The 282,681-nt window shown below is 44.3% G+C and overlaps 3 protein-coding genes across 5 annotated transcripts in view; 2 read left to right on the forward strand and 1 right to left on the reverse strand.

Annotated features, from left to right (window-relative positions):
- The first annotated feature begins 99,831 nt into the window (after positions 1 to 99,831).
- Positions 99,832 to 182,979, forward strand: LOC137427760 (neutral amino acid transporter 9-like). 3 transcript variants are annotated; one of them, XM_068117481.2, is made up of 15 exons: positions 99,832 to 100,038; positions 114,170 to 114,316; positions 114,508 to 114,571; positions 137,131 to 137,237; positions 143,877 to 143,940; positions 144,474 to 144,567; positions 144,926 to 145,093; positions 151,612 to 151,671; positions 151,801 to 151,977; positions 154,050 to 154,160; positions 157,847 to 157,953; positions 167,365 to 167,478; positions 176,505 to 176,653; positions 180,690 to 180,779; positions 181,834 to 182,979. In XM_068117481.2, the coding sequence occupies exons 2-15, from the start codon at positions 114,213 to 114,215 to the stop codon at positions 181,997 to 181,999; spliced, it is 1,575 nt and encodes a 524-aa protein (XP_067973582.2). In that variant the 5' UTR covers positions 99,832 to 100,038; positions 114,170 to 114,212; the 3' UTR covers positions 182,000 to 182,979. The 3 variants fall into 3 exon arrangements, with proteins under 3 accessions (XP_067973582.2, XP_078632468.1, XP_067973592.2); XM_078776342.1 differs by lacking the exon at positions 137,131 to 137,237; XM_068117491.2 differs by lacking the exons at positions 151,612 to 151,671; positions 151,801 to 151,977.
- A 3,814-nt stretch (positions 182,980 to 186,793) lies between these two features.
- Positions 186,794 to 237,215, reverse strand: MMACHC (metabolism of cobalamin associated C). The gene is made up of 5 exons (XM_068117503.2): positions 237,051 to 237,215; positions 208,022 to 208,225; positions 206,920 to 207,081; positions 206,420 to 206,593; positions 186,794 to 188,600 (listed from the first exon to the last, which is right to left on the reverse strand). Exons 1-5 carry the CDS (start codon positions 237,138 to 237,140, stop codon positions 188,427 to 188,429), a joined length of 804 nt encoding a protein of 267 aa, XP_067973604.2. The 5' UTR covers positions 237,141 to 237,215; the 3' UTR covers positions 186,794 to 188,426.
- An 8,981-nt stretch (positions 237,216 to 246,196) lies between these two features.
- Positions 246,197 to 282,681, forward strand: part of LOC137427791 (phospholipid phosphatase 3) — a 46,563-nt gene continuing 10,078 nt past the window's right edge. Inside the window, exons 1-4 of the mRNA XM_078776347.1 lie at positions 246,197 to 246,362; positions 258,442 to 258,596; positions 259,917 to 260,197; positions 269,122 to 269,179. Coding sequence (XP_078632473.1) covers positions 246,299 to 246,362; positions 258,442 to 258,596; positions 259,917 to 260,197; positions 269,122 to 269,179 — 558 coding nt within the window. The 5' untranslated portion in view covers positions 246,197 to 246,298. The remainder of the gene's footprint in view (positions 246,363 to 258,441; positions 258,597 to 259,916; positions 260,198 to 269,121; positions 269,180 to 282,681) is intronic.

Raw genomic sequence — 282,681 nt, forward strand, 5'->3', positions numbered from 1 at the left:
AGACTTTTCTTGTTGACAAATCTTCTGAGACAAGCAGCAGTAAACATATCCTCTCGATTCCTAACCTGCCCGGAAGCCTCTGGAGGCCTCTGATTTGTAGAGTGGCTCCATCGCTCGTCGTCCAGAGCCGAGTCTGGGTGATCATGAATAATGCTCTACACGTGTTTCACCTGTCGCACTGTGGACCCTGCAAATGATAGATAGATCGAATTTCTACAATGTATTTTAATTTTATTATTTTATGTTGAATCAAAGTAAATACAAAGTCCAAGCTAAAGTCCAACTTGAAAAAGCCTTTGAAATAAATAAAACAAGAGCCATAAAACTGCATTTACACCATAAACTGTACAATATGTGTTTGTGTGAGTAAACACCATATCTGTATGTATAATTCTAGATGATGTATAATTCTAGATAATGTATAACTCGAGATGATGTGCAATTCTAGATGATGTATAATTCTAGATGATGTATAATTCGAGATGATGTATAATTCTAGATGATGTATAATTCTAGATGATGTATAATTCTAGATGATGTACAATTCTAGATGATGTATATTTCGAGATGATGTATAATTCTAGATGATGTATATTTCGAGATGATGTATAATTCTAGATGATGTATAATTCTAGATGATGTATATTTCGAGATGCTGTATAATTCTAGATGATGTATAATTCTAGATGATGTATATTTCTAGATGATGTACAATTCTAGATGATGTATATTTCGAGATGACGTATAATTCTAGATGATGTATATTTCGAGATGATGTATAATTCTAGATGATGTATAATTCTAGATGATGTACAATTCTAGATGATGTATATTTCGAGATGATGTATAATTCTAGATGATGTATAATTCTAGATGATGTATATTTCGAGATGATGTATAATTCTAGATGATGTATAATTCTAGATGATGTATAATTCTAGATGATGTACAATTCTAGATGATGTATAATTCTAGATGATGTATATTTCGAGATGATGTATAATTCTAGATGATGTATATTTCGAGATGAGGTATTATTCTAGATGATGTATATTTCGAGATGAGGTATAATTCTAGATGATGTATATTTCGAGATGAGGTATAATTCTAGATGATGTATATTTCGAGATGAGGTATAATTCTAGATGATGTATAATTCTAGATGATGTATATTTCGAGATGAGGTATAATTCTAGATGATGTATAATTCTAGATGATGTACAATTCTAGATGATGTATAATTCTAGATGATGTATATTTCGAGATGAGGTATAATTCTAGATGATGTATATTTCGAGATTATGTATAATTCTAGATGATGTACAATTCTAGATGATGTATATTTCGAGATGATGTATAATTTATAGATGATGTATAATTCTAGATGATGTATAATTCTAGATGATGTATATTTCGAGATGATGTATAATTCGAGATGATGTACAATTCGAGATGATGTATAATTCTAGATGATGTATATTTCGAGATGATGTATAATTCTAGATGATGTATAATTCTAGATGATGTATAATTCTAGATGATGTACAATTCTAGATGATGTATAATTCTAGATGATGTATATTTCGAGATGATGTATAATTCTAGATGATGTATATTTCGAGATGAGGTATAATTCTAGATGATGTATATTTCGAGATGAGGTATAATTCTAGATGATGTATATTTCGAGATGAGGTATAATTCTAGATGATGTATATTTCGAGATGAGGTATAATTCTAGATGATGTATAATTCTAGATGATGTATATTTCGAGATGAGGTATAATTCTAGATGATGTATAATTCTAGATGATGTACAATTCTAGATGATGTATAATTCTAGATGATGTATATTTCGAGATGAGGTATAATTCTAGATGATGTATATTTCGAGATGATGTATAATTCTAGATGATGTACAATTCTAGATGATGTATATTTCGAGATGATGTATAATTATAGATGATGTATAATTCTAGATGATGTATAATTCTAGATGATGTATATTTCGAGATGATGTATAATTCGAGATGATGTACAATTCGAGATGATGTATAATTCGAGATGATGTATAATTCTCGATGATGTATATTTCCAGATGATGTATAATTCGAGATGATGTATAATTCGAGATGATGTACAATTCTAGATGATGTATAATTCGAGATGATGTATATTTCGAGATGATGTATAATTCGAGATGATGTACAATTCAAGATGATGTATAATTCTAGATGATGTATAATTCTAGATGATGTATATTTCGAGATGATGTATAATTATTATAGATGATGTATAATTCTAGATGATGTATAATTCTAGATGATGTATATTTCGAGATGATGTATAATTCGAGATGATGTATAATTCTAGATGATGTATATTTCGAGATGATGTATAATTCGAGATGATGTACAATTCGAGATGATGTATAATTCGAGATGATGTATAATTCTAGATGATGTATATTTCCAGATGATGTATAATTCTAGATTATGTATATTTCGAGATGAGGTATAATTCTAGATGAGGTATAATTCGAGATGATGTATAATTTTCGATGATGGATAATTCTAGATAATGTGTAATTCTAGATGATGTATAATTTTAGATGATGTATAATTCTAGATGATGTATAATTCTAGATGATGTATAATTCGAGATGATGTATAATTCTAGATAATGTACAATTCTAGATGATGTATAATTCTAGATGATGTATAATTCTAGATAATGTACAATTCTAGATTATGTATAATTTGAGATGATGTATAATTCGAGATGATGTATAATTCTAGGTGATGTATAATTCTAGATGATGTATAATTCTAGATGATGTATAATTCTAGATGATGTATAGTTCTAGTTAATGTACAATTCTAGATGATGTATAATTCTAGATTATGTATATTTCGAGATGAGGTATAATTCTAGATGAGGTATAATTCTAGATGATATATAATTCGAGATGATGTATAATTTTCGATGATGGATAATTCTAGATAATGTGTAATTCTAGATGATGTATAATTTTAGATGATGTATAATTCTAGATGATGTATAATTCTAGATGATGTATAATTCGAGATGATGTATAATTCTAGATAATGTACAATTCTAGATGATGTATAATTCGAGATGATGTATAATTCTAGATAATGTACAATTCTAGATTATGTATAATTTGAGATGATGTATAATTCGAGATGATGTATAATTCTAGATGATGTATAATTCGAGATGATGTTCAATTTGATTGCCTGGTTGTTTGTTTGTTTGACCTCGATGCATTCCGAAACCGCTAGACATAATGAGTTGAAAACTGGTGGCTGCATTCTGTGTGCGCACCTGTCGGTTTTCGGTGATTTTAAGAAAAAGAAGTCACCTCCCTCTCCCACCATATTGGGAACTTAAGTTTTCTATGTAAATGTGTATCATATAGCGCCGCTCCTGGTGTGAGTGGGTATTGCATATGACTGAATGAATGAATGATCGTTTTAAGGCCATTTTCCCCGCTAGAGCCGGGGTTAGCCTTGCGGGCCCCATGACAATCATGGTTCCCTGTTTGAGGCAATGGTTTTATTCCCTGTTTGAGGCAATGGTTTTATGGCCGGATGCCCTTCCTGACGCCAACCTTGGTCACGCTCCTATGATGCGCAGGGTTACAGTGTACCTCTTCTAAATCGGGGTACACACCGTGATCATTCATCCCAGCAAGCTGGTACTCAATTTGCCGACCTCGGAAGGATGACAGGCTGAGTCAACCCACCTGGCGTTAATTCAGCAATCGACCGGGATTCGAACCGATGATCCAAGGTATCCCAAGCCAGCACCCTAACCGCTAAGCCAACTATTCCAATTCTCTACTTGAAAGGCTAACCCCCGCACTAGCAGGGAAAATGGCCTTAAAATGCCTGTTGTTACCTCCGCCACAAAGGGTGGATGGAGGTTATGTTTTCACCCCTGTCTGTCTGTTTGTCTGTCTGTCTGTCCGTTTGTGAACAAAGTATCTCAAAAAGTTGCAGACGGATTCAGACGAAATTTGGCAGAGATATAGCGTATATGACAAGAACGAAATTATTAGACTTTGGTGAAGATCCGGATTCGGATCTGGCTACTAGAATTTTAAAAGTGATTCTTCACCATTGGGAGATAGGGCCAAAAACGATACATAGCAGGATATCTCAAAAAGTTGTGGATGGATTTGGACGAAACTTGTTGGACAGGTTGTGTGTGTGACAGGAAAGAATCGATTCAATTTTGGTGAAGATCCGGATCCGGACCCAGCTAGTAGAACTTTTTAAATGATTCTTCACCATTGAGTGATATTGCCAACCAGGTGGAGGTAGGTATATGCTCTCTACTGAGTGCTGTTCTAGTTGTTTGTGTAATTGTCTGCTTGAAAAGCACAGACATCATAGAAGTGGGGAAATTATCAGTTATCACAGTATAATATCATACCGTTTGTGTGTTTGTTTGACCTCTACGCATTCCTGAACCACCTTCTCTATTCGTATACACCACAAGGGAGGGGGGTAGCGTCATTGGCTGAGAGCATAGCTTTGCTGCTGATGTCGTGTGCCCTCTGCTGGTTAGGGTAGGATTTTGTAATTTATTCAGGGTGCCGGTGATAGCTCGCCTACGGTTCGCAAAAAACACCGTGGGATCTTTAACTTCCACCAATGGATGCTGGCAGACGGAACACCCAGTTTAATGTCCATCGGAGGGACGGCTCACACATAGATGAATCACTCTGCCTGTGAAACACTAGGATGGTAGTTTTTTTTATAGCTGGGTTGGGGTTCAAACCCAGGCTAGACAGCCAGCTTAATGGAGAGTGTACTTGCCTCTAGATCATCCTGAAGCACCTGATGGATAGAGTTGAAAACTGCTCACTACCCTCGCCATAGAAGAGGGTCCGTTTGCTTGTCCACATGTCTGTCTGTCTGTATGCTTGTCTGCACAGAATGAGTATGCTTTTCTCTGCAACCGTTGAAATTTTACCCATATTTGACACGAAATTTTCACCACAAAAGCACCTCCTCCTGTTTAAAATTTCAATGATTTTTATTACATCATAGGTCACGTGGTGTGGGCGCTATCTTGGAAAAACCTTGCACCTCCGGATCTCTGAAACCGCTCCATGGAATTTATTGAAACATGTCTCATTGTCAACTACTCCCCATTAGGAACAACATATTATATTGATGATGATATCATCGGTGCTTTCATTATGACGTCATAATTTCACAAGTAGAACGCTTGATCTGATCAGTTTGAAATTTATTGAGCGTGATCTACACAAACATTGTATGTGAGAATTAAATTGATGACGTCATCGTTCACGTGGTCCGGCAGCCGCGTTGGATTGAACATAAATCTATGTCGTCAATAAACCACACAAACACAGCAGCTAACAAACACCACATAAAATACACCACACAAACACGTCCTGGCGAGGGTCTGCAATCTCCGATTGCTCTTTCTTGTTGTACTTGGAGTGGGCGTTGGAAGGTTTCAGTTGGTAAAAAAAAAATGCCATTCTCCTGGAAGTGGGAACATTATGAGAACTGAACCAATGGACGGAATGAGTTTCAATTTGGTGGTTTTACTCTGGGTGTTGCTTTTCTGGGGTAAAATAAAATCATAGCCACCTGAATTTGGGATGGTGGAGGACCCCAATTCTGTGAATGTGTATCGTATAACGCCATCTTGTGGATGTCTGTATTACAAGTCATAACAAGAAAAAGAGCAATCAGAGATTGCAAACCCTCGCCAGGATGTATTTTCAGTGGTTTTTAAGGTTTTTGTGTTAAAACAAATATGGCGGTCGAACCATGTGACCGATGACGTCATCATTTTTTTTTTTCTAAACTAATTTTTTCTTCGATTATGCTCAAGAAATTTAATCTTGATCGGATGAAGTTTTGTACTTGTTGTATTTTCAGTGGTTTTTAAGGCTTTTGTGTTAAAATTAATATGGCGTCCGAACCACGTGACCGATGACGTCATCATTCTTTTTGTCGAAACGAATTTATTCCTAGATTATGCTCAAGAAATTTCATCCTTATCGGATGACGTTTTGTACTTGTCGAATAATGACGTCATAATGGAGGCAACTATGACACCATCATTATCATATTTTATTCCCCAGGGGGAGTTCTTTACAATGAGCCATGTCACAATTGTTTCTATTCAGCACTTTCGGAGATATAGAGGTGCAAAGTTTTTCGGTTTTTCCAAGATGGCGACCGAACCACGTGACCTATGACATCATCATTAACATATTTTATTCCCCATGGAGAGTTCTTTACAATGAGCCATGTCTCATTTCTTTCTATTCAGCACTTTCGGAGACATAGAGGTACAAACTTTTTCCGTTTTTCAAAGATGGCGGCCGACCCACGTGACCGATGACATCATCATTATTTTTTTATCTCCATCAGTTTATGCCGACATGGCACTCAATAAATTGCATCTTGATTGGATGAAGTTTTGTACTTCTCGAATTATGACGTCATAATGGAGGCTTTGGGCATAGAGAGTTTAAAAAATAATTGGGCACAGTCTATTCCAGGGCAAGACAAATATGTGTGTAAAGATTGGCGATTCTACGTGCAACGGTGTAGACGTAGTACTGCGAACAAACAGACAAACAGACAGACAAACAGACAAACCAACCGATCAACATACTTGCCGGAATCTTTTCTGGCAAGTAACAAACGGACTCAAATGCAATACCCTCTCCTCTGGCGAGGGTAATAAAATACACAGACAGACAGACATCTCTCCTGGAGTATAGAATATAGATAGTCAAAGTAAGTGAATGAAACACAGGAGATCACAGTGAGTAAGTGAAGTGAATGAAGTAGTGTTACAGATTCGGCCCGAATTATGGTCGTTATTGTTATCATTGTTGGTTCTAGATATTATGCTTATTGTGGCTTAAGGGAAAGAGTTATTGTGGTTAAAAGGTTTAAAAGCGCTCCTGGTAAAATGCGGCCGGAAATCGGATCGTGACCGGAAGAAAAAGGGAGCGAGGAAGAAGAGGTGTGAGGAGATCGTGAAAAGACGTTTTTGTGGAAGCTCCGGACCGAGCGGTCGAGCGTACAGTGCGAGTGAACTTTGCATCCTTGAAAGGAAGTTCGTGCGATAGGTGATATCGCCGGAGTGCTGTGGAGCCTGGGTAGTCGGGTATCTGCATTGAGGTTCCGGAGTATCCTTGCCTCAAAGCCCCGGCTCGAGTGAAAGCCGTCCGCCATTTCGCCACGTGCGCTACCTTCAGTGAAAAGGTTTTTGTCGCGCCGGCCGGGCATTATTCCCCGGTCGGTTGCCGGGGACGGCTGTGCCAGAAAGTGGCTTTTGGAGGATTACAGGGAGACTCGCTGACTGAACTGCCAACGTGTACATCGGAGTGCGTCTTTGGGAGGGTTTCCATCCCACCGCTATTTTGCGGGGTGTTGGACCACGTGACCTCTGGGTTGCTTCGATCGTCCACACCTCAATTGATTTTGATTGGACATTGATCAAACGATCGCTGGAGCGAATCGACTTCGCCTTGGAGGAGTACAGAGACATTTGGGGAGCGTGAGTTTGGGTAAAGGACTAGATAAGGTGGTACCATCTTCAGATAGGGATTGTAGGGTGAATTGCTATTATTATTTGTGTCGTGATTCCGGTGTGATTTATAATATATTATTGTTTGTTCATAACCCTTGGTGTGGTTTCATTATTGATTTGATTGTTTCATTTGATGGTTTCATTGAGGGTTTCATTATTGATTAATTTCAACCAAGGATAACATATCTTTCTGCTGGGGACCCTCTCGGGAGGTTTACCGAGACCAGGGGATAGGGGAGGATCCCGTAACAGAAATTGGGGGCTCGTCCAGTTGACTCGTGGGCTCAAAATTGGGTCTGCGTCTGGGATATAAAATTCCCTAGACATAGTCCGGGAAAGAATTCCCTAACATTCCCAAATTTGGAACTTGTTCCAACATTCCTAAATTTTTCCCCAAAAAAAAAAAAAATGTTTTTTTTTTACATTTCTTGTGTGAAGGTTAACAGGTGTTAACAATAGTCACCATGAGTTTGACGCAGAGAAGTTTGCAGTGACCCCTAGTGAAGCACAGTTCAGAGCGTTAGTAAAATCGGACCTCTGGAAATTTTCCAAACATTTTAGCTTGGGGGTCCGAACTAATATGAAGAAGGCAGAGATGCAGACAGTGGTGATACAATCTATGGTGGGATTAGGAACATGGGAAGAGGTAGCCTGGGATTGGTTACTAGTGTAGCAGCATAGCAAACCTGTTGTGCATTTTGTGATACAAGCACCAAATTTGGCACAAATGTACATTAATATGTTGCGAACATTTTCAGATATTGGGCCACTTGAAATTCCGTAATTTTTTTTTTCAAATTTTTTCAAATTTCGTAATTTCAAATTTTTCGGGTGACACCGTCACAATTTCGGTCTTCGAGGCCGGCCGATATAGTGGGGCGGCTTAGCCCAAATATTCAAAAGAATTGTGCATTTTGTGATACAAGCACCAAATTTGGCACAAATGTACATTAATATGTTGCGAACATTGTGTGGTCAGCAATGAAGACGAGAGTCTGAATTACATGTATGCAAAAGACCTTGTGAACCAGTGAAGCAAATACACGGGTAAGCATGAATTAAATCTAGGGCATGATATAATTTCCATGATGTTTACCTCTACACTCAATGGTGGAAGGAGGTAATGTTTTGATCCCAGCTTGTCTGTATGTCTGTTTGTCTGTTAGTCCACAAAATTCCAGACAAAGCTTGTAGTAGTGGTAGTTGTAGTGGTAGTGGTGATAACAGAAATTGTTATATAGAACTGAACTTATATTATTATTATATGCAGAAAATAACTTCATTTCTATATGCCCTGCAGTGGACAGGTTAATTGGTTTATGCACTGAAGGGGTCACCCTGGTGTGCACTGCTGTGTTCTGCCTCACTGAGTTGTTCAGGTATGATGTACTCAGCACAAGCTTCCGGTCGGCCCGGAGGTGGGGGTGCGGGGCCTGTCACGGAACGTCAAAACAAACGGCCTGCCGGGGCCGCCCAAAAGTCGGGCGTGAGGGGCGCGTCCACTAATGGAACGCCTCTCGCTTCCCAGATCGAGGGCCACGTGGTCAGGAGAACCTCGTCCCTTCCGGTCACACTTTGCCTATCGGCCGGCCTCGAAGACCGAAATTGTGACGGTGTCACCCGAAAAATTTGAAATTACGAAATTTGAAAAAATTTGAAAAAAAAAATTACGGAATTTCAAGTGGCCCAATATCTGAAAATGTTCGCAACATATTAATGTACATTTGTGCCAAATTTGGTGCTTGTTTCACAAAATGCACAATTCTTTTGAATATTTGGGCTAAGCCGCCCCACTATACCAGAAGAACAAGAAAATGTGGAGCTCCGGAAACTGGAAATGCAATTACAGAGCCAGGAAAGGGAAAAAGCAGAGGAACAAGAACTCCAGGAAAGGTTAAAAGCAGACGAAAGGAAAGGAGAAAAGGAAAGAGCAGAACAGGAAAGAGAACTCCAGGAAAGGTTAGAAGACAAAAAAGCAGAGGAAAGGAGAGTGGAACGAGAACTCCAGGAAAGATTAAAAGCAGAGGAAAGGAAATCAGAAGAGAGAAGAGAAGAGAAACAAGCAGAGGAAAGGAGAGTTGAAAGAGAACTCCAGGAAAGGTTAGAGGAGAAAAAAACAGAGGAGAGAAAAGCCGAAAGGGAGTTAAGGGATCGTGAAATGGCGCTTCAGCAGGAAATTAGACTCAAGGAGCTGGATGTAATGAAAGAACGGGGGGAGGTACCATCCATGCCGACTGGTTCGACACCTAGTCAAAACACCTGGGATGTTGGCAGACATGTGAGGCTGGTTCCACCCTTCAATGAAAAGGAGGTAGCCAAGTTTTTTCCACACTTTGAGAAAGTGGCTCGACTGTTAAACTGGCCTGAGGAGTGCTGGTCCATACTAGTGCAAAGTGTTCTGGTGGGGAAAGCTCAAGAGATTTATTCGGCTTTACCGATTGACCAATGTGCAGATTATGAGATAGTGAAGAAAACCATTCTCAAGGCCTATGAATTGGTCCCTGAAGCTTAATGGCAAAAATTCCGGAACGCCAGGAAGAGGGAGAGTGAGACCCATGTGGAGTTGGCCAGAATGAAAAAAACCATGTTTGATCGGTGGTGTGATTCAAAAGGACTTGGAAAAGACTTCGAACTATTACGACAATTGATCCTGGTGGAAGAATTCCAACAGTGTGTCCACGAGGACATTAAAGTTCATCTGGAGGAAAGGAAAGTACCAAAGCTGTATGAGGCAGCAACCATAGCAGATGACTATGCCTTAACACACAGGATGGGGTTCTACAAACCGAACTTCTCGCCCAGACCTAGCCAGGGGAGCTATTGTACATCAGGGGCGGAGAATGAAAATCCATGGGGGCGGCCTCGAGATGAAAATGAGGACCACTCGGACACCACGACTTCTAGAAATCAGAAGACTGCGGTTCCAAGACAGACCTATCGTCCGGGGGCCTCGAGGCAGACCGCCACCCCCATGCCTTGGCAGACCACAAGGTTCTCCTCCGGGCCTACTTGCACTTTTTGCCGTAAACCTGGACACTTGATGTCCAACTGTTATGCTCTGGGAAAGGAAAATCAGGAGCGGAGTTCGACTAGTACGACTCCAAATGCAATGGCCATTGTGAGAAATCGCCCTCAAACAGGTTACCAACCATTTATTTCAGAGGGGTTTGTGTCACTGGAGGGAGCCTCGACTAACCGGACCTGTTCGGGTATTGAGGGACACAGGAGCACATCAATCTTTAATGCTTGAAGGCATCTTGCCATTGTCCGAGGAGACGGCAACTGGTGATAGTGTTCGTTTACAGGGGATTGGTGGCTGTGCTAGAGCTCCACTTCATGTCATCCATTTGGAGTCGGAGTTGGTGTCAGGACCGGTCCCCGTAGGTTTACAAGCCACTCTTCCTGTAGAGGGAGTATCTGTTGTTATTGGGAATGATTTGGCCGGTGGTCGAGTTTATGGTAACCCGATGGTTGTTGAAAAGCCCAGTAGGGGAAATAACACAACCCCAGTTAGGGATGGCGACAAAGGTAGCAAGTTATTTGTAGGTGGACTGAACTTTAAAACAAAAGAAGAAGTTCTGACCTCTGTCTTCAACAAATATGGACCGCTTTTGGAAGTGCAGTTGGTAAAAGACAGGGAAACGCAAAATTCAAGAGGGTTCGGCTTTGTCACGTTTGCAAGCACACAGGATGCCAAAGAGGCAGAGAAGAATTGGAATGGCAAGGATTTGGATGATCGCACCATAGCTGTAGAAAAGGCAGGCCGTAGGTGTTGAGGGGGCTACAGACGAGGAAAACGTGGTAGTAGTATGGGTGGTGGCTGCAATCGATATTATTATGGAGGCTCCCAGAGTGGCGGCAGCTCCCGAAGGAAGGATTGTCAGAATAGTGGCTGAGAAGGAGACCGCTATTCAGGTGACTACAGTGACAAGCGGTCCCACCGTAATTATTATGAAAGTCTGGAAAAATTGAAGCAGTGAATGCTGCGGAGCCGCCGAGCCAAGATTCCTACACGGACTAACCGTGAACACCACGTTCCTAAAGGCGTCCAGGTAGTGAACTTCCCTACACGGATTAACCGTGAACTCCACGTTCCTAAAGGCGTCCATGTAGTGAACTTTCCTCCATGGACTAACCGTGAACTCCACGTTCCTAAAGGCGTCCATGTAGTGAATACCTCCAGGCCTCACCACCCAACCACCATGGAACCTGGCTTTCAGCTCGGCCTCCCGGGGAAACTGCTATAGATTTGCTGGCCTTTGGGTTTTTTTATCACAACCCCTTAACCTTCATTCAAGAGAAACTAGAAGTAAAAATCAGAGGTTGATGAGATGGAGTTTGGCTTTGCAGGGGTAACTTGGAAATTGAACATGTAAAGGGCAGGGACATTGTCGTTGCTGATGCTTTGTCCAGAGTGAATTAACTTTGGAAATCTCTGTAAGTTGTTCAAAGATTTGTTGCTTTATTTTTGGGGAAACATTGATTACTTGTGTTGGTTTCAAGAATTTGCCTACAAAGAAAGTTTTCGCTGTGTTCAAACTTTCTTTCTTGAGGGGGGGAAGTTTTACGGATTCGGCCCTAATTATGGCTGTTATTGTTATTATTGTTGGTTCTAGATATTATGCTTATTGTGGCCTAAGGGAAAGGGTTATTGTGGTTAAAAGGTTTAAAAGCGCTCCTGGTAAAATGTGGCCGGAAATCAGATCGTGACCCGGAAGAAAAAGGGAGCGAGGAAGAAGAGGTGTGAGGAGATCGTGAAAAGACGTTTTTGTGGAAGCTCCGGACTGAGCGGTCGAGTGTACAGTGCGAGTGAACTTTGCGTCCTTGAAAGGAAGTTTGTGCGATAGGTGATATCGCCGGAGTGCTGTGGAGCCTGGGTAGTCGGGTATCTGCATTGAGGTTCCGGAGTATCCTTGCCTCAAAGCCCCGGCTCGAGTGAAAGCCGTCCGCCATTTCGCCATGTGCGCTACCTTCAGTGAAAAGGTTTTTGTCGCGTCGGCCGGGCATTATTCCCCGGTGGGTTGCCGGGGACTGCTGTGCCAGAAAGTGGCTTTTGGAGGATTACAGGGAGACTCGCTGACTGAACCGCCAAGGTGTACGTCGGAGCGCGTCTTTGGGAGGGTTTCCATTCCGCCGCTATTTTGCGGGGTGTTGGACCACGTGACCTCTGGGTTGCTTCGATCGTCCACGCCTCAATTGATTTTGATCGGATATTGATCCAACGATCGCTGGAGCGAATCGACTTCGCCTTGGAGAGGTACAGAGACATTGGGGGAGTGCTGTGAGTTTGGGTAAAGGACTAGATAAGGTGGTACCATCTTCAGATAGGGATTGTAGGGTGAATTGCTATTATTATTTGTGTCGTGATTCCGGTGTGATTTATAATATATTGTTGTTTGTTCATAACCCTTGGTGTGGTTTCATTATTGATTTGATTGTTTCATTTGATGGTTTCATTGAGGGTTTCATTATTGATTAATTTCAACCAAGGATAACATATCTTTCTGCCGGGGACCCTCTCGGGGTTCGGAGGTTTACCGAGACCAGGGGATAGGGGAGGACCCCATAGCAGTAGGTGAATGAGTAAGTGAGTGAATGTAAGCTTGAAGATTTGGTGTCGCGCAGATCAGGGTATAGTGATCAGAGTCAATAAAGTCTCTGTACTGTACAGTTTGGGAAAAAGATTGACAAATGCAGTTTAACATAAATAAATGTAAGATGCAACCTTGCGTGCAAGGGATGGGAATGAATAATGAAAATAGGGATTACATGATGATAGGGACAGTCTTGGAGTGTGGAATGCAGGAGAAGGATCTGAGGTTGTAATGGAGCAGGGGGAGATGGGGATGAGTAAGCAGATAGGACAGAGTGGCAGACAGCTTTAATTAGAGTTAGTTATTATATAGGGTTTTAGGTTGTATTCACAGGGGGGTAAGTTATAAATCTCAATCAAAAGTAGTGTTTACATTGTACAATAGTTTAGTGAGGGCCTCATCTGGAATATTGTGTCCAGTTTCGGTCACCACACCTGAGGAAGGATACATCTGCGGTAGAGAGCGACTACATTGATTCGAGGCCTAGTTTGCTGTTGTGACGAAGCTTTGACGAATGGTTGAAGGAGACAAGACTTTATACATTTGATTGAGATGTTTAACATAATGAAATGTGTTGACAAGATCGATGCGGTGGAGTTTTTCAGCAGAAAGGATAATGTTAGGACCAGTGGCCACTGACCATGTAGCTTTAGGGTAAAGAAGATGAGAGTTAGGACAGTTTTAAGGCAGGGAGTCTTTCAGTGAGAGAGCGGTTAATGCATGGAATTGTCTACCTGAAAAGGTAGTGGCGACGAAGGGGTTGGATAGATTTAAATGGGATTTTGATAGGTACATGCTGTACATGGATTGGAGATAGAGGGATGTGGGGGATGTTGGGTTGTGTGGATGGTATGTAGCTTGTATGTGGATGGGTGATCATACTGGGGTTGGTAACTAAATGTATTGGGGTATGCAGTCCTTTTTCAAATATTTAAACTTTTCAATTCAACCAACACTGTTTTTTGTTTTTTTACGTCATTCATGACTCATGAGCACCTGGTTGCTGCATGGTTTGCATGATTGCTAATAGTGCTGCAATGCCATTGATACAGTGCCAGCCTGTAGATAGGCAGCATTTTGCATTTTTGACAAGGCTCCTGCACCCAACTTCTTTTTTAAACTTTTTGAATGGTAACGTGAGACCTTACATTTTTGAATTGAAGCCAATGCTGGTTTAATGAGCCCTCCAAAGGACAGCACACACTGATGAAACATCTTGTCTGTGAATCACTGGGATGAGAATTTATAGTTGGGCCAGGAATCAAACCCAGAATGTGCGCTACCGCTGAGCTATCATGGCAGCTGCTTTTTCTACTTGTACGCCAGCCAAGAACCAACAGACTTATTGTTTAACTCTCATATATGGTTGGTCTGCCAACAACGGCGAAAGAACTTTAGGACAGCAAAACTTTTTTTTAAAGGAAAATAGATTTGCTGCTTGAAAGAGAGGAGACTGTCGAAGAATACAGATGGTCAAGCCAAATATGTGTAATGACAAAAAGGTTGCTTCCCTTGAGCTCAATCTACTGACTTTACCTTTCATCTGCACTGCCACCTTTAAATATCTTCTTCTTCTTCTCATTCTTTCCTATGCATTGCAATGCTGTAGCATTATTGGCTGAGGGCGTGGCTGCACCACTGATGCAATTCCCCCTGTAGGTTAGGGCAGGAATTTGACTAGGGTGTCACGATAGCTTGCCTACTCTTCACGAAGGACACCGTGGGATATTTAACAACTTGCTTGCAGACAAGACGCCCAGTTTAATGCCCATCCGAGGGATGGCATGCCCATTCATGCCTCGCTCTGCCTGTGAGACTCCAGGATGATAGTTTGTAGCTGGGGAGAGATTGGAACCCTGGCTAGATGGCTCAGAGGCGAGTGTGCATACCTCTCGGGCCTAGGCCATCCTGCCATCCGATCTATCAATATGAGGCGTCCAGATGTGTCCACATGGAAATGCGATCCTGCCTCAGAGTTTTAAATACGTTCTCTACCATTGGTCGTTCCTTGGTGAAGAAAAACATAACATGAAAATCAAATGAACCCGAGGAAGTTATACGATTCAACTGTCTTTATTGCAGCAAAGAGCGCGTTGACCGAATGAAAACGTCACGTGACCTATTTGGCGGATCTGGTCGTTGGTGGACACTAATAGAGCTTTTATACCTCTCAACCTCCCCCCCCCCCCCCTCCTTCCCGTGCCTCCTCCCCCCAAGCCCTCTCCCTCCCACAGATCTCCCGATGTCCCTGCTCTCAAATCTTGTACTTGTGTGCTTCCCTCTCTCTCCCCATCTTGTCTCCCACTCCCTTTATCTTATGTTTTATGTGTCAGTTTGTCTTTTTGTGATTAATGTTAGCTCTTACACGAGCATCGATCTTGTATACAAAAAAGAATAATAATAATAGTAATAAAAAACACCTACTATTCACAAATGACACCTTCGGATATTTCGAGCACCCTCAATGAATTCCAAATCCCTGCCACCTCCAATCTAACATCAGGCCTGGCCAGCCATCTTGTGAATGATTTGGCACAAAAACTTTACCTAGCTAACCCCACAAGAAGGTGGCAATAATTGGGGCCATTAAAAGTATTGCTAGCAGAATGTAAGGAAGAAAGAAACATTGAATTATCTTCTTACCATTTGCACTCTGTGAGCTCTACATCTCACAGTGCTTGTAACAAATAGAACAATGGAGATCATCTCAGCATGGACATCTAGTTCAACTGCACCACGAGGTCCAATTTAACCCAATCAGCGTTCAGGTAATGGAAGCGAAACTTGCAAAAATCCAAGTTAACTTATAGAAAATAAAGTTGCAAATCATCAATCAACTCTTTCTTTCCAACAAATTAACATTACTCAGCATTCTTTAATTTTATACTAGAAATTCAGTCACGTGGTATTTTATTATATAATTATGTGCCCATACAATACAAATTGGTCATCCCAATTCACTTGTTATTATTACCTTCGCAAAAGCGGAAGGTTATGTTTTGATCGCTGTGTATTTATTTGTATGTCTGTGTGTGTGTATGTTATTCGCATAACTCAAAAAGTATTCAACCGAATTGCATGAAATTTGGTGGGATGATTGGTTATTATACGGGACACATTTGATTAGATTTTGGGAGCAATCGGGTCAAAGGTCAAGGTCAAGGTCACGAAAAGGTCAAAATCGTATTTTTGTTGTTCTGTTCCCTACACTCCCATGCCAAGTACAGAACAGTAGCTGCGGCGAAGGTATGCGCTCTACCGAGTGCCCGTTCTAGTTATTATTTTGTATGCAGCATAGGACTGCTGGTTGCATCATTGCTGGGAGCACTTGCAGTGAGTGCTCCCTATTCCCGGTAAGCTGGTGCTCATTTTGCCAATCTCGGAGGGACGACAGCCTGATCATCAACCCACCTGGTGTCGTTTACCACACAACAGGGGCTCGAACTCGAGACCCTAACATCTTAAGCCAGTCACCTAAACCGTTAAGCCAACATCAGGCCTATCCCAGTTCACTGCTCTAGGGCAATCAGGAAACCGAGCATTGGTCGCCAACAATATGTCTGCTACATACCAAAAATACCAACAATATGTCTGCTACCTACCAACAATACCAACAATATGTCTGCTACCTACCAACAATACCAACAATATGTCTGCTACCTACCAACAATACCAAAAATATGTCTGCTACCCACCAACAATACCAACAATATGTCTGCTACCTACCAACAATATGTCTGCTACCTACCAACAACATTTCTGCTACCTACCAACAATACTAACAATATGTCTGCTACCTACCAACAATACTAACAATATGTCTGCTACATACCCACAATATGTCTGCTACCTACTACCAATATGACTGCTACCCACCAACAATACCAACAATATGTCTGCTACCTACCAACAATACCAACAATATGTCTGCTACCTACCAACAATACCAACAATATGTCTGCTACCTACCAACAATACCAAAAATATGTCTGCTACCCACCAACAATACCAACAATATGTCTGCTACCTACCAACAATACCAACAATATGTCTGCTACCTACCAACAATACCAACAATATGTCTGCTACCCACCAACAATACCAACAATATGTCTGCTACCTACCAACAATACCAACAATATGTCTGCTACCCACCAACAATACCAACAATATGTCTGCTACCTACCAACAATACCAACAATGTGTCTGCTACCTACCAACAATATGTCTGCTACCTACCAATAACAACAATATGTCTGCTACCTACCAACAATATGTCTGCTACCTACCAACAATACCAACAATATGTCTGCTACCTACCAACAATACCAACAATATGTCTGCTACCTACCAACAATACCAACAATATGTCTGCTACCTACCAACAATACCAACAATATGTCTGCTACCCACCAACAATACCAACAATATGTCTGCTACCCACCAACAATACCAACAATATGTCTGCTACCTACCAACAATACCAAAAATATGTCTGCTACCCACCAACAATACCAACAATATGTCTGCTACCTACCAACAATAACAACAATATGTCTGCTACCTACCAACAATACCAAAAATATGTCTGCTACCCACCAACAATACCAACAATATGTCTGCTACCTACCAACAATACCAACAATATGTCTGCTACCTACCAACAACATTTCTGCTACCTACCAACAATACTAACAATATGTCTGCTACCTACCAACAATACTAACAATATGTCTGCTACATACCAACAATATGTCTGCTACCTACCAACAATACTAACAATATGTCTGCTACCTACCAACAATATGTCTGCTACCTACCAACAATACAAACAACAAGTCAGGAGACGACGATGGTTCACGAGCGAGCGGTATTCAATGACAAAGGTCAAAACCGTCATTGAAAATATATAAATAGGAATGTATTAATCTGTTATGAGACTAGTTAGTTCCACAACAACAACACAACATGCATTTTAAGGCCATTTTCCCTGCTAGAGCGAGGTTAGCCTTGCAGTCCCCATGACAATCTTCTCCATTTTGCTCTATTTTCTGCATCTCTCCTTGTTAACCCCCTTGCCCGCATTTCTTCTTCCACCATCTTTAGCCAAGTCTTTCTCGGTCTTCCCCGTCCTTTACTTCCTTCTACATTCATTTCCATCACTCTTCTCAACCAGTCACTTTCATCCTTCCCCAACACATGACCAAACCATCTCAACCTGTTCCTCTTCATAGCATCAATCACAGGCTCTATTCCCATCATCTTTCGCAATTCATCATTTGTCTTCCTAGACTAGTTAGCTACACAATACCGAAAATTCGGTTAGATTCCGACAACTTTTAAAATTTGCCCTTTGTGACCTTGAAATGTCAAAAAGAAGGTTACTGACCTTGAAATGAGATAGAAAATAATGTATAATCAGTTATGAGGTTAGTTAGCTACACAATACCCCAAATTCGGTTTGATTCCGACAACTTTGAAACTTTGACCTTTGTGACCTTCAAAGGTCAAAGGTCGATAATTCTGAAATTTGTTGGAAAACTTGTATTTCATGATGTATGTGATAATATAAGATCATGTACGACATTTCACCCTATCAGGAAGCGAACAATGTAATAAAACCATCAAAAATCGACTTTTCTAAATTTCGTGACCTTGAGACCTTGACCTTGGGGCGAAAAAGAAAAATCGAGCTCCGTGGGGCTAGACACATGACATTGGCCTGACCAAATACCGAAACCGCTGTCAGATTCCACCAAACCGATCGGAGAAGATGTAGCTTGAAATCGATCACCCCCTAAAAAGACATCTTTTTCGGGCGAGGCTCCGCCCACAATGGGCGCAATACGCCCACTCTCGGCAGGACACAACTAGATCATGATATCAACCTCCCACCCAAGTTTCATCAAGATCGGATGATATCATCGGGTAGTTATGCTGCAGACAGACAGACACACACACAGACACACACTCAGACAGATGCACACACATGACGAATATAGTGGTCACTTGATAACTCGTGAACCAATAACTCGTGAACCAATGTGTCTGCTACCTACCAACAATATGTCTGCTACCTACCAACAATACCAACAATATGTCTGCTACCAACCAACAATACCAACAATATGTGTGCTACCTACCAACAATACCAACAATGTGTCTGCTACCTACCAACAATATGTCTGCTACCTACCAATAACAACAATATGTCTGCTACCTACCAACAATATGTCTGCTACCTACCAACAATACCAACAATATGTCTGCTACCTACTAACAATACCAACACTGTGAATGCTACCTACCAACAATACCAACAATATGTCTGCTACCTACCAACAATACCAACAATGTGTCTGCTACCTACCAACAATATGTCTGCTACCTACCAACAATATGTCTGCTACCTACCAACAAAACCAAAAATATGTCTGCTACCTACCAACAATATGTCTGCCACCTACCAACAATATGTCTGCTACCTACCAACAATACCAACAATATGTCTGCTACCTACCACCAATATGACTGCTACCTACCAACAATACCAACAATATGTCTGCTACCTACCAACATTACCAACAATATGTCTGCTACCTACCAACAATATGTCTGCTACATGCCAACAATATGTCTGCTACCTACCAACAATATGTCTGCTACCTACCAACAATACCAACAATATTGTTGCGGATCTCCCGAAGCCCGTTCCCATTACAAAGGGGGAATTAAACCCCTTTTTCCCCCCTGCGTCTTCGGGTCCGCGAGGCCGAATCGCCACTTCCGGGCAAATGTGAAAAAGGGTATCGGGACAAATTCGCACGCACCTTTAACCCACGCTGCCACGAAAGCGGGGATCGACTCGCACAAGCCACGCTTAATCGAGTATGCCCGAGCGGTATGCATATCACGTGACTTGTGCTGTTACTTTTATGGAACCCGATTCGAGCGGTTCTATTCATACCATGCGAAGCCAATTGATGGAAGGGACAGGACGGTAAAATCAGAAGAAGAACACGATTTATTTACACTGTACAATGATTCAGAATGAGGGAAAGGGGACACAGAGCAGAAGCGTAACCAGTTTAACTTATTCCCAGACACAGGGCCCACTCACTCACACGGGGAAAAGAAGAGAAGAAGTTTGCGCACCAGGTGCGCTTTGACGTCTGTCGCCCCGGGGCAGCTCGCCCGGTGTGGCTCTCCGATGTTCACGGCACGTATGCAGGCGAAGGCAGGCATGAGGAAATCGTGCGTCTGTGGCCCAGCACGGGTCGTCCTCTCGAGCGCGCGATTAATACAGCGCAGAGCGCAGGGCACTGGGAAAGTTCGTCTACAATAGGCAATTCAATTCCCTCGTTCTGCAGCTCCACTCGCGTTCTCAAGCTCAACCCAACTCACTCTCACGGGGAACTGTAACTCGTCTCACAGGGAACTGTAACTCAGCACACGACTCTGACTCATCTCCCGTCTCTCTCCTCTGCCGTCTCAACTGAACTCACCGGGAACTGTTCTCGAACTCAACTGAACTCACCGGGAACTCTTCTCTTTCTCAGGTGGGGGGACTCGGAGCAGGGTTTTATGGCTCCGCCCCGGCCCGACTCGAATGTTCCAAACCCCTCCTCTGGTCGTCGTGGTTAGCCACTCCCCTCGAGCCCTGACTGGTGGCTCGTGCTTACCGACCACTCCTCCTGACTCGCCTCCCTTCGGCCTCGGTAGACTTGTTCAGACCTGCCGCATGGCATTTCAGCGCCAAAAGAACACCTAAGCTCACTGGCCTACTCAACACAAAACTAAACACAGGAAAGGACTACGCTTACATTCACTAAGAAATAACTGAACTATCGCGAGGCTTCATGTTGTGGTGCGTCTACCTACGAGGGGGAATTAACCTTTATTCCAAAACCGCAACACTACACCCCTCTCTCGTCAGACTCGTCTCGAGTCGAAACCACCAATGGAACGACTGGTAGAGCGTGACATGCAAAATTAACCTTACTTTTAAATGTGACACATAGGTGTGGTTCCCCCTACCATTTACTCTGACCCATGTGTGCGACAGTTTAAGCACTAAATATGTCCCTCCTATTGCGTTGAGCAGCTACATAACAGTTTCACGCCCACATCTACCCGAGTATTTCCGGAATTTTCAAACTAAACACATAGCTGGTGGGCAGCATTCTTATATTTACAAGCACGTATATTTACAATTCTATGACCCAGGACCTGTTCTTTTTGGAAGAGAAGATTGGAGGGGAGAGAAAACACAGCAAAACACACTCATGAATGGCACTTGCTGCTTGCTTCTTGCATCTTGCTTCTTGCTTCTTCCGTGTGCGTCTATCAAACCGGCTGCCCCCCTGACCGGCATACAGGCCATTTGAAGCATCGGGGCCAACTAACTTGCAGAACTTCTCGTCCCTAGCACACAATAATAAACAAAAATGCTTTTATTTGGCCAGCAGGGCCGTTCTCACATGGTCCAACTGCGTGGCATCAATGCCACTCAAACAAGGGGTCCGAAGGTGCAAGATGATTTTGCAGCAAAATGCTGCACGGCAGAGGTGCAAGGCCACAAGGTTTGTGGTCCATTCGTGTGATGAGGTGCAGCAAAAGGTTTGGCAGCAAAGTGCTGCACGGGTCAGCTGCACAGGTGCAACAAAGGTGCATCAAAAGGATTGGCAGCAAGGTGCTGCACAGTTCGGCTGCCCAGGTGGAACAAACATGGCAGCAAGGTGCAGAAGGGATGCTGCACAGGTCGATGGTGCTGCACAGTTCGGCCTCCAAAATGGTCCTGGGGCAGGGGAAGAGACAAGGCACAACAAGCAAGCGGAAAATACGCAATGGCACACAGAAAAACAAGGCGGTGCGGCGCGAGGGACGCAGAAGAGCGAGCAGAGCAGGCACGTCCCTAGCCGTCCGTACCCCCCACCGTTGGCTACACTACCCTAGCCCCCCTTGTATTTAGAATCCGTCACTACGTCTTATCTCCCATATCCCCCTCTAATTCCACATACAAGGCTTTCATCCGCAGCTCAATGGAATACTGCTCTCCCCTCTGGGCTGGTGCTCCTGCCTCACACCTAGCTCGCCTTCACGCTGTTGAAACCAAAGCATTCAGAATCATTGGAATCTCCCGCGATGAAGCTAACTCCAAGGGCCTCTCACTCACTCACCGCAGGCAGGTTGGTGGTCTTTCCGTCTTCTACCGACTCCTCTCTGGCCTTGCCCCCCCCCAGCTCTCTCTGGGCTCTGTCCCGCAAATATTCCTACAGGTCGCACAAGATCTGCCTGCAACCCTCTTATGGTTAAACTGCCAAAATCAAGACTCTCTGTTCACCTTCACTCCTTCATTCCTCTTTTCTCCCGCCTCTGGAACAAACTCCCTCACTCTCTTCAATCCCACTCCACCCTCCAAGTCTTGAAAACAGCTGTTCACCACCATCTCTTATCTTCCCCCATCCAAAACCTTGATCTTTTCTACCCCCGCTAATTTCACCCCAATTCCACTTTTTTGAAATACCAACTTCTGTCCAGGAAGTCCTTGGTGTCCTTGTGTTTTATACTTCTCCCTCCCCCCCCCCCGCCCCCCTTCCCATGCCTCCTCCCCCCGGGCCCTCTCCCTTCCACACATCTCCCTGCTCTCGGATGTTGTGTTTGTGTGCTTCCCCTTCTCTCCCCATCTTGTCTTCTGCTCCCTCTTTTTGGGTATTTTGTTTGTCTGGTTGATTTGTTTGTGAAGTAAATGTTAGCTCTTTCACGAGCCTCGATTCAGTATACAAAAAATATATATATAAAAAAAAATCCCGAATTCGTCTCCCAATCCCTCCCAGGAAGGAAGGGATGGAACAAACACAATGTCACCCTTACGTCGTGATGCGTCTTACTACTCAATCAGTCCACAGAGCCTCGGTGTGGAGCTCCCCTCCTCGGTGACTGGCTTTGGATGGTGCGAAGGGATTTCTCATCCTTAATACTCTAATAACATTTACTCATTTAAACTACCCGGGGTCGTACCCTGCCAATCAGCCTCTTTAAACTATGTGGTTCTAAGAACCCGAATTCCCATTGCCCACTCTGTGGTGCCCTCTGAATTTGGGTCTCACTCCCGCAAATTTTCACTCGTGCCCTCGCACAATTTCAGGGCTGGGTCGTGTGGCCCTACCAGCAGGTCTACCTACCTGCGCACCTCCGCCACTGAAGCTGCCACCCGAGCTTACCTGCTCCTGCGACTACCTAAACGGGGAAGGCCCTCCCTGGCTCTTACCCCCTCTGTGCCCACTTTGGCATCGGGCAACCCGGGTCCTCTCCGGGGATCCTCGGCCCCACTCACACCACAACAACTACCATTACCGGCTCCCAGAGCCTACCTACGGCTTCACCTGGCCGACAAACTACCAGTGGCGGAGTGCCGCAATAACCACACACACCAATTAAGCCACACGCCCAGCCATGTCACTGACTCATGCACCCAACGAAACACTACTTTTCCACTACTCGCACCACAAGCATCAATATCCATACAATTTACCTACGCCGTCTACGTGGCTTTACACTAAACCCCCCCCCCCCCTCCTGGGCTTTCACGAATGGGTTCCACTCTCCCCCATTCAATCCTTCGCACCATGCATTCCACACCTTTTATTGCACACCAAGCATTCTCACACACCATTTATCTTGCACACCACTTTTCTCACACACCTTTTGTGCTCACACACCATTTGTTTCCACTCACCAAATATCTTGCACACAATTTTTCTCACACACCATTTTTCTCGCACACCTCAACACAATTCCATTTATTGTCACACACAATTCCTCACACACACAGCATCATCTATCTAACTACTTCCCCTACAACTCGTGCTTCCCCATCGTCCCTTTACACGATGCACTCCCTTTTCTTTATCAACCATATAAACTCTCTACGTCCCCTCTATAGTCCAGGTGTCACTACTTAAATCTTGCCCCTACAGTGTGCTACAGTCACGTGAAAAAGTAAGTGCACCCCATGTAAAGTTTTGACTACTTCAACATATTTCAACATACAGCTATTTGATCTTCATTTCAACAATATTGACAGATAATGGTGATATAATATCACAAATATCATGAAACATTTACATTTTGTAGTCCATTGTATAATTTAAATAAACATAAATGCAAATTACGCATGTGGAAAAAGTAAGTACACCCTTGGCTCTAATAGGTGGTATTGCCACTTTGGCAGAAACAAGCTCAAGTAGGCGTTTCTCATAACTGTCTTCTAGTCTCTGACATCGACTGGGAGTAATTTTTGCCCACTCCTCCATGCAGAATTCTTTCAGCTGTGCGATGTTTGAGGGGTTTCTTGCATGCACAGCTCGTTTCAAATCCCCCCACCACATCTCGATGGGATTTAGATCCGGGCTTTAAATGGCCATTCCAGAATGCTCCATTTCTTTCTTTTCAGCCATTCCTTGGTGGATTTACTGGTATGTTTAAGGTCATTGTCATGTTGCAAGGTCCACCTTCAGTTTAACTTCAACTCTCCGACAGATGGTCTCACATTATCCTCAAGCACCCTCTGGTACAATGAATAATTCATCGTGGATTCTATAATGGTGAGCAGCCCAGTCCCTGATGCAGCAAAGCTGCCCCAAACCATAATATTTCCACCACCATGCTTTACAGTTGGTATCAGGTTCTTGTGGTCAAATGCTGTCTTTGGTTTTCGCCAAACATGTCTTCTGGTACTGTGGCCAAATAGCTCTACCTTTGACTCATCTGTCCAGAGCACATTGTCCCAGAAGTGCTGGTCTTTGCCGAGGTGTTCATTGGCAAACTTTAGTCTTGCCCTGATGTTCTTTCTGGACAGCAAAGGTTTCCTCTGGCACACTTCCCATGTAGATCAAATTTGTGCAGCCTCTTTCTAATAGTAGACTCGTGCACTTTGACATCAACAGTGGCAAGAGCTACCTGTAGGTCCCGTGATGACATTCTGCGGTTCTTAGAGAGAACATTTGAGGACAGATTTCTGTATTTCTGCGGTTCACGAAGAAATAACTGAACTATCGCGAAGCTTCATGTTGTGGTGCGTCTACCTATGAGGGGGAATTAACCTTTATTCCAAAACCACAACAATATGTCTGCTACCTACCAACAAAATGTCTGCTACCTACCAACAATACCAAAAAAATGTCTTCTACCTACCAAAAAGACAGCCTGGTGTTAGCGGTTAGGGTGCCAGTTTGGGATCCTAGGATCCTGGGTTCGAATCCCAGTCAATCGCTGAAATAACGCCGGGGGGTTGACTCAGCCTGTCATCCTTCCGAGGTCGGCAAATTGAGTACCAGTTCACTGGTAATTCCCTGTGTATCGCAAGAGGTGACTAACAGGGTTGGCGGCAGGAAGAGCATCCGGCCATAAAACATTGCTTCAAAAAGGGGACCACGGTGCCTGTGAAGGCCAACCCCTGCTCTGCTGGGGAAAATGACCTCTAAAGGTGGTTCTACCAACAATATATCTCCTACATACCAACAATATGTCTGCTATCTACCAACAATATGTCTGCTACCTACCAACAATATGTCTGCTACCTACCAACAATATGTCTGCTACCTACCAACAATATGTCCACGACCTACTAACAATATGTCTGCTACCTACTAACAATACCAACAATATGTCTGCTACCTACCAACAATACCAACAATACCAACAATATGTCTGCTACCTACCAACAATACCAACAATATGTCTGCTACCTACCAACAATATGTTTGCATCACTTTGCCGTTTGTTGCACAGAACAAGTACAAAAAGTTTTAATTAAAACAAAACCCAGCGTCGATGTTACACAATGCCTAGATGCAGCTGTGCCTATAACGTCGATGTTATAGGCACAGGACATTCCTATTGATTCGATTACTTGATGTTATTTTTGTGCAAAGTGAAAATATATCGGCAATTTCCCGTGTGTGGCGACGAATTTTTAATATATCTCGGCATTTTCCCGTCTGTTATTTCAGACGGTGTATGACTGACCATGCCGCAATTTTTAAAAAATATATCTCGGCAATTTCCCGTATGTGGCGACACGTGAACAAAGCTATGCTCCTCTCTCCACATTATTGTGACGACGTATAAATTAAATATTTCATCGTGACGATTGTCATCAAATGGACGAATTTTTAATATATCTCGGCATTTTCCCGTCTGTTATTTCAGGCGGTGTATGACTGAGCATGCCGCGATTTAAACAAAATATATATATCTCGGCATTTTCCCGTCTGTTATTTCGGGCAGTGTATGACTGAGCATGCCGCGATTTAAATTACAGGCCTTTGAGAATTCATTTCGTTCTATAAAGGGCAACTTTCATCGGATTTTCTTCCCGTTTTTTTTCAACCGAGTCGAAAACTATGTTAGCGACTGTGAAAAATGAAATGATATATCGAATTTGATTTGAAATAAAACTGTGTGAGAGAGGAAGACACCACGGGCCTACAAAACAGGCCTCAAAGCTATGCGAGTTAATAAAATGGTGGATATTTGTTTATATGAAGCCTCACCCAGAATGGGTGGAGCTATGGTTCCCAGAATGGGTGGAGCTTTGAGGTTTTGTCTTCACTGCAAGAACAAGAAGAACAAGAAGAAGAAGAAGAACGAGAAGAACAACAACAACAGCAGAGCGCACTCTATGACCAGCGTCTGCGACGCGGCTAAAAAGATGTCTTCTGTAGAAGGGAGCATGTTGCTGTTGGTAGCATCATTGCAATTGGAATGCTCGCTCAGTGGTGCAGCTGAAAGTAAAAAAGAACACCCATTCTATAAAAGTTACCTTTTGTCCTCTAAAAAGTGTGGGCATGAATCTGTCCTCAAGTTTGGCATTTCTGCACACACATCATCACGTGTCTGTTTCATTTCCAGGTACTTTCCCACCATATAGTATTGCGTGCAATGTGTGTGAATACTGAGTTATGGAAATGAAACGGATTGATGAGCTAAATAATATGCACTATTCCTTTTTGCATTTTCTTGCACATTATATAATGACTAACAGAGTACCGGCCCTACTGGCGAACTTGTTCTGAGGATGCACCATGGTCTTCTGACACATACCTTTATTTGGGCGGTGTATAGGCAACTGACAGCTCCCGCAATCGCTCCTGAAAATACAAAAAATAACCTGGATTTCGTGCATGAAGAAAAAACTCTGCCCACTGCTTATAATTGAAAACAACTCACTGTACTGGAAATCGTGGGGACAGAAATACGGTACATACTGTAACGGTGGGACTTGTATTACCCACTCCCACCTAGAGTGGCGCTACACAATACACATTTACATAGAGAAATCCCACCCTCCCCGACCCCCCACCCAGAACAACATCATAGATAAAACACCCCTGTAAAACTATCGGAGACGCCTCTTTGTGGTGGTTGTACCCGCCAACGCAAGTCAGGGGCCAAATCCTCCCTATTCCTCCCTGTTGCCTGGGTTCGTCAAGGCAGCGCGGTCACGCTCAAAGTGCAATCGGTCCCCATGGACAAGTCCTTTCCCTCTTGTACCTCTCTAACTCTGTGGTGGCCCTGACTTCATGAAGGTGGGTTACACCATCCGAGATGTGAGGGATCCTAGATCTGGGCCGCACCTGGGAGATTGATCGGCTGTCTCTGTGCCTTGGGCTTGTTCGAGAAAACTGTCCGGGGCTATACAACAACAACAACAGCAACACCACCAACAACAACACCCCTATGCACTAATTGGGGTCATACTGATACTATGTTAGCAAGTCTGGATGCAATCGGCCAGAACTCTGTAGTAGCACGAAGAAAAAGAAAAAAAACACACACACACACACCGGTCGTCCGTGAATTATAGTAAGGAGATGCATTTATGGGTATCGGGATTGCACACACAAACTTGAAAGAAACTTGCTTGTGCATGTTTTTACCCGTAATGCAAAGCCTGTATTTAATGACGTCGTTTTGAACAAAGCCATGCAATCGCTTTTTTTGGATGGTACTGGCATGACCACCCTTATCCTCTTATCTATTATTAATTTGCAATTGGTCACTGGCTTTGACACCAATATAAATATTTATTACGGACCCTCGGTATCAAAAAGCTACAAATATCGATCGAACAGTTTCAAATGGAGAACCTCGCCACCATTAAAGCATTTAAATTACATCAGACGTGGCAATAAATGTGAATTGTCGCTGCCAGCTTGCTGACTCGATGACAGAAGACACCATTTGTATTTTTGCCACCTCAATCCCTACCACGTTTAGAATCCGCTGCGGCCTGTGGGCACAAGCAACTTGCTGTCCTGGCAACCTACTGGTATGCTCGGAGTTGGTTCGAGGAACATAATGTCCGAAACTTGCAATGGTCATTCCAGAAACCTGATTTGTAGCCGACACCTGGAAGTGTCGTGAAATGTCACTTGAAGTGTCACTCTGGGACACCTTGAAACATTCATTACATGAAGGACACAGTCAACAGAAAACAACCCACCATCAAATTCACACTTATTATGAGGTAGAAATGACATGATATCACAAGTGATATCAACTAAAACTCGATAGTGATGATAGCTTATTAACCTCCTCGATTCCGAAAGGGACGGGAGAGGATATTGCAATCAGGGTATGCGTATGTGTGTGTGTGTGTGTGTGTGTGTGTGTGTGTGTGTGTGTGTGTGTTTATCTACATACACACAGAGCAATTTTAACTCGTGCCCCAATCAGCCTACTTTAATATTGTATTGTCCAATGTAACCACAATAATTTTACATATAATTTAACCATAAGTTAATTTTTTACCTTGAATATACTTTATTGATTGTGTGCTTGCTTCTGGTAGTTGAATCCAAACAAATACAAAAACTAGATGGTATTCATAGAATACTTTCCCTGCGCAGTCAACTTGTTGCAAGCCAACTCTGTTTTTGAACAATTTTTTTTCTTTGATCCAATATGGCTGTCAGACCACGTGAGCGATGACATCATAAATTGATATTCTCTAATATAATTGTTGCATAGATCACGCTCAATACATTTCAAACTGATCAGACCAAGCGTTGTCCCTGTCGAACTATGACGTCATAATTATGGCACCAATGACGTCATCGTTAACAACACCTATTCCGCATATGGAGTTCTTTACAATGAGCCACGTTTCAATTTTTTCCATGCAGCGGTTTTGTAGATATAGAGGTGCAACATTTTTCGTTTTTTCCAAGATGGCGCCTGTACCACATGACCTATGACGTTATAATTATCATTAACAAATTCTGCAGGAGCTGCACATATTGGGAAAATTTTGTGTCCAACGGTCTAACAATTGCAGCGGAATTTTTGTTTTATTCATACTGATCAGATCAAGTGTTGTACTTGTCGAATTATGACGTCATAATTAAGGCACCGATGACATCACCATCGACATATCTTATTCCCCATGGTGAGTACTTGACAATGAGCCATGTTTCAATTTTTCCAATGAGTGGTTTGGGAGATGCAGAGGTGTAACGTTTTTCCAAGATGGCGTCCGTACCACGTGACCTATGACGTCATAATTATGAATAAAAAATTTATGCGCCTCCTCCTACATTTCGCTTCTAAAAGCTTCTAAAATTTCGTGTCAATCAGATCAACGGTTGCCGAGAAAATGAATTTTTAAAATGCAGACACGTATGGCACACGGCACGGCACACGTCCTCACCTGAATGCTTAACCCCGATTTTTGCTTCGTGAGCGCAGGGTAACTCGAGAGTTCAAAGAACACCTTACCACATTTAGTCTTGAGAAAAAACACATGGGAAGAGTCTTGGTTTGCGTTTCCGACCACAATCTATATTTCTTACGAGCTGCCATTTTGTCTGAATGTCGATATTCCCCACGCTGAGATAGACAGAGAGATCGGCAAATATGATTGGTCGAGATGAGGCAAGACGGCGTAATATTTTGTCCAAAAAGATTACTGCAAAACTGGAGATGCCAAAGTCATTTTTGTTCTACAGTGTTCAAGTGTATCATTTAATTGAAACAAAAATGAATGTTTTAAAGGTTGTAAAAAAACCTTTTTCGGAACTTTACCACCGTTACTGAAACAATGAAAACAAAATTTGCAAGCTTACCACCATTGATGGAAAACAACTTTTTTTTCTGAAGTTTACCGCCGTTTACCACCTTCCTTTACACCGCCTTATTTAACATGTTAAGTTACAACTATTGGGGACGCCTCTTCGCGATGGTTATACCACCCAACGAAAGTCGGATCAAATCTTCCCTATTCTTTCCTGCTGCCCAGATTCGCTGGTCAGAGTGGCTATCGGTCTACATGGACCGGCCCTTTACCTCTTGTCTCTCTCTCTCCCTCTGCAACTTTGTCGTGGGCCCAACTTTGTGAAGGCGTGGGAACACCATTGTGGATGTGTGGGAACTCTGGGTAGCGACCTTGGAGATCGATCGGCTATCTCAGTGCCCATGCTGCAGGCTTGTTCGAGAGAACTGTCTGGGGCTATACAACTACAAGTCTACAACAACGACCATGACAACAACAGCAACAACATGTTAAGTTAGTTCTTCGTGTCTGTTGTTTGTGTCCTTTATGGCGTCGTCGCTAAAAACAGTAAGTTTCCTGTTTGGAATGATTTTCAATTTTGTTTGACTGTTATTCAGGAACAGAAAGAAGAACCACCTTTCGAGGCCATTTTTCCCTGCAGAGCAGGGGTTGGCCTTTTTTGGGCACAGTGGTCCCCTTTTTGAAGCAATGTTTTACAGCCGTGTTCCCTTCCTGCCGCCAACACCTCTTGTTGCCTCTTGTTAGTCGCCTCTTGCACCACAGTGAACTGGTACTCAATTTGCCGATCTCGGAAGGATGACAGGCTGAGTCCACCCCCCTAGCGTTAATTCAACGATTGCCCGGGATTCAGAACCCAGGATCCCAGGATCCCAAGCCAGCACCCTAACCGCTAAGCCAACACCAGGCTGACTGTCATTCAGGCAGACAGAGTATTAAAAAATTGCACCAATGTCCAAAGGAAACGGTTCAGTTTGGCATTTTAAATATGCAATAGGCAAAGCCGAGAAACAAACAAAACCCTTTAGAACCCTCTAGAATTACCCTTTAGAACACTCAATAATTACCCTTTAGAACCCTCTAGAATTACCCTTTAGAACACTCAATAATTACCCTTTAGAACCCTCTATAATTATCCTTTGGAACCCTCTAGAATTACCCTTTAGAACCCCGAGATTTACCCTTTAGAACCCTCTAGAATTACCCTTTAGAACCCTCTAGAATTACCCTTAAGAACACTACAGAATTACCCTTTAGAACCCTCTAGAATTATCCTTTATAACCCTCAAGAATTACCCTTTAGAACCCTCAAGAATTACCCTTTAGAACCCTCAAGAATTACCCTTTAGAACCCTCAAGAATTTCCCTTTAGAGCCTTCTAGAATTTCCCCTTAGAACCCTCTAGAGCACTCTAGAATTACCCTTTAGAACACTCTAGAATTACCCGTTAGAACACTCAAGAATTACCCTTTACAACACTCGAATTACCCTTTACAACACTCTAGAATTACCCTTTAGAACACTCTAGAATTACCCTTTAGAACCCTCTAGAATTACCCTTTAGAACCTTCTAGAATTACCCTTAAGAACACTCCAGAATTGCCCTTTAGAACCCCCTAGAATTATCCTTTAGAACCATCAAGAATTACCCTTGAGAACACTCAATAATTTCCCTTCATAACCTTCTAGAATTTCCCTTTAGAACCCTCTAGAACACTCTAGAATTACCCTTTAGAACACTCTAGAATTACCCTTTAGAACACTCTAGAATTACCCTTTAGAACACCAGAATTAAACACTGCAGGTTAGAAAGGTTCTTCTTCTTTTTTGACAGACGGAAGGAAGGACATAGCCAAATATTGAAGCGGCTTCACCGCTTAAAAAGTCTCTTACTCTTTAATGTGCATGCATGCTCGGGATGAGATTCCGTATAATTTTCCAAGTTCAGAGCCAAAGTACTACTAAACTATAGGTGAGTTCCAATTCATGTTCACCAGTGTTCAAAATATAAGATTCAATTGAAATTAAGTCGTTTATCGGTAAGAGACTGATATTTGTAGACAGATAGACAGAGAGAGTGAACCAATTGCTGTCAGAACATGTCAGAAGCAATTGCCGCACCCCGCTTTTCACCCCGCTTTTTCCAAATGACAGCTCTTCCAAGTTTAAACAGAAATTTCTGCTTGAACAGAAATTGGAATTGGGTTTTCCCAAATATTTGCAAATACATCATGTCTTGCCTTCGCTGGTGCATGAAGTGAGTTTCCAGTATTGTGTTTTTGTTATTAGTCACTCAAGTACTTTGATTATTGTGTTCAATAACTACCTTCGAAGAATGAACGAAGAATAACAGAGGAGAGAGAAGAGGGGAAAAACACAGTAATGTGCAAGTAAGAGGGTTGAGTTAGGAAAGGTTAATAAAGGCATGAAGGGGTGAAAGATGGCAGGGAGGGATGAGGCTGACATAATATGTTGGACATCTATGTGCTTGAACCTCTAAAGGGGGAAAAAAATGAAATTTAACTGTCTGCAGAAGTCAGTGACACAAACAGAAAAGAGGAACAAAAGAGTGGAGGTGTATGGAAAGTCTGGATTTTGGGAGTTTAACCAGGAGGACTTTACTGGAAGAATGTGTGCGTCTTGGAGGAGCTGGGAGGCGGGGAAGGGTTGGAGGGTTGAGAGAGCAGAGGGGAGCGAGACAAAAAACAAAGAGGCCACCGACCTGCCTGTGATGTGAGAGCAGCAAACCTTGTGGTTCAGCCTCATTGCGGGAGATTCCAATAACGGTTGGAACTTTCGATTCCACAGAATCCAAGAAAATCCTGGAGTTCTTTTCGACTGTCCATGAGAGTGCTTGAATGCAGATGCAAGGACAATGAACTAAAATCACACCTCATAATCTAACTTGTTGATGTGAACGTTTGAAAAATCCATGTGACCAGAATGAAAACTGCCACCATGGAAATGCCCTGTGGGGCTCTCACATCCTCCCTTCCAGTTCTTCGATTCTATTCTCTCCAAGGTAGTATTTTTGGTTGAAACTACTTAACTACATACATGCAAGCTCAATTAGGAAATTAGTCTTCCATTCCTATGCCATATACAATAAGAGATATGGGGAAGGGAGTGGGGATGGTGGGTGGGGGGGGGGGGGGGGGGGTTACTTAACTGACGGGTAATAATTCTGGAATGCAGCACATTGAGCCAAAAAGCAACTGGGGGGGGGGGGGGGGTGGGTGGGGCTTTTCCAAGTTCAGAGCCAAAGTACTACTAAACTATAGATGAGTTCCAATTCATGTTCACCAGTGTTCAAAATATAAGATTCAATTGAAATTAAGTCATTTATCGGTAAGAGACTAACATAAGAGACTGACATCCGAATCCCGCGTCCCCGTACCCAAACTCAGCCTGTTGCCCTGAGCCCTGCAGGTGACAGCTGCCAAGAGATCCTTCCGCAGACAATAAACGGTGCCCACACTGAAAGCCGGCAGAAGAACCACGTCCAGGGGTCCAGGGGTCCCCGACGACAGTCAACACCAGACGCCCGACACAGCCTCCAGATGCGCGTCCCCACCTTCCGTATGAGAACACAACGTAAAATTCCACATCCTCAGACAGCATGAAGAACGCGGGAGTATACCATAGTGGAGGCAGAATTGTATAGGGATAGCATGGACCGTGGACACGTAGGAGACATCTCAATGTATTAAGTGGGGAAACTGGAGCTTAAGGTCCTTTATGTGTCTTCACACTGGGGGGTAGAGTGGTGTTATCTCGATAGGGGTTAAGGTAGTTTTCCCCCAGTTTGTGATTGCCTCCTCTGGCTTTTCCCTACGGTTTTTTTTACATTTACAAGGCCGGTCATGCAAAACAGTCCATTAACCCACCATAACGGGCAGAATTGCCGACAACAACAACAACAACATGCATTTTAAGGCCATTTTCCCTGCTAGAGCGGGGGTTAGCCTTGCGGTCCCCATGACAATCTTCTCCATTTTGCCCTATTTTCTGCATCTCTCCTTGTTAACCCCCTTGCCCGCATTTCTTCTTCCACCATCTTTAGCCAAGTCTTTCTCGGTCTTCCCTGTCCTCTACTTCCTTCTACATCAATTTCCATCACTCTTCTCAACCAGTCACTTTCATCCTTCCTCAACACATGACCAAACCATCTCAACCTGTTCCTCTTCACAGCATCAATCACAGGCTCTATTCCCATCATCTTTCGCAATTCATCATTTGTCTTCAGAAATTGCCGAAATCAATTGCCGACAGAAACAGAACATTCCCGGTCGGGCTAAACCCCACCCCACCACCGCCGACAGGACCCAAACATTTGCCAATCGGAAAATAAACCCGCCTCCCAGGGATCGTAACCGGCAGGCCCCACCCCAAACTTTTATCATTGGTCGAGAGGACATGGGCAGAAAATAGGGCAAAATGGAAAAGATTGTCTTGGGGCCCGCAAGGCTAACCACCTCTCTAGCAGGGAAAATGGCCTTAAAATGCCTGTTGTGTTGTTGTTGGTCGCTTTTGTGCTGGCGCTTCTGGCTAGTGTGTGCTTTGGAGGAGAGTGATGGAAAGAGAAGAGCGCGTCTCTGCTCTCGGTGTGGTCTCTCGTTCCTGCACGAACAGGAAGGTTTTCATCATTGTCGGTCCCTTCACTCGAACAGGCAGCTGACATTCTTCGGTGCGCTGACGCTGAGAGAGAGTGGTGTCAACAGTTTCGATCAAGAGGAAGGGTGCACTCACGCCATTGATCGGCGCCATTGTGGGGGCTTTGACGCGTGGCCTTTTCGTCGGCCGTCCTCATCCTGCACTGCCAACCTAACCAGTTTCGACAATTGCCAATCACCACAATCCATAAGCACCAATCTTGGACCAGAGATGAGTGCCGGCCGGCTAGGGGAATTTTATTTTAATTTATTATCTTTCCCCTTGTCTGTTTTTATGTCTGAGTGGAGACGTGTCACAGTAGGAAATATTAGATTCACCTCCACATTTATTACCCTCACCTGAGGAGAGCGTATTGCATTTGAGTCTGTTTGTTTGTTTTATTCTTGCATTTACTTTCAATAAATTCATTATTGTCATATTTTATTTGTGGTGTTGTGTTTCTTTGTTTGTGGGTTTCGGGAATCAACCAGTGTGCTTCGTGCAGGTAAGCACTTTGTCTAGATAGGCTACTTTTAGTTCTCATAGTTTTAACATGGTGTATATATCTCTGAGCAAGTGTGATGCTGGGCAGTTTTTCATCCCTCTTCTAGAATATATACAGTAGATACTGTATATACTGACAGAATGGCCTTGAGGTATGCACACTTGCCTCGACTCAAAGCTGTCTAGCCTGGGTTGGAATCCTGAACCACCTATAAACTGTCATCCCGGTCTTTCACAGACAGGGTGATTCATAAACGTGTGTGCGTCCCTCAGATGGACCTTAAACTGAGTACCCCCATTTGCCAGAATTAGTCGGCGATTGGTAAATATCCCACAACGTCCTTCACGAAGAGGAAACTGGCTGTACCGGGTACCCTGGCCAAATTCCAAATTATTGGCTTGACTGATTGCTGGGAAGGCAACGGCAAATGACGCAGGATAATCTTGCTAAGAAAACTGTGATCTGCAATGTCACCTGACAATCGGGTCATCGAGGATGAATCTACCTTAACTCAGTTTGGATCTCTGCAATTACAATTTTCAGGTAAGTTACGCAAAAAAAAATATCTGAAATGATTCATTCAAACTTTAATGATAGTCTGTTAAGAAGTTGAACCAGTGTTAAGGCATTCGATCATGTGCCTGTAAAAAAAACACGAAAGTGAGCATTGCAATAGTTCCAGTACATATACTTCCATTTGGGAGAAAGTTTTACACTTTAGCTGAAGACTGGATTTAAACCTTCGCACAAGGAACTTCAGCACAGGAGGAGGCCAAGACGCCCACCGAGACTACGCAATCATTCCAACACTCATATACACCTCTATCACAACGTTTTAAGCCACCTTTGCAATTCCAGGTGAAATCCATATACTATATCTGTTGCCACCAATTTCCAGGGAGACCTTTTGCATGACCATGCATGAATCTTCAAACATTCTTCATTGTATTACTACTCAGAAAACGATCATCATTTCATGGAATCCTTCCATGTATGGAATGGAGGGGTTCCCAGACACCCAGTGATTGGTGAAGGGATGACTAATATGCAGGGCAAGTGGGTAACCAAAGGAAGTAGAATTTCAACATGTCAGCATCTGGAAGAGCTCAAGGCAATAACATGAGTGTATTGCAGGATAACATCGGCGTGAGTATGCTGCTGCAGGCCCTGTCACCCTCATGTGATCATGTACTTTACAATTGGAAGAGAAGGAAATAGGAGTTAAAGGAAATTGGTATCATTAAAAAGGAAAACTCAAAAGCTTTTGATTACATTATTGTCTTTATTTCCAAGTTGATTTTTTGATTAAAATGTCTCAGCTTAGTGAAGAACAAGTGTTAATCATGGAGATCGTTGATGGTTCATAATATTAGCCAATTGGTAGCAATTGAAATTCTGCCTCAAAATTAAAACAAACTTTACTTTTCCAAAAAGCGAGAACCCATGCACACCAAGACTGAACACTTAATGCCTTCCTCCGGAAACTATAATAATGGTCACATGGGGAAGAAGGGGGGTGGGGAAGGGAGGGGCAGGAATACAAAATAAACAATAAAGATAATGATTCAAACAAACCCCTTAACACTTACCAATATGTGCCCACTAAATCAACATGGATGATCGGGTGCCTTACTTATCTACCTTAAAGCCTCAATCATTCCACAAGAGATCGACAACATAAAGAGTCAGACACAACAGAAAATACCCTCTCTGTGTCAGTGAGACACAGCAGGAACCAATGCAGGGTGGCAAGCCAATCGCGTTCTTGTGGCAGGTCCGATGTCAGCGCGCAGCCCGGGGCTTGTGAGGAAGAAGAGGAGGAGGATGAGGAGAGTTGTGACTGGCTGGGTAGAACAACGGTTTATTTGGCAGCTCGGCAGACTCCAGACACAGCCTTTCACAAGAACAATCCCGGGTATCTCTCGATTCCCCCTCGCTGCATGTGCATTTACATACCGTGCCCCCCTCCTCACACCATGACGTACCACGCCACACCGCTCTCACTCATCATTGGCCCAATGATCAGATTGATGGGTGGAGGGCACCCCCTCTACTACTTGTCACTTTGGAATGATCCTCACCCTTTCTTGTGTCAGCCGAGCACAGCTTTCCCACCTAAAATGCGTGCTAATGGCCTACCCAGACGCTTTAAAGCACAAAAGACAGATTACAGAGGGAAGAATATCAAATAAGTTTTTAAAGGGATGGCAGTTTTTAGCCACACACATTGGGTTTGGGTGGACGATGTCGATATATAAAGTGACCCAACAAACAGTGGGAGGAAGAGGGGAGTTTGTGTGAATGGGTGGTGAGAGTGGGGTTGGGAAACGCCAATGTCTCTGCCTTTTGATTAAATCCGTCAGTGAAGTGACAGGCAGGATTGGATTTGAAATGATATATGTGTTACACCTGCACCCTGCACAGAGTAACAGTCCAAACAGTTAGACCACAGTGGTGAAGTAGTAAAAAATTCGGTGGGTAAACCTAAACTATACGACAGTCAGTTGAGGCTGTGAAGCAGCCAAACTTGAAGGCTAACCCATAGCAGCACGTTCGCAGGCCGCTCCTGCAGATCCGTTACCATGCTGCAGGCCAGTTTGTGTGGAACAATAATATTTATAAGGAAGACTGTGAGTGAAGGATGTCTTGCTCGCTCCTGCGAGATAAATCGGCTATCTTATGAGAATGCAAACTGCCCTTGGGGCATATAACAAACGAAGCTCCAATGAGCAACTGATCAATATAATCGACCAGAGGGCACTTCATAAACTAATGATATATTTCCATGTGCTGGTCGGGTTTATTGTGATCTACGGACTCAATACAGATGCAGTGAACCAATATAGCAATTTTTGGCAAACAGGACGACAAATTGGTCTGTCAGTGAAGCGATAGGTAGGCTCTGCTGGTATTCTAGTAATATAAATAACTACTTGAGGACGAGCTCTGAGTTTGGATCACATGGGCCTTGCTTAAAATCAACAGGTAACTCTCGCCCCGGTAAGTGTCGGTACGGCATCGTGTTTCAGCAATATCCGAGGCTTGTTCCCAGGTAGTGAGCCTGTTAATCAAATACAAATGCTGATGGCTCAAAGGGGTCTTCACAAACAACACAATATTTTGAATGAATATACGTTTTGATGTTGAATATGGTTGATATTAGGTTTTTCAACCACAAAGAACACGATCGTTGACAATCTTTTCGTGGGTCAGGGATGCAAAAAAACGACTTCTGAGTTGTGCGGGCAAATTTCTCAACAATTCGTTCAGTTAAAAGCATTGGCATATCAGCATCTTGAACAATATAATAACTTGTGATGAAATGCAGACGTATGTCCTTCAATGAGTTGTGCAACTTTCACATCACGCGAATCGATGATGGAAGTAGCTCATTTGCATAACGGAAATGAGAATATTCCGATTTTAAAACAGGATTATCTGGCTTATTATTCTCTCCAAAGTTTTTTTTGTGCTAATGGGTCAGAGATGTCATCCTCTAAAACATATTTTAAAAAATTTCTTCATTGTGTCTCTTTAAAGATAGTAAGCAAAGATTTAGCATCGGGTGATCATGTTTAGCCAATCAATTGGAATTTCATGAGTCAGTTTTCAACTGGTTGGATAAGGGAAGTGACTTATTTTGGATAAGGGATAAGGGAAGTGATTGCATGTAGTTTCTCTCGACTTTAAAAAGATTTTTCACAAGGTACCATAGAGAAGGCTGTTGGCCAAGGTGAGGGTTTGTGGGGTGACGAGTAGAACTGCTAACTGGATTGGAAACTGGCTTAGTGATAGGAAGTAAAGAGTGGCTGTGAATGGGAGGGAGTATGTCCAGCTGGGAAGATGGTAGTAGTGGGGTAACTCAGGGATCAGGTCTAGGACTATTATCTATCTATATATATATTGTTGCGAATATGGAATTTGGCCTCCATATCCGCTTGTAAATATTCCCCTATTTTCTCCAATACTCCCCAACTTTCCCCAATCCCCCATTCCCTAGTCCCATTGCATGTAAATAACAATCAGTAGAGCCGACCTTCCCCTTATTCCCCCATTAAATGTCGTGCCCAGGTCCACCGCACCACACGTAGACAACTTTCGGACATCTTCCTAGTTATTCTTATTCTATGTCAGTTAAGGCCTCGTCTCCATTAATTATGACTCTTCGTTGCACCAGAATGTGATTATATGGCATCAGTAGTGAGTTTAGGACCTTTCCCATACCTCCTTCCATCTTCTTCCCCAACCATTACAACAACAACAGAGGAGATGGCGGCGGAGCGGGGGAGGATGCGTCCTCACACCGGCTCGATTAGCGCCATTGACCACGCGCTCCACGGGGTTACCACGAAGGGGCTCCTTGTCAGCTCCTCGTCAAGGGCGGAGCCTGGTAAACCCCCCCGCACGCACCCAATGAGAAGCAACGTGCCGATTCCATCTGGGGCGGCGCTAACGAGCCGAGGGCGTGTCACTCCCCGCCGGATATACGCGGCCCCGCGCCGGACCGGATGTGAGAGAGATGCGCCCCGAGCTGGAAAAAGAAGGACCTGCGAGCGCTGAGAGAGAAAGGCCCGCCTGTGAAAGAACGTCCCCTCCGAGCGCTGTGAAACCTCCCGCATCTCTGGACCGGACCGGGTCGATTCTAACCTTTGAGCACAGGTGCACCTGGAGCCATCGCTACCCGCCTGTCCTTTCCATCAACCCCCGTGTGAGTCAGCCGTTGTCCCGTTTGCCTGTCGTCTGTTGGGGAATAATATAAGATTGTGTCTAAGTGCTTGTCTTTCTATGTTGTACCTCTAGCCCCTGTAATCTAACCTTTTCTGTAACGAATATAATCTCCTCCGGAGGTCTTGAGAACCGTATCCCTGGTGTCTGTCATTATAACCCAGCCGGGTGTCTTCTTTTTTCTTATTGAGCCAGCGTGGCGCGGCTTCGTCAACGTCGAGTATAATCGGTAACTTGTGCAGACGTGGTCATACCAAAACCGCTCGGTAAACTAACATCTAAGCCACGTCTGTAACAATTGGGTGTCAGGAGTGGGATTCGAACCTGGGACTAAATTTATTTAGCCCAAATTTTGGAACACCAATTGTACTATTAGAGTAACAATTGGTGTCGAGGAGTGAGATTCGGACCCGGGACTAAATTAGTTAGGCCCAAATTTTGGGAGGGAAAATCGAGCCGGAGCGCGTACGGCGCTCGACCAAATCGATCCGGAGCGCGGTCCCGCGGTTACTGCGCTCGACGAAATTATAACGGCGAAATTTCGAATTTGTGTTACGAAACTCGAATTTTGAAAGTCGCGCCATGGCGGATCAAGACGGCTGGGGTCCGGTAGGGGAGAGTGAAGCAGGGTCGGTCCAGGACCAAATTGAGGGACATGAGGGACATGAGGAGAGCGAAACAGCGAGGGTAGCAGGCACGCAAAATGGCGCCTCGCAAGAGCGCGCGGTAGCCGAGCCCGCTGTATCAACGGGCTTTAACATGAAGCCGATTGACATACAGGCCCTCATTGCGCAGCTACAGGCAGCTGTACAGATGAGAATGGGGAGCCAAATTGAGCGATTGGGTGAGCGGTTGGGGAACCGGATGGATGCTCAGAGTGAGCAAATGGGGGTAATGAGGGACGAAGCGAGGGGTACCAGTGAGGGGTTAGACAATAATTTTGAGGAGTTAGACAAGAAATTTGGGAAGTTAGACAATAATTTTGAGGAGTTAGACAAGAAATTTGGGAAGTTAGACAATAATTTTGAGGGGTTAGACAACGGGATAAAAGAAGTGAAAAATGGGTTAATGGGGGTAGAAAATAGAATGGCTGCCCAGGAGAATCAGATAGAGGGAGTGAAAAATGGGTTAGAGGGGTTAGAAAACAGTATGGAAGGCAAATTGAGGGACATGAGGGACCAAGCGGAAAGGGAAGTTAACCAAATGGGGCAGCAGATAGAGGGGGTCAGAATGGGGGTAGAAACCAAACTGGATGCTCACAGGGAGGAAATGGAGCAGATGAGGGTGGCATCTGGGCAGGAGATGCAAGTGATGGGAGAGGAGATCAGAAGAGGAGTGAGTGAGGAGGTCGGAGGAGTGCGCGAGGAGGTGAGGCACTGTGAGGAGCACATGGAAAAGGAGGTGAGAAAGGGGACTGTAAAGTTACAAGGGGGCATAGAGGACCTGACGCAGGAGGTGGAACAGCTGACGGAGGGACAAAAAGGACTAACGGAGCAGGTTCAAAGGAACACTGCAGTATTAGGAGGTTTAAAAGCGACACAAAACGACATAAAAAACGACTTAATAGCGACAAAGAGGGAATGTCAGATAGTACGTGAGGGACTGACAACGAGGTTGGACGAGGTGATAGAGGTAATGGAGACGAAGGACCGGCAGGTGAGGACGCACATGGAAACGGTCAAGGTAGCCTTGGAGGACGAGCTTGAGGAGACGTACCGGGGAATAAAAGAGGTGAGGCACAAATTAGAAGAAGTGGAAGAAGGGGTGAGCGAAATTAAGAAGCGACGGAGAGGGGATAACAAAGAGATAAAAGAGGAGATAAAAGAATTGGTCCAAAGTCTGTGTTTGGATCGTGATGTGCTCGTTAACCGGATGAGGGATTCGCAGGTGATGGAGGAGAAGCGAAGAGGAAGAGGACCCGGTGTAAGTGGTGACCAATATGGTCGTGCGTATGATGCGCCAGGTGATTTAAGAGGCTTGGGGGTCGAGATAGACCCGGGTGTTCGTGAGAGGCCGTTGGTGAAGTGTGCGACAGGTCTGGTGTGCGAAAATGGAGGTGTGCAAGAAAGTCCGACTCTGGGGTGTGTGAGGAAAAAGTGCGTGCCAAGGAGTGAGTGTGCTGGCGAGAGTGAGTCGGTCGTAGCGCGTGTGCGAGGGAGCACGTGGAAGCGCGGGGTGGTGAGTGTTACAGAGGGTGTAACGGGAGAGTGTGCGCAGGAGTGTGCGCGAGAAAGGTGTGTGACGGACAGGTGCATGAGGAAAGAGTGCGCTGTCAGAAGTAAGGAAGAGTGTCCACCTGTGGTGAGTGTTGCAGAGGATGTGACGGGAGAGTGTGCGCGAGAAAGGTGTGTGACGGACAGGTGCATGGGGAAAGAGCGTGCTGTCAAGAGTAAGGGTGAGTGCGCTGTCAGGAATGGAGGTGAAAGTAGTGAGAGCGACATGGAGCGTGAGTTAGTTGTGACAGGTGAGCGAGGATGTACACCTGGGATGGAAGGATGCACACCTGGAATGGTAGAGCGTGAGTGGGAATGCACGCTGGAGTTGGTGGTGAGGCACGTGGTTGGGTGTGCGAATGAGGGCACACCTGTGATTGTCACAGAGGAGGTGACCGAGGAGGGGGCGCGAAGAGGTGTTTTGGTGAGGTGTGCTACGAACGAATGTGTGCCAAAATGTTCGGTGGTCAGGTGTGTGACCAAGGCTGTGAGTGGAATGGGTGTACCTGGGTGTGTAAGGAAAGGTACGAGGAGCATGGGCACGGCTGGATGTGTGAGCAAGGAACGGGCTGCGGGGTGTAAGCATGCAGGTGAAGCATCGACGTTAGACGGGGTAGAGTTTAGAACGACTTATAGCCGAGTCAGGCCCTCGGTGCGTGCTGGGCCTCGCTTTGAACGGCCGCGTCCGTGCTCCACTAGGCGGAGCTGGCAGCCCGATAGGAAGGGTCGTTATGGCGACCGCGTTTTGTTGAGACGTGCCGGCAGGTCGAGATCGGGACATTGGATGGCTCCACGCCGAGGTGGTGTGTGGGATCTCGGCACGGGTAAGCCCCCGTCCCTGCACCGAGTGCCGGACGCATCCAGCCGCTGGCACAAAACAACCAGCATCCATTGCTTGGCTTTACGAAGCCGGGCTTTGGACAGGGATTGGCGCACCGAGAGGTATTAGTGAGTCGACTGGGTGATGAGGTTAGTGTTTTGGACCCAAAATTGGAGAAAAACAAAATTTGATGATTGGCAAGGGATTGGCAGTAGTGATTGGCAGATGATGGGCAGTGATTGGCAAATTTTTGATTTATTGAAATTTGATGTGCAAAATTGGTAGTGAGAGACCCCCGATGTGGTGGGATGGCATCCCTGCCACCCTTCCCATGAGGGGGGCAAAGGAGCAATAGCTTATGGGGTGTATGGCAGTGAAAACTAGCCCGGGTGGGTTAGGATATTGTGTGTAGGGATCTAGAGAAGATGACCTTAGGTAACGTTAAGTTTAGTTAGTGACTGATACCTGTAGTAGGGACGCAGGTAGATTAGTGTGGATGATAATGACGTGGGAGCGCAATAGTTTAAAGGGACGACTGGGAAGCGCAAGTTTCAGAAGGGCGTAGTTAGCTGAGATGATGCTGTGTGTGTGAGAATTGAACAGGTGTGATTGCACAGGTGTGCAACTGAACAGGTGTGATTGCACAGGTGTGCAACTGGACAGGTGTGATTGCACAGGTGTGCATCTGGACAGGTGTGTGGAGCAGTGTATGAGTAGTGAGTGTTGTGGATCAGCGCGAATGCGCTTGGGGAGAGAAGGGTGCAGGTGGCACCAAGTGTGAGAGCACAGGTGTGCAAGTACAGGTGTGTGGAGAGAGTTGGAGTAAGTGGTACGGAGTGGTGTGCATGGTGCGAAGGTGTGAATGGGGGAAGAGTGGACCCCCATCACGGATACCCGGGGCGGGTAGTGTAAGTGTTAGGTAGAGGGTACAGGTAAATTGTGGTTGGATATTGGCATTTGTGGTGCGGTTGCAGAATGGTGTTGTGGATGGGTGCATTAGTGTTGTGGAAATGGCTGGGCGTGTAGCCTGTTAGTGTGTGTAGTTGGTTGGGCACTCCACCACTGTGAGGATGTCGGCCAGGTGAGGCCGCAGGTGGGCTCTGGGAGCCGGTAGTTGTGAGTGGGTGCCTGAGGATCCCGGGTGTGGATCGGGTAGCCCAGTGCCAGAGAGGGCACCGAGTGGGGAGAGCGCCAGAGGGCCTGCCCCAGTTAGTTAGGTTAGGGTAAGGAGCAGGTAAGCTCGGAGGCAACCGCAGTGGTGGAGGTGTGCAGGTGGGTAGGCCCACTGGGAGAGGTACACGCCACAGCCCAGAAATTGTGCGAGGGCACCGGGAGATGAATCGGGGGAGTGAGACCCCAAATTGAAAAGCACCACAGTTTGGCCAATGGGAATTGGTTTTTAGAACCCATAGTGTAAGAGGGCCAATGGTTTGGCCGGAGAAAGACCCCGGGTAGTGTAAAGTTGTTAAAGTCATTTAGGAAATAGTTAGGATTGATGAACCTGTCGCACCATACGCAGCCACTTACCTGTGGTGATGATGATGACTCCACACCTGTGTTTTCTTTGTTTGTAGCAGGAAATGAGATTGCTGTGGATTTGTGAGACGCATCACGACGTGGATGAGACATTGGGGTGATTCCATCTCTCCCTCCCTAGGAGGGACTGATGATGAGTTGGAGATGGCAAATTTTGATGAGAGTTGAAAATGGCAAATTTGATTGGTTAGGAGGGAGAGAAGACGAATTTGGTATATGGGAGGAACGGGGAAGACAGTAGGGATGTTTGTTGATTTGTAAAGTAGATGTTTATGGGTAGTGTTGTGTTGTGTGGATACAGTAAGGGGTAAGGGAGGGGCCATGTAGGTTACCTGGTGGGGGGGGGGGGGCGTACGATAGGAACGTACCTGTCTCACCTGGTTCCCATGTGCCCCCAGTGTGCATTACCTTATATTGCGTGCACTTTTGCGCCCTTACCACCTTACTCACTTGTTTCTTCTGTTGTCTCCCACCTCCGAGGATCTGGCTTTGGGGTAGAGAGAGAGGAGAGAGAGGTGCTGGCGACGCAGTTGTGGGCCTGCACTTTCGCTGTTTGCTGCCGGGATCGATACACCATATGGACCGCAATGTTTGTGGCCACCCACAATGGACCGCAGTTCGGTTGCGGCCAAGCACCACCCGGGGATGGACCTATGGGTCAACGTGGCACCTATGCCATAAAGGTGAACCACTGTTAATTAACACCACTGAAGGCCACACGAAGAGCAAGAGACACCTGCAGGGTTAGGGGTTGTCGAATTTATTTTTATTCCAATGAACAATGGTGACTGCACCGATTGGTGGTGGGGTGGTGCTTTTGATGCTCGGGAAGGGTGCTCTGCACGTTATTAAAGGCCGTCGGCCACAGAGCACTCGTGGGTTGGTGTATCGATGCTGGCAAGCGCGCTCTCTCTATGCATAACATCTGCATGTGTTCCTCCAAAAACAGGTCCTGGATCGTAGTGTAGATATCAGCGTAATCTTGTAAATAATGCTCCCTACCGGCTGTATGTTTAGTTTGCGAATTCTTTCCGGATTCGGTTATCCTGTGGGTGTGTTTCTGTGAGGAGAAGGGTGCAACGTCGCAGGGGGACATATTTACTCATTTGTGAATATCTGTAAAACTGTCGCACTCAGGGTAGAGTTAATAGTAGAGGGAACTACATTGCGTGCCACACTAAAGTAGGTAAAAATTTATCGGGTCGGGACGCCCCGAGGGTAGAGAAGGGTGCAATGTTGCGAATATGGAATTTGGCCTCCATATCCGCTTGTAAATATTCCCCTATTTTCTCCAATACTCCCCAACTTTCCCCAATCCCCCATTCCCTAGTCCCATTGCATGTAAATAACAATCAGTAGAGCCGACCTTCCCCTTATTCCCCCATTAAATGTCGTGCCCAGGTCCACCGCACCACACGTAGACAACTTTCGGACATCTTCCTAGTTATTCTTATTCTATGTCAGTTAAGGCCTCGTCTCCATTAATTATGACTCTTCATTGCACCAGAATGTGATTATATGGCATCAGTAGTGAGTTTAGGACCTTTCCCATACCTCCTTCCATCTTCTTCCCCAACCATTACAACAACAACAGAGGAGATGGCGGCGGAGCGGGGGAGGATGCGTCCTCACACCGGCTCGATTAGCGCCATTGACCACGCGCTCCACGGGGTTACCACGAAGGGGCTCCTTGTCAGCTCCTCGTCAAGGGCGGAGCCTGGTAAACCCCCCCGCACGCACCCAATGAGAAGCAACGTGCCGATTCCATCTGGGGCGGCGCTAACGAGCCGAGGGCGTGTCACTCCCCGCCGGATATACGCGGCCCCGCGCCGGACCGGATGTGAGAGAGATGCGCCCCGAGCTGGAAAAAGAAGGACCTGCGAGCGCTGAGAGAGAAAGGCCCGCCTGTGAAAGAACGTCCCCTCCGAGCGCTGTGAAACCTCCCGCATCTCTGGACCGGACCGGGTCGATTCTAACCTTTGAGCACAGGTGCACCTGGAGCCATCGCTACCCGCCTGTCCTTTCCATCAACCCCCGTGTGAGTCAGCCGTTGTCCCGTTTGCCTGTCGTCTGTTGGGGAATAATATAAGATTGTGTCTAAGTGCTTGTCTTTCTATGTTGTACCTCTAGCCCCTGTAATCTAACCTTTTCCGTAACGAATATAATCTCCTCCGGAGGTCTTGAGAACCGTATCCCTGGTGTCTGTCATTATAACCCAGCCGGGTGTCTTCTTTTTTCTTATTGAGCCAGCGTGGCGCGGCTTCGTCAACGTCGAGTATAATCGGTAACTTGTGCAGACGTGGTCATACCAAAACCGCTCGGTAAACTAACATCTAAGCCACGTCTGTAACAATATATAAGAAAGTTTTTGTTTGTTTGTTTGTTTGTTTGTCTGCACGCGCTAATCTCCTGAACGGTGAAAGATAGGAGGAAACCTCTAAAACAAAAAAATGTCGGGACGGGCCCTGGGAAGGTTATAGGCTAGGCGGCGAGGCCGGTCGAGGCCGCCTCGGCCGGGCTGGGCCAATTTCGCAATAAATCTTCTTCTTTTTAAAAAAAATTATTGAAGTACAACTGATGCACTTAATAGGAATATCTGACTGATTGCAACACATGCTTTCAAAATTCTCTCTCGCGGGGCCCGACAGAAGAAAGTACAAGCAACCGTTGAGCATTAACTGATACTGGGCTCGCGTCAGACCTGTGTACAGAAGATTAAATTCATTCAAAAAGAACCCGGGCAACGCCGGGTGCATTCAGCTAGTCATTCATAATTTACATCAATAATTTTAACGGTGGGGGGGGGGGGGTTTAGTCGGGTTTTTTTAATTTGCAGTTGACACAAATTGCTTGGAGGTAAGATAGATAGTAGAGGGTTCAGCAGAATTCAGTAAATTCTAGATACTTTAATGGACTGGGCAAAATATTGTCAGGTGCATTTCAACATTAGGAAATGTAATGTGTTGGGATTGGGCAAGAATAATGAGAAAAAGGGATTACATAATGCAAGCAGCAGTCTTGGAACATGCGACACAGGGCAAGAGTCGGAGGGTGGTTATCGTTTTTTTTGGGGGGTGGGGGGTGGGAGGGGGTATGCAGTCAGCAAAATGCCAGTCAGCTATAGGTAAAGATAATAGGGTTTTAGGTTGTATTCGAAGAAAGATCAATTATAAATCAAAAGAGGTATTGTTAATGCTGCACAGGAATTTAGTGAGGTGATCTTATCTAGAATATTTTAAAGAGTGTTTGGAGTAGAGCTACTGAATTAATTAACTATGACGAGTGGGTAGACTAAAACTATGAGGACTAAAACTAGCCTAGCTAGACTAAAACTATTATAACTAAAACTAGCCTACCTATACTAAAATAATTTGGACTAAAACTAGCCTAGCTATACTAAAATAATTTGGACTAAAACTAGCCTAGCTAGACTAAACTATTAGGACTTAAACTGGCCTAGCTAGACTAAACTATTAGGACTTAAACTAGCCTGGCTATACTAAAATAATTTGGACTAAAACTAGCCTAGCTAGACTAAACTATTAGGACTTAAACTGGCCTAGCTAGACTAAACTATTAGGACTTAAACTAGCCTAGCTAGACTAAAACTATTAGAACTAAAACTAGCCTGGCTATACTAAAATAATTTGGACTAAAACTAGCCTAGCTAGACTAAACTATTAGGACTTAAACTGGCCTAGCTAGACTAAACTATTAGGACTTAAACTAGCCTAGCTAGACTAAAACTATTAGAACTAAAACTAGCCTGGCTATACTAAAATAATTTGGACTAAAACTAGCCTAGCTAGACTAAACTATTAGGACTTAAACTGGCCTAGCTAGACTAAAACTTTAGGAATAAAACTAGCCTAGCTAGACTAAAACTATTAGAACTAAAACTAGCCTAGCTGGACCAAAACTATTAGGACTAACACGAGCCCAGCTAGACCAAAACTATTCGGACTAAAACTAGCCTAGCCAGACCAAAACTATTCGGACTAAAACTATTAGCACTAAAACTAGCCTAGCTAGACCAAAATTAATAGGACTAAAACGAAACAAGCTAGACCAAAACTATTTGGACTAAAACTAAACAAGCTAGACCAAAACTATTTGGACTAAAACTAGCCTAGCTAGACCAAAACGAATAGGACTAAACCTAACCAAGCTAGACCAAAACTATTTGGACTAAAACTAGCCTAGCTAGACGAAAACTATTAGGACTAACACGAGCCCAGCTAGACCAAAACTATTCGGACTAAAACTAGCCTAGCCAGACCAAAACTATTCGGACTAAAACTATTAGGACTAAAACTAGCCTAGCTAGACTAAAACTATTAGCACTAAAACTAGCCTAGCTAGACCAAAACTATTAGGACTAAAACGAAACAAGCTCGACCAAAACTATTTGGACTAAAACTAGCCTAGCTAGACCAAAACCAATAGGACTAAACCTAACCAAGCTAGACCAAAACTATTTGGACTAAAACTAGCCTACCTATACTAAAATAATTTGGACTAAAACTAGCCTAGTTAGACTAAAACTATTAGAACTAAAACTAGCCTGGCTATACTAAAATAATTTGGACTAAAACTAGCCTAGCTAGACTAAACCATTAGGACTTAAACTGGCCTAGCTAGACTAAAACTTTAGGACTAAAACTAGCCGAGCTAGACTAAAACTATTAGAACTAAAACTAGCCTAGCTGGACCAAAACTATTAGGACTAACACGAGCCCAGCTAGACCAAAACTATTCGGACTAAAACTAGCCTAGCCAGACCAAAACTATTCGGACTAAAACTATTAGGACTAAAACTAGCCAAGCTAGACTAAAACTATTAGCACTAAAACTAGCCTAGCTAGACTAAACTATTAGGACTTAAACTGGCCTAGCTAGACTAAAACTTTAGGACTAAAACTAGCCTAGCTAGACTAAAACTATTAGGACTAAAACTAAACAAGCGAGACCAAAACTATTTGGACTAAAACTAGCCTAGCTAGACCAAAACTAATAGGACTAATCCTAACCAAGCTAGACCAAAACTATTTGGACTAAAACTAGCCGAGCTAGACTAAAACTATTAGAACTAAAACTAGCCTAGCTGGACCAAAACTATTAGGACGAACACGAGCCCAGCTACACCAAAACTATTCGGACTAAAACTAGCCTAGCCAGACCAAAACTATTAGGACTAAAACTAAACAAGCTAGACCAAAACTATTTGGACTAAAACTAGCCTAGCTAGACTAAAACAATTAGGACTAACACGAGCCCAGCTAGACCAAAACTATTCGGACTAAAACTAGCCCAGCCAGACCAAAACTATTCGGACTAAAACTATTAGGACTAAAACTAGCCCAGCTAGACCAAAACTATTCGGACTAAAACTAGCCCAGCCAGACCAAAACTATTCGGACTAAAACTAGCCCAGCCAGACCAAAACTATTCGGACTAAAACTATTAGGACTAAAACTAGCCTAGCTAGACTAAAACTATTAGCACTAAAACTAGCCTAGCTAGACCAAAACTATTAGGACTAAAACTAAACAAGCTAGACCAAAACTATTTGGACTAAAACTAGCCTAGCTAGACCAAAACGAATAGGACTAAACCTAACCAAGCTAGACCAAAACTATTCGGACTAAAACTAGCCCAGCCAGACCAAAACTATTCGGACTAAAACTATTAGGACTAAAACTAGCCCAGCTAGACCAAAACTATTCGGACTAAAACTAGCCCAGCCAGACCAAAACTATTCGGACTAAAACTAGCCCAGCCAGACCAAAACTATTCGGACTAAAACTATTAGGACTAAAACTAGCCTAGCTAGACTAAAACTATTAGCACTAAAACTAGCCTAGCTAGACCAAAACTATTAGGACTAAAACTAAACAAGCTAGTCCAAAACTATTTGGACTAAAACTAGCCTAGCTAGACCAAAACGAATAGGACTAAACCTAACCAAGCTAGACCAAAACTATTTGGACTAAAACTAGCCTAGCTAGACTAAAACTATTAGCACTAAAACTAGCCTAGCTAGACCAAAACTATTAGGACTAAAACTAAACAAGCTAGACCAAAACTATTTGGACTAAAACTAGCCTAGCTAGACCAAAACTAATAGGACTAAACCTAACCAAGCTAGACCAAAACTATTTGGACTAAATCTAGCCTAGCTAGACCAAAACTAATAGGACTAAAACTAACCAAGCTAGACCAAAACTATTTGGACTAAAACTAGCCTAGCTGGACGAAAACTATTAGGACTAAAACTATTAGGACTAAAACTATTAGGACTAAAACAAGCCTAGCTAGACTAAAACTAGTAGGACTAAAACTAGTCTAACTAGACAAACTATTACGACTAAAACTGGCCTAGCAAGACTAAAACTATTTGGACTAAAACTAGCTTAGCTATGAGGAGTGGTTGAAGGAGACAGGACTTCTTAATTTACAAAGGAGGCAATTGTGAGAGGATCTGATGGAGATGTTTATGATAATGAAGTGTACAGACAGAATAAATGCCGAATAGGATTTTCAGCAGAATAGATACCGACAGGAGTAGGGGCCACACTTAAAGAGTAAATAAGAGGAGAGTTAAGAAGGTAGTAAGGCAGGTGTCTTTCATTCAGAGTGGTGAATGCATAGAATGGTCTCCCTGCAAAGGTAATGACAGTGGAGTCAGTGGATAGTTTTAAAATTGAGTTGGATAGATTTCTGGGTGTAATTTAGACGGAGGAGTACAGAGATGTTAGCACAATTGCGCAGGCCCTATGGGCCGAATGGTTTACTCCTGCATTTATGTTCCTTATGAATTGGGGCTGCTTCATCTAATATTACTATTTCCTAAAATGAAAACCCAAATATTTAACAACTCTGCATCAGTTCAGGATACAATATCATGTGAGGCAAATTACACATTTCAGTTTCCATTATGCAACTTTACAAATCGAAATATAGTAAAGTCTACAAGAGTTGGAGTTTCAGCTTTCTTGAACTATCTTGAACCTCCTCACGAATATATATATATATATACATATATATATATGTGTATACATACACTACATTTAATGAGAACTTCAAAATTGATCACTTGGCATTTTACCAAAAATTTTACAGATTGACATTATCACAAAAAATTCCAGTGTAGTCCAGCAAGGCAAAATATGGTTATAGTATATCCCAAAAATAAGTTTCAGGTTTACATTATGCCCCAGAAAAAAATGACCACTGTGTAAATTTAACATTTTTTACATTATATCGCACAAAAACTCCACAGTGTTGTTCCGCAAGGCCAAATATGATTACGGTATGTCCCAAGAATAATTTTCAGGTGTACATTGTGTTGCACAAAAAATCATTTTGTGAAAAATATCGCCCTTTTAAATTTCCCACAGAAGATGGGCCGAGATGGGCGATCGCGTCCGCGGAGGGCGAGAGTGCCGATGCTCGTATATACAACAGAGAGTGTTATCAGCATTGTGAAAACATTGTCTAAACTTGTGGAGATAAAGTAAAAAAAAATCTACACAAGAATGTAAGCATCTTTTCCCCCAAAATCGATAATTTACTTAAATTATCAACACCCAGTAGCCATTAGTTTTGCATGAATAATAGAAGTACACTCTTTTTATGAACCCCAACTTAAGCTCCAACAATATAATAGGAGTATGTTCACATATACACCTCAAACAATACAATTTGATCCAAAGATGTTGATGCAATTGAGTACATAACTTACATCCACAGAGCTAAAATGCCATTCTTCCCTCCAAGGTGTGCCATCAGTTGCAGGTGATGCCAAGGGCCTGGCACTAATTTGGGTCGGCATTATCGGCATGCATTGGCACACTGGATTTTTTTTCCCCCAGAACATTCCTGACCTTCTTGACTGCTGCTCCTCGTTACTTCTTGTACATTTTCACACTCGTCCAATAAATGCCTGGCATGCAGAAGAAGCTTTGTGGAGTTGTTTTCAGTTACTTCACAGCTGTTTTACATTGAAACCTGATATGTACGCTCATAGGTATAGGGTCGAAACAAAAGAAAATATTCGAAAATATCATCTTAAAATATGCTTCAACACCAAAATCCTCAACAAACAAAACATAAATGTTTTTAAAATAACGAAAGGTTTCACACACTCCCACTAATCCCACCCCACCAAATAATTCAATCGTTCCATCAACAAACAGAATTGATAATATAAATTCTACCTCTAGAAAAGCCAACGATGGCATGCAGGCACCACAAAGGCAGACCTTAGACAAATATAACAGAAGTCTAGGCTTAGGCCTACACTGTACACCACTGCAGAAAGTTAGCAGGACTGATAAATGGCAGGTGTTTTCAGAATGAGAGTGTGCAGCACCATAACTGCAGTTGTAAAAGAATGCCCTATAACCTTATAGGCCTACACTGACTGTTAAAAGGGTTCTATGAACAATACTCACAATGATCCCAGAAAAGCCATTAAAAAACAGGATAAAGAGGTGCTGTAGATATAAATAGAAAAATACATGTTTAATACTAAGGTATATGCCATTACATAATGCCCCATAATATTATGGCGCGTGTTCTTCGGATAAATTAATTTATCACCATAAGATTTTTCCATGAGCGATGATGCTCCGTTAAATAAATAATGTACTCCTAGGGTAAAATAAATATTTGTATCCATATTGTATCCAGGGTTTTTTTTTTTTTGTTTTTTTTTTTTTAGGGTAAAATAAATACAGTGAATCATTGTAACATTCACTGCAATCGTTTACTGTGCAGAAATTTAGGAGACATTTATTTAATGTTTCAGTCTATTTTTCAAACTTCTTCAAAATGCACGGAAAGCGCTGACCCTGCGGGGCATAACATGAAGGGCTAAACGTTGATTGAAATGGACAACTTTCGGATATATAATCTTGCATCATTAGACGAACAAAAATATTCAATCCAGATGAAATATTGACAAAGACAATTTTCAATACAGTCAGGCAAACAGTAATTTTAGTCTTGCTTCGCTATGACAGCACTGACTTGGGATTTTCCCCATACCTCCACTGACTTGTTTATAACACTGCAGATTGAAATGGAATCAGATCTGTGGTTGCAGTTACAGCAAACACGGCATGCTAACGCAATACGTTTATGAAATCCAGCAGGCTCACGAGTTCATCAAAGGATGATGTCACATGAAACTCAACGTAACTATGTGCACATGAGTGTAACTCTGTCTGCACATGCTGTTCAGTCAAAGAGAATAAAAGAGATTGGACCTTCTGTATTCCCAAGCAGATATACCTATACCTTCTCATCGTCTGCTTTCACTACCATCATACATTTCTAGGTATTGCACTGTTCTTGTTCTCTTGCTTTAAACAATCACATCAATCCCATGATCTCCTGTACAATGATTTATCCGTTTTTATTTGTCATGAAAATGAGAAATGACATGTCGGTCTGTCCCGTTTGTTATTTGCGAAAATCGAAGATTTTTCAAGTATATTGGTTGGTCTTGTGCCTGTTTGTTTGTCTGTCTGTCTGTTTGTGTCTGTCTGTATGTCAGTCATCTACAGGTCACAATTTTCAACCGATCTTCACGAAACTTCACCAAATGGTAGAGTTGGTCATAAGCAAGAAGCCTATTGTTTTTGTGGTCAAAAGGTCAACAGGTGAACATAGGCCAAAGGTCACCAACTTTGCCAAATTTCTAAAATGCTCAATTTTTATCCAATTAACTTGAAATTCGAAGAGGATTTGCATACCAGGTCATTGAATTGAACCACCAATTAATTTTGAGGTCATCATAGGCCAACAACTTATTTTAGGGATTTCACAAGTATCGTGCTATGCACGACGTATTTCTTGTTTGTTTGTTTGTCTGTGAGCATGGTAACTCACGAACACTTTCAGCTGTCTTCGTCAAACTTTACCATAGGATTCCGAAGAACAAAAGTGAGGCTGTCAATGTGTTTGACTATATAGGTCAAAGGTTCTCTCATTTGTCCAGGCGATATCTCAGCCATCCTTTGAGCTAGGAAGCTGAAATTTGGTCACAATAGTGAACAAGTGCTTTGGCAAAAACTTTATTTTTCATTTTTTGATTAATCAATTAATTGATTAATCACTTAATTATTATCGATATATTAAATACTTCTTTTTCTCATCTATGCAATATCTCAGGCACCTTATGAGCGAGGAAGCTGATATTTGGACATAACAGTGCCCAAGTTATTTAGCTGTAAAGGGTATTTTTTTATTTATTGATTAAATAATATTTTAATATTAAATAAAGGGTATTTTTGAAAAATAATTTTGCCACATATGTCAATTAATTTATTGATAAATCAATTAATCGATTAATTATTTAATTTTTCGATTAATTACTTAATTTTCAAAAAGTTACAGATTCAGATTAAGAAATTAATTAGTTTACTATGACTATTTAATAATTTTAATCAATGAATTTTTGATTCTCTCGATTTTCATCATATATGTCAGGCTACCGCACGATATCCTTTCTTGTTTACCTGTCAAACAGGCAGAGCGACTGATCAAACCAATTGTGACCTTTAAGAATGACTTTCTACTCTAGAAAAAAACACAAGTTGCAACATAAAGTAGTTTTGAATGACATTTTGACCTTATATGTGAAGTTTATGGATACAAATAAAGTTTCATGTGTGACAAAGACTGCAAAGTAGAGAGTTTCTGGATGGTGAGCGAATTTAAAGTTGAATTTTTTTTTTATGTTCAGGCCTTGGCCTTGGGTATATATAGTTTGATGCTCTATTGGAAGCATGGACCTTCAACTCATGCTGGAAGAAGGTATGAAACATGAACAAAAAGATAAATAAATAAGATAAATTCTGATCATATTTGATGGAATCTTGCTCCTGACCTTGATTTTTTCCGAAATCTGTATTCTGGTCAATACTCCAATTCTCTCTTCCTTTCAACCTGTGTTCCACTTCTGGGTTCTGTTGCTACTCCAAGGTGCTTCTTCAGCAGCCTCTTTCCATGATATGTGTCATGTGCGCCACCATCTGGCTCATGGAGGAATTGTGAGGTCATGAAGAATCAATCGGGAATTGGGACACTTGTAAATCGGGAGTATTGTAAATTCTCGTCTTTTCTGAATTAAATATCCTGCAGCTCTTTGTATAGCCTATCTTTTCCCGAAAATGTGTGAACACACACACACAAACACACACACACACACACACACACACACACTGAGAAGACTTAGAAGACACTAAGACGAAGTCAGCTCAACTGGGATGAAGAACGAATCATTATAAATGCCCAAGACAAAAGACACGATACCAATGGCTTTAAAAGGTTGGCAGGATGCAGTCATTCGGACAAGTGTAGATCCTGCAAGGTAGAAACAGAAAGTACAAGTCACTTCCTTTTCAGTATGTTAAAAAAAAAAACTCTTGTGAGAGCAGCTGTCCACACAAAGGCACCCCAGGGTTTGTAGAGTCCACAACAATCCAATAACACATCTGAAAAGTCTCAATATGCCATTTCCAGAAAACTCATGGAATCATGGTACGAAAACAAATTTATATATATATCAGTTACTATGCGATTTCATACCATCAGTGGTGAACCGCCATTAAGGTATCCCATCCAGCTATGCTGTACCTTAATGGGAGCGATAAGTGCCATCTGCCACATGGCACATTACCTCTGGTATCCACTCATTATATGGAATCCCCTGGATGCAGCCGGGAGCAACCAATCCAAATATATCTTCAGTTCTCCAGCTTTCAATGAGCGCACGTAATGACGTCACTGCCATGTACATACGCTCTGCCTGTCAAGCTCTCAAGAGAACCCTCCGACAGAGCAGAATTTTGATCTTAGTTCAGATACTGTCATAAGTGTATGTAAAACTCACAGTTACCGACCTGGTTTCGCCCTTTTGGGCACTCATTACGTGCGCTCATTGAAAGCTGGAGAATTGAAGATATATTTGTATATATATATATATATATATATATATATATATAATTATATATATATATAAATCAATAGTTGAATTGGCACATGATGTTCACCACCTAGTACAGATCATGCATTCAGGCATGGCAGCAGATGCACAGGAGAGCCTGGCCCTGGACCATTTCAATCACGCCCTGCTGGACTCAGATATTAGGGCCCAACTGTCAGTAGGGCATCCGGCCACCGGTGAGTGGGCTAGCCTAGACTATAACCAACGGGCCAGCAGCAAGGCCCTTGCCAAAAGGAATAGAGTGTCTGCCCATTGCGGTACACACACACACACACATATACATATATATATATGTATATATATATATATATATATATATATATATATATATATATATATATATATATGTATACATGCTACAGTGCATACTACTGTGCGTATATACAGTGCATTCAAAAAGTATTCAGACCCCTTCACTTTTTTCACATTTTGTTATGTTGCAGCCTCATGCTGAAATCGTTTAAATTCATTTTTTCTCTCATCGATCTACACTCAATACCCAATACTGACAAAGAGAAAACAGGATTTTAGAAAGTTTTGCAAATTTATTAAAAAGAAAAAAACTGAAATATCACATTTACATAAGTATTCAGACCCTTTGCTATGACACTTGAAATTTAGCTCAGGTGCCTCCCATTTCTCTTGATCATCTTTGAGATGTTTCTACACCTTGATTGGAGTCCACCTGTGGTAAATTCAATTGATTGGACATGATTTGGAAAGGCACACACGGGTCTATATAAGGTCTCACAGCTGACAATGGATATCAGAGCAAAAACCAAGCCATGAGGTCGAAGGAACTGCCTGCAGACCTCAGAGACAGGATTGTGTCGAGGCACAGGTCTGGGAGAGCCGACAAAAAAATTTCTGCTGCATTGAAGGTTCCCAAGAGCACAGTGGCCTCCATAATTATTAAATGGAAGAAGTTTGGAACAACCAGGACTCTTCCTAGAGCTGGCCGCCCGGCCAAACTGAGCAATCGGAAGAGAAGGGCCTTGGTAAGAGGTGACCAATAACCCGATGGTTACTCTGGCTGAGCTCCAGAGATCCTGTGTGGAGATGGGAGAAACTTCCAGAAGGACAACCATAACTGCAAAACTCCACCAATCTGGGCTCTATGGCAGAGTGGCCAGATGGAAGCCTCTCCTCAGTGAAAGACACATGAAAGCCCACTTGGAGTTTGCAAAAAAACACCTCAAGGACTCTCAGACTGTGAGAAACAAGATTCTGTGGTCTGATGAAACCAAGATTGAACTGTTTGGCTTCCGTCAGGCCATTTGCGCAGACAAACAAACAAACAAAAACTTTCTTTTATATATGTTATTTTTATATATTTAAATCACTTTCATTTAGATTTAGCATTTTCGTTTAAATCGAGGAAGACTGAAAAAGAAGGCCTCCGTTGACCGAAAGCTTGACTGAAAATTAAAGATCGATCATCTTGAAGCTACGTCCGCTACTTATTTAATCTCTTCCGATTATATATACGTATATGGTATATATATATAATATAACCTCTCAGATCGGGTTTAGTTCGTGTTAACAGTTCGGATCACGGCTCGCTATCGCTCGGCATTTCCACTACAACTGTGATTCGGGCGGGGTTATTTCCTTGCTTCCTGGGGTATTAGGTAATTAGGAATTCGGCCTACGACCCTACCCAACGCTGACCGGAAGGAACGTCATAGCCCCGGATCACGTCGGCTAGTAAAAGACAAGGGGACTAATCCCCCCTTGGTAATGGGAAGGCCGACGTTGAGATCTGCAACATTTGGTGTCAGGGAAGTGGGATTGGACCCGAAGTGCGCCTAACGCACTCAAAATTACGAGCGGCCGAAATTTTATTACAATCCAAATTGAAATCGTGCCATGGCTAGTCAAGACGTTCGGATGCCGGTGGGGGTAAATGAGGAGGTAGAGGAGGAATTAGAGTCAATAACCCAGGACCCCTGGGAAGAATGGGAAGAGGAGGAGAACATTGAAGAGGGTGCAGCAGTAGGGGTGGCAAAAGAATAAGATGGCGGCGCCTCGCACATGGTGGCGAGGGCCGAGCCCGCAGCGCCAATAGATATGGGCCTCTTTATGATGCAACTCCGGGTGTATATGGGAGAAGAATTAGGTAAATTGACAGGAAAATTGGACGGCCGGAGTGACAAATCAAAGAGGGAAATAATTGACACCCAAAAAATGACATGAATAAAATAAATGGGTCAATGGACGTCCAAGAAAAAAAAATGGACGCGCAAAGTAACCAATTGAAGGACATGGGTGGCCAAATGAAGGAAATGAAAGAGGGGTTAGGGTGGTTGGAAAACAGGATGGCCACCCGAGAGAATCAAATGAAAGGAATGAAGGACGGGTTAACGGGGTTTGGAAACAGAGTGGGTGGCCAAATAAAAGAGATGGGGAAAGACATAGAGCGCAGGTCGGGCGGGAAGGTCGCATTGGTACGTGACGAGGTAACGCGAGTTGAGAAACGCGGGGAAAGCGAGCCTGAGCAGAGCACAGCCAAGTGGACTGGGGTAGAAATCGCGACACAGGGTATGGAAAAGCCGACGGCCGCCGAATTAGAAGAAATTTTTTTATTAGCACCGGCGGTCGTCGAGGAAAAACAAAATGGAGAAATTATCATGGAAATTGGGGTTGAGGAGACGGCAGAGGTAGTACATGAATTGAAGAAAGAAATGGAATGTACTCAAAGTCTGCATTCGCATTGTGATGTCGTGCTTCCTAACCAAAATGAAAGTTTGCAGGGGCGGGAGGAGAAGAGAATCCCGATGGTGAGTTGGGCTGTGTATGGCACGAAAAGGTTTGGTGCGAAAAGGTTTTTCGTGCGCTTGGGATCCCGACGTCACCCGGGCGCTTGTGGAAGGTCCGTGGTGCGCTGTGTGAAAGTGAATGGCGCACGTGTGCGAACATCGCCGGAGCGCAAGTATAAAACCGAGAGTGAGAGTGAGTGCACAACGGAGTGTATGTGTGAAGAGTGCGACACAGAGTGTGGGTTGGCTGGAGAGAGTGTGCGGGAGTGCACACCAGAGTGCGTGATTGGGTGTGTAACAGAGTGCACACCCATGGTGGTTACGGAGTACGTAATGGGAGAGTGTGCGTGAGGGTGTGCGGTGATGATTGGGTGTGTGCAGGAGTGCACACCCATGGGTATTACAGACAGTGTGCGAGAAGAGTGCACAACAAAGTATGTGGAAAGCGCGTGTGCGCCTGGTTGTGCGGCAAGAGAGTGTGTAATGGAGTGTGTGAGCGGCATAAGTGCACCTGAGTGGTGTGCACCTGAGTGTGCGAGGGAAGAGTGTGCACGAGAGTGTGCGGTAATAGAGTGCAGGGAGTGTATGGGATGTGTGAGTATGGGAAGGGTCGCGTGATGTGCGAATGCGGCTCAAGCATCGACGCAGATCGGGGCAGCGTTTAGGGCGACGGATAGCCGACGCGAGCTCTCGGGGCGTGGTGCGCTTCGTGTGCTGCGGGGGCCGGCGGGGATCGATGCCGCAGTGGCGTGCACGATTCGGGCCGGGCCCCGCCCTGTATGGTCGGTGCCGTGCCTTGGCGAAAGTGGCAAACGGCACGATTCCAGGGGAGGAAGGCGAGGTCGGACCTTCGCCCACTGGGGGGGCGCGGTGCTCCGACTGGGGGAGGTTGGGTCATCGCCCCGGAGACTGAAAGGCCCCGCGCCGAGATGGCGCCTGGAACCTTCGCCCGAGTATGCCTCCTCCCTAGAATCGAAAATGCCGGATGGACCCAACCTACAGTAGACCAACCACCCGCATGCATTGCTCGGCTTTGCAAAGCAGAGCTGTGAAAATGTATTTCCACCCCAAGAGGCTCGAGAGTAGTGGACTAGTAGTAATGGCGATAGTGATGGCGAATGGTAGTTGTACCATTCACTTGGGGCACATGAGCTATAGTTTATGGGGACGGCAGTGAAAACTAGCCGAGGGAGGGCGAGGATATTGTAGGGATTTAGAGATGAACATAGGAGACCAAAATTTAAGTAGTGACATTGACACAGGTAGAGGGGACGTAGTCAGATTATGTGGATATTAATGACGAAGGAAGTGCTTAGTGTAAGGGAAGACAGGGAAAGCACAAGTATTAGAGGGAAATAGTTAGTTAGATGATGCTGTGTGTGTGAGTATGAGGATGAGCTTTAGGCGCAAATGAGGAATTGAGTGAAATTGTTTGTGGATGAACTTGGTGAAATGAGGCATTGGTCGTGAATGGTTGTGTGTGTGAGAATCTGGTCATTGGTGAACTTGGTGAAATGAGGCATTGGTCGGGGATGACCGGAGAAAGTGTATGAGTGGTGTATTGAAGACATGTGTAATGTTGTTGAATGAATGACTTGCATGGGGTGCAAGTGAAGATCAGGTGTGTGGAATGCTTGGTGGGAGTAAATGGTGTGGTATGAGTGGTGTGGAGTGCATGGTGCAAAGGAGTGGATGGGGGAAGATGGACCCCTTCACGAATACCCGGGGAGGGTAGCTTAAAGTTAGGTAGAGGGAATAAGGTAAATTGTTTGGATATTGACATCTGTGTTGAGCAGCTAGTAGCAAGTTGTTGCTTTGAGGGGTGCATAAGTGAGTGGAATGGCTGGGCATGTGGGCTCAATTGGTGAGTATGGTTAAATAGGCACTCCGCCACTGGTAGTCTGTCGGCCAGGTGAGGCCGCAGGTAGGCTCTGGGAGCCAGGTAAAGTTCAGTGGGGCCTGAGGATCCTAAGAGAGGACCCGGGTAGCCCAATGCCAGAGAGGGCATCAGAGGGGTGAGAGAGCCAGGAGGGCCTTCCCCAGTTTAAGGTAGTTGTGAGGAGCTAGGCAAGCTCAGGTGGCGACTTCAGTAGCGGAGGTGCGCAGGTAGGTAGACCTGCTGGTAGAGCCACACGACCCAGCCCCAAAATTGTGCGAGGGCACAGTAGGAAAAATGGGGGGAGTGAGACCCCAAATTGGAAGAGCACCACAGGATGGTCAATGGGAATTGGTTTTTAGAACCACATAGTTTAAAGATGCCAAGTGGCAGGGCATGACCCCGGGTAGTTTAAAGAAGTTAATGTTATTAGAAGGATAGTTCGGATGAAATCTCTTCGCACCATACACATCCACTCACCAAGGTGACCGAACTCCACACCAGTTTTTGCAAATGTTTGGAATGTAAGACGCATCATGACGTAAATGTGACATTGTGATATTCCATCTCTTCCTTAATGGGAGGGATTGGAGGACAAATTTGGCATAGAGGGAGATATGGGAGACAAGACGGGAGAGGCGGAATTTGTAAAGTGTAAATATGGGGAAGGGCAAGGGTAGTGTAGGTTGACATGGGGGGTGACGAACAGCTAGGGACGAGCTTTCTCCGCTCGCTCCCCGCACCCCTCATGTTGCATTACCTTGTGATTGTGTGTACCCTTGCGCCCTTTCCTCTGCTGACTCTCTCTGCTTTGTCTTTCCTCCCCACCCATGGACCCATATCTTTTGTTGAGGGGAGTGTGCAGGTACCCTGAGCTGTGCGGCTGCACCTTTGCGCTGCACCCTGATGCCTGTTGCCTGCACTGATACACCTATGGACCACACATTGTTTGGCCTGGCACCTTTTGCTGGGGCAGACAATTACTGCAAACATTACCTTCCCCTGTGGACCACTGTTTTAAGTGGCATCAATGCCATGCAGTCGGACCACCTAAGTTGGCCCTGCTGGCCGACATAAAAACGGACACGGTTTGTGCCTTTTTATTAATTCCTTTGGTGTGTCAGGAAAGAAGACTTGAAGTTTTGACGATGGCACACCGAAGACGAAGACGAAGACGGAAGACGCCGCAGCCCAGCAGCCAAGCACAAGACATCATTGATTTATTATGAAATGTGATTTTTTGATGATTGTGATGACTGTGCATTTCTATGCATATTGGTGTATGGTGTATTGGTGCAGTGCATTCTGTGTTTCTCCTTTTCAAAATTTCTCTTCTTTCCCACAAAAGAACAGGTCCTGGGTTGTAGTATTGTAAATAATTAGGGTTAGTCTTGTAAATAACATGCTCCCCACCGGCTTTATGTTTAGTTTGCGAATTCTTTCTGTAATTCGGTTAATTGTGGGCGTGTCTGATAGTTAGTACACAACGCAGTAGGTGGGACATATCTAGTGTTTAAAACTGTCACACACAGGGTGTTAGATTAAATGTAGAGGGTAACCACACCTATGTGTCACACTAAGTTAAAAGGTAGTCCTGACCCTTGCATCAGAACCGGTTGTACTCACTTGTATGGGATCGGCTCGGGGACGAGCCTGGCGAAGGAGGGGTGCAGTGTTATGGTTCTGAGAGTGTACATATACCATTATTAAAGGTTAAAGGTTTGCCCCCATAGTTAGTCCACATGCAACACGTAGGCCACCTTAGAGCATTAGTTATGTCATAGTATGTGTGAGGATAAGGCCATTTCCATTAGTGATACCTGCGTTCTGTAAAAGAAATAAGCTTAGGTCCCGTTCATTTTGCGCCCCATCCTCCAAATCGACCTCGTTGAGCAGCATCCATCCCGCACCCCGATTCGGCTAATGCACCTTGCTTGCCAGCAGTGTTCGCTGCTCTTGGGTTTTCGCTCAAACTAGTCAGGTGGCCACGATGTAGGCCTGGAAAAGGGGAGGAGCGCGAGGAAGAGGTGTGGCCGCATCAAGCAGCATGTCAGAAGGCGGTGATGGTAAAGCCAACAACCAACCAGGGCTCGGTGGGCATGGCTTGATAGGGCGTGGTAATAAAACCCTTGGCGTGAGGCCCCCACCTCAGATGAGAAGGGAGAGGCACTCGTGGCAGTTGAGCTGGAGAGGACGGGAGCCAAGCGCGAACCAAGCGAGAAGCCATTGAGAGAACTGATCCGGAGCACTCGCGTGGTAACAGCACTAAGGGGACCGGAGTGCGCATGACAGTCTCGGAGCATTGAGGAGAAACGTATTAAGAAGCGCGTTCGAGCTGTCCGATTATAACGTACACGGCTGAGCCGTGAGTGTAACCGCCAAGCCATCCTACCGTTGCCCTCTAATAATCCCGTGCACGCCAAACGACATGAGGAGAGTTCCTGGCCACTGCCGTCTGTTTTCCTCTGCTTCGTGGTAGAAGTTGGGGACCCGGAGGATGGACTGCCTGGACGCCATCATCCCTGGACCATCGCCCTGACCATCTACATCCCCGTATGAGTGTGTCTGAGAGTGAAACGGGCCCGTGTCCAGGGGCTAAGTTAAGATTGTATAACCTTCACTGTGTGTTCTTCTTCTCTTCCTGTACAAAGTGTAAATAAACCAATCTGTTCTTCCTGTCTTTCCTGATTCGACCGTATCAGTCCTTTCCTCCATTGGGTAAGTGTGGCACGATTCGGAACCGCTCAGATCTGGTTTAGTTCCTGTTAACAGCTCGGATCATGGCTCGCTATCGCTCGGCGTTTCCACTACAACCGTGATTCGGGTGGGTTATTTCCTTGCTTCCTGAGAGGCGTTGGTAATTAGGTATTAGGAATTCGGCCTATGACCCTAACCAACGCTGACCGGAAGGAACGTCATAGCCCCGGGTCACGTCAGCTAGTAAAAGACAAGGGGACTAATCCCACCTTGGTAAGGGGAAGGCCGATGTTGAGATCCATTATATATACATAGATATAATGAATTTGGAAAAAATAAAACATTTAGATATGAAAGATTTGTCTGTCATTAAGCTTCAAAATATAAAAATTGATCTGCTTGGTGTTAATTTAAGGGCTGTTCCGATTATCTTTGTTGAGCACCAGAATCTGTCTACCAAATTTTGTCCATGTCCATCACTAAGCTTTTGAGACATGCTTCACGTTTAATGAAAGACAATAATTAAGCGCTTTGTGGAAAGGCAATGGCAAACCACCCAATGTCGTACACGATATTTCCAGCACGATCGTGGATTTGAGAATGCAAGTAACTTCTAATTTTGCCTGTCCTGTGTGCAAAATGTTGGACAGTGTTGAACAAATTAATACAGTTAAGATTATTATGGCGTTTGAAAAAAATTTTTTTATCCCAAAATCATAATGACAGGGTTGATGGATTTAAGCGGTGTGTGTTTCATGAACCAATGATGTTGTCTCGCGACAATGATGTTGTCTCACAATGTCTCGCGACAAGTGTTTGTGAGTAACAACCACCCTCTGGTCGAGGCTCATAGAAAAAGTGATACTTATTGATGTGGCACACTTACAATAGATATTTAATGGCGAGGGTTGTGGTTTGATTCGATTTTGCGAAATTAACCTTCTTTGAACAAGTTAAATGGTAAAATAATGAAAAAATATATAATTTTTTACTCTCTGAAACTGGGTATAGTTCTGACTAGGGTATAGTTCTCGGGCATAGTTCTAGGGTATAGTATAGAACTCTGGGTATAGTTCTCAAGTCACTCTGGGTTGTGAATTGAAGAATGAATTGGAGTTGTGACATGGTGTAGACAGATGGGAGGTTGCGATATTGGTGCTGTGGATTCTATGAGACAAAGTACAGAAAAATTTTATTTCACTTCTAAAATTTTGTGGACAAAAGTAGGTGTGTGATTCAACCTTTTGGTAAAGATGTAAGGATGTAAGGATGTAATGTAAGGATGTAAGGATGTAAGGTAAAATTGAGTTATGGAATTAATTGCTTCAATAAATTGCTTCAATAAATTGCTTCAAAATTCACAATTCACATTCAAAAATTTAAACATGCAAAGGGTGACAAGATATGGGATTGTAATGGGATTTTAATGGGATAAATATAAAAGATATTTGTTTTTTTTGTCAAGAAAAAGTGACAATTAGCTGAGGAGTCACCAAGGGCCAAACTTTAACCTTTGACAGCAGAGAAATTGTGTTCTGACAGCAAAAGACTTCCAAATAATATTTATGGCTGGATTGCTTACCTAGAAAATATATCTGAAGACTTACGGACATAATTTAGGCAAAATATGGCAGAATAGTTGTTGATAGTTTAGGCACATCTCAGAATGCTTGTTGATTTAAATTTCAAAGTCAAATTTTTACACCTTCAAGACTTCATAGCTACACTTACTCTTGGAGAAATTGAAGGAAATAAGAAATGTGGATCACATGCTTTCACTCGTATCTAATGGGACTTTATAATAATCTTTCTGTGTCACTAATAAGGCACAGAACATAAACAAAAATTGTTTTTTTAAAGGAATATAGTACTGATGAAATCTCCATGTTTTTTTCCACATGTAGTTTTGTTGAAAAACGGATGAAGATGAATAATTGACGATTATTGGAAATTTTTGAGAATCTAACTGTGGAAAGTGTTTTTAAATCATAGGTAGGTGTTACTAGGAAACAAAAGTAGACAGACAAGTAAATGAGTGTAAAGATGTTGACCAACCAAGATGTTGCATATCTTTGTTGACGTTCTGACGTTGTTTATTTCAATTATGGTAGGAATTAATAGAATTGCTATTAAATGAGAATTTTCAATTGGATGTTAAAGCAACAAAGAGTTTTATGGGATTATAAGGTCATATTGCGACATCATGGGAAAGCTAATGTTAATTGTGGGATGTCAGAGGTAATGGTGTAGTTTAATGTTCACACTGTTTGGGAAAATAATGCTCTATGCAACATGATCCTAAAAAGAACCCATCCCTACATCTAAGGATCAGGGAGGGAAGGAATGGAAAATTTGAGGTATTAAAGTTACGAAACTCAAAATATCTAGGTTTGGATGTACAGTAATTAAAAAAAAATTGAGTCATTCATTAGTTTGATACAAAAGTGTGGGGTATTTAGCATCGCCAGGCTAGCTTATTGGTTTAGGAATGTTTAGAGGTCATTACAATGTGATAATTACTTGTGTGATCATTTATGAAATTTCATGAACAGATATGTGAAATGGATCTAATTTGAGTGTGTATGAGAAAATTTGTTGCAGGATTCGTGGAATGTTCAAGGTCGGACATGATCGTTGGAGAACTTACAGTAAATTTGGAAAAAAGAAGTGACTTTCCATAAAATTCTCACAAAAGATTTCATAGGAAGGAAGAGAATAAATTTGAATTGGAAATTCTGGAAAATTTAAATTAAAAGACCCTGTATTGGACTAACACGTATGTTTAGGGGGAAATCATGGGGAATAGAACTGAAAGACAATTTTCGGAACAATTGATTTACCAGTTAATGGGAACGCTATGAAAGTCGCATGAAATTTAATGATAACATGACCCTCACATGGAAGTCAAAGGATGAAGCTGAAGGGAAAGGTATATGCTGTGGGTGTGTGTGTGTGTGTGTGTGTGTGTGTGTGTGTGTGTGTGTGTGTGTGTGCAACGAAGGCTGGAAAGGGTGGAAATGCGAATGGTTCGGTGGATGTGCGGAGTATCGTTGAGAGAGAGAAAAACAAATGATGAATTGCGAAAGATGATGGGAATAGAGCCTGTGATTGATGCTGTGAAGAGGAACAGGTTGAGATGGATTTGTCATGTGTTGGATGAAAGTGACTGGTTGAGAAGAGTGATGGAAATAAATGTAGATGGAAGTAGAGGACGGGAAAGACCGAGAAAGACTTGGCTAAAGATGGTGGAAGAAGAAATGCGGGCAAGGGGGTTAACAAGGAGAGATGCAGAAAATAGGGCAAAATGGAGAAGATTGTCATGGGGACTGCAAGGGTAACCCCCGCTCAAGCAGGGAAAATGGCCTTAAAATGCATGTTGTTGTTGTTGTTGTTGTCTGGCATGTGAAAATATCTGCTAATAATCTTGGGGTAAAATTTTGGGGAGAATTGACCAAGGAAGGTAAAAGGGAGCCGGAAATGTTAATAATGATAGACCAGATGGGAAAACACTGAATAATATATTGTGGGACAAAAACGTTGGTCTAAATGTTAACATTGTGTGTAGTTCTGAAAGTTAATAGGCGAATATTAATGAGCAGACTTTAAAAAATGACACCTACCCTGATATGGAAAATAATAATACAGAAAATTGGCAAAATTGATAAAGACTATGTGTTATTATGATGTTGTGTAAGTACGAAAGGTTTGTGGTCACAAATTTCAAAGGAAATGGAAGTTATGTCTTTGGGAAGTTTTCAAAATTTGCAAGGGATCTTGCATGGGTTCAGCAAAGCATTTTTCAGTTGAATGGAAGTTGGATTTTGTAAAAAATATACAGACATATGTGGGTACAGACATATATTAGAGGTAAATTGCCGATTTTCTGATTGGATTAAGATATGAACATATATATGGTTTAATGTAATCACAGTATAAAATAATATACAGATTTGGGACATTTTGTAAACTCTTTGAATAATGAGAAAAGTCATAAAATTCATTTTATTTAGTGAATGTCAAGTTAATGGAAGTGTTTTGTTTGATTAAATTTGTTCAATTTGATCAATGATCAATTTGATCAATCAAATGATCAATGTTTATCACAAGTCATGATAAATTAATGGAATTAATGCTCCAATTAATGGAATGAAATGTAAATCTTGAACCAGATGGAAAACTGGCCTCACTGAATGAAGAGTGGAATTATGTGATATTTATAGTATTTTTAATGAATGGTGCTGATATTTTATAAGGTGGATGAAAAGGGAAGGAAACGGTGCCCTGGGGGCATGCACCTGTTACATATTCATGCACCTGTTCCACAGCTACTATCTGTCCTTTGAATGAACTGTTACGGATTAGAAGTACAATGATATTGTAATCATTGTTGAAACTAGGGCATTGCCCGTACTATATCTATATCTAAAATTATATCCCCCCCCTCTATTTACATGAAATGGTTTGGTCCAAAGCGAACGGCTTGCGAGTACGGTGACAATCCCCCCCCTCTATTTACATGCAATGGTTTGGTCCAAAGCGAACGGCTTCCGGAGTTTGGTAAAGAAATCGCCATCGCGTGCACAAACGCGCAGGAAAGCGAATGAATCGCAAATTCGGTTTTATTAGTTTTAAAACATAGTTTAACGCCAACATAGTTTGCAAACGTGAAATAAATGAATACGCTCTCAAATGTGCCATCCGAGGCAGAGTGTGTCCGCCACGTTCGGCACACGCGATCGTTCGCTGCTCTCTGATTGGTTGAATCGTTTTTTGGACATAGCTCGGTAAGTAATTGTCCGATTAATATGAAACCTTGAAAAGGCACATCCTCGGGTCCCCAGCAATATACCTGGCAAGTTTAAAGTATATCGGACCCGTGGTTGTCGAGAAACAGCGGTCACAGACACACAGACACACAGACACACAGAGATTACTGGAATTATAGATAGATGTCACAAATGTATTTTTCGGATTGAAGGTTATTTGAGGTTTAATGGGATTAATGTGTATGTTAGGAATATTTTGAAAATAAATATGGATATATGGCAATACTAAAAAAAAAAAACCAAGCAATTGAGAGTTATTGGGTTAATGGGATATAAATAAATGCATCTACAAGTTGATGGTTTATAAAAATTTAGTTCTGGATGATACTAAAACGATGAATAATGTTGACAATATACAAAGAATGTGACTTGTTATTTTTTGGGGAAAACATGTCGTTTAAAATAATTGGGTAAGTTTTAAAAATGAAGATGTTTTACAGAACTCTTATGATTATTTATATGAATAACGGACTATTCCATGGCAAGAGAAAATGGTTGATATTAATAAAAAGGGGAGGAGGAAAATACAGATCTTGGCAACAGATTTGTAAAATAATGAATGAGATAATGAAAATAATGTGAAAGAAAATTGTTAAGGATGGGAATATTGAGGCCTATTGTATTTTTTTTTTTTTTTTTTTTTTTTTTTGTATACAAGATCGAGGCTCGTGAGAGAGCGAACATTAATCACACAGAAAGACAAACCGACACATAAAACATATAACATAGGGAGCGGTAGACAAGATGGGGAGAGAGGGGGAAGGACACAAACACAACATTTGAGAGCAGGGACCGAGAGACATGGAGACATCGAGAGATCTGAGAGAGGGCGAGGGCTTTGGGGGGGGGGGGCGTGGGAAGGGGGCGGTGGGAGAGGTATAAAACATATGGACACTGCCAGGACTTCCAGGAAAGAAGTTGGAATTTCAAACAAGGTGGATCTGGGGTGAATTAGCGGGGGTAGAAAAGATCAAGGTTTTGGATGGGGGAAGATAAGAGATGGTGGTGAACAGCTGTTTTAAAGACCTGGAGGGAGGAGTGGGATTGAAGGGAGTGAGGGAGTTTGTTCCAGAGGCGGGAGAAAAGAGGAATGAAAGAGTGAAGGTGAGCAGAGAGCCGAGATTTCGGCAGTTTAACCATCAGAGGGTGGCTGGCAGATCTTGTGCGACCTGTAGGAATATTTGGGGGACAGAGCACAGAGAGAGCTGGGGGTGCAAGGCCGGAGAGGAGTCGGTAGAAGACAGAAAGACCACCTACCTGCCTGCGGTGAGTGAGTGAAAGAAAGTGAGTGAAAGGAAGACAGTTTATTTGTTATAAAATAAAGGAAAAAAAATGGGAGGTAATGATGATTTCAAGGAATTATGTGCTGAAAGTAATATGAATCATATAATCATATAATTATGTGTTTCAGACATTTTTTGTTGGAAGATTGATAGGAAGGAGATCTGTGATAATTATGATAAGAATACATAAATGGTTAATTTTGGATGATTACATGATGATTACATTTGGTTAATACATGATAATATTTGAGATTTCTGGGTGATAGAATTTTGGGTATTTTTGTGAGGAAAAAGGGAAACATAATTTTGAAGATTTATTGAATACATTCATATGCACTTTGGTTATGCTGGAAACATGTACACCCTTGATGTAATATGTTTTGTTCGGGTGTTACACATGAAATATAATCTTTCAAATGTTCTCGGGGAACTTGTGAACCAATGTAAATTGTTATAAGGTTGGACATAATCGGGATAATGATTACATTGTCAGTTATAATGTGTTAATTCTATGTTTTTAAAATGATTTGCTTGATCCAGTGTGTGGGAAAACAGGCTCTGGGGTGGTTAAATGTAAGAGGACGTAGAGCCGTCTCAATAGGAGATTGGGCTGGGTCGCTACTTATTCCCCAGTATGGGACAATTAGATTAGGACAGGAGTTGATAAGATTGGCATCTAGCATAGAACGGCTTGCCAATGAAACTGCTGAAGTTGAAGTGGAACTGAATGCTGAAATGGTAGCAATGAGGACCGTTGTTATGTAAAATAGAATGGTTTTGGACTTGTTGCTTGCTGAAAAAGGCGGAACTTGTGCCATCATTGGCTCAGAATGCTGTACCTATATTCCAGACAACTCTGAACGTATTACTGATTTGACGAAAAAAATCAAGAACGAAGGGGCAAAATTGCATAATTACTTTAAAGACACATGGGGAATCACATCTTGGCTAGTCAGTACCTGTGAAGGCTGGGGTACTTCTATATTGTGTTGTGCCTTATCAAATGCATACCAGCACTAGTTACTAAATGCTTCACTGCTAAATTCTTCGCAACTACATCTCCCAAACCTCCAAGTCGCAATGAGACTTTCCGAGAGATGTGCATGATTGATCTGTATTGATTCCATTTGATGTTACACTCTCATACTTCCCCTCACTATTTAGATGGTTCCTGACATGGAAGCCGAAAGAACAATTGGACGCACTGCTATCACAAATAAGGGATACTCCCAGACGATGGGCTAAGCAAATGGCCTACGTTGGAGACCTTTATTCACCTGTTCAAAAATCTGCTGATATACCTTCTTGTAGCCCGGGCACAAGAATGAGATTTTACTCATTCTTCGCAACTACATCTCCAGGCAGCTGTGCAGTAGTATGTAATCCATTGTCCTCTCTGGATGGATTCAGTGGAGAACCATTGGACAGGGATCCTCAGGTGAATTTGGAAAAATTTAACCTGAGGACCGAAGGGAGAAAAAAAAAAAACAGAAATTATTTGTGAAAGCAGGGTTAAAATTCTGAACGATTGTTCCTCAAAACAGGGTCAACATGTGACTGAAATGATTAAATTGCACACTTGTATGTTGTGGTCCTGGATACAGGACCAGAGGAGCGAATTGTGGAAGTGGGAGGAGCAAGTGTAGGGGGGAGGAGCGAAGAGAGGGGAGAAGAGCAGCAGGATGGGTTGGGCAAAGTTTGGGTGGGAGGGAGCAAGGATCGGGGGATACAATGTGATTGGTCGAGATACAATGTGACCACAAACCAGGCTGTCTTTCCCTTGCGGTCCCCCTGTGCTGTCTTTCCCTCACGGTCCCCCTGTGCTGTCTTTCCCTCGCGGTCCCCCTGTGCTGTCTTTCCCTCATGGTCCCCTGTACTGTCTTTCCCTCGCGGTCCCCCTGTACTGTCTTTCCCTCGCGGTCCCCCTGTACTGTCTTTCCCTCATGGTCCCCCTTTACTGTCTTTCCCTCGCGGTCCCCCTGTGCTGTCTTTCCCTCACGGTCCCCCTGTACTGTCTTTCCCTCGCGGTCCCACTGTACTGTCTTTCCCTCGCGGTCCCTCTGTACTGTCTTTCCCTCGTGGTCCCCCTTTACTGTCTTTCCCTCGCGGTCCCCCTGTGCTGTCTTTCCCTCGTGGTCCCCCTGTGCTGTCTTTCCCTCGCGGTCCCCCTGTGCTGTCTTTCCCTCGTGGTCCCCCTGTGCTGTCTTTCCCTCGTGGTCCCCCTGTGCTGTCTTTCCCTCGTGGTCCCCCTGTACAATTGGACGCACTGCTATCAAATCAAGTAATTTCTATGAGCCACAACCTGCTTTCCCAGTCTGCAAGTTTTTTGTGCTTTCCATGCAGAATTTGGAATTTCCTACAGTTGGCAAGTTATCTCCGACACTCTGACCAAGTTCGTTTGCTCGAGAAAAGTAAATTATTAGTGGAGGCAATGGTGGACCACATATTGTCATGGCAAAATCATTTTTATGACTGAGGGTAATATTATTACAAATAGGGTTTTTGAAAATAATGTAATGTTAGATCGAGTATGCCTTGAGTTATAGTTATATAAGCAAATTGAAGCAAAATATATTGTCTTCTTGGTAAATAATTAAATAATACAAACTAGCAGCTGAATAACACCATGTCTGACCAGCTGCCTGGAGTAATTGGCATCCACGGAATTGCTTTACAATCCTGTTGGACAATGGAAGGTGGATGATTTGCTTTGCACTGGCCGATGGGGGATGGGCCCACTGCACTTTCTTTCTATTTATCTAATAGATAGTTTTATGAAATTGTCAGCGTTCTCAGTAAAATCTTTCAAAAGAACGATGGTTAAACACTAAATCAAATTTTAAAAAACGTATAGCTTGTTAGTGTTTGATAGGGGTTAGTCTAAAGTATAAAATCCATGTAGGCTAGCTCTCTCTGGCTCTCTGCTTCTCAGTAAAGATCTTTTGTGGGATTTAAAAAACAAAAAAAAAACACCTTTAGAGGCCATTTTTGTGGGATTGCAGTATGATTTTGACGTATGAGGGAAAAGATGAGTTTGCAGATTGAAAAAGGATGTGATTGTCATAGCTACTGAGTGACCTTTTGATTAAATAAGGACTTTATTATTGTATGCCTGTTTTTATATTTTCTAAATATTAAACCATAAAGTTAATGTCCCTGCAATGGCATTATAAAACGTTGCTGCAAAGTTATAATAACGTTAACGCAACGTTATGATTGTCTTGGCGCCGAAGAGTCTGGACCAACACATTCTTCTCATTAAATAATTTGAAAATGCAGATCGTGAAGCAAAAGATATTGGCCAGCGGGGAGTACTCTCATCTCAAGATTTCACTCGACCAATCACATTGTATCCCCCGATCCTTGCTCCCTCCCACCCAAACTTTGCCCAACCAATCCTGCTGCTCTCCTCCCCTCTCTTCGCTCCTCCCCCCTCCACTTGCTCCTCCCACTTGAAATTGTATAAGAATCAGAACTGATGTCCAGTTAGCAGGATTATCACTGGAATTGTATGATGTTGGTGTGTTGTACTTTCGGATTTTCACTAGGTTTGTAATGCTGTACTTGGGATGTTAACTTGGCTGGTCGATTCTGTATGTTTCCACTGTATGTTAACTGTATTCTATGCATGCTGGTGTTTGGTATGACATTCCTTTGTGCGTCTCTACTGTACCAGGATTTCACTTGGGACCTTCTGTGATGTTGACTGTATACTGTGCATCCCTACTGTACCAGGATTTCACTTGGGACCTTCTGTGAATCTTGCAATGTAATTTGTGAATTGTGATATGGTTTGATAAAGGTTATTGTTTCTTGCTGTGTATTTCCTTGTAGACAAAGTGTTGTCCTCCTCAGGAATTAAAATTTGTGACTCTCTTCTGACATTGAATTTTTGGTTCATCTATTACATACTACTGTAGGAAAATATCCCTATCATTGGCCTACCTAAGGTCATCCAGTCTGATCAGGATTCCAACTTCATGTCAAAGCTTTTTCAACAAGTGGTACACCTGTTGGGAGTGAAGCAAGTGAGGTCAAGTACTTACCATCCCAAGAGCCAAGGGGCCTTGGAAAGGTTTCACCAGACATTAAAGAATATGATCAGAACTTACTGCTTTGAATGGGACGAGGTAATACCCTTATTGCTGTTTGCTTCAAGGGAGTCTGTTCAGGAGTCACTGTGATTCCGTCCTTTTTAACTTGTGCTTGGACACACAGTTCGAGGACTTTTGAAAATGGTGAAGGAACAGTGGCTACAGGAGGAGTCGCAGTCAACTGTGTTAGAGTATGTGACTACTGTTAGGCACAGATTGGCTAAGGCCTGCAAAGTAGCGAGAGGAAACTTGAAAGTAGCACAGGACAAAATGAAAGCGAGACATGACAAGACTTCTCAGATAAGAAATTTCAGTCCTGAAGACCGAGTGCTCGTGTTGCTTGCAGTTCCAGGTCAGCTGCTACAGGCTAGGTATTTTGGTCCCTATGCCATCGAAAGGAGGGTTAATGAAATGGATTATGTGGTGACAACTCCCGACCAACGGGAAAAGCGGCAGCTGTGTCACGTTAACTGACTCAAATATTAAAAGAGAAAGCCTGTGGAAAAAAAATGGCTCCCGTCTTACCTGTCGTACCTGTAGTTGGTGTGTAAGAGAATCCAGAGTTTGAGGCCAGTGTGACGTTCGATAGCATTGATGACCAGGCTTGCCCCAGATTGACGAACACTTAAGTGTTAAGGAACCTAGACCAGAAATTAGGTCATTTTAGGAGTGAACAACAAGGACAATTATCCAACCTCATTTCTGATTTGCACATTTGTTTACAGTTGTACCTGGTCGTACCGATCTGGTATATCATGATATTGATGTGGAGGAGGCCACTCCCATGAAACAACACCCCTACCGGATGAACCCTGTTAAGATGGATTATCTCCAGAAGGGGGTTCAGTATATTGTTACGGTCCGCGGTTAAGGATGTTATATTTGCCGAGCGGAGGCCCCGCGACCTAACAGTTTCCCCGATTCACCCAAACGTTGGCCCGATCGCGCCACAGCCACTCAATGTGGAAAACTCTAAAATGACCGAATGTAGAGAAGAAGAAGAAGACGTACAGAAGAGTAACGGGATTTATTATTACACACACAAGCAAAAAGGAGCAGTCACGGTTATGTACAGGGACATGAAAAAGCAGGTGACACAGTGAAAATTACTAGCTTATACAGACTTAATTGACTACCCAGGACAGAACAAACAGAACAAACTCACGTACACGAATGGGGAACTTGTAGGCAGGAATGGCTGGAAGGAGGTGTGCGGCTGGAGGGGGAGGACGGCACGGAGCTGGCCGGAGCTTGATCCCGCACGGGACGTCGGGCTGGACCTCGACGGCCGCTGATGCCACCGATCCTGTCGTGTGCGCGGGATCACGGGTCGGAGCTGCTTGGTGGAGCCGATGCGCTGGTGGGGGGTCTGGCGTGACGGGTTCTCTCCTCTCTCTCTTTCCTGGTCCAACCACTCTTCACCACCGACAACTCAACACAACCAACGCAACCACTCAACGCAACCACTGACCACCACTGACGACCAACCCAGCTTTTGGACCTCACAACTCCGCTCTTGTCATAGCTCATCTCCTATCATACCTCATCTCTTGGACTCATCTCTTGTCATAGCTCATCTCCCATCTCATCTCTTGTCATAGCTCATCTCTTCAAAGCTCATCTCTTGTCATAGCTCATCTCCTATCTCATCTCTTTCGGGAACGTCCCGCGGCGGGTTATATAGGCCCCGCCCCTCAACCTTCGCGAACCTCCTTGATGTTTCTCTCCACACCCTCTCCAAGTCCAACCCCTTGTTCATGGTTGGTTGAGTGGGGCTGACTCACTCCTCCCCTCTATGACGAGGTGGGGACCCGCCTTTCTTCCCCAACCCTGCCTCGTGGCCAATGGCGGCAATTGTTGGTTGGCAATGCGAATGGCAATTGTTGAAAGGGGAAATGGAGGTTTTTGGGAATGGGAATGAAGGGAATCTATCTTTTTCACTTGGTGCAATGGAGTGTCATGTTAATGGACGACAAAGCCTTAATCTAAAACACATAATAAGGATATAAACTACTGAACAAGGGTATTATAGTGTCCTTCAATGGATGCTTTATGGAATTAACTACCGGGACGCCCTTGTAACTTTTACACAACACTGGAGGCAGGAGGCGCAGCATAAACAACAATAATAATAAAGCACACAATAAAAAAAATACAATTCTCATATCCGCAACACTGCACCCTCCTCCTCTTAGGCACGTTCAGGGCCTACAACTTTAATTTAGTGTGACACATAGGTGTAGTTCCCTCTACTTTTAACCTGACCCTGAGTGCGACAGTTTTAAAACATAGATAAATATGTCCCGCTGCTCCATTGCACCCTACCTAACAGACTCACGCCCACAGTTAACCAAATTGCGGAATGGTCTTCAAACTACACACTGACCGTGGGGAGCATTATTTACAGTGACGCTACTTTTTTTTTTTTTTTTTTTTTTTTTTTTTTTTTGTATACAATATCGAGGCTCGTGAAAGAGCGAACATTAATCACACAGAAAGACAAACCGACACATAAAACATATAACATAGGGAGCGGTAGACAAGATGGGGAGAGAGGGGGAAGGACACAAACACAACATTTGAGAGCAGGGACCGAGAGACATGGAGACATCGAGAGATCTGAGAGAGGGCGAGGGCTTTGGGGGGGGGGGGCGTGGGAAGGGGGCAGTGGGAGAGGTATAAAACATATGGACACTGCCAGGACTTCCAGGAAAGAAGTTGGAATTTCAAACAAGGTGGATCTGGGGTGAATTAGCGGGGGTAGAAAAGATCAAGGTTTTGGATGGGGGAAGATAAGAGATGGTGGTGAACAGCTGTTTTAAAGACCTGGAGGGAGGAGTGGGATTGAAGGGAGTGAGGGAGTTTGTTCCAGAGGCGGGAGAAAAGAGGAATGAAAGAGTGAAGGTGAGCGGAGAGCCGAGATTTCGGCAGTTTAACCATCAGAGGGTTGCTGGCAGATCTTGTGCGACCTGTAGGAATATTTGGGGGACAGAGCACAGAGAGAGCTGGGGGTGCAAGGCCGGAGAGGAGTCGGTAGAAGACAGAAAGACCACCTACCTGCCTGCGGTGAGTGAGTGAAAGGCCCTCAGAGATAGCTTCATCGCGGGAGATTCCAATAATTCTGAAAGCTTTGGTTTCAACAGCGTGAAGCCGAGCTAGGTGTGAGGCAGGAGCACCGGCCCATAGGGGAGAACAGTATTCCATTGAGCTGCGGATGAAAGCCTTGTATGTGGTGAGGAGCTCAGGTGTGCCGAGGAAGGACTTCGCACGACGGAGGATGCCCAGTCGGCGACTGGCTTTGGAGGCCAGCTTGGAAATGTGGTTTTCCCAAGAAAGATCATGGCAGATAGTGAGACCCAAAATCTTGAGCGACAGAACTTCTTGGAGAGGATTGTTGAGAAAGTAGATGGGAGGGTTGTCCAGTCGATCTTTTCGGAGAGACATAGTAAGAGTGTGAGATTTGTCAGGATTGAAAGACATGTTCCACTTGTTTGACCAGTCTGTGATTTTGTCCAGGTCTTCAGAGAGTGAGGAGGCAGCAGACTGCCGATCTGAGGGAAGAGGAATGGAGCGGCAGAGAGTGGAGTCATCAGCAAAGAGATAGAGAGGATTTTCGAGAGAGTCAGAGAGATCATTGATGAAGACCAGAAAAAGCACGGGGCCCAGAACACTGCCTTGGGGAACTCCAGCCTGAACAGGAAGAGGAGATGAGAGAAACCCATTCAGGGCCACACGTTGACGACGACTAGAGAGGAAGTCCGCCAGCCATGCGTGGAGATTTCCATGGATACCAAAGGAGGAGAGTTTGGTGAGCAAAGCGGGGTGCCAGACCGTGTCGAAGGCACGTGATATGTCGAGGGAGACAGCTCTAATTTCCTGTTTGGCATTGAGGACCTCCATCCATTGTTGAGACAGCAGAAGCAGCATGTCCAGAGTAGAGTGACCTGGTCTGAAACCAAATTGATGATCAGAGATCAAGCCATTGGAGAAGAGGAAAGATTTCATATCAGAAGCAATGATGGATTCCATGACTTTGCTGATAATTGGGAGAAGGCTGATTGGTCTGTAATTGCTAGGATCTGTTTTTGCACCTTTTTTTGTGCAAAGCGGTGATGTTGGCTGATTTCCAAGCAGATGGCAGTTGACCTTGAGCAAAAGAGAGGGTGAAGAGAACAGAGAGAGGGTGAGATAGAGCAGCAGAGCAGGATTTTAGGACCCGTGGGCTGATGCCGTCGGGTCCAGTTGCAGAATCAGAGTCGAGGGTTGACAGAAACTTTTCCACCTTGTCAGGAGGAAAGGACACGGCGTCCAGGAGCAGCAGGGTACGACTGGGTATGGTGGGTACAGAGAGGGATGGGTTTGGGACACAAGATTTAGAGGCAAACACAGAGTTGAGGCATTCAGCTTTTTCACGTGCGGAGTCAGCTGTGTAGCCGTTTGAGGTAAGGGAGGGGATGGAGGGGGAACAAACACCAGAAACGGATTTGACCAGACGCCACCAGGATTTGGAAGGAGGGTGCATCGGTGCCTTTATTTACAAAACGCAACCCAGGACCTGTGATTGTTCTTTCTGGGGGGGAGACAGTCTGCTCTGCATCAATGCACCATGAAAGCACCCAAAAACGCACCAATACACCCTCAGGCACCAATCGGTGCACAGTCATCAGTGTTCAATGCATAAAAAATAAAAACAACAACCCCTAACCCTGCAGGTGGTCTCTTGCTCTTCGGCTCCCTCTACTGGCTATTATTATTTCTTCCACTTGTTGTCTTTTTCCTTTGCTGGCGGCCTATTTGCAATAAAATGCACCTAACGTGTCCGTTTTTTATTTATTTATGGCCCACAGGGGCCGACTATGTATGGTTCACCTGTGGGGCATCGGTGCCCTGTGGCCAAGGTCCGCCAGCAAGATTTCGGGCCCTCATGGCCGGTTCCAGCAGAGGGGCCATGCCCCAACCCATGGGGTCCATAAGTGGTGCTCGGCCACAGACCTGTGGTCCATAATGTGGTGCATCGATGCAGACAGCTGGTTCTGGGAGTTCCGGGCGCACAATGGCGGACTCACGCACGCTCCCCTCGGCGCCCAGTGGCACTCAGGTCATGTGGGAGACAAAAGGGGGGAAGACAGATGAGCGAGGGGTAAGGTCTCAAGGGTACACATCAATAAGGCAATGCAAGGCGAAGTGCGTACGGAGAGCGAAGTGAGAAAGCTCGTCCCTACCGTACGTCACCCCGCCCCCCCCCCTATCACCTACACTACCCTTGCCCTTACCCCATATGTACAAAATCTACACATTTACAAATTCGTCACTACTGTCACGTCTCCCCATATTTCCCCTATACCAAATTCGTTCCCACAATCCCTCTAACCAAAATTTGCCATCACCAATTCATCATCAATCCTCAAAAGGAGGCAGAGATGCAACATCAAGCACAATGTCACACCCACGTCATGATGCGTCTCACAATCCAAAACATTTGCATCATAAAAATAATAAAAACAACCTGGCATGGTGTGGAGGTACGTCATCTCAGGTGAGTGGATGCAGATGGTGCGAGGAGACTTCAATCCTAACTATCCTCTAAATGACTTTAACACACTTTACACTACCCGGGGTCTTTCCCTGCCAATCCATTGGCCATCTTACACTATGGGTTCTTAAAACCAATTCCCATTGACCAAACTGTGGTGCTTCTCAATTTGGGGTCTCACTCCCCCGATGCAACTCCCTGTGCCCTTGCACAATTTCAGGGCTGGGTCGTGTAGCTCTCCCAGCAGGTCTACCCACCTGCACACCTCCACCACTGCAGTTGCCACCCGAGCTTACCTAGCTCCTCACCCTAACCTATCTAACTGGGGAAGGCCCCTCCTGGCTCTGTCACCACTCGGTGCCCTCTGGCACTGGGCTACCCGGGTCCGTCCTCCGGATCCTCGGGCCCCATCCACAACAACTCTACCGGCTCCCAGAGCCCACCTGCGGCCTCACCTGGCCGACATCCTCACAGTGGTGGAGTGCCCAAACCAACTACACACACTAACAGGCTACACGCCCAGCCATTTCCACAACACTAATGCACCCATCCAAATACCATTCTTCCACCCGCACCACAGATGCCAATATCCAACCACAATTTACCTATACCCTCTACCTAACACTTACACTACCCGCCCCGGGTATTCGTGATGGGGGTCCACTCTTCCCCCATTCACACCTTCGCACCATCCACTCCACTCCACAATTTCCACCATACTCACTCCACGACCATCCATTCCAATACTCCATATATTCCATACCATTTATTCCACCCACCTGTTCCTCATACCTGTTGTTGCACACCTGTGCAATCACACCTGGTGCCACCTGCACCCTCCTTCCTCCCTGGACCATTTGGTCAACACCACACGCAATCACCACTACTCCCTCATACACTGCTCCATACACCTGTTCAGTTGCACACCTGTGCAATCACACCTGTTCCTCACACTTATTTACTCATACCCTGCTCAATACACTTGAATACACCTCCAACACTCACACGGCATCATCTCATCTAACTACTCCCCTCTGAAACTTGCGCTTCCCCGTCGCCCCTTTAAACTATTGCGCTCCCACGTCATTATCATCCACACTAATCTACCTGCGTCCCCACTGCAGGTATCATTGTCACGACCTAGCCTTAACGTCACCTAAGGTCATCTTCTCTAGATCCCTATCATTATATCCTAACCCTCCTGGGCTAGTTTTCACTGCCATAAACCCCATAAGACTAGTGCTCCTTTGCCCCCGCTGTGAGGGATGGTGGATTGGCCATCCCATCACATGGGGCATGTCTTACTATACATTTTGCTAGTCCAATTTCCACAAATCAAAAATTTTCCAATTACTGCCAATTCTACTCACCATTCTAAATTTCGTATCAAATCACTATCACTATCACCATCATCACAGTCCACTCACTAGTGCCTCTCGGTGCGCCAATTCACTTCCACAGCCCGGCTTCGTAAAGCCGAGCAATGAATGCGGGTTGTTTGGTGCCGACGGCTGGATACGTCCCGCATTCGGTGCAGGGAAGGATGCTTACCCGGGCCGAGATCCCATGCACCACCTCGGCACGGAGCCATCCCATGGCCCGATCTCGACCTGCCGGAACGCCTCAACAAAAAGGGGTCGCCATGACGACCCTTCCTATCGGGCTGCCCGTTCCGCCTAGTGGAGCACGGACGCGGCCGTTCCAAGCGCGGCCCAGCGTGGATCTCGTACGGCGGTCCTTTCGAACCCGCCGTGGTTCGGATCCCCGCTGGTCCTCGCGGCACGCGAAACCCGGCACGCATCGAGGGCCCGATTCGGCTATAAGTCGCTCTAACCGCTAACCCGGTTACCGTCGATGCCTCACCTGCATGCTTACACCCCGCAGCCCGTTCCTTGCTCATACATCCAGCTGTTCCCATGCTCCTCGTCATTGCACCTTCTCTTACACACCCAGGTACACTCATTCCGCTCACAGACTTGGTCACACACCTGACCACCGAACACCTTTGCACACACCTCTTCACGCCCCCTTCTCGGTCACCTCCTCTGTGACAATCACAGGTGTGCTCTCATTCGCACACCCAACCATGTGCCTCACTACCAACTCGAGTGTGCATTACCACACACGCTCTACCATTCCAGGTGTGCATCCTTCCATTCCAGGTGTACATCCTCTCTCACCTGTCACAACCAACTCACGCTCCATGTCACTCTCACTACTTTCACCACCACTCTTGACAGCGCACCTACCCTTACTCTCGACAGCACACTCTTTCCTCCTGCACCTGTCCATTACACACCTTTCTCGCACACACTCTTGCGCACACTCTCCCGTTACTTCCTCCGTAACACTCACCACAGGTGTACACTTTGTTGTTACATCCTCTGTAACACTCCTCACTACGCGCTTCCATGTGCTCCCTCGCACACGCGCTACGACCGACTCACTCTCGACAGCACACTCACTCCTTGGCGCGCACTTTTTCCTCACACACCCCAGAGTCGGACATTCTCGCACACCTCCTCTTTCGCACACCGTACCTGTCGCACACTTCACCAACGGCCTCTCACGAACACCCGGATCCAAATCAACCCCCAAGCCGACTGAAGCTTTCCTCACATCATGTACATTTCCACGTATATCGCCACTCACCTTGGCACCTCGTCTCCGCACCTCCTTCGCCACCTGCAAACTCTTTATTTGGTTAGCGAGCACATCATTATGAGTTGAGCACCGACCTTGTACATATTCCATCACCCCCTCCTGTATTTCTCTCTTAGTTTCTGTCCGTCTCTTCTTAATTTCACTCACCTCTTCTTCCACTTCCTCTAATTTTTGCTTCACCTCTTTTATTTCCCGGTGCGTCTCCCCAAGTTCGTCCTCTAAGGCTATTTTGACCGTCTCTATGTGAGTCCTCACCTCTTGGTCCTTCGTCTCCATTACTTCTGTCACCTCTTCCAACCTCGTTGTCAGTCCCTCACGTACCATCTGACATTGCCTCTGTGTCGCTATTAAGTCATTTTTAATGTCTTTTTTTTTTTTTTTTTTTTTTTTTTTTTTTTTTTTGTATACAATATCGAGGCTCGTGAAAGAGCGAACATTAATCACACAGAAAGACAAACCGACACATAAAACATATAACATAGGGAGCGGTAGACAAGATGGGGAGAGAGGGGGAAGGACACAAACACAACATTTGAGAGCAGGGACCGAGAGACATGGAGACATCGAGAGATCTGAGAGAGGGCGAGGGCTTTGGGGGGGGGGGGGGGGGCGTGGGAAGGGGGCAGTGGGAGAGGTATAAAACATATGGACACTGCCAGGACTTCCAGGAAAGAAGTTGGAATTTCAAACAAGGTGGATCTGGGGTGAATTAGCGGGGGTAGAAAAGATCAAGGTTTTGGATGGGGGAAGATAAGAGATGGTGGTGAACAGCTGTTTTAAAGACCTGGAGGGAGGAGTGGGATTGAAGGGAGTGAGGGAGTTTGTTCCAGAGGCGGGAGAAAAGAGGAATGAAAGAGTGAAGGTGAGCGGAGAGCCGAGATTTCGGCAGTTTAACCATCAGAGGGTTGCTGGCAGATCTTGTGCGACCTGTAGGAATATTTGGGGGACAGAGCACAGAGAGAGCTGGGGGTGCAAGGCCGGAGAGGAGTCGGTAGAAGACAGAAAGACCACCTACCTGCCTGCGGTGAGTGAGTGAAAGGCCCTCAGAGATAGCTTCATCGCGGGAGATTCCAATAATTCTGAAAGCTTTGGTTTCAACAGCGTGAAGCCGAGCTAGGTGTGAGGCAGGAGCACCGGCCCATAGGGGAGAACAGTATTCCATTGAGCTGCGGATGAAAGCCTTGTATGTGGTGAGGAGCTCAGGTGTGCCGAGGAAGGACTTCGCACGACGGAGGATGCCCAGTCGGCGACTGGCTTTGGAGGCCAGCTTGGAAATGTGGTTTTCCCAAGAAAGATCATGGCAGATAGTGAGACCCAAAATCTTGAGCGACAGAACTTCTTGGAGAGGATTGTTGAGAAAGTAGATGGGAGGGTTGTCCAGTCGATCTTTTCGGAGAGACATAGTAAGAGTGTGAGATTTGTCAGGATTGAAAGACATGTTCCACTTGTTTGACCAGTCTGTGATTTTGTCCAGGTCTTCAGAGAGTGAGGAGGCAGCAGACTGCCGATCTGAGGGAAGAGGAATGGAGCGGCAGAGAGTGGAGTCATCAGCAAAGAGATAGAGAGGATTTTCGAGAGAGTCAGAGAGATCATTGATGAAGACCAGAAAAAGCACGGGGCCCAGAACACTGCCTTGGGGAACTCCAGCCTGAACAGGAAGAGGAGATGAGAGAAACCCATTCAGGGCCACACGTTGACGACGACTAGAGAGGAAGTCCGCCAGCCATGCGTGGAGATTTCCATGGATACCAAAGGAGGAGAGTTTGGTGAGCAGAGCGGGGTGCCAGACCGTGTCGAAGGCACGTGATATGTCGAGGGAGACAGCTCTAATTTCCTGTTTGGCATTGAGGACCTCCATCCATTGTTGAGACAGCAGAAGCAGCATGTCCAGAGTAGAGTGACCTGGTCTGAAACCAAATTGATGATCAGAGATCAAGCCATTGGAGAAGAGGAAAGATTTCATATCAGAAGCAATGATGGATTCCATGACTTTGCTGATAATTGGGAGAAGGCTGATTGGTCTGTAGTTGCTAGGATCTGTTTTTGCACCTTTTTTGTGCAAAGCGGTGATGTTGGCTGATTTCCAAGCAGATGGCAGTTGACCTTGAGCAAAAGAGAGGGTGAAGAGAACAGAGAGAGGGTGAGATAGAGCAGCAGAGCAGGATTTTAGGACCCGTGGGCTGATGCCGTCGGGTCCAGTTGCAGAATCAGAGTCGAGGGTTGACAGAAACTTTTCCACCTTGTCAGGAGGAAAGGACACGGAGTCCAGGAGCAGCAGGGTACGACTGGGTATGGTGGGTACAGAGAGGGATGGGTTTGGGACACAAGATTTAGAGGCAAACACAGAGTTGAGGCATTCAGCTTTTTCACGTGCGGAGTCAGCTGTGTAGCCGTTTGAGGTAAGGGAGGGGATGGAGGGGGAACAAACACCAGAAACGGATTTGACCAGACGCCACCAGGATTTGGAAGAGGAAGACAGATAAGAGAGTTCGGTCTTGAGAACGGAGAGATATTGTTTCCTGGCTCTCCTGAGGGTGGACACACACTTGTTTCGGGCTTTGTGAAAGGAAATGAGATTTCCTTCCGTTGGATTTGCTTTCCAGGAGAAGAAGGCAAGTTGTTTCTGGGCAACAGCCTCACCACAAGATTCCGTGTACCATGGACGGGAGGAAGGGTATGACAACTGAAGACGAGATGGGATAAATCTGTGCATGAGAGAGAGCAATTTACTTTGGAAGAATTCCCAGGATGAGTTGATGTCAGAGGTGGTAGAGATGGGAGACCAGTCCAGATGATTGATGGCTGCTTGAAGACCGTGCCAGTTGGCCTGAGTGAAATGCCAGACTCGTCGACGCTGAGCAGGCTCCCTGAGGATGGTCAGAGAGATGTCCACTTTAACAAGGACATGATCAGATGATCCGATCGGAGCAGAAGAAGAGCAGCAGACATTTTCAGGGAAGTTAGTCATAACCAAGTCCAGAAGAGAAGATGTTCCGTTGACTGAGATCCGGGTCGGGAAATTGACAGATTGTGTCAGACCCAGTGAGTCGCAGAAGTCCTTTGCTGAGGAGCCATGGCTGGTGAGAGAGGTACCCACACCCAGCCAACTGGCATGATGACAGTTGAAATCACCACATATGAGGAAGAGAGAGTTGGGATGAGTAGATAGAAGTTGGTCCATATCATCAGACAGCGAGATGTAGATGGAGTCATCACTGTTTGGTGGACGGTACAACACACATATGAACAAGAGGTGGGAGCGAAGGGGAAGCCGTAGCCAGAGGTATTCCTGGGGGTGAGGTGGAGAGAGTGCAGTGCAGGGCGAGTGAGGAAGAGAGTTTTTGATAAAGATAGCAACCCCGCCTCCAGGACGAGGCTCAGGTCTATCATACCGGAGGAGGGAGTAGCCCGGGAGAGATACTATGGAATCAGAGACATCATAAAGGAGGAAAGTTTCTGTTAAGCAGATCACGTCTGGTTTGACAGAAGCAACCTGTATGGAGAGATCAGTTAAGTTTGAACGAAGGCCCCGGATGTTTGAGGTCCATACCGTTAATGAAGAGGAAGGGGGAGCATCAGATACAGAACAGGGGGGAGGAGGGGTAGGGTAAGATGTGGAAGAGGTGGAAGAGGTAGGGAGAGCTGTTGAAGGTGTGTCAGAGATTTCAGAATAGCTCGGAGAAAGGGAAGGATGGGGCGGACAAAAGGTTTGATGGTGATTGGGTGAGCCACAATGAGGTGTTATTTGAGGAGGGGGAAGAGCGAGGCAGAAGGTTGGGGGAGATGGAGGTGAGAGTTTGAAGGGGGAAGAAGCGGGGAGGACGCTTTGAGGAGGGGGAGTGAGCGGGGGGAAATTGAGAAGCAATGAGGGTGGGGAGATTTGAAGGGGAGGGGTGAGGGGGGAGTTTGGGAGGGAAGGGACAAGGGGAGGGATTTGAAAGGGATGGGATATGGGGGAGATTTGGAGGGGAGGGGTGAGGCAGGAGTCTAGGAGGGGAGGGGCGAGGGGGCGTCTTGGCGGGGAGGGGTGAGGGAGTAGTTTAGGAGGGAGGGGGCAAGGGGGGAGATTTGAAAGGGATGGGTGATGGGGAAGATTTGGAGGGGAGGGGTGATGGGGAAGATTTGGAGGGGAGGGGTTATGGGGAAGATTTGGAGGGGAGGGGTGAGATTGGATTTTTGAAAGTGTACGATTTATGGGAAACGAACATTTATTGCAAAATGAGTTTCTTGTGACCTTCGAGTTAAAAATACGTTTAAGGACGCTGGATGGAGGATGGAGTGCAGGAGAGTTTAGGGAATGTAGAACAAAGGCACTATAGGAGATGGATATTTTTTTTGGGATGAATTGATTTGGTGAGCAAGTCGAAAGCAGCCTTTTAAAGAAGAAGAAGAAAAAGGTGTTATAAAATATGACGGAATACATAACTTGAGGGGAAAGTGTAAACATTGAAGGTTAATGAGTGAAAACTATCTGGGGAAATGGGGGAGAAACACGTGGTCGAAGAACGAACGAACGAATAAAAATGAATAAACGAATGAGAACAGAGAAGGAAATGTTTTTTTTTTTTTTTTTTTTTTTTTTTTTTTGAGTTGAGATTTACACAAGGAAGTAGGCTATGGGTGAAAAGACTGGGAATACAGAGAACGAAAGTTATTGGATCACAAACGACGGACCACTGAGAGAAAAACAAAGCCTCAAGGTTGTACAGTGCACACTGTACAAGGCCTTGCTCGCGACACGGCAAACAGACGATCAATTTATGAAAGATAAACACCGAGAAACAACCAAAGTTGCACACAATAACTTCACACACCGAAAGATAAATACAGTTTCGACAAAATACAATTGTGAACAGACTTAACTTCGAAAAACGTGGAGACCATGTGGAGCTTCGAAAATCCCTGCCGCCGAATCCCTGCCGCCGAAAATCCCTGCCGACGGCATTACCCCCAACATTTGTGTCGCTTTTAACCCTCCCAGTACCGCAGTGTTCCTTTGAACCTGCTCCACTAACTCCGTTTGTCCCTCCGTCAGCTGTTCCACCTCCTCCGTCAGGTCTTCTATTCCCCCTTGTAACCTCGCCGTATTATTCCTCACCTCTTTCTCCGTACGCTTTTCACCTCGCTTTACCTCCTCGCGTACCCCCGAGACCTCCTCACTCACACCTCGTCGTATCTCCTCCTTCATCTCCTCCCTCTCTTTTGTAGATGCCACTCTCATCTGTCCCAATTCATCCCTCTGAGCATCCAATTTGGTTTCTACCCCGATTTTTACCTCCTCTATCTGCTCTCCCATTTGTTTAATTCCTCGGGCGGATTGCTCCCCTATCTCCCGCAATTTGTCTTCCATCCTATCTTCTAACCCCCTCAACCCATTTTTCACCCCCTCTATCTGATTCTCCTGGGCAGCCATTCTATTTTCCACCCCCGTTAACCCATTCTTTACCTCTTTTATCCCGTTGTCTAACCCCTCAAATTTAGCTTCTAGCCGTTCCCCCATTTCTCCCATTTTGGCCCCCATTTCGCCCATTTTGCCCCCCATTTCGCCCCCCAATCGCTCCCCCTGAGCATCCATCCAGTTCCCCAATTGCTCACTCTGAGCCCTCGCTTCGTCCCTCATTACCCCCAACATTCTGTTTTCCATTTTTTCACGATCAGCCCTCGCTTCGTCCCTCATTTTGTCCATAAGGACCCCATTAGCAGGAAAAAAAGGTTCGAATCCACCAGCGGCGCTGCTACGGTCGCGGGCGCGGTCGCCGTGGCCATGTGCGAGGCGCCATTTTGCGCGCCCGTAACCTCGTGCGCGAGAGCTCCATTTTGTGCGCCTGATACCCCCTCAACCATATTGCCAATGTTCTCCTCCTCTCTTTCATCCACATACATTTCCCCGAGGTCCTGGGTCAATTCTACCCCGTCTATCTCTCCCACCGACATCCCGTCGCCTTGACCAGCCATGGCGCGATTTCAAAATTCGGGTTTTGTAAAACAAAAGCAATTTCGGTACTTTGTAATTTTGAGCGCGTTAAACGCTTCAGGTCCGAATCCCACTCCTGACACCAATTGTTACGGTCCGCGGTTAAGGATGTTATATTTGCCGAGCGGAGGCCCCGCGACCTAACAGTTTCCCCGATTCACCCAAACGTTGGCCCGATCGCGCCACAGCCACTCAATGTGGAAAACTCTAAAATGACCGAATGTAGAGAAGAAGAAGAAGACGTACAGGAGAGTAACGGGATTTATTATTACACACACAAGCAAAAAGGAGCAGTCACGGTTATGTACAGGGACATCAAAAAGCAGGTGACACAGTGAAAATTACTAGCTATACAGACTTAATTGACTACCCAGGACAGAACAAACAGAACAAACTCACGTACACGAATGGGGAACTTGTAGGCAGGAATGGCTGGAAGGAGGTGTGCGGCTGGAGGGGGAGGACGGCACGGAGCTGGCCGGAGCTTGATCCCGCACGGGACGTCGGGCTGGACCTCGACGGCCGCTGATGCCACCGATCCTGTCGTGTGCGCGGGATCACGGGTCGGAGCTGCTTGGTGGAGCCGACGCGCTGGTGGGGGGTCTGGCGTGACGGGTTCTCTCCTCTCTCTCTTTCCTGGTCCAACCACTCTTCACCACCGACAACTCAACGCAACCAACGCAACCACTCAACGCAACCACTGACCACCACTGACGACCAACCCAGCTTTTGGACCTCACAACTCCGCTCTTGTCATAGCTCATCTCCTATCATAGCTCATCTCTTGGACTCATCTCTTGTCATAGCTCATCTCCCATCTCATCTCTTGTCATAGCTCATCTCTTCAAAGCTCATCTCTTGTCATAGCTCATCTCCTATCTCATCTCTTTCGGGAACGTCCCGCGGCGGGTTATATAGGCCCCGCCCCTCAACCTTCGCGAACCTCCTTGATGTTTCTCTCCACACCCTCTCCAAGTCCAACCCCTTGTTCGTGGTTGGTTGAGTGGGGCTGACTCACTCCTCCCCTCTATGACGAGGTAGGGACCCGCCTTTCTTCCCCAACCCTGCCTCGTGGCCAATGGCGGCAATTGTTGGTTGGCAATGCGAATGGCAATTGTTGAAAGGGGAAATGGAGGTTTTTGGGAATGGGAATGAAGGGAATCTATCTTTTTCACTTGGTGCAATGGAGTGTCATGTTAATGGACGACAAAGCCTTAATCTAAAACACATAATAAGGATATAAACTACTGAACAAGGGTATTATAGTGTCCTTCAATGGATGCTTTATGGAATTAACTACCGGGACGCCCTTGTAACCTTTACACAACACTGGAGGCAGGAGGCGCAGAATAAACAATAATAATAATAAAGCACACAATAAAAAAAATACAATTCTCATATCCGCAACAATATGTTGGAGAACAACATCAAACCAAGCAGCAGTGAATGGAGCTCACCATGTGTGTTGGTTCCAAAACCCGATGGCAGCTTTCGCTGTTGTATGGATTTAAAACGGGTTAATGCAGTGACAGACAGACAGACTCGTATCCCATCCCGAGGATTGATGACTGTATTGATAGGATAGGCCCAGCTAAATTTGTAAGCAAATTCGACTTGCTGAAGGGGTATTGATAGATACCTCTTAATGATCGAGGAAAAGAAATTTCGGCCTGAGTCACACCAAATAGGTCGTATCAGTACAAGTTTCTTCCCTCCTACGTTTCAACAACTAATAAATAAGCTCTTATTGCAGACCTTGAGGTGGTGGAGGCTTATCTGGATGATGTCATCATCCACACCATGACAATGGAAGATCATCTTAAATTCATGGATTCCTCAAGAAATTGACCGAGGCAAGGTTGACCATCAACTTACAGTGCATTCAGAAAGTATTCAGACCCCTTCACTTTTTTCACATTTTGTTATGTTGCAGCCTTATGCTGGAATCGTTTAAATTCATTTTTTCCCTCATCAATCTGCACTCAATACCCCATAATGACAAAGGTAAAACAGAATTTTAGAAAGTTTTGCAAATTTATTAAAAAGAAAAAACAGAAATATCACATTGACATAAGTATTCAGACCCTTTGCTATGACACTTGAAATTTAGCTCAGGTGCCTCCCATTTCTCTTGATCATCTTTGAATTGTTTTTACACCTTGATTGGAGTCCACCTGTGGTAAATTCAATTGATTGGACATGATTTGGAAAGGCACACACCTGTCTATATAAGGTCTAACAGCTGACAATGCATATCAGAGCAAAAACCAAGCAATGAGGTCGAAGGAACTGGCTGCAGAGATCAGAAACAGGATTGTGTCGAGGCACAGATCTGGCAAAGCCTACAAAAAAAATTCTGCTGCATTGAAGTTATCCAAGAGCACAGTGGCCTCCATAATTCTTAAATGGAAGAAGTTTGGAACAACCAGGACTCTTCCCAGAGCTGGCTGCCCGGCCAAACTGAGCAATCGGGGGAGAAGGGCCTTGGTAAGAGAGGTGACCAAGAACCCAATGGTCACTCTGGCTGAGCTCCAGAGATCCTGTGTGGAGATGGTAGAAACTTCCAGAAGGACAACCATCACTGCAACACTCCACCAATCTGGGCTTTATGGCAGAGTGGCCAGACGGATGCCTCTCCTCAGTTAAAGACTCAGGTTGTCCTTCTGGAAGGCACCCTTTTCCCGGGGAAACCAATTTTCGCTCATGACCAACGTCCACCAGCGTCTGCTCGACACCTCGAAGCAGATCGGCCTTTCTTTCCCGATCTCACTTGAGCCGCTTCTTATTCTTCCTCTTCCGGTTTCTCCCGATCCATTTCGTTTTTCTTTTGAAACACTAATTTTTATCTTTTAATACAGTTATCTCCATGTCACACTCAAACTGTAACAATAATAATATATGAAACTAAAAATGCTTCCAGTGGATGAAAACCACAAAGACGGAAGTGACTAATCCGTAACAATATATATAAATGTATATATAAATGTGTATGTATAAATGTATGTGTATAAATGTATATATAAATGTATATATAAATTAATGTATGATATACATATACAGTCACGTGAAAAAGTAAGTACACCCCATGTAAAGTTTTGACTTTTTCTACATATTTCAACATACAGCTATTTGATCTTCATTTCAGCAATATTGATAGATAAAGGTGATAGAATATAACAATTATCATGAAACATTTACATTTTGTAGTCCATTGTATAATTTAAATAAACATAAATGCAAATTTCGCATGTGGAAAAAGTAAGTACACCCTTGGCTCTAATAGATGGTATTGCCCCCTTTGGCAGAAACAACCTCAAATAGGCATTTCTTATAACTGTCTACCAGTCTCTGACATCGACTGGGAGAAATTTTTGCCCACTCCTCCATGCAGAATTCTTTCAGCTGTGCGATGTTTGAGGGGTTTCTTGCATGCACAGCTCGTTTCAAATCCCCCCACAACATCTCGATGGGATTTAGATCCGGGCTTTGACTTGGCCATTCCAGAACTCTCCATTTCTTTCTTTTCAGCCATTCCTTGGTGGAGTTACTGGTACGAGCAACAGGTAGGGCGGGGCTTCAATTTGGAAGGCCAAATTAAAAGGTAATATATGAGAAATTGAAGGCGTTTTTATTTTGAACGACTCATATAAACATCCGTTGAATCATATCACATGCAAATCATCAAAATCTAAACAGTACATGGATAAACAGTACATGGACGATCACGTACCACATACGGCTCACGTCTCGCTCGCTCTCATGTTGTCCAGATAATGATCCTTCCGCAGGTTCACCGATGGAAACCTTGTTACGACTTTTACTTCCTCTAGACAGTCAAGTTCTCTAGATGGAAACCTAGAATGTCTCTGGAGAACGGCCCGTGCAGGGGCTGATCCAAGGATCTCACCAAACTGTCCGATCGGTAGTAGCGACGGGCGGTGTGTACAAAGGGTAGGGACTTAATCAACGCGAGCTGATGACTGTACACGGGCGGTGTGTACAAAGGGTAGGGACTCGCGCTTACTGGGAATTCCTCATTCGTGGGACACTGTCTCAAGCCCCAGTCCCCATCACGGATGGGGCTCAGCGGTTTACCCGAGCCTGACTGGAAAGGGCAAGGTACATGCTGGCCCATCCAGTGTAGCGCGCGTGCGGCCCCGGACATCGAAGGGCATTAAACGTTCATTAAACCTTAAACGTTCATTAAACATTAAACGTTCATTAAAGGATTATGAAACGAAAAACATTACGAAATTCCATTCACGAAATTCCATCACGAAAATTCCATCACGAAATCACGAAATTCCATCACGTCAAACATTACCATGAACACATACATCGTCACAACATCGTCACAATGAACGTTATGCGAACGTGAATGTTATGCAGGAGTCCAAACCTGAGAATGCTGGAGATCAAAGCTGAAATTGGGAAAACTAAATAGCCTATTTTACTCCCAGGGATCCCAGGATAACCCATCCAAAATATCTTCGTGATTGGTTCAGCAGTTTTTACGGTACCTTCGAACAGACAGATGACATTTGGTGAATTATAGTAAGATGATTAGGGTCATTGTCATGTTGCAAGGTCCACCTTTGCTTGAGCTTCAACGTTCCGACAGATGACTCACATTATCCTCAAGCACCCTCTGGTACAATGAAGAATTCATAGTGGATTCTATGATGTTGAGCTGCCCAGGCCCTGATGCAGCAAAGCTGCCCCAAACCATAATATTTCCACCACATATCAGTTTGAATGAATGAATGATCGTTTTAAGGCCATTTTCCCCGCTAGAGTGGGGGTTGGCCTTGCAGGCCCCATGACCTCATGGGGCCCTGTTTGAGGCAATGTTTTTATGGCCGGATGCCCTTCCTGACGCCAACCCTTAGTCGCCTCTTACGATGCGCATGGGATACGGTGTACCTATTCTAAATCGGGGTACACACCGTGATCATTCATCCCAGCAAGCTGGTACTCAATTTGCCGACCTCGGAAGGATGACAGGCTGAGTCAACCCCCCTGGTGTTAATTCAGCAATTGACCGGGATTCTAACTCAGGATCCTAGGATCCCAAGCCTGCGCTCTAACCGCTAAGCCAACACCAGGCTAGTTGGTATCAGGTTCTTGTGGTCAAATGCTGTCTTTGGTTTTCGCCAAACATGTCTTCTGGTACTGTGGCCAAATAGCTCTACCTTTGACTCACCTGTCCAGAGCACATGGTTCCAGAAGTGCTGGTCTTTGCCTAGGTGTTCATTGGCAAACTTTAGTCTTGCCCTGATGTTCTTTCTGGACAGCAAAGGTTTCCTCGTGGCACACATCCCAAGGAGATCAAATTTGTGCAGCCTCTTTCTAATGGGAAACTCGTGCACTTTGACATCAACAGTGGCAAGAGCTACCTGTAGGTCCTGTGATGACATTCTGGGGTTCTTAGAGACTTCTTTCAGCATCTTGCGGTCTGCTCTCGGGCTGAACTTGCTGGGTCGGCCAGGCCTGAACAAGTTGGCAGTTATTTGGAATCTTCTCCACTTGTAGATGATCTTTGGTACAGTCGAATGATTGATTTCAAATTGTTTGGAGATCTTTTTAAATCCCTTCCCAGACTCAGAGGCATCTATAACCTTCTTTCTGAAGGCCTCAGAGAGCTCTTTTGATCTAGGCATGGTGAAGCTGCACACTTCAACAACAAAGAGCAAACCAAACTAAATGTCTGAGGTTTAAATAAGACAGGTTCCTCCAAGATCCTCTCTGACGATGTTCTAATCATTTGCACCTGAGCTGGTGCACCTGATTCTAATTTTAGGTATTTGAAGAAGTGATAAATGTAGGGGTGTACTTACTTTTTCCACATGCGAAATTTGCATTTATGTTTATTTAAATTATACAATGGACTACAAAATGTAAATGTTTCATGATATTTGTTATATTATATCACCTTTATCTATCAATATTGTTGAAATTAAGATCAAATTTGTTGAAAATTGCTGAAAATAGAAGATTGGAGGTGACGTCTATTCAAAGCTGTCCCTGTTCGCACGGTTTCGAAGTTAAGTAATTTTTCACAATTGAGTTTTTATCGAAACTGTATCTTTCCTTCGGTGTATGTACCTGTTGGGGTGTCTTTAATAGGATTCTCGGTGTTGGTTTTTCATACCTGTGTACAGAATCGTCGGTTCTTTCGTATCGCGTATTCTGAGGCCTAGTGAGTAGTGTAGTCGGCTACTGTGTCCGACCTTGGCTTGAGGCTTTGTTCTTGTCTCAGTGGTTCTTCGATTGCACTGCAATTACTTTTCGGTCTCTGGTTTTCCCGGTCTTTTCACCCCATACTTCCTTGTTTTAAAATCTCCTCAAAAAAAAAACCAAAAAAATATTTTCCTTCTCTGTTCTTTCCGATGTTCGTTCTTACTTGTTCGTTCGTTCTTCGACCACGTTGTTTGTGATCACGTGATCACGTTGTTAAAAAATGTTTCATCTGTCCCCTGAAAAACTGTATTGTGTCATATTCTATAACACCTTTTTCTTCTTCTTCTATAAAAAGATGCTTTCGACTTGCTCACCAAATCTATTCATTCCAAAAAAAAATTCCATCTCTTATAGTGCATCTTTCATTCATTCCCTAAACTCTCCAGCACTCCACCCCTCCTTCAGCGTCCTCAAACGTATTTTTGACTCGAATGTCTCAAGAAACTCATTTTGCAATAAATGTTCGTTTTCCAATAAACGTACACTTTTCAAAATCCAATCTCACCCCTCCCCTCCAAATCTTCCCCATCACCCCTTCCCTCCAAAACTTCCCCAACACCCCTCCCCTTCAAACCTACCCCATCACCCCTCCCCTCCAAATCTACCCCTTTGCCCCTCCCTTCCAAATCTTCCCCATCACCCCTCCCCTTCAAAACTTCCCCATCACCCCTCCCCTCCAAATGTACCCCTTTGCCCCTCCCCTCCAAATCTTCCCCATCACCCATATCTTTCAAATTTTCCCCCTTGCCCCTCCCCTCCAAATCTTCCCCATCACCCCTTCCCTCCAAATCCCCATCACCCCTCCCCTTCAAAACTTCCCCATCACCCCTCCCCTCCAAATCTACCCCTTTGCCCCTCCCCTCCAAATCTTCCCCATCACCCCTTCCCTCCAAAACTTCCCCATCACCCCTCCCCTCCAAAACTTCCCCATCACCCCTCCCCTCTAAATCTACCCCCTTGCCCCTCCACTCCAAATCATCCCCATCACCCATCTCTTTCAAATCTTCCCCCTTGCCCCTCCCCTCCAAATCTTCCCCATCACCCATCCCTTTCAAATCTACCCCCTTGCCCCTTCCCTCCTAAACTCCCCCCACACCCCTCCCCTCCGAGACTCTCCCTCGCCCCTCCCCTCCTAGACTCCCCTCTCACCCCTCCTCCTCAAAGCGTCCTCCCCGCTTCTTCCCCCTTCCAACTTTCACCTTCATCTCCCTCAACCTTCTGCCTCACTCTTCCCCCTCCTCAAATAACACCTCACTGCACCTCACCCAATCACCATCAAACCTTTTGTCCGCCCCATTCTTCCCTTTCTCCAAGCTATTCTGTAATCTCTGAAACACCTTCAACAGCTCTCCCTACCTCTTCCTCCTCTTCCACATCTTCCCCTACCGCTCCCCCCCCCCCCCCTGTTCTGTATCCGATGCTCCCCCTTCCTCTTCCTTAACAGTATGGACCTCAAACATCCGGGGCCTTCGTTCAAACTTGACGGATCTCTCCATACAGGTTGCTTCTGACAAACCAGATGTGATCTGCTTAACAGAAACTTTCCTCCTTCATGATGTCTCTGATTCCTTGGTATCTCTCCCAGGTTACTCCCTCCTCCGGTATGATAGACCTGAGCCTCGTCCTGGAGGTGGGGTTGCTATCTTTATAAAAAACTCTCTTCCTCACTCGCCCTGCTCTGCCCTCTCTCCACCTCACCCCCAGGAATACCTTTGGCTACGGCTTCCCCTTCGCTCCCACCTTTTGTTCATATGTGTGTTGTACCGTCCACCAAACAGTGATGACTCCATCTACATCTCGCTGTCTGATAATATGGACCAACTTCTATCTACCCATCCCAACTCTCTCTTCCTCACATGTGGTGATTTCAACTGTCACCATGCCAGTTGGCTGGGTGTGGGTACCTCTCTCACCAGCCATGGCTCTTCAGCAAAGGACTTCTGTGACTCACTGGGACTGACACAATCTGTCAATTTCCCGACCCGGATCTCAGTCAACGGAGCATCTTCTCTTCTGGACTTGGTTATGACTAACTTCCCTGAAAATGTCTGCTGCTCTTCTTCTGCTGCAATCGGCTCTTCAGATCATGTGCTTGTTAAAGTGGACAACCCTCCCATCCACTTTCTGAATAATCCTCTCCAAGAAGTTCTGTCACTCAAGCTTTTGGGTCTCACTATCTGCCATGATCTTTCCTGGGAAAACCACATTTCAAATCTGGCCTCCAAAGCCAGTCGCCGACTGGGCATCCTCCGTCGTGCGAAGTCCTTCCTTGGCACACCTGAGCTCCTCACCACGTACAAGGCTTTCATCCGCAGCTCAATGGAATACTGCTCTCCCCTCTGGGCTGGTGCTCCTGCCTCACACCTAGCTCATCTTCACGCTGTTGAAACCAAAGCATTCAGAATCATTGGAATCTCCCGCGATGAAGCTATCTCCAAGGGCCTCTCACTCACTCACCGCAGGCAGGTTGGTGGTCTTTCCGTCTTCTACCGACTCCTCTCTGGCCTTGCCCCCCCCCCCCCCCCCAGCTCTCTCTGGGCTCTGTCCCGCAAATATTCCTACAAGTCGCACAAGATCTGCCTGCAACCCTCTTATGGTTAAACTGCCAAAATCAAGACTCTCTGCTCACCTTCACTCCTTCATTCCTCTTTTCTCCCACCTCTGGAACAAACTCCCTCACTCTCTTCAATCCCACTCCACCCTCCAGGTCTTTGAAACAGCTGTTTACCACCATCTCTTATCTTCTCCCATCCAAAACCTTGATCTTTTCTACCCCCGCTAATTTCACCCCAATTCCACTTTTTTGAAATACCAACTTCTGTCCTGGAAGTCCTTGGTGTTCTTGTGTTTTGTACTTCTCCCTCCCCCTCCACCCCCCTTCCCACGCCTTCTCCCCCCGGGCCCTCTCCCTTCCACGCATCTCCCTGCTCTCGGATGTTGTGTTTGTGTGCTTCCCCATCTCTCCCCATCTTGTCTACCGCTCCCTCTTTTTATATGTTTTGTTTGTCTGGTTGATTTGTTTGTGAGATAAATGTTAGCTCTTTACGAGCCTCGATTCAGTATCCAAAAAAAAGAAGAAAAAAAAACAAAAAAAAAACTGTATGTTGAAATATGTTGAAAAAGTCAAAACTTTACATGGGGTGTACTTACTTTTTCACGTGACTGTATATCTGTATACATATACAGAAGTGTGAATTGATTTTTAAAAAAACCCCTGCATAAAGCAGTTTGGTGTTATTGTACTTGGTTCTCTATGGACTTTTTTTTGTTTGACAATCGGTGCTTTAATAATTCTCCCTCAACTCAAGAAGATCTCGAATGGTCTAATTCCTTCTCTTGGACGTAAAGACGTCTAAAACAACAACAACAACAACAACAATCTATATTGGAAATGGAGCCTTGTTACTTGGCAAAAAAAGAAAAAATTTTTTGCAAGTACAGTATGTTGATCACTCCGGTTTGTGTGTGTTTGTGTGTTTGTTTGTCTGTACGCTCACTTATACTTGCCTGCAGGTCACAATTTGAAACCGATCTTCACGAAATTTCACCAAATGGTAGGGTTCGTGGTCTGACAAAATCCTATATATTTTTGAGGTCAAAAGGTCAAAAGGTCAACATAGGCAGGTCAACCACTTTTTTTCAAATTTTTTTAATCCTCAATTTTAATCCGATTGACTTGAAATTTGAATAGGATTTTCATTTCAGCCAACTGAATTCAACCACCAACTATTTTTGAGATCACCATAGGCCAAAAGAGCAACATAGGCCTCAGGTAAACAACAATTTCAAATTTCTAAAATATTCAATTTTCATCCGATTTATTTGAAACTTTGTATAGGATTTTCATCTAAGTTAACTGAATTCAACCACCAATTATTTTTGAGATCACCATAGGCCAAAAGAGCAACATAGGCCTCAGGTAAACAACAATTTCAAATTTTTTTAATCCTCAATTTTAATCCGATTGACTTGAAATTTGAATAGGATTTTCATTTCAGCCAACTGAATTCAACCACCAATTATTTTTGAGATCAACATCGGCCATAAGGTCAACCACTTTTATGAAATTTCTAAAATCCTCAATTTTCATCCGATTGACTTGAAATGTGAATAGTATTTACATATCGGAGAACAGAATTCAACCACAAACTATTTTTGAGGTCAACATAGGTCAAAAGGTCAACATAGGTCAAAGGTCAACCAGTTTTTTCAAATCTCTAAAATCCTCAATTTCATCCGATTGACTTGAAATTTGAAAAGGATTTACATATCGGTTAACTGAATTCAGCCACCAACTATTTTTGAGGTAAACATAGGCCAAACGGTCAACATAGGCCAAATTTCTAAAATTGTCAATTTTCATCCGATTAACTTAAACTTTGTAGACGATTTGCATATCAGGTCATTGAATTCAACCACTAATTATTTTTGAGTTCAAAAGGATGCTCCACTGAGTGCCATACTACTTTGTTCTGTTTTGCCAAGTGTCGCTCTATGAGTGATTTCAAATCTGTCTGTCTGTCTGTCTTTCTGTTTGTCGTGTTATAAGTTGAGAAAGGAATAACGGATTTCAATGAATCCAACTGGGGTGGATTCGGGTAACTCCCGGGTGTTTGTGATCCCCCCCCCCCCCCCCCCAAAAAAAATTTTCATTCAATTTTTTTATGGGCACATGCACACGCGTGTTAAAACGACAAATGGCAACACGTGACGTTGGTTATCCCTACACAGAGAGCAGGATCTCCCAGGAATCCTTTTTTTTTTTCCCCCATAGATTAGCCATCGCAGAAAAAGATTGTAATTACCGTCAGCAAAGCGACGGGTCTTATAGTCTCGTGATAACAACAACACCAACAACAACAACTTGCCGAAGATGTTCACTGCTTCATGTGATGTTTGTGTCGTCACATGTTTGTTCATTCTGAATGACTTTGTTTTTCGAATACCATTTAATGATCATTTCACAGTTTCATTCTCTGAACAGCGATCCTCGTTTTCGGTAAAGACGTTTGGCGAAGTTTACCTTTTCTAAATCCCATCTGATAACTTCCTCATTCACATAATGTGTTTTTTTACCTTCGTTTATTCCCACACCGGAGTCTGAATGCGAAGTTGTGTGTTTTTAAGAGTTTTTCGAATGTTAATTTCTCCAACGTGCCGTCCAAGTCTCGCCCTGTCCGGCGCGGATCCTTGTCATCTGCTGCACTCACCGGGAGCCTTTTTCAACTGTTCCGCTGTACAGTGTCTAATGGAATGGTGGTTTTTGCCTGCACCTGGATTTGGAATTGAGCTTCCACTACCCAAAAGTCCGAAAGGCCATGGTTTTTCAGATTGTTGTAAGTTCTCTATAGTTTCTGTATCATATTTACCATTGAAGTCTGTTGAACCGCGTCATCGAAAGAACCCATTGGAATCCCCGACGGTGCGTCCCGACCAATCCCGTGATGGTTGTTTTTCGCACGGGGTTGTTCCGCCCTTCCGTGTGAATCGCCGCCGTTTTAATATACCCAATACAGTACAATACTATTTACAATACAATACAATATTTACAATACAATACAATATTTACAATACAGTACAATACAATACAATACAATAATACAATACTATTTAAATGTTTTTCTCCTCTTTGATGTTTATTTTAATGTTTTTCTCGGCTTTGCAACGAATACTTTTCATTCCTGGGCTTGTAGTTGTAGTCCACGTCGGGGCCACTTAGGTCCACGTTGGGTCTACCCCGGTCCACCTTGGGTCTGTTGTTGTTGTTATCACTAGAATATAAGACCCCTCGCTTTGTTGACGGGAATACCAATCTTTGCTGCGATGGCTAACGTAGGCCGTAGGGGCCACTTCGGTCCACGTTGGGTCTACCCCGGTCCACGTTGGATCCACCTAGGTTCACGTCGGGCCCCCCCCAGGTCCACGTCGAGGCCACCTAGTCTCACGTCGGGGCCACCTAGTTTCACGTCGGGGCCACCTAGTTTCACGTCGGGGCCACCTAGTTTCACGGCGGGGCCACCCTGATCCACGTCGGAGCCACCGAGGTCCACGTCGGGGCCACCGAGGTCCACGTCGGGGCCACCTTGGTCCACGTCGGGGCTACCTTGGTCCATGTCGGGGCCACCTTGGTCCACGTCGGGGCTACCTTGGTCCATGTCGGGGCTACCTTGGTCCACGTCGGGGCTACCTTGCTCCACGTCGGGTCTACCTCAGTCCACGGCAGGTCTACCTAGGTCCACATCAAATCCACCTTGGTCCATGCCGGGGTCACTTCAGTCCACGTCGGGTCCACCTAGGTCCACGTTGGGATCACCTAGGTCCATGCCGGGGCCACCAAGGTCCACGTGGGCACCACCTAGGTCCACGTCGGGGCCACCTAGGTCCACGTCGGGGCCACCTAGTTCCACGTCGGGGCCACCTAGTTCCACGTCGGGGCCACCTAGTTCCACGTCGGGGCCACCTAGTTCCACGTCGGGGCCACCTCGTTCCACGTCGAGGCCACCTCGTTCCACGTCGGGGCCACCTAGATCCACGTTGGGGCCACCTAGATCCATGTTGGGGCCACCTAGATCCACGTCGGGGCCACCTAGATCCACGTCGGGGCCACCTAGATCCAAGTCGGGGCCACCTAGATCCAAGTCGGGGCCACCTAGATCCAAGTCGGGGCCTCCTAGATCCAAGTCGTGGCCACCTAGATCCACGTCGGGGCCACCTAGATCCAAGTCGGGGCCACCTAGATCCAAGTCGGGGCCACCTAGATCCAAGTCGGGGCCACCTAGATCCACGTCGGGGCCACCTAGATCCACGTCGGGGCCACCTAGATCCACGGGGCCACCTAAATCCACGTCGGGGCCACCTAGATCCATGTCGGGGACACCTAGATCCACGTCGGGGCCACCTAGATCCACGTCGGGGCCACCTAGATCCACGTCGGGGCCACCTAGATCCATGTCGGGGCCACCTAGATCCACGTCGGGGCCACCTAGATCCAGGTCGGGGCCACCTAGATCCACGTCGGGGCCACTGTCCAGGTCTGCCGATTCCTGCAGACGTTCATTAGTAATTTTTATCTTTAAATAAAATTAATTTGCTAATGTAAATTTAACTGGGCAAATCATCCATTGAAGTACTAACTCTACCAGAGTAATACATAAATCAGCGTAGTAACGAGGGGAAAATAAGCATCGCTTCCAGCCTTTACATCCAAGTAAATCCAAGTGAGTAATTAATATGTTGAGAAAGAAAGTAGTTTGAGGTACATAAGGTAAAAGAGCAACAGTGGACGCAATAAGATAGAGGCTCATTGAAGAGTGACGTTACAGAGGGTAAAAGGGTAACAGTGGATGTAATAAGAAATGGAATGAAGGAATAGGAAAAGAGGAGCTGAAAGGAAACACCTGTAAGAAGACTTGCAAGAAGAGGGTTCAGTTAGGAAGGGTTAATGGGGGAAGTAAAATTTCACTGGGATCTCTCTGAACATGACGCAACAAATTTGGAAATGTGTTTGTTCAGCAGAAAATGGTCTTATGAGATTACATATGCATCAAGGTATCTGAAATAAAAGTGTAGGTTGTTATATTTAAGGAAATTGTGAACAAAAAATAGATTACTTTAAAAAAAAAACGTTTTAACACCAAATTATGAAATAAAAAGGAAAACATTGTTTCATGATATAACTATAAATATTTCATCTTATCAAGTCAATTGAATCAATTTTATTCATTGCAACAACCTATCGCCGCCAGCTACAATCGACAAAATGTGAGATTTGGATGGAACTGGGACACAGATATGCAATTTTGACCAGTGTCTGACCGATGTAACGTTACTAACCTAAACATCATCTTTTTGTCAGAAGAGTAATCATTTGTTTATAATAGGGATAGCTGATAATTTCTTCCTCTGTCACATTCCTGGTTCAAAAAAGGAAATTAGAATCATGAATATTGCAATATGTGGAATACAGAACTGACAAACTCTAATGTTACTAACCGAAGCTATTAACGTTACTAACCAATATGCTATGCAGGCCAATGCAGAGATGTTGACATGAGACAAGTCCTGAAATAATGGAGCAAAGTTAAGAATTAGAGGCCAGCATAAGCTAACAGTTTTACCATAATGCAGCTGTAAACAGCCTTGGACACATTATTCTGCTTCCTTGGCTACCATTGGTTCAACAACTCACATCCCATGACAGAAATTTGGGTAAGTCAGATTTTGGGTTATGTACAGTAAAGTATATTCTGTTTGCCTGTTGTCTACTTTGTGTACATCCACAAAAGGATGAGGAAAGAGGAGTTAAACTGTAATTTAAAGCTTTGGCATATTCTCACAATGTTGGTATTTCTCTCAGCTCACTGTTACATGTACCAGGAATATTCTGTAGATACAGTCACGTGAAAAAGTAAGTACACCCCATGTAAAGTTTTGACTTTTTCTACATATTTCAACATACAGCTATTTGATCTTCATTTCAACAATATTATAATAATAATAATAATTCATTTATTTTGTATAGCGCTTTTCAAGAAGCCCAAAGGCGCTTTGACAGAATGGAAAACATAATGCATAACAATACATGAAAACAACAATTGCAAAAAGACAAGAATCAATAGGGAAATATTTACAGCAAAAGGAGGGAGAAGGAGAAGAGATAGTCAGGGGTTAAATGCTGTGGGTTGAATGTTGAATGCAGTGTTGAACAGGTGGGTCTTTAGTGATGTTTTGAATGTGGTGAGTGAGGAGGAGTCTCTGCTGGTGTGAGGTAGTGAGTTCCAGTGGGTGGGAGCAGCGATGGAGAAGGCCCTGTCCCCCCAGGATCTGAATTTGGTCCGGATGGAGGGGGTCAGGAGGTTGGTACCAGCAAAGCGGAGGTTGCGGGTGGGAGTGTGTCTGGAGAGGAGGTCAGCCAGGTAGGATGGGGCCAGGTTATGGAGGGCTTTGTATGTCAAGAGGAGGATTTTGTACTGGATTCTCTGGGGGATGGGGAGCCAGTGAAGCTTGTAAAGGACGGGGGTGATGTGGTCACGGGTCCGGGAATGGGTGAGTAGACGGGCAGCGCAGTTCTGAATCTATTGGAGTTTATTGGTGATTTTGAGGGTGAACCATAGAGGAGGCTATTGCAGTAGTCCAGACGGGAGGTGTGATAGATAAAGGTGATATAATATAACAAATATCATGAAACATTTACATTTTGTAGTCCATTGTATAATTTAAATAAACATAAATGCAAATTTCGCATGTGGAAAAAGTAAGTACACCCTTGGCTCTAATAGGTGGTATTGCCCCCTTTGGCAGAAACAACCTCAAGTAGGCGTTTCTTATAACTGTCTATCAGTCTCTGACATCGACTGGGATACATTTTTGCCCACTCCTCCATGCAGAATTCTTTCAGCTGTGCGATGTTTGAGGGGTTTCTTGCATGCACAGCTCGTTTCAAATCCCCCCACAACATCTCGATGGGATTTAGATCCGGGCTTTGACTTGGCCATTCCAGAACCCTCCATTTCTTTCTTTTCAGCCATTCCTTGGTGGATTTACGGGTATGTTTAGGGTCATTGTCATGTTGCTTGGTCCACCTTCGGTTGAGCTTCAACTTCTCTGACAGATGGCCTCACATTATCCTCAAGCACCCTCTGGTACAACTACAATGAAGAATTCATAGTGGATTCTATGATGGTGAGCTGCCCAGTCCCTGATGGAGCAAAGCTGCCCCAAACCATAATATTTCCACCTCCATGCTTTACAGTTGGTATCAGGTTCTTGTGGTCAAATGCTGTCTTTGGTTTTCGCCAAATATGTCTTCTGGTACTGTGGCCAAATAGCTCTACCTTTGACTCATCTGTCCAGGGCACACTGTTCCAGAAGTGCTGGTCTTTGCCTCGGTGTTCATTGGCAAAATTTAGTCTTGCCCTGATGTTCTTTCTGGACGGCAAAGGTTTCCTCCTGGCACACCTCCCATGTAGATCAAATTTGTGCAGCCTCTTTCTGATGGTAGACTCATGCACTTTGACATCAACAGTGGCAAGAGCTACCTGTAGGTCCCGTGATAACATTCTGGGGTTCTTAGAGACTTCTTTCAGCATCTTGCGGTCTGCTCTTGGGCTGAACTTGCTGGGGCGGCCTGGCCTGAACAAGTTGGCAGTTGTTTGGAATCTTCTCCACTTGTAGATGATCTTCCGGACAGTCGAATGATTGATTTCAAATTGTTTGGAGATCTTTTTAAATCCCTTCCCAGACTCGAAGGCATCTATAACCTTCTTTCTGAAGGCCTCAGAGAGCTCTTTTGATCTAGGCATGGTGACGCCGCACACTTCAACAACAAAGAGCAAACCAAACTAAATGTCTGAGGTTTAAATAAGACAGGTTCCTCCAAGATCCTCTCTAACGATGTTCTAATCATTTGCACCTGAGCTGGTGCACCTGATTCTAATTTTAGGTATTTGAAGTAGTGATAAATGTAGGGGTGTACTTATTTTTTCCACATGTGAAATTTGCATTTATGTTTATTTAAATTATACAATGGACTACAAATGTAAATGTTTCATGATACTGTATTTGTTATGTTATATCACCTTTATCTGTCAATATTGTTGAAATGAAGATCAAATAGCTGTATGTTGAAATATGTTGAAAAAGTCAAAACTTTACATGGGGTGTACTTACTTTTTTACGTGACTGTATAATGTACCCTCCCTATAAGTCCCACTGTGCATAAAGGAAATTATATTTGAAGTGTTTACATTTATTTGGAATACCTGTATATCAGAAAGAATACCAGATTTCAGATCAATATTGGTAAGGAAAGGAATAACAAAAAGGAATTTGCTACATTTTTTTTTTGTATACAGGGTCGAGGCTTGTGAAAGAGGTAACATTTATCAAACAAACAAATCAAACAAACAAGCAAACAAAGTATATAAAATGGGGAGCGGTCGACAAGATGGGGAGAGAAGGGGAGGAAGCACACAAACACAACATTTGAGAGCAGGGACATCGGGAGATGTGTGGGAGTGAGAGGGCCTGGGGGGAGGCAGGATAGGTATAAAACGCAAGGACACCAAGGACTTCCAGGAAAGAAGTCGGCACCTCAAAAAAGTGGATTTGGGGTGAAATTAGCGGGGGTAGAAAAGATCAAGCTTTTGGATTGGGGAAGATAAGATATGGTGGTGAACAGCCGTTTTAAAGACCTGGAGGGAGGAGTGGGATTGAAGAGAGTGAGGGAGTTTGTTCCAGAGGTGGGAGAAAAGAGGAATGAAGGAGTGAAGGTGAGCAGAGAGTCTTGATTTTGGCAGTTTAACCATAAGAAGGTTGCAGGCAGATCTTGTGTGACCTGTAGGAATATTTGGGGGACAGAGCCCAGAGAGAGCTGGGGGAGCAAGGCCGGAGAGCAGTCGGTAGAAGACGGAAAGACCATCAACCTGCCTGCGGTGAGTAAGTGAAAGGCCCTCGGAAATAGCATCATCGCGGGAGATTCCAATTCCATTTAGGATAATAAGTTGCAGCAGATCACATTATCTGTCGGCAATATTTTTCTTAGCTGGGTCATGTCATGGAAGTGACTTAAACCATAATGAAAAGTTGTAAGAAAAGCCATATTCAAACACAAGTCAGAAATATAGAACTCTCACAATGCCTAATTCTACTTTTGTTTTGGCCCCATAGATAAATAATGCCACTATCAAACAGGGAAAGCCAAAAACGATTTGTGGAGAAGTTGGAAGCATCTGGTCAGTATGAGGAATATAAGAAGAAGAAGAAGAAGAAGAAATCGGTGGCCATGAACAAAAGCCGTGAGAAGCAATGGTAACGAGAGAGTTCTTTTCCAAAGCTAGTGAGAAAGTGACACGAGGGAAATGAAAGAAGCCACTGGAAGGCGGGTTACTAAGTTCCGGTGGCTAAGGAGAGAAAGAACATCTACATCTGTGTCGCAGGAAGATGATGCCCCTTTTTGAAGTGAGCACGCATGTGCAAAAGCCACTGCTAGAGCCTGCCGGATGATGGAATTGGTGCTTCCAAATGTATTCAATCGCCGGAAAGCCATTTTCCGAGAATCGTACTACTTATAGGCACCCACAATCATCCTTGACAATGTTGTGGAACATCAGCCGAGGCCCTCACTTTTTTCTTCCACCCTCACTTTTTCACTTTTATTCACTTTTTTATTTGTTTTCTCTGCAAACGCTTGAGTGATTGATACGTATCTTTTAACATAAGAGCGCCCACCCATGAAGAATATTTTTTTTGAAGTTACATAATGATTGGATGGAAAATGTGGTCGGAATTCCAAAAAGTCTGTTTTCTGTAAGCATTAGTTGCAGGGTGTTTCTCACGTATCAGGAATAAACGGCATTGTCCTCGATTCACTTGACCTCAGCCAAATTATTACAGAGAAGTTGTGGCCGGGTGAGAATCATGTACTGAGTACTGAGTACTGAGAAGACATGTACTGAGTCTCAGAAGACTGACAGCCCTCTAAATCTGAGCTTAGAAACTGTGAAGAAAGTTCAACAGTTTTACGAGACAGATGACATCAGTCGCCAGGCCCCAGGTTGCAAAGATGTTGTAACCATTTGGGAAAAAGAAGGAAAAAGAAAACTTGAGGCAAGGCATCTGACATCTTCCATAAAAAGGAACTCTTGAAGATCCAGAAATAAAGATGAAGAAATCCAAATTTTCCGAGCTTCGCTAGAAACACGTTCTGTTTAGCAGGAAACCGCCGCACAACATATTCCTCTGTAGGTATCATGAAAATGCTATCATTGTCCTCCACAAAGCTAATCCAAACTTTTCCGGATATGCACACGATCTTCCGGCTTCCTTTCTATGCAAACAACCATCTAGAAAATGCCGGCTGAATGAGTGTGTTGAGCGTAAGAATGCAGCTCTGGATTCACAAAGGCCAACAACTTTGAAGGCTTCTTGGATACTCCGTGTACCTGGTTCATCTGGAAAGCAGACAAAATGGAAGGATGATGAAAATTGTGGAAGATAGAGCGTCGGAGAGCTTCTTTTAACTTCTTAACTACATCCGCACAATCCTTCCTCAATTCCTGGAGCATTCTTAAGTGAAGCGAGAGCAAGCGTCTGCTTATAGTGTGTCACGTGTAAATCCAGCTTTAAAGTTGCATGATGGGAAAATGGCGTTGCTACAGATTGATCCGTCCAAAAATTACACTTACATATCACAAGATGAAAGCCAAAGTGCCCACTGGAACCTGAGAAAGGTAGCATGTTCACTGCAGCTTTGTGGCACTCTGGATCCCATCACTCCCATGTCAATGCTTCCGATGACCTGACACTCTAAGGACTCAATTCTTGCCTACATGGAGAAGGTTCTTGAAACATTGCCCAATAGTGTCGAGTTCCTCTCTGTGTGGTCAGATGGACCTGCTTCTCAATTTAAGAACAGACTTATTGCATCTGGAATTGCAACCACAAAGGAAGGACATTGTCCAAGTGAGTGGAACTTCTTCTGCAGCTCCAATGGAAAGGTTCCAGTCGATGGAATTGGAGGATCATTTAAGCGCTATGTGTGTTATAAAGTGTTGACAAGACAGTGTCTTGTAACAAATGTGCAAAGTTTTGTTGCAGCTGCCAATGAGATGGAAAATATGATTATCACAGAACTCACACCAACTCAAATTGAACAGAGAACTAAAACTCTGAACTTGGCCACTGTGTTTGAAAAGGCCGTTGCAATCAGCAGCATTGCAAAGATGCATTGAACAGATAACTAAAACTCTCAACTTGGCCGCTGTGTTTGAAAAGGCCGTTGCAATCAGCAGCATTGCAAAGATGCATTTCCGAAAGTTGCTAGATCATGATGATGTGCCATACGTACTTCCAGGGATAACAGCAGAGCTATATAAATAAAAGGACTGTCTGTCTGTTCCTGGCTGAGTCCATTTCTACCGGCTCAGTACATCATGCATAAGTCAACAAACTTTGTCGGTATAATTAACAATATCTTTCAATAACGCTTTACAGCATCGACATTTATTTGCAATCACTTTTATTCTGTTAGGCCTGGTCAAAAATAGAATTTTGTCAAAAAATTTTCAATGCTGGATCATTCATTAATTTCTTGTCTGGCCTGTGGCTGGTGATTTGCATCATTTCTGGGAGCACAGCTGTGCCATGAATGCAGGGTCCCCTGTAGATTAGGGCAGGAATTTGTAATTTGTTTAGTGTGCCGGCAATAGCTTGGCTTCTCTTTGCAAAGGACGCAGTGGGATTTTTAACCTCCACCACTTAATACCGGCAGCCAGGATGCCCATTTAATGCCCATCCTAGGCATGGCACACACATTGATGAATCACTCTGCCTATGAAACACCAGGATGACAGTTTATAGCTGGGTCGGGATTCAAACCCGGGCAAGACAGCTCAGATGAGTGTACGTACCTTTCGGACATCCTGCCATCCAATGCTGGATGATGTCTCAGCATTCTGTAAGGCCACTTTTCAAGCCCCACTGTCACGGGATTGTTGTTGTTACACCGCCTGCGAAGCACAAAACGGGGTTAAGCAATTTCTTCACTATGTCTGTCTACAGATGTCGGTCTGTGATCGAGGAACTACCCAAATTCAATTAAGTTTTATATTTTGAACACTGGAGAACCGTGGTTCTTAACCTGGGTTCGACCGAACACCAGGGGTTCAGTGAGCCAGTCTCAGGGGTTCGGCGGAGGTCCTCCGAAACACATTGCAATTTTTTTTTTTTTTTTTGTATCAATTTTGAATCTATGCGTAATTACGCTTATTATTAATATTATTATTATTTTGCTATGTATGTTACGAACGAATGGAAATGTTATTTGTAATTGTATTCCCATCCCATTCATGGTTGCTCTGGTCTGTGTTTAAGTTAAGTTGTTTCACACTGACTGCAGTAAGTTGAATCAATGAGCAACTTGCTAATTATTCTGTTGATGGTGCTTACTTGCTTACTTACTGGATTTTGGACTGTGCAGGTGTTCGGAAATTCCAGTGAATAGCCTCGATTAGCTTGCCGTGTGCCGTGCGTCATTGGTCGCACCTTACTTTGGAGTTACTGATGAATTGAAAAGTAAGTTGGAAATGTTTGTGGATATGCAGGGCGGGTTCAGAGTTATATTAAAGTCAAAAGTGGATGGTGATTATATAATATGATTGAATTACTCAGAAAATTAGGTGGAGGTGATATAACTCCTTTGGTCGCAATTCAAAACAAACAATTCACAGTTTTCTATGTAATATTATAATGGGATTTGAAGTGACATAGAGTTGAGTAGATAATAAATCCAGTCATCGTAACTATAAGTTGTGTTTTCTTCGTTAAAATTTCTCAGTTTGCAGAGGGGTACTGATTATATTTAAGCATGTTCCTTTTTAAATTTTTGTCATATAATTATTTGCCCGAACTCAATTAAGATCAGTTTGTTACTTTTTTTTCTTCTTTTTTTTGCAGTATGTCGAGCAAAAAAAGGAAGTGGTCGGAGGATTACGTGCGGTACGGGTTCACGTGTTTGACGGAACGGAACGGAAGTCAGCGTCCTCAATGCATGCTTTGTAATGTCAAGTTGAGCAACTCCAGCCGAGCACCAGCAAAACTACAGGAACACTTCAAAAAACTGCACGGCGAGGGGCAGTACAAAGACGCAACGCTGGATGAATTCAAATTGAAGAGAGTCCGATTGGACGCAAGTGCTACCTTGCCCACTCTCGGCTTCGTTCCAATTGACAAACCGATCCTCACCTCATCATATGAAGTTGCGTACCTGATCGCAAAGCAGGGCAAACCGCACACCATTGGCGAGACGCTCATCAAACCGACCGCCTGGAAGATGGCCACCATCATGCTGGGAAAAGCTGCTGAAAACATGTTGTCTCTCATTCCACTCTCAAATGACACCATCAGATGCAGAATCGACGACATGAGCGACGACATCCTCGCCCAGGTAGTTGCAGATTTAGTCGCGAGCCCGATGAAATTCAGCCTTCAACTCGATGAGACCACCGACGTTTCGAATTTGAGCCAGCTCATCTTATTTGTGCGTTATGTCAAAGGAGATGAGATCAAGGAAGACTTTCTGTTCTGCAAGCCTCTCACAACAACGACGAAGGCAGCTGACGTGAAGAAGCTTGTGGACTACTTCTTCAGAAGCAACGGCCTCTCGTGGAAAATGGTGTCTGCAGTTTGCTCGGACGGAGCTCCAGCCATGCTGGGATGCAACTCCGGTTTTGGAGCGCTGGTGAAGGCCGATGCACCACACATCATCATCACGCACTGCGTCCTGCACAGACACGCGCTGGCATAAAAAACCCTGCCTCCAAAACTGGCCAATGTTATGAAAATCGTCGTGGAAACTGTGAATTACGTGCGAAGCCATGCTCTGAATCATCGCATCTTCAAAGAGCTGTGCATTGAAATCGGCTCTGAATTTGAAGTCCTTCTCTACCACTCTAACATTCGATGGTTATCACGAGGGAAGGTAGTGAGCCGTGTTTTTGCCTTGCGTGTAGAATTAGCCCTGTTTTTGCGAGAACACCAGCATTGCCATGCAACACACTTCCAAGAGTCAGAGTTCATCCTCGCCTTGGCATACTTGGCTGACATCTTCGACGTACTCAATCACCTCAATTGCCAGATGCAGGGCGGTGGAGTGAATGCCATCGAATCTGAAGAAAAGCTGAGCACTTTCCGAAAGAAGTTACCATTGTGGAGGCGGCGAACAGAGAACGACAACTTCGCGAACTTTTGGCTACTGGACGAGTGTGTGAGCGGGATCGAAGATGAGTCTGAAGTTGGAGGCACTGCTGTACCGGGGGAGCTGAGGCAAGCGATTGCCACACACTTGGATGAGCTGGGAAAATCATTCGATGGCTACTTCCCTGAACAAGAGCAATACCCAGCATGGGTGCGGCAGCCGTTTACTTTCGACGACGTTGCAACGGCAGATGTCAACGACCAATACCTCGACGACCTCACCGAACTTCAGCAGAGCCAGACTCAACAACAACTCTTCGGCACAACAACACCCTCAAGTTTTGGTGCCGCCAAATGGAAGGGTATCCTCACATCACTAAAATTGCCCTTGAGATCATCACGCCGTTCGTTGCAATGTATCTCTGTGAGCATGCGTTTTCAAAAGTGGTGGACATTAAAACAAAGAAAAGGAGTAGGCTTGCATGCGAAAATTATTTGAGGGTGGCCCTTGCCAAAACAAAACCACGCATTTCCCAGATCGCCCCCCGAAAAGAACAGAAAACGCATTAAGATGCAATTCTTCTTAATTTTTTTGTCAAATTTGGGGGTTCCGCGAGTGTTCGGTGGGTTTCGTTGGGGTTCGGCACCTTTAAAAAGGTTAAGAACCACTGCTGTAGAACATGATTCGGAACACGAACCTCCAGTTTAGAATCACTGTACTTTTGCTGTTTTATTTGACAAATTGTATGGAATTTTAACCTCGGTGCACATGCATGCTCGGGAGTAAGCACGGCACAAGTCTGTAACAACTCTGCATTGTTGTTGTTTGTTGTTGTGGTTCTTGTTGGGGGTAGATTTTTTTTGAATGTGCACTCATTTGTCAGACCCAACCCACATTTGTCACTTGACTCCACCCACAATAGCCATAGCACCCACATGAAATGATATGGCCGCCATCTTGGTTTACTGGTGGGCCTAAGACATCAAGCCTGTTGGCCTTTGCTGAATTTATGCTGCCTGGGTTTGTTGCGTCAGATCTCCATTGGCTTTGTTTGGGTCGAGTGTTACTCCGATGAGGTACCCCGAACAATCTAATTAATGTTGAATAAGTGGCTCCCTAAAAAATATAGTGTTACATAAGTTTTGAACGGCCACATTTTAGGGTTAAATAATCTGTGACAGTGGGACGAATCAGCTCGTTCTGATATAACCGTGGTGGAGGCTGTCATTGTTGAAAGGTGTCATGTTAATCTTTTAATAGCACATTAAATGTGTGTTTCCCAATCTCGATGTTCATCTTTTAAGAGTTCTTTAAAATGCATGTGTCCTGATGGGCCCATTATTGAACACTGTAGAACACAAATCGCCTTGTTGACATTTCAAAAACTTCCAGTTTAGCGGTAACTTGGACAAAATATTACACTATGTTGCGCCATCTTGACCAATTCAATTTGCAGCTTCCACTCTCAGTGTTTGAGAATATCGATATTCAGACAAATTTGCGGCTTGTTGGAAGTACAGATTGTGCTCGGAAACGCAAAGCAGAGTTTAAAAGATCCTTCCCATGTCCGTTTTTTCTCAAGACTGCATGAGGCAAGGTGTTCTATGAACTCTAGTTGTTTGACTTGTTGGCTCCATTTATTCTGTTGTTTTTCTTTGGCTCTCCCGTCCATCCTATCACCCAGTTTGGTGCATCTGCTCATTCCTAAAAATAGAAATGTTATAACGCATTGTTGGTTAATTAATTAATCACTAAAAAGTAATTGAATGATTTAACTATTATTAAAATATATATTTTTACACGTACATTTTCCATCTCGAATGAGTGACTGAATAATGTTGAAGGTGCTTGCATATTATTGGTGGCAAACAGGTTGTCAAAGTAGTGGAATCCGTTTTTTTAATGTGTGCTTTATTTGCACGATTTTATGGCCTAAGTCTTAATCCAGAGTCCAGAGGCAACATGATCTAGATAAGATAACTTTAGAAGTAGGTTAAACAAAATCTTTGTGTGTATTTTCTTGCTCATCTGTTTTTTTTTGTTGTTGTTTGTGGCTGAATATTGTATATCACCGAGATGATACTTCCAAGAAATTTTGGCAGGTTTATTTTTAGAAAATTAGACTTTTATTTCGTACAAAAACGTGAAGCGAAGACTTGTGCCAGAAAAACAACTTTCCCTTGTAAACACTGTCGGCCATTTTCATTATCATGTGAGATATCCCGCACCATTCCATTATTTATTTTTGTAATCCATCAAACGTGCATACTATTGATTTGAATAATTACATTTTATTATGCTGGAAATGCATTAAACAATATTCCTTTTGAGCCTGCAACTAAAAGTCTGGTCAATTTGGGTCATCCCAAAGTCTGCAACCTTGCACAACCCTTGTACAAGTGTTGACTTTGTATTTTGGTATGATCGGCAAGTCTTTTTCAAATGGTTGTGGAACGTGGCTCGAATGCATGAGGAATTTGGTAGGAAGCCATTGCGTTCTGACACTTTGCTGTTGGGTTCTTCACTGCTCTGTTTACAAGGCATTGCCTTTGCCTTAAAGATCCTGAATGTGGGAGAGGAAAAAGAGTTTGAGTGCAAGAGGTCAGCGGGGGGGTTTGCTCAACTGTGTTGGTAATGTAGGGACCATATAAGTCTTTTGCTGTGCTTTGTGCTGACCTGGTGGTTACAGGCCTGCAATGGTTAGTTAAATAGTTTGCAAGGTGGTTACCGGAGCAGCTTTTGTCATAACTGTTCCTTTCTTTTGTCGGCTGCAGTGAGTGCGTCCGTTTGTACTGCTGAGCCTATTTGTCCGAGAGAATGGCTCTTGTGAAAGACGAAATGTCAGTGAATGCAGAAGAAGATGAAAATGAGTCGAGTCCTCTGCTGCCGCAGCACGAAAGCCAATGTGGCAAGCCACGGCGGTGAGCTCATTCATAACTGCCTTGAGGAGTTTTTATTGGTGATGTTTCTGATGTTCTGATTGTTGCATTGCAAGTTTGTTTTATAATAAATGCAATGGCTTTGTTGTTTCAACCTTTAAATAGTTAAGTTTGAATTTCGAGTTGATATCTAACCATTCCAGTGCATTATGCTGTGCGTCTTCCCTGTTTAGACAGCTCTACGTGGAACCAAAAAGCATTGTTGGGGATTCAGCGGGCGACTTCGGTAGCCAAGAGGTATCCGCAACCGCTGCTCTTCTTTCATTGCCTGCACTATTCTAGCAAACTCTCTCATGCCAACATCTACAGGCTGATAATTCTCATTCATTGCATGTGTTTATAACTGTTGACATTGTCTGTGGTAAGAACGATTTTCTAATTGTTTAATTTTAATATGCTCTGATTCTTTGTTCATTTGATTTACTCTGCTTTATTCAAAATTAACGAATTGGGCAAAAGTTATTTTAACCCTTTGAGCACGACAATCATCTTGAGAGTAATTATGCCTCCGCGACGAAGTCACCGGAGGTATTATTCTTTCGGGTTGTTTGTCCGTTCGGCCGTGATAAGTTTTCGTTACCATGATGACTTAAGAAAAGCTGAAGCGATCTCCGTCAAACTGGGTAGAGGTACATATTTATAATGATGCAAAGATTAACTGATTATCGGGTCAAAAAGTGTTGGTCCCGTGTTGGTCCTGGCAAGTACAAATTCTGTTACTGTGCTAACTTGTGAACCAATGATGGGATTTTGACCAAACCTGGTACAAGTACATAATACTAGCTGAATGCACCCGGCGTTGCCCGGGTTCTTTTTGAATGAATTTAATCTTCTGTACATAGGTCTTACGACTATAATTCAGCTTTTACCCGCGGCTATAGAAGATTGACTACTATAATTCAGCTCAGCTTTTAATTGCGAAATGGGCCCAGCCCGGCCGAGGCGGCCTCGCCACCTCGCCTATAACCTTCCCGGGGCCCGTCCTGACATTTTTAGTTCTTTTTGAATGAATTTACTACTGTAATTCAGCTTTTACTCATGGCTGTAGAAGATTGACAACGATAATTCAGCTCAGCTTTTAATTGTGAAATGGGCCCAGCCCAGCCGAGGCGGCCTCGCCACCTAGCCTATAACCTTTCCGGGGCCGGTCCCGACATATTTAGTTCTTTTTGAATTAATTTACTACTATAATTCAGCTTTTACTTGTGGCCGTAGAAGATTGACAACTATAATTCAGCTCAGCTTTTAATTGCGAAATGGGCCCAGCCCGGCCGAGGCAGCCTCGACCGGCCTCGCCACCCAGCCTATAACCTTCCCGGGGCCCGTCCCGACTTTTTTTTGTTTCAGAGGTTTCCTCCTATCTTTCACAGTTTAGGAGATTAGCGCATGCAGACAAACAAACAAACAAACAAACAAAAACTTTCTTTTTATTTATATATATATATATATATGTATATATATATATATATATATATATATATATATATATATATATATATTTATAGTATATATATATATATATATATATATATATATATATCGATATATATATATATATATATATAGAAGACAGATGATGCTGGTTCGATTTTGGCATCAAAGCTTTGGCTATAATTATCGTGAATTGAAATTGTGTTAGCTATAATGTTTGCCAATGTTCAAACTTAAAGTCACCTAAATGACAGGTAAAATATCAGAGATACACCACCTTAAGCTTTAGGGACATACGTATTTGTCCCTTGGTCTTTAAAGGGTTAATGATCTCCCTTGGTCCTCCCACTGCCCCCATCTTGTCTCCTATACTGGGCGTATTTATTTTCATATTTATGTTTTTTATTACTTCCACCAACGAAGGTGGACAGAGGTTATGTATGCACCCTGTCTGTCTGTTGGTCTGTCTGTGAGCAGGATATCTCAATAAGTTGTAGCAGATTCGGACAAAATTTGGTGAGCAGGTTGGGTGTGTGGCAACAACAAAATGATTAGATTTTGGTGAAGACCTGGATTCAGATACCAGAATCTTTTTAAAGTGATTCTTCACCATTGGGAGATATGACCAAAACAATATATAGCACAATATCTCAAAAGATTGTGGACGGATTCGGACGAAACATGTTGGACAGGTTGAGTGTGTAACAAGGAAAAATTTATTCGATTTTAGTGAAGATCCACTTCTGAATCTGGATCTGTGAGTTTGATTAATTTTTAAGTGATTCTTCACCATTGAGAGATGTTGCCAAAAACTATATATAGCACGATATCTCAAAAAGTTGTGGACAGATTTGGATGGAACCTGGTTCCGTTGGGTGTCTGAAAACCAGTTGGGTGCTATAGGATTGTACACCACACGTGTTGTGGGCAGTATCATGGTTGTTATGATTATTATCATTATTTTTTCAGAGAGCAGGCAAAAATGCTGTTTTTTAAGATGTCTTGCTTATTGCTCTTTCCTGATAGTAAGCTTTTCCTTGAACTATCCATTCATAGATTCTTATTTTTGTGCTTACCCCATATTTTTGTCGGATCGCATCTTCTCAAGGTATGCTCATCTTTCGAGACCTGGCTTATGCATAATTTAAGGAAGATTTAATGCAATCTGACCATATCAGGGTATAGTCTTGCCTCCTCTCTCTCACCTCCCCCCACAATAATGCTGCGCTGCTTTGTGGATATCATTTTGGTGCCAAATTCTAGTTGCCCCAAGGAGGTTTGTTGTCATCCATGTCTTTTAAATTATGACAGTCTGTTTATGACTGATTGATCATGTTCAGTGAGCTTTTATTGGTGCTTAACTCAGTAAAGATGAATGGATGATGGTAGATGGCTATCCAAGGGAAAATATTATGTGACTCGTAACAAAATATGAAGTTGACGTAAGACTGCCAAGAGCTTTATTTTCCTTTAAATTTACAAACTTAATTGCCCTACTTTTCTTGTCTGCACTCTTGCTCGTGCTGTGTTGCCATCTGTTTTGTCGTATTGGGTTTTTTATTTTGGAAATAGAGCTAATGATTTGCTATTGCTTATTGTCATAGGACAGTTTATTACCAGATGAGTCATCGATTGATCACCAGAATAGCTGTAAACAGCTGTTGCATCACTGGTTACCATCTGAAATCAGGTGCTTTTATGCATTCTGTTTTGGTAAGCAGAAAAGAGGAACAAACAGTTTTGCTGGCAACATGGTCACTCCAGAAAAACCAAGTGGTCACCACATGCATACAGAAACGAACACATGAACTGCACATTTGTAGACTTTTTGATACATCATCGTCATCTGAAGTGAATTGTTGGCCTTAAAAATACAGTGATATTGGGGATATTTCTAAAGTTTTAAACATCATTAGGGATTATACAATAGTGAGGTGCATGGAAGAGCAAGGTTAAATTGACAATGGGGTCATGGGACAAAGGCCCGTCACGGGACAAAGGCCGTCTTCATTCCTGAATTTCTGACTTCCTCCACTCATGCAATCAACATGCTGCCATCTATGTTACCCTCTTCAAATGGAGGCAAGAGTTCCCCAAGGCAGTTTCAGCCCATTCATGTTCCTCATTTATCAAGGGAGATGCAAAGCCCCTTCCCTTCATATGGGATCGTTTCTCTGTATACAGCTTTAACATGGGGACTGAAAATTCGTTTCTCAGCTTCCACTGGACGAAATAGGAAGTACATTTCAGTTTCAGAAGTAAAGGCTTTGTACTTCGAGATAATATGTTCCAAATTTCAGTAACGTCTGTTTCTGCATTCTTGAGTTTTATTAAGAAAACCCTCGAAATCATGTTGGTGTCTATCTGTCCGTCCGTCTGTCCATCCACCAAAAATGTGTTGGTGCTCATATCTCAAGGACTATACATTGAAACTAGCTGAAACTTGGAATATACATCGGCCAATACATTTAATTAATGGCTTTCAAAACAAATTCCACTGAAGTGCCATAGTTTTTGCTTTAAAGTTTAATATATTTATTTATATACAAATATATATATTTGTATATATACAGACTTGGCATTTCATATGGAATATTTTTTTTGGGGGGGTGAACTTACTTTTCAAGATGACTTAGAACCAAAAGTTCATTGGAATTATGTTGAAATTATTCTAGATTTTGTTAATGTGACCTTTAAAAGAAACAAAAACCACATTTGACATTTTGAAACAAATAAATTGATCCTTGAAAGTGATGTAAACTGATATTGAACTCAATTCACGGACAGTACTGTGTTAAACTTCTGTGCATTTTCCAGAAGTATCTCTTTATTTTGCACATTAGCCCAAAAAATTTTCAACCAAAACAAAAGTTAAATTACGACTGGGATTACGGACAGTAAAATTACAGTTCAGTACTTCGTGTAACCCCCACGAGCATTCAGGAGAGCACGTACACGTTGAGGCATGCTGCTCACGAGATTTGCCAAGGTTTGGACAGGAATCGCTTGCCATGCAGTGACAATAGCCTGCTGCAATTCACGCACAGAGGTCAGCTGCTGGTCCAAGTGGTCGATTTGACGCGTTATTTCTGCCCACAAGTTCTCTATCGGATTCATATCCGGGGACATGGCAGGCCACTCCATATGCTCTACACCATGGTCAGCAAGAAAGTGTTGGATCATGCGAGCACGATGAGGCTGTGCATTGTCATCTTGGAAGACAAAGTTTCCTCGAAAGGCTGCACGAGCAAATGGAGGCAATGTTTCTTCCAGAATGGCCCTGTACTTGAACTGGTTCAGGTTTCCATTCAGAACAACCAGGTCACTTTTTCCCCCTGCATGAAAAGCAGCCCAAACGGTCACCCCACCACCTCCAGCTTGGACTCTTGGCACTATACAATCTTTGTTGTAGGCTTCATGCACTTGTCTGCGCACTCGGACGCGGCCATCTTGACGATAGACCAGAAATCTAGACTCGTCACTGAAGATCACGTGATTCCAGTGTCCTGGCTGCCATTGACGGTGCTCTCTGGCCCACTGCAATCGGCGCTGGTGGTGTTGTCTGGTCAGGCATGGCTTTCTGAGGGGATGCCTGGCACGATAGCCTGCTTGAACCAGTCGTTGGTTGACTAGCCTTCTGGATACAGGCACATTTGTCAGTTGCTGCCACTCAGCCCTAAGCCGATTAGCTGACTTGGTACGGCCATTGCGGACTAACTGGTGCAGCTGGCGATCATCCCTCCTTGTGGTTCTGCGGGGACGTCCTGACCTCGGTATTGGAGTAGGGACACCCCTCTGAGCATTTTGTTTCAGGATCTTTGACACCTGACCTTGAGTGATGCCATAACGCCGAGCAATAGCACGCTGTTTCATGCCGTAATTTTGTAAAGCCACCACTCCATGACAAACAGCATTGTCGAGTTGACGGACCATCTCCAGAGGAAGCGGCAATAACTTTTGGAGACGTGCAGCAGTTGTTTTCCACTAATACAGAACGCAACAACCCTTGTATACCCGACTGTGAAGCCAATCATCAAATGCACCTGTCCGTACATTTTGCCATGCCACCTGTGATATAATCCTGTTGTTGACTTCTTGCTGCGACAGACAATCAGTGACATGGTTCTTCAAACAAATAAATCACCAAAGTGTAAAAGAAACTCACCAGATTGATATACCGAGTGAAGAAAGTAAACCCAAGTCGAGAAAAAAAAAATTCCATATTAAATGCCAAGTCTGTAATACTCAGAGCATGAGGAATCCAAAAATTAATGTTTGCATTTGCATAGACACCTTTGCGAAAATGACCCTCAGGACAGTGATGAAGATCTGTAAAAGCATATTCCTGAACAGTGTAGACCTAGTAGATCCTGTGTATAGGACTTATAGTTCAATCTGATACTAACAAGGCTGCTTTCTTGCTTTATAAACCCATACCTATAACTTCAAAGGACTTGCAATATCATGTATTATGTAATACAGTTATATCACAAATATAAAGACAATGGTTTTCAATTACCTTTGTTTGTTGCTTTTCTATAATCCTGAGCACTATTTTGAGGCCTTTATTGGATTCCTTCACCCAGAAAACATAGGATTAGCATATTGAATGAAGTTTCTAGGTTGACTAGAAGCCGAGATAGCGCAAAATATGTATTTTATGGCGGCCATTTTGAAAATCCAAAATGGCGGCCATGCAGGTGTCTGTGCAAATGCCAACATTGATTTTCGGATTCTCCATGCTCTGATGATTCCAAAAATGTACAGGTTTGCTAATCTCCCAAAATTTTGAACGAAATTATATTTGGTAACATAATGAACCTGACTCTTCATCACTGTCCTGAGTATCATTTTCGCAAAGGTGTCTATGCAAATGCAAACATTAATTTTTGGATTCCTCATGCTCTGAGTATTCCAGAAATGTATAGTTTTGCTCATCTACCAAAATTTTGAACGAAATTATATTTGTTAACATAGTGAACCTGACTATTTTGTTTCTTTTAAAGGTCACATTAACAAAATCGAGAATAATTTCAACATAATTCCAATTAACTTTTGGTTCTAAGACATCTTGAAAAGTAAGTTCACCCCCACAAAAAAATATTCCATATTAAATGCCAAGTCTGGATATATATATATACAGTCACGTGAAAAAGTAAGTACACCTCATGTAAAGTTTTGACTATTTCAACATATTTCAACATACAGCTATTTGATCTTCATCTATCTATAATTCCAGTAATCTCTGTGTGTATGTTTGTTTGTATGTTTGTATGTTTGTATGTTTGTATGTTTGTCTGTGACCGCTGTTTCTCGACAACTACCGGTCCGATATACTTGAAACTTGCCAGGTATATTGCTGGGGACCCGAGGATGTGCCTTTTCAAGGTTTTAAATTAATCGCAGAAGTAGTTACCGAGCTATGTCCAAAAAACGATTCAACCAATCAGAGAGCAGCGAGCTATCACGTGTGCCGAACGTGGCGAACAGACTCTGCCTCGGATGGCACATTTGAGAGCGTATTCATTTATTTCCCGTCGGCAAACTATGTTGCCGTTAAACTATGTTTTAAAACTAATTAAAACTAATTTGCGATCGCAGAAGTAGTTACCGAGCTATGTCCAAAAAACGATTCAACCAATCAGAGAGCAGCGAGCTATCACGTGTGCCGAACGTGGCGAACAGACTCTGCCTCGGATGGCACATTTGAGAGCGTATTCATTTATTTCCCGTCGGCAAACTATGTTGCCGTTAAACTATGTTTTAAAACTAATTAAAACTAATTTGCGATTCATCGTAACTGCGATTTGCGACCTTCCGGACAGTCAAATGAGGACGTCACTTCCGGACTTACGTAGCGGCTAGCGGGCGCCATTTGGAGGAGCTGGGAGGACTCAGTCGTGATAGAGTGAGCCTGAGTGAGTATATCAAGACAAGAACAAGATCTAGAAGGAGGTATGTACGGTGCGATTCATATAATATATTGTTTAGTTATCGTCGATGAGGAATTTGGGGGCCCGATTAACTGCAGCGCCATCCGAGCTGCGGCGTCGGGACGATACATTCATTGTACGGTCACATCACGCACTTACGGGCACGCCCATGGGCCCATGGGCACGCCCATGCATGCATGGGCGAAGACATTTTTTTTTTTTTTTTTGGCAAGGAACGGGCACCCACGGGCACGGGCACGTCCTATATATATAGTACGGGCATGCCCTAGTCTATCTATAATTCCAGTAATCTCTGTGTGTATGTTTGTTTGTCTGTGACCGCTGTTTCTCGACAACCACGGGTCCGATATACTTTAAACTTGCCAGGTATATTGCTGGGGACCCGAGGATGTGCCTTTTCAAGGTTTCATATTAATCGGACAAGTAGTTACCGAGCTATGTCCAAAAAACGATTCAACCAATCAGAGAGCAGCGAGCTATCACGTGTGCCGAACGTGCCGAACAGACTCTGCCTCGGACGGCACATTTGAGAGCGTATTCATTTATTTCACGTTGGCAAACTATGTTGGCGTTCAACTATGTTTTAAAACTAATTAAAACTAATTTGCGATTCTTTCGCTTTCCTGCGCGTTTGTGCACGCTATGGCGATTTCTTTACCAAACTCCGCAAGCCGTTCGCTTTGGACCAAACCATTTCATGTAAATAGAGGGGGGGGATTGTCACCGTACTCGCAAGCCGTTCGCTTTGGACCAAACCATTTCATGTAAATAGAGGGGGGGGATTGTCACCGTACTCGCAAGCCGTTCGCTTTGGACCAAACCATTTCATGTAAATAGAGGGGGGGATATAATTTTAGATATATATATAGTACGGGCATGCCCTAGTTTCAACAATATTGATAGATAAAGGTGATATAATATAACAAATATCATGAAACATTTACATTTTGTAGTCATTACATTGTCATAAAACATATGTAAGTCAAAAACATTTACATTAGGCAGAGAAGATAACCGAGAAGGAAGTTGAGGAAGCGATAAAAGCAATGAAGAGTAGAAAAGCGGGAGGGCCTCCGGGAGTTGTGGGAGATATGTTGAAGGCAGCAGGAAGTTGGGGTGTGAAGAAAATGACAGAGATCTGTAATCTGGTGGTGAATGAAGGCCGCATTCCAGTGGATTGGGAACTGAGTACCCTTATCCCTCTATACAAGGGGAAAGGTGACCCTCTGGACTGTGGCTCGTATCGAGCGATAAAGTTATTGGAGCATGGAATGAAGGTATTGGAAAGGGTGTTGGAGAGGAGGATAAGGAAGAAAGTGAAGATTGACGAAATTCTGTTTGGATTTATGCCAGGAAGAGGAACTACAGACGTGCTTTTTATTGTGAGGCAGTTGCAGGAGAAGTACATGGAGAAGTGGAAGAAGTTGTTTCTTGGGTTTGTTGATCTGGAGAAAGCATTCGATAGGGTTCCACGTGAAGTAGTGACATGGGCATTGAGGAAGTTCGGAGTGGAGGAATGGTTGATCAGAGTAGTGATGGCAATGTACAAAAGAGCGCACACAGCTGTAAGGACGAAGGACGGGAACAGTGGTGAGTTTGAGGTGAAGGTGGGAGTGCATCAGGGGTCGGTACTAAGTCCACTACTATTTGTAGCTGTGATGGAGGTGCTGGCTCGGAACGAAAAGGAGGGTTTACCGTGGGAGTTGTTGTATGCAGATGATCTGGTGTTGATTGCAGAAAGTATGAATGGACTGAAGGAGAAGATGAACAAGTGGAAGGAATGTATGGAGACAAAAGGTCTGAAGGTGAATATCGGAAAAACGAAGGTGATGGCAAGTGGTAAAGCATGTGATGAGGTGGAAAGAACTGGGAAGTGGCCATGTGCTGTGTGCAGGAAGGGTGTCGGAGTGAATTCCATTCAATGTACAATGTGCGCTGAGTGGGTTCATCAAAAATGTAGTGGTTTCAGAGGGTCATTAACCAGTGTGGCAGCTACATTCAAGTATAAAGTGTGCACAGAGGGAGCTGCAGATGGAGGAAATGTTGAGTTGGATCTTGGAGACGGCGTGAAGCTGGAAGGTGTGAACATTTTGTTACCTAGGAGACATGCTGAATGGAGAAGGTGGATCAGACTCGGCAGCGGTTGCTAGAGTGAGATGTGCATGGAAGAAGTTTCGGGAACTGAGTGGTGTGCTGACGAGGAGGGGAGTGTTGTTGAAGCTGAAGGGAAAGGTATATGCTGCATGTGTGAGAAGTGAATGATTTATGGGAGCGAGACATGGGTAATGAATGTAGAGCAGCAACGAAGGCTGGAAAGGGTGGAAATGCGAATGGTTTGGTGGATGTGTGGAGTATCGTTGAGAGAGAGGAAGACAAATGATGAATTGCGAAAGATGATGGGAATAGAGCCTGTGATGGATGCTGTGAAGAGAAACAGGTTGAGATGGTTTGGTCATGTGTTGAGGAAGGATGACAGTGACTGGTTGAGAAGAGTGATGGAAATGAATGTAGAAGGAAGTAGAGGACAAGGAAGACCGAGAAAGACTTGGCTGAAGATGGTCGAAGAAGAAATGCGGGCAAGGGGGTTAACAAGGGGAGATGCAGAAAATAGGGCAAAATGGAGAAGATTGTCATGGGGACCGCAAGGCTAACCCCCGCTCTTGCAGGGAAAATGGCCTTAAAATGCCTGTTGTTGTTGTTGTTGTTGTATTTACATTTTGTAGTCCATTGTATAATTTAAATAAAGATAAATGCAAATTTTGCATGTGGAAAAAGTAAGTACACCCTTGGCTCTAATAGGTGGTATTGCCCCCTTTGGCAGAAACAACCTCAAGTAGGCATTTCTTTTAACTGTCTACCAGTCTCTGACATCGACTGGGAGAAATTTTTGCCCTCTCCTCCATGCAGAATTCTTTCAGCTGTGCGATGTTTGAGGGGTTTCTTGCATGCACAGCTCGTTTCAATTCCCCCCACAACATTTCCATGGGATTTAGATCCGGGCTTTGACTTGGCCATTCCAGAACCCTCCATTTCTTTCTTTTCAGCCATTCCTTGGTGGATTTACTGGTATATTTAAGGTCATTGTCATGTTGCAAGGTCCACCTTGTGTTGAATTTCAACTTTCCGACAGATGGCCTCACATTATCCTCAAGCACCCTCTGGTACAATGAAGAATTCATCGTGGATTCTATGATGGTGAGTAGCCCAGGCCCTGATGCAGCAAAACTGCCCCAAACCATAATATTTCCACCACCATGCTTTACAGTTGGTATCAGGTTCTTGTGGTCAAATGCTGTCTTTGGTTTTCGCCAAACATGTCTTCTGGTACTGTGGCCAAATAGCTCTACCTTTGGCTCATCTGTCCAGAGCACATTGTTCCAGAAGTTCCAGAAGTTCCAGAAGTTCCAGAAGAAGAAGTCTTTGCCTAGATGTTCATTAGCAAACTTTAGTCTTGCCCTGATATTCTTTCTGGACAGCAAAGGTTTCCTCCTGGCACACCCCCCATGTAGATCAAATTTGTGCAGCCTCTTTCTAATGGTAGACTCGTGCACTTTGACATCAACAGTGGCAAGAGCTCCCTGTAGGTCCCGTGATGACATTCTGGGGTTCTTAGAGACTTCTTTCAGCATCTTGCGGTCTGCTCTCGGGCTGAACTTGCTGGGGCGGCCTGGCCTGAACAAGTTGGCAGTTGTTTGGAATCTTCTCCACTTGTAGATGATCTTCCGGACAGTCGAATGATTGATTTCAAATTGTTTGGAGATCTTTTTAAATCCCTTCCCAGACTTGTAGGCATCTATAACCTTCTTTCTGAAGGGCTCAGAAAGCTCTTTTGATCTGGGCATGGTGATGCCGCACACTTCAACAACAAAGAGCAAACCAAACTAAAAGTCTGAGGTTTAAATAAGACAGGTTCCTCCAAGATTCTCTCTAACGATGTTCTAATCATTTGCACCTGAGCTGGTGCACCTGATTCTAATTTTAGGTATTTGAAGTAGTGATAAATGTAGGGGTGTACTTACTTTTTTCATATGCAAAATTTGCATTTATGTTTATTTAAATAATACAATGAACAACAGAATGTAAATGTTTCATGATATTTGTTATATTATGTCACCTTTATCTATCAATATTGTTGAAATGAAGATCAAATAGCTGTATGTTGAAATATGTTGAAAAAGTCAAAACTTTACATGGGGTGTACTTACTTTTTCACATGACTGTATATAGTGTTGCGGTTTTGAGTTTTGGTATAATCAAGGTTAAATTTCCCCCTCATAGTTAGTCACACGAACAACACGTACCCTCGCGATAGTTTAGTTATTTCATAGTATGTGTGAGAATAGTCCTTTTCCTGTGTTAGTTTTGCGTTGAGTAGAATAATGAAAGTTAGGTCCTTCTCATACTTCCATTGCCTTATCCCGCCTCCATTGCCTTATGCCTCTTACGCCTCTTTGTGCTGCCTTTTGCTTTTTGGCGCGAATTAACACGAGGCCGGCCTGGAGGGTCGGGTCGGGACCGAATGAGGGCGGCGAAGAAGCTGACAGTAAGCGCGAGCCGCCAATCAGGGCTCACAGGGTGTAGCTGCAGCATTGCGTCACAGGGCGTGGTTGGAACGTTCGAGAAGGCTCAGGGCGTGTCGATATAACCGTTGCGAAAAGCCACCTGGAGCAGTCAGGCGTCGAGCAGTTGGCGGTGAGTTGGCAGAGGACTGAGTCGAGGACTGAGTTGGCATTCGGAGAGAAAGAGAAGAGGAGTTGAAGGAGCGCGGTCAGCAGTAGAGTTTGAGAGATACGAGATCAGAGAAAGACGCGCATGAACAAAGATACGCGCTCGTATGAAAGTGACGCTCGGTTGAGCTTGAAGCCGAGCCGCTATAGTGCATTGGGTTACGCGAGTGATAGCGCGCTTGTTGCTAAACGTGCTGTGAAACCGCCAGCCGCGCCGAGGGACGCGTACATTCCTTCCCGCCTTCCTGCCTCATCATCTGCATTTGTCCGAGAGACGCGCTACGAGGATCCTTCCACCGCCTGCTCGCCATCATCGCGAGACGTGCTGTGACCGAGGAGAGCCGGACGGGGCTGTTCCTGGACGACTAAGTCGGCGCGTTTGGCCTGAACATCATCCTGCCTGCAATTTCCCTGTGTGAGTGCGAACGGGCCCGTGTCTAGGCTTTTAAGAATAGGACTGCTTAAGTTCTGCTCTGTGTCTCTGCTTCTACCGATCATTGTACATAATATTGGGAATAATAATTAAACCTGTGTTCTTCCTTCCATTCGATTGTTCCTGTGTTTTCCATCATTGACTAAGCGTGGTACGAATAGAACCGCTCTAATCGGGGTCCAATATCAACGGTGACTGCACGGACCACGTGTTACGCAATCCGCTCGGTGTACTCAAATTACACGTGGCTCGTGCGAGGCCTGGTTCCCCGCTTCCGTGGCGGCGCAGGTATTTAGGTACGAGCGAGACTTGGTCCCGAAACCCTACTTTGCGTTTGCCCGGAAGAGGCGTTTCAAGTCTCTCGGTTACGCCAGGCCCAGAAAGAACAAGGGGCTTAATCCCCCCTTGGTAAGGGTAAGAAGGGCGACGGAAAACCGTAACAATATATTGTTACGGACACGGCTAGGATGTTGTTTGCCGAGCGGATGGCCGCCGCGCCCGAACAGTTACCCCGACTAACCCGATTCCTGAACGTTGGCCAAAATCGCGCCACAGATATTCAATAGGGAAAAGACAAAGGCGACACGGATGTGAAGAAGAACAAGAAGAAGACAAAAAGGTTTTGTCTTACGAATATAATTTATTACTATGTACAGGATTGAAAGAAACCAAGGAAGAAGGAAAGATAAGAAAATAATTTACAGAAGAAATCAGAGACACAGTGAAAATCGCTAGCTTATCTATGCAGTCTTACTTAACCCAGGACAGAACAAACAAAACGGACTCACATGGGGAATTGCAGAGTGGATTGGCTGGAAGGAGGTGGGTGGCTGGAGGGGGAGGAAGGCACGGAGCTGGCTGGAGCTTGATCCCGCACGGGACGTCGGGCTTGTCCTCGACGGCCGCCGATGCCACCGATCCTGTCGTGTGCGCGGGGTAACGGGTCGGAGCTGCTTGGTGGAGCCAACGCCGCTGGTGGGGGGTCTGGCATGACGGGTTCTCTCTCCCTCTCTCACAAACTCCAGGACTCTTTCTCTCTTTGCTTCGCTTCGCCCCTTCTCTCCTCTCTCTTTCTTAGTCCAACCCAGTCCAACAACTTCCTCTCTTGCTTGGTCCAACTCTTAGTCCCACTCAGTCCAACTCTTAGTCCAACAACAACTTCCAGGCTTTCGCGCGCGCTCTATATAGCGCCTCAGGCGATCAAGCCGCTGGTGTCCAGGACACGCCCATCGGTGGGCTCGCCTCGGCCCTGATTGGTCGGCACGGCCCTCTGGCTCCGCCCTTGATGACGATGGGTGGGCACGCCCAGGAGTCGGCAGCTCCTCCCCCTTCTTCTCCAAGCCGACCTCGTGGCGAATGGAGTCGCGGAGGGAACAGTTGGCAATTGTTGGAAGGGGAATGTGAATGAAAGGGGATCTACTCTTATTTCACTTGGTGCAATGGAGTATTTAAATTAATGGGAGACACAGCCTTACACTAATACACATAATAAGGATATAACTATTGAACAGGGATATATGGTGTCCTTCGTGTATGCTTTATGGAATTAACTACGGGAACGCCCTTTGACCTTTATACACAGACTGGAGGCAGGAGGGTCCAGAATAAAGCAATAAAAAAACAAAAAAAACACAATCCTCATATCCACAACAATATATATATATACAGTCATGTGAAAAAGTAAGTACACCCCATGTAAAGTTTTGACCTTTTCAACATATTTCAACATACAGCTATTTGATCTTCATTTCAACAATATTGATAGATAAAGGTGATATAATATAACAAATATCATGAAACATTTACATTTTGTGGTCCATTGTATAATTTAAATAAACATAAATGCAAATTTCGCATGTAGAAAAAGTAAGTACACCCCTACATTTATCACTACTTCAAACACCTAAAATTAGAATCAGGTGCACCAGCTCAGGTGCAAATGATTAGAACATCGTTAGAGAGGATCTTGGAGGAACCTGTCTTATTTAAACCTCAGACATTTAGTTTGGTTTGCTCTTTGGTGTTGAAGTGTGCGGCATCACCATGCCCAGATCAAAAGAGCTTTCTGAGCCCTTCAGAAAGAAGGTTATAGATGCCTACGAGTCTGGGAAGGGATTTAAAAAGATCTCCAAACAATTTGAAATCAATCATTCGACTGTCCGGAAGATCATCTACAAGTGGAGAAGATTCCAAACAACTGCCAACTTGTTCAGGCCAGGCCGCCCCAGCAAGTTCAGCCCGAGAGCAGACCGCAAGATGCTGAAAGAAGTCTCTAAGAACCTCAGAATGTCATCACGGGACCAACAGGTAGCTCTTGCCACTGTTGATGTCAAAGGGCACGAGTCTACCATGAGAAAGAGGCTGCACAAATTTGATCTACATGGGAGGTGTGCCAGGAGGAAACCTTTGCTGTCCAGAAAGAACATCAGGGCAAGTCTAAAGATTGCCAATGAACACCTCGGCAAAGACCAGCACTTTTGGAACAATGTGCTCTGGACAGATGAGTCAAAGGTCGAGCTATTTGGCCACAGTACCAGAAGACATGTTTGGCGAAAACGAAAGACAGCATTTGACCACAAGAACCTGATACCAACTGTAAAGCATGGTGGTGGAAATATTATGGTTTAGGGCAGCTTTGCTGCATCAGGGCCTGGGCAGCTCAACATCATAGAATCCACTATTAATTCTTCATTGTACCAGAGGGTGCTTGAGGATAATGTGAGGCCATCTGTCAGAAAGTTGAAGCTCAACCGAAGGTGGACCTTGCAACATGACAATGACCCTAAACATACCAGTAAATCCACCAAGGAATGGCTGAAAAGAAAGAAATGGAGGGTCTGGAATGGCCAAGTCAAAGCCTGGATCTAAATCCCATCGAGATGTTGTGGGGGGATTTGAAACGAGCTGTGCATGCAAGAAACCCCTCAAACATCGCACAGCTGAAAGAATTCTGCATGGAGGAGTGGGCAAAAATTTCTCCCAGTCGATGTCAGAGACTGGTAGACAGTTATAAGAAACACCTACTTGAGGTTGTTTCTGCCAAAGGGGACAATACCACATATGAGAGCCAAGGGTGTACTTACTTTTTCCACATGTGAAATTTGCATTTAAATTTATTTAAATTATACAATGGACCACAAAATGTAAATGTTTCATGATATTTGTTATATTATATCACCTTTATCTATCAATATTGTTGAAACTAGGGCATGCCCGTACTATATATATATCTAAAATTATATCCCCCCCTCTATTTACATGAAATGGTTTGGTCCAAAGCGAACGGCTTGCGAGTGGTGACAATCCCCCCCCTCTATTTACATGAAATGGTTTGGTCCAAAGCGAACGGCTTCCGGAGTTTGGTAAAGAAATCGCCATCGCGTGCACAAACGCGCAGGAAAGCGAATGAATCGCAAATTCGTTTTTATTAGTTTTAAAACATAGTTTAACGCCAACATAGTTTGCAAACGTGAAATAAATGAATACGCTCTCAAATGTGCCATCCGAGGCAGAGTGTGTCCGCCACGTTCGGCACACGCGATAGTTCGCTGCTCTCTGATTGGTTGAATCGTTTTTTGGACATAGCTCGGTAAGTAATTGTCCGATTAATATGAAACCTTGAAAAGGCACATCCTCGGGTCCCCAGCAATATACCTGGCAAGTTAAAAGTATATCGGACCCGTGGTTGTCGAGAAACAGCGGTCACAGACAAACAGACGTACAGACGTACAGACGTACAAACGTACAAACGTACAGAGATTACTGGAATTATAGATAGATGAAGATCAAATAGCTGTATGTTGAAAATGTCAAAACTTTACATGGGGTGTACTTACTTTTTCATGTGACTGTATGTATATATATATATATACTGAACAAAATTATAAACGCAGCATCCGACATTTTGAAATAATTTATGAACGCTATCTACCGTCGGCCCGGAAGAGTAGGAAACGGGATTCGTCCGTGAAGAGGACTCTTCTCCAGCGTGCCAAGGGCCATCGAAAATGTGCTTTCACCCACTGTAGTCGGTTCCGACGGCGAACATCTGTCAGGTCAAGACCCTGGTGAGGACGACGGGCGTGGAGATTGATTTCTCTGAGACGATTTCGTACGGTCTGTCCTGTGATTCGTCGGTTATTCAGACCACCCGTCTCTTGTGCTGTCTGTGTCGCTGGTCGCAGACGATCATGCAGGTGGAGGAGCCGGATGTACCGATCCTGAGCTGGTGTGGTAACACGTGGTCTGCGGGAAAGTGGTTGATTGGCTGTCGCGCCAAACTGTCTGAAATGGCGCCGCAAGTAGTTGATGGTGGAGAAATGCACATTGCACTGTGCAGCAACAGCTCTGACGGACATCCCATCATTCAGCATGCCAATGGCGCGCTCCCTCATGAATTGTGGCATCTGTGGCATTGTGACGTCTGACAAATCTTGTCATTTTTGGGTGGCCTTTTATTGTCCCCAGTACAAGGAGTGTCTGAGCAATGCTCACGCTCTTTGAAAAGCGACAGTACATGCCACACCCGTCTGGTGGGAGCAATATCTCATAACGGGATTGCCACAACATTGAAAACGTTTGAACACCCTTATGCACTCAAATTCAAGACTCATCAACCTTTTGTACATACCGAAAAATATAAGTGATATTTTACTGTAACGTTCATAAATTATTTCAAAATGTCGGATGTTGCGTTTATAATTTTGTTCAGTATATATATATATATATATATATATATACATATATATATATATATATATATATATATATATATATATATATATATATATATATATATACAGTATATATATAAATACATACTAGCAGAAGTACCCGGCATTGCCGGGCGGGGGAGTGGAGGGGGAGGGGAGGGGAACGGGGGGGGGGGGGGCGAGCCCCTTGGCAAAGCGAGCGATTTTTTTTTTCATAGCGTCATAGCGTTTCATAGCGTCATAGCGATTTTTTTTTCATAGCGTTCATAGCATCATATCGTTCATAGCGTCATAGCGTTTCATAGCGTCATAGCGATTTTTTTTTTCATAGCGTTCATAGCGTCATAGCGTCATATCGTTCATAGCGTCATAGCATTCATAGCGTCATAGCGTCATCACGTGATCGCTCTAAGGGAATCAGCGCCCACCTGCTCTGATTCCGTTGATTCCGTGCGCTGAAATGCGCTGAGGTAAATATGAATAACAAATATGGATCGTCAAATATTTTGAGTTCGGCCATGTTCGTCCCACGCTCAATGGCCATGTCTATGTCAAATATCAAGCACGTAAGCCTCTCCGTTTAGGAGTCTATCGGTAACATTACACACACACACACACACACACACACACACACACACACACACACACACACACACAAACTGTGTTATATATATATATATATATATATATATATATATATATATATATATATATATATATATATATCTATACAGACTTGGCATTTAATATGGAATTTTTTTTTTTTCTTGACTTGGGTTCACTTTCTTAACTCAGTATATCAATCTGGTGAGTTTCTTTTACACTTTGGTGATTTATTTGTTAAAAGAACCATGTCACTGATTGTCTGTCGCAGCAAGAAGTCAACAACAGGATTATATCACAGGTGGCATGGCAAAATGTATGGACAGGTGCATTTGATGATTGGCTTCACAGTCGGGTATACAAGGGTTGTTGCGTTCTGTATTAGTGGAAAACAACTGCTGCACATCTCCAAAAGTTATTGCCGCTTCCTCTGGAGATGGTCAGTCAACTCGACAATGCTGTTTGTCATGGAGTGGTGGCTTTACGAAATTACGGCATGAAACAGCGTGCTATTGCTCGGCAGTATGGCATCACTCAAGGTCAGGTGTCAAAGATCCTGAAACGAAATGCTCAGAGGGGTGTCCCTACTCCAATACCGAGGCCAGGACGTCCCCACAGAACCACAAGGAGGGATGATCGCCAGCTGCACCGGTTAGTCCGCAATGGCCGTACCAAGTCAGCTAATCGGCTTAGGGCTGAGTGGCAGCAACTGACAAATGTGCCTGTATCCAGAAGGCTAGTCAACCAACGACTGGTTCAAGCAGGCTATCGTGCCAGGCATCCCCTGAGAAAGCCACGCCTGACCAGACAACACCACCAGCGCCGATTGCAGTGGGCCAGAGAGCACCGTCAATGGTTGCCAGGACACTGGAATCACATGACCTTCAGTGATGAGTCTAGATTTCTGGTCTATCGTCAAGATGGCCGCGTCCGAGTGCGCAGACAAGTGCATGAAGCCTACAACAAAGATTGTATAGTGCCAAGAGTCCAAGCTGGAGGTGGTGGGGTGACCGTTTGGGCTGCTTTTCATGCAGGGGGCAAAACTGACCTGGTTGTTCTGAATGGAAACCTGAACCAGTTCAAGTACAAGGTCATTCTGGAAGAAACATTGCTTCCATTTGCTCGTGCAGCCTTTCGAGGAAACTTTGTCTTCCAAGATGACAATGCACGGCCTCATCGTGCTCGCATGATCCAACACTTTCTTGCTGACCGTGGTGTAGAGCATATGGAGTGGCCCGCCATGTCCCCGGATATGAATCCGATAGAGAACTTGTGGGCAGAATTAACGCGTCAAATCGACCACTTGGACCAGCAGCCGACCTCTGTGCGTGAATTGCAGCAGGCTATTGTCACTGCATGGCAAGCGATTCCTGTCCAAACCTTGGCAAATCTCGTGAACAGCATGCCTCAACGTGTACGTGCTCTCCTGAATGCTCGTGGGGGTTACACGAAGTACTGAACTGTACTTTTACTGTCCGTAATTCCAGTCATAATTTTACTTTTGTTTTTGTTTAAAAAAAATTTGGCTAATGTGCAAAATAAAGAGATTCTTCTGGAAAACGTACAGAAGTTTAACACAGCACTGTCCATGAATTGAGTTTGGTATCAGTTTACATCACTTTCAAGGATCAATTTATTTGCTTCGAAATGTCAAATGTGGTTTTTGTTTCTTTTAAAGGTCACATTAACAAAATCTAGAATAATTTCAACATAATTCCAATGAACTTTTGGTTCTAAGACATCTTGAAAAGTAAGTTCACATCCACAAAAAAAAAATTCCATATTAAATGCCAAGTATATATATATATATACAGTGGAACCTTGACTTACGAGTTTAATTCGTTCTGTGACCGAGCTCGTAACTCAATTTGCTCGTTTCTCAAATCAAATTTCCCCATTAAAATGCATTGAAATGCTATTAATCCGTTCCAGCCCACCAAAAACCACACCAATTTTTTTTTAAATATGCAGTATATATAAAAATATCTCGCGCTTTATATTTCACCTGTATGCAGCATACAAGTTGGCAGGATGGCCTGGACTGGAGGTACGCACACTTGACTCTAAACTGTCCAGCCTGGGTTTGAATCCCGACCCAGCTATAACCTGTCATGGGTGAATCACAGGCAGGGTGATTCATCAATGTGTGTACCGCTAAACTGGGCGCCCCGTTTGCGTCCCATTAGTTGTTGGATGTTAAGGATCTCACCGTGTCTTCCACAAAGAGAAGGCGAGCTATCGCCGGCACTCTGAACAAGTTGTGGCCTGGCATGCTCTTCTCCTCTGCCGTTATATACGTCCTCTTCGGCATCTTTTTCCAGAAGAGCCCTGTCTCGTCACAGTTGAAGATTTGCTGGGGGATGTATCGTTCGGCTTCTATCAGTTCGGCAAAAGTTATAATAAAATCTTCAGCTGCCTTCACATCCGCCTCACCAAGTCGACAACACGCACACCTCGCTCATGTTTTTCGACGATTGCGTGTTTTATATCCAAGCACATCATCCTCTTCTTCAAAATAACCTTCAAAATAACGCTCCAAAATAACCAACATGCGAAAACAAAAACAAAACAGCAGCGGTATACGGCAGATATGCTTGCACGGCAAGATAACCACGTGACCGGAACCCACCTGGTGGCGGGTGGCGTAAACTCAAAATAACCAGCATGCGAAAACAAAAATGCAGCGATATACGGCAGAGATACTGTACTTGCACGGCAAGATAACCACGTGACCGGAACCCACCTGGTGGCGGGTGGCGTAAACTCAAAATAACCAGCATGCGAAAACAAAAATGCAGCGATATACGGCAGAGATACTGTACTTGCACGGCAAGATAACCACGTGACCGGAACCCACCTGGTGGCGGGTGGCGAAAGCTCGTAACTCAAATCTCGGCTCGCATCTCAAAGCAATAAACCGCCCGAGCGACGGCTCGTATCTCGAAAAACTCGTAAGTTGGTGCACTCGTAAGTCAAAGTTCCACTGTATATATATATATATATATATATATATATATATATATATATTCTTGGGTAAAATGCCAGGGGCATAGAAAAGGCCCCTTTATATAAGGGTATGTGGCAAAGTAGAGAAAACAACGGACCTTCCATAGCTTATAGAAAAGAAGGAAAATTCAAAAAATCTCGTGTGCATGCTCTACTACCCTTGTGTTCTTAGGAGGAACCAAGTAATGCTCTAGAAAAGTTCATATAAAGGGGTGCCAATTTGATTCATACACCTGCATGAACAAGTAAATGTATTTTATTTGCCAGATGTCGGGCACCCCTTAAAATGAACTTTTCTGGAGAATTACTGGATGGATCAAGCAACAACAGAGGTTTCAGGTTTATGAGAACTGGGTCAGCAGGATTGTGGCTGTTAACCTTTTGAGTACGGGATTTTCTTTTGATAAAAATACCCCCGGTACAGGATTAATTTGGCATTACGGGAATGCAACCACATCCTGACGATCTATTTATAGGTATAGTCGATGACGTGTAGTAACGTCATCCGTACACAAAACTTTTTTTGCGGGTTGCGGCACTGGACGTCATCCGTACTCAAAGGGTTAAGAGGGTGGATAGGAGGATGGATAAACTGAGGAAGGAGATGGAGGATTAGTGAAAAAGTGGGCTCGGCACTTGGTACGGATGGAGGAAGATCAGCCATCAATGAGAGCAGGTACGGAGAGAGAGGAGGAGAAGGGATAGACCACAGTTAAGAAAGGAAGACTGTGTGTGAACATGGATGTCAGAAAGGTGGAGAGAGATTGCTGATGATGGAGGGCAATGGAGGAGTATTGTCAATAAAGCGGATCCTCACACAGCCAATAAGCAGAGCCTTGCGACTTGTCATCAGCCATGCCAAACATAGTTCACGGTGGATTGGGCATTTATTGATGTGAATAATGAAAATGTTTTTGTTGAAATAAAAGGTTTCTTGACCCTTCACAGTCCGAGTCCTTGGAGATTAATTTGGGACCATTTTCAACTTTGTGAGACCAGTAATTTGGGACGAGATGCCAAAGTGACAGACAGACTTTGTATCTCATTAAGTAGATATACGTATATCCGAAATACATCATGTTATTGTGAGATAATAATTATGCCCCATGTCTATTTTGAAAGCACTGTACCTTTCACGCATTGTGCACATCTGTGCATGCTTTGTGGTCACCTGCATTAAGACTAATCATTGTGGTCCATTTGGTAGGACTGCAGCTTTTCTCGGAACGCTCCCTTTTGTAGGCCATGGTATACAAGTGAAATGACTCATTTATCTGTTTCGGTGCTTCTCCATTCGTGACACCTGGGATAGCAGAAGGTAGTCTTATATCGTGTAAGTCTATGATGTAAATTCTCATGAAGTCTCACTTTAATCGGTCATAATATCAAATCTAAATATATTGCAATAATTTGTCTACTTCCATTTCACTTTGGAGCATGCAATACATTCATACTTGCATTGATTCCTGCACATTGATTTTATTAATAACTACCTGGAAACTAGGATTGTCATACCATGAATTGAGAAACGTGAAACAGGTTGAGATGGTTTGGTCATGTGTTGAGGAAGGAGGAAAGTGACTGGTTGAGAAGAGTGATGGAAATGAATGTAGAAGGAAGTAGAGGACGGGGAAGACAGAGAAAGACTTGGCTAAATATAGTCGAAGAAGAAATGCGGGCAAGGGGGTTAACAAGGGGAGATGCAGAAAATAGGGCAAAATGGAGAACATTGTCATGGGGACCGCAAGGCTAACCCCCGCTTTAGCAGTGAAAATGGCCTTAAAATGCAGGTTGTTGTGTTGTTGTATAGCATGAATTGACTTTATGCTGAGTTATCTTGTATCAGCATCAAGTGCTGTCAGCATTCTTTCTTGATGTCATGCTGTTTCTTTTTCTTCATCTCCCACCTCCGTTCCCCCATTTTCTATAGCAAGCGCCAGATCATGTCAACGTTTCTTCCGAAGAACTGTACACGTATTCTCCTCTTGGTTTTAAACTCAAAGCCCCTGCGGACTCACAGTCAAGTCTTGTCACCATGTGAGAACTGGGGAACAAAATTGGAAGGGATGCAATGCTGCCATATCTTGTTGCCTTCTCCATAGTTGAAACAGATAAGGTCAATGTAATTTGCCGTATTCTATTCTTTATGACATCTTTCAGGAAACGTTGATTTGATAAATTGGCAAAATTGGAGCGGAGGTTCAGAAAATATGTTATGCACTGACATTGCTGTAAATTTAAACACTGTTTTGATGATTCATTTCTGCAGCAATGCACATGTTGCTTCTCAACCAAGACATCTCGATAGCTGCTCAGCTGAATAGCCTTTAATGATTGAACTGAAATTCCATTTGGAGCAATTTAAGTACAGGGACGTCAAATCTCAACAGAAACGCAGAAAATCACGTTTTTTTGAAAATCCCATTCTTCATAAATTCCACAATTTCAGTATTAACGCTAAATATGAAAGATGATTTGATAAACCAGAGATATTTTAAACAATAAATATGAAAGATAAACAAGGTGATTTGTGAAACTTTCAACTTGTGAAAGGTAATCATGGCCCGTGTTAGTCTTTGATGAAGGTAGTGGCTGAAATGTTTGACTTTTTTGAGCCTTCGCCCCTTCTATGATAAATAAACAAACAAAGTTATCCAATTTTGCGAGTTTTGCGATGGTAGTTTGTATATAACTGGTCTTTGACTTTGAAACATCTAGCTACTTATTTACATTGTGGTTTCCAAAGCTACTTACTTGGCCATCCAGCTACTTACTTGGCCCTGTTCATGTGACTCGTGGTTGTCCCTCAAGGCCCTCTCCCCATTGGTATTTTTGTAAATATAAGATTGTTCTTCACGGTTCTGTTTAAATATGTTTAAACTTTCCCCTGCAGTGTTTTATTCAGTGGTATATTACAACACGCTGTTTTTCTTCCTATTTAAAAGGCTCCTTTCAATTTCCTCTTCAACTCATTCAACTTCAAAAAAAAATTCAATCTCTTATAATTCTTCCTCACTACATGCTCTAAAGTCACATTCATTCCACCCCTCCTCCATCGTTCTTAAACGGATCGCTAACTTGAAAATCACAATGAACCCAATTTGTTATAAATGTTCGTCTTTCATTAATCATCCACTTCCTAACTCCCCCCCTTGCCCCTCCCCTCCAAATGTCCCCCTTGCCCCTCCCCTCCTAAACTCCCCCCTTGCCCCTCCCCTCCTAAACTCCCCCCTCACCCCTCCCCTTCAAAACTCCCCCCCAACCCCTCCCCTTCAAATCTCCCCCCCCTACCATCCCTCTCCAATTCTCCCCCTCCTCCTCAAAGCTGCCTCCTCCCCACTTCGTCTCCCTTCTATCTCATACCTCCACCTCCCCCAACCTTCTACTTTCCTCTGCCCCCCCCCCCCCCTCAAACAACCCCTCACTGTGCCTCATCCCATGACCATCAAACCTTTCATCCTCCTCATCCTTCCCTTTCTTGTAACTCTTCTGTAATCTCTGACACACTATCAACTGTTCTCCCTACCTCCCCCTCTCATCCTTCATCTGACCCTACCCCCCCCCCCCTCCCCTGCACCCGATGCTCCCCCTCTCTCCTCATTAACGGTATGGACCTCAAACATCCGGGGCCTTCGCTCAAACCTAATTGATCTCTCCATACATGTTGCTTCTGACGTAATCTGCTTAACAGAAACTTTCCTCCTTCAAGATGTCTCTGATTCCTTAATATCTCTTCCTGGTTACTCCCTCCTCCGGTATGATAGACCTGAGCCTCGTCCTGGTGGTGGGGTGGCTATCTTTATCAAAAACTCTCTTCCTCACTGTCCTTGCACTGCCCTCTCTCCACCCCACCCCCAAGAGTACCTCTGGCTACGGCTTCCTCTCCGCTCCCACCTTTTGTTCATATGTGTTCTGTACCGTCCTCCAAACAGTGATGACTCCATTTACATTTCGCCGTCTGACAACATGGACCAACTTCTATCAACACATCCAAACTCTCTCTTCCTCATATGTGGCGACTTCGACTGTCATCATGCCAGCTGGCTGGGTGTGTGTTCCTCTCTCACCAGCCATGGCACCTCAGCAAAGGACTTCTGCGACTCATTGGGACTGACACAATCTGTCAATTTCCCGACCCGGATCTCAGTCAACGGAGCATCTTCTCTTCTAGACTTGGTGATGACAAACTTCCCTGCAAATGTCTGCTGCTCTTCTGCTGCTCCAATCGGTTCTTCTGATCATGTGCTTGTTAAAGTGGACATCACTCTGGCCATTCTCAGAGAGCCTCCTCAGCGCCGACGAGTCTGGCATTTCACTCAGGCTGACTGGCACGGTCTGCAAGTAGCCATCATTCATCTGGACTGGTCTCCCATCTCTACTGCCTCTGACACTCTCCTGCTGTGGTATCCATGGAAATCTGCACTCATGGCTTGCAGACTTCCTCTGGTCGTAGTCAACGTGTGGCCCTGAATGGATTTCTCTCATCTCCCCTTCCTGTTCTGCTGGAGTTCCCCAAGGTAGTGTTCTGGGCCCTGTGCTATTTCTGGTCTTCATCAATGATCTCTGACTCTCTTGAAAATCCTCTCTATCTCTTTGCTGATGACTCCCCTCTCTCCCGCTCCATTCCTCATCCCTCAGATCGGCAGTCTGCAGCCTCCTCACTTTCTGCAGACCTGGACAAAATCACAGACTGGTCAAACAAGTGGAACATGTCTTTCAATCCTGACAAATCTCACACTCTTAACTATGTCTCTCTGAAAAGACCGACTGGAAAACTCTCCCATCTACTTTCTCAACAATCCTCTCCAAGAAGTTCTGTCGCTCAAGCTTTTGGGTCTCACTATCTGCCATGATCTTTCTTGGGAAAACCACATTTCCAAGCTGGCCGCCAAAGCCAGTCACCGACTGGGCATCCTCCATCATGCGAAGTCCTTCCTTGGCACATCTGAGCTCCTCACCACATACAAGGCTTTCATCCGCAGCTCAATGCAATACTGTTCCCCCCCTCTGGGCCGGTGCTCCTGCCTCACACCTAGCTCGGCTTCACGCTGTTGAAACCAAAGCTTTCAGAATCATTGGAATCTCCTGCGATGAAGCTAACTCCGAGGGCCTTTCACTCACTCACTGCAGGCAGGTTGGTGGTCTTTCTGTCTTCTACCGACTCCTCTCCGGCCTTGCTCCCCCAGCTCTCTCTGTGCTCTGTCCCCCAAATACTCCTGCAGGTCGCACAAGATCTGCCAGCAATCCTCTTATGGTTAAACTGCCAAAATCTAGGCTCTCTGCTCACCTTCACTCTTTCATTCCCCTTTTATCCTGCCTCTGGAACAAACTCCCCCACTCCTTTCAATCCCATTCCTCCATCCAGGTCTTTAAAACAGCTGTTCACCACCATCTCTTATCTTCCCCCATCCAAAACCTTGATCTTTTCTACCCCCGTTAATTCACCCCACATACACTTTTTTGAAATTCCAACTTCTTTCCTGGAAGTCTTGGCAGTGTCCATATGTTTTATACCTCTCCCCCCTCCCCCCAAGCCCTCTCCCTCCCACAGTTCTCTCGATGTCCCTGCTCTCAAATGTTGTGTTTGTGTTCTTCCCCCTCTCTCCCCATCTTGTCTACCGCTCCCCTTATTTTGTGTTTTATGTGTCGGTATATCGCAGGATATATCAAAAAGTTATGGATAGATTTGAACGAAACTTGTTAGACCGATTGTGTGTGTGACAAGGAAGAATCGATTCAATTTTGGTGAAGATCCGGATCCTGATCCAGCTCGTATAATTTTTAAAGTGATTCTTCACCATTGAATGATATGGCCAACCAGGCGGAGATCTGCTCTCTACTGAGTGCCGTTATAGTAAATTCATTCTGTTGCTGTTCTAATCCTGTTGGCATTTTGAAGAAATCAACTTTGGTTTTTTACTCCCACCAGGGAGTAATGCATTCGATCGTGTCCGTGTGTGTGTTCGTGTGTTTGTGAACAAGATATCTGGAAAAGTTCTGAACGGATTTGGATGAAAGTTGGTGGGTTGATTGCCCTTGGGATGAGGAAGAATTGATTAGTTTTTGGTGAAGCTCAGGATATTATTCCGGATCCAGGAATTTTTTGAAGGATTTTTTACCATTGGAAGATAGGGCTCAGCAGTGAGCCACCCACGGCGGGAGTATGCGCTCTACTGAGCGGTGTTCTAGTTTCTTCTATTTTTTGTGGGGTTCTAAAACACTTCCCTACACCCACTCAGGAATGGAGTCGGGGATCATTTATTATTACCTTTCACGTAGCTCCAGAGGCTTAGGCCTTAGGCACTATACAGCGATTTTAAAGAAATATCCAAAAAAAAGGTTTTTTGTTTTTTTTCAACTATTTGTTCTTTGTCTTAAACACTCACCAGCACTCACTGATGAACCTCTGAAAGTTTGATGGAGATCCGTTTGGCCATCTCTGAGAATAATGGCGACACACACAGACACACATCTTTCTTATAGTATTGATAATGTACAAATGATACTTGCAGGTTCCAATTTGCACCTTTAAGTATGGCTATTGTATTTGTTGGCGTGGGGTGCTGAAACTTGTACTGTTTCATGGTCATTCTCTGCAGAATCTGCATTTGTTATACACCAACAAAGGAAACAAAGTGACCTGATCATGAGATCAGTGAGCTGACTGCACTTCCTTTTCAGAAAGGCATACATCTCTGAGCGAAATCAGCGTATGATCCTCATGACGTACAATCAGCATATGATTCTCATGATGAGCAAGTTGTCAGTGATGTCCCTGAAGACCTGATGCTTTCACTTATCTTTGAATATGTGCATGGTAAATGGTTTGAATAACTGCTATACCAATTCCAGCAGGAGACCTCTCTTTGGGAAAAGCATCTTCCAGGTGCTGATTTTTCCATTCTTTTTGATAATATCCAACCGCTACCTCTGCCATGGCACTTAATTTTTTTGCAAAAGGCCACAGTGGAATAAGATGCTGATTAATGAAGTGAGGGCCACACTTTCCACACTCTTTTGTAGCCTTCCTCTGCATTTTCTTCTCCACTATTTTGCTCCAGCCTCTGTCTGACACAGGACAAATGCCAGAAAGTCATATTTATGTGGTATTCTGACTGAATGCTGATTTTCATATTATTTCTTTTTAACTGCAAGGGGAACAAATTGTCTTTATCTTCAACCTGATGTTCGCACTGTGCTCACGCACTTCCAGCGAGGATGAGGGCAGCATCAAAATATACGACCTGAAAGAAATAGGCTGAATTTGGAGCATTACTATTTACTGGCTCTTTTATATCCATACAAGCTCAACAATAGTATCAGAGGTATGGATATCGAAGCACGTTTACAGTGCACTAGGTAGCATGGCACAGTGTATTAAACATGGCCTAGGTTCAGGAATATTAGAGTGGAAGTACTCATTACACTAATACCAGGAAGCAGCTGCTAACCTTCAAAAGTGATTCTCAAGAGTCGTACAAAAGATTTTGGAGTCGGATGCACTGAAGGTAGACGAGTCGTAGAAGTTATGGTTGCTCAACAGTACCTAGCCTAAAAAATGTAGCACCAATCTCATTCTTCACTCCAGTTGCAAATCAGCAGTGTGCAACAACAGTGGATCATCTGTCAACAACAACAACAACAACAAAAAAACAACCAATATATTAATAAAGGGCTCGTGACACCGTCTCCCAAGCTTGATGTGATTACAAATGAGAATTTGCATTGAAAATAAATCACAATATCAAAAGAAACACTGAGATATCCTAATTAATATATTGTATAAACTTCCGTTATCTTTATTATCTGTCCTCAGTACCGGACAGTTGTTACATGAGATACCAATTGATGGTGTCGTGCGCACGAGTGTTCTCACTGATAGTCTGTTCGATCAGACTCAAAAACACCCAAATCTTCATTTTTCTGCCAACACATTTTACATTTGTTGATTTTTGGTGTGTTCTCAAAACGCTTATTAAATAGAGTGTAATATTGCATGCACTCTACTTCATAATGCATTTTAAGTTTGGATTCTATGCTGAATAAACTTTGACATCCATCATTATGACATGTGGCACGATTCTCTTGTGACGTCATCTCAATTTGCTTCCCTCAGATGGACGTTAAAGGGGCGTCTGCCAGCATTTGTTGGTGGGCGTTAAAGATCACATGGTGTCCTTCACGAAGAGTAGGCGAGCTATTGCCGGCACCATTAACAAATTGCAAATTCCTGCCCTAACCTGCAGAGAGCATTGCATCAGCGGCACACCTCAGTCCATGATGCTATCCCGCAGCCTCGTGCTGTGTACAAAGAATCTCGATTTGGTTACCTTTACCCAGGCCCATGCTCTAGTTAGATCTTTCAAGACTGAGTGAGATACTTTCTAATTGACATTGGAAAATGCTCGTTAGAGTGTAAACGAAAAAACGTGGCGGGTCTTTATTTATTTATTCATTATTTTGTTTTCTGGTTTATTTTTGAATTGTTCCAGTTGCGCTTCTCTTTCACATTTAGTGGAAATAAATTCCAACTTGTGGCAACTTGTTTTATAAATGTTTGATCAATTGGCATCCAACATTTTCATTCTCAAAACATAATGTATGACTAAGTCACATGGATTGTAAAAAGTCAGTTAATGATATAAAAAAAATTTCTTCTTCTTCTTCTTTCACCAGCTTTGTTATCTGGAACACTATGATGGGGACTTCACTTTTGAGCATCCCATGGGGAACAATGCAGGTTTGCTTCCTTCTATGCCCAGATAATATTTTTGTTATGAGAATGAAAATCGTGCCGCGCAGCTTAGCCACGGAGCTCGTTGCTAACTCAAATGCAATGGGTAGAAAAAGGGGAAAACCCTCACTAATCCCACACAACGCATCTTGAACCAATAAACTCACTACACAAAAGGAAAGGACCATTCTGCACATATACTAAGGAAATAGCTAACTTGGGAAACTGTATGTTGTTTTCATTTATTGGGAGGTTGGAGGGAGGGGTTTGCAGAACTGTCACAATATGTTCAGTAGTAAACGTCCATGAAAAAATTAACAAAAACTTGATTTGAAAAATTAGCGGGAAATATTGTCATCATGGGATGGTATACCGTACATGCTTTTTAAACAATTAATGAAATCTAAGTCGTAAACTGAAAATTCCTGCTACAAAGCATCTTTCAATTTTGTCCAAGAATCTCAACTTCAACACATTCATTGTATTACATGGTGTACGTGTGTGTGCGTGTGTGTGCGTGTGTGTGTGTGCACCTGCAGTCCGGTTTCACCATGGGAATTATTCTGATCGTTGTGGTCGGGTTGATAATGCTGTACAGCGCCTATCGTGTCCTGCAGTCCCCCAAGGACATTGGTGAGTTACCTGTGCTCCCATTCGCTTCATCCTCCTTCTCAATATTCTTTACATATTTGTTGCAAATTTGTATTATTTACTTTACATATTCCTTGTAGTGTCCATCTTGTTTATCCCGTGTACCCCTACCCAACCCTCTCTCTTCCTCAGATCCCCTGCTGGCCTTGGTCCCTACTGTTGTTGTACTGCCCTCTCTCTCCCCCTCTTCTCTCCCGCTCCCTTTATTATATGTTCTATTTGTTAGCTCTTATATGAGCCTCGACTAGTATCCAAAAAGAAAAGAAAAAAATAAGTTGTGCAATATTTCTGCTGAATTTCTTAACGTGGCTGATACAAGTATAATTGTATCGTCAAACAGCAGGAAGCACCCCCGAATACGAGTTCACGGACGTGTGCGAATGGTACTTTGGGCGCCCAGGCCGAGGACTGGTTTTGGCCTTTTCTATGATTGCCATTTGTGGTGCTCTCATCGTTTATTGGGTCCTCATGTCCAACTTTCTCTATAATACAGGAAAGTACATCTTCGGTGAGTGCTTTGAACTTTTGATCTTCTGAGCTCGAGGAATTTTTTTGGGTTTATGATTGCAAGGTTACAGCTGTTTCGATGGTAATGTTTTAATGTTACGAGCTAATGTGGAATGTTTTATTATCAGGAGCATTATAAATGTTCGATGAACATCATACAATCTTCCAAGATAAGAATTTTTATGCCTCCACCGCTGGAGGCATCATGTTTTCTGGTTATCCATGCATGCATGCGTCCTTCCGCAATAACTTGTGAACAACTGAAGGGATTTTTAACAAACTTGGTACAAAGATGTATTATGACGTAAAAATCAACTAATCTGATTTTGGTTCAAAGGGTCAAAGGTCATGTGACCTTTAGCTGAAAGTAGCAGTGTTTCATTACCACGCTAACTTATGAAACACTCAAGGGATTTCAACCCAACCATACTTGACACATTTATGGAATACACAACACACACAACATGCATTTTAAGGCCATTTTCCCTGCTAGAGTGGGGGTTAGCCTTGCGGTCCCCATGACAATCTTCTCCATCTTGCCCTATTTTCTGCATCTCTCCTTGTTAACCCCCTTGCCCGCATTTCTTCTTCCACCATATTTAGCCAAGTCTTTCTCGGTCTTCCCCGTCCTCTACTTCCTTCTACATTCATTTCCATCACTCTTCTCAACCAGTCACTTTCATCCTTCCTCAACACATGACCAAACCATCTCAACCTGTTCCTCTTCACAACATCAATCACAGGCTCTATTCCCATCATTTTTCGCAATTCATCATTTGTCTTCCTCTCTCTCAACCATACTCCACACATCCATCGAATCATTCGCATTTCCACCCTTTCCAACCTTCGTTGCTGCTCTACGTTCATTACCGATGTTTCGCTCCCATAAATCATAACACTTCTCACACATGCAGCATACACCTTTCCCTTCAGCTTCAACGACACTCCCCTCATTATCAGCACGCCACTCAGTTCCCGAAACTTCTTCCATGCACATCTCACTCTAGCAACCGTTACCGAGTCTGATCCACCTTCTCCATTCAGCATGTCTCCGAGGTAGCAAAATGTTTTCACACCTTCCAGCTTCACGCCATCTCCAAGATGCAACTCAACATTTCCTTCATCTGCAGCTCCCTCTGTGCACACCTTACATTTGAATGCAGCTGCCACACTGGTTAATGACCCTCTCAGACCACTACATTTTTGATGAACCCACTCAGCGCACATTGTACATTGAATGGAGTTCACTCCGACACCCTTCCTGCACACAGCACAGGGCCACTTCCCAGTTCTTTCCACCTCACCACATGCTTTACCACTTGCCATCACCTTCGTCTTTCCGATATTCACCTTCAGACCTTTTGTCTCCATACATACCTTCCACTTGTTCATCTTTTCCTTCAGTCCATCCATACTTTCTGCAATCAACACCAGATCATCTGCATACAACAACTCCCACGGTAAACCCTCCTTTACGTTCTGAGCCAGCACCTCAATCACAGCTACAAATAGTAGTGGACTTAGGACCGACCCCTGATGCACTCCCACCTTCACCTCCAACTCACCACTGTTCCCGTCCTTCGTCCTTACAGCTGTGCGTGCTCTTTTGTACATTGCCATCACTACTCTGATCAACCATTCCTCCACTCCTAACTTCCTCATTGCCCATGTCAATACTTTGCGTGGAACCCTATCGAATGCTTTCTCCAGATCAACAAACCCAAGAAACAACTTCTTCCTCTTCTCCATGTACTTCTCCTGCAACTGCCTCACAATAAAAAGCACCTCTGTCGTTCCTCTTCCTGGCATAAATCCAAACTACATTTCGTCGATCTTCACTTTCTTCCTTATCCTCCTCTCCAACACCCTTTCCAATACCTTCATTCCATGCTCCAATAACTTTATCGCTCGGTACGAGCCACACTGTAGCGTAGAGGGTCACCTTTCCCCTTGTATAGAGGGACGAGGGTACTCAGTTCCCAATCCACTGGAATGCGGCCTTCTTTCACCGCCAGATTACAGATCTCTGTCATTCTCTTCACACCCCAACTTCCTGCTGCTTTCAACATATCTCCCACAACTCCCGTCGGCCCTCCCGCTTTTCTACTCTTCATTGCTTTTATCGCTTCCTCAACTTCCTTCTCAGTTATCTTCTCTGCCTGTCCGAAAACTGGAGTACTCTCTATGTTGCCATCCCATTCATTCTCTGTATTCAACAGCATTTCCATATATCTTTTCCATCTTCCCTTAATTCCATCTGGGTCCACAACGATTTGTCCCACTTCATCCTTCAAGCAACTCACCCCCATCACATCACACCTCTCTTTCGCTATCTGCTTTGCAATCCTGAATACTGCTCTCTGACCCTCTTCCGAATCCAAGCGTTCTCCGAACATTTTCCTACATGCCTCCTGCGCCTTTGCTACCTCTTTCTTTGCAGCCTTCTTGGCTGCCTTATAACTTTCATGCTCTGCTGTTTCTGCTCCCGTACCCTTCGCCTTCTGCCACTCCTTGAACTTCTTCCTCTTCTCGTCAATCCTCTTTCCAACTTCATCATCCCACCACCATGTTTCCGAGTGCCTCGGTGGTCCTTTTGTCCATCCACATACCTCACCAACTGCTCCCAACAGACTAGCTTTCATTGACATCCAACCACTTTCAAGCTCAACCACATCATCCTCTACCCTACTCAGCCTCTCTTTTAATGCCTCCATTACTGTCACCTCTTTCAACCTCCACACCTTCATTCTCGGTTGGTACTTCACCCGCCGCGCTCTCCTCGCACCTTTCACCCTTATGTCGCAGACAACCAAGTGGTGCTGTGAAGCAGCCTCCTCCCCCGGGATCACCTTTGTGTCCTGGAGGTGCCCCCTATCTCGCCTACGCACCATCAGGTAGTCAACGGTTGTCGTCGACCCACCTGACGTGTATGTAACAAGATTATTATCCTCTTTCTGGAACTGAGTATTACAAATCAACAAATCAGCTCCATCAGCAAACTCCAAAATCCTTTCACCTTCTCCATTTCTCACACCATATCCGTAACCCCCATGAACTCCCTCAAAACCATCCATACTCCTTCCCACATGTCCATTTAGGTCTCCTCCTACCACAACAACTTCCTCATCTTTCACGTTTTCCATCAGCTTCTCTATCGCACACCAGAACTTGTCCTTCTCTTCATCGCTCCGACCAACCTGCGGAGCATATCCCGAGATGACGTTCACCAAGAGCTTTCCAATCATCATTTTCACCATCATCAACCTGTCACTCACTCTAGTCACACTCACCACACTGTCTACAAACTCCTCAGAAAACAGGACACCAACACCATTCATGCCCTCCAGGCACCCCTGCCACACAAACTTGTATTTCTGTCCCTGCCTACCCTTCACCATTCTCACACCACTTCCCTTCCATCTCGTCTCTTGCACACAACATATGTCCACTCTTCTTCTGACCAATACTTCCACCACTTCTCCTGATCTCCCTGTCATTGTCCCTACATTCCATGTCCCAAACCTCAGAAACCGATCTCCACTTCGGGCTGTACCCTGCCCATATGTCGTTGTAATTGTCATGGTTCTCTTTTTTGACACATTGACATTGTCTTGACACATTTATGGAATGTAATGGAAAAATGAACTGATTCAGTTTTAGATTGATCAGGTAAAAGGCCATGTCCTCTTTCAAAATCATTTTGCAGACCACTACTCCAGTTGGAATTTGATGTTGGCTCTCTTCTAATATTATCTGTCTTTTATTCTCTCTTTAGTCCCTGGTGTTGGGCTAGCGGCTAGGGTGCCAGCTTAGGATCCAAGGATCCTGGGTTCGAATCCCGGTCGATCGCTGAATTAACGCCAGGGGGGTTGACTCAGCCTGTCATCCTTCTGAGGTCGGCAAATTGAGTACCAGCTCACTGGTAATTCCCTGGTTATCGTAAAAAGGCGACAAACAGGGTTGGCGGCAGGGCATCCGGCCGTAAAACATTGCTTCAAAAAGGGGACCAAAAAAAACAACAACAACCACGGTCCCCGAAAAGGCCAACCCCCGCTTTGCGGGGAAAAATGGCCTCTAAACGGTGGTTGGTTTGTTTTTTTTATTCTCTCTTTCTCTCTCTCTCTTCTCTCTCTCTCCTTCTCCCTCTACCACCTACTCTCCTTCTCTCTCCCTCTCTCCACATCTCCCCATCTCCCCATCTCTCCCCCTCTCTCTCTTAAGGGACCTATCATTTGTCATGTGACCTTTAATTGAGATAAAACATAACAGTGGGTTAATATCTAACGTATGCGGAGGCATATCCATTGACACATTCACATCAAATTCTACTTTCTAGTTTCAAAATGCAACTGCACTGTACTTTAATTTGTCACAAAATACATAAATATATTTTTTAACTCCCCCCACTTTTTTTCTTTTTATTTGCATCTTGAACTATTGTGATGAGACGATATGTACTGCACTCTCTACAGAGTGTCGGTGCTGCTGAAGCAGTTTCATGGCAAAGGTGGTTTGCCATTGCCTTCACAGCAGTCATTCAGGGCAAAAATTTGGAATTTGGCCAGGGTACCGGCGATAGTTCACCTACTCTTTGTGAAAGTCAATGTGGGATCTTTAACATCCACCATCTAATGCCGGCAGACAGGACACCCATTTAATGTCCATCCGAGGGCCGGCACATACATTGATGAATTACCCTCTCTGCTGCGAAACACCGGAATGACAGTTCATAGCTGGATCGGGAATCAAACCCAGGCTAGACAGCTTATAGGCGAGCGTGTATACATCTAGGCTATCCTGCCGGCCTGGACTATTATAACTCTTAATAAAACGTTTTGAACATCAAATTTAAGTGTGCCAAATTGACAGAATTTCAATCACCCTTTTTGGATACAAAGTCTGGGCTCGTGGAAGAGCTAAACCACCTCACGGATCAGGATGCAGCAGAACAAAACGAACAACAGACAGAGGAGGGTGCCAACAGCAGAGCCAGGTAACAAAATAGATGGAGATGGACAAACAAGGGATCTGGTTAAGAATGACAGGTAAGGGAGGATGCAGGAGGTGCACATGATGAATACAGAAGCAAACTCTTGGGAAGATAAAACTGGAATTTGGTGGGGTGGGAGGAAGGAGGGTTGCTTTAATGGTGGAAGAAAGGACCAGCATTTTGGATGGGGATGATCTGCGATGAACCCCAACATCTCCCCCTCCCAACCCATCCCATATGACACAATACACGTTGTTTCCTTCCCTCTATTTGCTCCTCCAAACCCCCTTTCTCATCTTTCCCCACTGTTACTCCCCTACCTTCATTTCTTCCCTAACTGACGTTCCCTATTTTCAAATTACTCTCTCCCTCCACCATCATTTTATGCACATGTAATGAAGAGAAGCATCTGTTCTGGCAGCTGATGTGAGAACACAGGCACCATGGAGCAAGTATAATTGTATCATTCGGGAGGAGCTAGGAAGCACCATGGAGCTTTCTGTTTGTGGATAGTATTGTGTGCCAAAAGTATGGAAGAGGTAGAATTGAAATAGGAAGAATGGAGAAAGGCATTGGAAGATCGGGGCTTGAGGATTAGTCAGTCAAAGACAGAGTACATGAGATGTACAGCGAGTAGTGAAGAGGTAGAAGGAAACAGATTGGTGATGCAAGGAGAAAAGATCAAGGACGTGCAGAAGTTTAAGTACTTGGGGTCATGAGTGCAGCAGGATGGTAAGTTCGATGGGGAGATGAGCATCAGGATACAGGCAGGATGGAGTAACTGGAAGAAGGTTTCAGGATTGCTTTGTGATAGAAAGATGCCGATGAGGCTAAAGGGAAAGGTGTGCTGAACGGTAGTGAGGTCTACACTGTTGTACGGCACGGGGATATGGCCGATGATAAGAATGAAGGAGCAAAGATGAGATGTGACTGAGATGAGAATGCTGAGATGGTTGTGTGGTGTAACGTGAGAAGACTATGTGAGAACGAATACATCAGAGGAACAGTGAAGGTGGTTGAAGCATCTAATACGTTACAGGGAAGTAGATTGAGATGGTATAGGCATGTGTTGAGAAGGAATGAGGAGTATGTGGGTAGAAGGATGATGAGAATGATACCACTTGGAAAGAGACTGCGGACAGGCCAAAGAGAAGATGGAGTGATTGTGTGGAAGCGGACATGAAGGAGAAAGGTGTGGATAAAAAATGGGCATACGATCTACCCAAATGGAGCAGGATCCATGACAGCGACTCCTCTTGAAGTGGGCTAATACTGCCGAAGAAGAAGAAGAATTAATACAAGCATCGGTTTGATCAAACGATGGAACGTGGTGGGTGGGAATATGGCTGCGGGGGAGGGACGGGGGTATTTATTCATCTTCATCTTCACAAAGTTGGTATTTATTACCGACAAAATTTTTTTTTTTTTTTTCCCTTTTTCAAGACAAACACCTTTTATGGAAATGATTCACTATTGTCATACCTTGCATTCAGTACAGGATGTAGTACTTTATTTTGTATGTCACACAGACACGGTCAATGGAGTGAATGTCACGGACATTGTACCAAAATACGACGGATCCAGTCCAGGTGAGGCACGCGTCGGTTATGTTTGTCACAAATTCCATGTTGCATCAATCTCTGTATTGTTCTTGGTTAAAGCTGCTGTCTTACTTAATTAAAAGCTGCAATTAATCTCCTCTACCCATCTGTTCCCAGTCATCTGCCCAACGCCTCCACACATGCACAATACTAGCCTGTCCCTAAAAGCGTCGCTGAAAACGTTCTCCTCTTATTGGCATAAGCAGAAGACTGTGCCGTTCTACCTCATTGTCCTCATCCTGCCGCTGCTGAACTTTCCCTCGGTCAACTTCTTTGCGAGATTCAACAATATTGGTGTGTTGTGGATGACAGTTATGGTGGCCTTCCCGAGCTGGATTACTTAACATTGCTTCCTTAATTACTCTCGAGTCGTTCTTTCGTTATATTTGATTTTCTTCCCTTTGTGACTTTGGTTGCACTGGGAGTTGCGTCTGCAGCTTAAACTACAAAGAGCAATCGAAGATTGTAGCCCCTCACCATGACTTGTTTAGTGTGGTGTTTGTGTGCTGTTGTGTAGACGATGTATTGACAACGTATGTTTATGTTCATACAGCAGACGAACAAACATTTTCAGTTTTATTGTATAATGTTCCAATCGTATGTATTTTATATATGCACGTATTTTAGTAACGTCGACATATTTTTGTATTACGTCTATACTATTAGAGAGACGTTTGTCTGTCTGTCACCATTTTTCTCAGAGATGGTTGAGCAGATCTTTGTCAAACTTTTAGACGTTCATCAGTGAGTGTTGGGGAGTGTTTTAAGCAAAAAAAAAAAAAAACATTTGGCAAAAAGTTCGTTTTTTATTTGATTTTTAAAAAATCGCTTTATGGTGCCGGAGCCTTTGTGGTATTGTGAAAGGTAATCTTAAATTATCCCCAATTAGTGTGTGTGTGTGTGTGTGTGTGTGTGTGTGTGTGTGTGTGTGTGTGTGTGTGTGTGTGTGTGTGTGTGTGTGTGTGTGTGTGTGTGTAATATATCAAATATACCTTTTCCTTTGTCGGTGTCAGTAGGGGAGTGTTTTCGGCACCCACAAAAAATAGAAAAATAAAACAAATAGATTTTTTCAAAATACCAACAAGATTAGAACAACCCCCTTTGGCCAACCCCCGCTCTAGCGGGGAAAATGGCCTTTAAAACGATCATTCATTCATTCATTCATTCATTAGAACATCACCAGGCAACGTCGGGTACTCCTGCTAGTACTTTATAGATGCAATCACATTCTTTATGCACTACTCTATAGATGGACTCACATTTTTAATACTGCATCCTTCATAGAGATACTCATGTAGCGGCATCATTTTGCCTTTGAAGTTGTAATATGTAAATATGCTTGAGCTCTCTGGTTGATCGAGGGATTTCCAGGACCAGTAGGGTGCTGGAAGAGAGACGAGCAGGATGGTCGGTTGCTTGTTTTAATAAAATAATCGACTCAGATTCCGAACGCTTCGGACGTCTTTTCTTCGATGCTAAACTCGCATTCTAAGAGTACGTACTTTATGGACATACTCACATTCTATTTGTGCATACTTCATAGAGGTACTTAGTTGAAAAAAAAGATGATGTGTAATACTGGCTACAACCAGATGGTATAGCCGATGTTAGAACATTGTGTGGACAGACAGACAGCAGGGTAATGAAGTCAGACATTACAACACTGTTTATCCCTTTGAGGTTATTTAGATTAGCTCTTCTTTTTTTCATTGGGTAGATGCAAGTGAGGGTGGCCATGAGAGATCATACCTCCATTTTAGGCTGGACCCTGTGAATATAGTGTGTAAAATGTTGGACGTCGATCATTGTCAAAAATACAGGGTTATGAGGACTGTCCTGCGAAGGAGCGTTCTGGTTGCGACTCCATCTTGTTATAAAATTTCACAGCAGTGTTGGGGGGGAAAAAGTAAAAAATGAATAAGGTAACATTAAAATTTAATTCTGAATCAAAATTGCAAAGGAGGTTGATATTTGAAAATTGACGAGAGTTTGTTTGACTGGAAAGTAGCCTCACTACCTGACAAGGCCATATTCATTCCTAAAAGCAAAAAATGGGATTTTAAATGACTGACGTCAGCATTTTTCATTCATATGAACATAGTATGACAATAGGTCTGGAAATGTGAACAACAGATTGGACTGTTTTCTTTCTTTCTTTCTTTTTTCATTTCTTTCTTTTCCGGAAAATGAATACCTTGCATTGTGTGTTCCACCTGCCTTTTGATCACGTATATATAAATTTTTCACTTTGATTCTTGTTTTGTTCACACATCTCTTCCATAACTAATCAAAGTGTGACCTTTCTATAACTTATCCCAGGAAGTTGTGGCCCTTATGGACTTGTTTTTGCCCCTTTCCCCATCTAGGTACATTGGCCATATTCTATCTCATTATTCTCGTGACCATCAAGGTGTCTCAATTGGGCTTCCACATGGATGTCCACTGGATCAGCTGTAATGACCTGCACTATGTTCCTGGTAACCCATTGGTGTCTTTGTTTTGTCATAATCTATTTGCCTGTTATTTAGAAAATGTGCTGTATACTTCAATATTATAAGGTTTTAATTAGGCTTGAAATCCAACAGGTGGGTAGCCTATTATTGTTTTTTTGTATACCAAGTCTAGGCTTGTATAGGCGTTGACACATATAACATGTAACAAATAAACAGGAGATGAGAGAGGGAAATACAACATACAACAGTAGGGAACAGGGACATCAGGAGATCTGTGGAAAGGAGAGGGCTGGTGTGGGATACATGGGATAAACACGATGGACACGACAATGACTTTCAGGAAAGAAAACGGAATTTGAAGGAGGTAGATTTGGGGTAGATTAACGAGGGTAGAAAAGATCAAGGTTTTGGATGGGGGAAGATAAGAGATGGTGGTGAACAGCTGTTTTAATGACCTGGAGGGAGGAGTGGGATTGAAGAGAGTGAGGGAGTTTGTTCCAGAGGTGGGAGAAAAGAGGAATGAAAGAGTGAAGATGAGCAGAGAGTCTTAATCTTGGCAGTTTCACCAGAAGAGGGTTGCTGGCAGAACTTGTGCGTACTGAAGGAATATTTGGGGGACAGAGCCCAGAGAGAGCTGGGGAAGCTAGGCCGGAGAGGAGTCGGTAGAAGACGGAAAGACCACCGACCTGGAAGCTTGTTAGGAACCTTGTTCGGATTATTATTATGATGATCAAATCCTGTTACGAATCACTTGTTTTTCATGTCTGTCTTGATATGCCATCTACAATACTCTGAATGTCGACCTGGAGCTCTTCCAGTCTGTGTGGATGATTTTAATCCACAGTGTTCTTCAAAACCCTCATAAAATGAAATTAGGTGGGCTATGGTCTGGAGATGTTCGTGGCCATAATCCTTTTGAAATCAGCTGCCCATAAAAATCAGCTATTCTTGTACTTGATGATCACTGAATCAGAAATAACAGGGTTAGGTTACAATGATATACGATACATGCATGGGTTGTTTCTTTTTGAACACACTGTACTAATGTGATGGAATTGTCACCAGCACAACTTCAGAATACGTTGGGAATGTTTTTGTTGGATGACTACGTTTATTTTTGTTAGTGGACTCTCCATTTGCATTGAAAACACTGTACATGAAGGCTTTATGGACGTCATAATTTTATTTAAGTTGTTTTCTATAAAAGAAAAATGTGGCTCATGGAATTTCAAGCTGACGGAGCGTAAAAGGCAGTGTACTTGCAGTGTAACAGTGGTTTGAAATGGGCAAGGGAATGAATGAACAAAAGAAGAGGATAGAGATTAATTAGTAGGAGTCCTCTCTCTCTGTTCTCTTCACCCTCTCTTTTGCTCAAGGTCATCTGCCATCTGCTTGGAAATCAGCCAACATCACCGCTTTACACAAAAAAGGTGCAAAAACAGATCCTTGCAGCTACAGACCAATCAGCCTTCTCCCAATTATCAGCAAAGTCATGGAATCCATCATTGCTTCGGATATTAAATCTTTCCTCTTCTCAAATGGCTTGATCTCTGATCATCAATTTGGTTTCAGACTAGGTCACTCTACTCTGGACATGCTGCTTCTGCTGTCTCAACAATGGATGGAGGTCCTCAATGCCAAACAGGAAATTAGAGCTGTCTCCCTTGATATATCATGTAACTTCGATACGGTCTGGCACCCCGCTCTGCTCACCAAACTCTCCTCCTTTGGTATGCATGGAAATCTCCACGCATGGCTGCCGGACTTCCTCTCTAGTCGCAGTCAACGTGTGGCCCTGAATGGGTTTCTCTCATCTCCTCTTCCTGTTCAGGCTGGAGTTCCCACAGGCAGTGTTCTGGGCCCTATGCCTTTTCTGATCTTCATCAATGATCTCTCTGAATCTCTTGAAAATCCTCTCTATCTCTTTGCTGATGACTCCACTCTCTGCCGCTCCATTCCTCATCCCTCAGACCGGCAGTCTGCAGCCTCCTCACTCTCTGCAGACCTGGACAAAATCACAGACTGGGCAAACAAGTGGAACATGTCTTTCAATCCTGACTAATCTCACACTCTTACGATGCCTCTCCGAAAAGACCGACTGGACAACCCTCCCATCCACTTTCTGAATAATCCTCTCCAAGAAGTTCTGTCACTCAAGCTTTTGGGTCTCACTATCTGCCATGAGCTTTCCTGGGAAAACCACATTTACAAGCTGGCCTCCAAAGCCGTTCGCCGACTGGGCATCCTCCATCATGCGAAGTCCTTCCTTGGCACACCTGAGCTCCTCACCATATACAAGGCTTTCATCCGCAGCTCATTGGAGTACTACCCTCCCCTCTGGGCTGGTGCTCCTGCCTCACACCTAGCTCGTCTTCACGCTGTTGAAACCAAAGCGTTCAGAATCATTGGAATCTTCCACGATGAAGCTATCTCCGATGGCCTTTCACTTACTCACCGCAGGCAGGTTGGTGGTCTTTCCGTCTTCTACCGACTCCTCTCCGGCCTTGCTCCCCCAGCTCTCCCTGGGCTCTGTCCCCCAAATATTCATACAGGTCGCACAAGATCTGCCTGCAACCCTCTTATGGTTAAACTGCCAAAACCAAGACTCTCTGCTCACCTTCACTCCTTCATTCCACTTTTCTCCCGCCTCTGGAACAAACTCCCTCACTCTCTTCAATCCCACTCCTCCCTCCAGGTCTTTAAAACAGCTGTACTCCACCATCTCTTATCTTCCCCCATCCAAAACCTTGATCTTTTCTACCCCTGCTAATTTCACCCCAAATCCACTGTTTTTGAAATACCAACTTCTTTCCTGGAAGTCCTTGGTGTCCTTGTGTTTTATACTTCTCCCACCCCCCTCCCCTTCCCATGCCTCCTCCCCCCAAGCCCTCTCCCTCCCACACATCTCCCGATGTCCCTGCTCTCAAATGTTATGTTTGTGTGCTTCCCCTTCTCTCCCCATCTTGTCTACGGCTCCCTCTTTTTATGTATTTTGTTTGTCTGTTTGATTTTTTTTTTGTGATAAATGTTAGCTCTTTCACGAGCCTCGATTCTGTATACAAAAAAAAAAAAAAGGAGGAAACTGTAACCTTGCAAGTAAGTGGGTTGACTCGGGTAGGATAAGTGGGGGTAGAAAAGATTGAGCTCAGGGATCGGGAATGACCTGAGATCATGACGTGCCTCTTGCTTTGAAAGGTAAAGGAAAGTGTGGAAGGGAACAGTCTCTGGAAGTCAATTCCACAAACTGCAGAAAAGAGGAACAAGAGTGTACTACCTTTGAGATGTTCAGAAGGCTTGGCTTTTGGGAGTTTAGCCAGGAGGGAGTGACTGTATGAACACATGCATTCGGGAGGAGTTAGGAATGTTTGGAGGGTTGAGAGAGCAGAAAAGCTATACTGGAGGGGAGGCACTAAATAAAAACAGGGAGGCAACCGGCCTGTCTGCTTTGAGAGCAACAGGCCTTATGCTTCTACCTCATTGCAACAAATGCCAATCATGTTTGGAGCTTTAGATTCTGATTTTTGCAGAATTTTACTTTTGTTACTTTGAACGTGCCTCTTTTTCATGTGCCGTGGGTAACAATTTGCATTGTTTAAAAAAAAAATTCATTGGACCACAATTTAGAAAACAAAGTTGCTTGTGGATCGCATGAAACAAACCTACTTGTGCATCGCATGAAACAAAACCTACTTCATTCTACCCGTGTGCAGAATTCCGCAAAACCTTTCCCACAATGATTGGGATTTTGAGCCAGGCGTTCTTTCTACACAACTGCATCATTACTGTGATGAAAAACAATCGGCATCAGAAAAACAATGTACGACTTCCGAATTTCTCAGTAACTGCTTGCTCTTCTATACTATAAGAGCCGTTTGTCTCTGTGTCTGTCTGTGTGTCGCCATTTTTCTCAGAGATGGCTGAAGGGAACTTCGTCAAACTTTCAGAGGTTCTGGTTTGAGCACCGGAGAGTGTTTTAGGAAAAAACAATGAAAATGCTGGAAAAAAAAAGTAAAATAAAATTTTGTGTGCCTTTTTTCAATCTATAGTTTTTAATCGATTTTAATCTTAAGCCTTTGCATCAATGTGAATGGTAATATTAAATGATCCCCGGCCCCCATTCCTTCGTGGGTGTAGGGAAGTATTTTAGACACCTAAAAAAAAAATAGACCAGGCAACGCTGAGTTCCCTTGCTAATTTCTTATAACGATGAAAGTGTTAAGTGGTGTTTAATATACACTACATGACCAAAAGTATGTGGACACCCGAACATCGAACATCTCATTCCAAAATCATGGGCATTAATATGGAGTTGGTCCCCCCCTTTGCTGCTATAACAGCCTCCACTCTTCTGTGAAGGCTTTCCACGAGATGTTGGAGCATTGCTGTGGGGATTTGCTTACATTCAGCCACAAGAACATAAGTGAGGTGGGGCAGTGATGTTGGGCAATTAGGCCTGGCTTACAGTCGGCATTCCAATTCATCCCAAAGGTGTTCAATGGGGTTGAGGTCAGGGCTCTGTGCAGGCCAGTCAAGTGCTTACACACCGATTTCGACAAAACATTTCTGTATGGACCTCGCTTTGTGCACAGGGGCACTGTCATGCTGAAACAGGAAAGGGCCTTCCCCAAACTGTTGCCACAAAGTTGGAAGCACACAATCGTCATCCACCTCATCCTCATCCTCAATTCCTCATCCACCAAACTTTACAGTTGGCACTATGCATTTGGGTAGGTAGCGTTCTCCTGGCATCCACCAAACCCAGATTTGACCGTCCGACTGCCAGATGGTGAAGCGTGATTCATCATTCCAGAGAACGCGTTTCCACTGCTCCAGAGTCAAATGGCGGCGAGCTTTACACCACTCCAGCCGACGCTTGGCATTGCGCATGGTGATCTTAGGCTTGTGTGCGGCTGCTCGGCCATGGAAACCCATTTCATGAAGCTCCCGACGAACAGTTGTTGTGCCGACGTTGCTTTCAGGGGCAGTTTGGAACTCGGTAGTGAGTGTTGCAACCGAGGACAGACTATTTTTACGTGCTATGTGCTTCAGCACGTGGTGGTCCCGTTCTGTGAATTTGTATGGCCTACCACTTCGTGGCTGCGCTGTTGTTGCTCCTAGACGTTTCCACTTGACAATAACAGCACTTGCAGTTGACCGGGGCAGCTCTAGCAGGGCAGGAATTTGACGAACTGACTTGTTTGGAAAGGTGGCATCCTATTATGGTGCCACGTTTAAAGTCACTAAGCTCTTCAGTATGGCCCATTCTACTGCCAATGTTTGTCTATGGCCGTGGTTCTTATCCTGGGTTCGACCGAACCCCAGGGGTTCAGTGAGCCAGTCTCAGGGATTTGGCGGAGGTCCTCCGAAACGCATTGCAATTTTTTTTTCCTTTTTTTAGTTTTGTATCAATTTTGAATCGATGTGTAATTATGCTTATTATTAATATAATTATTATTTTGCTATGTATGTTACGAACGAATGGAAATGTTATTTGTAATTGTATTCCCATCCCATTCATGGTTTCTCTGGTCTGTGTTTAAGATAAGTTGTTTCACACTGACTGTAGTAAGTTGAATCAATGAGCAACTTGCTAATTATTCTGTTGATGGTGCTTACTTGCTTACTTACTGACTGGATTTTGGACTTTGCAGGTGTTCGGAAATTCCAGTGAATAGCCTCGATTAGCTTGCCGTGTGCCGTGCGTCATTGGTCGCACCTTACATTGGAGTTACTGATTAATTGAAAAGTAACTTGGAAATGTTTGTGGATATGCAGGGCGGGTTCAGAGTTATATTAAAGTCAAAAGTGGATGGTGATTATAAAATATGATTGAATTACTCAGAAAATTAGGTGGAGGTGATATAACTTCTTTGGTCGCAATTCAAAACTAACAATTCGCAGTTTTCTATGTCATATTATAATGGGATTTGAGGTGACATAGAGTTGAGTAGATAATAAAGCCCGTCATCGTAACTATAAGTTATGTTTTCTTCGTTAAAATTTCTCAGTTTTCAGAGGGGTACTGATTATATTTAAGCATGTTCCTTTTTTTATTTTTGTCATACAATTATTTGCCTGAACTCAATTAAGATCAGTTTGTTACTTTTTTCTTTTTTTTGCAGTATGTCGAGCAAAAAAAGGAAGTGGTCGGACGATTACGTGCGGTACGGGTTCACGTGTTTGACGGAACGGGACGGAAGTCAGCGTCCTCAATGCATGCTTTGCAATGTCAAGTTGAGCAACTCCAGCCTAGCACCAGCAAAACTATGGGAACACTTCAAAAAACTGCACGGCGAGGGGCAGTACAAAGATGCAACGCTGGATGAATTCAAATTGAAGAGAGTCCGATTCGACGCAAGTGCTACCTTGCCCACTCTCGGCTTCGTTCCAATTGACAAACTGATCCTCACCGCATCGTATGAAGTTGCGTACCTGATCGCAAAGCAGGGCAAACCGCACACCGTTGGCGAGACACTCATCAAACCGGCCGCGTTGAAGATGGCCAACATCATGCTGGGAAAAGCTGCTGAAAACAAGTTGTCTCTCGTTCCACTCTCAAATGACACCATCAGATGCAGAATCGACGACATCCTCGCCCAGGTAGTTGCAGATTTAGTCGCAAGCCTGACGAAATTCAGCCTTCAACTCGACGAGACCACCGACGTTTCGAATTTGAGCCAGCTCATCTTATTTGTGCGTTATGTCAAAGGAGACGAGATCAAGGAAGACTTTCTGTTCTGCAAGCCTCTCACAACAACGACGAAGGCAGCTGACGTGAAGAAGCTTGTGGACGACTTCTTCAGAAGCTACGGCCTCTCGTGGAACATGGTGTCTGCAGTTTGCTCGGACGGAGCTCCAGCCATGCTGGGATGCAACTCCGGTTTTGGAGCGCTGGTAAAGGCCGATGCACCACACATCATCGTCACGCACTGCGTCCTGCACAGACACGCGCTGGCATCAAAAACCCTGCCTCCAAAACTGGCCAATGTTCTGAAAATCGTCGTTGAAACTGTGAATTACGTACAAAGCCGTGCTTTGAATCATCACATCTTCAAAGAGCTGTGCAATGAAATCGGCTCTGAATTCGAAGTCCTTCTCTACCACTCTAACGTTCGATGGTTATCACGAGGTCAGGTTGTGAGCCGTGTTTTTGCCTTGCGTGTAGAATTAGCCCTGTTTTTGCGAGAACACCAGCATTGCCATGCAACGCACTTCCAAGAGTCAGATTTCATCCTCGCCTTGGCGTACTTTGCTGACATCTTCGTCGCACTCAATTGCCTCAAATTGCAAACTCGCACTCAAACTCATCGACTCAAATTCTGATGTCCCAGATCTCCTGATGTCCCTGTTCCCTACTGTTGTATATTGTATTTCCCTCTCTCATCTCCTGTTTACTTTGTTACATGTTATATGTGTCAACGCCTATACAAGCCTAGACTTGGTATACAAAAAAACAATAATAGGCTACCCACCTGTCGGATTTCAAGCCTAATTAAAAAGCTTGTAATATTGAAGTATACAGCACATTTTTTTAATAACAGGCAAATAGATTATGACAAAACAAAGACACCATTGGGTTACCAGGAACATAGTGCAGGTCATTACAGCTGATCCAGTGGACATCCATGTGGAAGTCCCATTGAGACACCTTGATGGTCACGAGAATAATGAGATAGAATATGGCCAATGTACCTAGATGAGGAAAAGGGCAAAAACAAGTCCATAAGGGCCACAACTTCCTGGGATAATTTGAGTGCGACGAGTGCGACTCATTGCAAACTCATCTCAATTGCCAGATGCAGGGCGGTGGAGTGCATGTCATCGAATCTGAAGAAAAGCTGAGCGCTTTCCGAAAGAAGTTACCATTGTGGATGCGGCGAACAGAGAACGCCAACTTCGTGAGCTTTTCACTACTGGACGAGTGCGTGAGCCGGATCGAAGATGAGTCTGAAGTTGGAGGCACTGCTGTACCGGGGGAGCTGAAGCAGGCGATTGCCACGCACTTGGATGAGCTGGGAAAGTCATTCGACGGCTACTTCCCCGACCAAGAGCAATAACCAGCATGGGTGCCGCAGCGGTTTACTTTCGACGTTCAAACGGCAGATGTCAACGACCAATACCTCGACGACCTCATCGAACTTCAGCAGAGCCAGACTCAACAACAACTCTTCGGCACAACAACGCTCTCAAAGTTTTGGTGCCGCCAAATGGAAGGGTATCCTCACATCGCTAAAATTGCCCTTGAGATCCTCACGCTGTTCGTTGCAACATATCTCTGCGAGCATGCATTTTCGAAACTAGTGGACATTAAAACAAAGAAAAGGAGCAGGCTTGCATGCGAAAATGATTTGAGGGTGGCCCTTGCCAAAACAAAACCACGCATTTCCCAGATCGCCTCCCGAAAAGAAGAACAGAAAATGCATTAAGATGCTATTTTTCTTCATTTTTTTGTCAAATTTGAGGGGTTCCGCGAGTGTTCGGTGGGTTTCGTTTGGGTTCGGCGCCTTTAAAAAGGTTAAGAACCACTGGTCTATGGAGATTGTATGGCTGTGTGCTTGATTATATGTACCTGTCAGCAATGGGTGTGGCTGAAACAGCCGAATCTACTAATTAGGAGGGGTGTCCACATACTTTTGGTCATGTAGTGTATACATAGTGCAGTCGGACTTCGGTATTCATGGACCCCTGGCATTCGCGGATTATAACATGTGACCTGCTCCTTCATTCACGCTTCGCTTATTCGCGGTTAATTTATATATATATTGCACATCAGGACTGGTCTCCTATATCCAGCACCACGGATATTGATTCAGCCTGGGAATTCTTCCACAGAAACCTGCTCTCTTCTGCACAGATTCATCCCATCTCTTCAATTATCTTACCCATCCTCTTGTGCTTGGTACTCTAAATCCTGTGGTGATGCAGTTGCTTTAAAACGACTGGTATTCTCTCCTCCTGGAAGGCAAATCAAACTGAAGACAACCTCAGATCATTCCACAAAACTTGCAGCAAGTGTGTCTACTCTCTCGGGAGCCAGAAAATAACACCTATCCAATCTCAAGAATGAGCTTTCAAACTTGTCTCCCTCCTCTAAAACCTGATGGCGCCTTGTCAAGACTTGCACCGTTTGCCCTCTCCGTGCTTTTTCCTCCTCGGGTACCTGCAGGACACACCAGCAACCCCCTCCTCGTGAAACTTTCTAAATCCAGAGCCACTGCTCACCTCCACTCATTTATTCCTCTTTTATCCTGCCTGTGGAGCCACCTTCCATACGCTCTTCAATCTCATTCTTTCCTCCAGGTCTTCAAGACATCTGTTCACCACCATCTGAAGTCATCTCCCATCCAAAATCATGATATTTTCGACACTTGTTAAACCACTCCCCACCCCTCCCAATAATTTTGCTTATGTATCCATGTTGTCCATCCTTTGTGTTCTCCTTTACTCCTCATCATTACCTGCATCCTTTGTTTGCCTGTCTCCATCTATTTCCCCCTCCACGCTGCCATTGGCATTTCCCCTTTCTCCTGCTGTTCCCTTTGTTCTGTTGTGTCCTGATTTGTTCTGTGTCATAGCTCTCCCAATATCGAAGACTTTGCACTAAACCCCGCTCCCCCACCCCCTTCACCTCCATTCAAACAATGCCCCCATATTTGCGGACTCGACATTCGCAGCATTTTCCAGGAACGTGTCTGCCGCAAATGTCAGAGTCCGACTATATATATATATATATATATATATATATATATATATATATATATATATATATATATATATATATATATATATATATGTATATACAGTGGGACCTCTAAATCCGAATTTAATTCGTTCCAGCGGCAGTTCGGATTGGGAAAAGTTCGGAATTAGAAACTATTTTCCTCATAAGAAATAATGGAAAGTGAATTAATCCGTTCCTGGACCCCAAAAATCCATTATCAAGACACTGTTAACTGCAAATACACATGATTCACGGTAAAATAAGATGAGTAAATGCCCTAAATATCAAATAATAATAATAATAAAAACAAGAAATAAATGTACTAACATGAAAATAACTGCCTTTACCTTAGTGGAGAGTTCTGATGGTGCATGTGGAAGCTGGAGAGGAGGAAGGAGGGAGAGGGTTTTATTGCTTGGAAGGTGAGGCACCTTCCAAGCTAACATCAGATGACTGTGCTTCTGGTGTTTGCTCTCTTTGTCTCTTAACACCACTTGTAGAGGGTTGGGGCTCACTAGGCTTGCTTTCTTTAGAGAACCACCTCTCCAAAGTTGCCTGGTGTTGGCGACTTTTCTTAATTTTTCTGAAGTGGTCAATCACATTGTCACTGACAAGTTAATGCTCCTGTTAACCACTGCTTTATTGGGGTGCCACTTTTCAACAATGGCCTGTGTTTTAGACCAATGGAAGCACAGTTCTCTAATTTCAGCACTGGAAATATGAACGACGCTCGCGGCGGGAAATATGAACGACGCTCGCGGCGGGAAATATGAACGACGCTCGCGGCGGGAAATATGAACGACGCTAACGCTATGTTGGCGGTTCGGTTATAGAAATACATTCGGAATTAGGGACAAAATTTTCTCGAATTTACGGTTCGGAATTAGAGTAGTTCGAGATGAGGGGCGTTCGGAATTAGGGGTCACTACTATATATATATATATATATATATATATATATATATATATATATATATATATATATATATATTGTTGCGGATATGGGATTTGCATCCATCCATATCCGCTTGTAAATATTCCCCTATTTCCTCAATACTTCCCAACTATCCCCAATCCCCCATTCCCTAGTCCCATTTTCTGTAAACAACACTCTGTAGACCCGACCTCCCCCTATTTCCCCCATTAAATGTCGCATCCAGGTCCACCGCATCTCACGTAGACAACTATAGGACATCTTGCTAGTTATTCTTAGTCTATGTCAGTTAAGGACTCGTTTCCATTAATTCTGACTCTTCGTTGCACCAGAATGTGATTGTATGGCACCGTTAGGAAGTTTAGGACCTCCCAATACCTCCCCGCAGCTCTTCCTCACGGTTCAGCAACAACAACAACAACAACAACAGCGGCGGCGGCGCGGGCAGTGCGCGTCCTCACTCCGGCTTGGTTGGTAGGGGGTGTTGGGAGGGCACCAGGCCTTTCCAACGAGCCGCCATCGAACATGTGCTCGACGGGGTTACCAAGTAGGGGCTCGCTGTCAGCTCCTCGTCAAGGGCGGAGCCCGGTAACCCCCGCACCCAATAGAAGCGGCGGACCGGTCCCATCTGGGGCGGAGCCAACCAGCCGAGGGCGTGTGACTCCCCGCTGAGCATGCGCAGAAAGAGGGAGGTGACGTCAGATGCGCGCTGAGCTTGGAGAAGAAAGACGCCACCTCCGAGCGCTGTGAGGCCTCCCTGCATCTTTTGGACCGTGCTTGATCCTGTCCCCGAGCCAAGGTGCACCTTGTGCTATCAACCGACCTGTCCTTCCCTGCCATCAATCCCTGTGTAAGTCAGCCTTGTTCCGTTTGTCTGTGGTCTGTCTGGGATAGATAAGATTGTATCTAAGTGCCTATCTCTTCTGTGTCTTTTACCTCACTCTACCTTGTAATCTACCCCTTTTCTCCACCACTAATTATATCCTCCTCCGGAGGTCTTGAGAACTGTACCCCTTGCGTCGTTTCATTTATCCCAGTCGTTGTGTCCTTTCCATCATTGATTTAGCGTAGCGCGATTTGGCCAACGTTCGAGTGGAATCGGGTGAGTTGGGGGTAATCGGGTAAACTGTACGAACACGGCGGCCATTCCGCTCGGTCAAGCAACATCTTTAGCCGTGTCCGTAACAATATATATATATATATATATATATATATATATATATATATATATATATATATATATATATATATATATACATACATACATACATACATACATACATACATACATATATATATATATATATATATATATATATATATATATATATATATATATATATATATATATATATATATATATATATATATATATATATATATATATATATATATATATATATATCCAAGCTTAAAACACCGAATGGGGAAAATTGTTGTCTGTCTGTCTATCTGTCTTTTTGACCGTCCATCCGGCACACTATCTCCATATAAATGGTTGGGCAGATATTCATCAAACTTGGTAGTTTTGATTACCACATGGCAAGAAGGTATGAGAGCAGTACTATCATTGGTTGGTCCCACCCATGGGGCCCTGGAGTTGGTCAAAAGGTCAATTGGCAAAAATGCATTATGGCCACATTTTAGAATGAATGTTTGTATATGCAAACAACATTGGGGGATGCATGAAATATTTTTTTTTTTTTTTGAATATGACACCCAGTACATGCCCCAGGGAGTGGAGACTTACTCCTCAGTCACATTTGCTCTACGGCTAGGATACGGCGGCCGTACCCCCCCTAAATTGACAGAAACATGCGGCGGCCGCAGAGTTTCTGAGGTGGCCTCAGGGTGGCCCTAGGGCGTATGGCTATATTTTACAGGCCATAGGGGTCGCCGTGGAATTATAGCGCGGAGTTATAACTTTTTTAATTTCTAGGTTGGCCGTAGCAATTCGACAAGCCGTAGCCATGACAACTGTAAGTGCTGTTATACATATGAAAAAGAACTGGTATATATACCCACTCGTTACCGTCCGTCTGGCCGCACGTTCGTCTTAGGGCCCCCCTGCGGTCGCCTTGCGGGCACCTTGAGGCTACCTTGCGTCTGCCTTGAAAATTATATGGCCGCCGCAGGGACGCCCTAAGGTCACCGTGCGACATCAAATCAAAGACCGTACGGCACCCCCACGTTTTCGGTCTCCACAATTTCTAAATACCCCGTGCGGCTACCCGAAAAATAAAAACATATGTGACTGCTACATTGTGTGTCCGTGGAAATACTGCGGCCGCCCTATAATTGCTAGTGGCCGTAGATTTTTTAGACCCTACGGCCGCCGAGCCAAATGTGACTGAAGCATTAGGGTCACAAGAGTCAAAACAATAATTTTTTTCACTCAAAATTTGATATTGGGTTAATCCTGGTGGAACTTTTTGCCATCTTTTAACTTTGCCTGAAGTGGGAAGCATGGAGATTTGCGATAGCGCCATTGACTTCGCTCTCGTTAAACATTGCAAAACTTTGAAATTTAAGCCTTCATATTCTTGCTCTCATCCTTCCTTTGTGGTCCTACAGGTCAGAGACCTTTCCATTGCGTATGGCCTGGTCGGGGGCACCTACATTTATGTTGGCATCTTCATATTCTCCACCTTTCCTGCTCCCCCACTCTGGAAGACATGTATACAGCAGGTGGGGTTTGCTTCTTTTACTTTTACATTTGAGACAAAGGTGATTCAAGGTTAACTTTCACTTACATGTATACATCATGTTGATTTACAAGTGAAGTGAAGTTAATGAACTTTCCCTACATTTAATGGTATTCCCTTACTACTTGTTTGCATTTGTCTTATTGGTGTGGTAATGCCTTGATTCCAGAAGTACAGAAACCTTTAGAACAGGTGCACAACCATTACGGAAACCTTGGTGTACACATCCTCATCTATTACTAAAAGTATCTTTGTCCTGCCATCCGTCAAAATTTATTCTAATGGGCTCCTGCTGTCCTATAATAATAAAAAGCTAATAATTTAAATCAATCTACTTGGAACAAATATTTGCGTCCATTTAATCATACAAATGTTTGTTTTAAAAGCCCATCTTTTTTTTTTTGTATACAAGATCGAGGCTCGTGAAAGAGCTAACATTAATGACACAAAAAGTCAAACCGACACATAAAACACAAAATAAGGGGAGCGGTAGACAAGATGGGACGAGAGGGGGAAGGACACAAACACAACATTTGAGAGCAGGGACATCGAGAGAACTGTGGGAGGGAGAGGGCTTGGGGGGGAGGTGGGAGAGGTATAAACCATATGGACACTGCAAGGACTTCCAGGAAAGAAGTTGGAATTTCAGTGGATCTGGGGTGAATTAGTGGGGGTAGAAGAGATCAAGGTTTTGGATGGGGGAAGATAAGAGATGGTGGTGAACAGCTGTTTTAAAGACCTGGAGGGAGGAGTGGGATTGAATGGAGTGGGGGAGTTTGTTCCAGAGGTGGGAGAAAAGAGGAATGAAAGAGTGAAGGTGAGCAGAGAGCCTAGATTTTGGCAGTTTAACCATAAGAGGGTTGCTGGCAGATCTTGTGCATCCTGTAGGAATATTTGGGGGACAGAGCACAGACAGAGCTCGGGGAGCAAGGCCGGAGAGGAGACGGTAGAAGACAGAAAGACCACCAACCTGCCTGCGGTGAGTGAGTGAAACCTAGAGGTTTATCGTCTCGTTTCAAAACCCAGAGGAAGAAGCAGGATTAGTAGTAGTAGTAGTAGTAGTAGTAGTAGTAGTAGTAGTCGAAGTAGTAGTAGTTGTAGTAGTCATAGTAGTAGTAGTAGTAGTCATAGTAGTAGTAGTAGTAGAAGTAGTAGTAGTAGAAGTAGTAGTAGTCATGGTTTTTATTTTGGAGCTAAATGTTGTGTTTTCGCTCACCTGGAACAAAGTTCAGGGGAGCTTATGTGATGGCACGTTGTCTGCCTGTCTGTCAGTCCGTCCGTAAACACTTGAAAACACTCGAAACCTCTTCTCCGAAACCGCTGATGGGATTGCGACCAAATGTGGCACAAATTATATTTGTTGTGTTGTGACTAAAGTTTATTCACGGCATTAAAAAAATCGGGGTATATGGGGGTTTAACCAGGGTCAAAGTGGATCTAGGTTGACCCCCAAAATAGGAATTAGCTTTTTCCTCTGAAACTACACACAATATTTCGATGAAACTTGATCACAACCTTCATCACCCGTGATGTACCGAAGTTTGTTCACGGCTCTTAGAAAATCAAAGTCTAAGGTGGATTACGGGGCTCAAAGTGGGTCCAGGTTTGACCCCCCCCCCCCCCCCTCACTCACCCCTTCCCCGCCAAAAAATAGGTATTTGCTTTCTTTTCTGAAACTACACACACAAAATTTTGATGTAACTTGACCACAACCTTCACCACCTGTGATGTACCAAAGTTTGTTCACGGCACTTTGCCAAACGGTAACAACAGTAACTTCGCCAAACAGTATTCTGGCCACTCGTCCCCCACCCATCAACGATAGAGAAATTACTCCACAGGTCTGATCATATTTACCTTTTACACCTTCACAGTGGACACCATCCACAGCTTTTACAGCACAAACATAGACGTGACGTCACCATTGATTTTCCAGTTTGATAACTCGGTTCACCAAAAAATGTCATGACACTCGTGCACATTTTTGTTTTTGGCGAAGAAATTCAGTATTGTACCCACAATGCTTAGATGCAACAATGATATCGCTTCACATAATAGTTGCCACTATGAAACTCTGCAAACTTTTCCAGCGATCTGCCATTCTTTTGGAAGGTAAAAGTGCATTGTGACCTTGAACCACCATCATATGTTTTTGAAACTTACTTTACTTTTAAAAGCAAATAGAATTCAATATTTACATGACACTTGAGTGATCCAATTTTGATAATTTTCTCATTGGCTGAAAAAAAAACAAAAAAAAACGAGGGCCAGGTCTTTGAACGTTTCAACGATTGCTAAACGTTTAAACGACCTTTGTAGGGCAGTTGGAGAAGCCTTTGCATATTTTGCACATGGAGTGAAGGCATGATGAGACTATTGTAGTTTTGCAATGCAATAGCACTGTTTTGTATGAATTTTAGTTGCTTTTTACATCACCTTTGCAGCGGATTGGCCTGTTTGGTATTCTCATCTGAGCACGCAGCTCATGATGCTGGAATCCAATTTTCGACGAAGCAAACACAAACCTGGCACTAATAAATAAACATAGGGGGCAATACCCCTGGCACTCACCTGGTAGAATAAACAGCATACTGCACTGACTAAAGGTATTTTAAACCAATTTCCATGGTTGCTAGAAGACAGGGCAGCATGTAGAATCATACTAAGATAATCATAAGACCTTAAACAAACAAACAAACAAACAAATACCTATTTTGGGGGGCATCCCCCCTTCCTCTCCCCCAACCAACCTCCTTGGACCGCAATTTTTCTAATGCCTTGAACAAACTTTGGTACATCATGGGTGATGAAGGTTGTGGTCAAGTTTCAGCGAAATTGCACGTGTAGTTTCTGAGAAGAAAGCAAATACGTATTTTGGGGGGCAGCCCCCCACTGTAGATCCCTAAAGGGGCAGATTTTTTTTAGTGCCGTGAACAAGCTTTGGCACAGCATAGGTGGTGACGGTTGTGGTCAAGTTTCAGCGAAAGTACACGTGTAATTTCTGAGAAGAAAGCAAATACGTAGTTTGGGGGGCAGCCCCCCACTGTAGATCCCTAAAGGGGCAGATTTTTTTTAGTGCCGTGAACAAGCTTTGGCACAGCATGGGTGGTGACGGTTGTGGTCAAGTTTCAGTGAAATTACACGTGTAGTTTCTAAGAAAGCAAATACGTATTTTGGGGGGCAGCCCCCCCCCCCCGTAGATCCCTAAAGGGGCAGATTTTTATAATGTCGTTAACAACTTTTGGTACATCACGGGTGGTGACGGTTGTGGTCAAGTAACATCGAAATTGCATGTGAAGTTTCTGAGAAGAAAGCAAATACCTATTTTGGGGGACAACCCCCCTTGACCCCTAAAGGGGTAGATGTTTTTAATGCCGTGAACAAACTTTGGTACATCATGGGTGGTGACGGTTGTGGTGAAGTTTCATCGACATTGTGTGTGCAGTTTCTGAGAAAAAATCAAATTGCTATGTTGGGGGTCAAACCTGGATCCACTTTGACCCCTGGTAGAACTCCTTCGACCCCGATTTTTTTTAATGCCGTCAACAAACTTTAGTCACAACACAACAAATATAATTTGTACCAAGATTGGTCGCAATCCTTTCAGCGGTTTTGGAGAAGAAGTTGCAAGTGTTTATGGACTGACGGACAACTCGCCATCGCATAAGCTCCCCGGAACTTCGTTCCAGGTGAGCTAATAAACCACACTGCATTGTGTAAAACTTCTTCCTTGTACGTATGCAGCACAGGGCTGCAGAGTAGCATCATTGGCCGAGGGCGAGGCTGGACCGCTGATGCAATGCCCTCTGCTGGTTGGGGCAGGAATTTGGAATTTGTCTATCGTGCTGACGATAGCACGCCTACTCTTCGTACAGGACACAATGGGACCCGTTTAACATCCATCCGACGGACGGCACACTCATTGATGAATCACTCACCCTGCTTGTGAAACACCAGGATGACAGTTCATAGCTGGGTCGGGATTCAAACCCAGGCTCGACAGCTTAGATGTGAATGTGCATAGCTCTTGGCCATTCTGTCAGCCCTTTGCGAGGCGATGATACCTTTCTGTTGACCTGGCCTTCATTATGATCTTGGGGGCAGCTCAATTGCGAGCTTAGTCAGCTGACTATATTATACATGCCCTGTATTGCTCTAAGCTTCTGTAGAAATAGAGGAATGTTGTTTAAATAATTGTGATTATCCAATTATTCATGCATAATGGACTGATTCAACCTCCCTCCTCCATTGGATGTGTTCAATTAAACCGTGAATTAAACTATGAAATTAAACCATGAAACCATTTTCAAGCTTGCACTTGAAAAGTTTAGGTAGGGGAGAGTGGGGTAAGATGAGCCATTTTTCAGTAATGCCCTTCTGGACATCAAATATAAAGTGCTGTGCATCAGAGCCATAGTGATTATGATGGTGTAAATACTTGCTTCTCCCCTCATACACATGTTACCATTTCATTTTCATGTAATTAATTAGCAGAGGCCTTCAAAAAAAAGTTGTCTAATGGCTCGTTTTGCCCCAATGATGGGGCAAGTTGATCATGGGTTCGGGGTAACTTGAGCCAGTGGGTAAGTTGAGCCACAAGAAAAAAAACAGCATGAAACATTTTGCGTCCCATCAAATTCACCGGCTCAATACAGGACAGAACAGCAATAAAACAAGTTTGAGACAAAAAGTTTAAGTCCAGATCCACTGGAAAAGCTTATTATTGATAAAACACTGAGAAAACTCATTGAAACTGGGAATGCATGAAGTATTAATGAATACACATTTTTTTTAACAATCACGCAAAAGCTGTTGCTTATAGCTTTAACAATGCAAAACAAGACAAAGTAGTTTCCTGTAAATGTTCACGTTTTTCAGATCAGATTTTTCAGTTCAATAATTGAAACTTGATAAATGCTCCTTTCCCTTGTGTGAAATTTACGCACATGTAAGAAGCACCTCGTGTCTATTACAAAGTAACATGATGTAATTGATCTAATGAAATTTAACAGTTTGAACTGAAATAATTATACATGTATTGTGTTCTGATTATTAGTAAGACACATGAATTATCAGTAAACTTTGGCTGAATGTTCATACATATGTAATCGTCAAGATTTATCAGTCAGATATGCTGATGAACTGGTTTGTATTTCAAATAATTATGAAGAACAACCACGTGCTGTCTTCCTTTTATAGTCCCAAGGCATTTTACCATTTACCTGTGATTAATGCAAAAATATTTACATAAATCATTCTTAGGAATAGGATTCCGATCTATACACAAGTATCAGTGTTACAAGAACTACAGTTTTCAACTCCAACTTGCGTATAAAGCAGTAACTTTATCTTGCACACATGTTCATGGGGTAAGATGAGCCATGGCTCAACTTGACCCGACCCAATTGATCATCTTACCCCACGGGTGCCACTTTGAATATAAACATGCTCATTTCACGTATTGATTCAATTTACAATTCATACTCTCAGGTAAATAATCTACACCATTCATGTTCACATTACTACATAAACAATTCATTAAGCTTCCATTCATTCTATTGTTATCACCCTCAAAACACCCTAACTCAAAGTTTGGGAAATTCCGAAAAAAATACAAATTTCATTAGATCTTACTTACCCCTGCTTCATATTCCTCTGCATGTGTACTCAGGAAGAAAGACTGTTGCTATGAAAGTATAGATGGCGCTCTCACACCTTCAAATATTTCACTTTCTAAGAAACATGAGGTGGCTCAACTTACCCTTAGGCTCAACTTACCCCACTCTCCCCTACTTTAAATATTGTCATCAAAGGATGTGGGAGGGGGGAATTTATAAATAGTGTTACGGATTCGTCACTTCCGTTGTTGTGGTTTTCATCCACTTGAAACATTTCTGGTTATGTATTATTATTATTGGGGTTTGAAGGAAACGGCGATTATTGTTGTTAAAAGGTAAGGTTATTGTTGTTAAAAGGCAAAAAGGGTTAATATTTTAAATGAAACAGGAAACTGGATCGAGAACCGGAAGACGACGAGGGGGAGGAAGAAGAAGGCGTGGTGAGAAAAGTCGGACAAGACGCGTGGCTTCCAGCTCCGTAGCGAGTGTTATCGAACGAATGTCGCGAGTGAACTTCGAGTTTCCTTGAAAGGAACTTCCTGCGATAGGTGTTATCACTAGAGGCTTGAGAAACCTGCATAGTCAGGTTTAGGCGTTGAGATTCTGAAGAATCCTCGCCTGGTCGCTTCGCCTCAAGTAAGAGCCGTCGGCCATTTTGACCCTCGCACTTCACTCACTGAAGAAGGTTTTGCTACGCGTCAGCTTTTCTCACCATCCTGTCGTCTGTCGGGGATGTGTGTGCGCCAACGCGGTGTTTGAAGATTACGTTGCGGTTCGCTGATTGAATTGTGAACGTGTACGTCTGGAGGGGGCCTTTGGGACTTCCCATTCCGCCGCCTGTTTGCCTTTGGTTTGGACCACGTGACTGTCTACGCTTTGCCTACGCCTCATTACTCGCCTCATCGCCTCCTCGCCTCATCACTACTTGCAGGAGGGGATCACCTTTGAGTTATAGAGACATTGAGGAGTGTTCTTTTTCACTCACTTGGAACGCAGTGAGTTATCTGACTTTAGCTGATGGTACCATCATAAGATGTATGAAGTGTACTTTTGATTGCTATTGGTTGTACCGTTATTCTGGTGTGATTTTCAATATTTGTTTGTTTATAATCATTGGTGTGGTTTCACTATTGATTTCTAACACAGAGTAACATATTTTTCTGCCGTGGCTCCTCTCGGGGCTCGGAGGTACATCGTGACCAGGGGGTCGGGGAGGAGCACGTAACAATAGCAGTAAAGTTTGGGAGGGGGGTGAAAATGGAAAGTAATTTAGAGAAAAGTGGAGAGGAGAGACCAACAACAGAGAGTGGTGAGTCGGGGACGCTGGGTGGGGGGGTGAGGGAGTTGTGTGGGGGGTGGTAATATGTCAATTTCACAACTAGAAAGAACGATCAGATTTTTCAGACCCTCGCCACTTTTGTGTGATTTTAGTGTGCTAGTTTGTTTGCTCATGTTTGTGTGGTGTGTAGATGATGCATTGACGACATAGGTTTATGGTCATACAACGGACAAACAGACCTTTTCGGCTATTGCGTCAGAGGTGTTCATTAACGCAGAATGCTTTGAGCTGCAGGTCTTATAAAGGTCTCTGCGGATCCCCACACAATGTTTAGATTTACGCTACTCTATTCAATTAATCACTATTTACCATTCCCTAAGGATCACCCAAATGAAAGCCGAACCTGGCGGTGAAAAACGGAAAATGCTTCTTAGAACTAAAAGGCGAGTTATTTACCAAGTATTTGGGAAAAAGGTACGGATCTGACGATCTGAAACGGATGTGTGGAAACTGTACGGATCTGACGATCAACCACCACAAGTAGGAATAAGGTAACACAATCCTAGGTACAATGAAAATGAAGGCCTAATCCACTAATGGTGCCACAATACCAATGCACACAACAAAGAGGAATAGGCAAAGACTTATGTAGGCATGAGCTGGTTGTGGCTGCAGGATGATGTGGCACATGGCTGGTGTGCCACAAGGTAAAGTGCGGCTCGCGGCATGCATAAATGTGACGAAGAGCAATCGTGATGAGGCCAGGAGATGGGAAGATGGACGCCTGTCTGATCTCTTGTCTTCCTCGGGCAGAAACCAAAGCAAGGAGAGAGATGAGAGAGATGTTGCTCCCTTCAAGGTCCAGCTCCAATTGCTGCATGCAGCTACTATGACCTTTGTACAATCTGGGGCCGCCCTCTTGAATTGCGGGTCCCGTCATTGGCCACCCCCTGCGGGGCGGACCATCAGAAAAGTGTTACGTCCTCAGCCATGGCTGTACAGCCGATCTCACTGCCATGGCCTGTGATCCACTGGCTAAACAGTTGGTGATGGTGTTTCCTTTCAAATGCATAGCACTTTCCGTGTGCCTTTGTGCCCAAGCCTTACACCTGGCCTTGCCTTCAAAAGGAGGTTTTGCATGATAATTATTACTCTATCTGCTTTAAAGTTTACACTCACTGCCCCCCTTTTCTTGCACGTTTTACAAGATAAATTACTTCTGGCAAATACCCTGTTACAAAGGGAATCTAACACACTCAGTCTATGCTAAAGTCTTAAAGTGATCTATCTATGGATTCTCTCCACCCCCTTCCACATGACACTGGTTTATTGTATAGATTCACGTTCCAATCATATGTACTTTATTGACGTATAAAACCACCTTTAGAGGCCATTTTTCCCCGCAAACGGGGGTTGGCCTTTTTCGGGAACTGTGGTTGTTGTTGTTTTTCGGTCCCCTTTTTGAAGCAATGTTTTACGGCCGGATGCCCTTCCTGACGCCAACCCTTTTTGCCGCCTTTAACGACAAGCAGGGAATTACCAGTGAACTGGTACTCAATTTGCCGACCTCGGAAGGATGACAGGCTGAGTCAACCCCCCTGGCGTTAATTCAGCGATTGACCGGGATTCGAACCCAGGATCCTAGGAATCCTAAGCCGGCACCCTAGCCGCTAGCCCAACACCAGGGATCCTGGCCCCAGGGGCCCTGGCCCCAGGGGGGATTGACGTATGTTGGTATTATATAGATGCGCGTATTTTTGTGCAGTAGACTATTTTTTAAGTACGTTCTTTATAGGCACACTCACATTATATTAGTACGTACTTTATTGATGTGCTCTCATTGTAATTGTACATACTTTTTTAGACGTACTCACATTCTAATTGTACATCCTTTATGGAGGTACTCGTTTGAAAAAAAGATAACGTGCAATACTGGCTACCACCAGGTGGCGTTTGTGGCCTACATTAGCAAATTTTGTGCAGACATGCAGACAATCGGACCAAGATGCAATACCCTCCTCTCTGGCGGGGGTAATAATTCTAAACATATCTTGGTATTTACCTTTAGTGTACACTGATATATTTTGCTTTCTTTTTCCATCTTCCACGTAGAACTTCCTCGACAACTTCCAAAACAACGACATCCTGGCCTTTGTAGCACGGATTTTCTTCCTGTTCCAGATGATTACAATTTACCCGCTGCTGGCCTACATTCTTCGTGTCCAGCTGTTTACTGAGATTTATGGGAAAACATATCCAAGGTTTGTGCGCTAAACAATTAAATAATTCTTTCTGAAAGATACCTGAAATATTTTCTTGAAGATTGCTGTTCACCGACGCACCTCATCAAAATTGACAGAGCTTGAGCAAATCTGCAAGGAAAAATGGGAGAAACTCCCCAAATATAGATGTGCAAAGCTGAAACAGACATATCCAAGAAGACTCAAAGCTGTAATCGCTGTCAAAGGTGCTTCTATCAAGTATTGACTCAGGGGCTTGAATACTTATGTGAATTAGATATTTCTGTATTTCATTTTTAATCGTTTTGAAAAAATTCTAAAAACATGCTTTCACTTTATCATTGTGGAGTATTTTGTGTACATTGGTGATAAAAATATAAGTTTAATCAATTTTAAATTCAGGTTGTAACATAACAAAATGTGAAATAGTCAAGGGGTGTGAATACTTTCTGAAGGAACTGTATTCTGTGAATAATGTGCTTGTCGTTTATGGCCATTCATGGAGCTGGACTTGTCCATGTAATGCCTCTTTTGATCAATCATAACAGAACTAGTGATACATTGATTACGCAATAGAGATATATTTTAATGTGTGTATATATTCATGGGTTTTTGTGTGCACATCCCCATTAGTTAGGACATGAAAGAGGATGCTCAAGATAAAGAGGATGCTTGCCGGCATTCTACAGTTGAAAGCTCTTTCTCTTCTGTTTCAATAATGAAATTGGAAAAATAGTTGTCTAATTTCATCATAATAAGTGAAGAATGCAGATATTCCAAGTTTTGTCTGAATCCGTCCTTAACTTTTTGAGATATCATGCTCAGATATCATGACAAACATGAAATGAAAGCTACTATATCCGTCTTTGTCGACAGACAAAATAAACATTGGGTTTATCAACTGGGGGTTAACAAGAATATGTTTACCATAACATGGGTAAACATATTCAGCTGAACTCTCTCCATCTCAGGTATGTCCTTCTTTAGATTTTTTTTTGTTTGTTTGTTTTTTTGTATACTGAATCGAGGCTCGTGAAAGAGCTAACATTTATTTCACAAACAAATCAACCAGACAAACAAAATATACAAAAAGAGGGAGCGGCAGACAAGATGGGGAGAGAAGGGGAAGCACACAACCACAACATTTGAGAGCAGGGAGAAGTGTGGGAGGGAGAGGGCTTGGGGGCAGGAGGCGTGGGAAGGGGGGGGGGGGGGGTGGGAGAAGTATAAAACACAAGGGGACCGAAATTAGCGGGGGTAGAAAAGATCAAGGTTTTGGATGGGAGAGGATAAGAGATGGTGGTGAACAGCTGTTTTAAAGACCTGGAGGGTGGTGTGGGATTGAAGAGAGTGAGGGAGTTTGTTCCAGAGGTGGGAGAAAAGAGGAATGAAGGAGTGAAGGTGAGCAGAAAGTCTTGATTTTGGCAGTTTAACCATAAGAGGGTTGCAGGCAGATCTTGTGCGACCTGTAGGAATATTTGGGGGACAGAGCCCAGAGAGGGCTGGGGGGGCAAGGCCAGAGAGGAGTCGGTAGAAGACAGAAAGACCACCAACCTGCCTGCGGTGAGTGAGTGAAAGGCCCTTGGAGTTAGCTTCATCGCGGGAGATTCCAATGATTCTGAACGCTTTGGTTTCAACAGCGTGAAGACGGGCTAGGTGTGAGGCAGGAGCACCAGACCAGAGGGGAGAGCAGTATTCCATAGAGCTGCGGATGAAAGCCTTGTATGTGGTGAGGAGCTCAGGTGTGCCAAGGAAGGACTTCGCACGACGGAGGATGCCCAGTCGGCGACTGGCTTTGGAGGCCAGATTTGAAATGTGGTTTTCCCAGGAAAGATCATGGCAAATAGTGAGACCCAAAAGCTTGAGTGACAGAACTTCTTGGAGAGGATCTCTTGGAGAGATATGGTGACGAAAACTGTACACAATATTCTAGATGAGGCCTCACTAAATTCCTATAGAGAGTTACCATTACCTCTTTCGACTTATAATGATTCCGCCTAACAATATAACCTAAAACCCTATTACTTTTAACTGTAGCTGCTTGAAATTGTGCTGTCTGCTTATTCCCCATATATATTACCATCCCCAAACCCTTCTCCGACGTGACACACGCTAAGACTGCCCCTTGCATCATATAATCCCTATTTTCTTTATTTATCCGTCCCCTTACACTTCCTTATGTAAAACAGCACCTGCCAATAGTTTGTCCAATGCATGAAAAGTATCTAGACTTTCCTGAATCTGCTCATCCCCAACCCCCTCCTCTGATATCTACATTATCTCCAAGCTTAGTATCACCTGAAACTTTGGAAAGTCGACTCTTTACCCCAATATCCGAATCGTTGATGTAAATTATGAATAATAATAATGGTCTGAGTACTGACCACTGATGTATCCCACTACTTGCACCTTCCCAGCCTATTATCTCCCCACTCATAGACATTCTCTGCATCCTATCACTAATCCAAGCCTGCTGCTGACTTAACGGTTAAGGTGGCTGGCTTGAGATATTAGGGTCCTGAGTTTGGGCCCCTGTCCGCCGTTGAATTAATACCAGGTGCGTTGACTCAGCCTGTCATCCTTCCCAGGTCGGCAAAATAAGTACCAGCGGGCTGGTACTAGAGGGAATAGCATCAGTGACACAGCCGCGCCCCCAAGAAAGCTCCCATATTTTGCCATTCTTTCACCCAAGCTTTATTCATTCGTAGAAATTCTGTAATTTTAACCAATGATGCACATTTCCAAAGTTTTTGGGCACGAGAAGCCATTATACAAAACCCTGGGCGCCGACTGGTCATCCTCCGTCGTGCGAGGTCCTTCCTTGGCACACCTGAGCTCCTCACCACATACAAGGCTTTCATCCGCAGCTCAATGGAATACTGCTCTCCCCTCTGGGCTGGTGCTCCTGCCTCACACCTTGCACGGCTTCACGCTGTTGAAACCAAAGCTTTCAGAATCATTGGAATCTCCTGCGATGAAGCTAACCCCGAGGGCCTTTCACTCACTCACCGCAGGCAGGTTGGTGGTCTTTCTGTCTTCTACCGACTTCTATCCGGCCTAGCTCCCCCAGCTCTCTCTGTGCTCTGTCCCCCAAATAGTCCTAAACGCCGCACAATATCTGCCAGCAACCCTCTTCTGGTGAAATTGCCAAAATCAAGACTCTCTGCTCACCTTCACTCTTTCATTCCCCTTTTCTCCCGCCTCTGGAACAAACTCCCCCACTCCCTTCAATCCCACTCCTCCCTCCAGGTCTTTAAAACAGCTGTTCACCACCATCTCTTATCTTCCCCCATCCAAAACCTTGATCTCTTCTACCCCTGTTAATTCACCCCAAATCCACTTTTTTGTTTGAAATACCGACTTCTTTCTTTCCTGGAAGTTCTAGCAGTGTCCATGTGTTTTATACTGTCCCCCCCCCCCCCCCCTCCTTGCCATGCCTCCTCCCCCCAAGCCCTCTCCCTCCCACAGATCTCCCGATGTCCCTGTTCTCTGCTGTTGTACTTGTGTGCTTCCCTGTCTCTCCCCATATCGTCTCCCGCTCCCTTTATGGTATGTTTTGTGTGTCGGTTTTTTTTTTTGTGATTGATGTTAGCTCTTACACGAGCCTCGATCTTGCATAGAAAAAAATAAAAATAAAAAAACCCTCCCATAAAAGCCATAGCTGAAGCAGCCTGGACACCAAATAAATTGCATTCAATTTGTCAGTTATCGGTAATCTGGACGAGGCTTCATGGATGATGAACATGATCACGTTACAACACCATGTGACTTACATCTCTTCGGATCGCTCACCGAGCATGTGTATTGAATCTGCTTTCAAAGTGATGAGGGAATGACATGCTTACGTCATGTTAAATGGGAGTCTCATAGAAATTGAGCACGAGCCATTAATCTCATTTTGGTTTTGAGATTTATCGAGTAAAAAGTGCAGGTGAATCTTGAACCACTCATACTTTCTAGAAGGTGCCGGGCCAACTGTGATCCCTTTTGTTTTTACTTTTAAGTCAGCCTATTGTGCAGGTGTGCAAAGTTTTAAACGGGTTTCTCTTCCTTGCAGTTTACTTCACATCTTGGTCTTGAACATCATCCTCATTTCCTCTGGAGTGGCCATGGCCCGTTTATATCCCCAAATCGGGACAATAATAAGGTAAGAACCTCCCTCAAGGGTCCAATGCCTCGTTTTGGCAACAATATCTTCCTTTTCTGGAGAAGCTTTAATAAGGGCCACCTTCACCTAAAACCCACCTTCCTCAATGAAACCTTTTGCCTTCAAGACCAGTGATGTTTCCGTCATGGCATATTTTGCCATCTCATCTCTTCTCGTGTGACATCCCCTCGCATGTAACAGTTACGTAATCACATTCCCAACTCCCTGTAATCACGCCCCTAGTCCCATGTAACACCGAGGAGACACAACAAAGCTGTCGCCTTGCTGCTGTCTGGGGAATGAATAATTGATGCTTTGGGTCATAGAGACGAGGCAGGCCAAACTGAAGTTCAAGGAAAGAATATATTTTGATTTGCATTTCAGCACAGCTGCTTTGTTCTGTGAAGCAATATTGGGATAAAATGTTAAATCTGAAATTAGCGTACAAGTATATATCTGGTTGCACAGTGGATTTGAAGAATAAAGATCTGGTGAAGACTTTTCTAGCCTGGTGAAGAGGAGAGTCGATCTGCGTCAGCAGACAGGTAGAACAATGGATGAAACCAACAGGACGCCGATTGAAGTATGCTACCGATCGTGGGAAGCAAAGATAGGCTGACGTTTCTGGCAATGTTCCTGTTTTGCTCAGATGAGTTTACGCCCGAAATTGCAGCTTCTTCTTGCTTCACCTGGCGATTAACGTGCATCAATCGATGATCTTTTGATTCCTTCCATTGTTCTACACAGTGGATTTGCCTGTGGCCCATGAGGAAGTAAAACCAGTCAGCTCTGCTCACAGCTGGGAACACCTGAGCACTTAACCATTTAAAAATGGAATACTCGAACGAGATCTTGGCTTCCCCACCTGCACAATGTTTGCATAAAGCATAACACATCATATCGAGCTGTGTGAGTCAAATAAAGTTCTTAAAAAGGATAAAATTGCTACTGTTAAATCGAACCAAAACTTTTGCTGCAGTTTCTTTCCTGTTGTTGTGTTGTGGTTTAGAAACTTGATATTCCGGCTCAAGACATTTTTCCACTTGTCTTGCAGGTATGTGGGTGCCACCTGCAGCCTTGTTTTTGTGTTTGTTCTGCCACATCTCACCCACATCTTGGCGAAATGGCGGCGTGGCACATTGAGATGGTACTCCACTATTCCACATTGCCTTCTCATGGTGCTCGGCGTGGTCAATTTTGTTGCGCAGTTTTTCATTTAGTCGTGCAAAATTCTTCAAATGAATGTGCAATGTGCACAGCAACACATTTTGGTGCAATCAAAAGGGAGGGTGGGTTGAATCTCTTTTTTTATTATTGTGGCATTAATACATAGTTGTGGACCTTAAAATAATGCAAAGGAGTTCCAATGCAAAGCAGAAACTGGAACCATTTTCCCTTACTGCTGTGCAATCATCAAACATTCATGTCTTCATTTGACTGACTCATTGACCTAGCTATTGCCTACCATGAAAACAGATTGCTGACAATTTAAGATGTTTGCTTCCTTTGGCCAGGAAAGTTGAAAATTGTCAATGCATGAAGATTTATGTGTGGGTAATAATGCTTAAAATATACAAATATATTTATATTTATATTTATATATTTATATACATACATATATATATATATACTTACCTACATATTATACATACAGTGAGGTGCAAAGGAATGAGCCTATTTAAATAAATGCCAAGCTTTCCCAAATCACGATTTAAAACACAAAATTTGTCAAAACATTGAAGATGTGTATCCATATTTTTAACTCGTGTTTATTATGGACTCAAACTTTGTCTCAACCAAATAAATGAAGGGTGAATACATTTAAGAGAAAGCTAACATTTTGGAGAGCAGTCGGACTATGCTCTGGAGTGCATTACAACATTGTTGGGAAAAGATTGCCTCCATAAACTGATTTAATCAATCCCAGATGGAGTTGAGGCACTTCTTAAGGTAAAACGGCGTCACACTGATTATTCATTACAAGAAGGACCCGCTCTATGGGAGCGGCCAGGGAGGTTGTGTTCAAACGTGTAATTCAGAATACCTCTCGCTGCATAATTTAGAGCACCTCACTGCACTGCAAAACGTGGGGACAGTAATACTGTACTGCAAAGGGTGGGACTTGTAATACCCTCTCCCACCGCTGCGGCGCTACACGATACACATTTCCATAGAGAATTGTATCCCCCCCCCCCCCCCCCCCCCCCACCAAGACCACCAGCAAATATGAAAACACCAACAGTGCATTCAGAAAGTATTCAGACCCCTTCACTTTTTCACATTTTCTTATGTTGCAGCCTCATGCTGAAATCGTTTAAATTCTTTTTTCCCTCATCAATCTGCACTCAATACCCCACAATGACAAAGAGAAAACAGGATTTTAGAAGGTTTTATAAATTTATTAAAAAGAAAAAAAATGAAATATCACATTGACGTAAGTATTCAGACCCTTTGCTATGACACTTGAAATTAGCTCAGGTGCCTCCCATTTCTCTTGATCATCTTTGAGATGTTTCTACACCTTGATTGGAGTTCACTTGTTCACCACTGTCTTCACCACTGACTTCCAGAAGGACAACCATCACTGCAACACTCCACCGATCTGGGCTTTATGGCAGAGTGGCCAGACGGAAGCCTCTCCTCAGTGAAAGACACATGAAAGCTCGCGTGAGTTTGCAAAAAAGCACGGAAAGGACTCTCAGACTGTGAGAAACAAGATTCTGTGGTCTGATGAAACCAAGATTGAACTGTTTGGCTTCCGTCTGGCCACTCTGCCATAAAGCCCAGATCGGTGGAGTGTTGCAGTGATGGTTGTCCTTCTGGAAGTTTCTCCCATCTCCACACAGGATCTCTGGAGCTCAGCCAGTGACCATCGGGTTCTTGGTCACCTCTCTTACCAAGGCCCTTCTCCCCCGATTGCTCAGTTTGGCCGGGCGGCCAGCTCTAGGAAGAGTCCTGGTTGTTCCAAACTTCTTCCATTTAAGAATTATGGAGGCCACTGTGCTCTTGGGAACCTTCAATGCAGCAGAAATTTTTTGTAGGCTTCCCCAGATCTGTGCCTCGACACAATCCTGTCTCTGAGCGCTGCAGGCAGTTCCTTCGACCTCATGCTTGGTTTTTGCTCTGATATGCATTGTCAGCTGTGAGACCTTATATAGACAGGTGTGTGCCTTTCCAAATCATGTCCAATCAATTGAATTTACCACAGGTGGACTCCAATCAAGGTGTAGAAACATCTCAAAGATGATCAAGAGAAATGGGAGGCACCTGAGCTAAATTTCAAGTGTCATAGCAAAGGGTCTGAATACTTATGTCAATGTGATATTTCAGTTTTTTCTTTTTAATAAATTTATAAAACTTTCTAAAATCATGTTTTCTCTTTGTCATTATGGGGTATTGAGTGTAGATTGATGAGGGAAAAAATGAATTTAAACGATGTCAGCATAAGGCTGCAACATGTGTGAAAAAAGTGAAGCGGTCTGAATACTTTCTGAATGCACTGTGTATACACCAATTGTGGTCATGCTGATCCTGTCGAAAGTCTGGATGTAATCTGGCAGAACTGTAGGAGGAGTAGCACGATATACAAACACACTTCTGAATTAAAGTAAGGATACACGAAGACAGATTTGCTTTTACCTATTGGAATAATTGTTGTTATATCCTTATGAGTTTATGGCAATCCCTTAAAGTGCTTTTGGTTTCATATTACAAAGATTTATTTTATCATGTGTCAATTAATACACTTCCTACTAGACTTGTACTTTTGCACCCCACTCTGTGTGTATGTGTGTGCATGTGTACATATATATACACACATATATACACACACACACACACACACACACACACACACACACACAACAGATTGCCATAAAGCTTTCTTACAAACTGCCATAGCCTCATATTTAACTTTTATCCACAACTAAATCTTTTACTGAAGAATGAAAAACTTTGGTGCCATGTCAAAATTCCGAGTGCTTGGACAACCTGCTGACCTGAAGCTTCTTCTCCTGTGCATTCCCCACCATCTTCCTCTCTCTTCATGTTCTTTCGCACTTCCATTCTGCATGGGTCAACCCAAAAACCAAAATATTGCTGAATGGAAAAACAAAAGCACAGCAGTTTTATTATGGGTATGTAACGGTCTGCTTCCCACCCTTGCTGCAATGTTTCTCATCATCTGTTATATCTTGGGCTATAGAAATGCAGTCCCAGCTGTTCCAAATACTACTCCTTCCAGCTATCCATTCCGTACCCTTTCTGGACCTTTCCCGCCGCACTCCTGGCCATTGGCTGCCCTTCCCTGTTCTCCCCTCTCGTTCTCCTCTCCTTCCCACTCCCCTCCTTCCCCCCTTCCCCCCTTCCCCCCTCCCTCACGAATCATGAGTATTTCTGGCCTTTTTATCTCTGTAACAACCTATCACCAGACTCTGTGGTATAATGGATAGAGCGTCCGCTCCGAATCTGGGAGGACGGTGGTTTGAACCCCGGCCTTGTCATGCCAAAGACTAAAAATGGTACTTGCTGCTTCCTTGTATGCAGTTAAAAGGATAGAGCAGGGACAAATAACCATAGGTTGGCAACTACCTATTGCAGCCTGTACTAGGCTTGGTGGGCCAAACGACCTTATCCTGTGTTGAAGTTTCTTGGAAGAGAACACCGATTATTATTATTAACCTCATGTTTGTGTGTGTGTGTGGTCCACTGAGTATGTTGTCATTTTATCCTTTGTTACCTCACTTTTCCATGAACATAGATCTTGCATAAAAAAAACAATTGTCCTTCAACTACCAAGAGCCCGACACCGAACTTCTTACCTTTCTACAAAGTCTAGTGGCACCTGGTCAAGGTGGTTCAGTGCATTTCCCCTTCTCTGCCTTACTTCTAAATCTAAAGGACCCCCTTGATTGGTTGTCTGATTTTTCTCCACAGGCACAAAACAATGTCTCACTCTTGATGATATTGTCTCGTGATATTTCTTTTGAGGCCGGTGTGCCACGAGCCCATGATTTTGGAACCAACCTTTTCCTGGTTTATATCACTGACTTCTCCACTTCCCTGAAAAATCCTTCGGACCATTTTGCTGATGAGTACGCCCTGTACACCATATTTCTCAGGAGAGAAGCTGCCACAACATGTCTGCAGATCTAGAAAAATTACATCGTTGGTCACTCACCTGGAACAGTCTAAGCTCTCAGTATTCCTCCATAAAACCAGGTGCACACCTGAGTGTTCAGGTGTGCACCTGGTTTTAGGGAGTGCTCAGGTGGGCAACTGAATTGGTGGGCAACGCATCTCCATCACATGCAACCACTTTGTCCACATCTGAGCAGGTAGTTGAGCATAAACGTCACCGTTTCTTTCCGGTAGTTGGGCTGCTGGTTATTTTGGTCGACAATGGCTTCACCAATTACCGATGGAGACCCCCATTATCGTTGTATCATCGTTATTTTAAATGCAGAAGCTAAATCGCGTAAATACGGAACAAGACCATGACCGACGCATCACCAGAAACCCTGGGCACATCATTCCCTGGTCCAGGAGTTGACGCTTGAGCATAAACCAAACACAGAAATATTTTACAGATGAATACGAGAGATCAATTTAATTATTGCATTTAGGAAAACATTTGATTGAAAAGAGATACCTGATTGACAGAGCAGCTATACCTTGATAAGAGAGATTCATGAGTAACACTGCATGCTACACCTGGCTACAGGTGGCCGATATCAATACAGAATCTCGAAACAAGCCCTGACTGTTATCATCCCTGATATGTGTGATACAATGAGCCAGGAGAACTACTTGCAGGTAAGGAGAAAAACCAGGAAGAATATTTAAAAAATTAATTCATATACTGTATTATGTAAAACATAGAAAGTGATTAAAGCACAAAAAGGCAAAATTAAAGAACTAATATAAGCGAAACTAAAATCGACCAAACATTTCTAAATATGTATAATATTTATTTAATAACAGTGTGGGTTCGAATGAGAGACATTTCAGACAGATTTTGAAATGGTTTACCTTTATTTCCCCCAACACAAGCATTCCCTCCCCTGCCGCAGCAACAACAAACAATGAATAAATGCTCAGGTATCAACTGATTTTTAGATAATGACTTGATAATAGCACAGTCCAGATTGTAACAACCAATTGTAGTTCACATGATAAAACGGTTCACATTGCTTGGAGGTTGAGCCCGTCTCTATTGTAAGTGACCAATCGCACAAGTGCTGGCAACTTGTTGAAGAAAGCCGCATAAAGTATATAGGATTCGGTTTCGAGCAACTCGAGTGTGCAACTGCGCACTCATGATGGACCTGAGTGAAGCCGTGTCAAATCCCTGTTTATTTATTTGTCCGATCACTGGAGCTGGTGCAATTCCTGGAGCATTTCCTGAATTTTTTTTTTCTTTTTTACAGAGCCAGGTCAATTCTGAACTGCGCTGAGGTCATGGTAGTGTACAAGGCCTTCATCGGAAGTACCGTAGAATAGAGCTCCTAACTCTGGGCTTGCACAGCTGTTTCTCACATTCTTCATGAGAGGCGATTGTGTCATATGATTGGCATCATCATTGCCAGAGGCAAAGTGCCAGGATATACCTTCAGCCCACGATACAGGTTTGTAGACTGCTTAGTTGCCTTACTCAACCTGTTCCGTCTTACCTCCCTGCATTCCAACACCCCCCCGCCCCCCTTCCCCAATGTCACATGTAATTATTCCAGAAACACATGCTCACCCATCCCTCCATCCCTCTATTCTCTTATCTGTACAACCGAAGTCCGAGTGTCTGTTGTCCCATGCCCCTCTCTCCCAATCATTCAAAGGCATGTGCTGCCTATAGTCACCTCATGCTTTCCCCCCAAATTATTTGTACTCTCAATGACCCCTCCCTCCCCACCCCACATTCCCTTCCTGCCACTCATCTCACTCCCCATTCCCCACAAATCAAATCCTGCATTTTCCTATTTGGAAGCATTTTACTGCTCAGTAGTGTTGTTCTAGACACCCAGTGTTCCTATGAATGATGAATACAATAACATCCATTCGCATTAAATCAAACGTTCACATTAGTTTCCTTCCTTAATATCATCAATAAATACTCGTGTGGATGATTCCACATTTAAAGTTGCTCCAATGCACTTTTCCAAGCTTCGATTCCTTTTGCACGGTTACAATAAGATATGCTTGAATGTGGGCAAAAGGGAATTTTTTTTTAAAATGCCTGTTTAGTGTTCTCACCTGAACCAAGAAAGAGATCACGATGCTCAGAACCCAGGTTCAGATTCTATTTACTTGGATGTATTTGTCCATTGTGTACGATGAACATCGATACATACTGTCTTTGTCCTGCATGTGATCTATGTACTTGTTCCACCATGAGCCTCAGATAAATGTTTAAATAAATAGCTTTTTATGACAATTTTGACCGATTTGACACTTGCAATGTAGGGAATTTTCTTTTGTACACTTTTGCATTTATTAAAGGTATCATGAAAGGTAATTTGTGTTTTGTTTCTATATCAGTCACATTCAGATTTTTTTTACGGCAGTGTTTGGCTCATTGTGTGAGAATCACCTGCTGCTGTTGCTACAACAGGCACGAGACTACCATAGCATCACCTCCTCGCAGAATCCTCCTCATAAGGCTGTGTGAGTGCTTGTTGCAGACAAAGTTTTCACAGGGGCAGGTGAAGATGTGGGTGAGGGTAAGCCGAGAAGGGAATAACGCTCAGCTGGTGGTGTTGCAAAGTAGACCCTTTGACCCTCGGAATAGCGCTCTTCCACTGGAATAACGTCCCGGTAGGTCCAGTCCTGCGGCAACAAAAATAGCAATGTCCTCATATCTTTGATGTTGACCTGCCAATGCTCGCTTTTCCAAACAATATCATGCTGCACTTGTCCAAAACAAATAAACAAAATAAAATTCTGGTAACGTCCCTTCTTCGTTTTACGGATGCAACACATGGCTACTGGGTAGATCAATGGCTGGGGGCACGACTGTGCCACTGATGCAATGTCCTCTGCTGGTTAGGGTTGGAATCTAAAATAAAATTCAGTGTACCAGCTATAGCTCACCTACTCTTTACGAAGGACACCGTGGGATCTGTAACGTTCACCAACTAATGCTGGCAGACGGCTTAGAAGCGCGTGTGCATACCTGTGGGCCATCCTGTCAGCCCAGTGATATCCCTTTCCAGTTATCATAATTACACTCACGTGTCTGATTTGCAGAACGAATCAACAGACATCTAAGCAAGAAACACTCATTGCCCAGTTTCCTGTCTCAGAGGAAGTTGATATAATCAGCTGTCAGAATCAACAGCTCCATTTGCATGATCTAGTGCTATAGGTACCTAAACCATGAGCCAATCCTGGATAAACATCTTATACCCCCACCCTTAAGCAGATTTTGATTTGTGTTTAAAGGTGTCCAAATCTCATGGTAAATCCTACTTCGGGTGTCCAATTACTCTGTGGTGCATAAGGCAGGAACATGCACTTTTATAACCTTGCAGTGCTACCCAGGTACCGGCTGCGAATGAGCTACAAAAGAGCAAGATGTTGTTGCAAAGTTCCTTTTTATTGTGATACAGCAAGGTCCACACTGGCATTAGCATAGTATACAGGGTGGGGATAGGCAGAGATATTCTCTTCCACAACACAGTTTAGCTGAGCTATATGAAAGACAGATAGTGCTGTGTAAAATAGATACTTGAGAAAATAAGGATTCTTTTAATTTGCATCATACTCAGTCATCTCGTCATCACACAACTGTCTACTATTGGTGGGCACACAAGGGCTCTGTCAATAGACTCTGCCTGATCCTTTGATGAACATCCTGCATCTGAGATGTTCTCTAGTCCGGGGTCCAAAACCCACCCACTCAAAGTTGGCATCATCTTTCCTGTATCCCCATCTCAGCATATTTGCGTTACACCTTCCATTTGCCATGAACATGGTCTATTCAGGCTGTGCCAAGCTGTCACTGATTGATCGGTGCATGGTGGGAGTTCAGTTGAATAAATCCCAGGACCAGTTACTCACATACAATGTTCATTTGTCCCTCGCCCCCTTTTGTTTGGTCGAAAACGTCAAGAGTGAGGACACCATCGATGAGAATGCAACAGCACAAAAGGAACAGAAAATGTGGGAGGGGGGCAAAAAAAAGGCAGGGTTGAGGGACAAAATAGAGGGAGACGTGGACAAATAAAGGAAAATGGGAAAGAATGAGGGGTAGCAGAGGATACACTGGGTGGATAATGTGGATATGGAAGGAAAATTTGGAAATAGGTGGGCTTGGGGGGTTAACGGGGGTAGAAAAGATTATGGTTTTGGGTTGAGGATTATCTTATATGGAGGTGAACAGCAGTCTTGAAGACCTGGTGGAAAGAATGAGATTGAAGAGGATGTGGAAGTTGGTTCCATTGGCAGGACAAAGGGATATAAATGAGTGGAGGTGAGCAGCGGTTCTGGATTTAGGTAGGTTTAGCAGAAGAGCGATAATGTTGGACCGTGTGTGTCCTGAAGAAACCTGAAGGGAACAAAGCATGGAAAGAGCAGAGGGTGCAAGACCAGAAAGGAGGCGGTAGAACACAGAGACCACTTTGTGTATGTAGCTGAAACTTTACTCATACCATCTGTTACGGATCCGTCACTTCCACCATTGTTGTTATTATATACTTGTAGGATTTTTAGTTTCAAGTAATATGGTTGTTAAGATTTTTGTGTGAAATGGAGATGACTTTAGTTAAAGGTAAAAAGAAATGTTTGTGAAGGAAAAAGGAAAACATGGCAAAGAAACCGGAAGAGAGAGGAGGAGATCGGAGGGAGAGAAGACGGCCATGAGAGAGATACAGCCATAAGTCGCATCGAGGCTGCGAGCGGACTTTTTTGATATTGGTCGCGAATGAGCTGAGGCTTCCCGTGAAAGGGATTGCCCGCGGATCGTCACATATTGCGATATCACCAAGTGTGAGCTAATTTTAGAGGGAAAGCAAGAGCCTCCATTACAGGCCGGTCGGCCGTTTTGTCCTCGAAGAGGCTGTCCGCCTGGTGCTTCGTGTTTTGTCATTGTGATTCCCATATCGACATCATTGTGTGGATCGCAGTTGGTTTCCATATCGGCTTAATCATTGGTGGGCGTGGATTGCGCTCACGTTTTGGGGGATTGTTACCCCCATGCCGCCAGCTGCCCGACCTCTCACGTCGCAACTCCACGTTCGCAGACGCGCCGATACCTGCCTGTTCTCATCGTTCTGCACAACTTCAACCTCCAACCAGCGTTGGGATTTGTGCACAGACTTTGGGGAATGTTACATTCCACTCATGTTTGGTGTATCGTGAGTTGATTGATTTGAGAGCATTGGGGGAATGATGGTACCATCATATGTATTGTTCATTTGATGCAAGTGATATTTTCATTGTAGTACTTTCTTTAAGAGTGTTATTATTGTGTATGTGAGACTTCTTAATACAATTACTTGTTTTGTTCTACAATTGCATTGGTGTGGTTTTACCATGGTTTATTAGAACACTCAAAATAACAAATCTTTCTGCCGCTTTCCCTCTCAAGACTCTGAGGGGCACCGCAACTGGATTTTGGGGAGGTAACTCGTAACGCATCCCAAACCTAACATTTTACAGGACTTTGAGCTGCTAAGTTCCACGGGTTGCATGAGTTGTAATTTTAACAATAAGCTATTTATACACGTTAACACAGCGTTTGTCCAAGGAGGTCAAGACAAATCCCTTGGGGAAGAGGAATATTAGTATTAATTTTATAATACTGATATCATGCTATTATCATTATTGTTGTTATTACTTTTCTTATTAGATGTGACCATGAAAAAACGCCACAATTAGCTACACCTTAAAATGGATTTTGCCCAAGGTGGAAAACCCCCTTTGTTAGGGGGTAGGGGAGGGCAAATGAAATCACTACAACCTCCATCATGCGAACCTTAATCCTCCTGTCAAGTTGGTTTGAGATTGGATGAGTAACGACCGATGGTATTGCAGTCAGACAGACATCAAATTGCATATTTTAATTTGATGACGAATTATGCAGAAACAATTTTTGTATTTGTAGCCTGTGGGACCAATCATTAGTCGCCGTCAGAGAAAATTAATTGGTTCCACCCCTTTTGGCTTTATAAGCTACCTGTGCAGGCATGTCGGGAGACGGCAGGGCGTGGTGGAGGCGATCGGGCTGCGTGATCCTCGTTTCGTTTTCGTTGCGGTCTCGTCGCTCGCACTTCCGGGCTCGATTCCTGGTCCAGATTAAATTCCCGCAAGTAGGAATAAATGGAGAGTCTCTCGGGAGAGGATGGGGAGGGGTCTTTTAAATCTGTTAGTAAACCTCGGAAGAGAGAGAGGGGAGGCCAGGTGTCCTCTGATTAGGTGTCCCCAGTTGGGAAGCCCAAGCGTAGGGCTTCCCTCGCCCAGGCCTCTGGCAACCCCGTTGATTCGCTCGATAAGTTTGTGGTCATGGTGGCGGCCGTTGAGAGGCCTAATCGTCTGGGTCCGTCCAACCCTATAAAGTTGGCAGAGCTCATAAAGAAAGAGTTCGGGGAAGTAGTGTCTGCGAAAGTGCTTCGGTCGGGCGACCTGCTCCTTGAGTGCAAGTCAGCCGGGCAAAGGGACAAGGTGTTGAAAGCAACCCATTTTGGTGAGGTCTGTGTTTCGTGTCAAATCCCGAAGTACATGAGAGAATGTCGTGGTGTCATCTATGGGGTGGATTCATCCATAGAAATTGAAGAGATTAAGAGTTACTTGGCCTCCAGTGGAGTGACTGATGCTCGCCGTCTTACCACATTCAGGGAGGGAGAGAAGGTGAACACCTTATCTGTCTTGTTGTCCTTCAGTGGTCCTTGCCTTCCATAAAAGGTAGTGCTTGGCTATTTGGCCTTCACGGTAAGAGATTACATACCGGCTCCTCTTAGATGCTACAAGTGTCGGAGGTTTGGGCATACGGCCCCAGCTTGTCGGGGCAAGGTTCACTGCAGCAGATGCAATGGGGATCATGAGCGTAGCGCTTGCCCGAGTGAGCAAATGCATTGTGGGAATTGTGGTGGGGCGCACAGCTCTGCTTTCCGAGGCTGCCCGGTTTTTCAAAAAGCAGCGCTTATTCAGCAGGTAAAGGTAAAGGAAAAATTAACTTACGCTGAAGCCGCTTCGAAAGTTTCTGGGACTAAATCTGCCTCGTATGCAGGTTTGCGTAACTCTAATCCCATTGGCTCGGTGAAGGTCGCTACTAAAACAGTAGGAGTCCAGACTGAAACTGAGCGAGTCGAGTGTCGATCAGAGAGAGCCAAATCTGATTCAGATTTAAATATTTCTAAAGACGCGTTTATTGCGTTTATTTCCGAATCTATCAACTGCTCTGCAGTAGCGTCTTGTCAAACGGACAAAATCCGTGCTGTGTCGGTTGCCGCGGCTAAGCATCTGGGTTGGGAGGAATTTTCCATTGGTCAGATCCACGCTCTGTTGGGGCACAAGAGGAGCGGGTCGAAGTCCAGGCCTCAGAAAGATCCCCCCTTTCTTGAGGACTGAGGCTCCTTCAATGGAATGCGAAAAGTTTACCTGCTCACGGTTCAGAGTTTATTAAATTTTTAAGTGATCTCATAGTAAAACCAGATATAATATGTATCCAAGAAACTTGGTTAAAGAGCCACATTTCATATAGGATTCCAAATTATTTGTTCATTCGCAGGGATAAGCCATGGGGGCAGTGGGGGGGGGGGGGTGTGGGGTTTTTGTGAGGTCCGGAGTTCCTCATAGGGTTATTGATTGTCATGTGGAGTTGGAGTGTAATGTGGTTTTATTTCCTAGCCCTAGTGAGACCTTCTCAGTGGTTAACTTTTATAATCCGTGTCTCTCTTTGAATGTTCTTGCGCTTAAAGAGGTTTTATGCAAGTGCGAAGGGTCAATCTTTTGGTGCGGTGACTTCAACAGCCACAACACTCTATGGGGCTCTAAGGTCACGGACAGTAATGGTTCTTGTGTGGAGAAGGTGATGGACGACCTTGACTTAGTAATACTGAACGATGGCAGTGGAACTTTCATAAATCCTGGCTCTGGTCGGTCTTCCCCTCTTGACCTCACGATAGTCTCTGCCTCGCTTGCAGCAAGGTGTGAATGGAGGGTTCTTCCAGATAGTCTGGGTAGTGACCACCTTCCGGTGGCCACTCACCTCAAATTGGAGAGAGATCTGGAGGGGTTGGATAGGCCTCCCTCTTGGAGTCTCTCCAGGGCTAATTGGGGTAAGTTTTCCAGATGTTGCTCCGAGGTGGTCAAGCCTGAATTATTTAACGAGAATCCTGATATCTTCAGTAATAGTTTAGTCAAAGGAGTTTATCGCAGTGCTCTCGAGTCTATCCCCACTTGTAAAGGTCAGATCGGTCAGAGAATTAAAGTTCCCTGGTGGAATGAGGATTGCACGAGGGCCATTAAGGCCAGAAAGTCTTCCTTTAAAAAAGTTAGGAAATCCTTGCTGCTTCAAGATGCTATCGAGTTCAAGAGAAGAAGAGCTCAAGCTCAGCGGGTAATTAAACGCGCCAAGTCAGAGTATTGGCGAGCATTTTGTGCGTCTATTAATCTGGACACCTCCATTAGTTCTGTTTGGCATAGGGTTAGAAGTATGTGTGGTAGGAATGGTGGAGGGTGGTCGATAGCTCGGTTGGTCAGCAATAACGCCCCTGTTTATTCAAGCCAGGAGAAGGCCACTGCTTTAGCGTCCTTCTTTTCAGATCAGTCAGGTGATGATCCTGTCGATTCGGAGTCAGGTGAAGCCAAGCGTCGGTTTGTCTCCCAGCACAAAGACATTCTCTGTGATGTGAGCCCGGATAACTCCCCGCTTAACATGGATTTCTCTCTGGGTGAATTAAAGCAGGTCATTTCCAAGTTTCCAAGTTTGCTTCAAAAAGGGGACCAAAAAAAACAACAACTACCACGGTCCCCGAAAAGGCCAACCCCCGCTTTGCGGGGAAAAATGGCCTCTAAACGGTGGGTTTTTTTTTTTTTTCCAAGTCCAAGAATAGTGCTCCTGACTCTGATTCGCTCATGCACTCCATGTTCAAGCACATGGATCATAGTGTCTTGGAAGTGTTTCAGGTGTTGATCAATAAGGTCTGGGCTTCAGGTAGGCTCCCTGGTGCGTGGAAGCATTCCATAATCATTCCTGTTCTAAAGCCTGGTAAGGATCCTACAGACCCATCCTCTTATCGCCCTATAGCTCTTATTTCTGTTGTTAGCAAACTTATGGAGAAGATGGTTAATGAACGCCTGATATTTTACTTAGAAAAGAATAATCTGCTCAATAGATGTCAGAGTGGATTCAGGAGGGGTCGGTCCTCTTCAGATCAAATAGTCTCTCTGGCGAATGACATTAGGAAGGCTTTCATCGTCCGCGAGTCGGTGCTGGGGGTTTTCCTTGATATTCAGAAGGCCTATGATTCTGTCTGGAGGGACGGTCTTCTGTTTAAGATTCACCAGTTAGGCATCAGGGGCAGACTTTTCTGGTGGGTCCGTGATTTCCTGTCTGGCAGATCTTTTCAAGTGTGTGTTGGTGCTGCTCTGTCCTCCGTGTTTCTCACTAAAAAGGGTATTCCTCAGGGTAGTTGTATTAGTCCCACCCTTTTCAACATAATGATAAATGATGTTGCCTCTCTTCCAGGGGTGCGGGGCAATTTGTCTTTGTTTGCCGATGATATAGCAATCTGTGTTCGGGGCAGGAACTGTGCGTTCATCTCCAAGCGCCTTCAGGCTGATGTTGTCAGTATTGAGCAGTGGGCTGCAAAATGGGGTTTTGCCATCTCTGGGCCTAAGTCTAAGCTTGGAATCTTTACTCTCAAGAGAAAGGTTGAGGACGTCAGATTAACAGTCAATGGCACGGCCCTAAAAGTCTCTCCGGTGGTCCCCTTTTTTGGGGGGGTGATCTTTGATAAGGGCTTAACCTGGAATGCCCATTGTGCCAAACTTGTAGCAAAGTGCTCGAAGGGTCTCAACCTTCTCCGTTGTATCTCGGGTACTTCTTGGGGTGCCCACCAGGATAGCCTCCTTATCTTGTACAGAGCTCTAATACGTTCGCACTTTGATTACGGGTGTCAAGCCTTTTGGGACATGTCCCTGTCCATCCGGAGGAGGTTGGAAGGAGTTCAGTCCAAAGCTCTCCGCATATGTCTTGGTGCCTTTAAAAGCTCTCCAGTGAGCGCTCTCCTGGTTGAAGCGGGTGAGCTGCCTTTGTCACTTCGATGGGAAGTGTCTATTCTCAAATACTGGTCCAAATGTATTTCCTTCGGGGTAAATCATCCTGGCAGTTCTCTGTTCCTGGATTGCTGGGAGTATCATGCTCCCGGTAATCTCAGTCGGCTTCCCCCTTTTGGTCTCAAGTGTGTTAGGGCGGTTAAAGGGTTGGGGTTGGACCTCCTCCTCGGTTAACACAGCCAATAAAGTGTCCCTATGGCCGCCTTGGACCCTAGTGGTTCCAAGAATTCACTTGGATTTACAGAGTATGACAGACAGGGACAATCCCGTCGCGACAAGTAACATGGCTGTGGAATTCATTCACAAGTTCTGGAGTCAATCTCTCCATGCTTATACAGATGGCTCCAAAGATCCGGGTCTTGGCCGTACTGCGGCTGCCTTCTGCATCCCTGATGTGAAGGTGACCAAGGCTTTCAGGCTTTCAGACCGCCTGTCGGTATTTTTGGCAGAACTTTATGCAATTGTTTTGGCTCTTGAATGGATTATAGACTTTTATCCCCCTCAGCGCGGTCATATTTTCCGACTCTATCTTGGCTCTGACAGCGCTTAGGTCGTTCCAGCCTGGCAGTAGGAACGAATTGGTTCTTGAGGTAATTCATCTCGTAAGTTTGGCCCATTGGAGGGGCACGGTCGTCGATCTATGCTGGGTCCCGGCCCATGTGGGCATTGCAGGCAACGAAGTGTGTGATCAGGCGGCCAAACGCGCCCTCAATCTGGATTTCGAAACCCCAGTTCCGCTAGGCCAGGCAGACCTCTCTAATTTAATTAAACAGAAAATTAATGTTATATGGCAAAGTCAGTGGGACTCCTCCCCTAAGGGGAGGTGGTGTCACAAGGTGCATCCATCGATCGTGTCCTTGGGGTCGTCTCCCCGGCTCCCTCGCAGGGAGCAGTCTATCTTATCTCGACTTAGAATTGGACATTGTTTTCTCAATTTTTATCTTCACAGGAACGGGTGCCATCCCTCGGGGTGGTGCGATCGGTGTAAGGTTCCCGAAGATCTGGACCATGTTTTTTCCTTTTGTCCGTGTTATAATAATGCTAGATCTCGTCTTCAGCTTTCTGTCCGCGGAATGGGGATCACGTGGTCAGGTCTGCCGGAAGCCTTTTGCTGGCTGGATCTGAAACATCCTGGGTTTTGTAGAACAGTTTTAAAGTTTATCAAAGAGACGGGGTTAGCAGTGTGAGTCTCTAGTTTTTCTCGTGTTAACCTCCTGGTTGGTTTGTTTGGATGTTAGGGGGCATGGCGTATATAGAGCCTCGCGGCTCTGAAAGCGCCAGTAAACCTCAAAAAAGAAGAAGAAGATGTCGGGAGACTACTATTGCTCGGGTCCTCTGTGATAGGACTTCCTGGTTGTCCCAGCTAGGGTGCTGTGCTCGGGTGCGTCTGCTCAAGAAGTGTATTTCCAAGTTTTTGTACTCCAGTGAATTCCTGGCTGTCCAGTGGGTGTGTGCATGTAACCGGCAGACAAAGGTAGGCTTGCATTGAGTATGTGACGCCATTTTGTTCTTTTTATGTATAAATGGAAGACGGACGCTGTTGTTAAATGGTAACCGCATTATGTGTTCACTGTCTCAGCAGAGGTGCGGTGGAGTGTTTCCACCGTGTTCTGGGTAACCCCTGATCTCTTGTGAAAAGGATATGTGATTTTGTTTTTAATATGTCGTGTAAACAATTAGCGTTTTGTGTATATATCAAATTAGCGTTATAAGGCAGCCAGGAAGGCTGCAAAGAAAGAGGTAGCAAAGGCGCTGGAGGCATGTAGGAAAATGTTCGGAGAACGCTTGGATTCGGAAGAGGGTCAGAAAGCAGTATTCAGGATTGCAAAGCAGATAGCGAAAGAGAGGTGTGATGTGATGGGGGTGAGTTGCTTGAAGGATGAAGTGGGACAAATCGTTGTCGACGCAGATGGAATTAAAGGAAGATGGAAAAGATATATGGAAATGCTGTTGAATACAGAGAATGAATGGGATGGCAACATAGAGAGTAACCCAGTTTTAGGACCGGCAGAGAAGATAACTGAGAAGGAAGTTGAGGAAGCGAGAAAAGCAATGAAGAGTGGAAAAGCGGGAGGGCCGACGGGAGTTGTGGGAGATATGTTGAAGGCAGCAGGAAGTTGGGGTGTGAAGAGAATGACAGAGATCTGTAATCTGGTGGTGAAAGAAGGCCGCATTCCAGTGGATTGGGAACTGAGTACCCTCGTCCCTCTATACAAGGGGAAAGGTGACCCTCTGGAGTATGGCTCGTACCGAGCGATAAAGTTATTGGAGCATGGAATGAAGGTATTGGAAAGGGTGTTGGAGAGGAGGATAAGGAAGAAAGTGAAGATCGACGAAATGCAGTTTGGATTTATGCCAGGAAGAGGAACGACAGATGCGCTTTTCATTGTGAGGCAGTTGCAGGAGAAGTACATGGAGAAGAGGAAGAAGTTGTTTTTGGGGTTTGTTGATCTGGAGAAAGCATTCGATAGGGTTCCACGCAAAGTATTGACATGGGCATTGAGGAAGTTAGGAGTGGAGGAATGGTTGATCAAAGTAGTGATGGCAATGTACAAAAGAGCGCGCACAGCTGTAAGGACGAAGGACGGGAACAGTGGTGAGTTTGAGGTGAAGGTGGGAGTGCATCAGGGGTCGGTACTAAGTCCACCACTATTTGTAGCTGTGATGGAGGTGCTGGCTCAGAACGTAAAGGAGGGTTTACCGTGGGAGTTGTTGTATGCAGATGATCTGGTGTTGATTGCGGAAAGTATGGATGGACTGAAGGAAAAGATGAACAAGTGGAAGGAATGTATGGAGACAAAAGGTCTGAAGGTGAATATCGGAAAGACGAAGGTGATGGCAAGTGGTAATGCATGTGGTGAGGTGGAAAGAACTGGGAAGAGGCCGTGTGCTGTGTGCAGGAAGGGTGTCGGAGTGAACTCCATTCAATGTACAATGTGCGCTGAGTGGGTTCATCAAAAATGTAGTGGTCTGAGAGGGTCATTTACCAGTGTGGCAGCTACATTCAAATGTAAGGTGTGCACAGAGGGAGCTGCAGATGGAGGAAATGTTGAGTTGGATCTTGGAGACGGCGTGAAGCTGGAAGGTGTGAAAACATTTTGCTACCTCTGAGACATGCTGAATGGAGAAGGTGGATCAGACTCGGCAACGGTTGCTCGAGTGAGATGTGCATGGAAGAGGTTTCGGGAACTGAGTGGCGTGCTGATGAGGAGGAGAGTGTCGCTGAAGCTGAAGGGAAAGGTGTATGCTGCATGTGTGAGAAGTGTTATGATTTATGGGAGCGAGACATGGGTAATGAACGTAGGGCAGCAACGAAGGCTGGAAAGGGTGGAAATGGGAATGGTTCGATGGATGTGCGGAGTATCGTTGAGAGAGAGGAAGACAAATGATGAATTGCGAAAGATGATGGGAATATTGCCTGTGATTGATGCTGTGAAGAGGAACAGGCTGAGATGGTTTGGTCATGTGTTGAGGAAGGATGAAAGTGACTGGTTGAGAAGAGTGATGGAAATTGATGTAGAAGGAAGTAGAAGATGGGGAAGACCGAGAAAGACTTGGCTAAAGATGGTGGAAGAAGAAATGCGGGCAAGGGGGTTAACAAGGAGAGATGCAGAAAATCGGGCAAAATGGGGAAGATTGTCATGGGGACTGCAAGGCCAACCCCCGCTCTAGCAGGGAAAATGGCCTTAAAATGCATGTTGTAAAATGCATGTTGTATAGTTGATTTGTATATTTATATTGGTGGGTAGTTGGGCTAAGTTAAACCCTTTTGGGGATGCTTTTAAGTATGAGAAAGGTAATTTTATGTTTTCTTTACAGATATTTGTTCAGTGCTGTCAGCTGCTGTTCTTTTGATAGGTTTTATTACTTGGCTGCTATTCATCGTTTGGGATATTCTCACGTTTAATAAAGTATTGTATTGTGCTCTCCTACCAAACTTTCAAATAAATTCTATTAATTTGAAGTGTCTGTTTGTTCAGTTAATTGAACACTTACCTTTGGGGAATTGCTTTCAAATTACTTATTTAGTGTCTCCTACCCCATATAGGGGGGAGTGGTGTAGTCTGTAGACACACTACCAGGAGCCCTGGACTCCCCTGGGGGGTCACACTGTCACATATTCATTCATAACTGGAGAGATCAAACTAAACACTTATAGTTGAAGGAGGTTACATGTCAGGAATACCTGCAAAAAATATGTACAAATCAAAACTAACTGGTTGCACAAGTATTCAGCCCCTCAGGTCCCTCACCCCTCCCCACCCCTGAATACGGATCAGGATTAGATAATTTTTAAAAGGTGATTCTTCACCATTGAGCGGCACAGCTAAAAATTAATAAGTTATGCACCATCGGTAGATTTGTGCTATCGACCGATCGAGGGTTAGATATCGATCGATATTTCCTACAAACAAAGGGTGGAAATGCGAATGGTTCGATGGATGTGTGGAGTATCATTGAGAGAGAGGAAGTCAAATGATGAATTGCGAAAGATGATGGGAATAGAGCCTGTGATGGATGCTGTGAAGAGGAACAGGTTGAGATGGTTTGGTCATGTGTTGAGGAAGGATGAAAGTGACTGGTTGAGAAGAGTGATGGAAATGAATGTAGAAGGAAGTAGAGGACGGGGAAGACCGAGAAAGACTTGGCTTAAGATGGTGGAAGAAGAAATGCGGGCAAGGGGGTTAACAAGGAGAGATGCAGAAAATAGGGTAAAATGGAGAAGATTGTCATGGGGACCGCAAGGCTAACCCCCGCTCTAGCAGGGAAAATGGCCTTAAAATGCATGTTGTTGTTGTTGTTGTATTTTCCCACAAACAATCCTGACGCAAATTGATCGATGGCGCTGCACTATCCAGCGATGATACGCATCCATTGATGGTGAAAAACGATGCCTGCGCCATCTACGATTGGTCAATAGTGCAAATCTACCGATGGCGCGTAACAAATATATAACATGATATTTCAAACGTTTTGGACGACTTATGACAAAACTTGGTGCATGAGTTGGTTAGGTGACAATAACAAGCCGATTCGATTTTGGTTCAGGTCCAGATCTGGTCCAGATCGGTGATATACAAAACGTAAACTGTTCAGCCTGGCGGAGGTGTGCGATCTACCGAGTGCCATTCTGGTTTAGCCATGATTTATTCGAACCTCATCATAAGAAAAGTGCTCAGTTATTTTTGCATTCATAACAGCCTCTTTCATCGTTTCTGCATCAGATGGCAGCACTTGGAGATGTCTCTCCCTTTCATATGACAGTTGACATGGTATAGCGATTCCAATCCAGCACTGGATTATAGAGCATCTACGAGTCAAAGTCTAGGTTCGGGGTAGAGCTACATGGCAGAAGAGATAAGGCAATTAGTGGTGCTGTAACTAAGACAACATCCGTTTGACCAAACAGAGGGCCAAATGAGAGAGAGAGGGAAGGAAATGCAGCAACCTGAAAATAGGTGGGGGTTGCGGATATAAAATATCATGGGTAGTAGTGGTATACTACCAGAAAAGTCTGAGATGCAAGAGTGGAGACTAAGGAAGGAGGTTCTTGTCAAGCACATCAACAATATTAGGTTCTTGTCAAGTCAAGCACTCTCTACCAAATTTCGGCCAAATCCAGCCACAACATTTTGATATATCTTGTTCACAAACAGACAGACAGGGGTGAAAATATAATGTTACATTTGGAGGGGGTACACAAGGATTACCTTTGAACCAGGTAGAATGCATAGATTAGTGTGCTCCGATTGTCGTGAAGAAGAAGAACCACCACCCATTGTAATAAGTAGGGTATTTGTATTAGACCGGACTGTCGAGTTGAGCTTGTACCTTCGTCCCCATCACAAGGGGTGTGGCTTGTTAATTAGCTTAGGGATTATTGGTAAATTAATTCCCTGTGTGTCGATGCCTCTGTAATGTATTCCTTTATTCCTTATGACACCGCACTAGACACTCGGCAAAATCACCCAATAACTACATTAATTAATAATAAAACTAACCTGAAACCCAGATCGAGCACTACTGCTGCTGATTACCCAGACTTGAAAATCCCACAGGACAGGCAGCTTTGTGAGGCCACGTCCCGAAGAGCCATGATTGGTCGGGGTTTTGATTGACAAGCACTGGTGGAGGTGGGACGGACTGGTTGGATGAGATAGGGACGGCAGATGAGGAGAGAGCGGCGCGTAGAAAGGACTTGGAGCAGCGGACATTTTCCGTTCTCGGTTTGGGTCTGGCAGTGAAAGGTTGTGTACTGGCATCTTCTCCTCCTTCCCCTCTTACTTCTGGCATTTGGGGATTGAGAGCGAACGTTCCCTCTTGGGTCTTCTCGTTCCAAAAGCGATAGTGGACGGTTGTGCTTTGCTCTCTGCACGGGGAAGATTGATCGTGAGCGGCCGTGGTGGGACATCTTGCTGGTGGTTGTGAGGAGGAAGAGCCGCGGCCCGGGAACTGGGGTTTTCCATGCAGAGGACTGGTGGACGAGCACTGCGTGCAAGAGCAGGCTGCACGCCTGATGTTCGCTTCACGTGGAAGGCCTACTCCGGACCAACGAGAGCGGCCTTGTGAACGAGGGCGACTGAGGCCTTCTTCCCGCCAAAGCACGAGCCGCCTCCGGATTGAGCGCTGACGATTATTGACGAGACACCCCAGCGAGTTGAGCTAAGTCCCCTACTAAATAACACATTTATTTTCCAGTTCTTTTTCCCTTCGTCTGTTTTTCGAGTCTGTCTGTGGGGACGTCCCATATAGGAATTTAGTTTTATTTTGTACCGGCAATCTCCTAATAAAGCCGGTATTTCTTTCTTTTTTACATTTCAAACTCGTTTCGTTTGAGTTATTTATTGCAGGTTCGAGGACTGCCGGTGGGACCCGCGAAGGTAAGCTCTCCGGTTTCTCCCCTCCCTCCCCCCCCCCCCGGCAGTCCTGTTCTAGGAGGTAACAAGAACAGCACTCAGTAGAGAGCATACCTCCACCAGGTGAACAGTTTACGTTTTGTATCCCAGAGTAGACCAGAAAAACAATACAGAATCACATTCAATCAAAATCATCCATCCACAACTTTTTGAGATATCCTGCTTTGTATCGTTTTTGGCCATACCTCCCATTGATGAAGAATCACTTTAAAAATTATACCAGCGGGTCTTCACCAAAAGAGAATAGATTCTTGCTTGTCACACACAGCCTGTCCACCAAGTTTCGTCCAAATCCGTACATAACTTTTTGAGATATCCTGTAATATGTTGGTTTTAGTGCTATCACACAATGGTGAAGAATCACTTAAAATTAAATAATACTTATCTGAATCCATATTCAGATCTTCACCAAAATCGAAGATTCTTCCTTGTCACACACACAACCTGTCCACAAAGTTTCGTCCAAATCCGTCCATAACTTTTTGAGATATCCTGCTATGTATCGTTTTTGGTCCTATCTCCCAATGGTGAAGAATCACTTTAAAAATTCTAGTAGCCGGAACCGAATCCAGATCGTCACCAAAATCTAATCATTTTGTCCTTGTCAAATATGCTACCTCTCTGCCGAATTTCGTCCGAACCCTTCCACAACTTTTTGAGATATATTGTTCACAAACAAACAGACAAACAGACACAGACACAGACATGAAAACATAACCTCCATCCACCTTTGGTGGCGGAGGTAACCAGCGCCGGCCCTATGAACACTCACGGCAACTAAGCCCCGCCCACATGAACACTATGGGCAACAGGCCCTGCCCAGTAGCGGCGGATGATCAGTGGGCGGAGAAGAAGGCCGGCAGGCCACGCCCCGAGGGACATGATTGGTTCTCACTCAGGAGGAAGAGGAGTGCGCCGACAAGAAGCTGGTCATTTTGGTGCTGAGTTGAGTGTGTGCGCTTTTGGAGGGCTAGTGAAGCATTTGTTGTGTCGGCAGCATTTACAAAGAGGTTTCGGCTGTGGTGCTCTATGGGGGAGCTGGAGGCCATGTTGTGCTCTTCCAGGGAGTGGAACCTGAAAGGAGGCAGTCTTCACTGGCTATGGGCATCTTCACCGCGTGGGCTTTTCGTCAGCGGTCGCCATGTGTGCTTCCTGAGCCTCGTCACCACCACTCCTCAAAAAGGGCTATTTGAGGCCAAAGCTGAGTGTCGGACAGCCAAAAAGGGATTTTATTTAGTTTCATCTCCCCTTGACTGTTTTTGAGTCTGTATGTGGAGGTACCTTAGTTATGCATTTTATTTACTACTACTACTACTGCGCCGAGCAAGCTCGGCATTCCATGACACGTTTCTTCCATTCATCTCTGTCACTCATGGCATTAGGTAGTTCGTTAACCAGACACCCAGTATCATTTGTAAGCTGATCTATATATGTTTTCACAGGTCTCCCTGGTGCCTGTTTGCCATGAGTTGGTAACCAAAGTGAAACATCGCTTGCGAGCTCATCTTTGTTTCTCCAGCAGTGCCCAGCGAATCTTAAATCTGCCTTGATGTATGGTTACACTGATTGGTGGGATTTTTGCATACAATTCATATTTTGTGGGGTGCTCTTTCCATGAGATGTTAAGGGCTGCTCTGAGCATGCGAGTGTATGCACCATCCAGGGCCTTTTCTAGTGACGATGTCAAGGTCCATGTAATTGCCCCATATACAAGAACTGATTCAACAGCTGCTCTAAAGAAGTTTCGTTTCAGCTCCATTGGAAGCGCAGATTTCCAAATCTTTCCCAGACTATTTAAAGCTCCCCAAGCCTTTCCAAGTCTGATGTCGACATCTCTTTTTGTGGAGGCGATGTTGCTTCCCAGGTATGTGAATTCGTCAACCTTTTTGATGTTTTCACCATTGAATGATTTTGTCTACAACTTGATCTTGATTAAGACTGATGTACTCTGTCTTTGACGCATTTATGTATAGACCAATTTGGCTGGCTACTTCTTCAATCTTGTGTAGTAGTGTCGCTGCATCATTGTTATAGTCTGCTAGAACCGCAAGATCATCTGCATAATCTGCATCTGTAATCTTCTTGGATGGGTATCGCCGACTTTTCCGTTTACTTAGGGTAAATCCAAGTTCATTGTTGGTGTCTATTGCTTTGCGTAGCACATAATCGAGACATATTATGAATAAATAGGGAGCGAGGGTATCACCGTGTAAAACTCCTGCCATGATGTCAAAACAGTCTGTATCGCCGTCAAGTGATCGGACTATTGCATGCGAGTTCTTATACAGCATCATGATGGCATTAACTGTCTCCTGAGGTATCCCGAATGCTGGCAGTATCTCCTTAATCTTACCTCGATGGATGGAGTCGAAAGCGTTCGAGAAATCAATAAATAGGAAAACAGCAGAAAGATTTTTAGCTTTAACGCCTTCAAGAAGACGTCTAATAGTAAGGATTTGCCCGGAGGTCGACCTACTAGTACGAAAGCCATTTTGATTTTTTTCGCAGAACTGGTTCTAGATGCGGTCTGATTCTGTTTAATAACATCAGGTTGTATATTTTGGCCGCTATTGATGTTAGAGTGATTCCTCGATCGTTTTTTGTGAGCCCTAGGTCGCCTTTTTTCTGGAAAGACAATATACATCCTTCTGTCCATCTATCTATTGGATTTTGATGGTATACCGCATTACACAAATTCAGTAAAATCTCATCGAATTCACCTAGTTTCCAAATCTCGGCTGGAATGTCATCTAGACAACAGGCTTTCCCGTTTTGAATGTTTTAAAGAGCTTTATGGAGTTCATCTATGGTGAAGGGACCTTTTTTGATGTCGAGTTCATCTGAAATCACAGGAGTTATTACTTCATCCTTGATTGTAGGTGGCTTCCCTAATAAGCTTTGGAAATGCTCTTGGCAGAGTTTCAATCGTTCTTCTTGGCTGGATGCTTTTAGTTTGGATTTGTTTACGCATTTCCGTCCGCTTATCTCGTTTACAGTTTTCCAGGCCACAGCAGATTGCTTGTGCATTTTATTTACCTCAACATTAATTTTGATATTTCCGTCCTGCATTTATTTTCATTAAATTATTTGTTGAATTTACTGTCGTGTTTACTTGTTTGTTGTTTCGGAATAAATCTGTGTGTTCCGTTCAGGTAAACGCTTCGCCTCCCTTCATTCTGCACGTGACAAAAGTACCGCCATAGTTCGGGGTGCCGCCTTGGGAGTAAAACTGTCTCGGTTATCCGTCACCCAGCGGTCTTAACCACTGGTGACAGGACAATATTAGAGGGATGCACCGCAAGGCTTGCCACGAACCCGACATGATCATATGCATTCCAGGACCTTTGACCGGATTTAGCATTTGCCAGCCCTGCAGCGACCTCTTGAAAAAGCATTATGCTGCAACAAAGCTATGAATTGGACCTTGGTGAAAGTCAATGTGCAACACACCTGCCAGTGGAAGTTGAACTTTTCCAACAGAAGGACGCGATCCTGTTGCGACGGCACACAGTCCGGGGCTGGCTGGCGGGTCAGGCTAGTCGCATCGGTGCTGGGAAAAAATATTGCACCCCGCAGCGCGAACCAGCCACCGTAGTGAGGGTGCATACACACTCCATAAATTTTCTGCACTCAGAGGAAAATAAATAAAAGAAATGTTCATTTCTTGCAGTTCACGTTTCACTTGTAGGAAGTGTATATGAAGGAGTTTCAAAATATCAAAATCACTTGTGCACAGCGATGATTAACAGATGTTTAAATGCAAAAGTGTTGGGAAAAAAATTTGCACAGTGGAAAAAAAGGAGTTGGTGGTACTTATAGGAATTAAGAGTCCAACAATTTGAAGGTACAAACATGCAGCTGTGCCGTTCTCCACTCTGATTCTATGGAAACAGCTGCAGAGGACGTTTTTGCACCTTGTTCATTCCTCTGTCATCTAATAGCAAACTTGCCGTGCCCTTGCTCCATGGGTCTTCCAGAAGATCATGACGCTGGTAGTAAAAGGCCGCGCCAGCCACATGTGCAGCCGTCTGGACCAGTATGCGTGGCCTCCGGCTCACTGGCTCTACATCATAATCGTGCAGCACTACCCATGGATCGCCACCGCATACTGCCTGTACACCCGCATGCAAGAGGTGCACACATTTGTGGAACAGCATGAAATGCTCGCATTGTATGGACTTAATTTGTATGTCACACAGGCCTTCACATCATTTTGAAAAATACGAACCAAGTACAACTAGGAAATATAATTATAAGCAAATGGGTCGATGGATATGCCACCGCCTGCAGACGTTGTCAACCCGTTGTTACATTTGATCTCGATGAGATACAAGTTGAAGAAAGACAACATCAGATGTTTCTAACTCAAGTAGTAATTTGCAAAAAGATTCTCAAATGGCAAAAGTGAAGACCTTTGATCTGTTGCATTCAAAAATCGAATCAGCTTATCTTTGTATTACAGTCCATATTTGCGGCAAGTTTGGGTGAAATCCCAAGCTTGAGTGGTTGAAATTTGGTTGAAATCCCTTCAATGGTTCTCAATTTACCTCATGATAAGAAACCGATAACAGACGGACGGACATCTCCTAACATTGGTCGTAGGTGGACATTAAAGATCCTACAGCGTGGCTCATGAAGAATAGGTGATGCATCACAGGTACCCTGAACAAGTTTTGAATTCCTGCCTTGATTGAGATTGACTGCTGGGAGTGAAAGGCAATGGCAAACCACCCAGCTTAACGCTTAACCTTTACCAATAAACTGCTTCAGTCGTAATGACTCTTTCAATTATTGTACACTGATTGAATGTGTGCAGAGGCATAACGATCTAATAATGGGATTGGTGATGTATCAAATAATCAGCTGTGCCAATTTCAACAATGAAGATATCTTTAAATAAACATGAAGACAGCTTTTTGTTTCCCCTTCTCCTCCAATGTGTTGGCACTTTTATCATCGGACCATAATGCATGGTTACGAGAGTGGATGTCCCAATGCACCCTGTATTCAAATACACCTCAGTTTCCCCTCCAAAAAATCCCAAACGCACACCTTAGCTGCTTGATCAAGGTAAAAAGCCACACAGCTGTCCACGGGGTCACGCGGGGGTGCCTCCATTCGCTCCTTTAAACCCTCCAAAAAGGGCAAAAATGCACGGTCATACATGCCAGGTGCGCTGATTACGAGTACAGCCAAAGATCCAGGTGGCTGTTGAAGATGGAATGCACTGCCTATCTGTTCATTGTACCAGGAAACCTAAACAGAAAATGATACAAGAAAATAACATAAGTACAGTGATGATGCTTTATATACCAGCAAAGAACCTGTCTGTAATTCACTTTTACATATATGGCTTACATCACAAGGATATACAAAATCCAAATTGACTTTAGCATAGGAGGAGGCCATTCATCCGACCATGCCTGCACTACACCACCACAGTATCCATCACTCATCCAACACACAAGCACTACCTACAAGTCTTGCCAATATCCCGGCGGTACCCCTCCATCTGTAATGCTTGTAGATACCTATCTATTTCAAATTTAAATCTATCTACCCCCTTTACTGCCACTACCTTTCTGGGGAGATCATTCCATGTATTAACTACTCTCAGGGTGAAAAACCCTTGCCTAAAAATTGTCCCAACTCTCATCTTGTTTACTTTCAGGCTGTGACCTCTGGACCTGGTCCTGTCACTATCTATTCTACTGAAAAACTATTCTTCACCTATTTTATCCCCTCTTCATCATCTCAAACATCTCTATCATATCCCCTCGTAACCACCTCCTTCAAATGTCTTTTACTCGCTTCTCATAGGTGAGTCTAGCTAGGCCCACAATCGATCGAGTCACTCTGCACTGAAAACCCTGTCAGTCTCAGCTATGTCTTTCCTCAGGTGTGGTGACTGAAACTGCACATAAGATGCTTGAAGATACCTTACTAAATTCCTTTAGTGCTAACTCTACCTCCTTCGATATGTGTATATATATATATATATATATATATATATATATATATATATATATATATATATATATATATATATATATATATACACAGTCACGTGAAAAAGTAAGTACACCCCATGTAAAGTTTTGACTTTTTCCAACATATTTCAACATACAGCTATTTGATCTTCATTTCAACAATATTGATAGATAAAGGTGATATAATATAACAAATATCATGAAACATTTACATTTTGTAGTCCATTGTATAGTTTAAATAAACATAAATGCAAATTTCGCAGGTGGAAAAAGTAAGTACACCCCTACATTTATCACTACTTCAAATACCTAAAATTAGAATCAGGTGCACCAGCTCAGGTGCAAATGATTAGAACATCGTTAGAGGATCTTGGAGGAACCTGTCTTATTTAAACCTCAGACATTTAGTTTGGTTTGCTCTTTGTTGTTGAAGTGTGCGGCATCAACTTGCCTAGATTAAAAGAGCTCTCTGAGGCCTTCAAAAAGAAGGTTATAGATGCCTACGAGTCTGGGAAGGGATTTAAAAAGATCTCCAAACAATTTGAAATCAATCATTCGACTGTCCGGAAGATCATCTACAAGTGGAGAAGATTCCAAACAACTGCCAACTTGTTCAGGCCAGGACGCCCCAGCAAGTTCAGCCCGAGAGCAGACCGCAAGATGCTGAAAGAAGTCTCTAAGAACCCCAGAATATCATCACGGGACCTACAGGTAGCTCTTGCCACTGTTGATGTCAAAGTGCACGAGTCTACCATTAGAAAGAGGCTGCACAAATTTGATCGACATGGGAGGTGTGCCAGGAGGAAACCTTTGCTGTCCAGAAAGAACATCAGGGCAAGACTAAAGTTTGCCAATGAACACCTAGGCAAAGACCAGCACTTCTGGAACAATGTGCTCTGGACAGATGAGTCCTTTGGTAGAGCTATTTGGCCACAGTACCAGAAGACATGTTTGGTGAAAACCAAAGACAGCATTTGACCACAAGAACCTGATACCAACTGTAAAGCATGGTGGTGGAAATATATGGTTTGGGGCAGCTTTGCTGCATCAGGGCCTGGGCAGCTCTCCATCATAGACTCCACTATGAATTCTTCATTGTACCAGAGGGTGCTTGAGGATAATGTGAGGCCATCTGTCGGAAAGATGAAGCTCAACCGAAGGTGGACCTTGCAACACGACAATGACCCTAAACATACCAGTAAATCCACCAAGGAATGGCTGAAAAGAAAGAAATGTAGGGTTCTGGAATGGCCAAGTCAAAGCCCGGATCTAAATCCCATTGAGATGTTGTGGGGGGATTTGAAACGAGCTGTGCATGCAAGAAACCCCTCAAACATCGCACAGCTGAAAGAATTCTGCATGGAGGAGAGGGCAAAAATTTCTCCCAGTTGATGTCAGAGACTGGTAGACAGTTATAAGAAACGCCTACTTGAGGTTGTTTCTGCCAAAGGAGGCAATACCACCTATTAGAGCCAAGGGTGTACTTACTTTTTCCACATGTGAAATTTGCATTTATGTTTATTTAAATTATACAATGGATTACAAAATGTAAATGTTTCATGATATTTGTTATACTAGGGCATGCCCGTACTATATATAAGCTAGGACGTGCCCGTACGTGGGTGCCCGTTCCTTGCCAAAAAAAAAAAAAAAAATTGTGTAGGGGTGTGTGTGTGTAAACATCCTAGGGCGTGCCCGTACGTGGGTGCAAAAAAACATGCGTGCAAACAACAACAACAAAAAAAAAACTTTGAAACCACGTGGCAGTAACGACCACAGAACCCCCCCCCCCCCTCTATTTACATGAATGGTTTGGTCCATTCGCAACGACCACAGAACCCCCCCCCCCTCTATTTACATGAAATGGTTTGGTCCAAAGCGAACGGCTTGCGGTGTTTGGTAAAGAAATCGCCATAGCTCGGTAACTACTTGTCCGATTAATTTCAAACCTTGAAAAGGCACATCCTCGGGTCCCCAGCAATATACCTGGCAAGTTTCAAGTATATCGGACCGGTAGTTGTCGAGAAACAGCGGTCACAGACAAACATACACACATACAAACACACATACAAACACACATACAAACACACATACACACATACACACAGAGATTAATGGAATTATAGATAGATTACATCACCTTTATCTATCAATATTGTTGATATGAAGATCAAATAGCTGTATGTTGAAATATGTTGAAAAAGTCAAAACTTTGCATGGGGTGTACTTACTTTTTCACATGACTGTATATATAATTTATCTCTCCAATACGAAAAAAAAGCAACTTAAATTTGCTTACTGTTTTAATCTGTTGAAAAGTTCTGTGCTGCATGTAGTTCTCACTGTTCTGATTATTACTTCTGCCACCAAAGGTGGGCAGATGTTATGTTTTCACCACTCTGTCTGTTGTGCCAAAATTTTGCAATGTCAGTCTGTCCCATTTGTTTTAGGCTATCAGCTAGGGGGGTCAACCGGTACCAAATTGAGGGAGTAAGGCTAATAATGATTTTTGACAAGGTTTTTACCTCTAGAATAAGAAAATATGTGATAGCAAATTCAACGATGTAGCTAAATGTGTGTTATCACCCATTTTCAAAATGGCCGCCACTTTACATACAAAATTTAACGTTGTTGTTGTTTTGTTTGCTTTTTTTTCTGTAGGAACGGTGGTCGGAGCAACGAGCAACGGAGTAGATAGAAAGTAGATGCTATACGATTAGAATAGAAATAATAGTACACACCAAGTGATGATGTCTACTAATTTTCCAAAATGAACAGCGCCACAGAAAGCAAAGAATGCGTTATACACATGACAAGATCGGATGACGATGATCATCTGGTGAGCCCACAAAACTACACATCTTGGTTGACATTACTGGAAGCGGCTAAGGTTAGGAACCATGAACATATCATCAATATTGCCGAGGGGCTTGAGGGCAATGAAGTGCCAGAAATATTCTACCACCGAAAATGTAGGAGCCTGTTCACCATGAAACGAGATTTAAACATGCTAAAGAGGAAAGCCAATGAAGACACTGAATCTGAAGCAGGAGGTAGCAGCGCTCCCAAAAGGCCATGTAGGAGATCATCAGTAGAGAAAAGAGTGTATGATATGGAGTGCATCTTCTGTCGCAGAGACAAGTATGTGAAGGGGTCTCATACACGTGAAAAACTTTCACAAGTTGTTCAACTCAGAGCAGATGAAAGATTGAGAGAATGTGCAATAAAGAAAAATGACAAGGATATGATAGCGCTTACCAGTAGAGATATTGTGGCAGCAGAAGCGTGTTACCATTTCTCATGCTACAGGAATTACAACAGAGAATGTATACAGCCTGAGGTTGAAGGTGCAGATGGACCCGATGACACAGATGATTTTGCACAGTATCAGAGGATCGAGAAAGAAGCATATGCAAAACTTCTCACCTATATCAGAACAGACGTAATCCCAAACAAGACCATCATACCAGTCATGTCACTCACTGCTAAATTAGAAGAATACATGCTGTCTGATGGGATTGATTGTCTAACGCAGTCCACAAAGAAACATGTTCATAAAACGCTTGAATATGAGCTGGGGAGTTCGGTGAAGATATTTCCAGATGACAAGGGAAAGTTGGTAATGGTACCAGACAATGTATCATTGGAAGATGCTGTCTTGCAAAATCAATGTCTGCAAAGGGAACTCAAAATATGGAAAAACAAAGTGAAAGACTGTGAACTGAGGTGAACTAGACCAAAACTCAGTATAGACTAAGACTCCAAGACTCGCATCTCTCTACAGCTCCACTGAGGGTCAGTCGCTCTTCAACTAACATTGTGGCTATATATTCAACTGTTAGCTTCAGCATGCTCTAAACACAGGTATAGGGAGAAGTCATTCCACCGGTAAAATTGAAAGATAAAGTTGTGTTGAAACTTCATCTCAAACAGCACGTCAAAATGGGACCTCCGCAGCTAACAACAGCTGAAAGATGGCAGGCCAATGGCCATTGGTATGTGGAGTGCTGGCAATTCCATGAGACAGATTGCTAACCAATTGGGACATCACCATACCAGTATTAGTCGTTTGATAAGAAAGCATCAACAAACAAATGATGTGAAGGACAGGCCTCGTACAGGAAGACCTCGCTGTACCACCCAAAGAGAGGATAGAGCTCTTTCCAGACTGGTTAGACTTCGTCCGTTTGCAACAAGCAATGCCCTTAAGAGAGCGTGGTTACCTAATCGACGATTCTCGCTGAAGACTCTTCGGAATCGCCTGCATTCTGCTGGGTATTACGCTCGGAGACCTATCAGACGTCCACTGCTTACAAGACAGCACAAGCAAGCTCGGTTGGAGTGGTGTCGAGCATGGAGACGATGGAACTTAGCCAACTGGAGGAAAGTGCATTGGTCTGACGAAAGTCGCTTTCTGTTATTCCATACTGATGGAAGAGCACGTGCTCAAAGACACTTTATGGAGCAGGTTCCGTTTGGTGGAGGCTCCATAATGATATGGGGATGTCTGTCCCATGACTAAGTTGGAGCTTGTGACAGTTAGAGGCAATCTTAATGGTGAACGGTATCGAGAAGAAATCTTGAACAGAATTGTTGTTCCTCATTTTGACGATCACCCATTGCTAACCAGGCCTATCTTCATGGACGACAACGCCAGACCCCATAGAGCCCGTGCAGTTATTGATTTCCTACAGCAAGAAGCAGTCACCACACTACCATGGCCAGCAAGAAGCCCAGATCTTAACCCAATCGAGCATGTATGGGATTTTCTGGGTATCCGAGTACGTCGGAGGGAACCTCCTGTACAGAACTTGCATGAACCTGAGCAGGCTTTGCATGAAGAATGGAACAGACTGCCACAGCGCCAGATTCAACGTCTCGTTCAATCAATGAGAAGACGTGTTGTGGCAGTGATCCAAGCTAATGGCGGTTACACTCGATATTGACTGTGACGGTGCTTACAGAGGCTATTGATGGTCATCTATTGATTTGGCCCCAAACTTTAGTTTTTGGCCCCTGTAACATGTTGCATTATTGGTTTACACTGAAACTTTTGTCAAGCATGATTTTGGACCAAAAACGCCCTTTTGCGAATGGCCTTGTTACAATCACATTAAACAGGAATGTGTCACCCAATTTTGTTCTCTTCATTGCGTTCCAACATCTGGACAAAATGTTGCACAAGATTACCCTACACCACAACGAAAAGGTGCAAAAATTCATTGATACATTTCCACTATGTCGAAAATACGTGGTGGTGCGATACTTTTTTCCATGTGTATACTTGCAAATCTACTGAATGCCAGTTATTTTCGTGCATATTTTGTGCATAAAGTTGTTGCTATGATGGCAGCCATTTTGTGAAATTGGGCGCCATATTGGATTCTATCTTCTTGGATTAAAGTTCAGATGATGTATTTCATACTTTAAGAGAGTTGTAAAGTCTTAAACATCTCAAAACACAATGCTATTTGTTACAAATTCCTACAAGAATATGAAACATGGTGTTTTTAATAGAAAAACATGCATTTTGGCGGCCATTTTGAAAATGAGGTGATAACACCCATTTAGCTACATGGTTGAATTTGCTATCACATATTTTCATATTCTAGGGGTAAAGACCTATCCAAAAATCAATATTAGGCTTACCCCCTCATTTTGGTACCAATGGACCCTATTTTGGGGGTCTGGCTGATGGCCTATTTGTTTCTATGTATATTTGCCTGTGAGCGTGATAACTCGAATGTTTTCAGCTATCTTTGTCAAACTTTACTAGAGGATTCTTTCTGAAGGACAAAAGTGAGGCTGTCAATGTTATTTGACTGTATAGGTCAAAGGTCAAGGTAACAGTGACCGATTTTCATCATACCTGTCAGGCTATCGCCTGACGCCGCCTTTGTTTGTTACTTGCAAAAATCGAAGATTTTTCAAGTATATTGGTTGGTCTTGTGCGTTATTCTGTCTATTTGTCTGTCTGACTGTTTGTCTGTATGTCAGTCACCTACAGGTCACAATTTTCAACCGATCTTCACGAAACTTCACCAAATGGTAGAGTTGGTCAAAAGCAAGAAGCCTATTGTTTTTTGGGATCAAAAGGTAAATAGGTCAACATAAGCCAAAGGTCACCAACATAGGCCAAATTTCTAAAATCCTCAATTTTCATCCGATTAACATGAAATTTAAAGAGGATTTGCATATCTGGTCACTGAATTCAACCACCAAGTATTTTTTAGGTCAACATAGGCCAAGTTTTTAAAATCCTCAACTTTCATCCAATTAACTTGAAATTTGAAGAGGATTTGCATATCTGGTCACTAAATTCAATCACAAAGTATTTTTGAGGTCAACCTTGGCCAAAAGGTCAATATAGGCCAAAAGGTCAACATAGGCCAAAAGGTCAACATAGGCCAAGTTTCTAAAATCGTAAAATTTTCATCCAATTGACTTGATATTTTAAGAGGACTTGCATATCTGGACACTGAATTGAAGCACCAAGTATTTTTGAGGTCAACATAGCCCAAAAGGTCAACATATACCGAATTTCTAAAATCCTCAATTTTCATCCAATTAACTTGAAATTTGAAGAGGATTTGCCATATCTGGTCACTGAATTCAACCCCCAACTATTTGTGAGGTCATCATAGGCCAACAATTTATTTTAGGAATTTCACATGTATCGTGCTTTGCACGACATACGTTTTTTTTGGAGGAGGGGGGGGTTTCTCGTTTGTGAATTGATTCAGACGAAATGTGGTGTAGGTTGGGTATGTGACACATGATTAGATTTTGATGAATATCCAGATCCAGATCTGGCATGAGAATTTTTTCAGTGATTGAGGGATAGGGCAAAAAATTATATATACCACGATACCTCAAAAAGTTGTGGACGTATTGTGGACTTCCCTACAGTCAAACATGGAGGGGGTTCAGTGATGTTTTGGGGTTGCTGTGCTGCCCCTGGTACTGGGTGCCTTGAATGTGTGCATGGCATCATTAAATCAGGAGATTACCAAGGCATTTTGGAGCGCAATGCTCAACCCAGTGTCAGAAAGCTGGGTCTCAGTCGAAGGTCATGGGTCTTGCAGTAGGACATTGACCCCAAACACACTTCCAAAATCACCCAGGAATGGTTGAAGACAAAACGCTGGACTGTTCTGAATTGGCCAGCAATGAGTCCAGATTTAAATCCCATTGGACACCTGTGGGAAGATCTGAAAACAGCAGTTGGGAGAAGGCACCCTTCAAATCTGGGAGAACTGGAGCAGTTTGCACAAGAAGAGTGGGCCAACCTGCCAGTCGAGAGGTGTAGGAAGCTCATTCATGGCTATAGGAAGCGCTTGACTGCAGTTATTTTGTACAAAGGCTGTGCTACCATGAATCTAAAACAAAGGTTCTGTAATATTAACAGTGAAATAAAGAATTGTGGAGACCAAATACTTTTGCCAATTTCAACTTATTTTTACAGAAAATTGTGAGTTCTTTGAAAAAAGTGCAAGGGTGCCAATATTTTTGGCCACGACTATAGCACGATGTCTTAAAGTTGTGGATGGATTTGGACGAAATTTCGCTGACAGGTTGGGTTGTGTGACAAGGTCGAATCGATTTTGGTGAAGATCCGAATCCGGACAAGCAAGCGATTTGTTCAATCTTGAAGTTATTCATCATATCACCATTGAGTGATGGTTTAAAAAACGATATATAACACGATATCTCAAAAAGTTGTGGATGAGTTATGACAAAACCTTGTGGATATGAGTTGGTTAGGTGACAAGCACAAACCGATAAGATTTTTGTTCAGGTCCGAATCCAGATCCAACCTATCAGTGGGATACAAAAAAGTAAACTGTTCAGCCTGGTGGAGGTTTATGCTCTCTAACGAATGTCATTCTAGTTTCACCTGTAACTGCACTAAAGAAGAACTTTTAAAGAATACCGCTGTCCAAGAAAGGCATTTCTACAATGTCAAATGGAAAAGCATCTCGTTTATCAAATAATTTTGTACGAATGTTTTTATTACTTTACCGGTTTGTAATTCGAAGAGACTGAAATGTGAGTTTGGTTTCCCTTTATTAACCCTAGCTTTTATACACACACTATATATATATATATATATATATATATATATATATATATATATATATATATATATATATATATATATATATATATACACAGACTTGGCATTTAATGTGGAATATTTTTTTTGTGGGGGTCAACTTACTTTTCAAGATGACTTAGAACCAAAAGTTCATTGGAATCATGTTGAAATTATTCTAGATTTTGTTAATGTGACCTTTAAAAGAAACAAAAACCACATTTGACATTTCGAAGCAAATAAATTGATCCTTGAAAGTGATGCAAACTGATATCGAACTCAATTCACGGACAGTACTGTGTTAAACTTCTGTACGTTTTCCAGAAGTATCTCTATTTTGCACATTAACCAAAAAAAAAATTCAACAAAAACAAAAGCTAAATTATGACTGGGATTACGGACAGTAAAATTACAGTTCAGTACTTCGTGTAACCCCCACGAGCATTCAGGAGAGCACGTACACGTCGAGGCATGCTGTTCACGAGATTTGCCAAGGTTTGGACAGGAATCGCTTGCCATGCAGTGACAATAGTCTGCTGCAATTCACGCACAGAGGTAGGCTGCTGGTCCAAGTTGTCGATTTGACGCGTTAATTCTGCCCACAAGTTCTCTATCGGATTCATATCCGGGGACATGGCAGGCCACTCCATATGCTCTACACCACGGTCAGCAAGAAAGTGTTGGATCATGCGAGCACGATGAGGCCATGCATTGTCATGTTGGAAGACAAAGTTTCCTCGAAAGGCTGCACGAGCTAATGGAAGCAATGTTTCTTCCAGAATGACCCTGTACTTGAACTGGTTCAGGTTTCCATTCAGAACAACCAGGTCAGTTTTGCCCCCTGCATGAAAAGCAGCCCAAACGGTCACCCCACCACCTCCAGCTTGGACTCTTGGCACTATACAATCTTCGTTGTGGGCTTCCTGCACTTGTCTGCACACTCGGACGTGGCCATCTTGACGATAGACCAGAAATCTAGACTCGTCACTGAAGGTCACGTGATTCCAGTGTCCTGGCTGCCATTGACGGTGCTCTCTGGCTCACTGCAATCGGCGATGGCTGTCTTGTCTGGTCAGGCGTGGCTTTCTCAGGGGACGCCTGGCATGATAGCCTGCTTGAACCAGTCATTGGTTGACTAGCCTTCTGGATACAGGCACATTTGTCAGTTGCTGCCACTCAGCCCGAAGCCGATTAGCTGACTTGGTACGGCCATTGCAGACTAACCGGTGCAGCTGGCGATCATCCCTCCTTGTGGTTCTGCGTGGACGTACTGGCCTAGGTATTGGAGTAGGGACACCCCTCTGAGCATTTCGTTTCAGGATCTTTGACACCTGACCTTGAGTGATGCCATACTGCCGAGCAATAGAACGCTGTTTCATGCCAGAATTTCGTAAAGCCACCACTCCATGACAAACAGCATTGTCAATTTGACGGACCATCGCCAGAGGAAGCGGCAATAACTTTTGTAGACGTGCAGCAGTTGTTTTACACTAACACAGAACGCAACCCTTATATACCCGATTGTGAAGCCAATCGTCAAATGTACCTGTCCTTACATTTTGTCACGCCACCTGTGATATAATCCTGTTATTGACTTCTTGCTGCGAAAGACAATCAGTGACATGGTTCTTTCAACAAAGACATCACCGAAGGGTAAAAGAAACTCACCAGACTGATATACTGAGTTCAGAAAGTAAACCCAAGTCAAGAAAAAAAAAATATTCCATATTAAATGCCAAGTCTGTATATATTGTTGCGGATATGGGATTTGGCCTCCATATCCGCTTGTAAATATTCCCCTATTTCCCCAATACTCCCCAACTATCCCCAATCCCCCATCCCCTAGTCCCATTGTCTGTAAACAACACTCTGTAGAACCGACCTTTCCCTTCTTCCCCCATTAAATGTCGTGCCCAGGTCCACCGCATCTCACGTAGACAACTTTCGGACATCTTGCTAGTTATTCTTAGTTTATGTCAGTTAAGGACTCGTTTCCATTAATTCTGACTCTTCGTTGCACCAGAATGTGATTGTATGGCACCAGTAGTGAGTTTAGGACCTCCCCATACCTCCTCCCATCTTCCTCATGAAACCACAACAACCACAACTACAACAACAACTACCACAACAGCGCGCGGGGAGTGTGCGTCCTCACTCCGGCTCGGTTAGCCGCCATTACCCATGTGCGCCGACGGGGTTACCACGAAGGGGCTGCCTGTCGGCCCCTCGTCAAGGGCGGAGCCCGGTAACCCCCCGCACCCAATGAGAAGCAACGGGCCGATTCCATCTGGGGCGGAGCTAACGAGCCTAGGGCGTGTCACTCCCCGCCGGATATACGCAGCGACTTACCGGATGTGAGGTGAGATGCGCCTCAGCCACGAAGGAGAAACAGACGCCACCTCCAGCGCGACGAGACCTCCCGCATCTCTGGACCGGACCGGGTCGATTCTGCCCCTGCGCCAAGGTGCACCTTGAGCCTCGACTACCTGCCCTTCCTTGCCATCAATCCCCGTGTGAGTCAGTCTTGTCCTGTTTATCTGTCGTCTGTCGGGGTTACTATAAGACCGTGATTAAGTGCCTATCTTCCTATGCTGTCTCTCTTGTCCTTGTAATCTAACGTTCCGAACTATTATAACCTCCTCCGGAGGTCTTGAGAACTGTACCCCTGGTGTCGTGTCATTTTAACCCAGCCGTTGTGTCCTTTCCTCAATTGATTTAGCGTAGCGCGACTCGGCCAACGTTCGAGTATAATCGGGTAAACTGTGCAGACGCGGTCATACCAAACCGCTCGGTAAACCAACATCCACAACCGCGTCTGTAACATTTGGTGTCGAGGAGTTGGATTCGGACCTGGGACTAAATTTATTAGGCCCAAATTTTGGAACACCAATTGTACCATTAGGGTAACAATTGGTGTTGGGAAGTGGAATTCGATCCGGAGCGCGTTTCACGCGCTCGAAATTATAACGGCGAAATTTGATTTTGTTTTACGAAAATAAAAACCCGAATTTTGAAAGTCGCGCTATGGCAGACCAAGACGGCTGGGTTCCGATAGAGGAGAGTGAGGCAGGGTCGATCCAGGACCAAATTGAGGGACATGAGGAGAGCGAAGCAGCGAGGGTAGCAGACACACAAAATGGCGCCTCGCACATGGCCATGGCGACCGCGCCCGCGGTAGCGCCCCTGGTGGATTCGAACCTTTTCCTCCTGCAAATGAGGGCCTTTATGGAACAAATGGGAGACCAAATTGGAGGTTTGAAAAACAGTATAGAAGCTCAGGGTGAGCGATTGGAGGGCAAAATAGGGGTAATGGGAAACGAAATAGGGGTAATGGGAAACGAAATGGGGGTAATGAGGGACGAAGCGAGGGGTACCGGTGAGGGGTTAGACAAGAAATTTGGGAAGTTAGACAATAATTTTGAGGAGTTAGACAAGAAATTTGGGAAGTTAGACAATAATTTTGAGGGGTTAGACAACGGGATAAAAGAGGTGAGAAATGGGTTAATGGGGTTAGAAAACAGGATGGAAGGCAAATTGAGGGACATGAGGGACCAAGCGGAAAGGGAAGTTAAACAAATGGGGCAGCAGATAGAGGGGGTCAGAATGGGGGTAGAGACAAAACTGGATGCTCACAGGGAGGAAATGGAGCAGATGAGGGTGGCATCTGGGCAGGAGATGCAAGTGATGGGAGAGGAGATCAGAAGAGGTGTGAGTGAGGAGGTCGGAGGAGTGCGCGAGGAGGTGAGGCACTGTAAGGAGCACATGGAGAAGGAGGTGAGAAAGGGGACTATAAAATTGCAAGGGGGCATAGAGGACCTGACGCAGGAGGTGGAACAGCTGACGGAGGGACAAAAAGGACTAACGGAGCAGGTTCAAAGGAACACTGCGGTATTAGGAGGGTTAAAAGCGACACAGAAAGAACTAAAAGATGACTTGATAGCGACGAAGAGGGAATGTCAGATGGTACGTGAGGGACTGACAACGAGGTTGGACGAGGTGATAGAGGTAATGGAGACGAAGGACCGGCAGGTGAGGACGCACATGGAAACGGTCAAGGTAGCCTTGGAGGACGAGCTTGAGGAGACGTACCGGGGAATAAAAGAGGTGAAGCAGAAATTAGAAGAAGTGGAAGAAGGGGTGAGCGAAATTAAGAAGCGACGGAGAGGGGATAAGAAAGAGATAAAAGAGGAGATAAAAGAATTGGTCCAAAGTCTGTGTTTGGATCGTGATGATGTGCTCATTAACCGGATGAGGGATTCGCAGGTGATGGAGGAGAAGCGAAGAGGAAGAGGACCCGGTGTAAGTGGTGACCAATATGGTCGTGCGTATGATGCGCCAGGGGATTTAAGAAGCTTGGGGTTCGAGATGGACCCGGGTGTTCGTGAGAGGCCGTTGGTGAAGTGTGCGACAGGTCTGGTGTGCGAAAAAGGAGGTGTGCAAGAAAGTCCGACTCTGGGGTGTGTGAGGAAAAAGTGCGTGCCAAGGAGTGAGGGTGCTGGCGAGAGTGAGTCGGTCGTAGCGCGTGTGCGAGGGAGCACATGGAAGCGCGGTGTGGTAAGTGTTACAGAGGGTGTGACGGGAGAGTGTGCGCAGGAGTGTGCGCGAGAAAGGTGTGTGACGGACAGGTGCATGGGGAAAGAGTGCGCTGTCAAAGGCAAGGAAGAATGCACGCCTGTGGTGAGTGTTACAGAGGGTGTGACGGGAGAGTGTGCGCAAGAGTGTGTGCGAGAGAGGTGTGTAACGGACAGGTGCATGAGGAAAGAGTGCACTGTCAAGAGTAAGGGTGAGTGCGCTGTCAAGAATGGAGGTGAGAGTAGTGAGAGTGACAAGGAGCGTGAGTTGGTTGTGACAGGTGAGAAAGGAAGCACACCTGGAATGGTAGAGCGTGAGTGGGAATGCACGCTGGAATTGGTAGTGAGGCACGTGGTTGGGTGTGCGAATGAGAGCACACCTGTGATTGTCACAGAGGAGGTGACAGAGGAGGGGGCGCGAAGAGGTGTGTTGGTGAGGTGTGCGACCAACAAATGTGTGCCAAAGTGTTCGGTGGTCAGGTGTGTGACCAAGGCTGTGAGTGGAATGAGTGTACCTGGGTGTGTTAGAGAAGGTACGACGAGGAGCATGGAAACGGCTGGATGTGTGAGCAAGGAATGGGCTGCGGGGTGTAAGCATGCAGGTGGGGCATCGAAGGTAACCGGGTTAGAGGTTAGAACGAACTTTTAGCCGAATCGGGCCCTCGGTGCGTGCTGGGCCTCGCTTTGAACGGCCGCGTCTGTGCTCCACTAGGCGGAGCGGGCGGCTGGATAGGAAGGGTCGTCATGGCGACCACTTTTTGTTGAGGCATTCCGGCAGGTCGAGATCGAGCCATGGGATGGCTCCGTGCCGAGAAGGTGCGTGGGACCTCGGCCCGGGTAAACCTCCTTCCCTGCACCGAGTGCCGGACGCATCCAGCCGCTGGCGCAGAACAACCCGCATTCATGGCTTGGCTTTACGAAGCCGGGCTGTGGACAGGAATTGGCGCACCGAGAGGCATTAGTGAGTAGACTGGGTGATGAGGTTAGTGTTTTGGACCCAAAATTAGAGAAAAACAAAATTTGATGATTGGCAAGGGATTGGCAGTAGTGATTGGCAGATGATGGGTAGTGATTGGCAAATTTTGAATTGGTTGGAATTTGGTAAGCAAAATTTATAGTGAGAGACCCCTGATGTGGTGGGATGGCAAATCCACCATCCCTCACAGACGTGGGGCAAAGGAGCTATAGTTTATGGGGTTTATGGCAGTAAAAACTAGCCAGGGAGGGTTAGGATATTGATAGGGCCCTAGAAGATGACATTAGGTGACGTTAAGTTTAGTTAGTGACTGATACCTGTAGTGGGGACGCAGGTAGATTAGTGTGGATTATAATGACGTGGGAGCGCAATAGTTTAAAGGGACGACTGGGAAGCGCAAGTTTCAGAGGGGAGTAGTTAGATGAGATGATGCTGTGTGAGGATTGAACAGGTGTGATTGCACAGGTGTGCAACTGGACAGGTGTGTGGAGCAATGGATGAGTAGTGAGTGTGTGGATCAGCGCGAATGCGCTTGGGGAGAGAAGGGTGCAGGTGGCACCAGGTGTGAGAGCACAGGTGTGCAAGTACAGGTGTGTGGAATATATGGAGCAGAGAATGAGTGGTGTGGAGAGAGTTGGAGTAAGTGGTACGGAGTGGTGTGCATGGTGCGAAGGTGTGGATGGGGGAAGAGTGGACCCCTTTCACGAGTACCCGGGGCGGGTAGTGTAAGTGTTAGGTAGAGGGTATAGGTAAATTGTGGTTGGATATTGGCATTTGTGGTGCGGTTGCAGAATGGTATTGTGGATGGGTGCATTAGTGTTGTGGAAATGGCTGGGCGTGTAGCCTGTTAGTGTGTGTAGTTGGTTGGGCACTCCACCACTGTGAGGATGTCGGCCAGGTGAGGCCGCAGGTGGGCTCTGGGAGCCGTTAGTGTCAGTGGGGCCCGAGGATCCGGAGGACGGACCCGGGTAGCCCAGTGCCAGAGAGGGCACCGAGTGGGGAGAGCGCCAGAGGACCTTCCCCAGGTAGTTAGGTTAGGGTAAGGAGCAGGTAAGCTCGGAGGCAACTGCAGTGGTGGAGGTGTGCAGGTGGGTAGACCCGCTGGGAGAGGTACACGCCACAGCCCGGAAATTGTGCGAGGGCACCGGGAGATGAATCGGGGGAGTGAGACCCCAAATTGAAAAGCACCACAGTTTGGTCAATGGGAATTGGTTTTTAGAACCCATAGTGTAAGAGGGCCAATGGTTTGGCAAGAGAAAGACCCCGGGTAATGTAAAGTTGTTAAAGTCATTTAGGAAATAGTTAGGATTGATGAACCTGTCGCACCATACGCAGCCACTTACCTGTGGTGATGATGATGACTCCACACCTGTGTTTTCTTTGTTCGGTTGCAGGAAATGAGAATTGCTGTGTGGATTGGTGAGACGCATCACGACGTGGATGAGACATTGGGGTGATTCCATCTCTCCCTCCTTAGGAGGGACTGATGATGAATTGGTGATGACAAATTATGATGTTGAGTTGGAGATGGCAAATTTTGATGAGAGTTGAAAATGGCAAATTTGATTGGTTAGGAGGGAGAGAAGACGAATTTGGTATATGGGAGGAACGGGGAAGACAGTAGGGACGTTTGTTGATTTGTAAAGTAGATGTTTATGGGTAGTGTTGTGTTTTGTGGATACAGTAAGGGGTAAGGGAGGGGCCATGTAGGTTACCTGGTGGGGGGGGGGGCGTACGGTAGGAACGTACCTGTCTCACCTGGTTCCCATGTGCCCCCAGTGTGCATCACCTTGTATTGCGTGCACTTTTGCACCCTTACCACTTTACTCACTTGTCTGCTTCTTTTTTCTCCCACCTCCGAGGATCTGGCTTTGGGGCAGAGAGAGAGGAGAGAGATGTGCTGGCTCCGCAGTTGTGGGCCTGCACTTTCGCTGCTTACTGCCTGGATCGATACACCATATGGACCGCAATTTTGGTGGCCACCCACAATGGACCGCAGTTCTTTTGTGGCCAAGCACCACCCGTGGATGGACCTGTTGGTCAACGTGGCACCTATGCCATACAGGTGAACCACTAATAGTTGGCCCCCTGACGGCCACAAATAGGAAATGGACACGGTTGGCGCTTTTCTTTATTTTTAAAGAAGCAAGAAGGCCAAGTGCACCACACGAAGAGCAAGAGACACCTGCAGGGTTAGGGGTTGTTGTTTTTATTTTAATGAACAATGGTGACTGCACCGGATGGTGCTGACTGTGTTATGGGGTGGTGCTTTTGGTGCTTGGATGGGGTGCTCTGCACATTATTAAAGGCCGTAAGGCCACAGAGCACTCGTGGGTTGGTGTATCGATGCTGGCATGCGTGCTCTCTCTATGCATAACATCTGCATGTGTTCCTCCAAAAACAGGTCCTGGATCGTAGTGTAAATATCAGCGTAGTCTTGTAAATAATGCTCCCTACCGGCTGTATGTTTAGTTTGCGAATTCTTTCCGCGATTCGGTTATCCTGTGGGTGTGTTTCTGTGAGGAGAAGGGTGCAACGTCGCAGGGGGACATATTTACTCATTTGTGAATATCTGCAAAACTGTCGCACTCAGGGTAGAGTTAATAGTAGAGGGAACTACATCTGAGTGCCACACTAAAATAGGTAAAAATTTATCGGGTCGGGACGCCCCGAGGGTAGAGAAGGGTGCAATGTTGCGGATATGGGATTTGGCCTCCATATCCGCTTGTAAATATTCCCCTATTTCCCCAATACTCCCCAACTATCCCCAATCCCCCATCCCCTAGTCCCATTGTCTGTAAACAACACTCTGTAGAACCGACCTTCCCCTTCTTCCCCCATTAAATGTCGTGCCCAGGTCCACCGCATCTCACGTAGACAACTTTCGGACATCTTGCTAGTTATTCTTAGTCTATGTCAGTTAAGGACTCGTTTCCATTAATTCTGACTCTTCGTTGCACCAGAATGTGATTGTATGGCACCAGTAGTGAGTTTAGGACCTCCCCATACCTCCTCCCATCTTCCTCATGAAACCACAACAACCACAACTACAACAACAACTACCACAACAGCGCGCGGGGAGTGTGCGTCCTCACTCCGGCTCGGTTAGCCGCCATTACCCATGTGCGCCGACGGGGTTACCACGAAGGGGCTGCCTGTCGGCCCCTCGTCAAGGGCGGAGCCCGGTAACCCCCCGCACCCAATGAGAAGCAACGGGCCGATTCCATCTGGGGCGGAGCTAACGAGCCGAGGGCGTGTCACTCCCCGCCGGATATACGCAGCGACTTACCGGATGTGAGGTGAGATGCGCCTCAGCCACGAAGGAGAAACAGACGCCACCTCCAGCGCGACGAGACCTCCCGCATCTCTGGACCGGACCGGGTCGATTCTGCCCCTGCGCCAAGGTGCACCTTGAGCCTCGACTACCTGCCCTTCCTTGCCATCAATCCCCGTGTGAGTCAGTCTTGTCCTGTTTATCTGTCGTCTGTCGGGGTTACTATAAGACCGTGATTAAGTGCCTATCTTCCTATGCTGTCTCTCTTGTCCTTGTAATCTAACGTTCCGAACTATTATAACCTCCTCCGGAGGTCTTGAGAACTGTACCCCTGGTGTCGTGTCATTTTAACCCAGCCGTTGTGTCCTTTCCTCAATTGATTTAGCGTAGCGCGACTCGGCCAACGTTCGAGTATATTCGGGTAAACTGTGCAGACGCGGTCATACCAAACCGCTCGGTAAACGAACATCCACAACCGCGTCTGTAACAATATGTATATATATATATATATAGTCATGTGAAAAAGTAAGTACACCCCATGTAAAGTTTTGACTTTTTCAACATATTTCAACATACAGTAATACCCCGGCCTACGTCATTAATTGGTTCCATAAGCCGTGACGTAACTCGGTTTTTGACGTAAACCGGGCGTAATGTCTTTTAGCTTTTTCATGAGCCTCAATCTTGTATACAAAACAAAAAAAACAAAAAAAATGCCTTAAAATGAAGACAAACATCGTAAAACTAGAGTAAATAACTCACGAAAGTATATAACTATCGCTAAACCTTAAGGAACACGACAAACACATTTTAGTCATTTTTTTTTTAATGAGTAATGAACACAATTAAAAAATGAATTTGTAAAGAATAATAAATAAAATTAATAAGATTATGTTATTCACCTTAAACATGGCGTCTCTTCTGAACACAAACACACATTTTAGCAGTCTTATTCGGCGGCGCTTTTTCAGTGACGTATGCGAGAATACGTTCCCTATCACGAATGATGGTCGATACCGTCGACTGTGGCAGCCCTAAGGCATAGACCTTATCGCGAATCGGTAAATATCAACTAAGGGCGCTCCACCGCAAAGCATGATGGGATCGAAAAGGGGGCAAAGGTAAACACGAATCCAGAAGAGGAAGCGTCTGTCTACGATCGACGCTGTGTTTACGGAAAGGAAGATGGCTAATGTGAAAGAAATTCAGCGTTTCACGTATTGTGTCAATGTAAACAAGCAGTCTGTCAAAGTGACAGCGACCGCCGGCGGCGCAATTGCCCCTTTCCGATTCCATGACGCATTGCGGGTCCAATTCGCGATAAAGTCTATGCGCTATCACCGACACTTTTTCATCCCTTTTAATCAGATTTAACTTATCTTCCATCGTAACCACATTACGCTTGGAAACACTAGCATTATCCTTCTTAGGACCCATGGCTAACACAGACACAGTAAAGGAATACTGTACGTCGCCTCTGTTTTGAATGAGAACCAGCATTTGCGCGTACGTACAGTATACTGTAAGTACATTTTAATATTTTTTAAATGTGCTTTTTATTGTATTTTTCATTGTTTTTTTAGCTTCTTTTATTGTTAATTTATGTACTATTTTATTTATTTTAAATATATTTTTAAGGAAAAAAATTTTTCCCCACTTCCGTAGGAGTGACGTAAAGTCGCACATAATGACGTTCGCTGAACTGAAATCTACTCTAGAAGAGTGGCGTAAAGTCGGATTTGACGTAGGTCGAAATGGCGTAAAACGGGGTATGACTGTACAGCTATTTGATCTTCATTTCAACAATATTGATAGATAAAGGTGATATAATATAACAAATATCATGAAACATTTACATTTTGTAGTCCATTGCATAATTTAAATAAACATAAATGCAAATTTCGCATGTGGAAAAAGTAAGTACACCCTTGGCTCTAATAGGTGGTATTGTCCCCTTTGGCAGAAACAACCTCAAGTAGGCGTTTCTTATAACTGTCTACCAGTCTCTGACATCGACTGGGAGAAATTTTTGCACACTCCTCCATGCAGAATTCTTTCAGCTGTGCGATGTTTGAGGGGTTTCTTGCATGCACAGCTCGTTTCAAAACCCCCCACAACATCTCGATGGGATTTAGAGCCGGACTTTGACTTGGCCATTCCAGAATCCTCCATTTCTTTCTTTTCAGCCATTCCTTGGTGGATTTACTGGTACTAGGGCATGCCCGTACTATATATATATCTAAAATTATATCCCCCCCCTCTATTTACATGAAATGGTTTGGTCCAAAGCGAACGGCTTGCGAGTACGGTGACAATCCCCCCCCTCTATTTACATGAAATGGTTTGGTCCAAAGCGAACGGCTTGCGAGTACGGTGACAATCCCCCCCCTCTATTTACATGAAATGGTTTGGTCCAAAGCGAACGGCTTGCGAGTACGGTGACAATCCCCCCCCCTCTATTTACATGAAATGGTTTGGTCCAAAGCGAACGGCTTGCGGAGTTTGGTAAAGAAATCGCCATAGCGTGCACAAACGGGCAGGAAAGCGAAAGAATCGCAAATTAGTTTTAATTAGTTTTAAAACATAGTTTAACGCCAACATAGTTTGCCAACGTGAAATAAATGAATACGCTCTCAAATGTGCCGTCCGAGGCAGAGTCTGTTCGCCACGTTCGGCACACGTGATAGCTCGCTGCTCTCTGATTGGTTGAATCGTTTTTTGGACATAGCTCGGTAACTACTTGTCCGATTAATTTCAAACCTTGAAAAGGCACATCCTCGGGTCCCCAGCAATATACCTGGCAAGTTGCAAGTATATCGGACCCGTGGTTGTCGAGAAACAGCGGTCACAGACAAACAAACACACACACAGACATACACACACACACACACACACACACACACACACACACACACACACACACACACACACACACACACACACACACACAGAGATTAGTGGAATTATAGATAGATGATTAGGGTCATTGTCATGTTGCAAGGTCCACCTTCGGTTGAGCTTCAACTTTCCGTCAGATGGCCTCACATTATCCTCAAGCACCCTCTGGTACAATGAAGAATTCATAGTGGATTCTATGATGGTGAGCTGGCCAGGCCCTGATGCAGCAAAGCTGCCCCAAACTATAATATTTCCACCACCATGCTTTACAGTTGGTATCAGGTGCTTGTGGTCAAATGCTGTCTTTGGTTTTCGCCAAACATGTCTTCTGGTACTGTGGCCAAATAGCTCTACCATTGACTCATCTGTCCAGAGCACATTGTTCCAGAAGTGCTGGTCTTTGCCTCGGTGTTCATTGGCAAACTTTAGTCTTGCCCTGATGTTCTTTCTGGACAGCAAAGGTTTCCTCCTGGCACACCTCCCATGTTGATCAAATTTGTGCAGCCTCTTTCTAATGGTAGACTCATGCACTTTGACATCAACAGTGGCAAGAGCTACCTGTACGTCCCGTGATGATATTCTGGGGGTTCTTAGAGACTTCTTTCAGCATCTTGCGGTCTGCTCTCGGGCTGAACTTGCTGGGGCGGCCTGGCCTGAACAAGTTGGCAGTTGTTTGGAATCTTCTCCACTTGTAGATGATCTTCCGGACAGTCAAATGATTGATTTCAAATTGTTTGGAGATCTTTTAAAATCCCTTCCCAGACTCGTAGGCATCTATAACTTTCTTTCTGAAGGCCTCAGAGAGCTCTTTTGAATGAGGCATGGTGACGCCGCACACTTCAACAACAAAGAGCAAACTAAACTAAATGTCTGAGGCTGAAATAAGACAGGTTCCTCCAAGATCCTCTCTAACGATGTTCTAATCATTTGCACCTGAGCTGGTGCACCTGATTCTAATTTTAGGTATTTGAAGTAGTGATAAATGTAGGCCTGTAGGGGTGTACTTACTTTTTCCACATGCGAAATTTGCATTTATGTTTATTTAAATTACACAATGGACTACAAAATGTAAATGTTTCATGAAATTTGTTATATTTATATATCACCTTTATCTATCAATATTGTTGAAATGAAGATCAAATAGCTGTATGTTGAAATATGTTGAAAAAGTCAAAACTTTACATGGGGTGTACTTACTTTTTCACGTGACTGTGCGTGTGTATGTGTATGTGTATGTGTATATATATATATATATATGATGATCCTCCGCGACCATAGCGTTATCATCTAAAATTTCATCTTGTGGCACAATAAAACGAGTAGCTGGGGGACGACCGCCTGGCATAACTGAGTGCTCAAACTGAACGGATCAATATTTTAAAAAAAATTATTATCAATGGAGGATCATGTATGGAGAATATGGAGGATCATGATATGGAGGATCATATCACTTCTTTGGCTCTAATACCTGACATTATTAAGTGGTGTACACGTCGCACACTCATCAAGAATTATTGTATTTGCCCTCGATGTAATGTCCATTGTGGTTTTATTACTCGTGGTTATTATGTATCAGACGGGAAGACATGGTACTGCTCTACCTGTAAGTGTAAGACTCGACAAAGCATTCGTCAAGGCAGTTGGTTTGAAGGCAGCCACCTATCCAGTTTACGCCCGTAAACTCCAACATTACCTTTAGCCGGTACCGGCAACGGTCGATGCTATTTTACCGGCAGTTGAATCCCCTCGGCCAGGTGACAACTTCCGCTTGGGAATTATAGCTTTAATGGTATTTCGCCGGTATAACCCGAACTTATACTTTGTGTTAACCGGAAGTCCGTAACCCCTAACCTAACCGGAAAGACTATATTTACTAGTTGATACCCCCGCTACCAATTAGTAGGGGAGCTCCCAATAGAGTTCGTGACCATTTTCCCGTGATCAAGGTTTGAAGGTTGATTTTGAAAGATAAAAATATATATAAAAAGATAAGCTTGGGTATCTTTTTTTAAAATGCGGGCTAACTCGGCCAGAGGACAAAATCCAAGATGTCCGCCAAAACCGCGAAATCGGGCATATTTCCGCCTACGTGAATGCTACATATACATATTGGGTGTCCATATGTGGGTTTTTCTGGGCCCAGATCTTGCATCTTACATCAGTCAAGTGATATTGTGACTTAAAATGATATTAAATGATTAATGTTGACCAAAATCCAAGATGGCCGCTGCAAAAAACCATGTATTGTATATGTTCATAATTGTGCATACCATAGATTCATCGCTGGCGTCTAAATACAGTTTTACATGACTAGTGTTTTCATTTATAACCTTACTGTTACTATGAATGACTTTTTGAGCAGGTAACGAACCAAGATGGCTGCCTCTCGCCCGTTAGATAAGCAGTTATGGCTACTGTACATTGTATCTATTGCAACGTCTTTTATTTGACACAATGTTCAAGGTTTTCATTTGCAATCAGTAAGAAAGAATTTATCTTTCTCTATTTTGTTTTATTATATTTACAGTGACATGACATTACATTTACAAGCAGTGATACACATTGCACAAGTAGCATATACGGTAGGGTTGAAAATGACAATAGTTGTTATAACAGTTTGTTTGTGTTGGATAGATTGAAATTGTTATTCACTGTCCGAATCGTCCGTCTCGGACCCAGACTCGACTGGATCATCCATAGTTGGGCTGCTTTCCAAAGCCTGAGTTAGTTTTTCTGGGAGTGCTGGGTGAATGTACCTCAATGGAAGACACATGCCTTCCTCGAGATGCCAGCCATGAGATAAAGGAGACGGTGGCGCATCAGGTTTTTCGTAGTTGAGCAACACGTAGGTTTGATAGTTCACTCTCTTGACTTTCAAATCGTGGGATTCTTTGTCTGGTGGAAGCCGCAGTATTGATTTCCTTTTCATTTGTCGCCACTTCCTGGCCCGAGCATCACACAGAGTGGTACTTTGTTTGTCCTTGTATATGTACCGTATGGTGTACAGCGTCATATGATCAAGCACCTGCTGAGGGACCGGTAGGTGTTTCCCTACTTCACTGAGGAACGCTCTAGCTTCAGGTGAAGTGGATGATATGTCGAAGATGGTTTTCTTCCCATGTCCAAAGAATGCTGCTGTTGTGTCTGAGCCGCTGTGGACGTGAAGAGGAACTATGATATCTGCTATTTCCTTCGGGCAGAAAGCTGTACAATCTATGAACTGCTTTTTGTACTTCATTGCGAGCACCCCTTCAGTTCTATGAGCAACATACGATGCCAATACAAGCACGTCCGTATCTTCTGCGTCGATGATAACAGGTGTTTCTATTCCAGCTTTACGTATTTGTGAGTAGATGAAGAACATGCATGTGTCTGCTTCTAACTGTTCACACTGGAAGTCTGTAACAGGCAAACCTGTCGATAGATTGACACATGTGGGCCCAACGCAGTAGACAAATTCAGTGTTAGAATAGTTTCGGTACAACACGCTGAACTCGTTTCTGAGAAAGATCTGTAGGTGCTGCTTGTTTGTTGCATTGTGGAAGAAGTCTTGAAATCCTTTGGCAGATGGGAATTTGTCCGACTGCTTGAAAAATACATTCTTGGAGCCATCTGAAAATCCAGAAGTGCTTTTTCGAAGCTTGCGTTCGCTATCCTTGACGGTCAGGGAAACATCATATCTGTCATTGACAAACACAACTTGTGATGCATATTTATGTCTGCTCATAATGACGGCGAACACCTTCGATGCGTAGTCTCCCCAGGTGTAGGAAATTCCATCAGCCTTTTCCCTGTCTTCTACCGATGGCGTAGACAAACGCCATATAAATCCCATGTCCAGGATCGCCGTGTACTTGTCTGGTGTTGGTTCCAACGCATGTAGCTTGAATTTTTCTACCAACTTAGATTTTTGCACTTTTTTCATGGTGCCGTTGATATTGAATATTGGCAGACATTCATCTGTGACTCGGTACGACATTATCTCTGACAAGGTGAAATTTTCGGTGTCATTTTCAGCAAGTGAGACAACTGCTGCCATCGCTCTGTTCTCCATTGCGTCTGACTTCATGATGCGCTCGCCAGTCTTGACTGAAGGTGGGTTGCTGAAGTTCCGTCTCAAATTCCTGTGAATGGTTGCATGGAAAGGTTTGTTGCTGCTGAACATTCTGTCTTCACAGAATGCCTTCAAGCATTTCTCGCCATCGGTGTGGACCGATTCAAAATCTTGAATGAGGTCATCAGAAGCTACCATTCCAGACTGTAGTGACTTCAAGACCTTGTTTTCTTCATTGAAAGGGTCACAGCCGAATTCAGTGATGCAGTTGTTAATATCTTGTACAGCTTGTTCGTCTTCCTTCATGCGAGTGGGAGCATTTTCACTGTGATGTCGTTTTGATTCTGATGTGCTGGCAAGATCATGCAGTGAGGATCGGACTCTATTAACATTGTTAGCATTTCGGGAATGTGACAGCAGCATCTTTTCGTTCTTCAAAATTTTGAGCCAGCCAGCTTTCATCTTTGAACCCTTGTTCATTGTCATCTCGATCCAGAGATCCAATGGCAAACATGAGTAAGGCTTTCCCGACATGGATTGAGCAAATAAGCCATCTCGCATGTATTGTGCTACATCCTCTGGGAGGGATTCCATTTCCAGCCAATACTCAACCAACCACCGTCCATATTTATCGTTGTCATAAATCTGGATCCATGGTAGCATTAAACGTAATGTCGACTTGAATTGTTCCCAGTTCTGGATTCTCAACGCATGCAGATTCATCATCAATATTTCAGTCATCTCCATAAATGTGATCCAGTACTTTGCCATTGAACCACCGGACTCCTCAATTCTATTGAACTCATCTGCCACCAATGAAATAACCTCTTGGTTGGCTTCCAGAAGTGCATAACATTCCTGCCGTTCTTCTGCTGTTGAGGAAGGATTCCGCAGGACAGTCAAGTGAGCTTCAAGTTCATCTGAGATGCTTCCCCCATTCTGTAGTGACTGTTGTATGATTCTTCTCAGCAGAGTTTCATACATCAATCGGAGACATCGTATGCTCCTCTTGTAGTGTTTGCCCCGTAATGCCTGGTCCACAGACCCATCTGCAATAACATCTGCCGCAACGAGGATGTCAGACAAGCCAGACCCGTGAAAACGCTTATTCATGGCAGAAATGTAAGACATGTGAATATGAAATGGGCCCATAGAAGGCAACACGACACTGAATTTATCAGGGTGTTCGTATCTCATTTGCACTATCAAGGCATACACTGGTTGATCTCCTACCAACTGGATGAAGGGCATGTTCTTTTTGCCTGCTGCATCAACCATCCGGCACATTATTTCGTGCACTACAGATTTTCCAGGAGGATTTGGAAAAGTCAAGAAGTAATACGGCTTGCTTTTGACAACATGCGGCTGAACTGTTGACTGGAAACCTGCAAATCCCCCAACTGTTTGACTGCATGGTGCAGGTGGTGTATGAGTCTCATCTAGACGTGCCATGGCATGAATGAGTCCTCGCTGCCTCTGGACTTTAGTATCTGAAGGAGTAATGTCAACACCTGTTCGCATACTTGGAGCTCCACGCTGGACAGTCTTGTAAGGATGGACTTTATGCTGATCGATGCAAAGATGCTTCATTTCTTTAGACTTGGGAATTGTTAATTCTGGGGCCGATTCCTCTGGAGCATGAACCAAATCAAGTGGCTGGACAAACATAACATTTGTACGGTGTGAAGTGTTCGCGCCAGTTAGCGTGTCCTCAGAAAAGTCATCATTGTCCATTACTGCTGTCCCTGGCATACCCAGTGCAAGCTCCTCTGGACATGCTTTGTTCTGCTCAATATCGTACTTGGCCCAAGCATCATAGAGATGTAGCACGTCTTTGTAGCTGATCCCAATTGAGAATTTTTTCAATAACTCGACAAGTTCCCGGCTTCTGGTTAGTCCGTGTATCATAACAGACAACCTTGTTCCAAATGAAGTTCGTTTGCCTGTCATATATGAAGAGAGCAAGGCAGTCAAAGCGATAACTGCAGAGTCGTCATCCTCCATATCAAGGTCACGCTGAGGTTTTGAAGACTTTAGACGGGAAATGAGCTGTTTCAGTAGGCTGCTTGTTTCGTCCTCATTGAGTAAATCGTCAATGTGAGGTGGCCAGATCATTGGCGATACTTTTGCTGCTTCAGCTCTAATTCGTTGCGCTACAATTGAGACGAGTTGGTCATCAGTTGCACCTAGGCAATTTACAGCAGCTTCTATGTATGTTCCACCAGCTGACGTGTCAAAAACCATTGAGCTCTTGTTTTTTGTAACTCTTTCGTGGAAACCAATTTGGTCGCTGAATTCCGTTTGGAGCATAGATTTTATTGTGCTAGACTTCACAGTGTTCATAGTCATGCCAAAGTTCACCAGCATTTGCGTGTAGTCTTGTAGAAGGCTCTGTAGTGTTCGGAGTTCATGTCTTTCAAAAATTACAGTGCGCACATGTTTGAAAAACATTTGACGTACTTCTGCCAGTCGTACATTGTGCATGTGCAAATGTTGATCATTATAATCATGGACTTTGATGTATTTCGTCCAACATGACCGATGGTAGCGGATCTCTGTGGCAAATGGATCTGACGTGGAATCAATCAGTGTCAAAATGCGATCCCGCATATTCTCGTCGTCCAGATGGACTGTGTGACCTTTGAAGACATGCCATGCATCCATTTGTTGCATGATGTGCCACTTGTCCCGTCCAGGGTGTTTCAGGTCTTCTCCCTTCATACACCAAATACACAAATGTTTGTCATGTATAATACCGGTTTGTGATCGTGATTGTCTCTGAGCGCAAGATGGTCCAGGTGCTTCGTCAGCTACATCATCGCTGCGAGAGATTTCTGTTTCAAAACATTTCTTTTGTCGCTTTAGTGCCTGCTCCAATTTATAGTTACTGGCCAGTTGAACTTTACACAGTTTGTGGAAATATATTCCAGCTGGTCCATTGTGCCATGGCACTGCATCAAAGACTTGACCGTATTTGTCCAATCCTCTCCATCGTTCTGCTTGTTGTTGGAGATGCTGCCAGGCTTCTCGGCTTAAGCTACTCTTTTCCTCATCACAATGCTTATGACAGAGGATACACTCACTGGAGCTTGATAGTCCTGGAGGCTGGTCCTCATCTTCACTCTTTCTCTTCTTTCCTTGAATGGGTGGTGTCGCCATGGTATACTCTGCAATGAAAAATAAAACCTATTACTTACTGTACATACCGTACATCAGACAGCATGATATGAATGATGTTAATACTTAACTGAACTTAAATATTGAACAGGACAGATCTTTATCTCTTAAAGAAAGGGACTTAACTAATATTTTAACTATTATTAGTTGAATATACTTAACTGTAATGCCTTGATCCATTGTCCACCCTGGTACTCCCTGGAAATTAATACTAACAACTACCTGTGAACAAATACCTGTGAAACTTAATCAAACCATCTTGTAGATAAGGCAGCAATCTTGGTTCGTTACCTGCTCAAAAAGTCATTCATAGTAACAATAAGGTTATAAATGAAAACACTGGTCATGTAAAACTGTATTTAGACGCCAGCGATGAAGCTATGGTATGCACAATTATGAACATATACAATACATGGTTTTTTGCAGCGGCCATCTTGGATTTTGGTCAACATTAATCATTTAATATCATTTTAAGTCACAATATCACTTGACTGATGTAAGATGCAAGATCTGGGCCCAGAAAAACCCACATATGGACACCCAATATGTATATGTAGCATTCACGTAGGCGGAAATATGCCCGATTTCGCGGTTTTGGCGGACATCTTGGATTTTGTCCTCTGGCCGAGTTAGCCCGCATTTTTAAAAAAGATACCCAAGCTTATCTTTTTATATATATTTTTATCTTTCAAAATCAACCTTCAAACCTTGATCACGGGAAAATGGTCACGAACTCTATTGGGAGCTCCCCTACTAAATATCTAGTGATGTTAATTCTAACTTAGGTGGATTAACCATCGAAATATTTTCCCTGGTAAAACAAAGGTGACGAACTGATACCGGCTAAATAGGTTATTCGGTAACAATTTTAATTTTTGTAAAACTATAAAGGATGCACCCCGTTCGAGATGCATGTAAGATGTAGGCCAATAACATAATCTTCTTCTTCTGCAATGCCTTGACCACGATACTTCTCCACTGTCTTCCCTCCGTCCGCAGTCAATATAAACGTGTTTATTTAATTTGCATTAAAACGCTCTTCATACCTGGAAAGGATAACATTCAAAACCCAGTGGGGACAGTTGTTGCTGCAGAGACTGGAGCACGGCATACCAACCCCGTGGAGGCATCACCATGTATGCATCGCACACACATTCCAACACCTGTTCCACGCTGCTCACTTTATTTGATGTTCACGTCACCCGATATACGACGAACGGTGATGCACACATGCTTTAAAGGGACCAATCACCGAAAAGGCTCCCAACCCGCCAAGGCCAAAGACTCCGAAAACGGATAAAACTACTAAAAAGCATTTTCCTGATTATAATAATTTATAAAATACGCTTTGTTACACAAATACAAGCACTGCTACAAACAACACAAAGCACACTGACGTGAATATATTGCACACATTAAACTGAGTAAGTAAAAAGACCGGAACGAGCGCGTCATTAATTTTAACCGCTGTTTTATTCCATGACGGTGTAAACCGTAGCAATATTATTGTTTTCGTGCAAATCACCACCTAACTTTGATAACACCCGAGTCGCTGACACTATTTTGCTCGGTTTACATTCTATTATATGTCTTTGATGCCACGAATGACTCTTTTACTGCGCCATTATAATGTTAATGTTTTACTGTTGTTGGTAAGTGACGTAATCACGCATCATCGCCATTGCGCATGCGCGGGCCGGTTGTGGAAATACCGTTATCGGGTGGAAAAAAGTGATAAATTTTCCATGAATGTTCCTCACATCATAATTCACGAACCAGTGTTTGTTTGTCGTGCTACTCCTAATTGCATCCAGACTTGCTGCATAGTATCAGTATGACCTCAATTAGTGTATAGGAGTGCATTTGCCTGTGGTCTTGGGGTCTGGGGAGTAGGGAGATGAGCTGGTGCACATTGTCTATTTAAATGTGAATCGTTTAGCGCCGCCTCCAGGTGGGAGCGGGTATTACAAGTCCCCTCAATGTTCCTGGCCCCACATTTTCCAATGCAGGAAGTGTTTTGAGCACTAAGCAGTAGACATGTTTTTGCTTCTTGCACATAACGCGGGTTATTAGCCTCCGTTGGATTTCGTCCGAAACGGGGTTTATGTATTGGGTCTCGTCCGTCCGTGCGTCCGCAACCATATCTCGGAGACATATGGACCTATTTTGTTCATACTTGGCACAAAGACAACACATGACGGTACACACATGCACATCATTTTGTTTCGTAATGCGATCAAAGATGGCCGACTGGTAGCCTGGCGGCCATTTTAGTTGTAACAAACCCGATGTTGAATACATCCTCAACCATTTTTGAGACATGCATTTACCGAACTTGTTCAAACTTTGCACACAGATAATGAATGATGGCTTACATATTGCACGTCGTTTTCTTTCGAGATCAGATTCAAGATTCCGTTTCCGGTCTTGCTGGCGAGGGTTTGTTTATTCTCAGCTCTCCACGCTCTCCATCGAAATCGAAGTTAAGTAATTGTTCCCATTTGTATTTTCGTTATAACTGTATTTATTTTATGGTGTATATATTGTCTCCTGGCGAAGATTTTCAGTGCAAATCTTTCATACCTGTATTGAAAATCGTGTTAATTCGTGTCGTGTCTTGAGGCCTTGTACAGTGTACACTGTACAACCTTGAGGCTTTGTTTTTCTCTCAGCGGTCCGTCGTTTGTGATCCAATAACTTTCGTTCTCTGTTTTCCCAGTCTTTTCACCCCATAGCCTACTTCCTTATGTAAATCTCAACTAAAAAAAAACAAAAAAAAAACATTTCCTTCTCTGTTCTCATTCGTTTATTCATTCTTATTCGTTCGTTCGTTCTTCGACCACGTGTTTCTCCCCCATTTCCCCAGATAGATTGTCAAATTTCAACTCGTTATTTTATCGTCCATGCGTTATTGTTTGATTATAGTTAGTTTTGGTTTGAATTTCCTGTAACTCGTAATTAATTAATCGTGTTCTGCTCCTCGTGTGCGGCCTTGTAGTTGTACCCCCGTCGGTGTTTGTTAACTTTAGCGTGTTTTGCTTGGCTCTTAGTTTTTTCCCTTCTACCCCGAACATAATACTCTGTCTAACGTTCTAAATCCCCACCCCCCCACCCCCCCAAAAAAAACAACAACAAAAAAAAACATTTATTTTCCTGTCTCCACGTGTACTGTTGTCTCATCCTGTATTTTCTGTCCAGGTGTGCTGTTCGCCCCGCCCCCATTATCTCCTTGCTATCCACCGTTTGCCCTGTTCACGTGACTCGTGGTGGTCCCTCTCGGCTCTCCCCCCGTTGGTATTTTGTGCATATAAGATTGTTCACGGTTCTGTTTAAATATTATTTAAATATGTTTAACCTTTCCCCTTCAGTGTTTTACTCAGTGGTATTTTACAACACGCTGTTTTTCTTCCTATTTAAAAGGCTTTTCTCAATTTCCTCTCCAACTCATTCCACTTCAAAAAAAAGAAATTCAATATCTTATACGTCTCCCTCACTACATGGTCTAAATTCACATTCATTCCATCCCTCCTCCATCGTTCTGAATCGGATTGCTAACTTGAAAATCCCAACAAACCCAATTTGTTTTCAATGTTCGTCTTTCTTTAATCATCCACTTTCTAAACTCCCCTCTTGCCCCTCCCATCCAAATCCCCCCCCTTGCACCTACACTCCTAAACTCCCCCCTTGCTCCTCCACTCTTAAACTCCCCCCTTGCCCCTCCACTCCTGAACTCCCCCCTTGCCCTTCCCCTCCTAAACTCCCCCCTTGCCCCTCCCCTCCAAATCCCCCCCCTTGCCCCTCCACTCCTGAACTCCCCCCTTGCCCTTCCCCTCCTAAACTCCCCCCTTGCCCCTCCCCTCCAAATCCCCCCCTCGCCCCTACACTCCTAAACTCCCCCCTTGCCCCTCCACTTCTAAAGTTCCCCCTTGCCCCTTCCCTCCTAAACTCCCCCCTTGCCCCTCCCCTCCGAAACTCCCCCCTCACTCCTCCCCTTCAAAACTCCCCCCCAACCCCTCCCATTCAAATCTCCCCCCAAACCATTCCTCTCCAATTCTCCCTCCTCCCCCCTCCTCCTCAAAGCTGCCTCCTCCCCACTTCGTCTCCCTTCTGTCTCATACCTCCACCCCCCCCCCAACCTTCTACTTTCCTCTGCCCCCCCTCAAACAACCCCTCACTGTGCCTCATCCCTTCACCATCAAACCTTTCATCCTCCTGATCCTTCCCTTTCTTGGAATTCTTCTGCAATCTCTGACACACTATCAACTGCTCTCCCTACCTCCCCCTCTCATCCTTCATCTTACCCTACTCCTCCCCTCCCCTGTCCTGTACCCGATGCTCCCCCTCTCTCTTCATTAACGGTATGGACCTCAAACATCCGGGGCCTTCGCTCAAACCTGACTGATCTCTCCATACAGGTTGCTTCTGACAATCCAGACTTGATCTGCTTAACAGAGACTTTCCTCCTTCAAGATGTCTCTGATTCCTTAATATCTCTTCCTGGTTACTCCCTCCTCCGGTATGATAGACCTGAGCCTCGGCCTGGTGGTGGGGTGGCTATCTTTATCAAAAACTCTCTTCCTCACTCTCCTTGCACTGCCCTCTCTCCTCCTCACCCCCAGGAGTACCTCTGGCTACGGCTTCCTCTCCGCTCCCACCTTTTGTTCATATGTGTTCTGTACCGTCCCCCAAACAGTGATGACTCCATCGACATTTCACTGTCTGACAACATGGACCAACTTCTATCCACTCATCCCAACTCTCTCTTCCTCATATGTGGTGACTTCAACTGTCATCATGCCACCTGGTTGGGTGTGGGTTCCTCTCTCACCAGTCATGGCACCTCAGCAAAGGACTTCTGTGACTCACTGGAATTGACACAATCTGTCCATTTCCCGACCCGGATCTCAGCCAATGGAGTATCTTCTCTTCTAGACTTGGTTATGACAAACTTCCCTGCTAATGTCTGCTGCTCTTCTTCTGCTCCAATCGGTTCTTCTGATCATGTGCTTGTCACAGTGGACATCTCTCTGGCCATTCTCAGAGAGCCTCCTCAGCGTCGACGAGTCTGGCATTTCACTCAGGCCGACTGGGACGGTCTTCAAGCAGCCATCAATCGTCTGGATTGGTCTCCCATCTCCACTGCCTCTGACATCAATTCTTCCTGGGAATTCTTCCAAAGCAAACTGATCTCTCTCATGCACAGATTTATCCCATCTCGCCTTCAGTTGTCTTACCTTTCCTCCCGTCCATGGTACACTGAATCTTGTGGTGAGGCAGTTGCCCTGAAACAACTTGCCTTTGCCTCTTGGAAGGCTAATCCAACTGAAGGCAATCTCAGTTCCTTCCACCAAGCTCGGAACAAGTGTGTGTCTACCCTCAGGAGTGCCAGGAAGCACTATCTCTCCTCACTCAAGAATGAACTCTCAAACCTGTCTCCTTCCTCCAAATCCTGGTGGCGTCTGGTCAAATCCGTTTCTGGTGTTTGTTCCCCCTCCATCCCCTCCCTTACCTCAAATGGCCACACAGTTGACATCGCACGTGACAAAGCCGAATGCCTCAACTCTGTGTTTGCCTCAAAATCCTTAGTCCCAAACCCATCTCTCTCTGTTCCCACCTTTCCCAGTCGAACCCAACTGCTCCTGGACTCTGTGTCCTTCTCTCCTGACAAGGTGGAGGAGTTTTTGTCAAACCTCGACTCTGATTCTGCAACTGGACCAGACGGCATCAGCCCACGGGTCCAAAAATCCTGCTCTGCCGCTCTATCTCACCCTCTCTCTGTTCTTTTCACCCTATCTTTTGCTCAAGGTCATCTGCCAGCATCCTGGAAATCAGCAAACATTTCCGCTTTACACAAAAAAGGTGCAAAAACAGATCCTTGCAACTACAGACCAATCAGCCTGCTCCCAATTATCAGCAAAGTCATGGAATCCATCATTGCTTCGGATATGAAATCTTTCCTCTTCTCCAATGGCTTGATCTCTGATCATCAATTTGGTTTCAGACCAGGTCACTCTACTCTGGACATGCTGCTTCTGCTGTCTCAACAATGGATGGAGGTCCTCAATGCCAAACAGGAAATCAGAGCTGTCTCCCTTGACATATCACGTGCCTTCGATATGGTCTGGCACCCAGCTCTGCTCACCAAACTCTCCTCCTATGGTATCCATGGAAATCTCCATGCATGGCTTGCGGACCTCCTCTCTGGTCGTAGTCAACGTGTGGCCCTGAATGGATTTCTCTCATCTCCCCTTCCTGTTCAGGCTGGAGTTCCCCAAGGCAGTGTGCTGGGCCCTGTGCTTTTTCTGGTCTTTATCAATGATCTCTCCGACTCTCTGGAAAATCCTCTCTATCTCTTTGCTGTTGACTCCACTCTCTGCCGCTCCATTCATCTTCCCTCAGATCGGCAGTCTGCAGCCTCCTCACTCTCTGCAGACCTGGACAAAATCACAGACTGGTCAAACAAGTGGAACATGTCTTGCAATCCTGACAAATCTCACACTCTTACTATGTCTCTCCGAAAAGATCGACTGGACAACCCTCCCATCTACTTTCTCAACAATCCTCTCCAAGAAGTTCTGTCGCTCAAGCTTTTGGGTCTCACTATCTGCCATGATCTTTCTTGGGAAAACCACATTTCCAAGCTGGCCTCCAAAGCCAGTCGCCGACTGGGCATCCTCCGTCGTGCGAAGTCCTTCCTAGGCACACCTGAGCTCCTCACCACATACAAGGCTTTCATCCGCAGCTCAATGGAATACTCATACTCAACTATGGGCCGGTGCTCCTGCCTCACACCTGGCTCAGCTTCACGCTGTTGAATCCAAAGCTTTCAGAATCATTGGAATCTCCCACGATGAAGCTATCTCTGAGGGCCTTTCACTCACTCACCGCAGGCAGGTAGGTGGTCTTTCTGTCTTCTACCGACTCCTCTCCGGCCTTGCTCCCCCAGCTCTCTCTGTGCTCTGTCCCCCAAATATTCCTACAGGTCGCACAATATCTGCCAGCCACCCTCTGATGGTTAAACTGCCGAAATCTCGGCTCTCTGCTCACCTTCACTCTTTCATTCCTCTTTTCTCCCACCTCTGGAACAAACTCCCACACTCACTTCAATCACACTCCTCCCTCCAGGTCTTTAAAACAGCTGTTCACCACCATCTCTTATCTTCCCCCATCCAAAACCTTGATCTTTTCTACCCCACTAATTCACCCCAGATCCACCTTGTTTGAAATTCCAACTTCTTTCCTGGAAGTATTGGCAGTGTCCATATGTTTTAGACCTCTCCCACCGCCCCCCCCCCCTTCCCATGCCTCCCCCCCAAAGCCCTCTCCCTCCCACAGTTCTCTCGATGTCTCCATGTCTCTCGGTCCCTGCTCTCAAATGTTGTGTTTGTGTCCTTCCCCCTCTCTCCCCATCTTGTCTGCCGCTCCCGATGTTATTTGTTTTGTGTGTCTGTTTGTCTTTCTGTGTGATTAATGTTCGCTCTTTCACGAGCCTCGATCTTGTATACAAAAAAAAAAAAAAAAAAAAAATATGGCCGACTGGCGGCCATTTTGTTACTTAATCATGCCCCTAACCATTTCTCTGACTTGCATGGTCCGACTTTGCTCAAACTTGGCACTGTTTCAAGTTTCATCAAAATCGTGTGTGTAGTTTCAGAGAAGAAAGCAATTGCCTATTCGGGGGGTTAAACCTGGGCCCACTTTGACCCCTGGTCGACCCACCCCAATTAGACCCCGATTTTTAAAATGCCCTGAACAAACTTGAGTTCCAACACACCAAATATCATTTTAGCCAAGTTTGGTCACAATCCCATCAGCAGATTCGAAGAAGTTGCAAGTGTTTACGGACGGACGGACGACGCGCCATCCCACATGTTCCCCAGAACTATTTTCCAGGTGAGCTAAAAAATAGGTGGTCAACGCACCTGCAGGAAAAAAAGTAGGGTATGGATGAAGGTCTATTGCAGGAGTCCTCCTTCACTTTCTCATCTAATTGCTCTTCTTCGCCTTAGACTTATATCATATTATTTTCTTCCTCCTCTACCCATTCTTCCTCTGCATTGTCACAGGCAGGGTGCTCCCTCAATGTGTGAGTGCCGTCCGTCAGATGAACGTTAAACTGGGCGTCCCATCTGCCAGGATTAGTTGGTGGACGTTAAATATCCTATGGTGTCCTTCGTGAAGAGTAGGCGAGTTATCGCCGGCACCATGAACAAATTACAAATTCCTGCCTTAACCAGCAGGGGGCACTGCATTAGCAGCACGGCTGAGTGCATCAGCCCATGTTTCCAGATTGTTACCCCACAGTCACATGGTGCTACCCCACAGTATTGTGCTGCGTACGAATGAGGAAGAATATTATTGGGTAAAATGCCAAGGGCATACAAAAGGCCCCTTTATATAAGGGTATGTGGCAAAGTAGAGAGAACAATGGACCTTCCATAGTTTATAGAAAATGTCGAACAATAGAAAATAAGGGACATTCAAAATATCTCGTGTGCATGCTGGACTACCCTTGTGTTCTTAGGAGGAACCAAGTAATGCTCTAGAAAAGTTAACATAAAGGGGTGCCAAATTTGATTCATATAGCAGTATAGCTGCATGAAGAAGTAAATGTATTTTATTTGCCAGATGTAGGACGCCCCTATGTAGGAGGATGGAGGCATGGGAAGGGGGAAGGGAGGATGGAGGCATGGGAATTGGGGGGGGGGGGGGGGGAGGATGGAGGCATGGGAATGGGGGAGGTGGAGGCATGGGAATGGGGGAGGTGGAGGCATGGGAATTGGGGGGGGGGGTGTGGGATGAGGCATGGGAAGGCAGGTGGGGGTGTATGGGGGAGGTATAAAACACATGGACACTGCTCGGACTTCCAGGAAAGAAGTTGGTATTTCAAACAAGGTGGATCTGGGGTGAATTAACGGGGGTAGAAAAGCTCAAAGTTTTGGATGGGGGAAGATAAGAGATGGTGGTGAACAGCTGTTTTAAAGACCTGGAGGGAGGAGTGGGATTGAAGAGAGTGAGGGAGTTTGTTCCAGAGGCGAGAGAAAAGAGGAATGAAAGAGTGAAGGTGAGCAGAGAGTCTTGATTTTGGCAGTTTCACCAGAAGAGGGTTTCTGGCAGATCTTGTGCGACCTGTAGGAATATTTGGGGGACAGAGCACAGAGAGAGCTGGGGGAGCAAGGCCGGAGAGGAGTCGGTAGAAGACAGAAAGACCACCAACCTGCCTGCGGTGAGTGAGTGCCTGTGGGCCTCACAATCACAATGAGCTTCATCGCGGGAGAATTTTTAAGAGGGTTTTCTTAACAAAACTCAAGAATGCATAAACAGAGGTTGCTGGAATTTGGAACACATAACCACGATGTACAAAGCATTTACTTCTGAAAATTGCAGCCGATTTCGTCGTTTCCAGTGGAAGCCGAGAAACGTATTTTTAGTTAGCGCTTTGGGTCTCCCTTTGATTCCCTTCTTCGATCCCGATCCCCTCCAAAAGTGCAATCTTCCTCCTCTTGTTCATTTTTCTTTGTCTTAGAGGGAACATTTTTGTTTTAATATTAAGGTCCTTTTATTCGGATCCATTGAACAGTTCGCGTCCGAGGCTGTTTCTTCCTGATACGTGAAACACCCTGCAACCCATGCTTACAGAAAATAGACTTTTTGAAACGCTCGCCGCATTTACCATCCATTGACCATTAATCATGTAAGTGTTTAAAAATATCCATGGGTCGGTAAGGCTGTCTATGTTGAAAGTCACGTGCCAATTGCTCAAGCGGTTGCGGAGAAAACAGCGAATAAACGTGAAGAGTGAAGACGTAAGGTCGGAAGAAGAAAAAAATGACGTCATTAGCCGACGTTCCACAACATTGTCAAGGATGGATGTGGACGCCAATTATTACTTCTGAATATATGACAAGATATTTAAAACGCACAGGTAAATGTTATTTGGCGTCATAATACTATGCTCGAAAAACCGAAGCAACTACTAATACATTTCTGGTAGCTACAACCGCCAATCGCACCGCTTCGCTTGTACGTACATTTCGAAGCGGTGTATAACCTAAGTGGCTAAGTGTCATTGTCGGTTTTTATTATTTGAAACCAAAACGACATCTTGATTATTTGAACGATGCTTTCAGTTAAAAGTGTAAATAATATTTGCTAAATCGACAGAATGGATGTGCAATTAAGAGGAAGGTGTGGCTTTAGTTAGAGTGGGCGTGGGTTAGTCTTGCGGAATGGTGTGGAGGTGTGCACACCTATCTGTTGCCATCGGGCACAGGTTAGTTGGCCGGTAATCGGTATGGACTTAGGGCGCGTCCATCCTGTCGTTTCCATCTGCCTGGACGTTCTCTGTCTGATCCTCGGTCAGTCCCATTGTTTTTGTGTCTGCCAGCTTCCCTCGCGTGTCCCCGTGTGGGTTTGGGACCATTCGTAATGCTAATGGTAATGAGACACCGTGGGGTCGTGAGCTGGTGATGTACTCGCACATGATACAATTGGTCTCCGTGATTTGAAGATCGTATGGTCCCTCGGTTTATGAGGTAAAACCTATGAATCACCGTTTGTTTTATCGTCCATTCTTCCTTGTACCGAAAAGCCGGCGCACACTGGCTGAACCAACGTAACAAAACCGGCTGCGACGGTCTGTGGTAATCGTGAAAGGTGTTAAGAGACGTTAAAATTGTGGAGCAGGTGTCGGAGACGTTGATTGCGGGGAAGGTGATGCACAAGTGAAGTTTTGAAAACGACCCTCTCGAAGGCCATGGGTGGATACAAGAAGGCAACTTGCTTGTCGATGACGCTTCCACCACAAACGTGAAACAGCGAGCATTATGATTTATGAACATGCACAGAGTTCTTGGAACAACAACAAAAAAACCTGCATTCAAGGAAGTCTTATCAGCGGGTTGCCTTGCAGCTTGCACTGATATCTCTACTTGTGTAGATTGTGAAAATGTAGTAACACTAACAGGGCCGGTCATTCAGGGAAGGTGAAGAAAATGGAATCCTTGATACACATGATGTCTAAACCAAGTGAATGCATTTTATTACCCTCCCAGGAGGAGAGGCTATTGCATTTGAGTTGTTTGTCACGGCAAATTTTTACATTTTTTTTTTCCCCAAGTATGTTGATCACTCCGGTTTGTGTGTGTTTGTCTGTCCGCTCACTTATACTTGCCGACAGGTCACAATTTGAAACCGATCTTCACGAAACTTCACCAAATGGTAGAGTTCGTGGTCCGACAAAATCCTATGTTTTTGAGGTCAAAAGGTCAACATAGGCCAAAGCTCAACTACTTTTTTTTAAATTTCTAAAATCTTCAATTTAAATCCGATTGACTTGAAATTTGAATAGGATTTACATATCGACTAACTGAATTCAACCACTAACTATTTTTTAGTTCATCGTAGCCCAAAACGTCAACATAGGCCAAAGGTCAACCACTTTTCACCCCTCAGCCCAAATTTGGCTAAGGGGTGTTGTCGTCCGGGTGTCCGTCAACTTTTAGTTTCCATCAATTTCGAGCAGAACGGCTTGTCCGATGAAATCCATTTTTGCAGTGTGTTGGGGTTGAGTAGAGGAAGGTTCTTTTCGAAAATGGGCGCGCTGCGATTTTCAATATGGCCGCCACGGCAGCCATCTTGAAATTGGTTTCCACCATGCATGGGCTGAGGGGTTTCACATTTCTAAAATCCTCAATTTTCATCCAATTGACTTTAAATTAGAATAAGATTTACATATCGGCTTACTGAATTCAACCACCAACTATTTTTGAGATCAGCATAGGCCAAAAGGTCAACATAGGCCAAAGGTCAATCACTTTTTGAATTTCTAAAAGCCTCAATTTTCATCTGATTGACTTGAAATTTGAATTGGATTTGCATATCAGGTCACTGAATTCAACCACCAATTATTTGTGAAGTCAAAAGGATTCTCTATTGAGTGCCATTCTGCTCTGTTCTGTTTTGCCAAGTGTCGCTCCATGAGTGATTTTTCATTTGTTTGTTTGTCCGCACAGAATAAATATGATTTTCTCTGCAACCGTTGGTCCGATCGACAGGAAATTTTCACGATAGGTGCAACTCCACCTGTATAATTTAAAAAAATACTTATGACGTCATAGGTCACGTGGTTCGGCCGCATTCTTGGAAAAACCGAAAAACTTTGTACCTCAATATCTCCGAAAGCGCTGAAAAGAAAAAATTGAGACATGGCTCAATGTAAAGAACTCTCCATGGGGAATAAAATATGTTAATGATGATGTCATAGTCACAATTCTAGAGTCACTCCATTATGACGTCATAATTCAACAAGCACAAAACTGCGTCATGTAGGGATAAATTGGTGGAGGAAAAAAATGATGACATCATTGGTCACGTGGTTCTGCCACAATATTTGTTTTAACACAAGCTTTGAAAAAACACTGAAAACACATCCTGGTGAGGGTCTGCAATCTCTGATTGCTCTTTATTGTTTTGTTTGTTCTTTTGGGTGATAAATAATTGCAGTTATTACGTTTATGAATTGAAATTGGTATCGATACTATGAGAGGTGTGTGTGCATGTGTTATTAATGATGTCCTACTTCCTTCTTGGGATGCAGTGCAATAATTGGTCTTTATTTTGATTCCCACCACCACTGAAGGTGGATGGAGGTTGTTTTCACCCCTGACTGTGTTTGTCTTTGTCTGTTTGTGAACGGGATATCTCAAAACGCTGTTGACGGATTCGGACGAAATTTGGTGGTGAGGTTGGGTATGTGACAAGGACGAAATGATTAGATCTTGGTGAAGATCTGGATCCCAATTTGGAACTGAAATTTTTAAAGAGACTCTTTACCATTGAGATCGGGCCAAAAACAATACATAGCACGATATGTCAACAACCTTTGGAAGGATTCAGACCAAACTTGGTGGACATGGTGTGTGCGTGACAAGGAAGAAGTGATTTGATTTTGGTGAAGATGTGATCCGGATACGAGAATTTTGGAAATTCATATTGATTCTTCACCATTGAGTGATAGGGCCAAAAACAATATAGAGCACGATATCCAAAAAGTTGTGGATGAATTATGACAAAACTCATCTGATTCTGTTTATCAAATATTGTACCAGTCCTCCCTCTATGCACTGTGGTGTTTTGAGTGCCGTGGACGTCATCTGTGCTCTACCGCTTGTCTGTATGGGTCTGAATTGCCACAACATTGGTTCTTCACGTAGCCACAGCTGTGAACAAATAATCACCTCTCCAAGTCGACTTAAACTCTTTCCTGTTCTTCCTCTTCCATTTCTTCCAACATCCTTCTATCAGGTGTTATCGCTTTTGTTATTTTTTCTCCTGGTAATTCATTCTCCCCCATTTAACGTTATCCCTTCCCTTGTTCTTTAGCTTCCCCTGCTGGCCCATTGTGCTTTAGTTAGTTGTTATTATTGGTTATTCGATATGCTGTTTTTTTCAGGGGAGTGAGGGTGTGGGGAGGGGGAGTGTTGCCTCTGCTTTTCTATTGTCTACAATAAGTTATTCACATTTAGTGAAGGTGATGTGACTCATTCAGTTCCTCGGTGCAAGCAATTGTGCTCTAAATTTGACCATTCGAGAAGATATCTTCCACACGCTTATTTATATGGTTATTCGTGCTCAAAATTGTACGAGTCCTGCCTTGAGGCCACAACAAACGCCACCTTGATGTGTGTGACAGCATTTGTTTTCCATCAGAGGCAAATGGCATTTTATGCTAATTTATCCAAGTCAGCAAAGCATGCATACAAACCTATTATCATGGGTACATACGCTTTGGTGCGCTTAGCTTTGAACTGTCTAGTCTGGCTTTGAATCCCGACCGAATCGACAAATTCCAGAAATCCCTGCTTTACCCTATATACCGGGGCACTAAATGAGCTGCCACTGCTGTGCTCTCAAGCAAATGATGCAAACCAGCAGCCACGTCCTATATGCAAGAGAAGAAGCTCGGTACCCTTTGTTACATCTTCCTGAACGTTTATCTCTCTATAATGCAAGCAATCTCTGTGTGTCTGTCTGTGTGTATGTCTGTGACCGCTGTTTCTCGACAACCACTGGGCCGATCTAAGTGAAACTTGCCAGGTATATTGCTGGGGACCTGAGGATGTGCCTTTTCAAGGTTTGCTATTAATCGGACAAGTGGTTACCAAGTTATGGCAAACACATACAAATTTATTTAGCAAACACATACGTTTTGTACGTGAACGAAGGAACAGCGAAGGACGAGAGCGAAGGAACAGCGAAGGACGAGAGCGAAGGACGAGAGCGAAGACCGAAGGAACGATGAAAGTTTTAATTTTTCTTTGCACGTACGGTCAAGCTACAGCGAAGGAACCACGTGTGTGTTTGTTGTTCTCTTCTCTTTGTGCTTTTCCTTGCGATGAAATTGCAAAATGGCAAAATATGTTGGTGCTAATTGAAGAATTGGCCATTAAAACTAATTTGTGATTAATCGTAACTGCGATATGCGAACTTCCGGACAGTGAGGCCTTATTTTTGGTACGTACGTCAACGTACGTATGTCCACGTACTTACCTCCCCGCACGTACGGGCACGCACTAGTTATTTTAAATATAGGTTGTTTTGCTCTGTGAAGAACATAATGCAAGTCACATTTTTGCCTCGTCATCTTTCTTTTCTTGTCATGATTGATTGTCATGGGGCCCGCAAGGCTAACCCCTGCTCTAGCGGGGAAAATGGCCTTAAAACGATCATTCATTCATATATATTCATCTTTCTTTTCTTGCATGTTTGTTTATATAAACTGATATGGTGAAATGTCACTTGAAAAAGGAAAAAAGTTTGCAAATCTGCTGCTTTCACCAGCAAATTTTGCAGTCATTGTAAGAAATGGCTCTGTATCCTTACTCCTCAGTTAGAGTATTAAATGCAAACGTTTTATTTGATTTTATTTTATTTTGAAAGACGGCTGGTGGAGACAGAGAAGGGGAGAAGCGACCTGCAAAGAAGCAGATGGCATCAGTGGTTGGGTGTGGAATCAAATTGCGTTCGCTGCAAATGATAATTATTTGAGGTTATTAACATAAGGGCATTTATGGAGCATGAAGTTTCCTTTGCTCAATTGTCAGGTGTGTCAAGTCGCTATTATAGTTTTCAATGTGTCTTTGTCTTTGCACAACGAGAAAAAAATAGGACCACTGGACCTGTAGCTTATATCTGGGCCTTGGCTTAATAGTTTGATCCAAATTTGGTAGCATTCTGACTGGTGGGTCTGGGAAAAAAGATTTTTGAAGGAATTTACTGAGTCGGCCTTTTTGACACACTTCCGGCCACGTGACTGAAACGAGCTTTGCATTCCCTGTTACCAGTCAGGAGCGGAGCCTTGCTACCAAATTTCAGGTGGATCGGCCCAGCGGTTTCGCCGGAAAAGTCAAAATAGGAGACGGATGGATGGTGCACGATGGCAATACCTTATGTGGAATTCCAATTCCATATAAACTAAAAATTAAATCTGGGCTTGAAAGATAAATGACAGAAATGAATAAATGGTGGATGGAGGGAGAGGGGAGAAAACACTAACTTGCTGGATGGGTGAATTTGGGGAGGGTTAATGAGGGTACAAAATATGAGTGGGGATGGGGATGAACTAATGGTTTCTGAGCTAACCAATAATGAAACAAAGGTATTGAGGAAGAAGAAGCAGTATGGGAGAAAATTGGAAATGAGGGTAAAGGGATAGTAAACATTTTAAATTGTGATTTACATTTTTAGAGATTAGACTTGATGGAGGGGGAAAAAAAGGCTATCACTGGCAACATGGACTGAATGGGTTGATTAATGATGAATCAGTGACAAATCAATTTTGTGTTTTTCGCTCCCTGGAACGTAGTTCCGGGGAGCTTATGGGATGGCGCATGGTCCGGCCATCAGTCCGTAAACATTTGCAACTTCTACAAAACCACTCATGTGGTTGTGACAAAACTTGACATATTATATTTGGTAAGTTGCAACTCAAGTTTGTTCACGGAATTTAAGAAGTGTTCAAGGTGTGCACAGAGGGAGCTGCAGATGGAGGAAATGTTGAGTTGGATCTTGGAGACGGCGTGAAGCTGGAAGGTGTGAAAACATTTTGCTACCTCGGAGACATGCTGAATGGAGAAGGTGGATCAGACTCGGCAACGGTTGCTCGAGTGAGATGTGCATGGAAGAAGTTTCGGGAACTGAGTGGCGTGCTGACGAGGAGGGGAGCGTTGTTGAAGCTGAAGGGAAAGGTGTATGCTGCATGTGTGAGAAGTGTTATGATTTATGGGAGCGAGACATGGATAATGAACGTAGAGCAGCAACGAAGGCTGGAAAGGGTGGAAATGCGAATGGTTCGGTGGATATGCGGAGTATCGTTGAGAGAGAGGAAGACAAATGATGAATTGCGAAAGATGATGGGAATAGAGCCTGTGATGGATGCTGTGAAGAGGAACAGGTTGAGATGGTTTGGTGATGTGTTGAGGAAGGATGAAAGTGACTGGTTGAGAAGAGTGATGGAAATGAATGTGGAAGGAAGTAGAGGACGGGGAAGACCGAGAAAGACTTGGCTAAAGATGGTCGAAGAAGAAATGTGGGCAAGGGGGTTAACAAGGAGAGATGCAGAAAATAGGGCAAAATGGAGAAGATTGTGTTGGGGACCGCAAGGCTAACCCCCGCTCTAGCAGGGAAAATGGCCTTAAAATGCCTGTTGTTGTTGTATTTAAGAAATCGGGGTCTACCGGGAGTCAAAGTGGATCCAGGTTTGACCTCCCCAAAATTGGTATTTGCTTTTTCCTCTGAACCTACACACACGATTTCAATAAAACTTGACCACAACCTTAATCACCCGTGATGTACCAAAGTTTGTTCACGACATTTAAAAAATCGACCCTAAAGGGGGTCAATGGGGAGGTGCTCCCCCAAAGTAGGTATTTGGTCTTTTCTCTGAAACTACACCCACAATTTCAATGAAGTTTGACCACAACCTTCATCACCCATTATGCATCAACCTTTGTTCACGGCATAAAAAAAATAATCAGGGTTTAATGGGATGTGTGGGGCGTTTGACCCCCTAAAATAGGTATTTGCTCTTTTCTAAGAAACTACACACACAATTTTGCTGAGACTTGTTCACAACTTTCAACACCCGTGATGTACCAATGTTTGTTCAAGGCATTAGAAAATTTGGGGTCTGAGGAGGTATATGGGGTTGGGAGAGGGGAGGGGTCTTGCCCCCCCCGCCACCCCAAAAAAAAATTTTTTTTTCAAAGCTTTGTGATTAGGTTAGTATGATTCTACATGCTGTCCTGTCTTCTAGCAACTATTGAAATTTATTTGAAATACCTTTATGTAGTGCGGTATACTGTTTATTCTACCAGGAGAGCACCAGGGGTATTTCCCCTATTTTTCAGTTTGATCTGTTTCATAGGTTTTCACAGGCACGGTGATTCATCAATACGTGTGTCATTCCTCGGATGGACGTTAAACGGTTTTCCTGTCTGCTTACATTAGTTGGTGGATGTTTAAGACCCCACGGTGTCCTTTGTGAAGAGTAGGCGAGTTATTGCCGGCACCATGGCCAAATTCCAAATTCCTGCCATAACTACTGCTGGGACGGCAATGGCAAACCGCCCAGTATAACCGTGGCCAAGAAACTGCTTCGGCAGCACCGAGGCACTGTGACAGAGTATGTGTTACATATTTAGGGGAATGTATGTGAATTACTATTCAGGTCTTTGCTTATCAATGTGTAGTCGATTAAGGGTTGTTGTGGTTGGAGGGTCAGGAGCCCTTCTGGAAAAAGAGACCAGAAACGGAAGAAGAAAGACACGAGGGAGAGAAGCGACGAGGATTCTTCTTCCTCGCCCCGCTCCGACGAGAGGTGGGATTGATATTGAGCCGTGTGGAAAAGCGGCGTTCCCGAGCCCGTCTGGCGAGAGGAGTTACCGGGACGGATACCTGCCCGGTGGACACGTCAAGCTGCCGTGTGGCCGTGCACCGACCCAGCGTCTGGCACCGTTCGCGGCACCATCTACAAAGACGCGTACGGGTCGCACGTTGGGGCCTAACACGCGTTGCAAGCGGCGTGTGGCTTTGCCTGCTGTACAGTACCCGCTTCGCGTGGCCAAGAGGGGGCTGCAACCTTGGTTCCCGGTACGATACGATACCTGCCCGGTGGAAAAACGTCCACCCGGGGTTCGTTCAACCGCCCGAGTGCGGCGAAGCCGACCATCATCTTGGTCAGGAGGGGCCCAGAGACATTGTGAGGGACAGAGACCAAAGGGGGTCGTGAGTACAAAAGGGGACACACGTATGTAAGATGGCCATCTTAATCATCTAGGGGATTGATTGTTGAGTGTGAATTGTGGATGGTGGATTGCTCGGGGAATATATCCTTGATTGTATCATTGAAATTGTATGGTATCATTACCATTGAAATATATCATTGAAAATCAGTTTTCTCTTGGGTGGAATTCCTAGGGATTGCGTTGCGAAAGCGCATATATAATACCACTGTCTGGCGAAGTTCCTCTCACGGTCCGGGGGTCACCGAGACCAGGTAGTCACCGAGGGGACCACGTAACAGAATTGGGGGCTCGTCCAAATTACGATTTGCGGATTCGCAATTGGGTCTACGTCCGGGATCTAAAATTGTATAAAATAATAAAATAATATTTTTATTAATTAAAATTTATTAATTAAGTATTAATTGGTAAATTTTTGGGGAAATTGGGGGTAAAGTATTGGGTGAAGGTTAACAGGTGTTAACGATAGGCACCATGGTGTTTGTGGCACAGAACTTTGCGGTAACCCCGAGTGAGGCACAGTTCCGAGCGTTACTAAAGTCGGACCTCTTGAAATTGGCCAAACATTTTAACTTGGAGGTCCGAACTAATTTGAGGAAGGCAGAGTTGCAGGCCACGGTGATACAATCTATGGTGGGATTAGGAACATGGGACGAGTTAGCCTGGGAGTGGCTACCCGAAGAACCAGAAGATGTTGAGCTCCGGAAACTGGAGTTGCAATTACGGAGCCAGGAACGGATCAAAGAAGAAGAAAGGAAAGCAGAAAAGGAAAGAGCAGAAGAGGCAAAAATTCAGGAATGCCAGGAAGAGGGAGAGTGAGACCCATGTGGAGTTTGCCAGAGTGAAAGAAAACATGTTTGATCGGTGGTGTGAGTCAAAAGGAGTCGGGAAAGACTTCGAAACATTGCGTGACTTGATCCTGGTGGAGGAATTTCAGCAGTGTGTCCACGAGGACATCAAAGTGTACCTGCAGGAAAAGAAAGTACCAAAGTTGTGGGACGCAGCCACCATGGCAGATGATTATGCCTTAACCCACCGAATAGGGGTCCACGAACCTAACTCCTCGCCTAGACTTCAGCAGGGGAGTTATGGAACACCCGGTGCGGAGAACGACCTTACATGGCGGCGGCCTCGAGATGATTATGGGGACAACTATGATACCCCAACTGGTAGAAATCAGAGGGCTACGGGCCCAAGACAAACTTATTTTCCGGGGGGCCCGAGGCAGACCACGAGTTTTTCCTCCGGGCCTACTTGCGCTTTTTGCAAGAAACCTGGACATGTGATGTCCCAATGTTATGCCCTGAAAAAGGAAAATCAGGAGCGGAGTTCGACTAGGACGACTCCAAATGCAATGGCCATTGTGAGAAATCGCCATCAAAAGGGTTACCAACCATTTATTTCAGAGGGGTTTGTGTCACTGGATGGAGCCTCGACTAACCGGAGACCGGTTAGGATATTGAGGGACACAGGGGCACATCAATCTTTAATGCTTGAAGGCATTTTGCCATGGTCCGAGGAGACGGCAACGGGGGATAGTGTTCGTTTACAGGGGATCGGGGGCGGTGTTAGTGCTCCACTTCATGTCATCCATTTGGAGTCCGATTTGGTGTCAGGACCGGTCACCGTCGGTTTACAAGCCACACTTCCTGTAGAGGGTGTATCTGTGGTTATCGGGAATGATTTGGCCGGGGGTCAAGTTTATGGTAACCTGAGGGTTGGTAAAGAGCCCAGCAGGGAAAATAACACCACACCAGCTCGGGATGGCGACAAAAGTACCAAGTTATTTGTAGGGGGACTGAACTTCAAAACAGAGGAAGAAGTTCTGACCTCTGTCTTCAACAGATATGGGCCGCTGGTGGAAGTGCGGTTGGTAAGAGACAGGGAAACGCAACAGTCAAGAGGGTTCGGCTTTGTCACGTTTGCAAGCACAGAAGACGCCAGAGAGGCAGAGAAGAATTGGAATGGCAAGGATTTGGAGGGTCGGACCATAACAGTAGGGAAGGCATTTCGTAGGCGTCGAGAGGTCTACAGGAGAGTACAACTGGGCGGTAGTTTTGGTGGTGGCCGCAATCAGTATTATTATGGAGGCTCCCTGAGTTACGGCAGCTCCCGAAGGAAGGATTGTCAAAGTAGTGGCCGAGAAGGAGACCGCTATGCATGGGACTACAGTGACAAGCGGTCCCACCATAATTATTAGGGAAGTTCTGAAAAGCTGAAGCACTGAATGCGGCGGAGCCGCCGAGCCAAGATTCCTACACGAATTAACCGTGAACGCCACGTTCCTAAAGGCGTCCATGTAGTGAACTTTCATGCACGGACTAACCGTGAACTCCACGTTCCTCAAGGCGTCCATGTAGAGAACTTTCCTGCACGGACTAACCGTGAACTCCACGTTCCTAAAGGCATCCATGTAGTGAATACTCGGCTTGGCCTCCCGGAAAAAGTACTATCGAGTTGCTTAACTTTGGATCTTTGATCAACCCCTTAACCTTCATTCACAAGAAACTGACAGTCAGTCAGAGGGTCATGAGATGGAGTTTGGCTTGGCAGGAGTCCAACGGGAAATTGAACATGTAAAGGGCAGGGACAATGTCGTTGCTGGTGCTTTGTCCAGAGTGAATTACAATTGAAAATCTCTGGGGGTTTTGTGAAATTTTGATGCTTTATTTTTGAGTTGTGATAATTGTTGCCCAGGGGAACTGATGATTTGGGGGTTGAGTTATCTGGTTTGTTTATCCAAGTTGGCCGGCAAAGAAAGTTTTCACTGGGTTCAAACTTTCTTTCTTGAAGGGGGGGAGTGTTACATATTTAGGGGAATGTATGTGAATTACTATTCAGGTCTTTGCTTATCAATGTGTAGTCGATTAAGGGTTGTTGTGGTTGGAGGGTCAGGAGCCCTTCTGGAAAAAGAGACCGGAAACGAAGAAGAAAGACACGAGGGAGAGAAGCGACGAGGATTCTTCTTCCTCGCCCCGCTCCGACGAGAGGTGGGATCGATATTGAGCCGTGTGGAAAAGCGGCGTTCCCGAGCCCGTCTGGCGAGAGGAGTTACCGGGACGGATACCTGCCCGGTGGACACGTCAAGCTGCCTTGTGGCCGTGCACCGACCCAGCGTCTGGCACCGTTCGCGGCACCGTCTACAAAGACGCGTACGGGTCGCACGTTGGGGCCTAACACGCGTTGCAAGCGGCGTGTGGCTTTGCCTGCTGTACAGTACCCGCTTCGCGTGGCCAAGAGGGGGCTGCAACCTTGGTTCCCGGTACGATACCTGCCCGGTGGAAAAACGTCCACCCGGGGTTCGTTCAACCGCCCGAGTGCGGTGAAGCCGACCATCATCTTGGTCAGGAGGGGCCCAGAGACATTGTGAGGGACAGAGACCAAAGGGGGTCGTGAGTACAAAAGGGGACACACGTATGTAAGATGGCCATCTTAATCATCTAGGGGATTGATTGTTGAGTGTGAATTGTGGATGGTGGATTGCTCGGGGAATATATCCTTGATTGTATCATTGAAATTGTATGGTATCATTACCATTGAAATATATCATTGAAAATCAGTTTTCTCTTGGGTGGAATTCCTAGGGATTGCGTTGCGAAAGCGCATATATAATACCACTGTCTGGCGAAGTTCCTCTCACGGTCCGGGGGTCACCGAGACCAGGTAGTCACCGAGGGGACCACGTAACATATGGTACATCAGAATTGGAGAACGATGAATTTTTTTCTTTTAACTTGTTTTCAGAAGATTCCCTTGTATTGGTGGTTGTGTCATGGGGTCCACATCATGGGGAAATGCCCTCGTGTTTATAACTTTATCACTTGCCAAAGGAAACACTGCAGCCATTTAAATCCATTCCTGAATAACAAAGATCCATGCCGTCTTCATGTGGACATATGCGTAGTTTCTTTTGTTTTTCTTTCTCACGTTTATATCATTTGCTCCTGTCCTTACGAATTACTTTTGTGATTTCTGTGCTATCATTGAACATTTAGAGCTTATTATAATTAACTTAATGTGTCTGTACACTCTAACCTTTGTCAAGCATGAGATTTGTCATAATTTGGCAAAAGCTGATGATTCCTTTTCATCATGTGGGTTTGAATGTGAAAGTCTCTGTTTCTGTCATCCACAGCTTGGCTTACGGTCATCGTCCTTAACCAATCGTATGTGCGGCCATTCCAACGTGGATTCTTTTGTGATGATGAAAGCATCCGGTATCCCCATCGAGAGAGCACCATCACTCATGAGCTGCTCTACTCCCTGGGTGTGCTTGCACCCGTATTATCGGTGAGTTTATGGAATTTGAGATGCATGTTTTTCAATTGTTTCCATTATGTTGGAGTTTGGCTTATTCTTAACCCAGTTTACTATCATACAAATATTATTTTTAAATGTATAATTGTAGCTTAAATTATCTATACAAAGTTTGAGTGGAGGAAACAAGTAGGCAAGGGACGGACATAAGGGTAGAATATTTAGATGAGGCCAAAGACGGGTGTTGTGAGCCAGGTGTGTGGCCCAGTCTCAGACACCCAATTAATTTTCTTCTGGGAAGGGTGGTGCATCACAATAAATAAAGTCCCACTCACTGCGATGCTGATTGCAAGAATGGCTGCGTGGTTTAGCAGGCCTTGCAATCGTAATCGTTACATTTGCCATACTTCATGGTCAACCTTGTACCCCGGATATTCACAGAATGGAGGAGCCAGTCCAGTTACAAAAATATAAATGATTTTGATCTCGTGTTGCAATCCCAGTAGTACTGGTGCACGGTTGTGTGAAACTTGGTGGACAGGTTGGGTGTGTGATTAGGATGAATTGATTAGATTTTGGTGAAGATCTGGATCCGGATACAAGAATTTTTGTATTTTTTAAAATCATTCTTCACCATTGAGAGATGGGGTCAAAAACGATATATAGCCTGATACTTCAAACAGTTGTGGATCAATTATGACAAAATTTGGTGGATGAGTTGATTTGGTGATGACAACAAGCCAATTAGATTTTGGTTCAGGTCCGAATCCAGATTCAGCCTATCGGTGGGATCAGGATACCCTGATCCACTTCCCTCCAATGTTCTGGATACCCAACACTAGATCTACTGTAATCTATATATCCCAGAGAGGAATGACCCTTCCTGGTACCCCCGTAGTGTTACTAGTAATAAAAAAAAACTAAAAAAAAAAAACTTGCATGTGGAATGAGCTTTATTTGTGGGTCAATGGTCATCAGAGTTTTGTTGTGGTTTAGCTGTGCATTGATGTTTATACTTCAGTTATTTTTTTTAGCATTGTGAATAAAGCACTTGTACAATTCCAAAGTAAAGGAGAATCACCTGCTTGAAATCTAATTATTTCTAACAACTTCTAGAAAGTTGTTAATCCCCCCCCCCCCCCCCCCCTTCCCATGCCTCCTCCCCCCAAGCCCTCTCCCTTCCACACATCTCCCTGCTCTCAAATGTTGTGTTTGTGTGCTTCCCCTTCTCTCCCCATCTTGTTTTCCGCTCCCTCTTTTTATATATTTTGTTTGTCTGGTTGATTTGTTTGTGAAGTAAATGTTAGCTCTTTCACGAGCCTCGATTCAGTATACAAAAAAATGCATTTGCAGATCATCGCTGGTGAGTTGTACTATGTGCGGTACCTAAATTATCGGCCTCAGTCGTTTATGGATAACCCATATGTCGCAACGCTGTACCGCAAGCTCGGAGCCTTCCTCTTTGGGATGGGCGTGAGCCAGTCATTCACGAATGTGGCCAAGTTTGCCTGTGGAAGGCTCCGGCCACACTTCTTCGCCGTGTGCAGGCCCAACTCGACACTCTACAATTGCTCTGATGGGTACATCGCAAAGGATGTGTGCATGGAGGACCCGATATACGTGGATGAGTCAAGGTAAAGCTTCTTGCTAGCAAGTCCATTTTAGACTATACTGGTTAAATCGCACTGTTTTTAAAATTGTGTGAAAGTTGAAGGTGTTTGATTAATTGTTGTTGCTGTCGTGGTTACTGTGGTTGCTGTTTGTGTGCTCCTCACGTGTGCTTTTATATATTTTTCTATTGCTTCAAGAAATATTACTGTGTATAATTTTTTGTGCTCATTCTGTGTCCTTCTGAACGTTTCCTGCTGTTGTAGAAAAATTAATGTTACCATGAGAGCGGTTGCATTAAGCACCAATTCCCGACTCTTCTCCTTCAATCCTTGAAACAGGGCTTTTAAAACGGGCATCTTTGTGGTTAAACGGACACTAATTTTTGTTACAAATATTAACTCTAGGTTTTCCCAATAGGAATTTAGGTGACTGCTGTAAGAAGGTAAAGGTGGCTGCCTATAACACTGTGGTTAGAACTTTCGTCGAATACGCATCCAGCAGGATATACAGCAAACTAGAACGAGTCCAGAACGGTCGCAAGATTTGTTTGGGGTAACTGTGGTGACAGGTGACAGGACAGGTGACAGGAAATGTGTGGAGAAAATGCCAAGTGACCTCAGGTGGAGAAGCCTGGATAACGGAAGAAAGGCCAACATGCTAAATATGCTGTGTAATATCAATAATGGCTTGGTGAAGATCCACAAGTCCAAGTATTTCCAACATTGTCACGCAAGAACTTGAAGATCAGCGCTTTTTACAAGAGGGAATTGAACCATCCAGCACTCGAACACTTTCTTTCCCGGACCTTCCATGACAGGAAGCAGCTATGACCACAATGCATCATTACCTCTTCATTGGAATCCTCAAAACGATCGTTATAGCTAAATTAGACATGTAATTCCCATGCATGCACATAATTACGATGTCATAAACGTATAATGCTCCATGAGAGCCCGGCTTATTATCGGAAGAAGAAGATGAGGAAGAAGAGCGCAGAAAGACTTGCTTTTAAAACGGGTGTCTTTAAGGTTAAATGGTCACGAGTTCTGTTCAAAGTAAATTGATCATTAGCTTTCCAACAGTAGCATTTTTATTACCATACGACAGGAACCATTGAGATTGAAATGTGACACACGGATGGACTCTTTGCTTTTTCGGAATATCGAGGTGTAGAGAAACATTTCATATTAGTAGTTTTGGGGATTTTACAGGGCTCAAAGTTCAAATTTCATCACGCAATTAAGGTTTTTCTTCGCCATCCCTCTATTTTTTCAACCACTCCCGCCAAGACTTGGCACAAGAATATCTTGCCGCAGTCCCTAGCCTAGAGATTAAAGCGGGTGGACATTGGTCGGGTGTCTTGGTTTCACAATTTGGCAAAGGATTCTGTGTGGTGATGCACCTTGGAGTGCTACAGATGTCTTTTTGCAAACTTTGTCGCAGTGACCTACGGCCTGATCTGACCTTTGAGCAATTTTCACTAATCGGTAAATCTTGATTATGAGGCCACCTTTTGCGTGCCGAAAATACTCGGCATTGAGGTTTTTCATTGGGCAAAATTTTGTGACGTTTCATTGACAGGCAAAATATCTGTCATCCAAGTTGGACTTGGTTCAGTCTACCTCGCATGTTATGTCTATGTATTGCAACGGTCACACAATTTCAATGACTGTCTTGTCCATGGGTATGGGATGAAAAGATTTCCATGTCTGCTGGGTTAATTTGGCACGAATCGGCGTTTCTGAATACATGACCATGGCAAATGTGCCAACCAAATTGGCCGAGAGATCCGTTTTTAAAGTGCTTTAACTCGAACCCAATGTGCTCGTCGAACAAGTCAATCAGCCAATTTTGCAAAGCACGATGGAGTCTGCTCCTGATTATCACACAAGGTTCCATCATCAACTAGAACGGCACTCAGTAGAGAGCATACCTCTGCCAGGTGGACAGTTTAAATTTTGTATCCCTCTGATGGGTCATATCTGGATCCAGACCTGAACCAAAATCGAGTAGGCTTGTTCTTGTCACCGAACCAATTTGTGCACCTCGTTTTGTCATAACTCGTCCATAATGTTTTGAGACATCCTGCTATATATCATTTTTGGCCCTATCTCCCAGTGGTGAAGAATCACTTAAATTCGTCTATCTAGATACAGATCTTCACCAAAATCGAATCGATTCTTCCTTGTCACACACACAACCTCTCCACCAAGTTTCGTCCAAATCCGCCCATAATCTTTTGAGATATCCTATCTCCCAACAGTGGGGAATCACTTAAAAAATTCGACTAGCCGGATCCGATTGAGGATCTTTACCAAAATCTAATCATTTCGTCCTTGTCACATACACTACCTTTCTGGCAAATTCCGTCTGAATCTGTCCACAACTTTTTGAGATATCTTGTTCACAGACAACCAGACGGACGGATGGCTGGAAGGCCGGATGGAGAGACACAGACAGACAGACAAACAGGGGTGAAAACATAACCTCCATCCACCTTCGGTGGCGGATGTAATAACCTGAGGGAACGAGACAAAAAAAACCCCTTCCACACGTAGTGTGGGTCTTGGTTCTGGTGCGACTGGGCAGTGGGGGTGGAGTTTCCTCACCGTGTCTTGCGTGTTTCCCCAGCCACGTTCGCAGTGTGCCCCGAAGCTGAACCATAAGCCACCATGCACCATAATACCACACAGGACCAGACAGGAACCATAAAGGAGGCAGGGACCAACGTGCAGCAGGGATGAGCAGCCAACCAGGCGAACAACCACCATCGCCTTGTACAGCACTTTTATAATATCCCGTGTGGCATATCGCTTATCGCCTTTGATGTGTGCCCATTGGTTGACACAGCCTGTTGGACCATGATTTATGGGCTGTGCTGATTGGTGGGCAAGATGGGGTATTTCCACGCTGTGGATGGTCCAATGACCCTGAGCCTGCCAGATTTCCATATATGAGCATGTCTCATGCCCTTGCACTGACCCCACAATCATGCTTGTGGGCCATTCTGATTGGCTGAGAACTAAAAAGAGAGACCACATAAGGACAGATTACAGTTGGTCAGGTTGAAGAATGAAAGGTGAGAGAGAGAGGGGGGGGGGGGGGGGTGTGACTTTATGATGCTTGTAATTTAACAACATCGTTGATGCGTGATTGGCTTGGTGTTGGCTTAGCGGTTAAGGTGCCGGCTTGGGATCCTGGGTTCGAATCCCGGTCGATCGCTGAATTAAAGCCAGGGGGGTTGACTCAGCCTGTCATCCTTCCGAGGTCGGCAAATTGAGTAGCAGCTTGCTGGGATGAATGATCACGGTGTGTACCCCGGTTTAGAATAGGTACACCGTATCCCTGCGCATCGTAAGAGGCGACCAAGGGTTGGCGTCAGGAAGGGCATCCGGCCATAAAAACATTTCCCCTAAACAGGGAACCATGATTGTCATGGGGCCCGCAAGGCTAACCCCTGCTCTAGCGGGGAAAATGGCCTTAAAACGATCATTCTCTCATTCTCTGTTGATAGTTCGTACTTTAATGGAACTTACATGTCCACTTTTTATTCTTATATTAATACAACGACTGTGCTGTATATAAATTATATTACAGTTTACATTTACCCTGTACATTTGAATGTGCTATTTAGATGCGTGCATTTCAGGGGATAGGTTCAGAAAGCACACGGAATATTTCCCATTGGTTGTTGTGCAAAATCTTTTTACCTTTTTGGCCGCCGATCGTGTTGTTGCCATTGAGCTGTGGGCGCGTTCTGTGCTACTCCTAGTTCATATTTTGTGTCCAAGGGCAAGAACAATTTTTAAGGCTTATAAAAGATAAAAGGTAGGATTGAGATTAATTCTTGTAAATTATTTGGGAAAAAATCCCCATAAAATGCAACATTTCAAATTAACAGATAATATATCTCAATTTGCTGCAGAAAGCACATCTAAAAGGACCATGTTGAGATTTACATTTAAAAAAAAACCAAATTGTGTTGAAATATCAAATTATAGTGGCCTAATCTCTTTTTGCCTCGGTTTAGATGGAACATAGCCTAAAGGATAAATAACACCCACACTCCCTTGTGGTTCTGGCATTTGTAATCGTACTACAGTGTATGATTTGCAGTCCTTTTGTAAATAAAACAAATGTCATGAAGGACACAGCACCCACCAACAGTTTAGTATTTTAAGGATCATAATTGATCCTTTTTGATATGATACAGAAACCCCCGTTTAACCGCCAAAATAAATTTTTCATGCACATTTGTGCATTGCTTATAGTGTCATTGAAGTGTGTGACGTCATCAGGCAGTCACAACTTCATGGTCTGGTTTCATGATCAATGGGAATAGTACCATGGTGTCATAATCTCCAGGATCACTGCTCACCTCCACACATTTGTTCCTCTTTTTTTTCCCCCACCTGTGGAACCATTTTGCACATCCTCTTCAAGACCACTGTTCACCACCATCTCAGATAGACCCCCATTAAAAACCATGATCTTTTCTGCACCTTTTAAACCACCCCCACCCCTCCCAAAATTTTGCTTCTGTATCTGTCTTGTCCATCCCTTGCATTCTCCCCTACCCTCATCGTTACCTGCATCCCTTGTTTGTCCGTCTCCATCTATTTCCTCCCTCCGCCCGCCCTACATTTGGCATTTCCTCCCTCTCCTGTTGTTCCTTTTGTTACGTTGCGTCCTGATCCATTCTGTGTCCTAGCTCTTCCACGTGCCTGGATTGTGTATATAAAGCACTCTTAAAAGATGAACAGCGCGATTGGGAAACACACATTGTTCACCCTCCCCACGGTTATATCAAAATGAGCTGATTCGTCACACGGTCACAGATTGTTTAACCCCAATATGGGGACATTCAAAAATTACATTACTCTATTTTCTTTAGGGAGCTGTGCACCTTGTGTGCTGATGGGCTTGATTAAACCTTACTAACAATTTTTATTCGACATTGATTCAATTTTTTGGGATACCTCATTGTGAGTAACACTTGGCCCAAACAAAGCCAATGGAAATCTAACGGAACAAACCCGGGCAGTGTATAATTATTGTAACCGGCTCTGTCTGTCTGTCCGTCATGCAATCTTCTCCTAAATGGTTGTCCAGAAATTATCCAAACGTTGTAGTTATGATCACCACATGGCAAGAAGGTGCAATAGCAGTATCATTTTGGCCTCTGGGGTGGTGTCAAAAGGTCAAATATCAATAAATGCAATTACAGGCACATTTTAAACATTTTTAAATGAAACTTTGTGAATACAATCAACATTGGGGGATGTATGAAGTATTTCACGATTTTTTGGATTTGATCCCCAGTTCATGCCCCATGGGGTGCAATCTTTGGTTCAAAGGGGTCAAAACGGGGTAAAAATTTTTTTACCAAAATTTGATGTTTGGTTAATCTTGGTCGAACTTTTTGCCATCTTTCAATTTTCATTACGTGGGAAGTGTAGAAATTTGCGACGGCACACCATCGACTTTTTTTTTTTTTTTTTTTTTTTGTATACAAGATCGAGGCTCGTGAAAGAGCTAACATTAATCACACAAAAAGACAAACCGACACACAAAACACAAAAAACAAGGGGAGCGGCAGACAAGATGGGGAGAGAGGGGGAAGGACACAAAAGAGAGGGGGAAGAGGGGGAAGGACACAAACACAACATTTGAGAGCAGGGACATCGGGAGGACTTGGGGGGAGGTGGGAGAGGAATAAAACATATGAACACTGCAAGGACTCTGGGGTGAATTACCGGGGGTAGAAAAGATCAAGGTTATTGATGGGGGAAGATAAGAGATGGTGGTGAACAGCTGTTTTAAAGACCTGGAGGGAGGAGTGGGATTGAAGGGAGTGGGGGAGTTTGTTCCAGAGGCGGGAGAAAAGGGGAATGAAAGAGTGAAGGTGAGCAGAGAGCCTAGACTTTGGCAGTTTAACCATAAGAGGGTTGCAGGCAGATCTTGTGCGACCTGAAGGAATATTGGGGGGACAGAGCACAGAGAGAGCTGGGGGAGCAAGGCCGGAGAGGAGTCGGTAGAAGACAGAAAGACCACCAACCTGCCTGCGGTGAGTGAGTGAAAGGCCCTCGGTGTTGACTACATCGCAGGAGATTCCAATGATTCTGAAAGCTTTGGCCTCAACAGCGTGAAGCCGAGCAAGGTGTGAGGCAGGAGCACCAGCCCAGAGTGGGGAACAGTATTCCATTGAGCTGCGGATGAAAGCCTTGTATGTGGTGAGGAGCTCAGGTGTGCCAAGGAAGGACTTCGCACGATGGAGGATGCCCAGTCGGCGACTGGCTTTGGAGGCCAGCTTGGAAATGTGGTTTTCCCAAGAAAGATCATGGCAGATAGTGAGACCCAAAAGCTCGAGCGACAGAACTTCTTGGAGAGGATTGTTGAGAAAGTAGATGGGAGGGTTGTCCAATCGGTCCTTTCGGAGAGACATTGTAAGAGTGTGAGATTTGTCAGGATTGAAAGACATGTTCGACTTGTTTGACCAGTCTGTGATTTTGTCCAGGTCTGCAGAGAGTGAGGAGGCTGCAGACTGCCGATCTGAGGGATGAGGAATGGAGCAACAGAGAGTAGAGTCGTCAGCAAAGAGATAGAGAGGATTTTCAAGAGAGTCAGAGAGATCATTGATGAAGACCAGAAAAAGCACAGGGCCCAGAACACTACCTTGGGGAACTCCAGCCTGAACAGGAAGAGGAGATGAGAGAAACCCATTCAGGGCCACACGTTGACTACGACCAGAGAGGAAGTCCACCAGCCATGCGTGGAGATTTCCATGGATACCAAAGGAGGAGAGTTCGGTGAGCAGAGCAGGGTGCCAGACCGTATCGAAGGCACGTGAAATGTCAAGGGGGACCGCTCTAATTTCCTGTTTGGCGTTGAGGACCTCCATCCATTGTTGAGAAAGCAGAAGCAGCATGTCCAGAGTAGAGTGACCAGGTCTGAAACCAAATTGATGATCAGAGATCAAGCCATTGGAGAAGAGGAAAGATTTAATATCTGAAGCAATGATGGATTCCATGACTTTGCTGATAATTGGGAGAAGGCTGATTGGTCTGTAGTTGCTGGGATCTGTTTTTGCACCTTTTTTGTGCAAAGCGGTGATGTTGGCTGATTTCCAAGCAGATGGCAGATGACCTTGAGCAAAAGAGAGGGTGAAGAGAACAGAAAGAGGGAGTGAAAGAGCAGAAGAACATGATTTTAGGACCCGTGGGCTGATGCCGTCAGGACCAGTTGCAGAACTTCGCTGTTAGTTGCAGAACTTCGTCAGGACTTCGCTGTTATTCCACATTGTTATACAGCCTCCACAAAGCAAGGGTCTCCCAACAAACTAGGAGTGTTGGCTGGCATCGAATATTTCATTGTCTTTCATATATGGGGCTCAGGGTACCCAAATAATTAAATAGAATGTCCTTCGAAACGTGCATGCACATTTGGAATATCCCTTGCAGCCACTTAAATGATATTAAAAATGGATGTAAAAAGGAATTGCGTATATTGCTTTCCCTTTGAGGTAATGAAACCTTTCAAGATGGATCCCCTCGCTTGGCTCCACTACTTGGAGCAAATACGAGTCCGTTCTGCGTGCAATGAAATAGTGTCGAAGCAAGGAGACCATCACCAACATTTGCTTTCCATTTTTCTTTGATGATGCTGGACAGATAACGAAGGGATATCGTATGTTTTGAGGTAACATGCAATTGATGGAATCTACAAATCGACACTGTCACGCTGTCTATCACGAGACGCCATTTAAAAAAACAACCAAAAAAAACCCCCAAAATGTTAATCGCATGATTTTGGATTTTAAAGTTATGGACTAGTTATTCCAAATTATTGCTTGTGCGTATGGATTGGAAGAAGGTTTTGAAAAAGTTTTTATTTCTTTAAATACTTTTTAATCTTTACATACATTCACACTTTAAAAAAACAAAACAATTGTTGTGCATGTTGTTGTTGAATGCATGTTGTTGTTGTTGTTGTTGTTGTTGTTGTTGTTGTTGATGTGCCTTTTTAATGACAAAACATTGTAGATTAGAATCTGATGAACTCATTCAAATTTAGTTTTTGGCTTGTCTTTAAGGGATGTGGATTTACAAGTTTTCAGTTGAATGTTCAGTATCGCAAATAGCTTTTCCATGTACAATTGGTGATTGAATCTCTCGTGAGAAAATGGGCTTCAGCTTGAGACATTTTTGTTATCGTGCCAGTGTTACAAATTTAGCTTTGTCCTTTTTCTTCTTTCTGCATTGCACTGCTTTTTCTGTTGCTACATGTGGAGGTAGTTGTATTGTATATTCTACACTAGTGGGTCAACTCCCACACTGCAATCTTTGTGAGCCTCCAAGGGAAATGCATTATTTATCCATAGTTTGTGAGCTGGGGTTGGCACGCACACTCGCCTCCGAGCCGTCTAACTTGGGTTTGAATCCCGACGCAGCTATAAACTGTCATTCCGGTGTTTCACAGGCAGGGTGATTCATCAAGTTGTGTGTCGTCCTTCGGTCAGACGTTAAACTGGGAGTCCCATCCAGCTACCAGCATTCGTTGCTATACATTAAAGATACCACGGTGTCCTTCGCGACACCGTGGAAGCTAACCCCCGCTCTAGCAGTGAAAATGGCCTTAAAATGCATGTTGTTGTTGTTGTTGTTGTTGTTCTTGGTGTCCTTCGCAAAGAGTAGGTGACCTATCGCCGGCACCATGAACAAATTCCAGCTTTAACTTACTGCATCAGAGAAACAGCAACACTCCAAGCAATGAGGCAACCGGCAGCTACAGGCTGCATATGGAATTAATTAATTAATTGATGAACAGTTTGTGCTATGTTTGGTGTTTAAAGCTGAAGGAATGCAAACCATTCATTGTCATGCATTATTGTGACTTGATGTAATTAGAACTGTTTTAAGTGATGACAACATCATGCTTTTCTCTGCAGGAAGTCTTTCTATTCAGGCCATTCATCCTTCGCCATGTATACCATGGTATTTCTTGTGGTAAGTGCCTTGCAAATTTATATAAATGAAAGTACAGTGTCTGTCCCTTCGTTTGATTGCATTTCCTGTCACCGATTTGCACATCATCACCAAACTTTGTCGGCATAACTGTCAATGTCTTACAATTCTGGTGACAGCATGATCTAAATTTGCTTCCAACTCTTCGATTAAGTCAATTCGACTCTATAAAAAGTGGACTTCTCAGTGTTTGCTATACTGGATAGCAACCTGATATTCCAGTGGGGCAGCACTTAAAGCCCAACATTCATGGAATTTTTCGTCTGAGTGTTTATTCCCCCTGCCCATTCTTCCTCCAAGGTGTGTGTGTGTGTGTGTGTGTGTGTGTGTGTGTGTGTGTGTGTGTGTGTGTGTGTGTGTGTGTGTGTGTGTGTGTGTGTGTGTGTGTGTGTGTGTGTGTGTGTGTGTGTGTGTGTGTGTGTGTGTGTGTGTGTGTGTGTGTGTGTGTGTGTGTGTGTGCGCGTGCGCGCGTGTGTGTGTGTGTGTGTGTGTGTTTTATATATACTAGGGCATGCCCGTACTATATATATATCTAAAATTATATCCCCCCCCTCTATTTACATGAAATGGTTTGGTCCAAAGCGAACGGCTTGCGAGTACGGTGACAAACCCCCCCCCCCCCCCCCCCCTCTATTTACATGAAATGGTTTGGTCCAAAGCGAACGGCTTGCGGAGTTTGGTAAAGAAATCGCCATAGCTCGGTAACTACTTCTCCGATTAATATGAAACCTTGAAAAGGCACATCCTCGGGTCCCCAGCAATATACCTGGCAAGTTTCAAGTATATCGGACCCGTGGTTGTCGAGAAACAGCGGTCGCATACACACACACAGACACACACACAGAGATTACTGGAATTATAGATACTAGGGCATGCCCGTACTATATATATATCTAAAATTATATCCCCCCCCCCTCTATTTACATGAAATGGTTTGGTCCATTCGCAAAGCCAAAGCGGACGGCTTGCGAGTACGGTGACAATCCCCCCCCTCTATTTACATGAAATGGTTTGGTCCAAAGCGAACGGCTTGCGAGTACGGTGACAATCCCCCCCCCCCCCCCCCTCTATTTACATGGAATGGTTTGGTCCAAAGCGAACGGCTTGCGAGTACGGTGACAATCCCCCCCCCCCCTCTATTTACATGAAATGGTTTGGTCCAAAGCGAACGGCTTGCGGAGTTTGGTAAAGAAATCGCCATAGCTCGGTAACTACTTCTCCGATTAATTTAAAACCTTGAAAAGGCACATCCTCGGGTCCCCAGCAATATACCTGGCAAGTTTCAAGTATATCAGACCGGTAGTTGTCGAGAAACAGCGGTCGCATACAGACACACACACAGACACACACACAGAGATTACTGGAATTATAGATAGACTAGGGCATGCCCGTACTATATATATATCTAAAATTATATCCCCCCCCCTCTATTTACATGAAATGGTTTGGTCCATTCGCAAAGCCAAAGCGAACGGCTTGCGAGTACGGTGACAATCCCCCCCCCCCCCCCTCTATTTACATGAAATGGTTTGGTCCAAAGCGAACGGCTTGCGAGTACGGTGACAATCCCCCCCCTCTATTTACATGAAATGGTTTGGTCCAAAGCGAACGGCTTGCGGAGTTTGGTAAAGAAATCGCCATAGCGTGCACAAACGCGCAGGAAAGCGAATGAATCGCAAATTAGTTTTAATTAGTTGTAAAACATAGTTTAACGCCAACATAGTTTGCCAACGTGAAATAAATGAATACGCTCTCAAATGTGCCGTCCGAGGCAGAGTCTGTTCGCCACGTTCGGCACACGTGATAGCTCGCTGCTCTCTGATTGGTTGAATCGTTTTTTGGACATAGCTCGGTAACTACTTCTCCGATTAATATGAAACCTTGAAAAGGCACATCCTCGGGTCCCCAGCAATATACCTGGCAAGTTTCAAGTATATCGGACCCGTGGTTGTCGAGAAACAGCGGTCACAGACATACAGACATACAGAGATTACTGGAATTATAGATACTAGGGCATGCCCGTACGTGGGTGCCCGTTCCTTGCCAAAAAAAAACAAAAACGCTACCCGTACGCTCTACCCCGCCCGTACGCCTGTACGCCCGTAAACAAAAAAAACAACGCTCTTCGCTTCCGCCCTTCGCTCTGACTGAATTGGGAGAAATAATGCGCATAAGAAATCGAGAAATTATTATTTTCTCCGGAAGAAATCGAATTACGAACCGTAATGGCGCACGCGCTCGGCTCGGCTCGCTCTCGCATCGGCCACGCCTACGCAACAACGCGTTCTGTGATTGGCTGCCGGAAGTGCAGTCTTCACTGTCCGGAAGGTCGCATATCGCAGTTACGATGAATCGCAAATTAATTTTAATTAGTTTTAAAACATAGTTGAACGCCAACATAGTTTGCCAACGTGAAATAAATGAATACGCTCTCAAATGTGCCGTCCGAGGCAGAGTCTGTTCGCCACGTTCGGCACACGTGATAGCTCGCTGCTCTCTGATTGGTTGAATGGTTTTTTGGACATAGCTCGGTAGCTACTTCTCCGATTAATATGAAACCTTGAAAAGGCACATCCTCAGGTCCCCAGCAATATACCTGGCAAGTTTCAAGTATATCGGACCCGTGGTTGTCGAGAAACAGCGGTCACAGACAAACACACAGACATACACACATACACACACACACACACACACACACACACACACACACACACACACACACACAGAGATTACTGGAATTATAGATATATATATATATATATATATATATATATATATACAGTGGGGAGAACAAGTATTTGATACACTGCCGATTTTGCAGGTTTTCCCACTTACAAAGCACGACAAGGTCTGTAATTTTTATCATAGGTACACTTCAACTGTGGAAGACGGAATCTAAAACAAAAATCCTGAAAATCACATTGTATGATTTTTAAGTAATTAATTTGCATTTTATTGCATGAAATAAGTATTTGATACATCAGAAAAACAGAACTTAATATTTGGTACAGAAACCTTTGTTTGCAATTACAGAGATCAGACGTTTCCTGTAGTTCTTAACCAGGTTTGCACACACTGCAGCAGGGATTTTGGCCCACTCCTCCATACAGATCTTCACCAGATCCTTCAGGTTTCGGGGCTGTCGCTGCGCAACACAGACTTTCAGCTCCCTCCAAAGATTTTCTATTGGGTTCAGGTCTGGAGACTGGCTAGGCCACTCCAGGACCTTGAGATGCTTCGTACGGAGCCACTCCTTAGTTGCCCTGGCTGTGTTTCGGGTCGTTGTCATGCTGGAAGACCCAGCCACGCCCCATCTTCAATGCTCTTATTGAGGGAAGGAGATTGTTGGCCAAGATCTCGCGATACATGGCCCCATCCATCCTCCCCTCAATACGGTGCAGTCGTCCTGTCCCCTTTGCAGAAAAGCATCCCCAAAGAATGATGTTTCCACCTCCATGCTTCACGGTTGGGATGGTGTTCTTGGGGTTGTACTCATCCTTCTTCTTCCTCCAAACACGGCGAGTGGAGTTTAAACCAAAAAGCTCTATTTTGGTCTCATCAGACCACATGACCTTCTCCCATTCCTCCTCTGGATCATCCAGATGGTCATTGGCAAACTTCAGACGGGCCTGGACATGCGCTGGCTTGAGCAGAGGGACCTTGCGTGCGCTGCAGGATTTTAATCCATGACGGCGTAGTGTGTTACTTATGGTTTTCTTTGATACTGTGGTCCCAGCTCTCTTCAGGTCATTGACCAGGTCCTGCCGTGTAGTTCTGGGCTGATCCCTCACCTTTCTCATGATCATTGAGGCTCCACGAGGTGAGATCTTGCATGGAGCCCCAGACCGAGGGAGATTGACTGTCATCTTGAACTTCTTCCATTTTCTAATAATTGCGCCAACAGTTGTTGCCTTCTCACCAAGCTGCTTGCCTATTGTCCTGTAGCCCATCCCAGCCTTGTGCAAGTCTACAAATTTGTCCCTGATGTCCTTAGACAGCTCTCTGGTCTTGCCCATTGTGGAGAGGTTGGAGTCTGATTGAGTGTGGACAGGTCTGGAGACGGCTTTGCGGTCGGTCTTTGCGGTCTTTGTGGTCGGAGACGGTCTGGAGACGTCTTTTATGCAGATAACGAGTTCAAACAGGTGCAGTTAATACAGGTAATGAGTGGAGAATGGGAGGGCTTCTTAAAGAAAAAACTAACAGGTCTGTGAGAGCCGGAATTCTTACTGGTTGGTAGGTGATCAAATACTTATTTCATGCAATAAAATGCAAATTAATTACTTAAAAATCATACAATGTGATTTTCAGGATTTTTGTTTTAGATTCCGTCTTCCACAGTTGAAGTGTACCTATGATAAAAATTACAGACCTTTACGTGCTTTGTAAGTGGGAAAACCTGCAAAATCGGCAGTGTATCAAATACTTGTTCTCCCCACTGTATATATATATATATCCAAATATATGTGCAGTTCTCCAGCTTTCAATGAGCGCAAGTAATGACGTCACTGCCATGTACATACGCTCTGCCTGTCAAGCTCTCAAGAGAACCCTCTGACAGAGCAGAATTTTGATCTTAGTTCAGATACTGTCATAAGTGTATGTAAAACTCACAGTTACCGACCTGGTTTCGCCCTTTTTTGGGGCTCATCAGGGCAACGCAGTGAGTACTGCATACACTTATGACTCTGAAAACCTTTCGGTTATATACCAGTCACTTTTCGATTTCATACCATCAGTGGTGAACCGCCATTAAGGTATCCCATCCAGCTAAGCATCCAGGTATCCTATCTGAACTAAGATCAAAATTCTGCTCTGTCAGAGGGTTCTCTTGAGAGCTTGACAGGCAGAGCGTATGTACATGGCAGTGACGTCATTACTTGCGCTCATTGAAAGCTGGAGAACTGCACATATATTTGGATTGGTTTGCTCCCGGCTGCATCCAGGGGATTCCATATAATGAGTGGATACCAGAGGTAATGTGCCATGTGGCAGATGGCACTTATCGCTCCCATTAAGGTACAGCCTAGCTGGATGGGATACCTTAATGGCGGTTCACCACTGATGGTATGAAATCGAAAAGTGACTGGTATATAACCGAAAGGTTTTCAGAGTCATAAGTGTATGCAGTACTCACTGCGTTGCCCTGATGAGCCCCAAAAAAGGGCGAAACCAGGTCGGTAACTGTGAGTTTTACATACACTTATGACAGTATCTGAACTAAGATCAAAATTCTGCTCTGTCAGAGGGTTCTCTTGAGAGCTTGACAGGCAGAGCGTATGTACATGGCAGTGACGTCATTACTTGCGCTCATTGAAAGCTGGAGAACTGCACATATATTTGGATTGGTTTGCTCCCGGCTGCATCCAGGGGATTCCATATAATGAGTGGATACCAGAGGTAATGTGCCATGTGGCAGATGGCACTTATCGCTCCCATTAAGGTACAGCATAGCTGGATGGGATACCTTAATGGCGGTTCACCACTGATGGTATGAAATCGAAAAGTGACTGATATATATATATATATATATATATATATATATATATATATATATATATATATATATATATATATATATATATATATATATATATATATATGGAATTAATTAATCCCAAACTGCAATCAATCAAACTGCAACCATACCATATATATATATATATATATACTGTACACTGTATTATGTGTATGTATAACTATATATGTATATATATATATATATATATATATATATATATATATATATATATATATATATACATATATATATATATATATATATATATATATATATATATATATATATATATATACAGTCTTAGGTCACCTTGAAAATAACCATTTTTGTCACATTCGTATATTTTGATAAATGTAAGATGTTATAATGATCATGTTTATTTTAAATAAAAAAACCCCGAAATTAAGTGTATTTTGTGATACTAATGTGAAATTTTAACAAATGGTGTGACCACCTTTTTCATGCAAAACAGCAAATATCCATTTTGGAATGTGTTGATGCATTTTCTGGAGAAATTTCATTGGGAGGTTGTTCCAGGCAATATCAATGTTGGTGTGTTTATTACCTCCACCACCGAAGGTGGATGTAGGTTGTTTTCACACCTGTCTGTTTGTTTGTGACAAAAAAATTCGATTTTCATCATATGTTGGTCTGTCTCGTTTGTTTGTATTGTTACGGTTTTTAGAACCTTCACTAGTACATTTTAGTAAATGTTTCCCTTATAAATGTTCCCCTGTAAATATCCCCATCAATTGGTTTGTTAAAGATCGCACCCTAGTTAGTCCATGTACAACATGTAGCGAACCATAGGACCTCTCCGTAGTTATTTCATTATTGTGTGTTTCAGTTAAGGACCTGTTCCCAATAGTTGAATCTGCGTTGCATTAATCAAATAAGATAGGCCCCAGTACTTCGTTTGCCAGCAGCGTTCGCTGCTCCTTGCCTTGATTCGGGTTGGCACCACGCCGACATTAGCCATGCGGTCAAGCCGAGAAAGAAGGGGGCGGAGCCGCCAGATCACGGGCGTGGCATGCCGACGCACAACCCGAGGCGGGGCCAGCGAGCCCCCACCAGCCAACCAGGGCTGACAAAAGACCATCGTGGGCATGGCTCCATGAAGCGCGCATTGATTGCAACACGCGTAATATAAGGACGAGCGCGAAGCCCTTTTACGGAGAAGGCAGAGAGAGACGTGATCCGGCAGTTGGGTGAGAAGGTGTGAGTTGAGTGAGAGGGTTCAAGAGTTGCAAGAGGGAGACGCGTGAGAAGACGGGGCATCCCAATCCCATCGCTGTATGCAACGTCCGCTCACGGTGAACGATACGCGCTCGCTGCCTGCCAGGGTTTCCCGCCACGACGCGAGTCGACTCCTGGAGCCGGACCTCGACGCCTACCGTCTGCCTGGGCCTTCTCATCCCTTCTTCCAGTCATTCCTGCCTGCTATTCCCTTGTCATGTAAGTCTGTTTGTCTGTCCTGTTTGTTGTCCTGGGGAATAATATAAGATTGTTTTAAGGTTTCCCTTGTGTCTTCTTCTTCTTCTTCTTCTTCTCTATATTGCTTTTGTTTCTTCTTTGGTTTCTTTGGTTTTGTAAATAATTAATAAATACCTGTTATTTCTTACCTTTGGTTTCTTCTTTCGCCTGATCGCTTTAGTCCTGTCTCCAATTGAGTACCTGTGGCACGATTTGGCCAACGCTCGGAATCGGGTTTAGTCCTTTGTTAATGGCTCGGGCTGCGGATTGCTAAACCGCTCGGCAAATATCATCTTGTCCGTGGTTCGAGCGGTACTCGTCTCCCTGTTTTGCGGAGGGATTGGTTAAGGTATTCGGGAGAACACCTTGACCAATAACCCTGATCAATTCCACCCCGCAAAAGAGCGTTACAAGTACCAGGACCAGAGACGGCCAGCTTAACGGGCCAAGGGGATTAACCCCCCCTTGCTAAGGGGAGTGCCGTCTCTGAGATCCGTAACAGTATGTTTGTTTCTCTGTGAGTGCGATAACTCTTGAACACTTTCAGCTATCTTCGTCAAACTTTACCAGAAGTTTCCGAAGGAAAATAAAGTGAGGCTTTAAATGTCATTTGTCCATATAGGTCAAAGGTCAAGATGACAGTGACGATTTTTGTCATACCAGTCAGGCTACCACCTGACCGCTTTACTTACAAAATCGATGATTTTTAAAGTATATTGGTCGGTTGAGGTTGTTATTTTGTCTGTTTGTTTACATACATATATGTGTGGGAAAATATAATACACATACATACAGACTTGGCATTTAATATGGAATATTTTTTTTGTGGGGGTGAACTTACTTTTCAAGATGTCTTAGAACCAAAAGTTCATTAGAATTATGTTGAAATTATTATAGATTTTGTTAATGTGACCTTTAAAAGAAACAAAAACCACAGTTGACATTTCAAAACAAATAAATTGATCCTTGAAAGTGATGTAAACTGATATCGAACTCAATTCATGGACAGCACTGTGTTAAACTACTGTACGTTTTCCAGAAGTATCTCTTTATTTTGCACATTAGCCAACATTTTTTTTATCACAAAAACAAAAGTTAAATTACGACTGGGATTACGGACAGTAAAATTACAGTTCAGTACTTCATGTAACCCCCACGAGCATTCAGGAGAGCACGTACACATTGAGGCATGCTGTTCACGAGATTTGCCAAGGTTTGGACAGGAATCGCTTGCCATGCAGTGACAATAGTCTGCTGCAATTCACGCACAGAGGTCGGCTGCTGGTCCAAGTGGTCGATTTGACGCGTTAATTCTGCCCACAAGTTCTTTATCGGATTCATATCCGGGGACATGGCAGGCCACTCCATATGCTCTACACCACGGTCAGCAAGAAAGTGTTGGATCATGCGAGCACGATGATGCCGTGCATTGTCATCTTGGAAGACAAAGTTTCCTCGAAAGGCTGCACGAGCAAATGGAAGCAATGTTTCTTCCAGAATGGCCCTGTGCTTGAACTGGTTCAGGTTTCCATTCAGAACAACCAGGTCAGTTTTGCCCCCTGCATGAAAAGCAGCCCAAACGGTCACCCCACCACCTCCAGCTTGGACTCTTGGCAATATACAATCTTTGTTGTAGGCTTCATGCACTTGTCTGCACACTCGGACGCGACCATCTTGACGATAGACCAGAAATCTAGACTCGTCACTGAAGATCACGTGATTCCAGTGTCCTGGCTGCCATTGACGGTGCTCTCTGGCCCACTGCAATCGGCGCTGGTGGTGTTGTCTGGTCAGGCGTGGCTTTCTCAGGGGACGCCTGGCACGATAGCCTGCTTGAACCAGTCGTTGGTTGACTAGCCTTCTGGATACAGGCACATTTGTCAGTTGCTGCCACTCAGCCCTAAGCCGATTAGCTGACTTGGTACGGCCATTGTGGACTAACTGGTGCAGCTGGCGATCATCCTTCCTTGTGGTTCTGCAGGGACGTCCTGGCCTCGGTATTGGAGTAGGGACACCCCTCTGAGCATTTCGTTTCAGGATCTTTGACACCTGACCTTGAGTGATGCCATAATGCCGAGCAATTTCACGCTGTTTCATGCCGTAATTTCGTAAAGCCACCACTCCATGACAAACAGCATTGTCGAGTTGACGGACCATCTCCAGAGGAAGCGGCAATAACTTTTGGAGACGTGCAGCAGTTGTTTTCCACTAATACAGAACGCAACAACCCTTGTATACCCGACTGTGAAGCCAATCATCAAATGCACCTGTCCGTACATTTTGCCATGCCACCTGTGATATAATCCTGTTGTTGACTTCTTGCTGCGACAGACACTCAGTGACATGGTTCTTTTAACAAATAAATCACCAAAGTGTAAAAGAAACTCACTTGATTGATATACTGAGTTAAGAAAGTAAACCCAACTCAAGAAAAAAAAAATATTCCATATTAAATGCCAAGTCTATATGTGTAACATACATACATATATGTGTGGGAAAATTGCATGCTTGGTCAGGGTCGCCCTGTTCACCAGAGGGCCTGGGTTCGATTCCTGGTCTGGGCATGTACTTTTCCCACATATGTCAATTTAATTATTTAATCCTGTTCATTTTTATATATATATATATATATATATATGTATATATATATATATATTGTTACAGACACGACTTTGATGTTATGGTGGGCCGAGCGGAATGGCCGCCGTGTCCGCACAAGTTACCCGATTATGCTCGAACGTTGACTAAGTCGCGCTACGCTAGATCAATGAAGGAAAAGACACAACGGCTGGATTAAAATGACACGACACCAAGGGTTCAGTTCTCAAGACCTCCGGAGGAGGTTATATTAGGGCGGAAGGTTAGATTACAGGAATGAGAGGGACAGCATAGAAAGACAGGCACTTAGACACACTTATAATAGCCCCGACAGACAACAGATAAACAGGACAAAAACTGACTCACACGGGGATTGATGGCAAGGAAAGCGGGCAGTCGATGGCTCAAGGTGCACCGTTCTCGGAGGGGGTGCACCGTTCTCGGAGGTACTGCAATACCGGGTCGATGCGTGGAGCTCGCTCAGCGCTTGGAGGTGGTGACTGGCTCTTCTTCAAGCTCGGGGCGCATCTCACGTCACGTCCGGTAAGTGGCCGCGTATATCCGGCGGGGAGTGACACGCCCTCGGCTAGTTAGCTCCGCCCCAGATGGAATCGGTCCGCCCTTCTTATTGGGTGCGGGGGGGTTACTGGCTCCGCCCCTGACGAGGAGCTGACAGCCAGCCCCTTCGTGGTAACCCCGTGGAGCGCATGGGCAATGGCGGCTAACCACGCCGGTGTGAGGACGCACACTCCCCGCACCGCGCCCCTCTGTTGTTGTAGTTGTTGTTGTAGTTGTTGTTGTAGTTGTTGTTTCATGGGGAAGATGGGAGGAGGTGTGGGGAGGTCCTAAACTCACTACTGGTGCCATACAATCACATTCTGGTGCAACGAAGAGTCAGAATTAATGGAAACGAGTCCTTTACTGACATAGACTAAGAATAACTAGCAAGATGTCCTATAGTTGTCTACGTGAGATGCGGTGAACCTGGGCACGACATTTAATGGGGGAAAAAGGGGAAGGTCGGTTCTACAGAGTGTTATTTACAGGCAATGGGACTAGGGAATGGGGGATTGGGGATAGTTGGGGAGTATTGGGGAAATAGGGGAGTATTTACAAGCGGATATTGAGGCCAAATGCCATATCCGCAACATTGCACCCTTCTCTACCCTCGGGGCGTCCCGACCCGATAAATTTTTACCTATTTTAGTGTGGCACTCAGATGTAGTTCCCTCTACTATTAACTCTACCCTGAGTGCGACAGTTTTACAGATGTTCACAAATGAGTAAATATGTCCCCCTGCGACGTTGCACCCTTCTCCTCACAGAAACACACCCACAGGATAACCGAATTGCGGAAAGAATTTGCAAACTAAACATACAGCCGGTAGGGAGCATTATTTACAAGACTACGCTGATATTTACACTACGATCCAGGACCTGTTTTTGGAGGAACACATGCAGATGTTATGCATAGAGAGAGCACGCATGCCAGCATTGATACACCAACCCACGAGTGCTCTGTGGCCTTATGGCCTTTAATAATGTGCAGAGCACCCCTTCCAAGCATCAAAAGCACCACCCCATAACACAGTCAGCACCATCCGGTGCACCAATAAAGTGTTTATAAATCACCGGTGGTGTCGCAGCCGGCCGATGTTCTGCCGCTGGTCTTGCCTTCGTGTGGTGCACTTGGTGTTCTTGCCTCTTTCAAAAAAAATAAAGAAAGGCGCCAACCGCGTCCATTTCTTATTTGTGGCCGTCAGGGGGCCAACTATTAGTGGTTCACCTTGTATGGCATAGGTGCCACGTTGACCCATAGGTCCATCAACGGGTGGTGCTTGGCCGCAAACGAACTGCGGTCCATTGTGGGTGGCCACCAAAATTGCGGTCCATATGGTGTATCGATCCAGGCAGCAAGCAGCGAAAGTGCAGGCCCACAACTGCGTAGCCAGCACCTCTCTCTCCTCTCTCTCTACCCCAAAGCCAGATCCTCGGAGGTGGGAGACAAAAGAAGCAGACAAGTGAGTAAGGTGGTAAGGGCGCAAAAGTGCACGCAATGCAAGGTAATGCACACTGGGGGCACATGGGAACCAGGTGAGACAGGTACGTTCCTACCGTACGCCCCCCCCCCCCCCACCAGGTAACCTACATGGCCCCTCCCTTACCCCTTACTGTATCCACAAAACACAACACTACCCATAAACATCTACTTTACAAATCAACAAACATCCCTACTGTCTTCCCCGTTCCTCCCATATACCAAATTCGTCTTCTCTCCCTCCTAACCAATCAAATTTGCCATTTTCAACTGTCATCAAAATTTGCCATCTCCAACTGAACATCAAAATTTGCCATTACCAATTCATCATCAGTCCCTCCTAAGGAGGGAGAGATGGAATCACCCCAATGTCTCATCCACATCGTGATGCGTCTCACCAATCCACACAGCAATTCTCATTTCCTGCACACAGAACAAAGAAAACACAGGTGTGGAGTCATCATCATCACCACAGGTGAGTGGCTGCGTATGGTGCGACAGGTTCATCAATCCTAACTATTTCCTAAATGACTTTAACAACTTTACACTACCCGGGGTCTTTCTCCGGCCAAACCATTGGCCCTCTTACACTATGGGTTCTAAAAACCAATTCCCATTGGCCAAATTGTGGTGCTCTTCAATTTGGGGTCTCACTCCCCCGATTCATCTCCCGGTGCCCTCGCACAATTTCTGGGCTGTGGCGTGTACCTCTCCCAGCGGGTCTACCCACCTGCACACCTCCACCACTGCAGTTGCCTCCGAGCTTACCTGCTCCTTACCCTAACCTAACTACCTGGGGAAGGCCCTCTGGCGCTCTCCCCACTCGGTGCCCTCTCTGGCACTGGGCTGCCCGATCCACACCCGGGATCCTCAGGCACCCACTCACAACTACCGGCTCCCAGAGCCCACCTGCGGCCTCACCTGGCCGACATCCTCACAGTGGTGGAGTGCCCAACCAACTACACACACTAACAGGCTACACGCCCAGCCATTTCCACAACGCTAATGCACCCATCCACAATACCATTCTGTCACCCGCACCACAAATGCCAATATCCAACCACAATTTACCTATACCCTCTACCTAACACTTACACTACCCGCCCCGGGTACTCGTGAAAGGGGTCCACTCTTCCCCCATCCACACCTTCGCACCATGCACACCACTCCGTACCACTTACTCCAACTCTCTCCACACACCTGTACCTGCACACCTGTGCTCTCACACCTGGTGCCACCTGCACCCTTCTCTCCCCAAGCGCATTCGCGCTGATCCACAACACTCATTACTCACACACTGCTCCACACACCTGTCCAGTTGCACACCTGTGCAATCACACCTGTTCAATTCTCACACACACGGCATCATCTCAGCTAACTACTCCCCTCTGAAACTTGCGCTTCCCAGTCGTCCCTTTAAACTATTGCGCTCCCACGTCATTATAATCCACACTAATCTACCTGCGTCCCCACTACAGGTATCAGTCACTAACTAAACCTTATCGTCACCTAATGTCATCTTCTAGGGCCCTATCAATATAACCTAACCCACCCGGGCTAGTTTTCACTGCCATACACCCCATAAGCTATTGCTCATTTGCCCCCACCATGGGAAGGGCGGCAGGGATGCCAGCCTTACCCACCGGGCCCATCGCTCACTACCAATTTTGCACATCAAATTTCAACAAATCAAAAATTTGCCAATCACTACCCATAAACATCTATTTTACAAATCAACAAACATCCCTACTGTCTTCCCCGTTCCTCCCATGTACCAAATTCGTCTTCTCTCCCTCCTAACCAATCAAATTTGCCATTTTCAACTCTCATCAAAATTTGCCATCTCCAACTGAACAT

Source organism: Myxine glutinosa, chromosome 1 (assembly GCF_964187855.1).
Source record: "Myxine glutinosa chromosome 1, kmMyxGlut1.1, whole genome shotgun sequence".
In the NCBI taxonomy this organism is placed as follows: Eukaryota; Metazoa; Chordata; class Myxini; order Myxiniformes; family Myxinidae; genus Myxine; species Myxine glutinosa.

Coding starts and splice junctions, on each gene's coding strand:
- LOC137427760 (XM_068117481.2), top strand. CDS start 114,213: ATGGCTCTTGTGAAAGACGAAATGTCAGTGAATGCAGAAGAAGATGAA. Junction 145,094..151,611: donor TACAGGAAAGTACATCTTCG/GTGAGTGCTTTG, acceptor TATGTCACACAG/ACACGGTCAATGGAGTGAAT. Junction 157,954..167,364: donor ATCGGCATCAGAAAAACAAT/GTACGACTTCCG, acceptor GTGGTCCTACAG/GTCAGAGACCTTTCCATTGC.
- MMACHC (XM_068117503.2), bottom strand. CDS start 237,140: ATGGTGATGCCTCCACGGGGTTGGTATGCCGTGCTCCAGTCTCTGCAG. Junction 207,082..208,021: donor ACCTTGATCAAGCAGCTAAG/GTGTGCGTTTGG, acceptor GCGGGTGTACAG/GCAGTATGCGGTGGCGATCC. Junction 206,594..206,919: donor ACCCATGGAGCAAGGGCACG/GCAAGTTTGCTA, acceptor CTCTGAGTGCAG/AAAATTTATGGAGTGTGTAT.